This window comes from Ceratotherium simum, chromosome 6, assembly GCF_057802395.1.
Source record: "Ceratotherium simum simum isolate JZ-2026a chromosome 6, ASM5780239v1, whole genome shotgun sequence".
NCBI classification, from domain to species: domain Eukaryota; kingdom Metazoa; phylum Chordata; class Mammalia; order Perissodactyla; family Rhinocerotidae; genus Ceratotherium; species Ceratotherium simum.
Genome location: NC_141905.1, coordinates 22,031,551 through 22,270,360, shown reverse-complemented (window position 1 = coordinate 22,270,360; position 238,810 = coordinate 22,031,551). Strand labels below are relative to the sequence as shown.

Below are 238,810 nucleotides of genomic sequence, written 5' to 3'. Positions count from 1 at the left end.
TTCATCACATTCACTGGTGGTGTAGACCTCTTTGGGGGATCTCAGGAATACTCTCAAAATCAAACAGCTGCTTTCTGGTTTGAGAGAGAGGTCAACAGAGGGAAAGTGGACTAAAAGTCATTCATTAAATAAACTTTTATTGAACTCTTCTAAACCACTAAACACTGGGGATGTAATCAAGGATTGTCAAGTAGTGAGAGAGACACAAATACCTAATGTGACCAGAGTAATAGTAGTATGTAAAAAAATAAGGAACAATGACCGTATTTTCTCACCCACGAATGGGGATACATGGTAAACCATGTTCTGTGGCAGGGGCAGAATATTTTTAAAGGAATTGCTATGGGACGTCTATATGGACCAGAGAGAGGTCAGGTGTGAATGTTACTTGACAAATGAATGGGCTTGTTGCTTGGAGCAAACGTGTGACACTGTCTCATCTTGGACTGAAGGCTCTGGGATTTGCCATTGGTGACATGGTGGAAACCTTGTTTATGACTCATTTTACAGTTTCCATAAGACCACACTCAGTCTCGCGTGCAATTGCCTCTGGCTAGGAGCAAAGGAATTTACCTCAAGAGGTGATCAATGACTTTAATTTCCTGCCTATGTGTTCCTTGAGGCATACCGTACCTTGGAATGCAAGGACACATCTTGTTTATCTGCCCCCATGCCCTAATCTTTGAGACTAACCAGAACCCATCAACTTGCTTGGCCAGATCACCTATTACTTTTTCCTTTGACATTTCTTTAGAGTAGTAAAAATAATTAAAATCGTATATAATGGCTCTGCACAGACATTTGCACTGCAGCTCTCTACTGCCCATGGGTCCTGTCCCCATGCTGAACACAGAATAAAGGTGCACAAGTGAACGAGCAGCTCATGTCTGAAAATTCTTTTTCGACTCGCAACTCAGTGGCCCTACATCACTGGGAGCGTCTTGGGCCACTGGGCACAAACCCAACAATTCTGGCCCCATTTAACCACCCTGATGCTGCAAGACAAGAGAATGAATTCTGTCCATGTTAAGATTTCTGCTAAAAGGAGAGAGGATCAATCTGGAGGGAGGAGCCCTGCTCCTGAAGAAGTCAAAGATGATTGGACACAGGATCTTCCAGGCCAGGCACATGCTGTAGGGAACAGTGGCTGACTCACCCTCCCTTCCTCGCCCCGCCCCCGAGTCCCAGGAGCCAGGGAAAGATGGAGTGAGGTTTGTCCTCAGTGACTCCCTCACCCAGCTGCCCCAGCCCTTAGCAACCATCTGTCCTTGGCTGCCTGCCTGAAGCCTGGTGGTAGCCATGGCTTTTTATTCACATTTACCATCCAACAAGGCAAAAAGTCTAGAGACCAGGAGGAGGGAGTAATCACACCTCAAAGTTGAGACCCACGGCCTGCGAGAATAAGTTTATTCATGGAGATAACAGGATGGAATATTTAAAAATCCGGAAGGATTGGTGCCCTGCTGTAGGCGGTTGAAGGGCTGGCTAGAGTGGGAAGGTGTAGGCGGCTTTGTCTGATATCAACAGATAGATAGTTAGAATGAAAAAAGAAATGTTTAACAGCTTGGTCTCACCTCAGTTAAATCATCTTCCAAACCAAATTTTTGGCCCACCCCCTTCCTGCCTCCTTTGAGATGAAGCCTTTCCCACGTCTGCCCAGCAGAGGGCAGCAGAGTACACCTTATAAGCCTCACTGGGGCGTGCAAAATGCAGAGCGTTCATTCAACAAATGTTTTCTGAGTTTGGGGTCGGGCAGTGTTCTAGGCACTGTGGATTTGGCAGTAAATAAGACAGACAAGGCCCCCTGATCCAGAGCGAGGAAAGAAAACAATAAGCAAGTCATCAAGACCACATCATGGGAGGGAATGGGAAAGGAACTTGCTGCTGAATCTGACATTCATCATCCAGCAGACATGTACTGGGTGCTCGTTAGGCGCCAGGCTCTTCTAGGGACAGTTGACAGGACAAATCCCTGCCCTCCCGCAACTTACACTCTAGCAGGGGGGCAAGCACACAATAAACCAAAAAGTGGCTACACGGTATTTTAAAAGATATCAAGTATGACAGAGGAAAAAGGAAGAGTCGGGTTTGGGGAGGGCCTGGCGTGGAGCAGCAGGACCAGAGGGTCAGATTGGAGCCGGTTCCAAGAGGGGTCGGCCCAGCAGCTCCAGGACCCACTGCAGCCCGGTCCTCAGCCTGGCCCCGCTGGGACCACCGGGGATGCCGGTCCCATCCTCAGGCCAGGGATGGGGGCTGCTGGTCTGGAGTAGCAGCGCCTAGTGCCCTTGAGGAAGAGCAAGAGCCACGGGGCTGGGCAGGGCCGTGGTGGGGCAAGGACGGCAGGGCTCAGAGAGGGCTCACTCTGGGAAGCTTGAGAATGTTAGCGTAAACAAGCATAGAGCAGTGGGCAGGAAGGTTACCGGGGCCGGAGAGAGCAGGGAGAGGATGTGGGGACTGACTGAGGAAGTGGTTACTGGATGTGGGAAAAAGAGAGAAGGAAGGAGGGGTAGGGGTGGAAGCAGCCTTGAGCCCACCCTGCAAGGGGGAGCCAGGGGAATAAATATCTTTCTCCTCCCCCGCCCCCCCCCAATCTCCTGCCATTGCCCGCAGTAGCCAAACCCAGGACATCAGAGGACTGGGAGCACCCACACAGACCTGCCTCCGAATCAGGAAGAGAGTGGGGACTGGGTCTACAGAATCGGTGGACAATTTCCAGCAAAGGCTCCATGCTGCGGGGTTGGGGAAGTGGAGTGATGGGAGAAAGGAGGCAGGGCTGTGGGGCCTGCTAAGATGAACTGTGCCACAAGTCTGCCTGGACATCCCATTTTGGATCTCATTTCCCTTTCTGAGATTCCATCCTTAGCACTCTGGCGTCTTGTGGGTTGGCAGCAACGTAGATCCTGTCTGCGGGAGCAGCCTGTGCAGGGGATCCCCAGAGATTTGCAGGATGCCTGCTGTTCCCGCTGTCTGTTGGTGGTCTGCATGCCTGGGGTGGTGGAGGGCTGTCATGAGCTCAGGGGCGTTGAGAGGCCTCCTTACCATTTTGACTTTGTCCCTGCAAGTAACCATGGCTCTTTAACTAAGAGAACTCGAGAACAAGCCCAGATGTGGTTTGTGTAGTGGCAGGAAGACCCATTGTGACTAGATATATTTTTCCATAGGTAAACCAAAAAAGAGACGAGTCACACGGCCTGAGAGGGCTGAGCCGTGGGTCCAGGTAGCTCTGGGTTCAGTTCCTGACTTGTTTACTGAGCACGCCGCTTGCCTGTTTGGGCTTCAGTATTCTCATCTGTATGATGGAGATGATAATATCGATTTGAAGGGTTGTCGGTGTGGGAAGACAGGGCCCACTCCCCACTCCCTCTCCTGGGGCCTGGCATTCACAACCCCTCTGGTCACGGAAAGCCAAGTAGAGGCGGAAACATCCTTTACCAGGGAACATGCAGGACACGTTCTAGGAAGAGGCCATCTTTCTGCAGTGAAAAGGTAGACCCCTAAAAGATGAGACCCCAGGGGGGCCTCTTCCATGTTCCCTTTCTCCTCCAAGCTGCCCACCCCACTCCAAGCACCCCAGAACCCAGTGGAGACAAACAGCTCAGCTCAAAAGTGCAGTGGGCGTGGGGGGAGCAAAGGGATGACAGGTCCATGAGATATGGGGAGGGGGGACAGAAACGGGCAGGTGGCCCTGTAGGGAGCGCTCCCTATCTAGACCTTAGGAGCTGGGAGGGGCAGAGCAGATTTAGGAAGCCAGTCCTGGGCCTCCCCCACTTCCTCCCTGCTCCTCACCCCCAGCTCTGCAGGGTTGAAAAACACCACTTGAACTCTAAGAAATGACTTTCTTATGAAATCAGTGTGTTTTACATGCTACCCTTGCTTGTGGAGTGCCCACCCTTCCTTTTGATAATAACGGGCACTTGCTACTTAAAGATTCGCTAATGTATACAAATATCAGGGCACAAGAGTAGGTGCTCAAAATATGGTAGATATTATGGAGATGGATAGAGGACCCCAGAGGGACCGCAGCTGACTGTAGATGTCCAAGTGCTTCTAGAATAAGATTTGCCTCCAAGTGAAACCAAAAGGCTTTAACGAGGTGTTACGACCAAGGCTCTGTTGACCTGCTACCACCATCAGGGAGCCAAAGTAGAAAACAGAGGCACCTCCAACTGTTTTCCACAGCGGCTGCACCATTCTGCCTTCCCACCAACAGTGCACAAGGGTTCCGATTTCTCCATGTCCTTGCCAACACTTGTCTTTTGATAATAGCCATTTTAACAGCTGTGAGGTGACATCTCATTGTGGTTTTGATTTGCATTTCCCTGAAGATTAGTGCTGTTGGCATTTTTTCGTATACCTGTTGGGTGTGTGTATGTCTTCTTTGGAAAAATTAAAAATAGAACTGCCATATCATCCAGCAGTCCCGCTTCTGGGTATTTATCCAAAAGAATTGAAATCATGATCTCGAAGAGATATTAGGACTTCCCTGTTCATTGCAGCATTACTCATGATAGCCAAGACGTAGAAACAACCTAAATGCCCATTGACTGATGAATGGATAAAGAAAATGTAGTGCATATATACAATGGAATGTTATTCAGCCTTTAAAAAGAAGGAAATTCTACATTATGTGACAACACGGATGAACCTTAAGGACATTATGCTAAGTGAAATAAGCCAGACACAGAAAGACAAATATTGCAGGATTCCACTTATATAAGGTACCTAAAATAGTGAAATTCATAGAATCAGAGAGTGGAATGGCGGTTTCCAGGGGCTGGCGGGGGGTAGTTATTAATCAACAGGTATAAAGTCTCAGTTAAGCAAGATGTCAGCTGTACAGATCTGCTGTATAACATCGCCTGCAGTCAACAATGCCATATTGTACACTTAAAAATTGTTAAGAGGATAGATCTCATGTTGTGTTCTTACCACAATAGAATAAAATTTAAAAAAATTAGAAAACAGAACCACGAACTGGTCTCATGGCAGCCGGACACTGAGCAGGACATTAGACTCCTGCTCTCCCTGTCGGCTTGGCTCAACCAACTAAATTGGCAGGTCTTTCATCTACATCCAGATGAGGTGCCTGGCGATGGAGCGGCTAGACACAGGAAGACACTCCAGAGAGGACTGTGTCTTTCTGGTTGACTTTTGGTGTGAGGATAAATAAACAGCAATCTTTCCGGAATGGTCTAGGTTAATCTTGCCAAGAGCTAGCAGCACAGATATAGGGACCTCTCAGGGTCTCCACTTTGTCTGAGGATTGGCTCACTCAATAGGAGTGCCTTAGAATAAACAGACAGCAGGCTGAGGGACGGTCACAGCTGACATCGTGCTGGAAGGACCCCTGGCAGTGGGCAGCTGCTGGCCTGCTGGGATCTGAAAGACGCTGAACGTCCTCCCTACCCAAAGGGAGCACTCCCACCATTACTACATCTTAGGAGGTCCATGCTCTTGTTCTCGAAGATAGAAGTCCCCCCAGCCCCCGAAGGGTAATGGATAGACTGCCTTCCGTTAGTGGTTTAATGTGCATTGGTTAATTGCTATCATTCATTTTAATTCATTCAGCCAGTCATTCTGGGAAGAACTGTGCATAAACAAAGGAAACAGGTTATTTTAGTGTTAACTATTTCCTGAATGCCTACATGCAAAGATAAATAAGACCCAGGTCCTGTCTCCCCAACAACCCACAGTCTAGCCAGGAGGGAGATGCAGAAGCAGTGAGCTCTGCTGTACTGAGGTGGGAGTTCTGTGCAGAGTGCTGTGGAAACCTAAAACGATGTTCTGGGACGAGGGAGTGACAGAGAAAAAAGTGGGACTTCGGGGATGGATGAGCAGCCCTGAAGATGAGCGCATTCAAGAGGAAGTAGGCCAGGGCGCAGGAGTGGGGAGGGGATGGAAAGGGTTTAAAAAGGTAGATTAAGACCTGGTGGTGCCGGGCCTCATGGGCAGGAAAAGGTTTTGTTTTGTTTTGTTTCCTATAGGGCAGGAATAGGGGCTCCAGCTGTGAAGGAAAATATTGTTTTGTGTGTGTATATGTGATTTTTTTTTCTGGGAAGGAGGTGCATTGAGTTCATCAGATTTACAAAGGATCCTTAGTCTGTGAATGCCTCGGGATGTTCAAAACTACAAGACTTTGGGCCAGCCCTGGTGGCCTAGTGGTTAAGTTCAGCGCGCTCCACTTCAGCAGCCTGGGTTTGGTTCCTGGGCGTGGACTCGCACCACTCGTCTGTCAGTAGTCATGCTGTAGCGGCGGCCCACATACAAAATAGAGGAAGATTGGCAACGGATGTTAGTTCAGGTCAAATCTTCCTCAGCAAAAAAAAAAAATGCAAGACTTTGAGAGCTCTTTCCACAGGAACACAACTGTGCTCTAGAAAGTTCTGGCAGACAGCTGTACAGCAGGAAGCAGGATGAGCAGGTTGATGACACTGAGGCTTGAACCCAGGTGGGCAGAAGGACCAAGAGGACCTGGCACAGGCCTGGTCCAGTGGCCTTTCCTCCCTGACCATGGGAACCACTGCACCCTATTTTCTCTGCATGAGAGGAGTCCACATGAACTGGATTTTTATAAAGTTCTTGCCCCCACAGTATCAATGGAACCAGCATCTTTCTTCACGTAGTTGTTTATGTGCCTTCTATGTAACTGACACTCTTCTCAGCATCAAGGTGGGAAGGTGAATGAGGCCATTAATGTCCCTGTTCTGAGGGCTCTTATATCCTGGTGAAGAGACATACAATGAGCACACACACAATCAAGAACATTCCAGAAGGTGCTATGAAAATACAAGTCGGAGGAGGGACTTTAGAGCCATGTAAAGGCGTTTTTGAGGGGACGTTTGAGCGAGGAGGAGACAGGTCCTGAAGACCTTGCAGAGGAGCATTCTCAGCAGAGGGAGTGGCCAGTGCAGTGGAGGTTAAAGGAGCAGAAAGAAGCCTGGAGTGGGGGGCAGAGTGACGGGGCAGGGGGTGGGGGACAAGGGGACAAGACCCAGCCACAGCCGACCTGGGCAGGAGGGAGGGTCACAGACTAAGAATATTTCGAAGCCATTGGAGGATTTCCTTTTTGTTTTTTAAAATGTAGAAATAACCTCATCTGATGTCTTTTTTAAAATAACTGTTTTCTCTTGAAATACTTCAAGATTCACAAGAAGTTGCAAAGGAGTACAGAGCTTTCCATGTACCCTCACCCCAGGTCCTCCGATGATAGCGTCTCACAGACCCGTACCCTCGTCTGAACCGGGAAAGCGGCGTCGTACGGAGTTGTTCCCTCAGGCACAGGCCTCGCTTGGCTTCACTTGCTTTAAACCATCTCTCTCTCTTGGCGTATAGGTTATATAGACCTGTGACATCTTGTCACGTGCTTGGACTCCAGGAACCACCACCACCATCAGAACGCACAAGGATGCCATCTCCACACGGAAACTCACTCATCTTTTTCTTTCTTCCTTTCTTGTTTCTTTCTTCCTTTCTTTTGTCTTTCTTCCTTTCTTGTTTCTTTCTTCCCTTCTTTTTTCTTGCTTCCTTTTTTATTAAGATATAAAACATGTATGGTAAATTGTGTAAATTGCAGTAATCTTAAGCATATAAGCTATCAAGTACAAAAGTAAATGGCTGAATCATTCATTTTTATTTTATAGCTTTATTGAGATTTAATTTAGACACCAAAATTTCACCCATTTGAAGTGTACAGTTCAAAGGTTTTTAATATATTTACAGAGTTGTGTAATCACCACCATTATCTAATTTTAGAACATTCTCGTTATCCCAGAAAAGAACCCCTGACTCATGAGCAATCACGCCCCATCCTCCATCCCCCAGTCTCCCCTCCTGCCCTAGGCAACCACTGATCTACTTTTTGTCTGTATAGATTTGCTTATCCTGGACATTTCACATAAATGGAATCATACAACATGTGGTCTTTTGGGACTGGCTTCTTTCATTTAGCATAATGTTTTCAAGGTGCGTCCATGTTGTGGCATCTGTCAGTACTTCATTCCTTTTTATGGCTGAATAAGAGTCCCATGTATGTATGTACCATATTTTATTTGGGCTGTTTCCACTTCTTGGCTATTTGAATAGTGCTACTGTGAACGTTCGTATATGAGTTTTTGTAGGGACATATGTTTTCATTTCTCTTGGGTAGATGCAGAGGAGTAGAATTGTTGTGTCATATGGTTAACTCTCTAGCTAACCTTCTGAGGACCTGACAGACTGTTTTCCAAAGCAGCTATACCATTTTACATTTCTACCAGCAATGTGTGAGGGTTCCAGTTTCTCCACATCTTTGTCAACACTTATTATTGTCTCTTTTTTACTATAGCCACCCTAGGGGGTTTGAATGGTGTCTCATTGTGGTTTCAACCTGCACTTCTCTAATGATCATTGAGTTGAGCATCTTTTCATGTGTGATCTCTTTGGAAAATCACTTTAGCTATTGGGTGGAGACAGTGTTGAAGAAAGGCAAGTGTGGATTCGAAGAGGGCGACCTGGGGGCTGCCGGCCAGGCATGAGAAGACACGGGCTTGGCCCAGGGTACCTGAGGAAGATAAGGGCAACCTGTGAATTGGGTTATGTTTTGGAGGAGAGAGAGTAATGAAGGGCGATTCCCAGGTCTTGGGGAGTATGTGTGGACTGGAGGTCAGAAGCAGAGCCTCTATTTCCAGAGTTACATGAGCCCAGCTGTGGGGCACGTCACTCAAAAAATCACTTCCTCCTGACTTGTAACTGGGAGCACCACTGTGGGCACTTGGAAGACTCTCTAGTTGTCAAATCTTTGAAGTGCTGTTGGATAAAAGAGCAGATGGACTAATTCAGTACAGCTCAGTGGTCAGAATTAGGGGCAGAGTTGGGCTACATATAAGATAAATTTTTTTCTAATAATTTGAAGGATCTGCAGTCCGTTGTGCTCCCCTGGCAGCTGTGAATCCGTTCACTGAATGGTGAGCTGCTGGCGTGTTTTAAAGAGGCTGCCTTCAAAGAATGTGAGGGTAAACTTGGTGAAGGGTGAGGTCCACTCTTACCCCAAGCTCTGGACTCCTCTTGGACTCCAGTTTTATCATCTGCAGAATGGGAGTTGAGACCAGATCATGTGTAAAGGCACACAGGTGCGTTCACATAGGTAGCTCTTTCTGAGTCCATTAATAATTATTGATTGGAGGCACTGGGTACTTAGTTTAGTTCTGGGTGCTCTGGGGCTTACAGAAAAGTGTAATGATAACAACAGCTGACGTTGTTTTAATGCCACTTATTAAGTACCACACACTATACTAAGTGTTTTACATACATTAGCTCTTTCTAATTGTAATAACAACCCTATGAAGTAGGTACTGTTAGTATCACTAATCTACAGATGAAGAAATTGAAGCACAGAGAGGTTCAGTAACTTCGTCAAAATCACACAGCTAGTCAGTGATAAAGCCAGAGCTGTGAATTCACGCAGCCTGAGTCCACAGCACATACCCTCCATTATTACACTGCATCATAAAGATGGGGCTTCAGCAGCTGGCCCGGTGGCATAGTGGTTAAGTTTGCGTGCTTCGCTTTGGTGGCCCGGGGTTTGCAGGTTTGGATCCCAGGCATGGACCGACTCACTGCTCATCAAGCCATGCTGTGGCGGCATCCCACATAGAAAATAGAGGAAGATGGGCACAGATGTTAGCTCAGAGCCAGTCTTTCTCAGCAAAAAGAGGAAGATTGGCAACAGATGTTAGCTCAGGGCCAATCTTCCTCACCAAAAAAAAAAGGCGGGGTGGGGGGGAGCTTCAGGTGAATTTTAGCTGATTTGCAAAAATATGATTTCATCAGATGAGACCATTTAGAAAATACACAAAGCAACACAAAATGCAGGGTAGCTGTGGCTTTAAAAAGCAATTTAAGTTGAGAGAAGAGAACATTCAAAGTATGACCCCCTCCTGCCTCTGTTTCCTTCCTTACTCACGACTCCTGGGAGAGCCTGTGGCGATGAGGAGAGGGTGGAGGAGTTTGTGTACAGAGAGCGGCTGCCTTCCCACCTGGGAAGCAGCTTCCAAGAAGGGGAAAGCTGGGAGAGCCTCCTGAGGCCTTCAGTGAGCTCACCAGAGCTCCAGGGAAGGGTCTAGAAGGAAGCCACCAGACTGCTGACAACTCAGGTCCTAGAGGTGGGCGCCCCGGGCACACCCCAGTTTTAGAGACGTTGGGGTATAGAGGGGGCGCCGTGCCTTCCCGCCCCCCATGCAGAGCCCTCCCCTGAGGAGCCCCGATGCGGGGCGACACTGAGGCTGGCTGCCCCGCTTGCCAGGACCTGTGCTCGCTGCTCTCAGAGGCCGGGGAGCGGCTCAGTCCCCATCTCCAGCCGCGGTGGGGCTGGGTGGGCCATTTGACTCAACAGTTAAAGCAGCCCCCGCAGCCCGCCGGGCCCCCTGGCTGAGGATCTGAGGAACCTCAGAGACGCTGGGACAGCCTCGCGGAGCCCTTTCTGGCCTCGGAAGAGCGGTTCTCCCGTGCTCCGGCGGTCAGGCCTGGAGGGCGCGGCACAGGCTGGAGAACACACTGCAGTTACTGAGAACACCGCCACTGCAGACACGGATTCCGTCACCGGCAGGTGACTCTGGATGCTAAACATGGACACAGTCGTGGGAGAGAAGCTTCATGCTGGGAAAGACCCCTGCTGTTATTTTTTTTCAAATTGGGAAAATAAAGCCATTATTCAATTTTTTTTTTTTTTTTTTTTCTGGTGGACGTTCAGAGTTCGAGGGAGGGCCTCAGACTCCAGAGGACAGAGAAGAGAGGCGGGCCCTGACTCTGGGGTTCAGCCCCCTGGGATGTGCGGATTCCCCAGCTCGTCCCTCTGGCCTCCGGGTGCGCTTCCTTTAGTGCGCCCGCTCTGCCTCTCTCACCCTGTCAGGGGCCCCTGCTCATTAGGTTGGGGGGGTCTGTATTTCCAGAGCCCGAGTCCGGGGTGTCACCGTGGGAAAGCTGGCGGCTTCCAGCCAGAGGGTGAGAAGGCCCGGGGCATCCCGACTCCGGAGCCAGCGGAGTCTGTTCATGCAGCCCTGCGCAGCTGGAGCTGATGGCTTTTTCTCTGAGAACAGCTCACCGTCGCACACCTTCACCTGCTCCTTCTCTGGGGCTTTTCCTGAACAGGTGTCTCCCAGGTCCTCCCCTGCACTTTCAGCTTCCCCTCACACAGGACATCCACACCTCTCCAAGCCTAGAGGCTGTGCGTTTCCCTTGCTTTCCTAAAGCTGCGTCCACCTGTGAGCACACAGAAGCACACCCCCCGCCCCCACTGCTGGCCTCCTGTGGACCCTTCTAGGATTGCAGTCTCTCGTCAAACTATCACCAGCAGCCCTCTTGTGATCAATGGGCTAGTGGGTGTCGGCAGTTAAGGTGTCACCCCTCCCAGGGAACACCCTCTCTTTAGTAATGGCCTTTTAAGACACGGCACCTTAATGAAAGGGGTGATGGAGAAAAATGACCCCCAAAGATGTCCGCCTCCTAATCCCTAGAACCTGTGAATATGTCGCCTTACGTGGCAAATAGGAATTAAAGGAGCAGATGGCATTAAGGTTGCTAGTCAGCTGACTTTGAGATGGACAGATTGTTCGGGATTATCTAGGTGGGCAGTGTAATCACAAGGGTCTTCATAAGTGAGAACATGTCCCAAGGATGTTCACAGAGAAGTTTGCGACTATGGAAGAAGGGCAAGAGGTGCAGTGTCGCTGGCTTTGAAGATGGATGGGGCCATAAGCCAAGGAATACGGACAAGCTCTGAGGCTGGGAAAGGCACAGCCATGGAATCCTCCCCAGAAGGGAATGTGGTCCTGCAGAGACCCTGATTTTAGCCCCATGAGACCCAAGTCAGACTCCTGACCTCCAGGGCTAAAAGATGCTACAAAGCCACCAGCTTTGAGGTGATTTGCTACAGCAGCAACAGGAAACTACCACAGAGGAGATTTTAGGCCTTAGAGAGATTTTGAAGGCAGTTGGGACATTTAGGAGTTTCTCCATATATAGTGTTGACAGGTGCCCAGCACAGTGTCCTGTGGGGTTGGCCCTGTGGAGGAGCGGAGTGAGTAGGTTTTAACGGAAAGAGTGAGAACCCGGGGCAGGTCACACGAGAGCATCTGGTTTTGTCCTTTCCAAATGCACGGGCAAGATCAGCTTGGAGAACCAACCCCCTTCTTTGCTTCCGATTCAAGGAAGTAAGTTCTAGTTTCTCCCTGTGGTTATGAGGAACAGAAAGCAAAACGAAATTCGACAAGAACTGTGCGAACGGTAAACCTCTGTGATCGTGGATATTGTCTCAGAAGCCCTTGGACGTAGCCCGTCTGAGTTTATCTGTCACCTAAATAAGGAAGGATCGTGACATAGGACAGGTAAGCTGTGATCAGGTCAGGAAGAGCCCTGACCCTGAAGTGCTGTCTGCTGGAACAGTCTCATGCCTGCTGTGGAGACACGGAGGGTAGATGGGAGAGATGTGGAAGGCAGATTTGCCTCCAGATAAACCACCTGCGCAGGGCCACAGTGGGAAGGGTGCCCTCCAGCCCTTCTCCTGCCTCCCACACCCTGCTGTCTCAGGCTGACCCTGCAGGTAAAGGAGGTGGGGCAGGACCTGGGCATCACAGTGACAGGCCACAAATCTGCAAGAGGAAGTTGCTCTCATGCAGTAAGAGGAACTTGGCCACAGAGCCAGGACTTCTGAATTCCAATCCAAGCTCTGTTAATTGCTATGATCTCGAGCAAATCATGGATCCCCCTTGAGCCTTGGGTTCTTCATTTTTTATAGAAAGATGACCTACTTCACATGTGGCCATAAGGGTCTAGTCATAACAACCAACAGCCGAGCTCTTTCCAGGTGTCAGACTGTGCCGAGCACTTTCTCTCATCATCACATGGGATGAAGTCTGTGAAAATGCTTTGTGAAGTACTGCGTTCATCTCCTGGGGCTGCTGTAGCGAATTAGCAAAACCTTGGTGCTTAAAACAGCAGTGTATTCACTCTGGAGGCCAGAAGTCTGAAGTCAAGGTGTTGGCAGGGCCACACTCCCCCCAGGGGCTCTGGAGAGAGTCAGTTCCTTGCCTCTTCTGACTTCAGGGGGCTACTGGCATTCCTTGCTGTTCCTTGGCTTGTGGCCACGTCACTCGAATTTCTGCCTCCGTCTTCACATTGCCTGCTCTTGTGTGTCAAATCTCCCTCTGCCTCTCTTTTATAGGGACACTTGTGACTGGATTTACGGCCCACTTGAACAATCTGGGATCATCTCTCCATATCAAGATCCTTAAATTAATCACAACTGCAAAGACCTTTTTTCCTTATCAAGTAACATTCACAGGGTCCAGGAATTAGGATTTAATATCTTTGGGTGGCCATTATTCAGCCTACCACAGTCCATCCTCTGGCTCCCAAAGATTCATGTCCAGCCCACGTGCAAAATATATTCACCTCATCCCAACATCCCCGAAAGTCTCAACCCATTACAGCTTCAATTCAAGTTGAAAAATCTCATCAGCTCAAAAGTCCCAAATCACATCATCTAAACTGGGTATTATGGGTAAGACTCTGGGTATGATCCATCCTGGAGGAAAACTCCCTCCATCTCTGGACCTGTGAAGCTAGAAAATAAGTTATTTATTCCCAAAATATGAATGGTGGGACAGGCATAGAATAACAGTTATAGACATTCTCATTCCAAAAGATGGAAAATGAAAGGGAAAAAGGAGTCACCAGGCCCAAGCAATTTGGAAGCCCCGCAGGGCAGATTCCTTTAGGTTCATGGTCTGGGGATAATCCCCTGTGGCTTGGGCTGCACCCTCTGGGCCTGTGGCTCAGATCTGGGGGTTGGGACCTGCTATCTTTGGGTGGCCATTATTGAGTCTACAAGTGCTATGCAAGTGTCAGTCGATATTATTGTATCAAAGTGCATTTTTTATTAACAGTATATTATAATACTTTTTAGCATAACTGTGTCTTAGTGCCAAGACAAGGCTGACTGATGATCATCGCTCAGGCCACCTGGCCCTTATTGAACTAAACTTTCCAGCCTCTTCTTTCCTTCAGGCCTGTAGGTCAGCTCTGGCTGATGGCTGTCTTGAGTGGGAGTATGATGAAGACAGGTGGAGCTGATTTGGCATGGGACTCGCAGTCCACGGGCAGCTCTCCACAGTGTTTCATTCTGTCCCTTGCGAGGGCCTGAAGCAGTTTACCTGTTTGCTCACAGCACCATGTGAGGCAAATCACTTCACACAGGGAAGTGACAGCTGATGGGCTCCCAGCCCTGTCAGGCCACCAAATCTGAGCTCTTCCGTCTCTCTGCCCCCTCAAAAGAGTGGACTTTCCCGTGAGGAGACCCCACAGCTTCCTACGTGAAGAAGTCCCTGCCCACAGCTTCTTGCTTGGCCCTTTGAGTAATGTCTTCCCACAAATGGTGCTTTGGGAAGACTCAGACGTGTATGTGCTTTAAGAAGCCAGCCAAGTCCTCACAAGGAAGAAAGAGGCAGGTTGGGAAGTGGCCTCGTGGTGGGAAAGTTCCTGGGAGTAACAGGATCTCCCTGGAATCACAGATCTCTCTTCCTACCCGGATGTCCTCAGGTTGAGGAGGCTAATGGACTAGAGTCCGGGGTGTGAGGAGGAGGGCAGTTTTCCCAGTACCCCTGCATAGCATTTTGCTTCTCTCTAGATTTCTCTCACAGTGCCTTTGCGCTGCTTGTGCCCCCCAGCCTCTTCTAGGTGCCCGCTATTTACCAACCCATCCTCCTCAAGACTGATCTGTGTCCTCAGAGCCCGCCAGGGCTTGGAGCCCACTAGTCTGGGTGCCAGTGTGGCTTTTGGCTTAACCTTGTGTGTGGTGGGAGTCCATGTTCTCCTAAAGGAAAATGCCTTCATACAAAATGTCTTAGGCAAAAGCATGTAAGGGCTTACTCAAAGTAGAGGCTCTTTGTTTCCACAACGACAGCATGACACAACAGAAAGAGCCCCGGGCCAGGCGTCAGGAGCACAGGCATCGTCTCTCGGGACCCCACTGCCGCATCTTTAGGTTGAAGGGTGGGTCTGGCTTTCTTGCAGGTCTCTGCCCACTCTGGCTGGCTGTGAGGCCATCATCTGCTTATCAGGGCAGCTCAGGGTTAGTCAGTAGTGGATGAGTCACATTAGGAAGCACTGTGGTTCTCCCATCTGGAAGACACTTAGTCCATCAAGGGACAGCTGATTTTAATGATAATACTGCAGGTGAAGTGACAGACTGACAGATGGCGATAGTTTGGAGAGGGGAGCCTTTTGAAATCTCTCAGTTCCGTCACCCAGGCAACCTGTGTGTGTAAGAGCTGGCTTTGGACCCTGGCCATTGAAATGCAGGCTGTGTCCATCTGGTCCTTGCTTCAGTGGTATGACCCACAGGCATGTCAGAGACCTTTCCTGCCATAATGGGAATGCCATAATTCTCCAAATGTGGAGAGGTCCCTCAGGATTTGGATTTTCTGCTTGGGCTAACTTGGGTAAAAAAAAAGGATGCAGCAACTAAAGAACTGTGTTTGGGAGGGAAAAGTCTGAGTTTTCATAGAGCGAGAGATGCAGCTAATGAAATTCAGGTCAGGTGTGTGACTCAAGCTGGCGGCCTGAGCAGCTCTTTCCCCAAAACTATCATTATGAAGAGAGACTTGTGACAGACAAGAAGAGCATTTATCACTCTGGCAACTTTGCCCCAACCTGCCCTCGGCGGGAGCCATGGGCCCTCCCAGGAGCCCTGCTGTCCCCAGCAAGGCGGGGACACAGTGGCTGTTTCCTGGAGGGAGGGGGCTGCAGAACATGGCTAGGGCCTCAGGAGCCCATTTCCTCCCCTTCCTCACATGCACCTTGCATCTGAGAGCAGGAATAAAGGATAGGCCTTTGTTACAATAATGAAGGGACGGTGTGGGGAGTCCTGGGTGCAGAGCTGTTCCCAGGGGAGGAGCAGAGAGCAGCCACCCAGAAAGACGCCTGGTGTCTGAATCAGGTGCTCACTGCTTCTCCCAGAGAACCGGCCGAAGCCATGCGCTTCCTTAAGGAGCTGATATGAACAAACCCATTAAACGCAAGGTCAAAAGGAAGAATTGGTACTAAAATGCTTTCTTAAACACATTTTTCAGCTCTATTTCCTTCCCCTTCCAGGGAGGTGGTGGAAGTTGGGTGAGTCTATATCATTTTACTTATCACCCAAATCCCTGATCCAGGAGAAAAAGAAGAGCTGGCTAGAGGTGTGTGTTCAGCGTGTTACATACAGACCTTGCCCCAAAGTTCAGAAAGGGGCCGGCTGGCCTCAGCCCTGAGCTCAGCGGCCACTCAGGACTCGATTATCTGGGTGGCTGCTCAGATCAAGGCCTGATTTTTCGGCCCTATGAAGCTCTCCCTGTCCACATTTGAATGCTTTGTGCAGCCCTTATTCATTTTATCACCTTCTTGATTTTTAAGATAAGTTCTGTCACTCAAAGGCTTCTGAACCCAAGGATGCCAAATTGAAATCATGAAGTGCAGATCCGTGATATTAAATCCCTTCAAGCAGCAGATGGGGAAATGGTTTTCTGGTGAAGCAGATGAAAGTGGAGGAAAAGCAGAATCACACTCCCTGCTTCTCCTGCTTTGCTAATAGCACATCCCCAATTTTACCGATGAGAAGACAGCACAGAGGGGTTAAAACACTGACCCAAGGTCACAGACTCAGAGCCCAAATTCCCGCCCATGGCAGCTGGCCAGGCAGCAGTCTGGCTCCAGAATCCAGTCTGAACACCACCCTCTACTGCTTCTTCAAGGCCACCATGTGACTCAGCAGCAGCCTTTTTAAATTAAGAAGAGGGGGGACTTCGGTTGTCTAACAAGGGCTGTCAAGCTGCTCACGGCCTGGACCAAGTGCCTTGCTCCTCAGAGTGTGGTCCCTGGACCAGCCGCATCAGCATCACTTGGGAGTTTGTTAGAAATATAAATCCTCCGGCCCCACCCAGACCGACTGAATCAGCAGCTCTGGGGGTGGGGCCCAGGACTCTGTTCTCACAAGCCCTCGGGGTGACTCTGATGCGCTGAAGTTGGAGAGGCACAGGTGTCGTCCGTAACCTGGCTGCACTTGGCATTCCGCGGGGAGCTCTGCAGACACAGCAGTGCTCAGCCCCACTGGACCTGGGTTGGTGTGGGCATCCATTTTTTGTTTTTCGACTCCCAAAGGAACTGTAACATGCAGCAAGGTTTGGGAATTACCGAGTGTCATACAAAGAGCAGGATCTTGAAGTCATAGAACTGGGTTCAAATGCCTATTCTGCTGACCACTAGCTGTACTGTCTGACTCACCTATTACTCCACCTTTGTAAGCCCCACTTTGCTCACCTGTGGACAAGGTGGAAGTGGGGGTTGAACGAGATCACTCATAAAGCAGCTAAACTTTAGCACAGTTTCTGCCCAACTGCAAGCACTCAGTGAACGTGAGCAATCGCAAGCCTCCCCGTGCTCACCACCTGATGCCTGAGCACGTGTTAGGAGTGTCGGGAGGAGGACAGGATGCTGGGGAGCGCGTCGTGGGATGTGACCGTCGAGGCCCCGTCCAGTGCTGGAGGCCGCCCCGCGGACGTGGTCACACGTGCGCACTCTCCATGGAGACTGGGCGTGGAGCTAGTGGGAGGCTGAGCTGAGCTGTGCACGTGGCTATTGGGATTCGTGAGGGCGTCAGCTTTGTATTAGTTTGCTAAGCTGCTGTAATCAAGTACCACAAACCGGGCGGCTTAAACAACAGAAATTTATTTTCTCACAATTGTGGAGGCTGGAAGTCTGAGGTCAAGATGTCAGCAGGATCAAGGGGTTGGTTCCTTATGAGGCCTCTCTGCTTAGCTTGTTGATGGCCATCTTCTCCACGAGTCTTCACATGGTCTTCCCTCGGTGTGAGTCTCTGTCCTAATCTCCTCTTCTTATAAGGACACAAGTCATATTGGATTAGGGCCCACCCTAAGGACTTCAGTTAACCTTAATTACCTCTCTAAAGGCCCTGTCTCCAAATATAGTCACATTCTGAGATCCTGGGGGTTAGGACTTCAACATACGAATTTCATGGGACACAATTCAGCCCATAACACTCCGCTTTCTGGCCTCCAAATTCACCTCCTCACATGTGAAATACGTTCACCCCATCCTAACAGCCCCAAAGATCTGAACTCATTCCAGAGTTAACTATAGGTCCAAAATCTCATCTAAATCTCATCTCAATCACGTACGGGTGAGACTTGAGGTATGATTCATCTTGAGAGAAAATTCTTCTCAAGCTGTGAACCTATGAAACCAGATAAGTTAGTTAACTGCTTCCAAAATACAGTGGTGGGACAGGCATAGGATAGAAATTCTCATTCCAAAAGGGGGACATTGGAAAGAAGAAAGGGGTGACAGTCCCAAGCAAGTCTGAAACCCACCAGGGCAAATTCTATTGGATATTCAAGCTCAAGAATAATCCTCTTTGGCTCCATGCTCTGCCTTCTGGGCCCACCCAGAAGGTAGTGGCCCTGACTCCACTGACAGGAGGTCTGAGAGGAGGAGACAGTGCTGCCCCCCAGGCCTGTGCCCTTGGGCCAGTGTGGCAGTGACAGCCTTCAGAGTCATTCTTTCCTTCTCCTGAAGGATCAGGCACGTTTGCAGCCAGATAGCTCTATTGTCCTGTCCTGTAGAATCCCAGAAGTCCAACAGCCTGCCTTCATTTCATCCTATCTCTGGTTCCTTTCAGTACAAGCTGGGAGCATTTCTGCTGGTATAAAATTCTCAAAAACCTTGAGATGGGTCTGGTGGATCCAAGCCATCAGACAAGAGGGTCCTTCACAGATCTTCCCTGGATAAGCCCATTTCTATTCCTGGCTTCTGCTGAGATGGCTGATCGGATCCCTAAGTCTCAAGCCCAGAATCTCTTTAGCAAACATTGTCCAGCCTCAGACTTAGTGTCCTCTCCAGAGCATACTTTCTCATTTTTTGCAATGTGGATGGATTGAGAATTTTCCAAATCTTCAAGTTCTGGTTCCTTCTTCAATTTGTCTCTTTCTTCTCACATTTTACTACAAGTGGCAAAGAGAAACCAGGCTGCCCCTTGAACACTTTGCTCAGAAATCGCCTCAGCTAAATATGCAAGCTGATCACTTACAAGTTCTACTTTCCACAAAATGCTAGAACATGATGCAGCCAAGTCCATGGCCACTTTATAACAGGGATTGCCTTCCTCCAATTTCCAATCACTTCTTCCTCACTTCCATCTGAGACCTCACCAGAGGCACCTTTAACGTTCATATTTCTACCAACATTCTGTTCATGACTATATATGTAAATCTCAGACAACAGGAGCTCTCTCTACAGCTCGGCTCTTTTCTCTCTGAACCTTCAAAAAAATTGTCCATATTTCTACCAACAGTTTCTTCAAGGCAATCAAGGCTTTTTCTAACGTGCTCCTCAAAGCTTTTCCAGCTTCTACCCATTACTAGTTCCAAAGCTACTTCCATACTTTCTAGGTATTTTTACAGCAGCACTCCACTCCTGGTTCCAAAATCTGCATTATTTTTTTAGCACTGCGAAATCAAAGTACCACAGACTGGTGGCTTAATCAACAGAAATTTATTTCCTTAAAGTTCTGGAGGCTAAAAGTCCAAGATCAAGGTGTTGGTTTCTCCTGAGGCTTCTCTCCTTGGTGTGTAGATGGCTCTTCTCCCTGTGTCCTCCCATCGTCTTCACTCTATGAGCGTTTGTGTCCTCATCCCCTCTTCTTATAAGGACCCCAGTCCTTTGGATTAGGGCCCACCCATACCCTGTAACAGCTAGATCTTAAGTTGGCATGAGGGAAGCCATCTTAGGGAAAGGAAGCAATACTGTAACTATGACCCTGACTCACTAGTCTCTGTGAATACATCCTAGCCTGCACGTAGCCTAGATGATTAAGCACCTCTCACTTTTGCAAAATACATGATCTGCTAGTTCTATGATTCTTGCTTACATATATCTCCCAGCTGTGATAAGGATAACTCTGTTCTCTGAGTCCCCCAGGAACACGATGACCTCCAGAAAGAAAAACTCTGCATTGGTACCTATCACAAATGACAGAAGAAAGAGAGAATGTGGCTCCTTGAAGTTTGTCACACGGGGTGATCAACATCCCTAAACCCCCTCCTTCCCTGCCCATTTCCCCTATATAACTGCCTCAAGATTCTGTATGATTTTAAGATGGTTCTTTAGGACACTAGTCCACCATCTTCCGATTATGCTTGCTAATCATATAAACTTTCCTTTCTCAACCACCGACTTGTTTGCATTGATTGGCACTGGATTGTGGTGAGCAGAAGGAGCCTCTTTTTGTGCGGTTACAATATGACCTCAATTTTAATTTACTCACCTCTTTAAAAACCCTGTCTCCAAATACAGTCACATTCTGAGGTTGTGAGGTTAGGATATTGAAGTCCTAACTTCAACATTTGAACTTTGGGGGGAACACAATTCAGCCCATAACAAGCCTCACTTATTTTTTTCTCTGAAGAGGTGAACCACGTGGTTTAGTGACATCAGTCTGCAGTTGTGTCCTGCCCCCTCCACACCAGCCCTTCAAGCTGTTGTTTTCACCTATTGGAGTCAACGTGGGCCATGTTCTCACCTTGTGTTGTGGCCTGCAGCCATGGGGAGGGGAACCCTTAAAACTGAGAAGCACGTAGCCATCTTGAGTCCCAGCAGTGTGCTAGTGGAGCTGGTTGTGGGGTGGGGCACTCTGGCAGGCTGGGGGATCTAGCTGGCTTCCCTCAGGGTCAGGGGTCCACTCCTCCCTTCCTTGCCTTTCTCTCCTGCAAACTCTGCAGGATGGTCGCCTCACCTGCTGACTTAAGCTTGACACCTGGGAAAATGCACTTCTGAGAGGTAGCCTCTGCTCGGCCCCTTATGTGATAAAATGCATGACAATGAACACATAAGCAGGGCTGGGGCCTGGCAGGTGCGTGGTGAGTGTGGCTGTCTTCCTCAAGGCACCTGTGACTGCTGGCTTAGAAAGTTCTGGTGAATTCTCTGACCCCTCACCCTTCCTTATCAGCCCCAACTCCCAGATTCTTCCCAGAGCTCCTGCCTGGGTCAGGAGCCCCCTGCCCGCCTCCGGCTCCCGCCCACCCCTCACCTGCTCTGGCTACCTGTTCCTCGCCCCGGCCCTGCTCTTGTCGGATCACTTCCTGGTTGCCGATCCAGGAGCTTCTCCTTCGGGCTCACTCCCGCTCTGGCCAAAGGGCAGCAGGTCGACCTGGTCTGTCCTGCACCTTTCTGCCGGCTCACTCTGCCTGTCGGGGTTTCCCTCCTGCCCTGCCCATGACATTAGTCTGTGTTTGCATCTGCGTCTTCACACGCCCTCTCTGCTGTCCCTCTTCCTTCTGACGCCACCTCCAGGATGAGCGGTCGGAGGCCTAACTCCTCTCACTCCTGTCCTTGTTTCCCTTCCCCATGCAGTCACGCTTTCAGCGTCTCTAACAAAAATCTCCTTGGTTCCCCTGTCCCCATCCCCCTTCCCTCTGTAGGCCCACACGTGCCCACAAGCCTGCAATGAGAACCAGGGGCTCTTGGTGCTGCAGCCCTGGGCCGGGGGGAGGTGCTTTTCACATCTTACCTCTAATCTTTGTTATTATTTTTTTAATTGACAATATGTTGACATATAACATTATATTAGTTTCAGGTGTACAACATAATGCTTGGATATTTGTATATCTTGTGAAATGATCACCACAGTAAGTCTTGTTGACATCCATCACCATACATAGTTAAAAACATTTTTTTTTGTGATGAAAACTTTTGAGATCTACTCTCTTAGCAACTTTCAAATGTGCAATACAGTGTTATTAACTCTAGTCACCATGCTGCGCATTACATCCCCAGGACTTATTTATTTTATAACTGGAAGTTTGTACCTTTTGACCCCCTTCACCCATTTTGCCCACCCCCCACCCCTGCTTCTGGTAACCACTAGTCTGTTCTCTGTGTCTGTGAGTTTGTTTTTTTGTCTTACCTCTAATCTTGACAATAATCTTGTGAGGCGAGCAAACTGTCCCCATTTCACAGACCAGCCTGAAGGACTTTCCTCAGGTGACAGGTGTTAAGAGGCAGGAAGCAGTGTGGAAGCCCCATGTCCCCGACCCCCGAGGCCCCACTCTGCACTCACACCAAGTCCCCTGAGCCCTCTGGACTTCTGTCCACCAGCCCTGGCAGCTGCCATTCCAGCTTCCCCTGTTAACAGCACGTCACCGCACCTCCCCTGGCTCCCAAAGGCCCGCCTTCCTTCCATGGCCTCCTCTCCCACCGCAGCTCCCCTGGCCTTCGAGCTCATTCACCTCTCTGACCCTGCCTCCCCACCCTGATCGCCTGCTGTACTAGGAAGAGGACGGTCACGCATGGGTGCTTAGCTCAGTGCTGTGCCAGTAAATTGGGCAAATGGCTGAGCTGATCCAAGCCTCAGTTTCCCCAGTGATTAAATGGGGTAACAACACCTCTGTAGGCTGTAAAGAGTACAGGTGATTTGGAGGGTGGGGTATTCTAGGGCCTGGCATGTCACAGCCAGTGTCATTGGGGACCCCCAGCACCTCCTTCCACTTGCCACCTCTCTTTCCCCGAAGCCTTACTCCTTACCCCTGAACTTCAGTCCTGTGTGGCACCTAACAGTGGAGTTCAAATAAACACACTTTGCCCTCAAGACCGGTGCCTTTCCATCCTGCTTGTCCCTCCTGCAGCCCTGTCTCGAGGCTTCTTGTGGACCCGGGCGGGTCCATGATGAGTAGTGCCACCGAGCAGGCAGGTGGCACGTGTTCCTGTGTGTCAAGCTGCAGTCCAGGCAAAGCGGACTTGGAGATGACAGTTCCTGGACGAGGCCATGCCGCCATCTTGCTCATCAAGAGGCACTTTTAGCAAGTCCTTACGTTTCTTTATTCTGGTTCCTTGCTCACCGGCAACCCTCTGCCCACTTTATTTCCCATGCGGCTCCAATATAGGGAGACGTGGGTCAGCAAAATCCCAGGTCCCTTAGCCCTCGTGTCATAGATTCAAGCAGTGGGGGCGTTCAGAGGCAGCGGTGGCTTCCCCACACCCTCTCCACAGTGCAGCCTCACCCACCTGCCCAGGGCACCTGTCAGCTGTTATTTCCCAATATAAATGCAAACTCGGTGACTCTGGGAGTCTGTGGGAGCTTGGCTCACACAGGTCCATCCTCAACGGGGAACCTCTTCCTACTTTGCCCTCAGAATCAGGGTTGGAGCCCAGGTCCAGGGTCCATGTCGGCTGGAGCCCTGGGCAGCCTCCTCGACTGCCTCTGCAATTCTCCTCTGCTGCATCCTGCCTTTTCCATTTGTCCCACAGCAAGGAGAAGACAAACCCACTGAAGCTAGAGATGCTTCCAGATCACAGTTGTAGACCCATGGATGTAGTCTACACTGAGATTCTTCAAATTTAAGGGGTCTGAAACTTAGGTGGGGAAAAAAAACAACATCTTTATTTTCACCAACCTCCAACTGAATGTAGTGAATAAACTGGGAACTTTGTCACTGACAACAAAAAAAAATCACAGATATTTTCACATCATATTAATTCTTGCAGATTTTTCAAAATGCTGTTTATGCTCATCACTACTTTGAAATTACGGTAGCTATTAGATATGAGGCCTTGTTATTTAACCCATTAAAAAGCACATATTATAAAAATATTTTGATAACTGTTTCTCAGTATAATCAGTCGTCTTTGTAATTCCATGCGATGTGTTTTATTCATTTGAAAACCTTCTCTGAAGAGGCGCCAAGTTGCCAGCAGACACCAGAAGACCCCAGCATAAGCAGGATGAGGTAGCACGGAGACCCTGCCGCCACCTCTCAGGAAGGATGCAGGACTCCTGTGACCTCGTGGCTACCCCTGCCCATCCAGCCTCTTCCAGAATTCTTTCAGAGATGGCAACATGGTGTGCACTGTGGTCGCCCAGCAAGTAGCTGCCCCCTCCCTGTCAGAACACACTTCCATGACTGAGGACGACAGCACTGGGAGGTGACTGTTGCCGGCCCAAGCACCTGAGCGCCCCATCTGGCAGTGGGGTCTGAGAAGTCTGCAGGGGCGAGGCGGGTGGCCACTGGGACAGACAGGTCTGCCCTAGAGAGAGGAAGGAAGGAACGGAGAGAGGGAGAGAGAGAGAGAGAGAGAGGGGTGGAGGTGGGATTTGGTCAGGCAGAAAGCAGTTTGTTTCCAACAACGTCAAGCCCAGGATTGACCTGGAACCCCGTCACCTGTGGATTTCTTGTTACGTGAGACAATAAAGGTCTTTTAATTTAAACTGCATTTAGTAGGGATTTCTGATGCTCGTAACTGACAATGCTCCAGCAGAGAATTCTCTGCAGTTGAAGAGAAACATGGACAGTTAATTTCTGGAGGTTCTTCAGTGAGCCTGCATTGGCCACTCTGAGTTCTCCATCTTGGCTCTTGGCTACTGACCCCCCAAGGCTTCTTTCCGTCACCTTCAGGTGGTCAGCGCCTTTCTGAGACTCAGTCTTGATTCTCATAACTGCATCCAAGGTCTGGTTCAAAGTCTGACTCCCCCTTGGGTGGAACCTGGGGTGAGGACCATGACATTCTTGTCTGAAGCCCCCCCGTCTCCCTCGTCCGGCACCCAGGGCCTGGCCCACAGGTGCCCGGACAGGAGCTGCTGAGTGAATCTCTCATGACTCCTTTGGGACCCTATGGAGACAAAGTCTTTTGGAGACATAATGTAGATCATTTGCAGGCACACATAGTACATAAAATCAAATAAGTTTACTCAGGAATATGTAAGGACATCTAGAAAGAGAATTTTCTTTTTTTTTTGGTAAGTCCACGGACAGAGAATATGAGAAGAGATTTTATTTTCCTGGCTGAATATTTTTAAAAATGTGAAAAATACTGCAGAATCAAATAGCTAAGTTAGGTTAAGTATTTTATTCTAAAAAATTTTGCAAATTGGATCCTCTCTGCTCCAGCCCAGAGCTCATACAGCTCCCCTCCCTCCAGAATCGGCCCAAGCTCCTTCCTGGGCACGCGGGATGCCACCTTACCCGACCCACCCGGGCTCGGCTCACTGAGTCTTGCTCGGTCTGCACAGCACTTTGCCCGTCCTCTTTTCTTGCCATTTGACGTGTTTCCTCCTCTCCTAGGTCTTCGGGACAGTCAGGGCAACAGTGTTTCACAACAAATTCTTATTGAATCAACTTTTCCCTGTTGCTAAAGCAGGAACCACACACAATTCCTAAGGGCCCTGATGAGTACTGCACAATTACGCTAAGAGCTTCTTTTGTTTCTCAAATTGCAGGAGAGCCAAATTTTTGGTTGTTTCAAATAATGGGGAAAGAAGATGCATAAATGTGGCCTCCAGAAGGTTAAAAAAACTCACCTGGGCCAGCCTTTGCAGTCACCACCCCCCACCACCACCATCTCAATCCAAATTGCTTAACAAAGGATTGGTCAATGTTGTGTCTCCTTGACACACCTGTGGGGCTGTTCGAAGGCTGAGGATGACGGGAAAGAACCTCAGTCAGCCTCGGATGGAACTGGAGAGTCCCAGGTAACTGGGAAACAAGTATATTGATTTTAAATACTTGGAAAACTGTGAAAATATTTGTCCCCTGCCCCCTACCCCGGTTTGGAGCGCAGGCTCTGGGTCTGAGCGCCCAGGGCAGACTCCAGGTGAGTACTTAGGAGTGGCGTGACCTTGAGCAGGTTAAGGGCTTCAGGCACCGGCTTCCCCAGCCCACTGTAAATGCTGCACATCCGGCCATCTCACAGGAGACGGCGAGAAGACAGTGGGAATGTATTTAAGGACTTGGCTCGGTGCCTGGGCCACCATCCACACTCCACAGTTGATAACAGTTATTATTACAAATAAGAATAAACACGGAAAGGGACAGCAGTAAAAGGTGAATGCGTTTTAAAAGTGTGATAAGCAGGGCCCCGAAGCAGACAGACCATAATCACAGCCTCACACACCAGTCACATCCGTCCTCTAAAGACCCAGAATGACGGCCGCCACCAGAGAGCAGTATCTATAAAGGATCTTCTCTTTATTTAAGTTAAACAATTTCAAGGATGGTTTCCATCTATAAAATGGACAAAGTACAAGCTCTGTACAGCAGTTCTTTTTAAAAATCAACTGGAAAAAAAAATTACCAAATTATATTCTGAATTTGCAGAACATACTCACAGATACCATCATTTTAGCTTTTATGAAGACAAAAGAAAGACCACCACAGAGAAGACAACTCACTTGGCCACACTCTGCTCAAAGGGCTCGTAGGAAAGAATCTTTACTTGTAAAAATGGGAGCGGGAGGGTGGGACAGTCACGATGACTGAAAATAATGGAGCCACAATAAGTCACTTTGGCACACTGTGTCATGTAAACATAGCTCACCTCCAGGGAGCCCTCCCCACCCACTTCTGCTCTGGACGCCCACCACCCAAGGCCACCGCCCACCAGCTCAGGGACAGGGAGCTGCCCCCAAGGGACTGGATGGCCTGTCCCGATGGTACAAAGCTTGGTAAGACTTCTGGGTGGGGTGGAGGTGTGTGGGCAAAGGATTTGTCAAGAACATGATTAAAATTTGTTTTCCATCTAAGCCCAATTTGTTTTCCATCAATGGGATTTTTTTGCTCACAGCAGTAGTTCACAGGTGACAGGTCTGATGACAGACGCAGGGGCTTGGGCTGAGTGCACCAGCACGGCCCCTGGCTCCTGCCGCCTGTGTTCTACGGCCTGGCACAGGCACCTTAGGCTCTCTCAAGAGCCCACTTGCAGTCAGGATCAGCCTCTGAAGATGAAGTGCGCTGAGTTAATCCAGCCATGGATTAATCCTGCCTGCCCCCTGAAAATACATCTGGCTGCTCGGCAGGGTGCAAAAAGAGAGAAGACACAGGACAGGCCCCCAGCTGCCCCTCCACGCCCAACCCCACTGTCCTAAAGCAAACACAGGTGGGGCTTCTGCAGTGCAGGAAGAAAGACCAACAATGTTCCCTTTCCTAGGAGAAACAGGCAGGAAAGAGAGTGGCAGTTCGCAGAATCTTCCGGGGCCACTTCTCACTCTGTGACCTCCCAGTCCCTCCCAAAGGGGCCTGGAGATGTGCAGTTATGATGCACGTGGCAGCCTTGCTGACACTGGGCACGTGTGCGGGAGGGGGCAAGTGGAGAAGGAAGGAGGGCGCCGACCAGGAGAATGTCTGTCATTGCATATGGGGACACTGCAAAGGCAAGGAGGGCTCTGCAGGGACATTCCTGGGCGTTGAGGCAGATGCCCTGGCATCTCTTCCCGTTACTACTGTCAGCTCGTAACTGTCTCGTGGTGCATCCTGACACCTGCCTCTTAACCCACCAGGCTCCTGTTTCATGCCCCGAATCCTCAATGTCGATGAGCAGGCGTTGTTTGGTTTCCACCCTTCCTAATTCTTGACCCAAAGCCCCTGGGGCAGTCACCTGGGCCTGGGAGGGACAGGGTCCAAGTGACCCTGACAGTACCGCCAGCACACCAGGATACTCAGGGTTACCCAATGCTAGCCTGTGACAGCTTCCTACGTCATTGGGGATTTATTTTAGAGAAGAAAAAAATTAATTTAAAAGACCCAACGCAACATTTGTCAAAATAAGTAACCTCCAGGTTTACAGAGACCAAAGACACGAAAGGTGGCTTCCAACAGACAGCAGTGACTCTCGAGCTGAAGCCGAACAGAGACGCATGGGCCTGAGGCCTGGGGCCCGGGGCCCAAGGGCACCCTCGCCTCCCGGGGGGCCAGCTGCACGAAAGCCTAGCCGGCCAGGGCAGCAGCTGCTCGCTGCAAGGCTCCAGGGGGCAGAGGCCGCACTTTCTCCCGGGGGGTGGGGGTGGGGGGGAGAGCCCCACCCCAGAGGGCTCCGGGGCCGCCGCCTCCTGGCCGCGACCTGCTTCATGGAGAATTTACAAGATGAGGACGACCTACAGAAACCATAGGGAACTGACAGTACGTTCTTTCTTTATATATATATTTATATTTAGTGTCCCCCCATAGAAAAGTTCATATTCAAATATAGCAAGTACATCATGTGGAAGAGGGGTCTGTGCTAGGAAGACGGTTGGGAACGGAGGAGCGGGGACAGGGATACGACGTAAACCTGCAAAGTGACGTGACTTGGTGTCGGGGACACCACACAGGATTCCGACGGGAGCAAAAATGGAGATTTCCAAAGAGTTCTCCTCGCTGTGATGTGGCAACCACACTCCTCCCCCTCCCCCACCTGCACGTGTTGGCGCTTCTCTGCCGTCCACGCAGTCGCTGGGGGGTGACTCTGCTTGCAGAAGCTGGCAGGGAGGAGGGGCGGTGGCGGCCTCGGGAAGGGGCCTGGCTGCACCTGTGCGAGGAGGAGGGCAGTTGTCTTCCTTGCCGCCTCTGTCCGCCCAGTCCCCGGACCTCGCAGAAGTTCTCCGACTTTCAGACCATGATGGAATACTGAGGTATATAGTTTCGCGGAAAGTTTAAGAAACATAATTGATAACGTGATCATCAAACTCTGCCCGCGGGCGCAGGAGACAGGACGGCCCAGGCCTCCGGGCTCTCCTACTGCTGCAGGTTGAGCGAGAACTTCCACTGCTGAGACAGGGCGGGGCTGCACACCTCCACGCTCAGGCCCCCGTTCTTGGCCGAGCGGCTGTCCAGGCACAGATTGCTGCCCACGTGCCGCAGTTTGGAATTGCCCTCAATCTGTTCCCATTTCTGCAAGAGACAGGAGACTGCCTTATAATAGGAGCCCAAACAAAAAGGTACAGAACAGATCCATTTTCAGGGTCTTCTAGCTGCATTAAAAAGAAACCAGCTAATTTTTCTTTTTTTGGTCTCTGATCATAAAGGATGGGAATTAGCAACAGCCCAAGACAAATCAGGTGCCACTGAGGGCCCAGGAAAGAAACCTGTGTTCTCTGCCTTAGTTTGCAACTCCAAACCTCCTCTCTGGGCCCTGCTAGAGACCACCTCGCCGGCCTCATCCTTTCCCTTCTTGGGGTGCCCCTCGTCCAAGCCCCAGTGCTCTGGGCACCCGCCCTCCTCAGGCGTTCACTCAAGGACTTGATGCAGGAATTTCCTGTAGGGAATTTGCATTCATTCAAAAGGCCTGATCTGATGATATTTCACCCCAAGAATGGTGCCACAGGAGGCTGAGCCAGCTCAGAGGGCCCCAGTCCTGCCTGCGGCTGTTGGATGGCAGCCCTGCCTGGAGGCCTTGGTCTGGGCACCTCCACACTCCCACTTCGGGCCTTATGCCCAGCTGAACCAGAGGAGGGCTGTCAGGGCAAATGAAAGGGAAAGAGATGCTGTGTGCACAGAACATCACGTTGAGGAACCTATTTCTATATGGTCTGTCTTCTCTACTAGTGTGTGAGCTCCTTGATGGGTGTGAGAAGCTTGTCTCAGCTACCCTCGAGTCTCCCAGTGCTCTGCACGGCAGGGACCAAGCAGTATTTGCTGAGTTCTGAACGTGCCACTTGCAAAGTACAGGGTATAATGCCTTCCTTTTAAAGTGTGTGCACACACAATCCCCTAAAACCAAACCAACCAACCAGCCAGACTCAACCCGCCAACCCACCCACCAATCTGCCAAGTCAGAAAACTGAGCCCACAACCCAGCCTGCAGGGAAGCTGAGGGCTCTCACCCTGCTGTTCATCCCCGTGTAAAAACCTCTGATGTCTGGGGTGTTTTTTTAAGGTAACACACTTTTTCTCCCAAAAGCTCTCCCTTCATTAAAGTAGTCTGTGATTCCTTTTTGTTGTTTTGTTTTGTGAGGAAGATCAGCCCTGAGCTAACATCCATGCTAATCCTTCTCTTTTTGCTGAGGAAGACCGGCTCTGAGCTAACATCTATTGCCAATCCTCCTCCTTTTTTTCCCCAAAGCCCCAGTAGATAGTTGTATGTCATAGCTGCACATCCTTCTAGTTACTGTATGTGGGACGCGGCCTCAGCATGGCCGGGGAAGCGGTGCGTCGGTGCGCGTCCGGGATCCGAACCCCGGGCCGCCAGCAGCGGAGCGCGCGCACTTAACCGCTAAGCCACGGGGCCGGCCCAAGTAGTCTATGATTCTAATTAATTGTTTATACTGTGTGCACTAAAGCTCCTTTCCCTAAGTATTTTTGCAAATGCTCTGATATTGTGGAATTAAATTTTCTTACTCTTGCCTCCCTCTCCCCTCTGACTCTGCAAATGCACACATCACATGAACACACAGACATGCCTGGAAACCAAATACTCCAACTGGCAAGACAGTGCAGCGTCAAGATAAAATTAGCTAAGGAGCCTCTTCTCAAAGGGCAGATGAATGAGGCGGGGAAGGAGGCGGAGCAAGGCAGAGAGGAGCCCAGCGCCTCGGGATCCGACCTTCTGCACAAGGACCGCCGGCTGCAGGATGTTCTCGGAAGGACCCTCTGATACTTTTTCATGCCAGCCTGCTAACCTGGAGTTTTTGCTGACAGTGAAATTCCATGCCATCAGAGGAGCACTAGGGAGGCTATCGCTACCTGCCAATCATCTCCTTCGTTTCTGGCTCCCTCTTTGCTGTCAGTCATTCCTCACGCTGTTTTCCTCCACTGTCATGTCAAGTGTGTATGCGCTGGCAACATACACACTGAGTGGCCAGGAATCAGCTTGACAAAGAATGTGGAACGAACGGAATCTGATTCTGTTCTCTGGAGGGGCTCTGCCTATCACGTGTCAAAGCATCAGCTAAATGGAGGGCCTTAAAAAAAAATAACCAAAGCCCGGCTCTGTCTCTGGAAGGCAGCTCGGCCCATCTGTCTGAGAGGACTGTGGTGGGGTGGACAGATTTCTGAGACTTTGAGGCTCTTCTGAAACAGTCCCCACACCCCTCTCCTATGGGCTAAGTCTCTGGTTAACAGTCTAACAGATCTGCACGTATATACGTCACGCATCTAGAGGAGCTCACTGTTTGCAGGCCTTTTTCCATCTCAGGATGTGAGCCTTTCAGGGACGTTAGCTGTGGTTCCCAAGAACCGGGATCACAGCAGAGGCACCTGTCACCTCTCAAAATAAAGCAAGCTCTTCTTAAAGGTAACGCCTCCAAAAATTAAATCCTATTTGTGTTTTAAAAAGGTCAGGAGACCAGAGAAAGCCATCACTTTATCACTCCTTTCATCTCCAGACGTCCCTGCCCCACTACACCCCAGGGGCAAAGCTGCTTGAGCTGAGCAGGGATCGCCAGATACTAGCCTCATTGATGCCCGACGTGCAGAATTCCAGGTGATCTGGGTCCAAGGGATGGTGGTCTCCCTTATTTAACAGTCACACTTTCTCTCTAGGGTATTACAGTCATGAAATTGCGCCATCAACACAGATGAGCATCTAGGGACAGCGGGCAGGGGGCCCTGTGGAGGAAGCACCCACTGCCAAACCAGGCTGGGGTTCCACAGAGAGGGTACGAGGGCACCCAGCACGGGGCCAGGGATGGACAGATGAAAGATGGCCCTTTACAAGCATTTCCCTGACAACTGGGATCTAAGCAAGAGACCTGGTCTGGGCCTCGGTCCTCCCAGGTGATGCTGGAGAGGAGGCACTGACTCTCTGGGCCTCAGCGTCCCCTTTTGTGAAATTAGCATTGGACTAGAAGCCCACTTCTAGGCTCCTGGCTCCAGCGGGCCCTGTGCCCCAGTTTCCCTACACTGATCTATCTCATAAGGAGGGACTGTAAGAAGATGAGCCAGTGCTCCACGTGCTGGCACATGGGAAGATCCTTTTGTGGTTGCATTTCTATTTCTGACACTAACCGTTAGCCCATGGCTCAAGAAAGGGTATGCCTCCGAACTGCCACCAGGAAGTATGTCAGAGAAAACCAGCTTAAAAGGTAAAAACATATTCTGAACTGTTTGGAAAGAGTAATATTTATATACTAGAGAGTGTGTGTTGTGTATAGGGTCTCATCCATTTGAACTTTAATCATTTAGAATTTTTATAAATTTAAAAAGGAAAAAAATTTAGTGAATAAACCAAAACATGTAATTTCTCTTAAACTATCCAGTGCTGTGGGGAGGAGAATGAGAATACAATCAGAAATCAGCAGCATCAGCCCTCCGGCTTGAGAACAAATCGCCTCTCTGCAGGTCCTCCCCTGGGGGAGGGGTCTATCCTCACGCCCAGATGAGTGAGGAGAACACCTCCCTGCGAGAACACCTCCCTGCGGTGACGGTACTGGGGACCTCACTTTCTTTTCTAGTCCTCGTTTGTAGGTCAGTGTTTCACTAACTTCTCACGAATAAAGTCATACACTTTTGCTTTTTTAAACAAAGCTTTAAATCAGAGCTTTCACTCCTTCAGGCGGGCGTGCTTCCGAGTGGACCTGAGGAGGGAGTCAGCCTGGGCCACGTTCTCCGTGTGGAGTGACTGGGCGCCTGCTTGGCCGCCCTGTGCTTTCGGTGGCGCCGTGGGCCGCAGGACACTGCCTGGCACTGTCCCTCCCTGCTCTTGGGCCTGAGGGCCGTGCCTCCACACGCAGGCGGTCTGAGGGGGTGGACAGTGTTGGGTTCTGGCCATCACGCCCCGCACTCCCCAGCCTCCCGTCTTCTCTGCGGGGCTCACCGGCATCACCAAATGCTCTCAGGGCCCCCGTCCAAGTGCCTGGGCGTGACGGCGGCGACAAAGAGGCTTCTGAAGAAGAGACCACCAGCAGTGCTTACCCAGCATGCCACGGTGAGGAGGTAATGACCAGTAGGTGTTGGGAGCCCCTACGATGCTGCCCAGCCCAGAGAAGGTCCCCACGAACCTTCGCGGGAGCCGAACATACAATCACAAAATATGGCCTTTCCACTCTAGTTGGAGGGTGAGGCCCAGATATGAACAGATCAATCTAGAGGTTATGGAGAGACGTAACCCAGGACAGATGAGCCCATGGCAGAAGCAGCCCACAGGGGATAGGGGAGAGAAAGAAGGCCGTCCAGAGCTGGGCACTGGTGGGACAGACCCGCCTTCACAGCACTCACGCCCCACCCCTCTCACTAACATCGTGGTCTCACATCCATCCCAACAGGGAATTCCCTGAGCGCCCACTACACACGTGGAACTTTACAACGCATTGGGGACACCGAGGAGAGCAAGAGCCTCAGGCCACCAGGCAGCTGGACATCACTCAGACAGTGCTGCAAACAAACGTGTAAGGGCACACGGCGACCAGTGCCGCGAAGGGAACCATACCTGTCTGCTGTCATTCTCCCGGCAGCCCTGCAGCTTTATGAGTGAGCCGGGCGCCCGGTCCACCACCGTCAGGCACAGGTCCATGTGCTTCACCGACTTCTCCTTCGTCAAGGCCCATTCCTGCAACACAAACCGGGGCTCAGAGGCAGGCCACACGCACGGCTGTGACTGCTTGCCTAAGGGCAGATCTACCACTGGGGGTGTCGGGGGAGCCTCACAACTGAGCACTGAGTGGACCTACTGATGCGCAAAAGTGCTTCGAGAACCATAGCAACTAAGACAAACAGTATTAACTATTTTAGCCCCAAAGATAAATTAGAGTGCGGTGTCCATTTTTCTGTCGTTAACTGTGAGCCGAAAACACTGCAAACTCGAGCTTGTTACCCACAAGGTGGACACTTCAGGGTCAACTTTTCCACCTCCATTATTTTGGAATGACTGCCCCGTGCAGGTGTGGTTTGGAAACAGCATTTATGAATGTGGATTGTAATGTGTGAAAATTACAAATTACATATGGCATATTTAAGCAAAATATATAGTGTGTAGCCCCAGAATTGAACATTCAGTTGATCTACTGATGCTCACAAAGTTCTGTGAGATCCCTAGGAACAGGTCTATGTATTTATACACCACACAGCTAACACTGACTGGGCCTAATTTGTGCCAAGCACTATTTTAAGCCCTTTACCCAGCAGCCCCATGAGAGGCTATTATCCCCATTTCACAGATGAGAAAACTGAGCCAGACAGTGCTGAAATAACTTGCCCATGATTTTAAAAGATACACACACACACACACCTCTCTTAAGGGCTGAGACAGGGTTGAGAGCACAACCATTTATTCTGAATACTAAACAAGACCACCTCAAAGGGCAGGAAGCCGCAGAAAGGAGAAGGCGAGTGAGTGTGGCCATAGGCAGAAGGGGAGGCTGGGTGCGTGCTCTGGGTTGGGCCACAACCGGGGCAGGAGGATGAGGCTCTGACCTGTACTTGAGGACTTGACTATTTCAAAGGGATAAACACCCACTTGACTATTTCAAAGGGATAAACACCCTCAGGACCCAGAAGCAGCGAGGCCTCTCCCAACTCAGAATCCCACAGGGGCACCCTACCTACCTCTGCCCCATGCCCCTTTCTGCTACAGGCCCAGGAAAGCTGCTGCAACTCATCTGTCCGTCCGTCCATCCATCTTTCTGTCCATCCACCCAATGACTGCCCACTGCTCCCTGCAACGACGCAGGCGCTCTCACAGGGCTGGGAGCAGGCAGGGAGCAGGCAGGCAAGGCCCCGCCCTCAGGGAGCTGGCTCTCCAGGGGAGAACGGGTGACACATGAATACATGTATTACGTAACCTGAGGCACTATTAAGTGCTGTGGAGAAATTATTTTTCTATTTTCTCTTTTCAGGGGACAGAGGGAAGGGAAGGAATAAATAATCTTTTGAAGAAACCTCATTGTTCAGTACCTAAATAATATTATTTAGAACAAACAGTCTGTCATTTGGGTGTAAAACCTAAAGGTTACACACTCGCCCCCTACCCGGCCACAGGTGAGCAGAGCGTGCACAGCTCTGGGAGGAGCTGGCCCCGGGGCAGAGACAGGCAGCGGCTGGGGGATTGGTAAAGCCCCTGCAGCCTGTGTGCAGGCTCCATCCTCTCCTATCCGGGAGTCAGACTCAGCCCAGTCCTCTCACTTCCCTCGGCTTCAATTTTCTCATCTTTAATTAATGTTTTTCAAAGTGTACACCATGAGAAATCCTATGAAAAGTTGGTTCCAGCTGAAATAAATTTGGGAAACACTAAATTTGGGCTGTGTTTCTCTCTTGCAAATTCACAAACAGTCTATTAAAGGTTCTGAAAAGTCCGAGAGTATTGGAACCTGCTTGGCCTTAGCAGAGCCCAAACTCAGGAGCACGGAGCCTGTCCCCACCTGTCCCCATCAGCGGCTTGTGGCACTGAGCTCTGCAGGGTGTTCTCTGGGAACGGCCCCACACCAGCCCCTGAGGGTCGAGTCCAACCTTCCAGGATGCTGTTGCTCCACAGCGGGTGCTTTCAAAGCACAAACAGGCGCTCAACGTCACCCGGACGTCAGGACGGCACTCAGGGCAAGGAGGTCCCAGCAGGGAGCACACCCACACCGCCTTTCATTCATGACACAGACGCTCCCGCACAGGTAAGAGCAGAGCGAGGGGTGGGACACCTCTCAGCGGAGAGGGGGTTTAGATTGTTCTTAAAAGCAGCTATTGAAAGATGTTGGAAGGTTGGCTGATACCCAGTTAAAGCTCACGTCTTAATGTTTCTAGAACCTTCTTGCTATTGTGCGCTTAATTATTTTAAAGCAGACTTTACACTGAATTCCAAAATAACTAATTCAGTCATGCAAACAACAGAGCTAGTTGCCACTTTGTTCTTCTGTTGCATTTCAATGATCTGAATTTGTAAAATAAAGTTCATAAATATTTAAGAAATGCCTTTTTGAGCTGCCACTCTTAAAAAGCATGGCCATTAATTTTCCCATTTCCTGTGTGTCTGCTGAGGTTCAGCCGAAACCAGAAACCAGATAACAAACCTCACTCTTCCAGAGCACAGGGCCCTCTTTTCAGTTAGGATATGTTATTTACCCTCTCATTTCTCATCCGTGTGGCACACTACTCAAAAGAGCAGCACTTTCCACCAGTTCAGACGGACTGACTCACGCTTGGTTTATGAGTGGAGCGCCTAGAGCCGCAGCCCGAGGCCTGGCGGCCGTCCCCTCTAGGACCGCACTCCCCACTATGGCGGCCACCAGCCACACATGGCTAGTTAAATTAATTAAAGTTAAACAGAACCAAAACTTTACTTCCTCAGTCACACTAGCCACGTTTTCAGTGCTCAGTAGCCACATGTGGCTGGTGGCTACTGTACTGGATGGTGCTGATCTAGAACATTCTTATCATCACACAAAGCACTATTGGACACTGCTGATCTAGAAAGCAGCTCTCTGGGCCTTGGCTGGTCCACGGAGGGAGGTGTCCCCAGGTATGTGGGTGAAAAACTACGCCACGTCCTTGTACCGCCTCACTGTTACCTGTTGCGTCCTTTCCCGCCAGAAAACCCTCTCTATTCAGCTGCTCATTTAGAATCACCCACCTTGGGAGCTTTCAAAAACCCTGATGCTCTCTGACCCCAGGCAAATTAAATCTGGCATTCTGGGCATTCGACTAGGCATTAGCATTTTCCAAAAGCCCTTGGGGCTACTCCTGCGTGCAGCCAGAGGAGGAGTGCTGAGAGCCAGTGGAGACCTGCTGCCCTGGACAGGCAGGGCTGTGTCCCTCGTCTAGGACGCCGAGGGCCCAGGGCAGCACCTGGCACAGCAGGTACATTTGCTGAGAAGGAAGAAAGAGCCCCGGTGTGAGAACAGTAATGGTGTCACAACAGTGAAAAGGAGAACAGGAGAGGGAGCAAAGCGCTCTGCCTGCACGATCTCGTCTGCTCTTCACGACAGCCCTGAGCTGCACACTGGGGTCTGCTTTATGCAGACATGGAGTGGAGGCTCTGTGCTGGCAAGGTCTGGGCTGGGCCACAACACAGCACTGTCACCTCTGCACACAGCTGGGAGCAGCCACCTCTAGGTGGCCTCCCACACTGTCCCAATCTACTTCCTCCCCGAAAAGGCATCCTAAGAGCAGCTCCTCAGCAGTGAGCTCCCGTGCCTATGATACGCTGACTATAATTTATTGTGCAAACCAAGGCACCCTTCAGACTAAAGGAGGGGCTATTAAAAATTACATGGGGGCCACAGGAGTAATTGGCAATGTGCTGGGAAGGCCAGGATGTACCATGTCAGCCTACCGATGGGCTTGCAGAGAGCAGTGCTCAGGGGCTCAGAGACCAACTTCCAGACAGGATCTGGGGAGCGAGAGCCACGGCCACTGGTCCTTCCTCCTGGGGGGAAGGTGGGGGTGACCACACAGGCAGTGGTAGCCTGCTGCCCAGCTGCCACCGGCTTTTGTTACCAGCTGTGAGGTGAAAGGTGCCTCTATTCCCTGAGGCCGTGCTGAGTGGGGACCAGCCAAGAATAGAGCCCAGGGTGGACTGAAGCTGGGTGCCTGAGCCACGACGACGGGGCGGGCGGTGGGGGGGATCCTTTAGGAAGAGTCAGCACACGTGCTTCTTTTAAATGCTCTACAGAGGAAGACCTCTCCTTCCCAGGAGAGCTGTTGAGATATAAAGGACTGACCCCTCTGACTTTCCTTGAATCATCAGAACACTGCAAATGTGACAGCGGGGAACCCCAGTAATCAAATGGGGAACGTGAGGCCAATCTGGAATAATAAAAAATCTGAGAATACAGACAGTGAATAATTTACCTTAGTACCTGTTTTGTGACACACACACCACAGGTAAGCGTCACCCAGCCCCATATGAATTCTCCAAATTTCTGAATTTATGCTGCGCTACCAAACCCCAAAGCACTGCCTTTCTGACTGAGGTGAAACTCAGCTTCTGGAAAATTAGATCTGTGTGATTTTGAAGTGTTCCTCGTCTTCACAAGGCTTCGCTTTTCTGAGGGTGAAATTTTAGTATTTTCATTACGGTTATGGATGGAAACAGATAAAAATGATCTCTCCCCGTACTCACTGCTTTCCCACCTCACACTGAAGCCCCAAACTGTGGGAAGAAACATCTACATGCTTAGTGTAGAAGGAACAGTCCCTGTATGGTTTTTTTCTGTCAAACCTGTACCAGAACAAGAAGGATGACAGAACCCCACAGTCTCGCATCGCCACTCAAGACGTGAGAGCCCGAGCAGGTCACGCGGGCCGCCTGGTTTCCCAGCAGTAAGTGAAAACCACATTTAATTTCAGTGCCTCAGACCAAAGGGTTGACAAGGACACAGCAACACTCCTGGTGGGAGCGCACCTTCCCTCCCTCCTTTCCCGACCCCATGAACACTGCTGGCCTCTCCATTCCCTCTGCTCTTCCCTCCTCGACTCTCTCTCCCTTCCCATCTAACTTCTGTAGGGCCTGGGACAAGAGTACAACGGGGCCCACACACCATAGGTTTAAATACTTAGAATTCCTAAGTGAAGCCGCACCGAGAGGCTGGCTGTGCGCTTACCCCAGCATCCTCGGGAGCCAGAGGATGTCCTTTAAGGACAGGTGAGCCCCTGGGAGCCCAGGGGCAGCGTGCATGTGCCGGCCAGCCCCGGACGGTAGCCCACAGCCGGGGGGGAGGGGGGGGACGGGGACCGTCCTCCCTCCCTTGCCCCTCACTTGTCTAATTTAGAGTGTCCAGGCCCTTCCAGTCAACCGCAAAAATGACACTGCCAGGTGAAGAGAGGAAGCAGAGTATTTGGGGATTGCTGCCTGGCTCGACACTCCTCGGGAGGATTTGGAACAGCCAACTTGATGCAAAAGTAAGCACCCTCTTTTAAAAATAGTTCTATTCAGAGAAGGTTCTGGGATTAATAAATCTCGGACATACAGAGTTAAATTGCCTTTTTCTTTTAACTGCAGGGCCTCTGAGAGCCGGGCACGTTTTCAACAAGGAGATAAGAGTACATAGCATTGCCCAACGTTTTTTGTGTACGAGGCCCACATTTACCAAATACCTATTATTATCTCGTGGGGAAAGCTGCCTTCTGGAACACTGTCCTTCTGGAACACACAGGTCACAGTTAGGCCTATCAAGCATTCACTTCTTTCTCTCCTTTCAATGATGACAGAAGCTGGTGGGTTTTTATGCCTCTAGGAAAAGCTTGTGTGTGTGTCAAACTCAAGCAAGTAATTATTAATATTTTATATCTCAGCTATTATTATCTTAACAGGCAGGGAGCAATAATGACTTTAGCAGCAGCCGCAGTGATGGGGTTACACACCTGTGAAGTAGGGACACAGGCAGGTGTTCACAAACACGTTCAGGGACCAGACGCAGACACAGGACAGGCACTTCGGGGATGCACACACACCACAGGGAGGACAGAGGTGGCAGGAAGATGAGGAGGAGGAAAAGACTAAGGCCAACAGTGCCGCAGCTATGCCTTGACAATGGATGTCGACGTCCATGCTAACCAGCGTGCCCCTTGCCGCTGTAGCAGAGCCCAGCCCAAGGCTGAGGACAGGCTCCACACGTCAGTCAGGATCTGGGCCATCCCATCTGTTCCCGAGGCTGGCTGCAGGAGGGTGCCAGCAGGAGCCAGGCTGTCCTCACAGACATCTCGGACCACAGAGGGAAGAAGGCAGCAGGACCCTGGGCCTCCCTGTGCTCCAGTTCACCCCACGCACATACCTGGTTCCCCCCAGCATTGTGGCACTCATAAACTCCAACAACGCCATCAGCAAAGTGTCCCAAAGTGTCCAGGCAGTTGGTTCCCTGCTGCAAGGCCCCAAAAGCTATATCCTGATGGTCAGGAACCCTGGAAAACAACACGAGAATCGCCTGCCTAACTGCGCAGGACCACCAGCTCCCGTCACCCAGCCCTTGCCTCAGTGACTTCATCTCAGGCAGCGGGGACAACGAGAGAAAGGCCGTTACCAGGCACCACACCCTCCCCACAGGCAGGGCCGTGGCAGCGAGACAGCATTTCTCCGAGTGTCTAGATTTCGAACCCGAATTGAAGATTTTATGCTGGAGAAATATTCTTTCTTCCCCATGAGGAAAATTTTTCTGGACAGGAAAGGCTCCTACTCTCTTCAATGTCAATCTGTTGGAAGTCATGTAGGAAAGCAATTAATGTGGTCAGATCCTGTTGCCTGGAACTTTCCAGTAGACTTAGAATTTGACCTTTACCTCGTAGAGGCAAGAACCTTGGTGGATTAATCGGGTGGCCTGATACAATCAAAGCAAGAGAGCACAGGCAGGGCAGCATGCTTCAGGATCAGAGCTGAATCTGACCCTGCCTTTGCCACGTGCCAGGTGTGGGATCTTTCAGACACGCGCTCTCTCTAAACCTCAGTGCCCTTTTCTGCACAGTACCTCCCAAACAGGTCTGCTGCAAGCATCACACAAAACATTTCATTTGAAGCATTTAGCCCAGAGCCTGGCCCTCAGGAAACACTCAGCAAACAGCCGTGATTATTCCTGACACAGCACAGATACTAAGATGGTGTCTGCCTTGCCCTCACGGACAGGGAGGCAGATTCACCCGCTGGCGTCGGGCTGAATGCTTCAGATGTGGTCTTAATGGGTGCAGGGCCCAACGTCACCTCAAATCGTGGGTGACCCCAGGGTGAAACTACCCCAAGTCACAGGCAAAACAAAGGGCAAGATTGTGGGGCTATCACCCACTGCTGTGAAGCCCTGATCAGCTGGGGAGAGACGGTGAGCAGGGGCTTCCTACTGGTGAGCACCACTGTTCTCAATCCCCAGCAAACGCCGTCCTCACAGAGGGGATCGAGGGAGGAGAATGTGCTGTTCTTCCTTCCCCCTCCTGCGGGGCGCAGGTGGCACCGTGTCTTCCGTTACTTTACAAGCAGAGGAAACACTTCCAAAGGACGAGGTAAGCGAACAGCAGCACGAGGTGAGGCCGCTTTACCTAATTCAACCAAATCTCCCTGACAAGGGCTCTGAAGGAGCCGTGAGCTTTTACGAAAGATAATGGCGGTGACTCCTGCATTCGCAGTCACTGAGTTGGAGATATGAGACTCGCTGTAAAATGCCCTGGGAATATTCAGAATAAAGAATGTGCCACATTAAGGCAGAAGCTGTCTGGCAATCCCTTTAAGAAGATGAAGTTCAGAGGGATCCTGAAGCCCTGCAGACCTACAGGTCCTCTGGTGAGGGCAGCAGGGCTCCCGGAGGACGCAGAGCTGCATTAATTTAAGATGAAAGGCCAGGTGTAGAGAGAAGGCTCAGAAGAGTATTTCTGCCATCGTTAATCCTCCTGGAGGGAAGCAGGATGCCAGCACTATCATTCCCACTTTACAGTGGTACAAACCAGCCTGGAGGAGAGAGGCACCGTGGGCGGTTCCCCGAGCCTTGGCTGGTGCCGTTATCCGCTGACCCACAGGACAGACGAGCAGAAGCAAAGAGGGAAGTGATGAGTTCAATCAGTCTTCAGCCTCTGCCCCCTCAGTACTGGCCCTCTGCTCCCAACACTCACTAACTAGGACAAGAGGAGCAAGGAGGGTGAGGCCACAGAAGCCAAAACAGGGGCCGCTGGGCAGGGAGGGACCAACGGCGGACAGCACAGAGCACACAACTAGGGAGGCTGCAAACTGCTCCTCCGGCCACTTACAGAGCTGGTCAGACAACAGTGCTCGGGGTCATCTAGCCCCTGTCATCCTACCACTGGGGAACAAGCTAAATGAGGTGACACCTTGGGATTGTTCCCAAGTCTATGAAGAATGGGAGGGTAACTCAGCAGGAGAGAGAGCAGGAGACCACAACTGAGGGAGCACATTCTTGGGGATGCTTGGGGACAGCTGTGGGCGAGGACATGTAGCTCTCACAACCTTCGCTCCACCTCTGGAGGCCTCTCCATCTTGCTGACGCTGGTTGTTTCTAGGCCCTTAACAAAATGAAACCCTCAGGTCCCTGGGGCTTACCTTAATTCTGGATAGACATTTTCAAGGTACCATTTGAAAGGCTTGCAGCTAAGTTTCTTCCTAAGCTCCAATCGGCTCTGGATACTGGAGAGAGGGAAACGACATTCCTTTACAAATTTTAAGAATGGATGGGCTATCTACATCAAACTTGGAGACCTGCTGACGAGAACAGGGTTGGGCGGGTGGCGGAGCCTGGACTGTCTACACTCCCGTCCCTGTGACCCCGCCTCACCTTCCACACACCTCCCACTGCAGGTCCTCACCCAGCCTTGAGCAGACGCCCCCGTGTCGCCTGGGCGGCTGTTCTCAATTCTGGCCACAGAATGGTTCTTGGGGTGCGCCCCCTGCAAGGATCCTAAGCAAAGCAGCATGAGAGGGCACAAGTGACACTCACTTTCCATAAGGAACATTTCTGGCAGAAGGCACTGCTGCGTAATAGAAATTTTTGTATTCATCCATCCAGACCTCTGCTGCCCGGCGGGTGTTCCTAGAAACAAAATAAATCTCCTTGAGCTGTGATTTGCTTTCTTTCCATCAGCATCACCCCGTTTGCACTTGTCTGCTTGCAGTGCTCTTAGGCAGGTCCTTCTAGGTGGGCTGGCAGCTTCGGCAGTGACGCAGAGAGCAGGCTGTCCCCACTCAGCAGCCAGGGCTGTGTCTGCAGGCAGCAGGCCCTCAGCGGGTGCTTGCTGAACAAACAGCTCGCTTTCTCATCTTTCATAGAACACAGGTCATCGAAGAGCACAAGTCAGAGTCAGAATTACAGCACAGGCAGGTATTTTAAAGAAGGGACTGGAGTTGTACGATCAAGAAGGACAAAAGAGAATTACTCTGCAATAACTCGTGTATGTATCCACAGAAGGCTGGTACAGCGAGCACAGCCGAGGAATCCTGGGCCTCTATGGCCTGTCTCCTCATAGCTGTAATAAGACTTAACAGCTCTTGGAAAAAGTTAAGAACGGATAAGAGTTACTATTAAGATGACTTTCTTTTCTGCAGACCTGAGTTGAGAGGGTCCTGTTTGGATAAGGAATAGTGATGTGAAGGGGACAGTAGCTTTGTGCCCCACACCTGGGGTTCCTACCACACTGTGCTGGAGGAGCACAGACAGAACAGGCTTTTCTGGAAGGCAAGAAAACCATGTGCTGAAATCTGGCAATCATGGAGAGAACCTGATTCACGATCAATGAGGCCCCTGGAACACCTACTTGTGAATGTACGACACGCACTGAAGGCTGCCACACACACAGGCCTCAGCTCCGTATCCTGCCAACATTCTTCTTAAACCACTTACCAAGCAGCGTTCATACAGTGCACCTCTGTCTCCCATGTCCCGGACTCGGTTCAAAAGAGGCTCACACCTTAGGCTTAGAGCCGATCCTCCTTAAGAACCTATATATCTTCCAAAATAAATATATTAAGGAGGCAACGTTCGCCTTTTAAAATAGTTCCTCTTCTTCGCCAGAAATGTCTCTTTTAAATGGTGAGCCTTTCAAATTATCTGAGCTACAGTTATTAAAATAATTTCTGTTTGGGGCATATATCTTTCACATAAAGTGATGTATATACCCTTTTTCTTTTCATGAAGTGGAAGATGGACTGTTGTTTAGAATGTCATTTAAGAGACAGACAAGACAATATGAATGTACCCATCCTCTGCTCTAGCAGTTCCACTCTAGAAATTTACCTCAAGGAAATAATCAACTAGGAATGAAAACATATAGTGAAAGCATTGTTTATAAGAGCAAAAATTAGAAACTATATGACCATCAACAGGGAAGTCGATCACATAAATAGACTACTCCTATGGTCATTAAAAATCCTGGTCTCCATCTTACATGTTGCCGTGGAATGACGTCCTTCATTGTTGGGTGAAAATAAAATAGATTCCAGAACAACACATAGCAGATATGTGTGTGGAGGCAGAAGAGGGGAGGGGGAGGATGGGGAGAGAGGAAGGGAGGGAGGGGCAGGGGGAGAGATTGAAAGATGGATTCACCAAAACAGGAGAGTGCTATCTTGGACCATGAGATTGATGATCTTTTACTTTCTCTGTAAAAAGAAAATACATAGATATGACCACTCGAGTATTTAAAGTGCCGGGGATACTGGATCGTAAGTATTATTTCTCAGAAGAGCCATTCAATATTCTAACAGAGATTTTAGTGTCTTGCTACACGGCCCAGGCAATCTCCTCACTGGCTGTGCGACTCCAGTCCTCTGGGGGACTCAGATTCCCCATCAGTAAAATGAAAGGATGTGACCCAAGGGTCTCCTAGGTCCCTTTCAGCCCTAATGGTTTAAAGGTTTTATGAATTTCAATCACAGAGTGGTTTTAAATTACCTAAGTCATTAAAGGATTAAGTCATTTCTTAATTCCTAAATGCAAAGCAACTTTTCTTCTGTCTAGTTAATAGAAAAAAGATATGTACATAAGTGGCCTCAAAGAATAAGCTGCCTGTGCTACTCAGTGCTCAGTTCCAACTCATTCATTCAAACATTTATTAGGAACACACCATATGGCAAACAGTCTTCTAGCTGCTACAGAGTTAGCGGCCCCCAGAGAGGTCCAAGGTCTACTCTCACACCCAGGTGCTCCTTGTCTTTACCTCCACCTCCCTACCCACCCCAACCCCCACCACACACTCAGTGAAGATAAAGTAGCTCCATCAGGAAGCAGGCAGGAGAGAGAAGGTGTAATTCAAACTGGCTAGTTATACTGCTTGGTGGTGATAACAGAAAAAAGTTTGATAAGAAAATAAGTTTAAACCATTGGTTTCCTGTATTTAGCTTATTCGTATTATCCCTCACTGATATACCTGAAGTTTCACCATTACCTGCTAAGCCTAAACCCAATACCCACCCGTGGGATCCACCCCCCACCCCGCCCCCGCCCACCCCACCACTCTTCTGCCTGGGACTTGCCCTGGCCTTTGGGTAAACTCTAATCTACATGTGCACTCAAGCACACACAGCACCCTCCAAACAGTCTCTCGAGAGGCTTTTAAGAAGCTAACTGGACACATAGCTGTGCAAAAAAAATGGAAGGGACCGCCCCAATGTTCACTCTCAGCCGATCTTAAGGGATGTGGCTGCCACAACCAAAGATATGATGCCAGAATTTGCAGGTGTGTCATCACCGTAGTCTTTCTAAAGTAACAGGTGCCTACGTGGTACACGGGGTGGCAAAACGAGGCAGGACCCCACACAGGGTACTTGTTCCATCCCTTCACTGGCCATTTACTCACTCACTCACTCATTCACTGACAGACTAACGTACATAAATAAGATAATCTTCTATATGCTATTCTAGAACCTGTTTTAGAATCTGCATCTCATTCCTGAATCTCAGCAACCTCAGGCACTAACTGCACTTAGGGATCTAGATAAAAAGACCAACATGTGGAGCCAGCCCTGATGGCCTAGTGGTTCAAGTTCGGTGCTCACCGCTTTGGCGGCCAGGGTTCACTTTCCAGTCACAGAACCACACCACCCATCTGTCAGTTGCCATGATGTGGTGGCCGCTCACATAAAAAGGACTAGAATGACTTACAGCTGGGATATACAACCATGCACTAGGGCTTTGGTGGGTGGGGGGAAAAAAAAGGAAGACTGGCAACAGATGTTAGCTTAGGGCAAATCTTTCCCTGCAAAAAAAAAAAAAAAAAAGATCAATGTGTGTGTGGTACTGACATGGACTCTGGAGCCACATTGCCCAAAGTGAAAACCAGCTCTATCACTTTCCAGCTGTGTGAACTTGGACAAAGGAACCAAACTATTCTTTGCCTCCATTTCCCTCATCCCTCAAATGAGGATTAATAATAGTATCTAATTCATAAGGTTTTACGAGAATTACGTAAGTTATTATTTGTGAAGTACTTAGAAGAGCCTAGCACACACAATACACTCTAAATATTAGCTATTGTTGGTAAGTCCCAATTTTTAGATGGTAAAATACTTATACATTTAACGCCACATATTAGAGGAAATTAAAGAGAACTTGGAACTGAAAAGGGACCTCAGAAATAATCTAATTCCACCTCTTTATCTTTTCAGATGAGTCAACTGAAGACAGAGGGCAGTGGAGGGCCTTGCTGAGGTCTAAGATCTATGCTGCCCCAAACACAGAAACCCTGGGTCAGTCTTCACTCCAGATCTCTAGGACACAGACTCCTTGGCTGTAAAATACAATGAAAAAGTTTCCCTTCTAAAAAAGAGCACTTTAAAATAAAGTGTATAAAGCAATGTCTTGTGTATTTTTTGTGTGTGTGTGAGGAAGATTAGCCCTGAGCTAACATCCATTGCCAGTCCTCCTCTTTTTGCTGAGGAAGATTGGCCCTGGGCTAACATCCGTGCCCATCTTCCTCTACTTTATATGTGGGACACCTCCCACAGCATGGCTTGATGAGCAGTGCATAGGTCTGCGCCCGGGATCCGAACCTGCGAACCCTGGGCCGCCGAAGTGGAGCATGTGAACGTAACCACTACACCACCAGGTCGGCCCCAGCAATGTCTTGTGTATTTTAACAGACTATTTTCTGAAATCCCACTGCTTGCTGGTAGACGTCACTGGCTTTGACTTAGGGTGTTTCATGGGTCTATGCAAGAGGTTCCTGGACAGAATCTCATATTGCTACATGGAAAAAATGTACATATCTTGTTTGATTTTGTGGATTCTACTGGATAAGACCGTATTTTTGGTTCTAATAGAGAGCAAAAATGAAATTTAGACAACAATTGTGAAAGGATATACTTTTTGAGAAAAGGTAATTTGGTCAGAAGCATTATTTGATATTTGGCTTCTATTAAAGTTTCCTAGAACTCAGATTCCCTATGTTAAAAGTTCAGCTTCTAGGGGCCGGCCCGGTGGTGCAAGCAGGTAAGTGCGCGCGCTCCGCTGCGGTGGCCCAGGGTTTGCCGGTTCAGATCCCGGGCATGCACCAATGCGCCGCTTGTCAAGCCATGCTGTGGCAGTGTCCCATATAAAGTAGAGGAAGATGGGCATGGATGTTAGCCCAGGGCCAGTCTTCCTCAGTAAAAAAAGAGGAGGATTGGCAGATGTTAGCTCAGGGCCGATCTTCCTCACAAAAAAAAGAATTCAGCTTCTAATACACGTGTATTGTGTAATCTGTACCTATAAAGATTAAAATACTATATAAAAGACATACTAGTCATCCCCCCTCCCCTAGACCACCCCCACTCGACTCTAAAGCTTTCTTATTTTAGCAGAGGCACCACATCAGCAAACTGTGTGACCAAGAGCCTGCGTGTCACCCTCAATCCCTTGTTCTTCCTCTCCTGTCCTGGCCAGTCCATTAGCAAACAATGCCTGCCCAAGGATGTAGCTGGAACCTGCCTGCATCGTCCTGGCCACGACCCTGGCCCAGGCCACTCATCTCTTGCCTGCGCCTCTGTGACAGCTCTCAGAAGTCCCCCACCCCTGATCCTGCAGTGGAGGCGAGGGACACACACCATCATTTCATCCTGGTGTCACCTCCTCACCACCCTCTGCCCACTGGCCAGGAGGCCCTCTCTAAAGCTTAAAACAGAGAAGTCAGGTACCTGCTTAAAACCCATAATAGCACCCCCTGCATTGAAACTACATCCCAAGTTTCCCAAGACCTACAGGGGAAGGGCTCATGACTGAGCCCGCCTAGCTCTCCGACCCTGTCTGCAGTCCTCTTGTCCTCCGGCCTCATGTCATACTTGGCGTCCTTCTGTTCTGTAGACGTGTGAAACTCACCCTCATCTCAGCGCCGAGGACCTGCTCCTCCCGCAGGAGCGCTGCTCCCCGGGAGTCGCACGGAACCTGCTTCCCACCTTGCAGGTCTGACACAAGCACCACCTCCTCAGAGGGTCCCTTTGTGTGCATGCCACTCTGCGAACTCCTCTTCCTCCTGGCCCTGTCATGCTCGACCACATGACCACGTTTTATCTTTCCACAGCATTTATCAGTGTTTGAAATAACCTTATTTAGCTGCACCTATGTTGGGCTGACTAATTCCATCTCCCTGAGGCCTGGCTGGCTGGCTTGTACACTATTCATCTTTAGCATCTAAAAGAATTCTCTAGGAAAAAATGTGGTCCCACGGACTGGTAATTTGCTATTTTTCTTCAAAAAGCTCTTCATCTGGCATCTTCATGTTTGCTAAAATATAGTTATTATCTATCATGAATCATATCTATATATTGTGATGTCTTTTGGGCTTGAATTTAGTATGGCTTGACTTTAATACTGTTCATATATTATACCTTAAATGGTAATCTGTAATAAAAAAGTCTTAAGTTCCTCTTCTTTAAAATAGTATTTTCACGTAACATTTTTTGGGTGTACAGTTCCGAGCATTCACATATGCACAGATTTGTGCGCCAACCACATCAGGACACATCACCCCCCAAACTCCCCTTGTGCACCCCCTTCGCAGTCACACTCTCCTCACCCCAATCCCTGGTAACCACTAGTCTGTTTTCTATCACTATAGTTGTATCTTTCTGAGACTGTCCTATAAGTGGAACCGACAATATGTCACCTTTTGAGACCAGCATCTCTCACTCAGCATAATGCTCGTGAGGGGCACCCAAGTTGCTGTGCATATCAACAGTTGTTCCTTGTCATTGCTGAGTGGTGTCCCACTGAAGGATGTCTGTATCCATACAGCCTAAGCTCAACTCCTGTCTGGGTGGCAGTCAGCCATGTTCTGGTCCCTGTTCAGCCGCTCAACCACCTACCGGGCAAAGACAGTGCCGCTGCCACCAGGGAAAGTATATGGGTGCTGCTTCCGGAACACATGTCCCACGCGGCTGCAGGGGATGATCTCCAGGCTGCCACCGCACTGCCACACGCGGAATGAGATCTCTGAGGTGACAAATGAGACAGGGTGACTGACAGAACCTGGGGCTGCTCTGAACAGCAGCTGCCACAAACGGTGCAGACGCCCACCCACCACGATCCCATCAATGCGGCGTCCTGCGCCCTTAGCTGCTGAAGGAGACGTGAATAAGGCACGTCTTTCCAGAACACGGTCCTGAACTCTCCACCGTGGACACGGCTGATACCCTGGATCTCTAGGCTTCATGACACAATCAAGAAAGTATGTCTTATATGGATGTGTTATATAATTAGTTTGACTTCAGTGAATATTTCACAGTGGATATGTACATCACATCAAGTTGTACACCTCAAATAGATACAACTTTAAATCGTCAATTATACCTCAATAAAGCTGGAGAAAAAAAAAAGATTGAATGAAGGATCATACTTCAGTTCACTAAGAGGGTGTCTCCACAGCCCAGAGAGTTCTTTTACAGACAACATAAAGTGGTGTGGACAAAAAGAATAATCCATACCAAACAGACTACCCACACTAGGACATTTACTGTCTTAGATTTTTAGCACTGATCAGAATTATGGAAGCCAACTATATCTGTATCACCAAATCTCACGTTTTCATTAAAGAATTCTATTCCAAATTAAAAAGAAAGTAAGAAGGAGCATGTGGAAACATTTTTCAGATTCAGACTGGAAGCCTTGAGACAAGAGTGATTCTTCGGTCTATTTTGAATATAAATGATGCCTGGTGTTAAGGCCATGCATATGGCTGTACCGTCACAAGTATCGACTCACGCAATGCTTGCACTGAATCCTTCACTAGCTGGTTCACCGTCATGGACTATTCCACTTGCACTTGCTTAGTATCAACAGTTAGAAACTGAACGTGTAAAAGCATCCATGAATCAAAAGGCATGAAATGCCCACAATTAAGCTTGAAGGTGGATATAACAGGAAACCGTCCTTCCAGGAAACCATATATGCTGTCTTCCTCTAAAACTCACTTTAAATGCACTGAGTACCAATATGCATCGGTCTTTTTCCATCCAGGAAAATAATCTCTTCCCTTCAATTTCACACATTACGTTTGTCCTTGTGCATTAGCAGGCATCAAGCCGCCTGGCAAAGTTCACAGGTGCCTACGGATCATGGTAGTGACCAAGGACACTTGAGTAACTGACAGGTAGGTACCTCACAGCTGTCCACAGACTCTCACCAGTCAGTAACCAGCTGGCCCTGGTGAAGGCTACTCTTCACCTGCTTCCCATGGAATCCACCTGTGGGAGGAATGAGGCATGCGGGGCAGGCACGGCTCATGCCACCTTACACATGCCCCCTGCCCTGAGCAGTGGCACACGGGAGAAGCTCGCACACGGCGGACTTTCCGGACACACAGGCACCTGTCCTAATTGCCACCCATCCTGAGCGACTGTATGCAGAGGTCCTACTGAATGCAAGAAACTGAGGTTAAACAGAAAAATCAAGGTATAATAAAGGTTCAAGATTTTTTTCTGAAAGACTTCATGAGGTTTGTATAAAAGGCTTTCCTCTACATCATTCTGCACCCTAAGAACACGTAGGGAGGCAAGACAGAATGTACAGAATTAGCAGTCGCTGCCACCAATGCAGAACGATCAGAAACAAGGTAGGATTACTGCAGACCATGAAGCCAGCTGCTGCGTAAACCCTCTAGACATGGCCTCCTGGGGCAGCAGGCACCCAGACAGCATAGCTGAAAGCACGTAACACCCACTCGGGGCAGAACAGCATGAGCTTCTACTCGAATCTGGCAAACTAAAGCAGTTGCAGACCCCGCCCTCACTAAGGATGAGTGACACACACAGCTGTAGGGACTTTTTAATAACCAATTCCCTTGGAGTATTAGAAAAACGTATGGTCACAACCATCCAAGCCTATCCAGTGAAAGGTTTCTGATTTTCCTTCTCACGGTGTCCAACGCAACTCTGAATAAGAAGTTCTCTGTATTTAAGTAAAAATGTATATTTAAATATATATTTGCCTAACCGGAAATCTCAAAATCGGGACTTGGAAGGGCCCCTGGCTTCCAGAGAGGGAGTCTGTTAAACCAGTAAGGGATCTGTTCAGAGATCTACTGGGAGATTCTTAAAGCCAAGTACAACTACAGTTATATTCAACTCTGATCTGCCTGAGCCCTCCAGTGGGAGATGATCACTCAAGATGACTCAGTGGCTTTTTGAGAGGCAGTTTGTGTTTGCATCTCAGCTCCGCTAACAACCAGCTCTGAGACCTGAGGCGACACCTCAGTCCTCCAAGAAAGCACGAAATGAGATGATGCAAGGGGAGCATTTGCATCAGTCCTAATGCTGTGGGGACACGCAGAAAAGGACAACTAATTATCCCATGCGGCCTAACCCCTACATCTAATCACAGGGGCTGGGGATCAGGTTCCGACCTCCTCTTTAATTGCTTACATTAGACTTCCACCATTAGCTAGGAAAACCGGAAGCTCCATTGGTTGTGGTGGGGCGCACCTGGAGGAGCTCCTTGAGATTCTCTCAGGTGTCCTACCCCCCACCTCTCCCAACACACACCCGCACAAGCCAGGCTGGACAGCCGCTGGGGGTGTGTACACAGCACCCAGAAAAAGAAGTTAGAGCAGCGCGAAGAAGAAAGACTCACGTGGAGAGCTCTCCTTGCTGAAACCCTGTGCCTGGCTAACCTCTGAAGAGAGAAGAGGACCCTCGAGAGTGGCCTTATCAGAGCCAGTCAGGGAAGGGGAGATGCCACCCGCGCCCAGGCAGGGTGGGCTCAGCCCTTCCTCCTCGTCCTCTCACCTGAGTCCCCTCCTCAAGCCTTTCATGGCACCTCGCATAAAGCACAGCTACATAAACATAAAAACCAAACCAACAATAAACGAGGCAACTAAAAGAAATTCTCCCCCCTCCCTCTGGTCTCTGGGTGAAATGTCTCTTTTGATATTTAAATCAACGCTCTTTCTACACTATGACACAAAAGGCTGGGCGCCCTGTGGTCGCCTAATCTGGGCTTTCAGCGAATAGTACACACTTCTGAAAACCACACCGTGTTTTCGGGAAACGGTCACCTAAGTACTGTCCTCCTGGGTGGTCCTGGCTGGCTGCATTTCCACCAAGCCATCAGGAGAAGCCTGTGAAGCGAGGGTGACTCAGAATTCCCTTCAGAAGGTTAACAATTCCTCTGAAGCATTTTGAGCTCAAGTGATTTCAATCCAAGTCCTGCCTACCTGTCAATGTATCATTAAAAAGAAAACCAAAAGGAGTCTGACTCATGGTCGTTCGTCTTAATGTAGTTATTGAAACTTTTAACATCAAATCAAAGTGAAGAAATCCTCAGCAGACGAGATGGTATCACTAACTTTAACATAAAACAAGAGAAAAATTATAGGTATTCTAGTCTTTCCTTTTTTTTTGTGAGGAAGATCTGCCCTGAGCTAACATCTAATGCCAATCCTCCTCTTTTTGCCGAGAAGACTGGTCCTGGGCTAACATCCGCGCCCATCTTCCTCTACTTTATATGGGACGCTGCCACAGCATGGCTTGACAAGCGGTGCGTCGGTGTGCGCCCCCGGGATCCAAACCTGGGGACCCTGGGCCACCGCAGTGGAGCGCGCGCACTTAACCACTACACCACCGGGCCAGCCCCTCTAGTCTTTTCTTTTAGCCAAACAAAAACCATCAAAGTCTCTGTTACATGTAAAAACTACTAAAAATGAGAGTGACATCCTTTTTTTTTCTCCTTTTCCTTGCCCCTCTTCCTCCCTGGGGTACGCCCAAGTGTGATGTAATTTAACAGCATTCAATAGCAAAGTGGCTCAAAACCCCAAGCACTTAAAGGCTTCAAGTGAAACAAACAAAAAAACCCTAAACAAACAAAGAAAACAAAAGAAGAGTCTTTTTATCTTTATACAGTAAACGTGATGCAGCTACCAATATAGACCAAAATCTACAAAATTTCACTGTCCCTAAACCTGGGTAAAAATGATTTGCATGGGCTATTTAAAAAAAAAAAAAAATCAAACCAAATTAGAAACATTCACAAAGTGGTCAAGAACGGATTAAATGCTGAGGCCTCTCCACCCATCTGATTTCCATGATTACAATTCAGTCAATCGCCAGAGCTCATTTCCCACTCTACATGGCTAAAAATGAATCCTGAGCCTGAAACGTTTCCCCCATCTTTGAATGCTTGCTTTCCAAACCCCTGGATTCAAATGACACTAAAGAGTTTGCATTTTCGAAACTTCAAGGACATTTTCTGTATCTAGCATCCTGCATTCTTAGGGTGACATATTCTTTTTTTTTTTTTTTTTTTTTTGTATTTATTTATTTTTCCCCCAAAGTCCCAGTAGATAGTTGTATGTCATAGCTGTACATCCTTCTAGTTGCTGTATGTGGGATGCGGCCTCAGCATGGCCGGAGCAGCAGTGCGTCAGTGTGCGCCCGGGATCCGAACCCGGGGCACCGGCAGCGGAGCGCGCGCACTTAACCGCTAAGCCACAGGGCCGGTCCAGGGTGACATATTCTAATACCCAACCCAAGACACTTGTAAGAGTGAAAAGAGTGCTATTTATACTGATATGGCAGCTAATTATGCCCAATGAACTCTAACATCTTTAAAAATTTTTTCCAATTGGCACTGTGTATACCACAAACTCTTGCCTAACAGTCTCTTCAAAGCTCCCATTTTTCATTTCTATCCCTTTTGGTGGGCAGGAAAAGACCATTATTTCACCAGAATTGGAAACTTTTGGTGTCTGAAGACACGGACTCATACGTACCCAGGTTTTCTCCTCCCCACACATCCATCATCATGTCATATTTCCCCAGTTCTTCAAAATAGAACTTATCCATCACGAACAACCCGCCGGCAATCATGGGGGTTCTAAAGAGGCAGAGAGGGTGGGAGGGAAGAGGTCAAAGGTCAAGGTTAGATCACCAGCATTCTTACATCAAGGTCAACCCTACAAGCTGACCTTAAAAATAACCACACAGCATCATTTCTTGCTCAGAATTCTGGGTGCCCCTCTCTCTGCTTTACCACTGCTGTCTTTGAATGCCTCCCCCACTTCCCTGCTCAGACGCTCCCACGGTGCAAGGGGCTGGACTGCGTCTCTCCTTCAAGACGGTAACTGCTGGAAACCCTCACTGACAAGCGACCCTAGGCAGTACTCAGTCTTTCTGTGCCTCAGCTTCCTTAGAGGATTACAAAAAATTACATGCATGAAGCACTCAGTACACTTAGGAAATGCTCAACAACATCAGCTGTCCTTAGCATTATCACCATCATGGAGAAGGTCCCTCCTGTCAGGCGGACCCACCATTGTTGTCGTTTCCTCATCAGCACGGGAAGGGTCAACAGGACGCTCACTGAGCCCCTACTTCCTTCCCAGTAGAGATGCTGGGGGACTTCCATGTCAGGTGCTGGAAAAGTCTAGGGCACACTGCAGATGCTGGATAAGCGCTAGCGAGTGTATTTCATGTGGAAGTCTGCAGCTGTGCTCTCACTTAACTGCGTGTCCACCCTGAAGAGCACCCCACATTCGTGCCTGGCCAGAGGCGCAGCCTGACTCCTGGCATGCATCCCACGCACGGCCTGGGAACCCTGAAGCCAGGTGTTAATGGATATGAGCTGCCTCCTCTGTGAGCAAACAGGGGAGCAAGATCTGCTGAGGCAGGGCAGCTGCCCAGGAAGGGCAGCAGCAGAGTGGCCTCATGCTGGCCCCTCATGGAGGGGGCCCACTGCTCCTCCCTAGCCCCTGAGGTCAACGTGGAGACCCCATCCTGCTGTGGAAAACACTCCATAACGTAAACACGAAGGAACACAGAGAACGGCAGACCTGCTTTATATATATGTTAGACTTCATCTGAGGAAAAGAAATCGCAGAGTCCTTTATTCTATGATGTAGTGGCAGGTACTCCCCCTTGAGCTAAGACAGGAGAAACGGAGGTGCAGGAAGGGGGCAGAGGGTGCAGAGCCCGACCTGGTCTCTAGGGGACGGGAGGCCAAAGCTGGGGTCTTACCTGCGAGGGGCCCCCCACTGGAGGCCTGGCACTTACTTTATGGGGGCGACCGGGTTCCCCTGCCGGGATCTCCTCTGCTCAGGTGTCATGTAATCCCACTTAAACACCAAGTTCCAGTCAAAACCTGCCGGGCACAGACAAGAAACACAGAGCTGACAAGCAGCAGCTGGTTGTTCCCGGCACCGCATCCCTCACAGCTTAAAAATATTTGATATCTGGAAGGGACTCACTGAAGACCAAAAAGGAAAAAAAAAAAAAAAAACAAAACATCCTAAAGATGAGGAAGGGAGAGAGCGACGAGGGGTGGAGCCGGGGCTGGGAGACCAGTGAGGAGGGAGCACACTGAGAACTCTTCCCAAAAGTTTACCCGACACAGAAGATGTGGCTCAGGCTTGTCTAATTAAAATGTGTAAGGATAAATGAAATGGGAAGAGAAGTGGGGTCTGTGTGTGATACCACTGCATATCCAAGGGCTGTAGGAAGGCGAGAAAAAAGAGTGACTGGGCTAAAAGAAACCTGCCACTGTGCCTCCAGCACTGTCCCAGAGCAAGGGAACGGGGAAGGGACAGGATCACGGGTTTGCTGGGCCTGCGCCTGTGAACTCGATCTCTTCACTGTCTCTTGATGGCAACTGAACCATGTTCGGGCAAGAATGGTGTGGGGCGAGGTGGGAGAGGAAAAACCTTTAGATGAAAATGAGCCAAAAGAAGTAGCAAAGTGGGTAAGCCAGCTTTAATTTCTGACAAATCTGGCACTTGTCCCGGTTCACTTCTAGAATCCACAGGCTGCTGAGGATGGCAGGGCCTGGTCCCGGAACATGGTTTCTGGCATTTGCAGGCCCCTGGCCCACAGCTGTCGCGTCTCGCCCTCATTCAGAAGATACTCTGCAACGAGCCACGTGGTGCCAGCCCACTCCACTTGCTGACGCTCTCCAGACACACGAGGAGACCACTTCTTGGCCACACGTGGATCATCGTACTGCATTTCCAAGGGTCTGACAGCCAAACCTAATTACTCCAGAGCCACCTATCCTCCAGCTCTGTGCCTCGTAAGCTCTCTGCCATCAGGCTTCTTCTCAGTAGGGCTTGTGCAATGCCTAAGTTTGGATTTCTCGTCTGTGTGCTCTGAATTCAGGCTCTCTCTGCCCTGATGGCCCTGGTGTCTGCAGCCTGAACAGGGCAGGACAGGAAGTGAAGGCTCGGGGTCTCCTGGGCCAGCCCAGCATATTTCACAGCTCAGAGGCACAGGACCAAAAAGGTCCCCCAGCTGTCACTGCAGAGTGGAGCAGACCCAGGCAAAGAATGAGTGGGTGGCTGGGAGCCAAGCAGAGGGGACAGGAATGCATGGAGAGGAAACTGATACAGGCCCCATGCTGGCTTTCCAGAGAAGCCTACTCCCCCCTAGGCAGAGAGCCTGCCTCGAACAACCAACACCAACCAGAGAATGACGAACATCCTGGCCGTTTCACTAAGAGAGAATGCAAAGGCCTCAATCAGCCTTGATATAACATTACTTTTATTTTTTGAATGTTCATTATTGTTTTATTAATTTGGTCCCAAGAGACAAGCTACATTAGATTTTAAGAACCTGCTAAAAATGTCATCCTTGATTTTTTTTTTCCTAAAGGGATTTCGTAAAATGCTCTTAGAGGGAATCCTCTCGCTGTCCCTGCACCTGCTCTGACAGAAGCGCCTGCCGTGGGAGAAAGAGAGCCCACCAAATCTCAGCTCCTGCAAATCCCAGGGAAAAAGACATTCTGAACTGTAATGTTGTCTGGCTAGCTAAGGACCTGTCCCCTCTACAGCCTCAAATCCTGCTCACCGTTTGTCATGACTCTTTCTTGAATTCTGTACCGTCCTCCCACCATGCCTGGCCTCTTGCTGATGCCTTGGGAAGGAGGAGCGGCTGTTCACATCACTGACCTCACGCCGGCTACCCTAATCCCTTCGCGATGCTGTGTGGCGAGCACAATTATCACCCCATTTCTCAGATGGGGATGCTGAGGTGAAACAGCCTGCCTACCACGACATGGCCCGAAGGAGGCAGGGCTGTCAAAGGCCCGAGTCTCACTAACCAACTGGTTCCAGCATTGTTTTCCGAGGTTGCGCCCACTTTTATAGTTTTTCTGTCTTCTTTTTTTGAGGTTAGGCTGTCAGTTGACCCTCTGTCTGTGTCTGTCTGGAATAGTCCTTCTTCTCCTAATCAGCTCAAAATGTTAGGAGGTGGGGAGAGCAACCCCTCGTTTTACATAAAGACACTGGGGTACTGGAAAGCTGGAAGAATTCACTGACCTCAGGTGTAAAGAATCAATAGTGAACAAATTGCACAAACAGGAGAAAAAGGCTGTGACATCTTTTTTAGCTACTCAGAGCAGTTTTGCTGACTTCTTGGCTCCCAGGCAAGTCTGAGGGGTGAGTCTGCCAACCAGCTGAGTGTCAGAGCTCCAAGCATTGATTACTGGGCCGTGGCAGACCCCTATGGAGACAGGTCACCCTCTACATACATACACACAGTCCCAGGGACCACTAGGAAGAGACAGATGTAACATGACCAGCTCCTCAGAGTGGCCTAGTGTGATTCCTGTGCATCCACTGGCATCGTGAAGCCCTTCATGAGACCAGTGATTCTCCAGGCATGGTCCAGGAGCCCCTGCCCTGGGGTCCACAGACCCTTTCAAAACTACTTTTATATTTATACTAAGACCTTACACGCCTCTTTCAATCTCATTCTTTCAAAAGTGCATGATGGAATTTTCTGGAAGCTACAGGACACGTGATGTCAGCACTCTGATAGACCACAGGGTATGTACTTAAATCATCTTGTGTTTTAACACTTTCTCAGCTTAATTTCTAATACAGCAGATGTTGATATATATAGCCCACATGAATGAGAGTTCTTTGGGGCCTTCGACAATTTTTAAGAAGATTAAGAAAGTATTAGACAAGTCACTCTGGGGGCTCCGTGGAGGGCAGGTTTGAGGGGAGCAGACCTGGAGGCAGCAAGGACCAACAGAAGACAGCTGTGGTCATTCAGACACAGGGTCACTCAGAAGTGAAGCAGGATGTGGGTGGTCGAGGTGGGGATGAGGGACCAAGTACCAAGCTACATGGAGGGGTCACATCAGCAGGACTTGGTGACTAGTGGGCTTGGGTGGTAAGTGGCAGTCAGGGATGACAGGTGTCCACCTGGGTGACCAGGTAGATGGATTTGCCACCAAGGAGATTCAGGCTTTCCAAGGAGAGCTGGTGTAAGAAGGCAGGCAAGATGGGCTCCAGCCCCTCCAACTCGACAAAACCTAAGCTCTGTGGCGCTCATCACACTCTGCCTGTCAGCTCTGAAGCCTCCCCACCCCAGACGCCTGGTAGGGAAGGCTTAATCTTCTCTGATTAAAACTGTGTACTGAGCCCCATGTGCCACAAGAGCAACAGAAGGTCAAAGAGATAAGAGAAGAACAGGAAACACAGGAAGCTCTTTAAGGGAAGCAAGGCTATTTTTCTCTCTTTATGAGATTCTGCTTGTTGAGCACAGAGACGTTCTTTGCTTGGAGCACACGCACTGGCAGTGTGAACGCTGCTGTCACTGTCATTGGTGACACTGAGAGGGAGCAGTGCTCAAACGCTGTGTGCAGACAGGAAAAGCAAGGCAGGGTGGACCAAGAGCAGCACCTACCGCCTTTTAAGTCAGCGGACGCCCCCACGTACTGAAAGTTGTCCATGTTAATGACATCGATGATGGGCGACACAACCCGAGTCCTGTCCTGAAAGACAAAAAAAGAAAAGAGTAGAGACCAAAGCCAAAACAAAGAGCCCACCCACAAAAAGAAGGCTTTAGTGCTAGGCAGTTACAGTGAAGCCCAACTGCCCTTCTCACCACCTCCCGCTGTGCCGTGGAGACCCCAGCCCTCCCCACCCGAAGGCCTTGCTCTCAGCCACCAGGCGGCAGGGCCTATTCTGGCTGGGGAGGCAGAGAGCTTGTGCACAGAGAGAACCGCTCCCTGAGGAGACGCCGTGGGCGTGGGGCAGTCGGGCACTTGTGCACCTAGCTGAAGGCAGGGACTGCACCCTGGTGTCCCCCCAGCGTCCTCTTCTGTTTCCCCAGATATCAAAACTTCAGCTACAGGGCAGCTTTCATTGTGACAGAACCTAAGCTCAGCTGGACTTAAACATCAGTAGTTCGTGAGCTGCAGTACATCTGAGGAATGGACTCCTGGCTGACATGCTCACACAACAAAAGCAGCAATGTATTTCTATGGGCACATGCAGTGCACGCGATGTGGAGAGTATCAACGTTATTACAGCAGAAGGCAAACCAAATCGACTAGAGAATTCCAGATTCTAAGTCTGTCTTACCTGTGATTCTACCAAACAAAAAATCCGTTTTCTCTTAGATTGAGGTATTTTTTTATGCCACACTGCCATTGTTTTGTTAAGAGTCTGTGAACATAAAGCCTTTTAACTTGCCTGCCCTCCTTAAATTCAGATGGTTGATGCTGGTGACATGGCCCCAAGCCGATAGTCAACAACAGATAAGTGCTTTCCTGAGCCATTTAAAGAACCCGTGTTAGCCAGAAGAAAGACTCTGACAACCAAATTAGTAACAGAATTAGCAGAGATAAGACATAACTCATCAGAGGAACACACTAAGAATATTATAAAGTTCCAACACCACTCAGGTGCAAATTCATAGGGAAAAAACCCGGTGTGGCACACTGAGAACAGAGACGAATAAAATCCTCCTTGACCGGCTCAGCCTGGACCTGGGTATGGGAGTCAGAACACAACCTGCTCTACTTGTAAGTCCACTTCTTTGATTTCTTTTGACAGGACTGGAATTAGTGAGAATTACTGTTCTCCACTCTCTGTATCCTTAATTCAGGAGGGGGTATCTTAAATAATTTGGACAGTCTGACTACAGAAACACAGGGCCTCACACACTCTGACATCTTGGGTGTGGCTTTCATGTTGCCTCTGTGTCCCTGGGAGACAGCAGGTACAGTGAGAAGCAGGCATGGGGACGGGGTGGGGGTTCTAGGATGCGTTCTTCTTTTAGCTTGCTGTGTGCATGTGTGTAACAGGGCTCAGGGATTTAGGGAAACCTGCTGTGCAATCCTGGCTCTGCCACCTGTATGATTTTTGGATAAGTTATTAAAGTTCCCTGAACCCCAGTTTCCTCATCTGTCAAATGAGGCTAACACCGGATTAAAGGTAATGCATAAAGTGTCAAGCATGTGGCTTGTACTCCATCAGCGGTAGTGGATGTGATGATCATAAGTACTACTAGCTTGTGGTTATTTAGTATTTCATGACCCACTGCCTGTCGGCTATCCTGGCTCTACTGTAAAAAGAATGACCTGTTCATTTTCTATTTCTCCAGGACTTTCCTTAGGTTTGCCTTATTGCCCCAAGAAAATGTTTTCTTAGTAGGGAGGAAAGAAAAGTCAATATTTAGACAAGCAGAAGGCAAGAGAAATGATAAAAGGCCATACGTAATGGATGATGTTTCTAGATGATGTTTCTAGAAGACAGTGTGTCCATGGATCACGTGATGGCCTGGACCGGTCACTGTGTGGTTACAGCCGCCCACGAGCCTGCAAGCTGCTCCTCACAGTGAGCAGCAGGCCTGGAGGCGCTAACCTGCTGTCCTCCCGTGTTTCCCCAGCGTCCCCCCAGGAAAGCAGCAAATACTCAAGTCACTCTTGCTAGACGCAGGCACGTGTCCTAAGCACTTCGCCCCTCTGAGCTCAGAGAGTTGGTTGCAAAGCTGCATGCAAGGAGGGAAGATCCTAAGGGCCGTCTTAAACAAATTAAGGTTTCTCCAGCCTCTGCGGATCCCTGCGCCTCCTCCTCGTGGGATGATGTTTCTCCCTATGATAGATTCCTACAGTGAACAAATATCCCAGAGGCCCTTCTCCCCTTTCCGGCGTCAAGGAAAACCACGCGTGGGCCCGGCCTCACCTCTGCCACCCTCTCCAGCAGGGGCTCCAGCCAGTGCTCGTTGCACTCGCAGTGACTGTCCAGGAAGGTCAGGACCTTGGCCTGGGCCGCATCGGCCCCCCGGACCCGAGAGCGCATCAGGCCTGTGGAAATGAGTTCAAATCATGTCAGGGAAGAGAACCTGGAGCACCTGAGAGAAAGGCAGGACCGGCTCACCCAGCGCCTGCATGAGACCTCCCCCCAGGCTCTGCAGCGGGGCAGGTTTACTGCAAACTTGTGTGTGATGTCAGTACTGCCCTGTGGTTACCAAGACAGAGTTCTGTCAGGACTTTTCTTTTAAGTTAATTGGGTGACTAGGAAGACAATTTTCTGAGAAAAGGCCTTGGCATCACTGAAGTCTCCTTTATCAAGCAACCGAAATGTGGAACTTTTAAAACGACTTTCCTCAGACACAGTAACAGAGCTTTGTAATTCACTGGGCTATGGAAGGCATCACCTAGACGCTTCAAGTGCTAATGGTGCCGATTATAATGGTGATAATTTAATGGTAACAGTATTGCAAATATCTTTGCCTTCTAAGATTTATCACTAGCCAAATAATTTAAATGACAAAGCCCAGTTGTTTGGCTTTTACACAAAATTAGTTACCCTACTGGTCAAATTACACAATTTATATACTTGTGATCTGTTAATAATATACATTTTTCACTATCACACAAAGTCTTATCATAAATAGTATATTTACCCCTAGATGATGTGGTCATAAATGGCTCTTGCCATGTATGCTGTGCTGTATATATGAAGATGATGCGACTATTGACAACCAGTGACGACAAGTGTTTTAAGTTCCTTTATATGCAGTAGTCAAAATGGGTTTTCAATGATTCTCATAGAGCTGCATTGTAGAGTAGGGAAAAAAGACAAAACATTTCTAGTTCTACTATTACAAAGTAGCTTGTATTGGGCAAACCCTCGCTCAAATAACAATCATAAATTCTGAGCAAAACAGAAAAAGCAACCACTGGAAAGGGCCAGAGAGTAGCCAAAAGCAGGCAGGAATTAGAGGGGATTCCACCCTTAAAAGAAGAAAATCACATGGAATTGAAATCCACATTTACATGGTATTTCATGTAATGAACATGGTTTACATGGTTACTCTCCAATCCACTGCAATCAGCCTTTTTGGCCTGAGATATCAGAAGACAGAATTCAGGGCTTCTAGAGCGGCTGGAAACCACAGGAGGAGATCCTAGAAAGGAGGTAAGCCCAAAATCTGGTGACACCCTCCCCTTAAATCCTTGGCTGACTCCTGAATCTGCAGACACAGGGGAGACCCCAAGGAATCCATGAAAAGAAAAAATTAGAAGGCAAAAAGAACTGAGATTTCAGCTGGTATCCACTGCAGAGACACAAAGTTTGAAACTTGAGTGCCGCCAAGTTAGAAGGACTTGGTAAAAACCTCAGTTCTACAGAAACTGCAGAAGGAATGTATTGAGGAATATAGACAATGTCTCAGAAATAAGGGATTCTCCCAAGATATACTCATCCTAGCAAAGTACAACAAGCCTACACATGTTCAAGGTCATCAGCCAGTAATTTAACTGCCCAGTATAATGAAGAGCAACACTCTTTAGAGAAGGATAAGAGAATCCAGTATCTCTACAACGTTATCATTCACAATGTCCATTATAAAATAAAAAATTACTACACGTGAGAAGAAACTGGAAAATGTGATCCATCCCCAAGAGACAAAAAAGCCAAGAGAAACTCACTCTGAGATGACCCAGATGCTGGAATTAACAGATGAGGGTTTAAAGCAGCGATTACAATAACTATGTCCAAGAACTCAACGGAAATGATGGTTGTAATGAATGAACAGATGGGGAATTTCAGAGAGAAATGAAAACTAATAGAAAGAATCAAATGAATATTCCAGAATTGAAAACTGCAACTATGTGAAATGAAAAATTCAGTGACTGGGCTTAATAGCAGATTAGAGACAGCAGACAGATCAGTGAACTTGTAGATTAATAGAAACTATCTTTCTGGTCAACAAAGAGAAAAATATTGAGAGAGAGAGAAAAAAGTCTAATTGACCTATGGGACAATACATATGTGCAACTGGAGTCCAAGAATGAAGCAAAAAAAATACAAGAAGAAATAAAAGTCCAATAATTTCCCAAATTTGGTAGAAAAACAAAGGGATATATTACATATTCAAAGGGATCAGCAAACCTGAAAAGCAGGATAAATATAAAGAAAACTAAATCTAGGCACATTAAGACAAACTGCTAAAAACCAAAGATAAAGAGACATTCTGGAAAGCAGCCAGAGGAAACAACTCATAATAAACAGAGGAACAACAATGTAGACGACAATTACATTCTAAACAGAAAACAGAGGCCACAAGACATTGGAATAGCATTTCTAAAGTGCTGGAAGAAAAATCAGCAGTCAACTCAGAATTCTATTCAGAAAAAATATTCCTCAATAACAAAGGAGAAGGAAAGACTTTTCAGATAAACAAAAGCTGAGAGATTTTGTTGCCTACAAGAAAAAGAAAGTTCTAAAGGAAGTTCTTTGGGCTGAAGAGAAAGGACACTGGAAGGAAACTTGAATCTGTGGAAAGAAATGAAGATACCTGAAATGAAAGTATGAGGATAAATTTAATGGTTTCTCTATATATTCTTCTCTTAATTTCTTTAAAAGATAACTAATTATTTAAAGCAAAAATTTTAGGGGCTGGCCTGGTGGTGTAGTGAAGTTCATGCACTCTGCTTCGGCGACCTGGGATTCATGGGTTCAGATCCCGGGTGCAGACCGATGCACCGCTCATTAGGCCATGCTGGGGCAGCATCCCACATACAACATGGAGGAAGACTGGCAACAGATGTTAGCTAAGGGCCAATCTTCCCCAGCAAAAAACTAAATAAAATAAAACATTTTAACACTGCATTGTGGGGTTTAAAGCTTATGTGGAAGAAAACATATGATAATAATACACAAGACAGGGAATAGAAATGGAATTAAATTGTTGCAAAATCATTACATTTTATGTAAAGTGATATGACACTGACTCTCAGTATAGACTGTTCTAAGTTAAAGATGCATATTGGAATCCTCACAGCAACCACTAAGAAAAAATGTATAGCTAAAAAGCTATAAAAATTAAAATGGAATACTAAAGAAAAAAAAAATTGTTTCAAACTATATTGCAAAGCTATAGTAATCAAAACAGTATGGCACTGGCATAAAAACAGACACAGATCAATGGAACAGAACAGAGAGCCCAGAAATAAACCCACACATATGTGGTCAATTAATTTACAACAAAGGAGCCAAGAATCTACAATGGGAAAAGGACAGTCTCTTTAATAAACGGTGTTGGGAAAACTGGACAGCCACATGCAAAAGAATGAAACTAGACCCCTGTCTTATACCATATACAAAAATCAACTCAAAATGGATTAAAGACTTAAATGTAAGATCTGAAACCATAAAAGTCCTACAAGAAAACATTGCAGGTAAGCTCCTTGACATAGGTCTCAGGAACAATTTTTTGGATTTGACACCAATAGCAAAGGCAACAAAAGCAAAAATAAACAAGTGGGACTATATCAAACTCAAAAGCTTCTGCGCAATAAAAGAAACCATCCACAAAATGAAAAGGCAACCTACTGAATGGGAGAAAAGACTTGCAAATCATATTAACTGATAAGGGGTTAATATCCAAAATATATAAAGTACTCATACAACTCAATGGCAAAAAAAAAAAAACCCAATTAAAAAATGGGCAGAGGAATTGAATAGACATTTTTTCTAAAGAAGACATACAGATGACCAAGAGATACATGAAAAGGTACTCAACATCACTAACCATGAGTGAAATGCAAATCAAAACCACAATGAGATATCACCTCACATCTGTTAGAATGGCTGTCACCAAAAAGACAAGAGATAAGTGTTGGTAAGGATGTAGAGAAAAAGGAACCCTCGTGCACTGTTAGTGTGAACATAAATTGGTGCAACCACTATGGAAAACAGTATGGAGGTCCCTCAAAAAATTAAAAATAGAACTACCATATGGTCCAGCAATCCCACTTCTGGGTATCCACCCCAAGGAAACAAAATCACTATCTAAAAGAGATACTGCACCTCCAAGTTTGTTGCAGCATTATTTACAGTAGCCAAGATGTGGAAACAACCTAAGTGTCTGATGGACGAATGGATAAAGAAAATGTGATTGATACACACACACATACGGGAATATTATTCATCCATAAAAAAAAGAAAGAAATCCTGCCATTTGCAACAAGCTGATGGACCTTGAGGGCATTATGCTAAGTGAAACAAGTCAGACAGAGAAAGAATACTGTATAATCTCACTTATATGTGGAATCTAAAAAAGCTGAACTCACAGCAACAGGACAGATTGGTGGTTGCCGGAGGTGGGGGTTGTTGGGAGGCGGGGGAAATGGGTGAAGGGTGGTCAAAAGATATCAACTTTCAGTTACAAAATAAATAAGTCCTGGGGATGTAATGTACAGCATGGTGACTACAGTTAATAATACTGTATTGTATATTTGAAAGTTGCCAAAAGAGTAGATCTTAAAAGTTCTCATCACAAGAAAAAAAAATTTGTAATTATGTGAGGTGATGGATGTTAACTAAATTTATTGTGGTCATCATTTCACAGTATATACATATATCAAATCATTATGCAGTACACCTTAAACAAATTCAATGTTATATGTCAACTGTATCTCAGTAAAACTGGGAAAAAAATCAATTAATCCAAAAGCAGGCAGACAGTGGGAACAGAGGAACAAAAGCACATGAGACAAAGAGAGAACTCAGATTATCAACATGGTTCTGGCCCTACCACTGTCATTAAATAGCAGTATGACCTTGAGAAAGCCACTTAACCTCTCTGGGCTTTAATATTTCCATCTGTAAAATGACAGAGAAGGACTAGGTTTTCAACTTCCAAAGTACATCAGAATTATCTAAGCAGTTTAAAAATGCAGATGCCCAGGGCCTCCCCTAGAAATCCAGAAATTTTTATTCAGTTGTAGGGAGGGTCAAGGCATGGTCATCTTTAAGCTCCCCAGATGATCCTAATAAACAGCCAGATTAAGAATCACAGGTATAATAAAATCTCAGCACTAGGCTGCTCCTTCAGGACCATAGTATTTTATGCAACTGATCTTCTCTGTCACCTAGTAGCATCACTAAAAGCACTCATGTATGTGTTTAAATATATGGAATACACACACACACAAGCACGTATATACCTCTGTGTGTGTGCATTTTCACTCGACTACCACACGCTTCATTTGTTCTATACAGGCCTACTATCATCTGGCTTCCCACAACTGCCCCCCACCCCAACCCTTTCCCAAAAAGAAGCATCCATAGAGACGGGTTCTTACCCAAATGAACATCCTCACTTAAAGCAAATGGAAAGTTAACATCTAGAAGCATTATTTTGCTAAGCAGGTTAAAGGCACTCTCTTACAAGGCTAGCAAGTGATTAGTCAGTTATAAAATGCCAATGTGAAAAATAATTTCTTTTTTTCTCTCCTCCTCTTCTTCTTCTTTTCCTGTGCCAAGAGACACTTTGGGTTTAAATTAAAAAAGTTATTATGTAGTTTGTTTAGGGGAAAATATGAGATTTTGCTTTGATCTCGGGATTTGGGTTTACTCTAAGCTTGGGAGACAGACGTGAGTCCAGCAAACAGAGCTTGCTTAGGGGCAAGGCTGATCCCATTGTTCATGTATCTTGAACATCTGGAGTGATGATCTTAGTTGGTTAAAATATGGTGCTGATGGCATTGCCCTAACAGGCTCAATCACTTCATGCACTGATTAGATTCTTGCTAAGAAAAATCACATTCCTTGACTCCAGCTGGACTGCACAGGGAACCAGAAGTAAGAGTATACACTGATCAAGGAACACAACCACCACTCCAGGATCAACAGAGACATCCTCAAAAAGCAAACATGGCACATTTTAAAGCTCTGCCATTTTCCTACACAGTAAGATTTCTCCAGACAATGGAGGAACCTAGAAGCAGCCACCAAGCTCCGTAACAGCACTGATGCACTGGTATTAATTTAACATTATGATTTTACCTTCCTTTCCAGACACTTCGAAGTAATACTTTTCCCCTTTGGAGTCTCTTATAACTGCCAATAAAGTAGCCTCGATGAGCCCAGCTCTGGCAGACAAGACTGACAGTGGGTTCTGGGGCTGGCACGTGCAAAATCCAATAAGCATGTAACTGCAGCACTCTCTCTGTTTTTGGATGGTTCACCTCCAGCAGCCTGTCAAACTTGAATCCCAGTTATTTTATCAGACGCCTGGAGCACAGAGTCATTAAACCTCTCATTGCTAAATCTTTGTTTTTCTTCTAAACTCTAGTACTCAAGGGACTGATAAGACTTCCTAGGTTGTGAAAGAGAGAGAGAAGCCAATTTTCTAAATACATAAATAAAAATGTAATTTGAACTCTTGCCCTTGTATACAAACAATTTCAATTAGTTAAGCTTTGAAAGTCCTTCCCATGCTTTGCTGAGAGAGGCTTCCAAGAGGCTCTGGTAGAGGGAGACAGACAAAGAGACTAGACAGTTAATTGTTCTTTTAGCTGAAACATTTCTTTAAGTTATTACCAGGCTCAAGAAAAGTCAGAATTTAACTGTCTCGGTACTGCATTAAGGAAAGAGTCTTACCTTCTCGCCGATCATTTCTGAGAACCCGTACTTTCTCAATTTTCCCCAAGAGAGCCCCATCCTCGGCTGGGAAAAGAAAAGAAGTAGAGAGTTTTGTAGCTCAAGTTTCTAAAGGGCGTTGTATTCAAGCATGGTGATTATCCATCATCTATGGGCTGATGATCTCCTCAGGGCATCACAGAGGCACTTCTCTCTGTGGCCTTGATTTCTGGCTTGTTCATGAAACTTGTCAGCACCCACACTACAGGAAGGCGAGCCCAGGAGAGAGGCCAGATATCAAGAGAAATGGGTCCCAGTACTTACGGTCATTGCTGAAGTCATCCACCAAGATGATTTCTTTTATGAGGTGGGGTGGACTTTTCTTAAGCACACTGAGAAAAGACAGAAAGATAAAGGTTGCAGGGCTTCTCCGGGTACCACTTGGAGTGGGGAATTCTCCTATCTTGGCCCCAATTCCCGGCTGGAGGAGCCATCAGCCATTCCTTGTGCTGTACACACAGGTGACCTGGCTGCACCCCAAAAGACAGCCCTGGCCTGGCTGCAGTGGGGACAGGGCCCGCATGCAGCATCCCTGCCAGGGAACGTCTCCCATAAGCTGCAACAGGTGGGCAACAGGTGGCATCTCCCGGCCTCACCTGACCACTGTCCTCAGCAAGGCCGACCTGGCTTCATTGTGAAACGTGATGACCACGCTGGTAGCCGGCAGATCCACCCGCCACTGCTTCCGCTGACACCTGAAGGAAGAGAAAGACCGTCTTCTGAACAATGAACCCAGATCAGCCACGGCAAGGCCCCTTGAGAGCATAAGCAGATCGTCCTGCCAGGATGGATGTTCTAGATGAACCTGTTATCTGCAGAAGGTACTGGCCTATTCTGAGACAAAGTGACAAGGGGACATAAGGAAACAGAAAAACACAACCGGAGTTACGTTTTAAAAGATGAAAGATTTCAGTGAAAAGTAACATATTGAGAACATCTTTCTAACATGTTGAAAATAAAGTGTGTTTTAAAACAGTGAAATCCCATTTATTCTCACATGCAGACACACCTCTATAGATGTGCTTTTCACAATCGACAGTGGTTATTTCTGAGGGGTGAAACCAACTGTTTGTTGCTGCTCTTTTCTCATTTTCTGCTTTGCCTACAGCAAGCACGTGGAACTTCTGTGATTCTTCACAAAGCTTATTTGGAACCTGGCATTACCCCACTGATTGCTCTCCCTTACCCTGGAAAAAGGGACGTACGTCCCTTACCCTGCCAGGCCATCTCCGAATGATGCAGGTGACAGTGGTACAGGCTGGTGCGGGGTGAGGGACGCAGCAATGGAACCTGAGCCCACTGGCTCTCTCCTTTCACCTTAAGCAGTATTGAAAGAACCCTGGGACTGCCTCTGAATAAGGCCGATTTAGGCACCTGGCCTACAAACCATGGGCTGATGACAATAAGACACTTCTCAAGTGTGGTCTCTACAGACAGACACAAAGCTGCAAGGGCCCTGCATCACTCTGTTAAAAGGCAGGACTCTTAACAGCTGTAGCTTTACGATGCTGCAGTCTGATCCACTAGAGACAGAAAGGGCCAGGGAAGGGGGGACCAGGCTCAGCAGAACCCATCATCAGGGACACTTCAAGGCAGGCTCCATGGACCTGGAGAACATGTGAGTATAGAGGTGACGTTCCCAGAGAATCCTGAGAGAACATCACATCGGCTTGTTTGGACTGCAGAAATAGTACAATTGTAGCTTGAGTGCGTTCAGAGAGTTACTAAACTAGCGAAACTACTGACACCAGCTTGGAAGAGAGGCTGGGGCAGGCAGGTAAGCGTCTTTGGCCCCAGGGAAACAGTTCTGGACCAGACCAGTCACATTGAATAGCGAAGGTCAAGAGGGTGGAAAAGTCTTGCCGGCAGTCAGGTGGGGACCTGTCAGTTGCCCCACGACAAGGTCCCTCCGCGCCAGCGTTCATTACCTGTAGAGGGTCCCTGCACTCACGCAGTTAAACACGCAGCTGCTGGTGTGGACACAGCCCCCACGGGGCCAATACCTTTTAAAAACTTGCTTTACTCTTTAGCTCTCAGTGTAGTTTACCACAGCCATGAATGATCTGCTCCCATAATTAAAGGTACCTATCTTCAATGGGAAATCAGTGGGAAAGGAGATAGATTAAAAAAAGAAATCTTTGGATCTCAGCCACGGCTAAAAGCATTTAAGCAGTTACAGACAAGTGGACGCTCCAGCAGCTGCTGGACAATTTAAGCAATTCCACAGGAACGGGAATGTCTCCAAGGAAAAGGGTCCACAGACTAATTTTCCCTCACGACTGGGAAAACTACTTCAGAGAAGCAAATTTTGAAAACGGGCAAAAAAAAGTGGTGCAATTAAAAAGCAATTGAGTCAGAATCACAAAACGGGCTTCTTTTGTGTATTTCAGTTAGATGGATAGCTTGATTTTAATTAAAATCACGAGAAAACTGCATGATATACCATCCACTGCTATTGGGGAAAAAAATGCATCCTGGAATTAATATGGTACCTCATTCTAGCTCTTGACGGCAAAGTCCTCAATGACAAGAAGACTGATAGCCTAGGTGTTTTTTTTTTTCCCCATTTCAAGAATTAGCCGATTGTTAAATTAAGCAAGTAAGAATCTGCAAGGAAGGTTCAACTGTAAACAAATTACCGACGACTGTCATTCCTAAGAACTCAATCTGTAATGCTAATGAAATAAGAAGTCCTGTCAGGAGGCGCTATCCTCCGCCATCAGGCCCCACTCCACACAGTGGGGATGCTGACTGCACCTAGTGCCTCACGGAGCACGGGCTTCTGCAGCACGTGAGATCTAAAACAGAAAGAAGAAAGCATTTTTCATGCTCAAATCATAGTCAACTTAACTGATCCAATCACGTCCTATTCTCTCCTTTTCCTTTTCTCTGCGGGAAGCCTCGTCTTCCACGAGCACTGAGAAGTCTCAAGGGGCTCGGGAAATATTTTTCAGAACACACAGGGCTGCTGTACTCACACCATCCTCTACATATTCAAAAGACACCAAGTTCTGCTGGGAATTGGCATCAGAAAATTTAAGAGGTATCCTATTTTTAAGGCAAAGAGGGATAACAAGTAAAAACTGAGAACTATCCTACACACCCATGAGTTAAGAGTGAGTGTATGTATATGAATTCAGATCATAAGCCCTCACACGGAGCCAAGAAAAGGGCGGGGGACTGAAGAATTTCTTTAAAAAGAAACAGAATAAATCTTGCATGTGAAGAGCCACATCCCTGCCAACCCGTCTTCGCTACTCCAGAGCTGGTGAAAGAACGTCCGATATAGAAACTCATCAGGGGAGCTGGCGGCCAGGGCACTTTCTTACTCGAGCTTTCTTGGGAAGTGAGCAGAAACTGTGGTTTGTTTGAAGTCCGCAGCAGGGAAAGTGTGCAGTTCCTTCCGCCCTCCCTTCCAGATGATGCAAACTGGAAGCGCGTGATGCTGAGGCAAGGACAGGGCTTTGGGTCGGATGCTGTGGGCTCAAGTTCCCTTGAGTTTCCAAGGGTCTGGTACTGCAGTGGTCATTCTGGTAACTTCCTGTCTAGTAAAATGGAGACTTTAAAAACTGGACATAAAGATTTGTTTTTAAATCCTTAATTCAGTTTTAAATTTCTCTGAGACCAGATGGCTATCAATATCTGAACTCTCGATTGGCCAGAAATAGAAAAACTGGCTGATCTCAACAGCAATGAGCCCCTCACGGTGAAGAATGAATCCGTCTCTGGGGCAGACTTGTCTCTGATGCAGATATTATGCTTGGGGTTGATCAAGACGTTGACAAAATAATCAAATGCACATCTTCAGACGGGGAAGCTAGGGGCTCTGCTTAATAACGCAGAAGGCTGTTCCATGGTGTGGAGAGGAACATGAAATATGTTTTCTACTCCACCCTCCAACACGCCATTCCCCACCCTCAGCCCAGCTGGCCTAGTATTTTTGCAAAGGGCCTGTGGTAACCTTGGTTACTCACTGTGTGATCTGAGGCACCTCATCACTCCTCATCTGTGAAAATGGCCCGCATAATCTTGTATGGTTATCAGGAAAATCAAATAAAAACATATGAAAAAGGACTTTGAATACTGCAAAAGTCCCTGTAATTCTAACACAGAGTTATAATACGCATTTGGCAGCTGTGTGTCAGCGGTGACTGTCATCAGCCATGGAGGTTCGAGTGGAGCTTTCTCAGTAATTTGAAGATGAGGCCAAAGACACGGGCCTGAGACACACTTCCAAATGTGCACATGACAGTCCGAGTGGAGAACTGCACGGTCACTTAGAGGGAGAAGGGTTCCTGGGCCTACAAGAAGAGCTCAAAGGAAGGGAAATGAAGGGGTGAGGGAGAAGACACTTACTTCAACAGAGAGAGTTCCAGAACCTCTACAAGGTCCAGGGCAAGACCACACTTACTGAGATGGCCATGACGACCAAACAGAGGGTTACAGGAATGAAGAAACACTGGGTAAATATTGTTCCATCTCCCTGAAATGCCCACTTAACTCAGATTTTGTAAGGAAAATACTAAGCAACTTAATTGATTATCAATTGAGCAATATTTACTGTTAATGCAAAGATAGGCTTCTATTACGGAAGAAATGGGAAATATACATTTTAAAAGATAAAAAAAGAAAGTTGAAAAGAATGCAGAGCCTATGTAGGCATTTTCTGGCCACCCAGTACCAGGAGGTTCTCAGCCCCTCTTGGGCCAAAAGGGCACTCCCAGCGGAGTCCCTAGAGAGGGATGTGTAGACCCTGTTACTCTCGGCACTCAACACTCGACATCTGACGGTATTATGATCTGGGGTCCCCCGTAGGAGGAAATCTGCTGGCAATGGGGACCCTGCACGTCAGGCTCCACAGCAGCGACTTCTTACCATGCGTCCATGGCAGGCCTTCCAGCCACGTCGCGGCTTCCTACGTGACAACTGAGGGGAAACAACACGAAGATCAGCAAGGCCACAGTATTTCAATGTTCTGTTGCCGTCTTAGGCATCTCTCTTTACAAATTATTAAATAGGCATTCTTGATTCACTCGATCCGTGAACGTAGTTTGAGTACGCCCGAGAGACACATCTAGCTTTGATTTGCTGACAATAAAAGAAAGCAAAGCGGTGGGGGGAGGGGGAGCGAAGACGGGGGTAGTGGGGCAAATAAACAAGCAAAAAAAGTTTCTGGGTTTGCAAAGCTAAGAGTAAAGTCTTGGACCATAATAAATTCACCACAGTAAGGAGTCTCCGGTGGCCTCTTGAGAAGAGAGGCAGCTGGCCTGCTTTTGCCCAGGCAACCTGCCGCCATCACCATCACTGTGTGTATATGCGTGTGAAATATCTCAAACACAAAATCTAGAGAACCTTATACAAGCACCATGCACCCTCCACTCAGCTTAATCAAATCTTACTATTTTGCAACACTGCAATTTGATTCAGATTTTTAAAATGAAATACAACACGCATAGCCCCTTTCATGTCCCTTCCCACCTCAACCCTGTCTTCAACAGCGGTAACCACTGTCCTGAAGTTGGTACTTCATTATTCCTACATACGTTTTTAATAAACTATGTATGTACATATTCAGAGATAATGTACAGTATTGTTATGCACATATTCAAAATTTATATGGATGACTGCACTGTGACTTGCTTTTTTCACTTTTTGGGGATATATCTTGTTTTGACACATGTAACTCTATTTCATTCACATTCACGACTGTATAGCTTTCCATTGAAGGAACACACCACATTTCATCGCTTTTCTGTTGACTGCCAATTTCTCTCTTTTAGGAAGAACGCAGCAGTGGACGCTGTCTTTTCACATATGTGAGCAGGTTTCTCTGCATTATTTACCCACAGGGGGACTGCTAGTCATAGCTCACATACTTCTTCAACTGCACCTCATGCAGCCAAACTGTCTCCAAAGTGGCTGGACGTACTCAGTTCCCCCCACAGGACGTGAGTTCAGACTGCTGCACATTCTCACCACCCCCTGATATTGTCAGATTTTTCAATTTTGCCCACTGGGCTGGTATGAAATAGCCTCTTCTTATTCTAATTTTCATTTCCCTGATTACTAGAGAGGCCACACATCTTTCCATATGTTTATGAGCTGACTGGATTGTTCCTTCTGTTAATCGCCAGCTCATATTCTTTGTCCACTTTTTGATTAGGTTTTTACCTCATTATTATTTGATTATAGGAATTCATATATTCTGGATATTACCCTTTGTCAGCCATATGCATTGCAAAAATCTTCTCCAAGTCTGTGACAGATCCTTTAATTTTGTTTATGATGTCTATTGCCAAACAACTTTTTAATTTTAATTTTTCAAACCGTGGCCCTGGTGTAATGTTCAGGAAAAGCCTCTTTAACCTAGGGTCATTAACATATTCTCGTAGATTTTCCTCCAAATGTTTGAACTTTTACTAATACTCTTAACGTTTAAGGTATCCATCTACCTCAATATACTTTCATGAGTGGTATGACTAAGTAATCTCATTTTTTCCAGCATCATTTAATAGTTCATTATTTCATCGCTGATTTGTAACGTCATACCGTTTTTTATATGCATAAGTTTATTTCTCTGGTTCTGTTCTGTCATCTATGTGTGTAACCCTGCATTCACACCACACCGCCTTCACAGCTGTGGCTCTGAAGTAAGACTTCAGATGTGACAAGGCAAGCTGCCCCACTATGAGCTATTCCTCAAGACTTTATTGGCTCTTTGTGGCCATCTGCTTTTCCTTATGAATTTAAGGATCAGTTATTTAAATTCCATGAAAAAAAGCACTGTGTGACACTGCATTGAATTTACAGATTAATTTGAAGAGAATTAGTAACTTGATAATACTGATTTTTTTATGTCTGATTGTGTTTTATAATTTTCTAATGTCTCCAAAAAAGTCCTGCACATCCTTTGTTGCATTTATTCCTAAGCACCTTACAGTCCTGCTTGCTAGAGTGCACGGGATCTCTTCCTATTACATGTTCTAACAGGCTGTGACTGGCACTGGGTTTGTATGGGGACCCTGTACTCAGCAACCTCACTGAGCTCTTTTCTTAGTTCCGATAGTTTGTAGGTTCTCTTGGATTTCCACCAATCCATTCATCTGTATGTTGTTCTTTTCTTTCCATTTCTTACACATCTGACGGTTCTTGTCTTAATAAGGCACAGTTTATGGCCTGCAACACAATATGCAATAAAAAAAGGGGGTAGAGAACATCCTTACCTTGATCCTATCTTTAAAGGGGACGTAATTAGATTTTCATCGTTAAGCAAAATGCTTGATACAGATGTTTTATAGAGACCTTTAATCAGGTTAAGGAAATTCCCTTACAAGTCCTAAATTTTACTAATTTTTTTCCCCTTGCATCTATTAAGGTGATCGTACAGCTTTTTTCCTTTAATCCACTGAGAAGGTATATTGTATTAATACATCTTTCTGTTGCTCAATCACTCTTGTAGTCCTAAAATAAACTTTGGTTGGCTATGATTTTTTAAAAATAGAGGTGTAGACTCACTAGCATTTGGTTTAGATTTTTTTGAATCTATAATCATAACTGTGATTGGTCTAAAATATTCTGTTCTTACGTTTTCTTTTTCCAGTTTTATAGCAAGGTACTCCTGCCCTCATGAGGCAAACGGGGTAGCTTTCTCTCTTTTTCTATTCTCTACAATAGACTGTGCTTCATGCAAACACTTGAGCCTTGTGAATTTGGGGAAGGCAAACTTTTCATTGCTGAAAAGTTCTTCCATGGCTTGTATTTATTCATATTTTCTATTTCTTGAGCGATTCTAGTAATTTCCATGTTCCTAGAAAACTATCCATTCCATAAAGGTTTTGAAATTTATTTGCATAAAAGTGTACCTAGAATTTTCTTATGATCTTTACAAACTCTACTGTTTCTATAGTTATGTCTGCATTTTTATTCCTAACAGTATTTAATCCCGGTTTTTATTTTTGTTAATTAGTATTCTTAGAGATTTCTATTTTTTGAAGATCAACCTTTATATAATCCTATTGTTTCTCATTTTTCTAGTTCATTACTTTTTTTTTCTTTTTCTTTCATTATTTTCTTCCTTTTGATTTAGAGGTTTACCCTGTCGTTTCTTTCCACCTTCTTGAGTCACAGAGTGGGCCTGGGCTCACCGTATGCAGCGAACAAGTGGCTTTAAATGCAATCAAATTCTACAGACGGAGAAACAAAGGCAGTTCTGTACTCAGCCTAGAGGAGGGTGGAGTGACATGGGGAGATGTGCCCTTAGGCACAAACATTAGCTCCTTAACTCTGGGAAAGAGTGACGTGGCACATACCTCCGTCCTGTGCCAAGGTATGCACCTAGGGCTGGGGCCCAGCGAGACGGGGCAGCAGACAGAGCCCTGGGGCTGCTCTGATCTCAGTCTCTCTAGCAGACTCAGCACCTGCAAGTGTGCCAGTCTCCATGCCTCCCGCGAGCCAGGTGAGACAAACCAAGAGAGCCCATGTGGGGGTCAAGCTCAGACGGCAGGGCCAGGAAGTTCCAAAAACCAAAAGAACCGATTAAAACAGATTCTGTCACTTCCCAGCCCCTCTGCCTCCTGCTTTACATACAGACGTGTGCGTAGGGGGTGTTAACACGTAGGGACGAAGGCCCTGGGAATAGCAGGTGACCCAAACAAGGCCCGGAAAACACACCTTCTTTCTGTCCTCCTGCCCTCACCCACAGAGAACACTTATGGGATTTCCATTTCAAAGGAAGAAAAGGGCAGGTCTGTTGTTTGGGTGATTATGTCCTGGCAGCCCGAGACAGCTGTCCCCACTGGAGCTAGAATTTCGCATATAAGTTGTGCAGCCAGAGCTCCCCCCAGACTGGAAGCAACCGTGGGCCGGGCCCACACTGGGCACACACTCCTCATTCGAGACCCCAATGTGCTTTGGGGGTAGGGCAGTTGCCCTGGCATGGACTCCTGATCACCACAAAGCTTGGACAGTTCGTGAGTGTCACACTCACCCAAGAATGTATTAAAATGCAGATGCCTGGGCCCTGCCTACCTAAGTGGGTCTGGGCAATGCCTGGGAATCTGAATTTTAGAAGCTCCCTCCCCTCCAGGCGATGCTGATGCAGGTTGTTCTTAGGCCTCATTTTAAGAAGCACTTGCAGAGAAGACTGAGGGACGTTATTACTGACAATGGTCCTCTACTATGGAGCTGTAATTAGACTCATCTGACGAGCTTTGGAATTATACATGGAATTCTGATATGGACCACGTAACAGAGAGGTTCAAAACTCTATCCCCCGGAAAGATTTTGGTTTCCTGTCCACCCCGCCCCCCACAACCTGAGCCCCAGTGTTCATCACACACAAAGGACCCAGTCCCTGCTGTGTTCCTCAAACTCCACCATGGCTTTGAAATGTGACACCTAGAGTCAAGTCTGGAATAAGGCCTCCAAACGTCCAGGGCCCTTTAGAACAAGATCTAGCCCACACCTGGAGTCTGGATTCACAAAGGAAGGGTACTCAAAACAGGCTATCCCTCTACCCCCAGAGCATAAAGAACACTTAGAGCCCAAATTGGGGTGGGGATGCATCCCTCAATCCCAGGCACTCCTGCTCTGACCCACCCAAAACGAGATGGACTGCTTCACATGACCATTCTCACGGTGTGTTTTGCTATGGAGTATCGGGGGGGCCAGGCATGCCAGGGGATAGAATGTGAGCTTGAAAGGGAACGAAAAGAAAAGAGAGAAAAAAACGAAGAAGAAAGTTAAATAGCTGTTGCATAATGTTCATTTAATTAAAACACACTCTTAATAATCCTCCAACAAGTGATAATAGCATAATATTCCACCTAATCAACTAATTTCTGATCAGTCCTAATAGCGAGAGGCCTTATTCCACAGAGTTCCTTTAAAACTGAAGAGAACTAAATTCTAAGATACTTAAAAACCTCTGTAGGACCCATCTGAAATTAAGCTTCTTAAAAATCTAGTTGGCAGGAAATTTGAATAAGCCCCATTAATCACCGTAGGTTTGTCCCCGAAATTATTAGTCTAAAACAGCCTTCTCTCACACCGCAGGCTCTGGCATTATGTGCCGCATATGAAGCAGGAGCATGTTCTAAAATAACAGATTTCTCCTCTCTGTGACACAAGACACTGGAGCCCATCTTATTTACAGTACTCCCTTTGAAGTCCCCTAATCCCCTTGAGAAGCTGAGAGTTCCCAAGGCGAAAAGCACATACACACCGAGGCCAGCGGACAATCCAGGAACACACACTCCAGGCTTCAGCACTGGCCACGGAAGCCTGCCCAGAATACACGAGCGTTCTCCACCCGAGGAGGGAAAACACTTGCCGCTCTCAGCAAGCACTATTTGACGGAATAACACTGTTCTTTCATTCAAGGAGCATCATCTGCCCTTTACTGCCTCCAGTTTTATAGACATTCAATCTTAACTGAAAACTTTTTCAAGAGTCAAGAGCTATTGAGAGTTGAGAAAATAACAGCCCTGGATGAAGCCATCTGAGCTTCAAATTACCTGCAACTACACTTTAGCCATCACCTCCTGCTCACCATTCGGGTGCGGTCAGTGCAGAGAGCAAACACTGTCAGTCCTCTAAACTCATTCCCCCTGATGCCAGGGGAGAAGCTGCCCTCTCTGGATGGAAGCCCACACTGCTCACCAGACAGCAAGAACCCTGTGTTCCATTTCCTCTCCCTCGCCTGTCCCCTAGGACAGGAGGCACCAAGCGTCCGGCTCAACTACACCAGCTCTCTCCGCCTCCACATCCTCCTCCCTGATACATCAACTCTGATCTCCAAGCTGCTGAGGATTTAGTTTCTATTTTCACTGCTCTGTGAAGAGATGTGCTTTTATTTCATCTGCTCCCTACTGTCTCGAACTGGTTAATCACTAAGAGGCCCTTTTAGGGACGATTCAGGCAATGGCTTTCTCTCCTGCACTATATGCTTCCCTTTCAGTCCTCCCCTCAAAACTTGGGCCAAATAATGGAGTTTGTGTGGCCACTTAGCAGCGGTTCTGACTTTTAAAAGTCAGTAGAAGAAAACGTGTGTGCTGTCAAGGACGATGTCTTAGGGCGCCCCCCTCCCTTTCAAAGATACAGCTGATTGCTCTGTGTTTTTGCCTGTTGTACAAAGATCTACTTTTCACTTAACGGTACTAGTAATCAAAGGTTGCACTGGATCCATTTCCTCTGGGTGAAAAAGGACGAAAGGCAAACAGATCTTGTCTTTTCACTGGAAAAGTATAAGAATGTAACCTTTTTTTTTTTTAAAGATTTTATTTATTTATTTTCCCCCCAAAGCCCCAGTAGATAGTTGTGTGTCATAGCTGCGCATCCTTCTAGTTGCTGTATGTGGGACGCGGCCTCAGCATGGCCGGAGAAGCAGCGCGTCGGTGCGAGCCCGGGATCCGAACCCGGGTCGCCAGCAGTGGAGCACGCTCACTTAACCACCAAGCCACGGGGCCGGCCCCAAGAATGGAACCTTAAAGCAGCAAAGTCACTATCGTAACCCCTCCATGGGCCCTAGCGTATCAGAGCTCCACACAAAGAACCGAACACCCAGCATTTGTCTTGGCATGACTTGTTCACATTCTCTCCAACCAAAGCCAGGATAATTTGTTCGATTCCCTTAAACCTTGCTCATGTCAAATTAACAGCATGTTTTTGGAATCTTGCGGAAAAAAATCAGCTTCTGGTTGATGACAGAATGGTATGTTATGGTAAAGAATGATAAGGTTATTTGATATATGCTTCCTGGACACTGAGTTACTATATTTATATTCAGTCTTTCTGACTCTACAGTTCTGTGGAATGCCTTCTATGTATACCTGAAGAAGGGTACATCCTTCTTGGTAACACAAAAATCCTCCTCCTCTGGCTCCTTTCTTAAAGATTTTGTTTTAGGTGAATTGTTGAGCCCCAGAGGTCAGTCTTGATTGGCCTAAGACAAACTCATTTCCTCAGCCTCCATCATGGTTACAAATAGTCATGACTTAGCTATGGCCTAGGGATTATAACAGAAAGTCTGCAGGGGGGATTTATAGAAATGATTTGCTTTGCTGATAAAAGCAGAGAGCCACTAAACAAAAGGCCATTTCTGGCCCCTTTGCTTCCTGCCTTGAAAGTGATCGTGATGCATGGAGCTATGGCAGCCTTCCTGCAACCATACAAGGCAAAAAGGATGAGGCTGAACAACCAAAATGCTCACGATGGTGGTGGGGAAATGAGAATGAGCTCTCAGTCCAGCTGAAGCAGGCTTCGATGGCTACCTCCAGACTTCATGTTACAGAAGTGAATAAAATGCCTTTTTTGCTTAAAGTATCCTGATATAACATAATATATGAACAAAATCAGAATGGCTTCAGGGTTCTCAGTGACAATATTCAACAGAAAACAATGAAACAACATATACAAAGTTTCAAAGAAGGAAAAAAAGGACATGACATGAGATTCTATGCATTGTGAATTTACCATTCCTGTGTGAAGGGAATTGAAAGTAATTCTCAGGTTAGCAATTCCAGAAAATATTTCAATTATCTGCTTGAAAAACCATTTGAAGATCTACTCTAAAGAAAATAAATAAAAATCAAAAACTCAACTTACGGTATAAAATGGTAGGATGCATTAAAACTATTTCAGCTATACAGTCTAATAGACTTGCGTAAATATGGTTACACAGGGGCCCGCCCCGTGGTGTAGCAGTTAAGTGCGCACGCTCCGCTGCTGGCAGCCCGGGGTTCGGATCCCAGGCGTGCAGCGATGCACCGCTTGTCAGGCCATGCTGTGGCGGTGTCCCACATAAAGTGGAGGAAGATCGGCACGGATTTTAGCTCAGGGCCAGTCTTCCTCAGCAAAAAGAGGAGGACTGGCATGGATGTTAGCTCAGGGCTGATCTTCCTCACCAAAAAAAAAAAAAAAAAAAAATGGTTACACAAATGAAAAATTACGGCAAAGAAGATAATTATATATAATTTTATTAAATAATTATGTAAAATATAATTTTAACAATAATCTGTATCTAATTCCAGATAAATCAACAAAAGCAGAAAGTGGGTGTCAGAAAGTAAAAGCATATTAATTCTTCATCTTAAAAAAAATACTATTTTATTCTTGGCATTAAACCAACACTTCTCTAATTTTCAATGGTTTTGTTGAATTTTTGCAAACATAAAAAATTGCAACGAGTTGAATGACATGTATTTAACAAACTTTCTTAACCACCGGAGAAAAAAACAACTAACAAAACAAAAGGCCAACAAAGTAAAACACAACATTTTCCATGTAGAAGATGAAAGAAAATGGTGGAAAAAGCTAGGAAACATGAAAAAAATAGAACGACATAAAAAATTAGATAACAGACGAAACAGGAAAATGGCTAAGTGCCCTATTAAACTTCAGATCATCAGGTTGGCCTAAAAATAACAATACAATACTACGTTGCTTACAAAAGACAAACCAAAATAAAAATGACACAAAAAAAAAAAAAAAAAAAGAAAGAAAACTAATAGAAGACAAACATACACAAAGAATAAGCAAAATAAAGTCGGAGATTAACATTGTACAAAGTAAAATGCATGGCAAAAAAGAAAAACATCAGATGTAATGCCAGAAAGTAATTTCACATTAATAAAGGTACAATCTGTGATGAATACATAAGTTCTATTCCCCAAATCATAGTGTTCAAACAAGCCAAGTAAACACTCTTAGAAATAAGCATAAACTCATAAATTTGTAGCAGAGGCTTCAAACTCTTCTGTCAAGTGGACAATAAAAAGGATCAAGAATGCAATTAATTACTTGGTTTAACAAGTAAATTTTGAACTTTGAAACAATTATAGACACTCCTAGCCTTTGGAAAAACACCCATCAAATATTAATAGAAACGAGAAGTGAAGGCTGTCGCCTCTGGGGTCAGGTGCAGCTCTTCAGACTCTGCTGCTGCCTGGTTATGCTCCCTGTCAGATGCTCAGTCTCTTCATCAGTAAAAGCACAGTAACGATGAAAGTACCTACTTCAGAGGGTCGCTGTGGGAATTACATCACTGATGCATGTGAAGTGCTTGGCATAGCGCTAGGAACAAAAATTCAGTTATAGGCAGCCACCACTGCTGTCACCAATATCCTGTCCCAAATAAAACCCTTCGTATATTCAGAGTAAAATCATCAAGTTGTAAAGTCTGACTACAACACGACGAAGTGAAAGAAATAAAATGATGTCTTAAATTTGAACAGGTAAAAAGAAAAAAAAATCAATTTCCTACAATTTTGAAACTCCCTCCTAAATAGCCATGGTATTTAAAAAGAAACTAAGGGGCCGGCCCCGCGGCGCAAGCGGTTAGGTGCGCGCACTCCGCTGCGCAGGCCCGGGTTCGCCAGTTAGGATCCCAGGCATGTACTGACGCACCCCTTGTCAGGCCATGCTGTGGCGGCGTCCCATATAAAGTAGAGGAAGATGAGCACGGATGTTAGCCCAGGGCCAGTCTTCCTCAGCAAAAAGAGGAGGATTGGCAGATGTTAGCTCAGGGCCGATGGTCCTCACAAAAGAAAAAGAAACTAAAAGTAGAATTCCAGATGAATGAGAAATAACAATATTTTGGTCATTTAAAAGTAGGTTTAAGGGGCCAGCCCCATGGCATAATAGTTGAGTTTGGTGTGCTCTGCTTTGCCGGCCTGGGTTCACGGGTTCAGATCCGAGGCACGGACCTATACCACTCGTCACCCATGCTATGGTGGCAACACACATGCAAAATAGAGGAAGAATGGCACAGATGTTAGCTCAGGGCTAATCTTCCTCAACCATAAAAAAAAAAAAAAAAAAGAGGAAGACTGGCAACAGATGTTAGCTCAGGGCGAATCTTCCTTGCCAAAAAAAAAAAAAAAAAAAAAAAAACAAAAAGTAGGTTTAAAAACAACAAAAAGTAAAATACTATATTTCTTAACGCATGAGACTCAGCCAAAGCTGCTCTCAGAAACAAATTTAACAGACATAAAGTAAACATTCAGTTCTGATGGGCGGCAGTGTGCAGAGGGGGAGAGCAGAAGAAAGCAGAGGGAAGAGAATGTTAAAACACAGGCTGACATGACCATGTTAGAAAACTGAAAAACATTAGAATTTATATATAATCCCAGCACTTGGTTCTTAAGAATGAAAGATAGAAACAATGAAAGAAGAAAGAGAAGGGAAAGGGGAAGAAGGAAAAAAACAACCAGAGAGACAAACCACTGGCGCTTCTAAACAAGACAAGAGAGATTTAAGTGCATATACACACAACACACTGCCAATAAATCTGAAAATCAAATGAAATTTATAATCTTCTGGGAAGACATAAATTACCAAAATTAATTCAAGTAAAACAGAAAAACTTACCATACGTCAATATCCATGGAAGAATTTAAAAAGTCATCAAAGGATTACTTTGATTAAAACAAAAAACAGCTCTGGGTTTAGATGAATTTCAAGGTTTAGGTGAATTTCAAGAAACAATTCCTTTGTAAATAGATTCTTCTTAAGCATCTTTTTTTTAGACATTTGTTCTAAATTCACTTTACAAAGTTATCATAAAAGTGAAGCCAAATCCAGATGAAGGAATGAATGAGGGAAGAAGAGAGGAGGGGAGGGAGGGAGGAAAGGAGACCACAGAAAAGTTCAATTATGAATCTTAATTCAAAATAGTAGCCAAACTCAGCAATATGCTGAGCAAATTCTGGTAGATTCTCAGAACCGAATAATATACTGACATTTAAAACAGTACTTCTTTCAAATGAGTGAGTTATTCAATGACACTGTTAGCACGAAAAAGAAAAGAAACAATCTCCACTTCCATCACCAGAGAACTAATTAAATAAACATAAAATCGAATAAACAAAGCCATTAAAAATGAAAGCTACATTTAAAATGTTTCCTATGTACTACTGAGTGAAAAAAAGACTGCCAAACAGCAAATACAGTATCATATTGTTTATATAAAATTACATGCATCTAACTATAGAGAATGTAAGAAACAGATCAGAAAGGACAGTCACAAGAATGCTAATGCTTATCCCTGCCTACTGGGCTTTTCAGATGAAGTTAAATTCCCTTTAACTTTTTGCTATGACTTTCTTTTCTTTTCTTCTTCTTCTTCTTTTTTTTTTTTTTTGCCGAGGAAGATTCACCCTGAGCTAACATCCATGCCAGTCTTCCTCTATTTTGTATGTAGGTCACTGCCACAGCATGGCCGCTGACAAGTGGTGTAGGTCCACGCCTGGGAACCGATGCCAGGCTGCTGAAGCAGAGCGCACTGAACTTAACCACTAGTTTGGCCCCCTACCCTTTCTTTTTTTTTTGTATGTAGCAAACACGTATCTACTTTTTAAAAGCTACTGTCAAAAGAAAAAGAAACAGTTTAAGAAACTGGGTGTCTCTGGGGAGTGCCTGATACAAGGCTGTCCTCCGCAAGGTGGAACAGATCTTCTGTGCAGATCATTAACGTTTAGATGCAACAGGGACAATTTCAGAGATTTCAGCTACTATTTGCCTAAGATAAGGTTTGCCACAATGGCAGGGGGGATCATGATCATCCTCAACAGCCACACTGTTGTCATCATCTTACCCTGAGTTCCTCGGGACTGGTACTGCTTACATCCCAGAATGGACAAACCCAAGGGATCTCTTCCCTTCAGAAGGCCGTAACCAAGGTGTTTTCAGATGACGACACCACCATGTGCTGGCCTCCAAGGGCGCCTCTTTGCAAACAGGATTCTAGAGTCTGCAGTGCTAATTGAGTCATTTCATACAAGCAGCCCCCAGTGAGGTCCAGTTCTGCCTACTTGATATGTGGTGTATGTGGTGGATGGTAAGTGGGTCCTAAGTCAGGTGCTAACGAATCTCCAGGGTGATCCTTGGACCAGAGGTCTTCCAGGAGATCGAGTTGGTTTCAGACTATTCCGGGGGTCTCTACTCCCCTGTACGACCTCTCCGCTACCATCTAGAGAGCTAATATACCTGGTAATTTGGGTTGCCTTCATCTAAATATGGTAACCCAGGAGTGGGCGCTGGTCCCTCCAAAACTAGCCATTTATCATGTGGCAGCAGAATGACATTTACTTAGCTACTCATCTTCACTTACCTAGGAGGTAAGCAGGGCTTTATAACTCCTCATCTACAATTCCAACATTTGAAACCCCTTAAAAAAATTTGATCCCCACTGAATTCGTCTGGCAGCAAAACCTGACCTGATCTGATGTCTATTACCTTTATTTATTCCACTTCACGTGAATATTCATAAGTTTTGCTGCAAAGATATTAGCGTGTTTGATTACAAGGTATTGCCTCAGGATTAATGATATTATCTAATAAATTGTGAATATACCATAATACCTATCTAGAGTTATAAATATATGAATTCCCTAGGAGTTTTAAGTGAGGGACTGAGGAGCTGTATAATTAGATTTAGTAGGCTTCTGTCCCCAAGAAGCCTACTAAATAACTGGAGAAAGTGTGTGTGCAGTGATGAAACAAGGAAGCCCCTCCGGCACACAGTACCGACAGGCTAGGGGTCTCGAGAGAGGGCAGTGGTCCCCATGGTATGGGGCCAGTTAGAGGTGGCCCTGTGGCAGAAGCAAGGCCAGCTGTGTCTTGAGGGCCACTCCCATTTAGAAAGGCTCAGGAGGAAAATGGAGAATACCATGAATGAAGACACAGAGCAACCAACCCTGCACATCTGGAGAGTGCCGACCCTGCTTGAGCGCAGCCCCGTTCAAGTTATGAGGGAGATGGGGGGGTGAGGCAGGGGCAGCTGCTGCGGATGTTTATGCAAGGCCAGGAGGGTGACGTTCAGGTGCTGGTGTCTTATGCTACTTCTCACACAGGAAGGAGCAGGCAGGAGGGTGCTTGGGGAAGGTGGGTCTGGGAGACGCCTGAGTCTCCTGAGGCAGGCACTGCAGGAACTCTGAGGGGAGGAGCCAGGGACTGGGCCAGGAGTGGCAAGAAGGGGAAGGAGCTCATTTGAGAGGGATCCCAGAAGAACAGAAAGGCACTCCTGTGGGCCAGCCTGCTGGTGTAATGGCTAAGTTCGCGCGCACTGCTTCGGTGGCCCAGGGTTCACAAGTTCAGATTCCGGGGGTAGACCTATGCACTGCTCATCAAGCCATGCTGTGGCAGCGTCCCATATACAAAACAGAGGAAGATGGGCACGGATGTTAGCTCAAGGCTAATCTTCCTCAGCAAAAAACAGGGAGATTGGCAAGGGATGTTAGCTCAGAGCTGATCTTCCTCACCAAAAAAAAAAAAGTAAGGCACTCCTGGCCACATGGGCCACTCACGGTCCCACAGGCCCATATTAGACACCCAGAATCAGGCGGCCAGGGCACTGCTTTACGCAAGCCCAGAACATACAGGAATTTTCCAGTGTCAGCACCCAGCACTTACATATGAATATCAACAACACAAAGTGCCTTGCCCTTTGCACTTAATATTAGAGAATTTAAAAAAGAATTACTAATAATGAAAAGGTATTGGTTTTCACCGATCATTCACCGAAATTCAATGATTATCATAAAGGAGAGAAACTCCACAGAGAACAAGCCTAGGTCACTGAAGCCTATGTGGTGATCAGCAAGATCTCCATGTATAATAACACACATTCACAGATGGATAACAAAATGGCTTTAAAGACCATCTATAAGTGCTATAAAATCCCAAATGTACAACTTCTACCCAGGCTTGCCCCCTGAATTGCAGAATTTATGTATCTCCATGTATCTCCATCTGCCCACTGGACATTTCCACCTGGAGCAGAGGTTCCCTCCTTCCCTTCCCAGCAATGCCTCCCTGATGATAGCTGACAGTCATGCAGTGCCTGCTATGTGCCAGCCACTGCTAAGTAACCGACAGGTATTAACTCATTTATCCCCCTCAAAAGCCCCGGGAGATGCCTATTCTTATTATCCTCCACTAATACCAAAGGCTGTGCAGCTAGCAAAGGGTAAGCCAGGATCCCAACACAGGAAGTCTGGTAGCGGTGCCCATGCCTTAACCATTAGGCTACACTGCTCCTCCTCTCAGGAAAGGGCAGGTTTACTCTTCAGGTTACTCGGCCAAGAACCTTCCCATCATCCATTCACCCCTGTCTTCTTCACACTCCACATCCAATCCTTCAGCATATCTGTCATCTCTAATTTCAAAATGCATCCAGAATCCAGCCACTTCTCACCACCTCCACTGCTACCCCTGTTCCAGGCCACCATCATCTCAGCTGGACTGGTTCCACAGGTTTCCCTGCTTCCAGACTTGCATCTCCCACCCCACCACCCGCAATCCCACCCCCAATCAGCCTGGTCTTAACACAGCAGCCTTTAAAAGACTGATCCTTTACAAACCTAATTCAGATGATAATGTTTCTCTGCTCTAAGACCTGCAGTGGCTCCCACCTCTCTCAGAGGAAAACCCAATGTCCTCACAACAAGCCTCCAGGCTTCTCAGGGCCTGCTCTGACTCCTCCCAGCTTTCCTCTCCCTTCATTCTCCGCTGCTCCCCCCGGCACTCTGGCTTCCTCGCTGTCCCTGGACGTGCCTGGCACGTTCTCTTTTCGGGACTTTCCCTTGCTACATCACCTGATGGGAACTCCCTTCCCCATTATCCAGACGGTCACTCCCTCGTCCCCTCCCTCAGGTCTTTGCCTAATGCCTTTCTGTCAGTGACACCTTCCCTAACCACCTGTTTATTTTTTTCTTTCAGTTTTATTGAGATATAATTGACATAGAGCACTGCATAAGTGGAAGGTGTACAGCATGACTTCACTTAGATATTTTGTGAAATGATTACCACAATAAGTTAATTAACATCCATCATCTCACAGAGACACACAAAAAAATGTTTTTTTTTCTTGTGATGAGAACTTTTAGGATCTACTCTCTTAGCAACTTTCAAATATACTGTGCAGCAGTGTTAACTATAGTCATCGTGCTGTACATTACATCCCCAGGACTTATTTATCTTATAACTGAAAAGTCTGTACCTTTTCTTTTTCTTTGGTGAGCAAGATTAGCCCTGAGCTAACATCCAATGACAATCCTCCTCTTTTTTGCTGAGGAAGATTGGCCTTGGGCTAACATCCGTGCCCATCTTCCTCCACTTTATATGGGATGCTGCCACAGCATGGCTTGATAAGCAGTGCATCAGTGCGTCAGTGCGTGCCCAGGATCTGAACCTGCGAACCCCAGGCTGAATGAATGCATGAATGCAAGAGTAAAAAGAAATCAACACTGAGTATAAAACTTCAAATCCAAGTGCAATATTCCTATTGAGATATTTTTCTTTCTTTTAATAGACTTGAATTTCCAAAGACGTGGATTATCTCTCATCACTGAAAGATGGAAGAAATCAAGGTTGACTCAATATAGTTAAGATGGGTGTTATTTTGAAAATTTGTACTTTTAATTCTACAGATTGAAATGGGGATCTGAGATCTCACAGATTCCACCACTAACATGAACACTCCAAGAGCACATGGGAGCTGGTCGACTCCACTGGTGAGCAGGCAGATGTTTCGGCGTAAGAATGTAGGTACCATAACTTGACAATGCTGCTGTTTCAAGCTCATAAGAAAAGCAACAAGTAATCTTTTGAAACCACACTGTTTCAGAAAAAGTGAAATATACAGCCTACGTGAAAAAGTTAAAACACATTTTATACTGTTTTGACCGTTTCCTAAAATATACAAAACTCTTCCATTAACAAAGAAATTTTTTTTTTTATGGTTCCATGGTGACAGTGAAGCAATGGGTTTAAGTGGATGGCTGATATAGGACAGTTTGTTCAGAACCAAAGATTGATCTCATTTGTCAAGCGACACTCTGATGACCTGATTTTTCTTGGCCTAATTTCTCTCTGAAATAGGTGGGATGGCTGTTTCAAAGTTATTTCCACAACTGTTTTTGGTCAATAATGAAAACTTCTAATGTTGTGGGGCAGCAAGAAGACTCACTTACCCCTCAATGTAACAGAGGCATTCACACTCAGGAGGCTGAGGGTCTGCCCTCAACATCACACACATATCAAGAGCAAAGCTTAACAGAATAACAGCTCATTCTTTACAAGCTGCTAGTCACATACAATAACAATAATACAAAAATATCCTGTACTTGTGCAGTTGTTTGCGGTTTATGAAGTCCTTTTGTAGGTACCTGAGCCTAATAACAATGTGTAAGATGGGCAGGGCAGGCATTATTATTGTTTTGAAGATAAGAAATCCAGGGTTTAGAGAGATTACTTTGACCTCAGTCTGGGAGTAAGTGGTAGAGCTGTTAACAAAAGCTTCACCTCCCAACTTCGAATCCACTGCTATTTCTATACACTCTCATTTAGGAGAGACATTACTTCTCAGGGAAAAATTTATGAACTGTCAAATTCATACTGAATTTGGATTCCAAATAAAACACTCGGGTTTCTTCCTGCTTTCAGGGATAGTAAAATTCCTTATTGTAGACCAATCTACCCACTGAAAACAACTAGAAATTTTGGATAAAACAGACCAAAAAATCTATTTGAAGGCATTGGAGAGTTAACAAGGAAACCAGGTGTTGTATGGCCAGGTTCCCAGAAAGAAGAGAAGCCCCGGAGAGTAAGGCCAACATTCTCTGACCCTCGTCCCCTCAAGCCGTGTGAAGCCAGTGTCTGAACAAGCAGAGCAGAAGTGAGGGCTTTGCAGGGGGGAAGCCAAGTTAAGCTTCTGCAGGCGTCGTGGGCCTAGGGAGGCCAGAACTGGAGGTCAGGGCTTGCTGAGAAAGAGGGGCTCTAATAAACACTCCAGACTTCCAGGCAGAGTCCAAAAGGGCTACTTTCCAGTAGCAAAAGAGAACTGCAAACACACCAGCTCTCTACAAAAGACTGAAATCCAGCTTTACACCAGCTCAATTCCAGACCTGATCAAGGTGATCTGCCCTATTTTAGCTGCCTGTCAGACAGCAAAACTGAATCCTCTCTGGAGGACTAAAACATCAGCTAGAGCCTTTAACTATCTCTATATTTGTTCATACACAACAAAATAACAATAACTGAAAGTAAGAATTCAGGAGATGGATTTAAAAGCAGAACAAATACAGCAGAGGAAAGGATCAGTGAACCAGAAGGAAGGTCAATAGAAATATATCCAGATTAAAGCACAGGGAATAAAAAAAAAATAAAAACTACAGAAAAGAGCACCAGAGGGACAGAGGACATGTGGAAATTCTAACAAAGACGTAATTAGGGCCCAAAGGGAGAGGGGAGAGAAAATGGGGCACAAGAAAAACTGACAAGACATAAAGCTACAGATTCAGGAAATTCTACAAACCCCAAACAGGTTCAATACAAAGAAAATAACATCTAGGCTCATTATAGCAAAATTGTGAAAACCAAAGACAAAGAGAAATATCTTTAAGGCACGCAGAGGAAAAAGTTAAAATGTCTTCAAAAAGCAACAATAGACTAACAGTTGATATTTCACCAGCAACAGTGGAAGCCAGAGGACAACGGATTGACAATGTAGAAGTGCTGGAAGTAACTGTTGACCTGAAATTGTATATTCAGTAAAAATACTCTTCAAACATCAAAGGGAAATAAAGACGTTTTAAGACAAATAAAGAATTCATTGCCAGCAAATTGGCATTAAGAGAAATACTAATAGAAGTTCTCAGACAGATGGAAAATCATCCCAAGTAGAAAAATGAAGATATAAGACATGAGAAAAAATGGAAACATAAGTATGTCAATAAATCTAAAAGATATTTACTGCAAAAAAACAATAAAAGACATTCTGCGGAGTTTATGCATAAAGAGATAATTAAACCAGATGACAATAAGAGCTTAAGAGGAGATGGGAGAGTAAGTACGGGGTAGAGTATTGTAAGTCTGTGCATTGTCTAGGAAGTAATAAAATTATTCATTCATATTCGACTCAATGAGTCAGGAATGCAACAGGCTAATAGGGGGGAGATACTTAATCCAAAACAAACACGAAAGGAGAGGAAAAGGAACACAAAACAAGTGGACAAATAGAACGCAGACAATGAGATGCTAGTGTTAAACCCAAATATACCACGAGTGCTTGCATTAACTATAAAAGGACTAAATACTCTAATTAAAAGACAAGATTGTCAGAGTGAATTAAAATCCAAAATCCAACTATCTGCTACTTACAGGAGATACACTGTAAATATAAGGACACAAAAAGGTTGGAAACAAAAGCATGAGAAAAGAGACACAATGCAAAAACACTAAACCAAAGAAAGACGGTGTAGCTATCCTGATACTGAGCAAGACAAAAAGCGTTACTAGCAATAGAGAGGGCATTTCATAATGATGAGAGGGTCAGTCCACCACAAAGATAACAGAGACGCACCAATAGGTCTAAAATATAAAGAGTAGGGTTCTTAAACATAACCTAGAGCTGGTTAATCACCCTTCCTAGATGATGTAATTGTCTGTTTAGCTGTCTGCCTCTCCCACTGCACTGAAAGCTCCTTGAGGACAAAGACGATGTTCATGTTCATCACTGTATTCCCAGGATGTTGGTGGAAAGAAGGGACCAAGGAATAAAGAACAAAATTACATTACTCATTCAGAACCATCCCATCTCAGCTCAAACTGTAACCCAGACTTACAGCTGGGGAAACTGAGCCATATGTGTGGACAGACACTTGGGGATTAAGTTTTGAAAATATGTTTGCTAACCATCTTTTCAGAGGAGAGCTACCCCAGGCCCTTCGGAGATGCTACCACAGAGACAAACTGAATCTCTACAGTACAAGCATTATATTCTCTCCCAGGCCCAGTGCTTTCTTGATTTTAGATGCAGACAAGGCCTGAAATGGTCAAAAAGGGGAATATACAAAGGGAAAAAGAAGAGCGGTCTGTTGCTGAAAACCTGAAGCTGGTTTCATAAAAACACTAAAAATAAAAACAAAGAAAACAAAAAACCACAAAAGAACAAGCTGATGAATAATGGCATGGCTTTGGTCTGAACTGTGCACATAAGGTGCAATTTAGTCGCTGGGATGAGTTGGCGAGGGACCCGTTAAAGCAAAGAGCCTGTAGCCGGCTCCCTCCGACTGCCCACGTCGCACACATCTCGTGACCCTGCCGCACTCTCACAGCGCGGGCAGAGGGGCCACGCTGACCAGCACACAAGCACACGTCTCGCCTCCTCCACTGCATGGGCAATGTTCCACGGGAACGGAAACACAGTGCACTCTTCCATGACATTTCTTTGGAGAACCTGAGACTGGAAAAAGAGAAACAAAAACCTCGCTGCTTCTCAGTTTCTCAGGATTCTGTCAGCATGTGGCCAGCCGCGAATGCAATTTCTCTCAAGAATTTGGCTGCAAGCTACCAATACCCAACTCTTCCTGCTTTTTAGGTGTATTCAGGCCTCATGCCAATGATTCATGCCTGAAAACCAAGACTATAAAGGACACTCTGACAGGCGAGGCAGCCACATCTAGAACTCAGAGCTCTGAGCAGGGAGTGTAGGTACCTAGTGCTCCAATTCATTCAGTACCGGCCTTGTTCGACCCCAGGCAAGTCGCCCAGCATCTGTGGCTCAGCATCCCCACGTGCCTCACAGACATGTGATAAACTTCATGGCTCAGTAACTGTAATATCCCGTGACTCTCAGGGAAGGGTTCCAGATACAAGGTGGCACCGAAAGAGGCCTAGGGACATCCGACCACCTGCCAACCACTCAACACCCTCCTCCTGACAATGCAAGGAGGGGAGAAGTGCCCCTGCCCAGCAAACTGGGGCCAGGGCCTACCAAGCCTGACTCCCAGGGGAAGCTCCTGTACTTTCTGGAGGTGGCCTCTGAATTCAGGGGCTTCTGGGGACTGGTGTATGATGTCATCAGAAGAATAATCTCCCTACCTACTTCGCAGAAGGGCTACTCAGATTAAACAAAATTAATGCACATAAAAGACTGAGCACAGGCCATGACATCAAAAAAGTGTCCAGTAAATGTTCTGTTACTGTTATTATGGAATAGACTTTTAAAGCTCGCTGTTATGCCCCAGCCAAACCCCTCTGCCCCACTGGCCACAAATGCCAATCAGGCCACCTAAACCTAGAGCAAGCAAATGGGTCCCTGCCTAGAGAAGTGCCCGCCCCACGTGCAACGCCTGCTCCACCAGGACCCTGTCTAGTGGGACGTCCCAAGTTGGAGTTGGGTCCGTGGAGCAGGCGGCCAGGCGATTACAGGCGTGAGCCTGCTGAGCTGCGGAGGGAGCAGGTGCTCTGGCCGGCTCTGCCACGGAGCAGCAGCCACACCAGAGGCCGGCTGCACATGTTAATAAGACATCACTTTAACAAGAACAATATGAAGTGAAAACAAAGCCTTGGGCCCCCTGAAACTAGAGGCCCCTCCCTTGCACCCACTAACAAGGAGCAGAGACTCCCTTCATAGCTGGGCCTCTTGTTGTTTCCCCAGATCTTCCGCTCCCTAAAAATAAAACTCTGAGTCCCATGTTAAGTGCCTTCACCAAAGCGTCACTCCAAGCTGCAGAGTTTATGCTGAAACCTCTTTCTTGGCTTCAACAATGTTTACTCCTCTGAGTAACAATGAGAAGCTTGGATTGCGTCTCTCCCCACAGCCCTTAATCCTGATTAGCCGCTCTTAAAACAACTGACATGACGCTGACATTCCGGCGGGAGGAAACAGCACAGCCCATTACTTGAATGCCTGCCTCTTGGTGAAATTTGCTAAAAAATAAAAGAAATACATCAATAAAGGCCCTCGCAAAAGTTCTGATCTCTGTTTGGGCTGCATTAAAGCCAGACATTTAAAAAACTGGTCAAACTAGAGTCCTTTAATGATGCTTCTAAACGAAACAAAACAAACCTTACCACTATAATTCACAGACTGAGTCTAAACAATGTATTCTTGATTTAAAGTCTGCCAGATAAATCCATTAGGTGTGTAACTTGGACAAACTTCTCTCTGAGAGAAGGCTCCCTTGCGGGGACGTGGTCGAAACAGCCTCGTTGTCCGGAGCGATATTTCAGATTTAGATACAAAAATGCTTCAAAACCCTTCATTTTTAATTTAGTGATAAAAGGAAAGGGTGGAAACACAGGGAGAAAGTTTCTAATAAATTAACTTCTGAAATCGGAAGGAAATTGGTTCCTTTACCAAGCAGTTCTCATTTTTAAGGGACTTAAATAAATAAATGAAAAGGAATGGTGTTTGGCTGACAGGGCAAAGAAGAAAAGAAGATAATGTTTTTTCCTCTAAAGGTTTATTTGATTTTACTTATATAAACAATTTTAAAGTAAACCATCTCAAGCTATCTCCAGTAGACAGAATGATATTCTATAAAGTTCCTGGGTTCCACTCCATCTCTGTACTTCACTTTCCCGTCAGATGGATTTCCAGGCAAAATAAAAAAACAACCCAAAAAACAAAAACACAACACAAACCCCTTCTGGGAGAGCTTCAGCAGACAGACAACCACCTCCTTAACATACCCCAACGCTAAAGAAGGCAGCAAGAGCATTTCTCCCCTGGGGCCTCGGCACCCACATGAAATCGTAAGCCATCTACAAAGTGAAACTGTACTCCAAGTGTTGGCCTTGCTTCAAATTCACGGCTGAAGACCTCAGCGCTGGAGTCATCCCAAGCTCAGTCCTTGGGCGTCTTTTTATTTGTGTCTACATTCATTGCCTTGGGGATGACATCCCATCTCCCGGTTTTAAATACCATCTGTATACTGAACATTCCCAAATTTATATTCCCACTGAGACCTTTCTTCTGAACACCAGACACATATCCAATCACCTACAAAACAGGTCTGCCTACATTAGATGCTTAATGCATCTGGAACTTAATGTGTCCAAATTTTAACTCCTCAAGTGTCCCCTACACCTGCTCCACTCACAGCCTCCCTCATCTCACTAAGGTAACTCCATCTCTCTCCTTGTTCCAGCCATCCTCCAAGCCACGCTCCTCGTCCAATCCAGGAGCACCTCCCGTGGGCTCCACCTTCAGAATACATCCAGAGCTGACCACTTCTCATCACCTCCAGTGCTGCTTCCCAGTACCTTTTGCTGGGCCATAACAGCAGCTTCCCACGGCGGGAGGGAGAAGAAACGAGTAGTCTGAAAAAGCACCTTCAAAATTCCCATTGGTTTAATCTGCTTTTAGCCTTGATAGTTTATTTGAAATTTCAAATAACATTAAATCAGGTAGACAAGCATTTTTTTTTTGAGTTGAGAAACAGTACTTTTAAGAACAGGATGAGCTACCATCTTCTGATTTCTAAGAGAGTCTAATATTTCCTGTACATCATATCTAGTATTTCACTCACAGTAGGCTTTTCTACGTTCCTGCTTCCATGTAAATATTTTTTCTTGGCAAAATATTCTTTTTTGTGTGTGTGTGTGTGAGGAAGATTAGCCCTGAGCTAACATCTGTTGCCAATCCTCCTCTTTTTTGCTGAGGAAGATTGGCCCTGGGCTCACATCTGTGCCCATCTTCCTCTACTTCATATGTGGGATGCCTACCACAGCATGGCTTGATAAGTGGTTCGTAGGTCCGTGCCTGGGATCCTAACCTGAGCACCCCAACCACTAGGCCCCCGGGCCAGCCCCTGCAAAATATTTTTCATACACTTAGAAAGGTAAATAAAACATAGCCCAAAAGCGTGTTGGTTTTTTTGTTTGTTTTGATTTGTTTTTGGTTTTTTTTTGGCTCTCAACCCTGGATTCCTTGTACCTCTCCCAAAGGATAGAAAATAGGGTGGATTGTAACTGCACTACTTTCAGTCCTGGGAGAACACAAACACAGTGCAGTTATTTGGGGTTCATATGATCTCTATTGCTTAGAAATCTCCCTTTTGTTCGCCTTTATTCTTTGATGACTCTTAATATGATTCATGATTTACTGGGCACTAACCATATGCCAGGCACTGTGCTAAGTGATTCACTCACTCAACAAATATTTGAGTTTAGTGAATCCCATGAGCTGTCTGAATAACAACCCTGGATATAGTAACTCACTATTCTAATGAGTAAAGATAGAGGAACAGATAAATCAGTAAAACATAAGGTGTGTAGGTGGTGATAACAATTATGGAGGAAAATCAAGCGGGAAGGGGCATGGGGACAGCTGGTGGGGCTGGGGCTGTGCTCCTAGGGAAGGTGGTGGAGGGGGCCTCGCTGACGTGGCTCTCAGCAACATCTCGGGGGAGGAGGAGCCAGCCCTTGTGAACATCTTGTTTAATCCTCACAGAAACCAGCTGTAGTAATGTTACATCATCCTACAGATGATAAAGGCCACAGAATTAAGAACTGGAGAGTCTGGGATTTTGACCGAGGTCTATGTGAATCCTAGACACTTATTCTTAATTAACCTGCACCTGCACTGCTTTCAGATTTATCACAACTGAAGACTGAATTCTACTGGGCAAGCATTTCCATAGGCCTATGCAAAGAGAGACACTGCATAGACCAAAAAATATGGTATTTATATAGGAAGTGCTTTAATTAAATTAAATGCTTTAATAGCTATTAGATACATGGGGTGAAAATTCAAAGCGGTAACTTGATCTCCTTACCCTGACATTTAACAAGAATGGTAATTCTAAAGCTTACACTTTGAGGACAGTACATTGGTTCAGTTCAGGCATCTATGTGACTTTGGGTAGACTTTAATTTAGCACAAACCCAACAAACGTGGAAGGCATCCCAGCTGCTCCTTTAACACATGCAAATGAACACAACACAGCAGCTGGAACTAAAATTAAAGCCACCTAAAACGCAACCCACCGTGGGATGAATATTCAAACACCTGTTTGGACAAGCTCATATTTCAAAAAGTGAAAAGAATATATATATATAGTTTTGTGGACTTCTAAGGGACTTGCAATGGAGGCAGAACCCCAGCCCACACACTGATGAGCCATCAGAGAGGACACCACCTTCTCTAAGGAAAAGTCATAGTGGGAAAACCAGCTCTTAGACCAAGCAGTGAAGTGACACTCACACCATCTCATGGAGATGTAATTCCAAGTGGTCGATTCAAATCACCAGGTAAGATTTTTGAGCCAGATTCTGCTAGAACTTGAATCACTCTCTTGAGTTTAGGCCAAGCCCCTCTTAAATGCATATGGACCCTTTCTGGCCTTAAGTCAGTTGCTCTTCATCACTGGACAAGTTACTAACATTCTGGGAGCCTCAGAGCCTTTTGTGTCCAATGAGGACAACCTGCGTGTCCAGCACCAGGAGTGGTGAGGATGGCATGAGCGGGCCCCTGAGGAGCATTTGGCACAGGCAGGTATGGGGGTCCTGTTAGCCTGGGGATGGAGGGTGGTGGGGACACACACACTTGGGACACTCTCCCCCGATATGCAGGCATATACAAAACCTTGAAATCATGCACCACAGCTTCAGGACTTTCGTAGGGCCTAAAGCCCCTCTTCTGTGGGTCTTTGGATCCCAGGTCAGTAACCCCTATTTCAGATAGGGTACTTATCAGTTAACCATGTGGACTTTAACCAGCACAACTGAGTAAAATTGCCTTTAAAAAAAATTAATGGATTATAGGAAACATTAAGTGAAGACAATCTTCTGAACTGGATTTAGAAAAATGATGAGATTCTTAATATTATGTACAATGTCTGTGTTTATATATTGATCATATGTTTCATATATTGAAAATATCTCACACACGCACACACACTTACTTCCCTGGTCCGAAAGACTGTACATCTATATATTTATGAGCTGCTGTGGGTAAACAGAGCTGACTAGAACCCAAAGAAAGCTGTTAAGAAAAGGGAGTGAGAGCTGGCAGTTAACCGGTGCCTACACTGTTAGTAAAGTTCCCTGAAAGGCGGAGAGAAAAACCCTCTTTCAATGTATGCTATTAACTTATAAAACAAAGCCCGACTTTAACATGTGTTCACGCGTGATTTAGTTGGCCTTTTGCCTCTCGTCAGCTTACCCTCCTCTCAATCCCTGGAACATGCATCCAGAGAAACTGGCCCCCTTGCTGGTTCTCTGGAAGCCCAGGGCTGCCTGTCACAGCCTCGTCACTGCCCTCCTTCCTGGATGTCTCCAGCTCAGGACTCATCCCTCCTTGGGCCTTTTATGACCCTCCCACACTCCCGATTTGGAGCAGACACCGAGTCCCAGGCCGCACGCCCTCACTTCCTGGTGCACCTGCCATCCCCCCGCCAGCCAGAGCAGAATGAGACTTTTCTGACCAGAATCCCAGCACTGAGCATGGTGTCTGAGTCGTAGCCAGTGTAACATTCAAGTTCCATTACATGATGGATGAACGACTCTGAAAGCAACCTGGTGAGCAGGGAGCCTACTAAGCACCCAGGAACACAGCCGCTCTCCAAATGTAGCTCCAGATTTTCTAATAATCTGGAACTTCAAGACGAACCCTCTAAGGATCCCAATGTGAATGGCCTCCCAATCAAAGATTCTTACCAGCAAAGCTGAAGGGTGCAGAGTGGCAGTGAGGGTGATGGATATCGCTTTCCGGATAAGTGGTGACAAAATGCATGTGAGAAAGACTGGAGACTCCCGAGCTGAGCCTGATGAACCCCGGGGGACTCCACTCTCAGGTCCCAGACCCCTGAAGAATCGAAGATGGATGCAGACAAGAGCCTTTCTCCTGGGCACACAGTGTGGTGAGACTCCCCCGTCCCACCCATCTCCGTGTTTTGCTTAATTTAACACCTACCCTGCTGCGTTGTTTCTTTCCCCCTTGTAGTCTCTAGAACATTTCCAACTTCAGCTGTCCCGATAAGCAAGAATTTAGATTTTCTTCCTTCCAACAAGGTTGTGAACAATGGAAAATTATGCTTTTTTTGGTGAGTGGATTTTAAAAATAACAAGTGATCAGTAAACATGAAGTCAGTAACTTGCTCTTGTTGAGCCCACGCTCTGGCCAGCAACGCACAGCCTCCAGATACCACCATGCACACCTGAAAGACTAGAACTCGATGCCCAACGGTCCTTTTACTTCCTACAAGTGATGTTTCATTGTCATATGCCTCAGAATTTTTCCTAGTTTTATCACCCCCAAAGATAACACATGTTCAGTTTCCCGGAGTAACAGAAAAATTTGAGCATCACAGTCAAAGCCACTCACTGAGTTGTGGGAAAGCAAGTGAAGCCCCAGGCCGACGCTCGGCTTCGTACTTACTGGTCGTGCCTGGTGTCAGGTACGGCTCTGTCCATCCGCAGCTTATCGCTTTCCACTTGGTTGAATTTGTTGCGGGCATAGGGGTCCTGCCCGGAGCGGACCATTGTCCCTCCAACGTAAGCTTCCTGGTTAAAGTCCCGCCATCGCACTTTCCCTGGAAGGAGCAAAGCAGACGGTGTGGGACAACGGGAAACCAGACCAGAGTGCTCGTAACACAGACCACAGTAACAGTGTTACTTCAAGAAATAGTGCCAGGGCTGCTGCTTAGGGCCATTTTGATCCATAAACTAGCTGAAAACAGCCCAAGCAAGCATCATCGTTGTCTCTAAACTGGAAAACAGAATGCTTCTAGTTTGCAACATAAAAGTAAAGACTTGGACCTCAAGTATTTGTCCAGTGAACAAAATTCTCTGCCAGTCAAAGCCTCCCTGAGTATGGCACCATTTAGACTTCGATTAAAGGCAGTTATTATTATCTGCTTGTCCCACCTTTCCAGGGATTATGGTAATGCCAAAAAGCATCTCAGATATGGTGAAAAAGATAACATACAAATTAAACATGAGGTATCCCACCACTTGTGTGGTGGGATAACACAAAAATAAATGTTTAAACAAAAAATAACACCCCCAAAGAACAGGATATCAAAACACCCCTTGGTGAGGTCTCCTCAGGGATATTTCTTGCAGCTGTTACCACATCTGACCCCACAAGGAGGTTAGAGAAGCCATTCCCAGCACACGCACACCCCAGTACACTTGCATCCCAGCGCACTCCCCCCCCGCCCCGTGCACTCACACTCCGGCACACACACATCGTGGCACGCTCACACCCCAGCACATACACCCCAGCACGCTCACACTCTCTCGGGGATGGAATAGAAGCCAAGGTGGCTGGCCCATCCAGCACACATTAGCCCTGACTCAGCAGACCAGATTAGCTGCTGGTGCCCTAGACTGCCACACAAGGTGCTCCAAGAACACAACTCTGGACCAGGAAGTCTTACTAGGATCCGGGGTGGGGCAGTGCTGGTGGGAGACTGGAATCTAGAGGGAAGAGCACTGCTGGGTGGGGTAACCTGGACCAGGCTGGGCATAAAGGCAGAGCCAGGGAGATGAGCAAAGGCACTGAAGCTCCAACAGAGGGAAAAGGTGGAAGGAAAGGTGGACGTGAGGCAAAGAGAACACGCAGGCCTTGATGTCCACCATGGGTTTGAATCACTGTTCACCACTTGCTGCCTATATAGTTTTGGGCAAGTTATTCATCCTTTGAAATTAAGTTTCCTAAAAATAAATAAATAAATAAAATGAGAAAAGGTTTTTCATGAGGATTTAATGGCCTGCTTTGTGCCAGTTCTATAGATAAAGCAAACTCAAACCACCAAACTCAATTAAAAAACAGAAAAACAAGGGGCCGGCCCAGTGGTGCAGTGAAGTTTGCGTGCTCCACTTCAGCAGCCTGGGGTTCACAGGTTCGGATCCTGAGTGTGGACCTACACACCACTCATCAAGACATGCTGTGGCGGCATCCCACATACAAAACAGAGGGAGATGGGCACAGACGTTAGCTCAGGGACAATCTTCCTCAGCAAAAAGAGGAGGATTGGCAACAGATGTTAGCTCTGAGCCAGTCTTCCTCACACACATACACAAAAGAAAAACAATAACAACAACCCTGTCCCCATGAAGCTTATAAAATTCCAAGTAGTCAAAAGTGCTGTGAAGAAACATAAGGCATTAAGGGGCAGGCAGTTCTGGGGTTGCTGTTTAATATAGGGTGGTCTGATAGGGCCTCTCTAATAGGGTGACTCTGAGCAGACACCTGAAACAAGGGAGGGAGTAGGCTGTACAGCCCTCTGGGAACAGCACAAGAAACTGCAGTGCAAAGGCCCTGGGGTGGGAGTGAGCTCACCTCTTCAAGAACCAGCCAGGAAGCCAGTCTAACTAGAAGAGTGTGTAAGGCTCTGGTCAGAGAGGGAAGGCAGGGCTGCCAACAGGTACTGGAGCAGCAAATACACGGAAGCAACGGCTCTTCTCCATCAGGTCAAATGGGTGTTTAGTTAAGATCAACCACATGATTATGACACCATAGCCACGTTATAGCATGTGTACCTACATAATGCTTTCCCAGCGTAGCTCCCTCTGTTCACAATCAAAAGAATGTTGTGCTCCTTTCTCCATTTCAGAGATGAGGAAACTGAGATTCAGTTACATGTGATTTGTTCAAGGCTGTAGAGTATATTTTCTATCGAAAAGATCACCTACTTCTTGTTGCAACTGTTCTGCGAGGTCAAAACTCCCATCTCATCACAGCTGGTTGCCGTGGAAATGATGCTCGGGGTCACAGAGGTCAGCCTCTCAAATGGGAAAGCAGTTCCAAAACCCACGCACGCCCTGGCTACGGCAACGATCCCGTGCCCCGGATAAACGCGTGGCCACGGAAGCCTGATGCAGGGTCAACATTTTCTCTACCTAAGATAAGATGTTTCCCAAACATTGTTTTGGAAACATGTTTTCCATGCTAAGGCCACCCTAGAAATACTTACTGCTTCTCCTCTCTCCCCCTCTGCCTTCACCCTCATATAGTCTCAGGTATAAAGAAGAAACCATCCACTTGTGCTCAAGAGCACTCAGCCCCTCCTCCTCACCGCGTTAGCTCATCCCCTCACAGACTAACACAAACCAGGAGCCTCTAAGTCTATACCTGCAGCGCCTACTACAGAAGCCAAATGCGCTGGTTCCTACTAACTTGTTTAATGGCCTGAACACCCTTCACCGCAGCAGGAACTCGGAACTGCAGAGCCCCAACTGTAGCCAGGGACAAGACCATCACACAAGAGATGTTTCGTCTCTAACTCTGCCTGCATTCCACTTGCCTCTCACCTGGAGTACTGGAGACAGTAAGAGTAGGTCAGTTCACCCTTGGTCAGTGTGGGTCTGTGTGTGGGCAGAACAGTGGCTATGGGGCAAGGCCTCCGCGAACTCTTGGAGCTTCCATCCCTCTCCCACCTGCACCTCCCCTTCTGCTGTCAGACACCCACCCCCCTTTTAGGATAAGACATGAGTACAGCAGAGGGTTTTATGAGATGCCTAATGTCAATCAACTGTGAGGCCGGGGGTACCCCTAACTTGAACCCAAGCCAGTGGTGTATACAGTCATGGGCCATACGGCAACATTTCAGTCAATGACAGACTGCATATATGACCGTGGTCCCATAAGACCAGTACCATATAGCCTAGGGGTGTAGGAGGCTATACCTTCCAGGTTTGTGCAAGTACACTCTGTGATATTCACACAACCACGAAATCACCTAATGACACATTTCTCAGAATGTGTCCCTGTCGTTAACTGACACGGGACCACATGTTGACTAGGTGATGACTACATGTTAGGCATCATGTTGGCTCCTACAGCAACAATGAGCAAAAACAGACCTGACGCCCTCCCTGTGGAGGTCATGTTCTAGGAGACGTGGGAGGACAGACAATGATAAAATGACCATGCTAAGCAACATATCATTAAAAACCGAGCAAAGTGCTCCAATGGTGAGAAACGTAGCTCTGTGGAGGCATCTAACAGAGGAACCTGATGGAGACGGGGGATCAAGGAAGGCTTCCCTGGGGAAGAACTATCTGAGCTGAGACCTGAACAATGAGTAGGAGGAAGACAGGAGAAGCCCTCTGTGACTTCCCAGAAATGCCAGCTTCCTTCAACCTCCAGAGACTGCAGGGACCCCTCAGAGGGACCCCCACGACTCCTTCCCTTTGACACAGGAACATCTGCAACAGGACTCTTGTGGGTCCTGCTGGCCTTGTGATAATTTTCGCAAGGCACAAAACCATTTTACTGGAGAGAGACTATAAATGGTTTTTCTTCCATAAAAGCTCAGTAATATGTTAGGATACAGCAGGGACTTTTGAACATGTTGGACTGTGACATACATTTTATATCATGTCCCAGACGTCACGACGCGAACATACACGCAACTAAAACAAAGGTTCCACCCTTACTATGTGTGAACAGATACAGTCTATCTTTTTAATATGGGTGTGACTCACGAAACTGGCTTCACACTCTAATAATGGGTCACAACCCATAATTTGAAAAACACTGGGCTAAAGAGCTACTACAGAGATCGGTTATTTTTGTGTTATATAGAGTTGCTGGGGTTGGAGCCACCCCAAGAGGCAGAGGCAGGAAAAGCAGAGAGAGCTGGGTTCTCAGAGGGAACACAGGCCCTGTCCAATCCCAGGCAGGAAGGGAAGCAGCAGATACAGAGTCAACCGAGCCCCGGACGGGCCGAAGTTAGAGGCGGAGAGAAACAGTCCAAACAACAGACACAATATCTGAATATACAGAGTGTAAAAAAAACGACATTCATAAATCATCTTGTATTTCTATCACCTCTTTAACATTTTTAGAAAGAGTAATAGAAATTAAGAGCTTTAGAAAACAAAAAATAAGTGAGAATGGACATGCCTGAACAGAAGCAGCAGACAGAACTATCCCAAAGATACAAAACTTGATATGAGAAGGCAGAAACTAGCATCATCACCAAAGATGACAGGAAAACAGAACTGCATTCAAATAACGTGAGAGGTGAAAGAGAACACTACTCTAAGAAGGGCTGTGAAAACAGCTTGCTTATTAAATGAGGTTATGAAAATATTTGTGAGGAAATTTATTTCTAGAAGACAGACTTCTCTTACATGTGGTCTTCAAAGCTGACAGAGGAAGTGTGTGACCTCGTAAATGTCGAAACCTCTCATTCTGTAACAACGAGATGCTTACTGTGCGGGCAGGGGTTGGGATGAGGATTCCCACCCCCCTGCAGCCAAGGCCCCAGCAGCTCCCTCGGTTCCCTGTCCCCTTCCATGAACACGGGAGCCAGCCCAAGGGCTCTTGGCCCTTCCAGGTCACGGAGATGCTCTGAGAAGCACGTGGCCCTCCGTTCCTCGAACAGCACTGGGCACACTCCTTCTCTTCCCAGCTGGATTAGGAGGAGGTCCTCATGCGCACAGACCAAACCTCCTGTTTTGTCGCTATTTCCCACCCACAAGACCCCAGCACCCTGCATGCACAGCACACAAACACTTGTCAACTGACCTATACCGCTGGCCTCGTCCTGGGTCTATGGCACCTGAGACTGATCATAAAAAGATAAGCCTGTTCTGAAGAACATAGCCTCATACTGGCTCTGCAAGATCGTATCATCACGCTGTGGACAGCACATCTGAGAAACGTTCTCGACCCGCGCTGGACCGAGCCTCCCAGACCTCCTTCCATTGGCTGCAGACATTTTCTCAACGGTGCCCTCTCGAGTCTGCCTCCCACGTGGATGAGGAAATCAGTCACACCATGGGTGAGAGCGCAGGACAACTGAGGGCACAGGGCTGGCTAACAGTGGGCCCAGGCCAATGCCCGCGGCAAGGACGGGGCTCAGGGGACCACAACCGGTGTACACAGAACACAAGCAGGGGGGCAGCCAAAACAGCACTCCCACACAGAGCCCACGGCTCCAGGCCCAAAACCTGGGGGTGAGCTCCATTTGCCAATTCCTCCTGATCCTCTAGTCTGTATGGAATCGGAATACATCCCACCTCCAGAGTCCTTATGAAAGGGAAATAAAGTAATGACAGCAAAGTGAATTCCTAAGCCACTGATAGCCACACAAAATTAAGGGCCCTTAATAGGCAGAAGTGGGCAAACACAAACACAATAACCCCACTGCGTTGATGTAAACCCCTTACGCTCCTCACTCGGAAGGAGTCATTGGGAGCTGCCGAGCCTACCACACCTACCATGGTCTCCACTCAGGTGTCCCACCCCTGCACCTGACTCTGGGAAACCAGTGGAAAGCACAGGAGGGTATCTTTGCCTCCAGCCCGAGGTCCCTGTGAGCACCTGCCCAGGTGAGCAGGGGCCAGAACACACAGGTGCGTGGAGTTCATACCCCATTGTCGCTCATGAGCACCTTCCACCTCTGGCCCTATAGTGCCCGTGGGAAGAGAGAAGGGGGGACAAGTAGATAAGTTAACCTACATCTGCACCTCTGTCCTTCCATTCCTATCTGCTGCTCCCAAGAAAACACCTGGAAAAAATAACACTCAACATCATTCTCTGCTTGTTGCATGCAGGAGGACAATGTGAGACATGTCACATTTCAAGGCGGGGCTGGGGAGAGGGACGGGAAGACTTGCTCAGAAGCATGGGTATTACTGATGGAAACAGGAATACTCAGGATCAAGCCTACGTTGGGAAACAGTGGCCTACTCGAAGATGAAATTAGCTTTACTGTTGGCCATGTCACGATGGGTGAGGCTCCTCGGTTTCTCACTTGAGTTGTTTTTAGACTTTCTTAGGAAAGGGAGGCACCCTTAGGACTGGGACAGAGACACCCCAGGAGCATACACAGGCAGGAAGCACCAGCACGCTCAGCACCCAGCCTGCAAGCCGCGGGCGCCTCCCTTCACCCCTCACCACCTGCCCACACCACCCCGAGGGCCAGTGAGGGCCACACAGCCTCCAGAAGCTTCAAACGCAGGCGTCTTTCTGCTCAGAAGGGGACAGGGAGAGAGAAAAGGGTCTGTCCTGTGAGGGCAGCGTGTGTGCGGGACAGGGCAGGAATGGGATTCTGTGCCCAGGGTGGATCTCGACCTTCTCGTTTCCTGTTGAGTCCCAGAACCCACCTTCTCACAATCTTAAGGTTGGAAGAATTCCTTCTAAGGAGCATCTTGGCATTTTGCTCCTGCTAACATTTGCAGTGCTGGAGAACTTACGACTTCATAAGACAGCCATTCTATTTCAGGCAAACTCACTGTGAGAAAGTTCTTAATTTTGGAGGAAAAACCATCCACTGCCCTCTGTTTTCCCGAGTAGGACAGTATGGCTCAGTACAGAGAAAACACCAACCCTAGAAAGCTTAGGAAAACCAGCACAGCGCAGCCTGCGCTCTTGAGCCGCGCACAGCCAGCCAGAAAGACGCGCCAGCAAGTGATGGCAGTGAGATGAGACTCTATAACCAAAGGCAAGGAGCTCCGGGGGCGGGGGCTCAGACAAAGCCCCAGAGAAGGGGCGTTTGGGCTGGGTCTTGAAGCGCAAGCAGGAACCTGCCAGGCGCAGAGGGCTGTGTGGGAAGATGCATCAGGAGGGAGGGAAGGCGCGTGAAGACGGGTCAGCGTGGAGGGACGAGCAAGGAGAAGGCAGTCTGTGCCCAGTCCCAGGCTCAGCCCTGGCTAACGTGCTCCAACTGGCTTCTCCACATTCCAGGGAGCACAGAGATTTGGAGCAGGCCAGTGCTGATTAAATTCGTACTCCAGGAATATGGTTCTGGCTGCAAGAAAGATGCTCAGAGGGGGAACCTCCAAAGCGAGGAGGTAGATGATCCCAGAGAACAGATGTCCCCACCCCCCAACTCCCCGTCAGAAAGGCCCTGCCTGCACCTGGGGATGGACGAGTCCCGTGTCCCTGGAAACATGTCTTTTCTTCTCCAAGCCAGCCCAGCCCCTGTGAACCCTGAACCTGTAAGGGGGTCTCTGCTCACCTCCTATAAGCCTAGTCTGTCACCTCCAGTGTGTCTGTCTCCTCACTGAGGAGCCACAGCAGAACCCAGGGCCCCAGGGCAGCACCTCTCGTTATGTGCTGTGCTTCTAGTAATATAGCTGAGATCTGATGACCATTCTTATCAGTCTTGTCCCTCTACCCTCTATGGTTTACTAAACCATGTCTTCCAACCTGTCCACGCAGAGTGGATGCTGTGTGTACTTACAAATAAGAAATAATAACACTGTCAGGCAGGGCTGTTTCATTTCAAAGTGTTTACTATGCTCCTCCAGCTCGCTGAGCTGCCTCTCAACGTGGCCACCTCCTCCAAGAAGCCTTCCCTGGTGTCCCCAGCTGCAGCCTCTCCCTAGGGCATTCCTCTTCCCTCTTCCTCACACACAGCTCCATTTTGATCACAGCTTTTCTACAAACCTGTTGTCAGAGGACCTTGAAAGTGTTTACCACCCCTCCGTCTAATAACTGAACTTAAAATTCTGCTGACGATAGAGCTCAATCCATCCACCTCTAACTGCTGTTGAAAACAGATGGCCATGTTTGTCCCTGCCCTGCTGGCCCTTCGCGGGCTCATGGCCATTCCCCAGAAACTACAGACAGCGGTTCCACCTGTGGGCCTCGCAGTGCCCTGTCTCTGTATTGGTCTGGACTTGGAAACACATTTGTTCAAAGCAATTAGAGATGAGTTCTCAGCATCTCTCACCCAACTCAGCCTTCAATATCTTCCTAACCCGCCTCTGTTGTACCCTTTTCAGTTTGGAGATCAATGTCTAGATAGAGAAGACGGAAACCAAATGGAAACTGATAAGCTCTGCTTTCTCTTGCTGACAGCCCAGCTCTCAACAGCGGCTGGCTCTGGCCCTCTCCCCCTGCTTGCCCCTCTCGCCCCCACAGGTGCCCCGGGGCACCTCCGCCACACTTTCCACATGCACTGACGCCATGCGCCCACAGCTCTCTTTGCTCCCCAGTCGTGGGCAGGGGCCCAGCCTAGAACCAGCCACACAGTGCATGTTCCATAACTAAGATGAACATACTGCAAAGCCCTTTACAAGCTCGGCATCACCCATAGCCTCAGCTCCTTCTGTCGCTGCTCCCAGAGATCTGTGGAATCGTTGTAAATTTGGCCCTCCTCTTCTGCCCACCTGCCTGCCCTATCTGGTCTCTGACGGGAGCAGAGGCCAGTTGCGGGAAGGGCCGAGCTACCGGCAAGAGGAAGCCAGAACGCTGTCCGCCCAGCACCCTCAGACTAACCGCCCTGAGGCCTTCCAGTGTGGGCCAGTTGAAGAGGGAGTAATCCAGCTCTTGCCCCTCCAGCCATGAAAACAACGCCCAGAGGCAAGGAGAGGTCGAGGCCCGGGGGTCCTCAGGGAGAGAAGAGCCAGGGCCTGAGGACAGACCAGACTCTCCACATGGCCTGATGAGTCCCTGCAGGGAAGGGGTCCTAAGGTTGGTGCTGTGAAGACAACTTTCTGCCACTTCTACCTGCTGGCCCACTCTGCAGGACACAGACTGTCCACTGCTCTGTCCCAGCCGTTACCACACCCTGCTCCCTGGTTATTCAGACCTCAGTCCCAGCAATTTCTTCTTCTTTTCCCATCTTTGACTTACTCGGCAAACCTGCCCACTAATATCCTTCCTCTGTCACACCTGCTGCCTTTCACGGAACAAGCTTTTGAAGTTTGATACTTCCTCCTATCCAGAGTTTCTTCTCTCTCCCCTAATCCACTCACCAGGCTCTTGAGTTACATCTACCTTTTCAGAATCTTTTTCCTCCTAGTTGAGTCTTGGGATTCCTCTCCGCTCATCTTATCCAGACTGAAGAACAGCGCAGCATCCCACAAGCAGAGACCAGCTGGCGATCATAACCACACGTGGGCCACAGCTCCTGCATGGAGGCTGCGGGCAGCACAGCTGGTGAGGTCCATGGAAGGCCCCAGCTCCGTGGCCTGCGGGTCAGGGCATGTTCCGGCTCACGCAGGAGTCCTAAGCGCCACATAGGATGTGATTTCCACGGGAAAGCTCATTCTAGGCTCCTAATAACAATCTTTTGGAAAAGACGCTTTTATAATCAGGGAACTGCTTGCATTTGGATGACTTGTTCAATTAATTTTAATTTAAAATAATGCCACGGGGTCGGCCCAGTGGCGCAAGCGGTTAAGTGCGCGCGCTCCACTGCAGTGGCCTGGGGTTCACCGGTTCGGATCCCGGGCGCACACCAACGCACTGCTTGTTGAGCCATGCTGTGGTGGTGTCCCATATAAAATAGAGGAAGATGGGCACGGATGTCAGCCCAGGGCTGATCTTCCTCAGAAAAAAAGAGGAGGATTGGCATTAGATGTTAGCTCAGGGCTGATCTTACACACACACACACACACACACACACACACACACACACACAAAATAAATAAATAAATAAAGTAATGCCACATTTCCAAACAACGTCATCTCTTTCTTAAAATGTTTGTTTTTACTAAACCTCGTATCTAAAGAAATAACAACGTAAACCTATGAAAATGAATCTCCAAGGATTAACACCCCCAAACATATGGAAAACCAAGTGCTCAGACACATGCGTGCACGCACGCGCGCGCACACACACACACACACACAGTCTTCAGATTAGAGACCTCTCAGGCGTGACCGTCCTTTGGCAGATCAGGACTGTGCTGACCTATGCCCCCGAGGACAGCCCCGTCACCCACACTTGCGGGTGTAAGAGGGGAAGGAAAGTGCCTTGGCTGGTGTGGGTCCCACCGGGCCAGCAGATTCAGGTGGCAAGAGACTTCTGGATTCTGTGCTGGTAACACAGCCATGCTGCAACTCTTAAGTCAAATCCTCCCCGGGAAGGATGGCTTAAACAAACTGAATAGCCTCTTCTGGGAAAGCAGCCAAGAAGGAAAATAGACTGTATTTTAAATCAAAAGACAAAGCTCTCAGATTTATTTTAACCTCTTAGTTGATCTGAAATTGAATGTAATTTTACTATGCTTAAAAGAAAAAAATTCCTAATATTCTTCCTCTAGAAGGTCATAAAGCTATACCATGAAAGAGCAGACCAGGCCAAGGCCAAGATTACAAACAAATATATACATTTAAATGACAAAGACATGTAAATAATACTTTATTATTTGTCACTGGATATCTGGTATGACAGGAAACTTTGTCCACCTGTGAGAAACTGTCTCCTGAAACAAGGAATCCTACACAATTCATTTTTAAGGTTGAAAAAATAGGAAATTCAGAGAAGTGATGAAAAGCTATTTAAAAGAAAATAGGAAAAATCAGATGCTACAGGGTAAATCTCCTAATTTATTTAAAATTATTTGTGCCATCAAAATAACTAAAAAAAAAGCACCATGAAACAGCCTGATTTGCATTAGGAGGTCTATACCTGGCTTGAAATCAAGGAATCTTCATATATTCTCCAAATTTTAAATAGAAACTCTCCATTTTTCCTCTATGTGTGATAGTGTCTAATCATAATAAATGTAGTTTGTTGTGCACAGTCTCTATGGACCTCCTTTTTCATCCCAAATATTAGTAAAAGTATCAAAGCGAGCCTACAACCTGGAATTGAAGCTGACACACGAAAGGCAGGAGAGAAAGAGGGCATCTATCAACCAGTGACCACAAGACAGCCACTCCATACAGACCCAGTCCACACCACACAATAACCCTACAAAACATATATTATTATTACTGTTTCCATTTTACAAATTAGGAAACCAAGACTCAGAAGTTAAACTTAACACATCACAGCTACAAAATGATGGAACCATAACTCAAACCCAAGTCTCTCTCTTCCCAAATCTCTGTTCCTTCCACTGTGGCTGACAACTCACTTTTAAGTGGGTGAAATTTAAGCGAAGCACCAAAAAGCAACCGCACACGTCCATGCAGGTCCCACATGCCCCTGGCAGGCACCCTCCAGTGGCGCCAGCCGTGGCCCAGCCTCCCCGACCTGTCCCAGTTGCTGGCATAATGGAGTCTCTGAGTTGAGGATGCAGGTTCCTCTCTTGAACGCTGACATCATATGTTGGAGTCAGAAGGAACCAGGGATGTTCTCTCTCCACACGTGTCATAATCTCTTCATTAAAACCCCTAACGTCCAGCCATAGCTGACGAGTCTCCAACAATGAAGAGCTCGTTGTTTCAAAAGAAGCTGGTTCACAGAACAGCTGGAATTGTTGGCCCAGGCCTCCTTACACAGCAACAAAAACCGTTTCCCTATAACTTCCACTCTCGGGAGTCTCAAATAAAAAGAAAAAAACTAGTCTTCAGCCTCTTTTGTATGGCAGCCTTTCAAGTATTTGGGCATCACAGTCCCATTTCCCCCTTCTAAGCCCTTTTGTAAAAACATCCAGTTATTTTAAGTGTTTTTCATCGGACGCTGTTTCTGGCCTCCTCACCATCTGAGTCATCATCATCTGGACCTATTCTAATCTATGAGTATCTCTGAAAACCCTGTGCCCAGACAGGACAGAATACTTCAGGTGTGGCGTGACAGCACAGAGGGCACTGGATGCTATCTGAATGGTTTTGGATGCTGTATTTCCACTAATAAGCTCAGGATAATCCAGTTTTAATAACTCTCTCATACTTTTAGCTACTGACCTAATCTAAGTCCTCAGTTTTGCTTTCTTACTTGTTGGAATGCGGGAAGGACAATGGAAGACTCGTTTCTTAATGCTGGCTAGGGTGCAAGGAAATCGGCCCCCTCTAGAAGACAATTTGGAAATTAATATAACAATTCCTTAAGCACATGCATTGCCATTGACCCCACAATTTCACTTTTAGGAATTTATTGCAAGGAAATAATTAAGGACATGTAAAGATCTCCCTCTAAGGATATTGGCTGGAAACCCTCTACATGTCTTACAATACAGCATAAGTTCAATGAGTTATGGTAATGGATACATTACTGTCATTAAAAATGCTGTAGGAGATGCTTATGGACATGAAGAGGTGTTTATGATATATTACCTAGGAAGAAACAGGTCAAGTACAGCGTGGTACCATATCTGTAAAAATGTCAATGTAAGCAGCTGGTAGGGGCTGCCTGTAGCCTGTCCTGAGCTGTCTCAGGAGGGAGATGGAAGAGGGTGGCCTTCTCCTTGAGAGACTTAGAGAGAACCCCGAAGTGCTGCTGTCGGGAGAGAGGGTCACATGTGGTTGGACTTCTCAGCTAATCCCCAAAATAATCTTTAGCAATGTTACTCCCCTAGTGAATTACTTGGTTATATTTTTACAAGAATTCATGGAAAGACTGAACTTTGAATGTGTGATAATGTGAACAGGACACGTGGACAGAGAGGCCAAAAGGCCCAGGAGCTGACTCAGAAATTATGTCTAGGACTTGAGGCCTCCTGTGCCCGGGCTCAGCACACCTGAGAGCACGCAGAGACCAGCTCACCTCAGCCACAGGGGTAAGCGACCCCAGACACAGGCCCAGGAGGAGTCCGGAGGAACATGCAGCGGGAGAGTCACAGTGGTTATTTTCAGGTAGTAGAATTATGTGTGAATATAATTTTATTTTTGCTTATCTGAATTTCTTAAATTTTCTACAATAAACATATTGCTTGCTTTCAAAAAGATGCTTCCCTAAAGATGCTCAGAGCCACTTATTTTCCTAATAACGACACTGTGCAGACCCCTGGGCCCCAGGCCCGAGGCACAGCGAGCTATGTGGAATTAGCTGCGCCACAGCCACCACACAGTGCTACCCAGACGATGCGGCACGCAGGGTACATGTGCGTAGAGATACAGTGGAAGAGTGTTCCATCTTAAGAAGGAAGGGAACTCTGACACATGCTACAGCATGGGCGAACCTTGAGGACCTACACTAAGTGAAATAAGCCAGTCACAAAAAAACAAATATTGTATGATTCTCACTTATATGAGGTGCCTAGAGAAGTCCAATTCATAGAGACAGAAAGTAGAATGGTGGTAGCCAGGGGCTGGGGGGAGGGGAGAATGGGGAGTTAGCGTTTAATGGGGACAGAGTTTCTATTTGGGAAGATGAAAAGGCTCTGGAGATGGATGGCGGTGATGGTTGCAGAACAATATGAATGTATTCAATGCCACTGAACTGTACACTTAAAAAGAGTTAAGATGGTAAATTTTATGTTATGCGTATTTTACCACAATTTTTTAAAAAACGCACAATGCCAGAACCCATTAAATCCCTGAGAAGGAGAAAAGGTCAGGGGAGCACTTCTCCCCGACTCTGCAGCAATGCTGAACAAATACACTAAGTGGTTCATCTCATCCTCTTCCAGCAGGCGGGAAGTAGAAAAGCTAAAAGGCTTCTGTTCACATCAGTAGCAATTCCCAGCTGGGATTTAAGTTCTATTATGCATTTCACCATTCCCATTTCATTCGTCTTTAAGCGAACATGAGCAATGTCTGTTTTGAGAAATCAACTGTCTCAGGTAATGAAGCGGCAGCAGGTGGGGGGGCAGGATGAAGACACAGCCGAGGACGGGAGGGACCTTCCAGAGAATCCGAAACTTAATTAGGACTCTCCTTTCTCAACTCTCTCCCTACCCATTTCTCTCCAAGGCCTGCCCCCTTACACGAGGTCACTAATGAACACAAGAATGACGCTATGGTTTCATAAACGCAAAACCAAAATCTGCTCTCAAAGGCCGTGTCGTCTCAAGGATGAGTGCTCCCTGACACCAACCTCCATCCACCGCTGTCCTCAAAGACAGACCTCGGCCTTTCAGCCCTGGCTGGTCTCTGTTCCTTTACAGGTCCTTCTGCATCACTGGCTATCCTGCCAGCTAGTCTCACCAGTCGGATTTAGAGATGCTGAGGAGACAAGAGGAGAGGACGCAGGAGGGAGAATTACTGAGAGAAACTAATTTACCAAACCAAAGGGCTTTTTCCACACCCAGGGAGACAAAAAGATAAAATTCATCTCCATCAGATACATTTTCAAAAGACATTGATGAATAAATACTCTGTTTGAAAAAACACTTTGAAAATCGACATTGGAAAAAGACACTCAGTGGTTCCAAATGGAAAACATGATGCTGAGGTAGAAGCAATGGTCATGGAATCTAAGGGCAAAAGTCCTTCCACTCTAGACCTGAAATCTGGTATGAGGGCGGTGGACAATGAAGATGGATTCTTACTCCACCTACAAGATAGTAAGATTGGTGGTCCTGATCTAGGAAGAGAGGTTAAAAGGAAATGGAAAGACGGAGAGTTAAAACAACAGAATCAAGGGGTCTTAGAGCTACAAAGTGTCTCTGTTTTACAGATAAGGAAAATGAAACTGCAAATATTCACTGACTTTTCAAAGGCCGAATAACTGGTGGCAGGGCTGAACCCTGAGCCCTGATCCCCAGCTCCCAGGCTGATGTCCTCGTCCTCAATCCCTGTGCTTCTCAAAGACAGCTCTCATACTCCAGTTCCTGTGCCAGTATTTCAGAAATGGGAAAGAAACTGAGAAGCAGATGTGAGGTGTGCTATCCTAACATGTTCAGGAGTTCAAGAATCTTGCAGCTCCTCCTCAACTTCTGTTAAGCAGTAGCCCTAGAAGAATACATCCAACTTAAGAACATGAGCTGCCATCTCCCCGGAGCTGGTGGCCTCCTTAGGAGCAGCGAGGGGTAAGCAGGATTCTCCTGGAGAGCATGACCACAGCCTTCTCTGTAAGGCACCAGGAAACCCACCCCACAGGGGAACAAATCAACTGCTCCTTCCTTTCTTTAGCCAATTTGCTGTGAACTATCTGACATTTGAGCTGCCTGCGACCCAAGCGAGGTGTAGCTATAAGAAGGGAAATGTAGGGCCGGCCCCGTGGCTTAGCGGTTAAGTGCGCGTGCTCCGCTACTAGCGGCCCAGGGTTCGGATCCCGGGCGAGCACTGACGCACTGCTTCTCCAGCCATGCTGAGGCCGCGTCCCACATACAGCAACTAGAAGGATGTGCAACTATGACATACAACTATCTACTGGGGCTTTGGGGGGGGGAAGGAGGAGGATTGGCAATAAATGTTAGCTCATAGCCGGTCTTCCTCAGCAAAAAGAGGAGGATTAGCACGGATGTTAGCTCAGGGCCGATCTTCCTCACAAAAAAAAAGGGGGGGGAATGTAGGATTCACTAAGTGATCCCTGAACTTAGGGAGCTTTGACAGAAGAATTCCTGGCCAGCATTACCAGTGTAAGGTCAAAAGCAAATCACTTCACAACCACGCCTGGTCTCAACTGATAACAACGGGACCCAAGTTAAGTAAAACGAAAAATCACGCCGACCAGATAGAGCTCTCACCCTAATTTCGAGACTTCCTTTATGGACTGGGTTTCGACCGAAGAACCTAGAGAGGAAACCGTGGGTCTCTAAAAGGCAAACACGGTGGATCTGAGTTGTTGATGAATACAGTTGCTGGTGTTCACTCTGGCAGTTCTGCTCCTGCACGCTGCTCATGAAGCCCTCCTAAGCCAGGCTCCGGCTCTGCAGGACTTGGCCTGCGCTCCTCAAGCCCCAGGAATTTACTGCTGAACACAGAAGACCGAGCTCCCAGCAGAAAACGAAGGCCAGGACCCCAGCCTCAGGCCTCCTGTCTGTGATAGCCACTCTGCTGGTGTACCTTACTGAAATTCCAGACTCTACGCCAAAGTAGGGTGGGCTGGGAGAAGAAATTAAGTAAAAATGATAACCTGGGCTTTTGTGGCCACAGCCAACCCAAGAGCAGTGGTCTCCAAAGTGGGGCCACACCAGACAATCTTCTGGGGTATAAAAAGAAAATAGTAGACATTTTCAAGTACTTTTCCTAATCCTTTACAATATCTTATTTAAATATGCTTTAGAATGTATCAGTGGATTAGCATGGTACTATGTGTGTAATTTATGAGTATTTTAACATATATGAGGGAGGATGATCTGTGCTCAAAATACTTTTGCTCACAGAGTATATGGTCAAAAAAATTGGAGGCTGTTGCCTGGGGGCCTCACTGCTATCTTAGATCTGGCTCCTTCATCTGTCAGTGGGTTTTGTGAAAGACACCAGGCTCCTATACGCGGCTCAGAGCCGCCTCCTCCCACCCATCTGCCTACAACTGCTAGAGATCCAACACCTAGAACACCGGAAGCGGCTGAGCTTCCTAACAACCCACTTACACAGTGGAAAGTGCTGTGACAAGTGGTTCCTTGCGTACCACAAAATTCTAGCTGTGTACATCATTCTTGGGGAAAATATATTTCTTAACCATAACAAAATAATTTCTAAAGGAAAAAATCATGTGTATGCTGGTTTAGTAAGAAAAAAGTTTCCAACAAAAAAGGAAAACAAAGTCCTTTGGCAAAATAAAAGGACATAATACATTCATCAAAAGCTATTAATAATAACTCAAAAAACGAGGAAAATCAGTACATTCCTATCTCTTTGAAGATAGGACAATCAACTGTATAACAGTTAAGAATATGAAAGCCAGGGCCAACACCACACTGAATTCATTTTAACTATAGCGTAACTCTTAATAGTCACATCTAGTGTACACCCTGAAGATGGCTTCTCTCTCCCTCTCCATATATGCCTTAAAATCCACTAGAACACTTGGTTTTTTTAATAGAAGACAATCCACAGGAAGTCTCTCATTAATCCACACAGCAGAAGTATATCCTACTATAATAAAAGAGGCTTATTAGCTAACTATTCTATTCAGAGGCTCCCTACTGCATGGGTAATGCCTATTTTACATAGGAAGGAACTGGGGCTCAGGGCTTCATGACTCACCCAGGAGTTAAGGAAGAAGAAAGGGGGCAGACCTAACAGAGACATCTAACGCATACAGATGGCACACTCCCACTCACCCAGGAGTTAAGGAAGAAGAAAGGGGGCAGACCTAACAGAGACATCTAACGCATACAGATGCACGCTCCCACTCACCCAGGAGTTAAGGAAGAAGAAAGGGGGCAGACCTAACAGAGACGTCTAACGCATACAGATGCACGCTCCCACGTCTAGTGCAGCTGGGACAATGGAGAGGGCGTGGACAAAGGAGGGTTCGTACTCCCCAGGATGATGCTTGTCCAACCTCAGTAAGAAACATGAACATACAAACTCTGTCACTATCACACAAATTTCATAAACCAAATTCTGGTTTCCAGTCCAGCATGTAAGCAGCTTGGAAGTCATCACTCTATTCTAACAACAAGTACAAAGCTGAATGGCTGAAAAATCAATAGCCCTTCTTAGATCCCTCAGAGAAGTGAGGTCATATGGCAAAATGCTGCTCCAAAACTCGGAGAGACCAAGACCAACAGGTGAACATAGAGAATCACAACTTATCAGAATAGCAACCTCTGCAGGAACCAGCGCCCAGATAGCAAAACCTGAACTCCAAGTGATGAACTGCTGGAGGCTCACTGTGGACAAGCCTGAGAGATAAAAACTCCAGTGGGGACAGTCACAAGGGGACCCCCACACTTTTGTGAATTTTACTTCCAGGAGCTTACCCAGGTTTCTCACAGTAAATATCGAAGACAGATTCCCTTATTCTTCCAGCAGAGGGAGGGGAAAAGGAACCATTTTGAAATAGGCCAGAGCACTCTGTCGTTAACAAGGCCCGCTCTCAAGAGAAACTATTTTACCAGAGCCTAACCAACCCGGAGGAAAAAAATGCCCGACTCCAGTCTGCCCTAGCCTTCCACATGGGGGAAGGAAAATACTCAATTCCAGTAGACTCTAGTCATTCTGTCCTGCCTAAGTGGGAGAAAAACTGAGAAGCACTTGTGAAGTTCACAGCCCAAGGGCACAGGCTCACTAAAAGACAGAGGCCTATCATATAACTATAGAATGCTTCCCCTCCCCTCACCCCTTACGACCACATCACTAAAGGCCTATTTACTGGAGCTCCTTTTACCCAGTATATGATATCTGGCTTTTAAGAAAAAATTACAAGGCATACTAAAAGGCAAAAAACACAGTCTGAAGAGAAAGCAAACATCAGATATGGCAGGGATGGTGGAATTCTCATACCAGGAATTTCAACTATATAAATAACTATGATTAAAATGTTAAGAACTCTAATGAAAAAGTAGACAACATGGAAAAACAAATGGATAATGTAAGCAGAGAGATGAAAGTTCTAAGAAAGAATCGTAAAGGGATCATAGAGATCAAAAACACCATAACAGAAATGAGAACGGCTTTGATGCACTCACTAGTAGACTAGACACGGCTGAGGAAAGAATCTCTGAGCTTGAGGAGATGACAACAGACGTTTCCAAATTGAAAAGCAAAGATGCAAAAAGACTGAAAAGAAAACGGAACAGAATACCCAAGGACTGTTGGACAACTACAAAAAGTATAACGTATGTGTAATGGGAATACCAGATGGAGAAGAAAGAAAGAAAGAAATAGAATATTTGAAGCAATAATGACAGAATTTCCTCAAATTAATGTCAGACATCAAATACAGATCCAGGAAGCTCAGAGAACACCAAGCAGGATAAATACCAAAAAACAACAAAAAAACACTATTACCTAGGCATAGCATATTCAAACTGCAGAAAATTAACGATAAAGAAAAAATCTTGAAACAAGATAAGAGGGAAAAAACAGCTTTAGAGAAACAAAGATAAGAATTACATCCAACTTCTCCTCAGAAACCATGCAAGCAAGAAGAGAGTTGAATGAAATAACTAAAGTGTTGAGAGAAAAAAAATCACCAAACTAGAATTCTGTACCTTGTGAAATTAATCTCCAAAAGTGGAGGAGAAATAAACACATTCTCAGAAACGAAAATTGAGGGACTCTATTACTAGTAGACCTGGCTTGCAAGAAATGTTAAAAGAAGCTCTTCAGAGAGAAAGAAAATGACATAGGCTAGAAACTCAGATATTTTCCTTAAAGAAAGGAAGAGCCTAAGAGATGGAATAAGTGAAGGTAAAATAACTTCAATTTTTCTTATTCTTAATTGATCTAACAGTTAACAGTTTTTTCAAAATTATAATAGCAACAATGTATTCGATTATGTATGCTTATATATTATATATATTCTTACATATATGTGAAATGAATGACAGCAATGATACAAGGGATAGGAGGGAGGAATTAGTAATATTTTGTTATAAGATACTTGTGCTGTGAAGCAGGATAGTGTTATTTGAAATTAGACTTGGATTAGTTGTAAATGCATACTGCAAACTCTAGGGAAACCACTAAAAAAAGTAGAAAAAGAAGAGAAAAATGGAATCATAAAATGCTCAGTTAAAACTATAGAAGGCATAAAAAGAGTGGAAGACAAAATAAGAACAAGAGCAAGGAATAGAAAAGAATAACAATTATGATAGATATTAATACAACTATATTAATAAACACCTTAAATGTCAATGGTCTATACACACCGATTAAAAGACAGAGATTGTCAGAGTGGATCAAAAATCAAGACCCAACTAACTATATGCTGTCTATAAGAAATCCACTTTAAATATAAAGACACAGAGATTAAGAGCAAAAGGGAAGGAGAAAGAGATACCATTTTAAAGATTTTATTTATTTATTTTTTTCCCCCAAAGCCCCAGTAGATAGTTGTGTGTCATAGCTGCACATCCTTCTAGTTGCTGTATGTGGGACGCGGCCTCAGCATGGCCGGAGAAGCAGCGCGTCGGTGCGAGCCCGGGATCCGAACCCGGGTCGCCAGCAGTGGAGCGCGCTCACTTAACCACCAAGCCACGGGGCCGGCCCCAAGAGATACCATTTTAATACTAATCAAAAGACAGTGAGAGCAGCTACATTAATTTCAGACTGAGCTGACTTTAGACCAAGGAGAGTTATCAGGGATAAAGACGGGCAACACATAATGATAAAAAGGTCAATTCTTCAAGATAACATAACGATTCTTAATGTGTAAGCACCTAACAACGGAGCATCAAAATACATGAGACAAAAACTGATAGAACTGTGAGAAACAGATAAAGCCACTATTATAGTTGGAGACTTCAAGACTCCTCTATCAGAAATGGACAGATCCAGCACGAAGAAAATCAGTAAAGACATAGCTGAACTAGACAACAACATCAATCAACTGGATATAATTGACATCTATAGATTACTTTATCCAACAACTGCAGAATACACATTCTTCTCAAGCTCACACAAAACCTTCACCAAGACACCACGTTCTAGACCATAAAACACACCTTAAAAAATTTAAAAGAATAGAAATTATACAATGTCTGCTCTCAGACCACAATGGAACTAAAAATCAATACAGAAAGATAGCTGAAAAATACCAAAATACTTGGAGATAAAACAACATACTTCTAAATAACACATGGGTCAAAGAACAAACTCAAGAAAAATTTAAAAATATTTTGAACTAAATGAAAATGGCAATACAACATCAAAATTTGTGCAATGTAGTCAAAGTAGTGCTTGGAGGGAAACTTACAGCATTGAATGAAATATGAGATAAGAAGAAAGATCTAAAATCAATCATCTAACATCCCACTTTAGGAAACTAGAAAAAGAAGAGCAGATTAAATCCAAAGTCAGCAGAACAAAAGAAATAATAAAAATTAGAGTAGAAATCTATGAAATAGAAAAAAAAGGAAATCAACAGAAAAAAAAATCTGGTTCTTGGAAAAGATCAATAAAATCAATTAAGCCTTTAGCCAGGCTAACTAAGAAAAAAAGAGAAAACACACAAATTACAAATATCAGAAACGAAAGAGGGGATATCACTACAGATCCCATGGACATTAAAAGGAGAATAAAAAATATTATGAATATCTCTATGCCTGCAAATTTGATGACCTAGAGGAATGGACCAATTTCTTGAAAGACACAATCTCCCAAAACTCAGACAAGAAGAAATAGACAATTTCAATAGGCCTTTATCTATTAAAGAAATTAAATCAATAACTATTAACCTTCCAAAACAGAAAGCACCGGACCCAGATGGGTTCATTAGTGAATTCTGCCAACCATTTAAGGAAGAAATTATACTAATTCTCTATAATCTCTTCCAGAAGATAGAAGCAGGGGGAATACTTCCTAACTCATTCTATGAGGCCAGCACTACCCTAACAGCAAAACCAGACAAAGATATTACAAGAAAAAAAAATTACAAACCAATACTTATGAATATAGATGCAAAACTCCTCAACAAAATATTAGCAAATATAATTCAACAATGTATAGAAAGAATTATATACCATGACCAAGTAGGATTTATCCCAGGTATGCAACACTGGTTCAACATGTGAAAATCAATTAATATAATCTATCACATTAAGAGGCTAAAGAAGAAAAATCACCTCATCATATTAATAGATGCAGAAAAAGCATTTGATAAAATCCAACACCCATTCATGATAAAAACTCTCAGCAAACTAGGAACAGAGGGGAAACTTCTTCAACTTGATAAAGAACATCTACAAAAAAACCTACAGCTAACATCATACTTAATGGTGAGAAACTAGAAGCCTTCCTGCCAAGACCAGGAATTAGGAAGGCAAGGATGATGCCTCTCACCACTCCTTTTCAACACTGTACTAGAAGCACTAGCTAATCAAATAAGACAAGAAAAAGAAACAAAAGGTATAAAATAGACTGGGAAGGAAGAAATAAAACTGTCTTTATTCACAGATGACATGATTGTCTATGTAGAAAATCTGAAAGAATCAACAGAAAACTCCTAGAACTAATAAGTAATTAGTACATGTGCTGCCAAAGCAAGCTTGGAATTAATAATTAAAGCAAGGTTGCAGGATACAAGGTTAATACACAAAAGTCAATTGCTTTCCAATATGAACAATGAACAAGCGGAATTTGAAATTAAAAACAGAATACCATTTACATTAGCATCCAAAAAAATGAAATGGTTTGGTATAAATCTAACAAAATAGGCACAAAATTTGTATGAGCAAAACTTTAAAACTCTGCTGAAAAAAATTTAAAAAGAACTAAATAAATGGAGAGATATTCCATGTTCACAAGTATGAAGAATCAATATTGTCAAGATGTCAGTTCTTACCAACTTGATCTATAGATTTAACACAATCCAAATCAAATCCCAGCAAGTTATTTTGTAGGTATCAACAAACTGATTCAAATTTATATAGAGTAGCAAAAAACCCCAAACAGCCAACACAATATTCAATGGGAAGAACAAAGTTGGAGGACTAACTCTATCCAACTTGAAGACTTAATATAAAGCTAAAGTAATCAAGATAGTGTGGTACTGGTGAAAGAAAAGACAAACAGATCAATGGAACAGAACAGAGAGCCCAGAAATAGACCCACACAAATATAGTCAACTGATCTTTGACAAAGGAGCAAAGGCAACACAATGGAGCAAAAACAGCCTTTTCAACAAACAGTACTGGAAGAACTGGATATCCACCTGCAAGAAAAAAAATAAATAAATCTAGACACAGACGTTACACTCTTCTCAAAAATTAACTCAAAATGGATTATAGACCTAAATATGAAACACAATACTATAAAACTCCTAGAAGATAAGATAGGAAAAAACCTAGGTGACCTTAGGTATGGTGATGACTTTTTATATACAACATCAAAGGCATGATCCATGAAAAAGCTGATAAATCTAAACTTCATTAAAATTAAAATTTTCTGCCCTGGGAAAGACACCATCAAGAGAAGGAGACGACAAGCCACAGACTGAGAGAAAATATTTGCAAACGCCATAACTGATAAAGGAATGTTATCCAAAATATACAAAGAACTCTTAAAACAAAACAATAAGAAAATGAGCAATCCAATCAAAAGATGGGCAAAAAGACCTGAACAGACTCCTCAAAGAAGATAAACAGATGGCAAATAAAAATATGAAAAGATACTCAATATCATATGTCATTAGGGAATTGCAAATTAAAACAACACAGATACCACTTCCAATCTATTAAAATGGCCAAAATCAAAAACACTGCCAACACCAAATGCTGTCGAGGATGTGGAGCAAAAGGAACTCTGATTCATTGCTGCTGGGAATGCAAAATGGTACAGACACTTTGGAAGATAGTTTGGCAGTTTCTTACAAAAATAAACATATTCCTACCACAGGATCCAGCAGTCTCCCTCCTTGGTATTTACCCAAATGAGGTGAAAACTTATGCTCACACAAAAACCTGCACACAGATGTTTATAGCAGCTTTATGCATCATTGCCAAAACTTGGAAGCAACCAAGATGTCCTTCAGCAAGTGAAAGGATAAATAAACTGTGGTACATCCAGACAATAGAATACTATTCAGTGATTAAAATACAAACATGCTGGGCTGGCCCAGTGATGCAAGCGGTTAAGTGCGCGCGCTCCGCTGCAGCAGCTCGGGGTTCGCCGGTTTGGATCCCGGGCGCGCACCGAAGCACCGCTTGGCAAGCCATGCTATGGCTGCGTCCCATATAAAGTGGAGGAAGATGGGCACGGATGGTAGCCCAGGGCCAGTCTTCCTCAGCAAAAAAAAAGAGGAGGATTAGGAGATGCTAGCACAGGGCTGATCTTCCTCACAAAAAAAAAAAAACAAAAACAAAAACATGCTACCAAGCCATGAAAAGATATGAAGGAACCTTCAATGCACATTACTAAGTGCAAGAACCCAACGTGAAATGGCTGCAGACTGTATGATTCCAATGATATGACATTTTGAAAAAGGCAAAACCACGGAGACAGTAAAAGGATCAGTGGGTGCCAGGGATTGGGGGAGGGAGGGATGAATACAGAGGATTTTTAGACCAGTGAAACTACTCTGTATGATACTGTAATGGTGGATTCATGTCATACGTTTGTCAAAACCCACAGAATGTACAACACCAAGAGTGAATCCTAATGTAAAATGGACTCTGGGTCACTACGATGTATCAATAGTGGTTCATTAACTGTAACAAATGCACCACTCTGGTGGGGGATGTCAGACAGTGGGGGAGGCTGTGCATGTGTTGGGGCAGGAGGTATACGGAAATCTCTGTATTTTGTGCTCAGTTTTGCTGTGAACCTAAAACTGTTCTAAAAAATAAAATCTATTAAGAAAATTTGTGAACTAATACATATCATCCTGTCTTTTCTATTTTTTCTTTCAACAAATTTTAGTCACCTCCCAGTGAACTTACTTCATTACGTACTAATGGGCCACTAAGCAAGTCAGCAAAACACTGTTCGAGGGCAGTCTCCAGCTGCCCTATGAAATCCATTCTCTACCCCACAGGCCACATGCTCCAAATGTCACATTCAGCTTGTTCACAATTAGTGGGCAAGATGACTTCCTGACCACCAGCCACCAGCCCAAGGCTGGACTGGCCGCTGTGGGCTGCTGCGGTACCTGGAGGGAGGGTCTCCATGCTTTGTGCTTTCTCATCCCCGTTGCTGTGATGAAGGTCTTTCTTTTTAATTGGGTCAATTTCATTCCAGTCCTCCTAGGGGGAAGAAAAACACCAAATGAGTCGATTGGTTCTTCAAGCACACCTTCATTCATCAGTTCAATAAACACTGAGTCTTATGATGCCAGTGGGCCCTGGGGATGTAATGAGAGAGAATTCCCATCTCCAGGACCTGCATCCCAGAACTTCTCCGGGTGGTAGAGGTGCAAGGGGAGAAAAGCACGGGAGTGACCTTTTCCAAGAAAGGATTTGCATTTCTCTCTTCATTTTATATTTGTATTGCATATCTATGGGAAGGAAATAGTCTGGAAACTCCCATGGCTTTGAGGATCTGTGAAGGTGGAGAAGGGAGATAGGAAAAGTAGATTAAATAAAATAATTCAATAGTGGTTAAATTAAAGCCATTAAAATCAGGGTAGCTCTCAAGACATCTTAGATGGTGTAAGGACATCCTAGGACCCTATGGCCCCTTTGAGGCCTCCTCAGAGGCTGTTAAATGATTTGTTTAATTCCACTGAATAACAGCGGAGGGAGAGGAAAGGACCCGCCAAGCTTTTCCTAGGGCTTACTCTAATAAGACTGCCAATGGAACAGAGCTGCAAATTAAGGGCTTAATGTGAAACCAGAATAAGATATAAACTGGCAGAATTTATTCAACTCATCATCTGTGCAAACGATTTACTCTAATATACCAACATTAAATCAAACTAAATAACAACTCCATGACCACAGATCTAAATATATTTTTCAACCACTTGGAATCTGATTTCTGTGAATAAAATAAGAAAGGTTTCTGTAGTAACCCAAATCAGAAATATCCTGTGGCTACTAAGTCTCACATAGACTTCTGTGAGCCAAACATTGTCAACTGGCCATTTTCCTGAGCAGATGCTATTAGGATGATGTGCAGCATTAAGCCCTCCCTGAGGGGAGACCCAACCAGTTCTGTATGGGTTTGTTAGCTGGCGTTCCTCCAGATCAGGCTGCACGCTGTGCAAAAGCTAACCGCTGGAGACACTGTGGCTCTTCAAAATGTAAAGCGAGAGCTGCAAGATGGGTAATCCTCAGGGGCTGGGCCAAATATACATTTTTTCCCAAAAGCAACTTGCTCCACCAATAATCTGCATTTCTACTCAAAAGGACAGTCATTAAAGAGAAACCGTGGCTTAACTTCCTCCCTCTAGAGGCCAGTTTTTCAACTTCAGTTGCTTCTGTAGTGAAGTGATACAGCTGCGTTTATCCCATCAGGGCCATCACGGAAACCATGGGCGGGGGCACCCGGGGAGGAAGACGCCACTGCAGACACAGTGGGCTAGTGAGAGGAACCACCCTGTGGTCCTAGCTTCAGCCACCACTGCAGGGCATTCCTCAGGCCTTGAAGTGCCCCAAGTACTGGGACTTTTGAAGATCTTACCCCACATTGTAACAAATGTATGAAAACGCATCTGCATCCCAGTTTAAATATTTTTTTGCTGCAAAAAAAAATTGAAAGATATTTATAATTTGGCTTTGGGGATTATTTGGTTATAAATAAACTTTCAATTTACTATTGGCAATGACTTCATAGCAATCTTGGCAAATGCATAGGAGTAAGAGAATCGAACCTACTAACTGCCTTTACGATATCAGGAAATATGTGTGAATACTCAATTCAGCAAGTAATGAAGTTACCAGAGTCACACTGTGTAGACTTTCAATTAAGCATTACTAATTTTTATTTTGTAGCTTGCTTGTAGCATTTTGTGGCTAATCACTTTTTTCCTGCAGGCATTTGGCCTACTACATACACCGGCTAATGGATCAAACCATTTCACCTTGTACTCAAATAAAATCAAAAGTGAATGTTGCCATTTCATTTCATTCAGTGGGGCCAGTGACTTTGGTCTTATTTTCTACATGTAAGAATCAAGGCATTATCCGTAGTGTTCACGAAATCAGCATCCACAAGTCAACCATCAATGTTTTCTCAGAAAACAAACGTTTCCTTCTTCTCACAAACCAGATTGGCTAGTCCATGTGTAACATTCCTCAACCTCCCTTTCACCTCCCCACCATAAACCAAGGCCGGGGAGGAGGATGTGCTGTATGACTAGGGCATGGCAAAGTCCCAAGCAGGTGAAATAATGCTGAGGGCCATTTATGGAGGCCCACTATGCACCAGGCATTGCACACAGATACTTTCTCATCCCTGCAACATCTTGGCATTTTATAATTCCTATCTTACAATGGGGACACAGAAGATCAGAGAGGGTAAGCAATTTGTCCAGGTTACATAGCAAGTGAAAAGCTCAAACTGGCCTTTATAAATCAGGATGGGGATGGCAGCCCAGGGCTCAGTTTAATCCAAGTTACAAGAGCCTGATTCTCACAATGTCACAAAAATCCCAGGATACATTTCTAGGAGGTCATTCACAAAGGACAGCTTTGTTCTGGACTCCCAAGCCAGAAAGTACAAATTACCATGTTAACTACCCTCTCCTAGAATAAAATGACGAGGCAGAGGAAGAAAAGGAGGAGCCACCTCAGACACTAACACTCTTTACTAGGTGCCAAGGCCCAATAACCTGTGCACACATTAACCCTCCTGACAATGCTAGTACTACCCCCATTTTACTGATGAGGAAGCTGAGGCCCTGGAAGTTTAAGTAATACAAAGTACATAATGAGGGGAGATTCGAACCCCAGGGAATTTAGTACTGGAGTCCCTGGTCACAATCACTCCACTGTACTGCCTTTAGATAAAAGATAGCCAAAATGAAAGTAAAACAATGTACAAAAAAAAAAGTAAAACACGGCATTAACTATCTCAGAATCTCAGAATACGTCTGATCACCAAATTCCTGACAGTTCAAGAGGGTTGACTGGATTCACGGGATGAGACATTGCCCAAGTACAACCCACCACCTGTCAACAGCTCACCCTTCCAGACGCTTGCCATTTTCCACTCTCTTCTTGTCACCCTAACCCACAGCCTCTGCTGGATATTAGGCAAGACCCCAGAGATATAGTGGGGACCAGGCAGCTTTTCCCTGGTTGAGTGTACACAGTCTGCACACAGACAAGCATTCGACAATGACAGCACAGAGTCATGCCCTACACAGTGCAAGGGCAGGGACTCCACGCGGAGGGCTCTGAGAAGTCTGTGCATGAGAAGGGACACCTTAGCAGGAATCTGAGGGAGTCAACAATTGACCTGGCAAGGAGAAATGACGGGGGATGGGGGCTCCACTTGGAAGGAACAAAATGAAAGGTAGAAAATAGGAAGCCATGGACGAGGTAAGATATTCTGAGACTTGAGGCTTGTGTTCTGGAAACACCCCTTTGGCTGTGGTGTAGGGAGCAGGCTGGAGGGGGACAAAGGAGAGACCAGGAGGCCATTAGGGCAACGCAGCAATGGAAGGTGGTGAGCTGGCTCCACTCCAGGTCCTAGAGATGCAGAAGGAGACAGGCACAGCCAGGGGATGCCTGGAGGAGGCTGAGAGAAGGAAGAATCAGAGATGGCAGGTTCCTGACTTGAAGATTTCATAGACGAAGTGACATGCAGCAATAACAACACGAGAAAGTTGTTTGGGTGGGGTAAGGAGTGGCGCTAGGAAATCAAGACAAATTTGTTTTGGAAATGCTGAGGTTCCTGCGAGATGCTAAGAGGACGTATCTGGAAAACAGATGGAGACACATGTCTGGAGTTCTGGAAAGGCATGAGGCAATTAAAGCTACTGGTGAGCATGAGAGAGACTACCCAGGGAGGGTGTGAGCCAAGTGAGAACAGGGTCCCAGGGCAGCAGGAGACGCCAACATTTAAGGGACAAGTGGGAAACATCGTGCGTTGGGAAGAGTCCTGGCCTAGGAGCTGGAGCCTGGGGTTCTAGCGCTGGCTTTTGTCAATGACTGTGGGGGTCCGAGGAGGTCGCCTCATTTCTCTAACACCAGGACACTGGGCTAAATGCCTCGAGGTCCCTGTTCGCCCTGGCATTCCCATGTAGCAGACACACTCAGCACTCCATCGGACTTCCTACCTGTTTCACACGTTTGGTATCCAGAAGCATTTCAGGTCCTTTGGGGGCAGGAGGGCTGTGTCACATCTTTTGCACACCCACAGTACCAAGTGTGGTGGGGGACTTACAGTAGTTGCTCAATAATAAATGCAGTTGCAAACAAACCTCTCACCCTACTTACTCAGACTGATTTTACTGGCTTCTCCCACTTCGCAGTGGAAGCTTTTCATTACAACAATCGCCCTCCCATACATTTACATACATTATAAGACTAATTTACACCAGTGGCGGCTCCGTTTAAAAATGGCAATGTACTGAATGCAAATTTATGGAGAAGGCTCTGGTTCCCAGTAACCATTGGTATCCAGGAGGTGCTACCAACTGATTTGTTTGTTTTCTCCGTTAAGAGAAAATGAGGCAGTGACAGATAGGTCCTCTTTTTTGTGACAAGTATAAACTGCTGAGATTAGAGGAGTAATGATGTGGTTTGATGCTGGGTCAAAAGTTGCAGAGAATTCAAAGCCTGTGATCCAGTAAGCCTGCTTTTATTTCCCAGGATGCAGACCCATCTCTGCTTTGTTTCTCCTGCCCTCAAAGGAGGGCGGTTGACACTGAATACATAATGACTAGCTCACAGATAGACAATGCTCAGACAAATGTAGACAAGGGCGGGCTCAGTGTTCTGATGGAAAACTGAATTCTGTCAGGGAAATTTCCAGAGGTCTAGGATTCTCTGCCAACTAAATCAAGAAACATGGAGCAGGGAGGATGCCGTTGTCTTCACTCAACTTGACCATTTGGACCACAGTGTTGGATCATCCACACACAACCTCCAGAAAGACCTAGAGAGCCTCATCTAGGGCCTTGAGATTTTCTCTTCCTTGTTAAACGGCACTTGAGCCAGAGAATGCACACACTAATTCCTGTCCTCCTATTTACTAACTGACCTAAGTTGGTAGCTACCATTATTAGATATTTGAATTTGGTTAGTTTTCATAGTCTAAAAACTCAAGAAATGCACCTTGCCCACATTGTTCTTACAAATGCATACAGCAGAAGCAGACTATTACCTGAAGCACAAATGGAATTAAATCAGGCCAGGAGTGAGATCTGATGGAAATAAATGACTGAGTGACATCTCTTTATCTTCCATAATTAGAGTGCACAGCAGCCAAAATTCATCCTATTTCTAAGTAGATAAAAGAGCAATGACTTTTAACACAATCACATTATTTTCAGAAAAGTAAATCCAATTGGTTGGTTTACTGAATAGTTATAAAAATTAATTAAATATAGGTTTCATTACTATTAAAAGAAAATTATCCATTATATTCCCAATATGAACTGTCTTTTTCAAAATAAGAATAAATAAAAAGTGGGCTTGGCTTTTGCCAGAGACAAAATGTCAGTCGCTTTGGAGGGAGGGACTGTGCTAAGGAGGAGACGGGGCTGTGTAAGCTGCTCCCCAGGTCAGAGGGATGGCGGTAGGAAGGCTGCTGCGGCGGAAGCAGAAGAGATAGCACCAGCTGGTAGAGCAGTCTCTGAAGTACTAATAGTCTGCTATCAACTTGTTAAAGGCACTATTTAGTCCAACCCTTCATTTCCCAGATGAGGAAAGAGATCCAGAAGGGCTAAGTGACATACTGTGTAATCAACTGCCGTAAAACAAATTACCTCAAAACTTAGTAGCTTAAAACAATTAACACTGTTATCTCACACAGCTTCTGAGGCTCAGGAACCTGGATGGTTCTGGCCCATGGTCTCTCATGAGGCTGCAGGCAAGATGTCAGCCAGGGCTGCCATCATCTGAAGGTCTGACCGGGGCTGATGGGCTGCTTGCAAGATTGTTCACTCACATGGCTGTTGGCTAGAGGCCCCAGTTCCTCACCACAGACTCATCCACACGGCTGCTTAAGTGTCCTCACAACATGGCAGCTGGCCTCCCCTATGGTAAGTGATCCGAGAGAGGGGGAAAGCAGGACGGGGGGAGGGGGAGGCAGAGGGAGAGAAGAAGACACTAGGACTCCTTTTATGACCTAGTCTTGGAAATCATACAGTCACACCACCACATTCTATTCATTAGAAGAAAGTCACTATGTCCAGCCTACACTCAAGGGGAGGAGAATTAGACTCCACATTTTGAGAGGAGGACTGTCAAAGAATCGGTGAATATATTCTAAAACCACGACATTTATCAATGCCATAAAACTTGATAGTGGCAGAGATGAGGCCAGAATATGCCAAAGGCAGACAGAACACTGATGTTGTAACAGACAGTTATTCATGTGTGGAGGCTATGAGTGCTGAGAGTCCAAGAGCTGAGTCACAAATCAGGCAAGTCTGTGCAGTAACAATGTCATTTCATCTCACACCGACCTCTTATCCACAGTGCAATATAAAGACTATTACCATCTATGAGAACATGTTTGAACTATGAAAAACCACCAAAAAATATGCTTATACATGTAAAACTAGATAATAAAAAATAAACATATATTGCTAAATCATCAAAGTCTGTCTTCATAAAATTTAAGTGGCTAACATTATATTTGTTAACAAAGACAAAAATACCACTGTGGAAGAAAAAAGAAAATAAATACGTTGTTTTTAATTTCCCCTTACTGAAATACGTTTTGTCACTGTTAAATTATTTTAGCTGACTAGACCATATGCTCAGAGGCAAATGAAGTTACCAAAAATACCACTGGAATGACTACTTGATTCCTTTCTCATCAGTTGTCTACTTTTCACTATCAGTTAACGACTGTTCAGTAATTATCACTACCATAACCAATCCACACAGCAACATTTAAGTTTTTGGAAAAAAAGCCAGGTTGCCAGATCTGTTAAAAAGATGTGATACTTCATATTTCCACAGCCCATTTCTTAAGAGCACACTGCCAAGCTAAGACACCGATAACTAAATTGTTAACTTGAAAGCAAATTTTTAAGAGTAAACTTTGTTTCCTGCTAAAGACAAAACCTCCCATAATCCAGCATTCTCACTATAAAGTGATCCACAGAGGAACCCCAAAGAGTGTTTATGGTTTCTAAATCTTCAGGGTGGGTGTCCCACCAGGGTAGTGCAGGGGAATAATCCGTAGGTCTTACAGAGGATGAAGAAAACTGCTGATATAAGGTGTCACTATCTAAACTTCTACTTTCTAAATAGGGTGTGCGACCATTAACAAATTGACAAATGTAATTTTAACTCACTGGGAAAAGGTCCTGAGAAAAGAATGCCAGAATGCCTAGGGGAGGCCCCCATAGCTAGGCTAGTAGTCAGGTCACTCTGAACCATGGCAAAACTTCCTTAAAACCAGAAGCCTGTACTCTGCAAGCACTGATATCTATGCATTTATAAAAGACATTGGTTTCTGCTTCTAAATAAGAGCTGCCATTGAAAGCAATAACTTGGTTTCAGAGGAAGAGTGTTATCTTACCTCCTAATCCTCATTAGAATAGGAAGGAGACATAACATACCTTGGAGACCAGAAATGTGCCTGGCTCGGTCACTCAACCATTTCTGAACATACATTTTGTGCGGGGGCAGCAGTGAGAACCCTCCCACTCCCCCTTTTCATCACTTAGGGAGAGCTGGTCGAACAAGCTGGAGGAGTAGGACAAGCTCAGAGTGAGCTTCCAACAGCAACCTCCCGACAGTTTTCAAAACCTTTACTCAGGTAAGAATCAAAAGATATGAACTGTTTAAGAATCAGGACCTGTGTAGACCAGTAAGTGAGGGAACAAGGCAGAAAGGCCACGTCTCCTGGCTTCTCCAAGGCCTGGTCCTGACCCAGCCAACTGAATCACAGCCTCTGGGGATACGGCCCAGCCTTGGGTATTTTCTAGAAGCTTTCCAGGCAGCTCTAATGTACAGTCAGGGTTGAGAACCACTGACTTTATTGATGTACTGAAAGTTTCACATTCGTTACTCCAACTTGGTTCACGAGACACAACGTTGCTAAAATGGGAGAGGGGCAAATTTCTATTGTGGATTCAAAGTCACAGACTGCTTCATACATAATCACTTGCTCACAAATAAAAATTATATTATGATAAAGGTCACCACTTCATTTCTTTTTCTGCGTACCCTCAGAGAAAAGCAGGCTGGTGAGAAGGACCGTGGGGCTGCTCGGTATCTGGGAGCTGTGACAATCACTTGTACTAAGTCACGAGCTACAAATACACTTCTATTACTCCTCTGTTAACTGAACGTTTCTAACGTGCAGAGAGAGGGCCGCGTGCATCATCCTGCACACTCAGCCCATAAGTAGTCAGTCAACCGCCTTAATTTAGTCAAAATCTTCCCATTTAAATTCCAGTGGCCACATACAGATGAAATGTCCATCAGTGACCCAGCCTGCTCAATCTAGAAACTCTAAATAATCTGAAATGCACCTAACAAAGGTCTGGAAATGTGTTGTTGACATGGCAGATCAGTCCTCGTCTCTCTCTATCCCCTTGGGCAACTCAGGTTGCCTCCCTGGGCCTCAGTTTCCCAAAACGTAACATGGAAACTTAAAAACACCTCTATCTTACCCACTGAAAGCACGTAAGTGACAGGGCTCCTCTGAACTGTAAGGCATTATGCAAGTCAGACATTAAGTCTCATCGCTGAGAACATTAAACGTGCCTTCTTCCAATATGAGGGTCCAGTCTTCACTTCTCTTTTAGTTACACTACTCCAGCTACTAAACTTTCACCTTTCCTCCCCATAATTAGATCAATCACTGACTTGTTAAAATGTATGCATATGTTACCTCTGTGGTCTTCCTCCCCAAAACCCATAACCCCACTCCAATCACAAGAAAAACATCAGACAAACTCCAAATGAGGGACATTCTACAAAATCCCGGGATTCCTCAAAGTTGGCAAGGTCATCAAAAACAAGGAAGGCTGAGAAACTGTCACAGGCAAGAGGAGCCTAAAAAGACGTGACAACTAAACGAAATGTGGTATCTGGATAGGATGTTGGAACAGAAAAGTACATTAGGGAAAAACTCAGGAACTCGGAATAAAGTAGTGACTTTAGTGAATAATAACATGTCAATATTGGTTCTTTTAATTATAACACATGTATCACAGTAAGTGAAGATATTAATAATAGGGGAAACTATGCGTGGTATATGGGAACTCTTGGCACTATGTTTCCCAGTTTTTCTGTAAATCTAAAACTGTTCTAAAAAATAAAGTTTTAAAAAAATTAAAAATAAAATGTGTGCATAGATCTTATTTACATAAAAGGAAAATAATCACATTAAACACTCCTGGGCCAATACGCATCAACTATGTATTTCAAGGGCGTCTGTCAAGTTTTAATGGCAATTTTAAGCCCTGTCCATTCCCTCTCCCTTCAGGAAACTAAGGTGTGAATCTCCTGATAAATGCCAATTTTAAAGCCAATTCTGCAATGAGACACAATGCCCAGGAGCAATCTATTTCATGCCACAATCCTCTTTTCAAGAGCAATCAATCCATCCTAAACTCCCATGCTCACAGTGGATGACCAAAGCAGTAGGTGGCCCAGAGCAGGGGGAGCACAAGAGAGGCTATTAACATGCAGCTTTTCCTTATTCCTGGTTCTAAATAAGAGTTTATGAAGCAAGACAGCTCTGGGGCTAGGTCATAAACGTCTCGAAGGCAAGAACAGCAGGCCCTTTAAAACAGAGCCATGGATAATGGAATTAGAGCCCACAAGTTAGCTGAGCACCTGCCATTGTAAGGAGCCATTTATGGCCACCTCCATTATCGCCTGCTCCGGTTCCTCCCCTTTCCTCCTATAAACAGAGAAACGGCTTCTCCTGTTAGGGGATCTCACACCAAGCCCCTTCTTAACTGCTGCTCCACTTCTTGTTCTGGGATTCTCCGTGTTAGCTGAAACAGGTTCTCTTACTTTAGAGAAATGATGAATTTCAACAAACTTGACTAGAAAATGTCTTTTTACAAAAAAAAAAAACGTATTTTAGAAATTCTTTCCCCAATGACTTACGTAAAAATCAACTGTATTTTAAAATTAAAAAATAATAATTACTAATAGATGAGAAAACAAGTGGTAGGAGAGAGGTTAAGCAGGCAGTCAGCACGACAAGATGTTGAGCCACACTCCAGTGCAGCACAGAGCGGCCAGCAGGGAGAGAGAGGTAGCATTCACTAGGCTTGTACCACCCTGATCTCCCCTCTACCTCTGGATTCCACACCCACACTGCCCCACCCTCCCCCACCCCAGGCACCACCAGGATTCCTCCACGCTTGGCAGCACCCTGATTTCAGTGTCAATTCTCTAGCAAAGCTGCTTCTCCACTTTGCTTCAACTCACAGCTTTGTCAGGTCTCATAGAACTGTGCTGCAATGCCACTCTTTCACCAGTAGGAGCCACCATCTTATACTAGGTTCACTGGTTAAATCACTCCCACCGGGGGCCCAAGTCCACACAACAATTGGTTGCTTCCTTCCTCAGCTCTGTAATCACCTGAGTCAGAATTGGCTACAGGAAAGGATGGGTGGAGATCCTCCAGGGACATCAGATCTTGAGTCTGTTTTGAAGAGCATCTCCAAAAGAAAAGTGAGTCCTGGCACGATATGCTAAAAGGGCTCCAAGGGGGCCCAGGGTTAGAAACGAAATGGAAAATTTTAATAAAGTTTTTTTCCCTTGTCTAATCACAAATCATCACAGAGTCAGAAATTCCTATGGCCCAGGTACAGCTGACCAAGTGTGAGTGGGAGGGCCTACCATTTACTAAACACCCACCCACACCAAGCCCTGGGCCAGCACTGGTGGTCTCTCTTACTCCTCAAGGCAGATACAGCTCCCCTTACAGTAAATTACCTTGCTCGTCAAAAGGAAAAACATCAGTTCAAGTACAACTTAGATTTCAATTCATTTCTCTTTTGGGACAATCAGAATCAGAGAGACCTGGATGTTGGAAAAACGGATGAAGCAGGGAAGTCAGGGGAGGGGAGGAAGCCTTCCCCAAGCTGCCCTGGGAGAGCAGCAGGGGGCAGAGCCCAGCACATCTCCATGGTCATGGTCGAGGCCAAGGCCGCGAAACCTGAAGGATGAGGAAGGGGGTGTTTGAAATTTATTGTGATCATTCACGTCAAGGTTAGTAGCTAAAATGATGATGACCCACACAGTTTTTTTAGAAACTAGTCAATGTGGCTGGAGGACTAGAAATACCACGGATGACACACACCTCAAAAGATGCATGTCATCTGCAGCCAAGGAAAATAAACTCATAAGCATCTTAGCGAGATGGTGGGGAGAATTTTTCTAAAGTTTCTAACAAATGAGTAACAGTACATGGGAAATGTACAGCATTTATTTTTACTTATTTAAAATTTACATGTTCTCATTAACATTCTCTTGGTTTAGGGTTCAATGGCTACCTGTCATGTAAATAAATATTACCCAAAAACCGTAAAAGTGTTGTCCTAAATCTATTTTTCTCATAAGGTCTTTATTTTATTAATTACAAATTGTTCTTTCACAAAGGATTTGTGCAAACAGGACACTGTCAGGCATCATTAGCCCATTTTATAGATAAGTAAACACATGGGGAAAGGTGGTTGATGCAGTACCACCAGAGCCCAGATTCCACTTCAACCTGTTCCAAAACAGTGTTTTCCCCACAGCTCTGACCTCTTTTCTTAGGTTATTTAGATGAGATCACAGAAGCCAAGTGGAGCATTCACATCCAACCCCTAATGCGAGTGACATGTGGCAGGACTCTGTTCAGAGACCTGTGCCTAAGAGCAGGGCACTGTCTGCTAGTGTGTCCCAAGGTGCTGGCTGCCACAGGAGCCTCCTTCCCTCTGTGTTCTGCCTTGAGGCAGGAGGGACAGTGCCAGTCAGGGACAAGCTGTTTGATCCCTTACCTCTGGCACACTTCTTTACACGCCCATTCTCTGCCTTCAACAGCTAGGACATTTTCCACATTATTCCAACATGTAGTATTACAACATGGGCTGCAGATGTCCCACTATCTTATTTAAAAGCAAAAGGAAAGAGTGTAAATTAGTTCAACCCGACTGGAAAGCAATTTGGCACCACATATCAAGAACTAAAAAGACACTTATAACCTTTAAGCCGAGAAATCTCATTTCTCTGAATTTATCCTAATGAACTAACCCAAAATAAGGAACAAATTTTATGCATGAATGTTGCAGCATTGTTTATAAGAGAAAAAAAAGAAGCAACTTAAAATATTCACCAATAAGAGGTTGGTTAAATTATGTTACAGCCCCTCAAAAGAATATTATGCAACCATTAAGAATTATAATTATAAAGATCACACAGCCATATAGAAAATGCTTATAATATGTTAAATGAAAAAGCAGGAGACAAAATTTTATGTACACAATGAGAGAACTATATAAAAATACGTATCCATATGGATTAGCTTGGAATGAAATTCACTAAAATAAAAATGGTCGTGTTAGAGTGGAGAATGATGAGCGCTGTCTCTACTTCTCAAACTTTGTCATGTTTTTAAATTACCTTCATGAATAATAAATTTTAACATAGACATGTTTAGGTTGGAACTTCAAATCTATGCAATATTTCATATCATTGAGGCATCATGGCAGTCTGGCCTGAGGCTATGAATGCAGCCCAAAGCAGCTTGGGGAACCCAGTGGCACAGGAGCTGTATCTAGAAACAGGTGTGAGGTCAAGGCACTATTCTAGAACCCAGGGAGGTCCCCCTTTCCTCAGGAATTGGAGAAAGGGCCAGAAAGGTCCCTGCTGTCCTGGGCAGGGTTCGGCACTGCCAGATTCAGCTCTGATGGGCCTGTTAAGGGGCCCCTCTCTTCTGTGTCCATCCTCTTCCCTACTGAGTGCTTTTTCTAAGAAACTGGTCAACAAAAGACCAAATTGGTTTTGTGTGCTTATGGCCACCGCTAGCATTGAATTACTAAACTAAGCGGTACGCTAGACCCTTACGCTGAGTTCACAGGCAACTACATGCACACAGAGAGAAATCAGAGCACATTCTTCTCCCAGGCCGCTCATCCTGGCTCCACTGCCCTTGTTCCCCCAACATAAAACATGGGGGAATGGAAATGATGACGACAGTGCTGCCACTTCCGCAGCACTGACACTTACTGAGAACTTCCCGTGTGCTGGGAGTTGTCGCGTAGCGGCACGTCTGCTACGCCGGGTGTTGCTCACAGTGTCCTTGAGGTGCAGTAGTAACGTCCCCATTTAAAAGACGAGAAATGAGGGGGCCGGCCCGGTGGCGCAAGCGGTTAAGCGCGCGCACTCCGCTGCGGCGGCCCGGGGTTCACCAGTTGGGATCCCGGGCGCACACTGACGCACTGCTTGGCAAGCCATGCTGTGGCGGCGTCCCATACAAAGTGGAGGAAGATGGGCACGGATGGTAGCCCAGGGCCAGTCTTCCTCAGCCAAAAAAGAGGAGGATTGGCAGATGTTAGCACGGGGCTGATCTCCTCACACACACAAAAAATAATAAAAATAAATAAATAAATAAAAGACGAGAAACAACATCCAAAAAGAATCAAGGGCATGGAGCAAACAGGCAGTGAGTGCACCAGGGTCACACTCAGGTCTGCCTGGTCCAGAGCCCACACTCTATCCACAACGCCAGGCCAGTTCTGGGATGGACAACTGACCCCAGGCCCACCCGGTAGTCAGAATCCCTGAATCCAGCACACCGACCTACAGTGCCCAGCCCACGGGGGTTAGGCGGTACCTGGGGACTGCCCATCCTTCCACTTCTCTTCTCTGACTCAACTTCAGAAAGTTTTAATTTTATACTAATATTTGTTTTCGAGGGTTGCTGCTTTTCCTGCCCACACACTGTCTTATTTAATCATCAAGAGAAAAGTTGGGAGAAGGTGATTTGCTGCCAACAACCCACATTTTGCCGGCAAATTCAAATGCCTGCTCTGGAGCTCAGAGCAATAGGAATCATGTTTTTTTCCCATTGTGATGCTGCAAGAATTACATGAGATAGGGCCGGCCCTGTGGCTTAGTGGTTAAGTGTGCGCACTCCGCCACTGGTGGCCCGGGTTCGGATCCCGGGTGCACACCGAAGCACCACTTGTCTGGCCATGCTGAGGCCGCGTCCCACATACAGCAACTAGAAGGATGTGCAACTATGACATACAACTATCTACTGAGGTTTAGGGGAAAAAAAGGAGGAGGATTGGAAACAGATGTTAGCTTAGCGCTGGTCTTCTTCAGCAAAAGAGGAGGATTGGCATGGATGTTAGCTCAGGGCTGATCTTCCTCAGGAAAAAAAAAAACTACATGAGATAACATGTATGATGATGATGCTAGCAGGGTCTGACACACAGTAGGTTTTCAGTAAAAAGTGAGCCCTGTCTCACACAGCAGCCTTATGAGTTGTAAGGCACTCCATTTTATAGCAGAGACAACTAAGGCACAAAAAAATCATTTGAGTTACCCAAGACCCCATAGCTATATGATATAACCAGTCACGAGCCTTCTTCCCACTGCAAATCCATAGTCTGTGGAATTCAAAAATCACCACTATGAGTGCAAACTGGTACAGCCACTATGGAAAACAGTATGGAGATTCCTCAAAAAATTAAGGATAGAACCACCATACGATCCAGCTATTCCACCTCTGGGTATTTATCCAAAGAACATGAAAACACAAATGCGTAAAGATGCATGCACCCCTGTGTTCACTGCAGCGTTATTCACAATAGCCAAGACTCAGAAGCAATCTAAGTGCCCATCAAGGGATGAATGGATAACCAAGATGTGGTATATATACCCAACGGAATACTACTGAGCCATAAGAAACGATGAAATCCAGCCATTTGTGACAACATGGATGGACATTGAGGGTATTATGCTAAGTGAAGTAAGTCAGAGGAAGAAGGTCAAATACTATACGATCTCACTCATAAGTAGAAGATAAAAACAACAACAAACAGACACGTAGAGACAGAGGTTGGATTGGTGGTTACCAGAGAGGAAGGGGGGAGGGAGGAGGGCAAAAGGGATGATTAAGCACATGTGTGTGGTGATGGATTTTAATTATGGATTTTAATTAGTATTTGGGTGGTGAACACGATGTAATCTATGCAGAAATATAAGTATAATGATGTACACCTGAAATTTATACATTATAAACCAATGCTACCGCAATAAACAATAAAAAATAAAAGAATTCACCACCAAGATATGCCAGCCCCATGGAGTTTGTTCCAAGTGGTGTTTGCATCTCACCTCTACTGCATATTAAGGTCTGAGAATTTAACAATCTCTTTTGACATAGTTTATTTTTTTTTAAATGCTGAATTCCAAAGAGCCTGTTTACCTGTTAATTTATTCTCTGAAGGCCAAAGATTCTCATGTGCCCATTGGCTTTAAAACTAGAAAGAACTAGATTCAAATCCAGGTTCCAGAACTTTATAAATGATCAATCTCTTTATTCTCAGTAGCATTATCCAGAATGCTAGACTTTGAGAGGTTTAGAGAAAGTCTACATGAAATGCTTGGAACATAGTGGATGTTCAGATATAGGAGCCTCATCATAACACCTTGAGGATGTGTTGGACCAGCTGAATTAAGTGCCGGAGGCAACTCTCTAGAAAGTTGGTTGGTTGTGATAAACAGCAAGGTTCACTTGACTCAAACCAAGCAGAACATGCAAACTCACTTTCATTCAAGTGTATACAAGCTTATACAATAGCACTATAGTTCTGAATCTTTCCAGCAAAACCAATGAACTGGGAGTGCCAGGATTTTTTTATTTTTTAAGAAATTTTGCTAGTGAGTCTTACCAAAAGTTTATACCCTATATTCTTCCAAAAGCGGTTAGTCGGCATAAAACAAAAGATCTAAATAGAAATACAAAAGAAATGGAACATCAAGATTGAGGAAACAAGGAAGCAAAAATGCTGTAGTCGACTTGAATTTTAACTCTGAGCTTCCCAGAGATGGAAGTGAAAGGAGTAACAGGAACAAGAATTAAGATGTAACAAGAATCAGTCATGGGCCAGAAGAAATGGATGCAAGTAACCCGCCATAGGCAAAAGGTAAAGTCATCCCCCATTATCTGCAGGGGATACGTTCCAGGACCCCCAGTGGATTCCTGAAACCATGAATAGTACCGAACTCTATTCTATTGATAAATAAATGAAAAGCAATAGGATATATTAGAGCACATGAGGAAGCCATTTGGTTTAAAACTAATTCGGCCTGACCTGTTTTTCCAAAAGGGCCTGATGTGGCCTGTTGAACATGCATTGTATATCTGCTTTAAACATTTACAATGTCTCAAAGACAAGAACGCTGCCCTTAAAGATAGGGATGTAACTTCCCCCGTATCGGCATGTCCTTTAGGATAAGCATCTCTCCCTAAACTAAGGATTAATTACTGACCCGCTTGTGACCTTATGACCACCAACCTGCTGTGTTCACCAATCTGCTGTGCCAGCAAAGCAATCTTGTGACTATTGTAAAAGAGATACTCCTATCATGTGTGATGTATGCTCTTTGTTCCAAGATGGTATACAACCACTCTGTATACCCTACTTCTTTGGTGCCCTTCCTTCCTCGGGGAAAGAAGGCCACAGGCTAGTCCTGAGATCTGGCTCATAATAAACTCACCCCAATTTTGATTTATAGATTGATTATGGATTATTTGTACGGACAGACACTATGTTTTTTCCTATGGGCTAATGGCCAGGTAACATATATAGCGTGGATACACTGGACAAAGGGATGATTCACATGCCAGGTGGGACAAAGCCAGAAAGCACAGGATTTTAACACACTACTCAGAACTTTAAAATCCTAATATCTGTCATGAAAGTAACAGATTTGGAGTAATAGATTGTGGTGGATTAAAAATGGCCACATTTCTTTGCTACTCCTCCTACAGGGAGCTGGAGTGGAAGGCTCCTCCCCTCATGGACTCTGGGCTGGGCCATGTGACTTGCTTTTGGCCAATCCGATGTCAGCAACCATGAAGCAAGAAGAGGCTAATAAGTGCTTGTGCACTGAACCTGCCTTCTCAGAATGCTGCCCTGAGGCCATCATGCTGTAAGGACGCTGACCTAGGCTACTGGCGCTTAAGAGGCCAATTGGAAAGCTGAGGCACCCCAGAGAGCAGCCAGCAATACTACTGGACATGTGACTGAGGCTATCTTGGACCAGCCAGCCAACTCAGCTGCCACTTGACTGCAGGAACACGTGTCAGCCCCAGGGAGAACAGAAGAAGGATTGTCCAGCCAACCCACAGGGTTGTGAAAACTCATAAATCATTCCTGTTTGAGGCCACCAGGTTCAGGGTGGTCTGCTAGATGGCAACAGGTAACTGAGACAAGGATGCACAATGAAATAATACAGGAAATCCTCAACAACAGCTATACAGTAAACAGGAAGCTGACTGCTGCCCATAAAAACCTTGGGGGCTGCCCGGCACGGTGGTGCAAGCAGTTAAGTGCGCGCGTTCCGCTGCAGCAGCCCAGGATCCGCCGGTTCGGATCCCGGGCGCGCACCGACACACTGCTTGTTAAGCCATGCTGTGGTGGCGTCCCATATAAAGTGGAGGAAGATGGGCATGGATGTTAGCCCAGGGCCAGTCTTCTTCAGCAAAAAAGAGGAGGATTGGCATCAGATGTTAGCTCAGGGCTGGTCTTCCTCACAAAAAAAAAAAAAAAAAAACCTTAGGGGTATGATATGAAAGGGCAATTCAAAGGATTCTGCATGGAGCAAAACCAGTTCCACCCACACAGTTTGAGCCAACAGCCCCCACTTTGAATATTATATCCGTTTCAGTAAATATGAAAAAGGATGTGAGAGAGCCTGTGCATCAGCAGGGCTAAAAAAGCTTTTGAGCTTTAGAAGCCACCTCTGATATAACCAGTTTATTCATTTAACAAATTTTTTTTGAATGTTTACTATATGCCAGGTCCTTTGCTGGAAAGTAGAGATGCAGAGATAATTATACAGGGTCAGGCCCTACCCTTAGGAGTATAAGAGTCACGGTGAGTACAAGGTGTGGTGTATGACATTGGGCACATCTAGACCCTCCTTGGGCTCAGGCTTTTGTCTACAGAATGAGGACAGAGGTTAATGGCCACCGCATAGGATTTCCACAGGCTCTTGGTATAGTGCCCAACACATGCTACATGTTCAATAACATTAGTATTGTTATTAATATTAGTGTAAAATCTTGACAGTAATAGCTGTGATACGAAGATGGGTTTGAGAAGTCATCAGTGGGAGGAAGTGAAGAGAGACTATTAGAAGATGACAATGGTCACCCTGAAGAAAAGAGATGAAACTGTGATCAGTGAGCAGAGACTTAGGACACAGAGTCTGGAGCCAGGGAGGAAGCACCTGGGTGGGGCGGCTCCTGGATTGAGAACACACTCCCACAGGGCTGTGACTTCAGCCTCCCTATCCACACCTCCAAAACTCTCAGCAGTCATTCCAGGGCAAAAGGCAGAAATGGAAGGCATGGCAGCCAACTCCTCCAGAGCTGAGAGCAAACTCTGGCAAACAGGCTTAGCCAAGGGCCTGAGAAAGCTGGCACTCCCCAGGATTCCATTTCCCCAGAGGCATCTTCGTCCAAGAGGTCCCTAATGAAAAGGGATTAAAGGAAGAGGAGGGCCACTGTGGCCAGAGTCAGCCAGCCTGCAGGTGGTGGGGCAGACTCAGCGTTTCCTTGTGGAGCTGACCAATATTCACCTGGCCCTGCTCCACCCAAAAACATCCAATTCACAATTTCACTGTGATTCAGTGGCACAGCCTGCCCAGCCAGAACCAAGATGGCCCTAGGCGATCCGGCACCGAGGCCACAGTACCCCCCAAGGGTTCCCGAAGACTCTGTGTGGTCCTCATGCTGGCCATGGCAGCATGGAGCCCTAGGGCCAAGCACAGAACAAAGCCATCCTCCCTTTGCTGCTGAGAAAAGTCTGGCCCATGTGGTCCCAAACTAGACTTCAGTTTTGAATGTTTTCTTCAGACCAAGCCAAAATGCAAAGCAGGGATCCAAATATAGAAACAAAATAACTGGGTGACATTCTCTTGTTGACCTCAGTCTCACACTGAATATCTCTTTTCTTGAGATCCTTTTAATAAACTCAAGGGAGTGCTAAACATTTTGAGAGAAAAGCAATAGAAGGATTTGGTGTCATATGCACATACGAGAAGTCATGCACATTAAACATTTTTGTGGAGGAAGGAGCAACTATTAAGAGAAAGAAGTCAGTTCCCCAGGTAAATAAAATATCACATTGCCAGCAGCCAAAAGTACAGGGTGGAGGTTGTTCTTCCCAGGGCTGGGTAAACTCAGAGAGATGTTTGCAGATTACAGGTTAAAGAGTGTGCTTGCTGGAAAGCTCTATTCAACCACTGCTCTTTGTCTCCTCTAAAAGCAGTGTCAGCAACCTCACCAGACACATGGAAGCTGCCCCTTCACCCACTTCAAACACCTCAGTCAGAACAAACAAACTGCCGGGCAGGCGATGGGAATCTGAATGGCATGGGGGCTGGTGCTGCTCAGAAACACACCTGCGAGGCTCAATTCTCTGTTGCCAGTTACTGACAACTCTGTGTGTAAATGAACAAAGCCTTTCCAACAGCATTCATCCAACTGACTTGGAGGCTGATGGTACAAAACCTTTATCTGTGATGAGGATGGCAACACACAGGAGCTCCCAAGGCAGAGAAGAGAATGGGCCCTGGAAGGCTGCTGATTCACAGCCTGACTTGATTTATATGGTGGGAGAGATGACAAGAACCCCTCAGTAGACCAGGCCAGCTGGCTAACGGGGTGGTTTGAGCTCTGCAGACCCCGCTGGCTGCTTCTGCTCTCATGTGAAGAGGAGGATACCTGGCTAAAAATATTTTGCAGACCACCGCACAGTGGGTAAAATGTGGCAGTGTCACAGGAGGTCAAGCTTTCACTCCTATTTTTGGCATTTTCCCAAAACAAAAGTTGGTGCCATCATGCCTTAGTTTCCCCATCTCTAAGAAAGGTCGCACACATTAGCGATGGTCTCATGTCTCTCTCTACAATCCTTCAATAGACCCACTGCATTCAGGCCTCATCCACTTGCTGGAGAAATGCACTGGCCCCTGGCCGGGCCTTTATCCATCATGTGCACAACACAAATGCCCCCCTCACCCATCACCCCACTTCCTGGGAGTCCCAGGGCTCCCTGTTGTATATCCCATCAGCTACAAACGCTCACTTTCAGTCCCGTGCAGTCAGACTCCACCCTGCCCACTCTAGCTAACTCCTCACTGATCCCCGCACTGTTCAGTTCAGGCCTGTTCCAGCAGGTTCTCCACATACAACATGGTTGTTCTCACGTCCTTGAGTTGGCTCATGATTTGTTTTTCCATTTTTTAATTAAGGTATAATTTACATACAGTAAAATTCAGTCTAGTGACATATCTGTGGGTTTTGACAAGTGTTCACAGTCATACAACCACCACCACAAGCAAGACACAGAACAGTTGCATCACCCAGAAAAATGCCCTTGAGTACCTTTACCCCTCGCCTAGCCTCAGCACCCTAATCTGTCTTCTGTCTCATAGTTTTACCTTCTCCAGAACGTCGTATAAATGGAATCATCCAGGATGTGACTTTTTGATCCTGGGTTCTTCCACTCCCTTGAGGACTAGGAGTCCTCACTGTGTGGATCGGTGCTTGTGTCCTGCTGTGGGGTGGTATCCACTGCACACTACCACACTCCACCATGTGGGCAGACCACAGCTTGTTCACCCCTGACCCAGCTGAGCGACAGTTCACTAGCTTCCATTTTGGGGCAAATATGAATTAAGTCACTACGAATTCTGTGAGTACATAAATTTCTATTTCCCTTGGATAAATATCAAAGAGGGGGATTGCTGGGTTGTACAGGAGCATATGTTTAACTAAGAAACTGCCAAACTGTTTTCCAAACTGGTTATACCATTTTGCATTCCCACCAGCAATGTGTGAGAGTTCCAGATGCTCTATATCCTCACCAGCACTTGGTATTATCATTTTTGTTTTCTTATTAAGTCATTCTAATAGGTGTACAGTGACATAATGCAGCCTTCTTATTTGCCATAACTATGCTTACCACATGCCAGGTGCATGCTCAGTGGCTCACATACATGTCAATTAATGCTCATTTCAACTCTTCAATGTAAGTTCCAGTATTTTCTCTGCTTTTAAATGAGGAAACTGAGGTGGCACTTGAACCAGGGTAAAATAAAATTCATGGCCCTAAATAAGATCTCTCCTAGGATGACCTCATTTATTCCTTCATGGATTCTCCATATTCTTTCAGGCCCTGGCTCAAATTTTACCTCCTGTGTGATAATGTCTCCAAATCATACCATAATACAGCCCTGTCTGAGCTTGTCTTGTATCCCACTTGATAAATTCCCCAATTATTTCACTTATCTCTAATTAGAGAACCGAAGAATTCTCAAAATAACTAATGTTTCTTGTCTCCCAAACAAGATGTTTCGTTTCTTGGGGCCAGAGCACCTGCCTCCCCAATACTTCTTTTTCATTGTCTACATTTCAGGCACTGATTGAAATGAATCAGAATATGTAGAAAATTTTTTGAAACCAAGGGTGGAGGTGTGCTATACAAACCAGATGACACCAACTTGCGCGTCATGGCCCCACAGCTCCACACTGCTTTGTACAGCCACAACCTGCAGGTCACGTCCTGCCCTACCAGGATCAGAAAATTAAGGCAGTTTAGTTGCAGAAAATATAGTAGGTTATGGGTCAAGATAAAGCTCCCTCCCCAAAAAAATAACCATAAACTGATCCATGACAAAAGATAATAAAATATCTAGTGTCTAGAAAGCAGGGTGACGATAGTTGGCGACATCATGAAGGAAGAATCACAGTTTTAGGAAACAAACATCAAAGGGAAAAAGAAACACAAGGAGCCTCTTGAGTTAACTAACCAGTTAACGTCCAACCAGGGACATGGAGACTTCCCTAGGATGACAATGCAAACCAGTGGTAAGCCAGAAGTGGGTCCTAAAATAACACAGCAGACCTCAGCCATGTAACGGAAGGCACTGGGAAGCAGCCACACCGGGAGCCCAAGCAGTGCATGCAACCAGCTCCTCACGTGCTTGACGCACATTACTTTATCCCCGAGATTCGGGAGTCAGGTCTTTGCTATAAATTCACCTCTGTACACTCTGCTCCCCGGCCCTCTCCAAACCCCAGCCCCACGTCACAACCAAAGGCTAAGGCCTACCTGCTGTTCCAGTCAGCACTTCAAATCAATGACCCCACACACATCCCCCCCCACCTCTACTTTTGTCAATCACCCACAGAAAGCTCCAGTCACCTCTATCTTCACCCTCACTGCCCCATCATCCGGGTCGTGCAGGTCCTACCACAGTCTCTCTCGTACTCCTCTGGCCATCTCTACAGAGCCAACATGCCCAAGTCCATGGCATGGATTCCACGTTTTTTCCTGACCTGACTCAATGGTTCCCTCTTCTCTCCATCTGGCAAGCCATTACAGAATCTGCCCTTTTAAAGCAACCCTTTCACCCTCTGCTCAAACTCTAGGACGAACTGTCTGGACAGTGATGTTTCATTTCTTAGCAACCCTCAGGGCCTTCTCTTGAGGTGGCCCCCTATCTAACCTCTCTCCCCCTCTTCTCAACACTCTCCTCCAGTCAGGCTGGGCCATTCCTGATCTTCTGCAAGTTCATTTATCTGTGCTGTTCGCTTGGGTGTCCAGTTTGGGGTTTATAATCACTCTTTCTCTTAGAAATGGCCTTCAGATTACAAAAGCTTTAGTCCCCACAAAGCCTGGCTCTGCCCCTGGCTCTGCTGTGCTGGAAGAGTCCCGCCCTATCCCTACCAGGCCCAGGGACGAGACTCTGTTTGGCCATAAACCCCTACACCCATACTCCTCATCATAACATTTGGGGGGAGGGAAACGTAATGACCCATTCCCAATACATCCCAATTCCTAATCTGATTTTGAAGGAACTGGAATAAGCTCTACCCTTATGGGGGGGAAGGGATGCTCTGAGACAGGAGGGAACCCATGAATCTGAGGATATACTTGTGTAGAAAACTACACGGAGGAGAGCCATAGGCTGTACACCTAAACTGCGGACTTAAAAGTAAAACTGAGTGGAGGGCCAGCCCCACCTGGGAGGTCCTGACGTTTGGGCAACAAAGCCCCAAACCAAGGCCCCACTCAGCAAAGACCTGAGAGGTCACAGAAAGTCTTTTAACTACTAGTATTTAAATACTAAAACCGCAAGGGGCCTTTGACTAGCATGCCAACGGTAAAACCTTTTATAAGGTCAATTTATGATAAACTGACAAACACGACTTGAATGAGTTTGCTGGGGCTGCCATAAAAATGTACCACAGACTGGGGGGCTTCAACAACAGAAATTTACTATCTCACAATTCTGGAGGTGGGAAGTCGGAGATCAAGGCATCAGCAGCACCACGCTCTCTGGAGCCACCAGGGAAGAATCTGCTCCAGGCCTCTCTCCTTGGCTTGTAGATGGCAGTCTTCTCCCTGTGTCTTCTCATCATCTTCCCTCTGTGCCTGTCTGTCTCTGTGTCCAAATGTCCCCTTTCTATAAGGACACCAGTCATACTGGAGTAGAGCCCATTCTAATGACCCCATTTTAACTTGATATCTCTGTAAAGACCCTGTCTCCAAATAAGGTCACCTTCGGAAGTAGTGGGGGTTAGGACTTCATTATATCTGTTTTGTGGGGGGGTGTGAGGGGAAACACATATAACACTGCCTCTCTCCCAGAGATTTCACAGAAGGAGCAGAGCACACACACCAAAGGGCCCAGACCCCTCTCCCTCAGCCTCTGGCTTTCCCACCGACCTGTGGCTATTTGTTTACGTTCCATCAGACTCGAGACTATTTCTTAAAAAGGCGGACGGCACCGGCTTGGTACCATTCTGGGAAAGCTGGAGCAGAGGTCAGCGTGCTGAAGGGCCTATAGTTCTTCTCTACTAAGAATGCGTCCCACATGGAGAAAAACTTCTCCCCCATGTGACTAAGGGCCCACATCTCGATTCCAAGCACAGGGTGTTTGGCAGCTTGATTTCCAATAGGACCAAACAATGAAATATGTAAAACGTACAAAACATACATTCCCATTGCACAACGGGAATAAGTTCTTGGCGTAACAGCTCAACAGACACTCTGATTATGCAAGCTCTTTTCAAAAAGCTTCGAGCCTCCAAGAAGCTAATCTGACAGAGACTTATTATTCTCTCCAGATAATGGGTGAAAAAAGAAACCACTTCTGAGTCTTTGTAAGACAGACACCCAGGCAGACAGGCCCACACAATAAATCTGCGTAAAAGTTGGTCAGAGGGACGGGGCACCAGTAGCTTTTATTAATGTACAATTCCCCAGACCCCTCCCACAGGGAAAGAGAGTGACCGATAAGGGATAAGGACCACCGCTGCGGGTCCCACTGGCCGGCCCCCTACCGCTGTGGGCCCCAGGAGGGCCGGGGAGCGAGGACAATGGCTGTAATCCATCTCACACGGGTGCGGGGCAGGGCCAGGCCAGACGGCTGAGCCACTGCGTCTGACAAAAGGAACTTTTCACAACAGAGACCTTTGGGTTGGAATTTTTAAAAGACAGCAGGGGTGGGGGCTGGCGGGCGCGCTGGGAGCCTGACGATTGGTGAATCGAGAAGGCGTCCTCAGACAAGATTGGACGTTCTCTACGAATTATTTTCTAAAGGACTGGGTAAATTAACACTAAGGTCACTGTAATGCTTGTTGCTATGTAGAAAGTATTTTCTTCTCTGTTTCCCTAACACCCTAAAATGTGCTTATACCATGATGTAAAAAAAAAAAAAAAAAGGAAAAATCTTTAAAATGTTAAGGGATGAATCCTCATAAATTATAGTTTCAGGGTGCTGGTCAAATGTGACTACAGAAACATTCTTGTATGTGAGAAAAACAGAACTGACCATCAGTGACTACCTACTGAGTCCCAGGCACGGCACCAGGCCTATTTGTTTTCATTATTTCATTTAATTTTATCTCATTAAATGTATTGAGGAGGACTGAATACATTTTAGTCAAGTTACCAAGTATCAAGTCACAGTGGTGGACAAAAAAATCCTAAGGCGCAGGAAGATGGGAGTGATTTTCCCAAAACCAGAGCCAGGGAGAAGGCAGCAGAAGAGGTAAGACAGCAAGAACCTGAAGCCTGAGAACAGGAAGGACCCGTCACCCTCGGTCAGTGCACCTGGGAGCCGGAACCCGGCGACGAAGACAGACGTGAGGGATAGGCGGGTGGGAGACAGACCCTGCCCCACGGAGACAGGCGGATTCGAGAAGAGCCGTCTGTGGACAGGACCAAGGCTGCAGGTGAGCACAACATTCGCCATGTCACACTCACACAAAACAGGAGTGTGTGTGGTCCAGAGTAGTTGGTGCCCTGAGAGCCTCTCCTTTTATTCCTCCCCTGGCCACGCACTAGCCCAGTAGCTTTCAAACTTTTTTGCCAAAACCCACAGTAAGAAATAAATTTGACGTAGACTCCCAACACACAATTCATATATTTATATATATATGCAAAATATATATATGCACACATATGTACACACATCCATATAGATGCAGTAAGTTTCATAAAATACAACTTACTTTTACTGTGTGTGATATGCTCTAGTATTTTCTCTCTTCTATTTAATTTTCCTTTTAAATACTAATGCCATCCTCCTAAATTAGTTTCATGATCTACTTAGTGGGCTGCAACTTACAATGTGATAAACCTTGCCCTACCTAGTCTTTGGAAGAGTCACGTTCAAGGTTCCAGCCTGGTGTCAGATGCACTTACAGGCCATGAGTTCAAGCCTGAGTCAAAGAAGTAACAGGAGACCATGAGTCTGAGCCCTGGAGGGCCTTCTTTTTGTTCACCTGCAGCTGAGGACATGGATGAACCCAGGGGCTGTGCTGTCCTCCCTCAGGCCTGTGTGGTAGGAGCAGGACCAAGTAGGGAAGATGCCCTGGGGGAAGGCAATTCTGAGCAGATTAGACAACTGGAAATCCTCCTCCCAGGGCCACGTTGGGGAGGATGGGTGGTCAGGGTCTTAGTGCTTCATTAAGGAAACACGGACCATACACCACCTCTATGGCGTCCTGTACTCTGAAGGCAGTTTACATTTCTGGCTGGGCCATCATCTTGGGCTCTCTGGAGGCACCTAGATGGAGAATCAGACCCTCACCTTTATCATCACCCTAGTCTGGATCTAAATGTGCAGCACAGTGTCTGAATGGAAACAGCAGTCAGAGCAAGAGACGCAGGAGTGAGGTTCTCCTGGGACACCTCCCCAGTGCTCCTCCCTCCAGGAAGAGGTCCTGGAGGCCCCACAAGCTGCAGGGGACGGAAGGAGCAGAGAGAGAAGACGAAGAAGGCCACGGTGACCAGCAACTGTTCCATAATCATTATGCTGACAAAGGTATAAAATCCAGCCCAGGAGGTAGCACAAAATTTTCTTGAACGTATTTCCCCAAGAGGAAGAATAGTCTGCTCCAGGAAGCACTCGGGAAGTGTGCTTTAAATAGAAAATTGCTGAATGGAAGTCACACGAAGGCACAAGACACACCTGCTCTCCCGCTGCATCTAGCCTAATCCTAAGAGCTGCCAACAGCAGCCCTAACTGGGAGTTCTCAGAGTTGCTTTGAGACCACAAGCACAGATTCCTCAGGGAAGGAAAGGCAAAGATAGATTCCTTCGTGCTCAGTAGACAGCAGGCTTCCATCCAGGAAACTGCACAGAGATGAGAAGCAAAGCCCTGTTCGGAGGGTAAATCCCGGGATGAGAAGAGGGCTTTTCTTGTGCCTCCTGCCATCTTCAAAGGGTGAGGGGAGGGCTGACGTTCCAGCACATTCTCTAAAGGACAGCCAACACGGCAGCAGCTCTACAGAGGTGTCCTGGACAGAATTATAAGTAGTGCTTAAAGTCTCAAACAAGACAAAACAAAAAAAACCCAGAAGAACTCTGAAACTACTGTAAAAGGGGAAAAGAGATCTAGATAAGAAAGGTCTATGCAATAGAAGAGAAGAGACTTTCAGAATAAAATAAGATACACATCCTCTCCCAATTTCCAACTCGAACTCCAATGGAGAGATTCACTTTTCTGGGAAGGTTGCTGACAAAAACAAAGCATAAGGAAGAGGAAGCTGAAGTTCTTGTTTTAGTATATCTTCTTAAAGTAGCTTTCGGAAATAGGTTCAACAATTTAAAAAGGATTTTTGTTTGTTTTATCCAAAAGTAAGTTTCTGGGAGCAAATATGCCTCCTTGGGAGATGTATGAATTGTTGCCTTTCATTCCCAGCCTGTGAAGTCTCTTCTGGGTGTTGTATCTCAAGCCTCCTCTGGTGAGATAAAGGAGTAGTGAGTCTTCCACACAGAGAGATAGAAGCACACAGCGGTGTGCAGCTGCCCAGTCACCAAATAAGCTGACAGCCTCCCTGGCTCCAAAGCCCAGAAATGGAGAGCAACCTTGTGGATCTCTGGCTTGGGTGGCTCCTCGAGCCTGTGCAGCCATCCTTATCCCGGGGGCTCTCACACCGTGTGGCTGTCACTCTACGTCATGGCATAATTAGGTAAGACGCTGGTGTGATGTGAAGTATTTCTAAAGATTAAATCTCGAGTGGGAAGCCCGAGGAGGCACCCCTACACGTCAGGACCGATTGCTCTGATGGCCACCAGAGAAGCCCTGCTGAACTAATTCAGTGATCTGCCCAGAGGTGGCTCTGCCAATCTCAGAGACAAAATCCTAATGAGGCAGGAGAGATTGGAAGGCGGGTTCATGGGTGTTCCATCACATCACACTATTCTAAAAGTGAAGAGCACTTGCCTGCAATTTCCGGCTGTGGATACAGAATCATTCAATATATCAGAATTATTCAATATGTTTACATTTACATGGCTGAGATGTAAACCAACAAAGCCCACCACCTACCTCCTTAAGCCAACCTAGGTGGCACATCTGGCAGGACACAAGCATACACACACACACCAACCCTCCAAACACTAGGGTCCTCGACCTTCTGTTGTACTCCAGTGCACCCAAGGAGTCCTACGTGCCCCCATCATGACAGCGGCCCATCCCAGAATCACTACAAAGGAGAGGGAATGTGGCTGGATCGGAAACCTCCCTGCCCCCAACACTAGACCCAAGAATCACCACAATAATACAACGCTCAAACCACTAAACCTGCACACACACTGTGGGCACCCTACAGAATAAGGATCCTAGAAGCCAAGCCGGCAATTAGGCAGCAACCATGACCAACACTCCTAAACCGTAAGTGGCCCTGTACTGGCCCCCGCCCAGGAGAGATGAGGTCTAGGCCATAAAGTGACCTCAGGAGCCAAAAAGCAGCAGCAGCAGCAGCTTTTGTAATCAGGCAATCAAGAATCAGATAAGGAAAACCCTTTAAAAGGCTGACCCACCCTAGAACTGACTTCGAGAACAGGGGCATATCTTCCTCAACAGACATTCAGGAACAAGGTGTCTGGCCATCTCTGCAGCCAGAGGGGGGCGGGAGAGGGGAGAAAACCTGTGTTAAACAAGGGCTTTTCCAGTCCTATGGGACCTGAGGGACACATTACCCCGACACATAAATTTAGAAGACGATTCTATGGTCATAGAGACTGCGCTAAAATGTTCCAGATCTAAAGAAGGCTCCTGCTGCGTGTCAGGTGCCCCAATTTCACATCTGGGAGAAAAGTAACTCATTACCATACGGTTCCCCCTCGGTGAGCATTCAGTGCGCACACAGCTTTCTCTGTTTATTTTTCTCTCCTAGTGGGCGGCCTTCATCCATGGTCCACTGCTCACCTCTCAGCTGGGTCAGCATGTCTGTCTTTTATGACATGCAGCCTAAAAATGGGGAGGAGAGGTCTGTGTCTGCTGGGCTGAGCACAACACACAGGTGTGTAAGAGGGTCGCACTTGTATTTACTCTCTGGGAGTCAGCAACTCTCCTGGGAGTCAGCAGGTGATAACAGTTTCAGAAACAAACAGGACGACTCATAGGGCAGTGTTTGCCATGAAGATCTGAGACATGTGCTTCCAAGCACTTCGTGCACCTATACCTTGAAACACAGCTCAGCGCCAGCCCGCCCCTGCCCCCGTAACGCAGCCTGCCTTCCTGGCTGGGAACCACAACACCCACCAGGCGAAGCTGAGGCTGTCAACCATGAGACAGAAGGTGGCAGAGGCAGGAACACCCCCGGAAGGAGGAAGACAGTAACCCCATCAACAGGGACCCCACGGCCCCAACCCTTGCAAAGGAGCGCAGACGAGGTCACCAGCCAGCAAATTCTCCCAGAATCCACCGAAAACATGAACTAGGAGTGGCCCTGGCCTGAGATTTAAAAAGAAGGAAGAGAAGGGAAGGGAAAGGAAGGAAGAGAAGGGGGAAGGCGAGACAAGAGGGGAGGAGGAGATGAAGAGGGAGAGGAGATGAGGGGTAAAGGACAGGGATGACGGACGAGGGGGAGAGGAGACCACAGAGCCAGGAAAGGAGATATGGTCAGGGGGCTCTGCACAAGGGACCTTTGTGTCTTATTTCCCCTCTCTCAGGGGAGAGGCACTCAGCAGCTTCAGACCATGGCGATCACTGCTTGAGAAGCTCTCCAGTAATTTCTGCCAGGAGTCAAGGAAAGGGAAAGTGAATACACAGGCAAAACCACACCTTCGCCCAGAAGTGGTCAGTTTTCTGTGAGACATTTTCACCATAATGAATGTTTTTAATAAAATGAAATCACTATAACTCATGGTCAATTTAAACTAGGAAATGCCAGAGGAAAAGGTTTGGGGGATGTTCATTTTAATCGCCAATTTATCAGTCCAGTAGCAACATTCAGAAGGAGTACAAAAGCAATTCCTCCAAATTGAGGATGGTGTCAAATCTCAGAACATCATTTGAGCATCACTGTCGACCATCTCCCCAACTCAGTGACTCCACCACCCACGCCTCGTCCAACACCACACAGCTGTCCAGTTCTACCGGCTCTGCCCCCTAGTTCTCTAGCTCCAGCCCCTCCCTCCCGATTCTCCCGGCCACAGCTGCAGGCCCACCTGCCCTCTCACCTGGACTCGGTGAAAACCCCTAATGGCCCACCTGCCTCCAAGTCTGGCTTCCCTGAGGATTCCTCCTGCCCAGTGCTGCTCGGGGAACATTCCACACAGAGGGCCTCCACCATTCTCACTTCTACCTTCTCACCAGTCCCCTTTCCAAGTACAACCCTCCCACCATATGAGGCAGCATGAACCACACACGGCTCCCCAACATGCCATCGCACTTACGCACGACCTCCCTTCCTTTCCCCTGCCCCCAGCAGCGACCACACCTCCGGTTTAGTAATCATTTTCATGCCTTTCCTTCTAAAAACACCAGCTCCCTGACAGCAGGGTGGGCTCCTTCCCCATCTGATAGCCAGCGTGTGGTGCACGTGCAATGAAAGTTGGCTGAATAGTGAACGAATACAGTCATGGCTGCATAACGATGTTTCAGGTAACGACGGACTGCATATATGACAGTGGTCCCATAAGATTGGTCCCATACAGCCTAGGTGTGTAGGAGGCTATACCATCTAAGTTTGTGTAAGTACACTCTATGATGTTCGCACAACGATGAAATCGCCTAACCACACATGACTTTTCCACGAGTGCTTCCTGAACGAGCTTTCCGAAGGCCACGCCTGCTCACTCCAACCTGGTTGGGAAGGGAGAGAGGCAACGGCCTCCAATCAACACAAACAGAAAAGGAAAATTCTTCTCAGAGTAAGGAAAGAATCAGAAATATGACTTAATTATTAACAAACAATCCTGGAGAAGGAGGGATGGTCGCATGCATACACGAGCTGGCAGGAGCAAGCTCTCAGGCGTTGGATTGGAGACATGATTCAAGACTCCTCCAGGGGCCGGCCCCGTGGCTTAGCGGTTAAGTGTGCGTGCTCCGCTACTGGTGGCCCGGGTTCAGATCCTGGGCGTGCACCAACACACCGCTTGTCAGGCCATGCTGAGGCAGCGTCCCACATACAGCAACTAGAAGGATGTGCAACTATGACATACAACTATCTACTGGGGCTTTGGGGAGAAAAAGGAGGATTGACAATAGATGTTAGCTCAGGGCCGGTGTTCCTCAGCAAAAAGAGGAGGATTGGCATGGATGTTAGCTCAGGGCTGATCCTCCTCAAAAAAAAAAAAAAAAAAGACTCCTCCAGCCCTGCTCCTCCAGGACTCCCCAATGAGTTACATGAAAAGGGAGGGGAAAACCACCAGTCTGCCTTTACTTTATCAACTCCTCACGTGCACTCCAAAGAGCAGAAGTACGACTGTCTTTTTAATTCGCAGCCCAGCAAGAGGAAGGAAAAAAGGGCTTATTTTTAGCCACGCCAAAAAATATAAGCACCTACAGATCAATGAAGAGTGAAGGAGAAGAAAGAACTCGCACAAGAGATCAGAACCACAGCAAAACCCCACAGGTAGCAGCAAGAACATGTTCATTGACTGCCCGAAGCAGCCTGGACAAGGAGTCAACCGTTTTCTCTCCTCTCAGCTAATCTTAGGATGATGAAAATGTACGTTGTAAGCTTCCTGAGGACACACACTGCCCAGAAGGACCGGGCAAGTGGGTGAGACGTGAGCTGTGCTAAGTCCTGTTTTCTCTGTAATTATTTACAGAGACCTTGTTTCAAACGTGATGTTTCCAAATCCAGACAGAACTACTGCCACCAAGAAGACAGCTGACACTCTGTGGAGCTTCCTGCCTGGGCCTGGAAACACCACCCAATTTCCTCCTGTCCCTGCTGCTCAGAGGGGCACCAACACCTACATGGCAAAGCCCCACGCAGGCACCATGCCAAAAGAGGTGTCTTCCAACACTAGCTCTGAGTCAGAATCTACTTTTTTTAAAAACCATGTAAATACCTAGGCCGCAACTTTAGCTACTGAATAGCTAGGTCTAAGATACCCCCAGGTGATTCTGATAGGCTGAGAACAACTGCCTTGGCTGCATTTCTCATCCACCACCAAAGTGTTTTAAAAACAAAATGTAACACCAGACACACAGAACCAAAGCATGCAGAAAAAAGACCTGATTTCCAGGATGAACCACCTTGGAAGTCTGGGCCTGACCCAGGGTGCCCAGGGGAGCTTAAATCGCAGATTTCTGAGCCACCCCAGGGATTTGGATTCAGTGGGTCTGGATTGGAATTGGCCTGTTATCAAGCAACATGGAGGGCGCTCTGAGAAGCAGTGGTCTGAGCACAATCCTGGTACTGAGACGGACGGAGGAGGATGAGTGAGCCTGCAGACATCACAGCAGAACAGGCGACCTGGCTCTGGAGGGGCCGTCAGGGAGTCGCTGGGACGCTCAGCCCTTGGTCGCCTTGGTTTTGTAGGTTTCCAAGCAAGAGGAGACCACCTTCACTCAGAGAGCTTTCCCAAAGGCCTGCGAGCAGATACCTGGTGATTGCCAAAAATACACTCGGAGTCGCCATCCTCCCCACAATAAGTTAGGAAGCCACTGTTCTAGAAACGATGACCATCACCTCTGCACCAAATCAACCCCCTACTCTCAAGCTTTCTTATACCTTATAAATATAGCTTCTTTCCAAGTCCTCCAGTCTCTAATCCTTATGCTCTTCTTGCCCCACATGGGAATACTGACATAGGTTAATGACGCTTACTTTGAAGTAAGAGAAAAAACATGGGAATACTGACATAGGTTAATGACGCTTACTTTGAAGTAAGAGAAAAAACAATGTCTGAGATCTGCTTGAAAATATACTAGGCAAAAACAAAACAAAAACAAATAAATAAACAACAAGCATATATAGGAAAAGACAAGACAAGCACAGTAAAAATCCTGACTGTTGGGGGAGGGTAGTTCGTACATAGGAATTCACAACATCTATTTCCGTGGATGTTTTCATAATGAAAATTTTTTAAAGAAAAAAGTACTGAAAGTCTTTATGTTTATTACAATCATAATCATAATTCTGGTGGCAAGGAACAGAGATCACCCCTCACTGGGAGGTCATTCGGTGCTTTGGGTGACACTGGATCTGTGGTCATCTGGTTATGGACAAATGGCCCCAAGAGTAGCGGTCTATGGCTACTGTCCCCGTGTGATTATTAACACTCCTGGCCCCTTCACTCTCATAATGCACCCTGGTGTGGACACTAAATTGCATGGTCACTCTAGATCCAGGGAACCACAGCCATAAAACAACAAGGTCATCTCTGAGATGTGGCCAAAAGCAGCACAGTAACGTTTACTCCCCTGACCTGCTCCACATCGCGATCTGGGTCAAAATCCTGACCCAGATCTGCTTCCACACGCCACCTCGCTACAGATGGCAGACTGCAAAAGGTGCGCGAGCCGTGCTTTAGTAAGTCGAGAGTATATCTTGGCAGATTTTGGAGGCGTGGTTCTGAATGTTTTAAAAAGCACCACCTCTGTCTGAAAGGGTGCTATTTTTAAACTGATTAAGATTTAAAGGTTAGCAATTAAAGCTATTAAAAACAAAACTCTTGGTATCTGACAAATGCCCAAAAGACAGAAGGAACACCACCCCAGAGAAACACAGCAAGCTCTTCACCACTGAGCACGGTGACCATCAAATGCTGCCTGAAAGAAACGTCAATGAACAGCTATCGCCTCTGGAAAGTCTGGCCGTCTTATGGACATCACCCACGTGGTGTCACAGATAAAGACAGGTACAACATCTCTGAATTATCAGAGCAGCAACAGAGGCCTGGAAAACCAGGCGCTTCACTATGGGTGTGGAACCGACACTTTCCTGTGTGAAAACAGTAGGCCACGTGAAGCCCAGAAAAAACAGGGAATATCTGGGCCCAACAGACCTTCTCTTTCCCCTTGGTCCCTTCTGCATCCGTCCCATCTTTTTACAGAGCAACATTCACAGAAATGTCAGATGGCCTCTGCGGCAGGTTGGTCACGGGACATCAGGGTCACCTGAAGGGTGGGAGCTGGCGCAGAGCGCAAATGTGCCCACCTGTGCACACTCGCACTTTGCTGCTGCTTCCGCTGCAGCTAACGATCCGCTTTTTGTATTTCATTCCTGCTGCTGCTGCAACAGATGGACAGAATGCCCCTCCATATCACTCACCAGATAGTAACTACTTGTGCCACAGAGCCCGTCAGATGGTTTCTTCCTGAGTTTGCAGATGCAAAAACCTAAAGCCAGAAAGAGAGGGGACCTTGCCCAGGTCATGACGCTTATCAGTGATGAGGCAGACAGTGCCCCGGTGCCCTGATTCCTATAGTCTACTGCTAAGAAATCACTAGAGGGTTCCTCCTCTGGATCCAGGATCCAGGATCCAGGAATACCAGAAGCCATGCTAAGCAAGCACCATTATGTCTGCCAGCTGCTCGTACACAGGCAGCTTTCCAGCCCACTCCTCCAAAAACAGCTCAGACTGGCGGCTAGCCCTGCTTGCAGGCTGGGGCTCTGAATAGCGGCTCCTACCAGGACTCAGGTGGGGACTCAGCATCTTCTCCCGGTGTGTATTCAGGCCAATCCCCATTTTGGTTTTAAAACGAACATTAAAAGGATAGTTTATAAATGAGTATTCAGAAAAACCCATGAAAACCAGCCTACCAGGCCCCCAGGTAAGGCAAGGGGATGAGAAGTAGCTGACCAGTAAGTACCCAGAGAGCATTTAGCAAATAAGCCAAGGTATTTTACTAAAGAAGTGAACAGAACAGGCAATGCCCTGCTTATAAAAGTTAAACTTCCACACTCACCAGAAGCCTGGCCTATCTTTACCCACAATGTAGTATCCACTTAAATGAAGCTTTAACTATATTAACTCAGGTAATCCTCAACAGCCCTATGAGTCAGGTACTATTTTATTTGCATTTCACACAGGAGGAAACAGAGGCACAAAGAGGTTGAGTTACCTGCCCAAGAGAAGCATGCTGAACTTAACCAGTGGACCACCAGGGCTGGCCCTAGAAGTTTTATTCATAATAGCCAAAAGGTGGAAGCAACCCAAGTGTCCATCTACAGACAAATGGATAAACAAATTGTTATATATCCATACAATGGAATACTAGCCTTAACAGAGAAGGACGTTCTGGCACGTGCTACAACATGGATGAACCTGGAGGACATAATGCTAAGTGAAATAAGCCAGTCACAAAAGGACAAATACCGTGTGATTCTACTGACATGAGGTACCTCATAGACAGAAAGTAGAATGGCAGTTGTCAGGGGCTGGGAGAGGGGATAATGGGAAGTTAGTGTTTAGTCGGGATAGAGTTTCAGTTTGGGAAGATGAAAAAGTTCTGGGGGCCGGCCCCATGGACTAGTAGTTGGGATAGAGTTTCAGTTTGGGAAGATGAAAAAGTTCTGGGGGCCGGCCCCATGGACTAGTAGTTAAGTTCCGTGTGCTCCGCTTCAGCAGCCCAGGTTCGGTTTCAGGGTGTGGACCTATACCACTCGTCGGCAGCCATGCTGTGGCAAGCGACCCACATACAAAATAGAGGAAGACTGGCAACAGATGTTAGCTCAGGATGAATCTTCCTCAGCCAAAAAAAAAAAGAAAGAAAGAAAAGAAAAAGTTCTAGAGGAGGATGGTGGTGATGGTTGTACAGCAATGTGAATGTTCTTAATGCCACTCAATTGTACACTTAAAAATGGTTTAAGATGGTAAATTTAATGTTATATATATTTTACCACAATTGAAAATATTTTTTAAAAAGCAAAGTAAGGGGTCTGCCCAGCTGTCTGGACTCAGAGCCCGTGGCTGTCTGAAATGATGGGTAGGGTCTCCTCTTCCAGTTGAAATAGTACGACTCCATGATATACTGTCAACAAATGTTGCTAACATTTCCAAAATAAATCAGCTCCTACTATTCTCCTGTAGGGTGACCTAATTCACATTTATTCACCACGCCCCCTTGAAAAAAACAGATCACCTGGAATATTCTTAAGAATCTTCATCAACATAGCCACGCATTCTTGTTTAGTTTGTGGTTTGTTCCAAAATATACACATTTGCAAGGAATGCTGAAATTTTTCCATGACACAGAACCAGAGAAATAAGGATACAGCTCTTTAGAACTATATAAGACCCAGGAAAGCAAAAGGCTTCTTTTTCCTTCCCTTTAACGCCATTATTTGTTAATCAGAAAAGAGATCCTCTGAATAAATTTAAATACTGTATAAGTGGGCAGTATAAAAGGCACATGCTACCAGGAGTCACCTCATTTCGCGCTATGCTAAATGATTTAGACAATTCATTTACCACTGAGCGCACACAAGCCTCTCTCTGAGGAAGAGGGTAAGGGGGGCTGAGGAGGGGGTTCGTAAACAAGACAATATCTAAACACTGACACAGACAGAATTAAGAGTAGGAGGGAAGGATGAATCCGGAATACATTTGCAAAAGAGCCTCCCGCCACGGAAGTACGCCACCCTAGGAAATCAGCCTGAAAAAATGATGAATTTTCCCCAGCACCATCGACATTATTCCCAGTTATGATTCTGAATTTCTATAGCAACAGGCAACAGGCTTCAAGGGGAAGTCACAAGCCACTGTGTTTCCATTTCCTTGGGCAGACAGAGGCCAAATTCCGTCCACCTGAGCACTGCTGGACAGAGAGACTGGGGCTGTGGAGAGGAATGGGAACTTCGCCCCAGGGAGGGGGGCCAGACCAGGCAGCAGCAGGGTTAGAAATCAACAGAAGTTCTTGGCCAAACCTCCTGGCCACTATACTATTTATTTACACACCACCTGGCAGGGACTGTGGTTCTGTTAACTCTTGGCTCTCCCCAAATATGAAGCACAGGGATGGCAGGGACAAACCATCCTCACACACCCAACCATCCCCCCCACCCCCCACCTTTAGATCTGCTGACTACAGGCCAGCCCCACTGCTCTGGCACTCATTCCTCCTCTTCCCCCCCTCCTCCCCCTCCAGCAAGGATGAGCTGGTAGTTAACAGGCAGACCCCAGGGGAGAGCGGAAGGGAGGCCTGGAGAGCAGAGAGCAGCCCCACAGCAGAGGGTGGAGGGGGCAGTGGCAGATGGCTCGAGTCTGGCTGCAGGAGGTACACGGCAGCCCAGGCAAGCACGACCTCTCTGGGCCCGTCTGTCTCATGATGTCTAAAGAAGGCTAGGCCAATTCACCTTCACGGTCCCTCCCAGCGCTGTGCAACTCTGTGAGTCTGTGAACCTACAACCTGAGTGACCAGCCACAGGACAATGAAATGCCTCCTGGAGCTTTTCATTCCAAGTAAATTATTTTCATTATGACCCAAAGCAAAATGATTCTCCAGAAACCTGAGTAATCTCCACAGATAGTAACAGGACCGATCTTCCTTAATGACATCACAGAATCCCATCTTTACCCCCCAGTCCATGGACTGGCAAATTATTGGGCTCAGTGCTTTCCTTTTTCTTCTCTAGAATTGTATTAAAAAAACAAAAAACAGAACTCCTTACTGTTACACTGCTCTTGCCACTGGTGGCCATTTTCTCAATTCTACGAGCTCTGGGCTGACTGTTAGGCTTCTCTAAGGCTTCCAGCTTAACAGGAAGAAAAGGAGAGTGTTCAGCAAGAATTCAGCTACTCAAGGTGGCATAACCCCTGCCCCACAGGCAGAAAGTGTTCAACACACCTGTCCTGCAGCACCAACAATGGTCAGAAGGTGTTCAGCACACCCGTTCTGCAGCACAGATGGTGGCCAGAAGGTGTTCGGCACACTTGTCCCACAGCACCGACGATGGTCAGAAGGTGTTCAGCACACCCGTTCTGCAGCACCGACGATGGTCGGAAGGTGTTCAGCACACCCGTTCTGCAGCACCGACGATGGTCAGAAGGTGTTCAGCACACCCGTTCTGCAGCACCGACGATGGTCGGAAGGTGTTCAGCACACCAGTCCCCCAGCACCGACGATGGTCAGAAGGTGTTCAGCACACCAGTCCCCCAGCACCAACGATGGTCGGAAGGTGTTCAGCACACCCATTCTGCAGCACTGACAATAGTCAGAGGTGTTCAGCACACCTGTCCCACAGCACTGACAATTATTCCACTCTGAGGAAAGGCAGGAAACTGCAGCAGCCAATCTACCCAAGAGCCAAGGCTCTTTAATCTCTCTCTTTTCCCCCCTAGCAGAGGCTGCAGAGGAGAGGAGCAAAATCCTACCCTGTTACCCAATAGTTCATCTATTAGCAATTCAGAGGCAGAGAATCAGCCATTCCAAACCCTCCACACCCCTCACAGCCCCGAAAAGCACACTGTAAATCTTCTTACTCAGAGGAAGAGGGAGGCTCACTGTGCACACGGTTCTTTTGACTCGACTTAATTTTAAGATGAGTTTGTCCCAGTTTTCCTTGATGCTAATGGATTTTTCACACCCGCTTCCAGGCCATCCAGTGTGTGTGTTAGTAAATGAATGTCCTCTGCGTACAGAATAAACCACCCTCCCCTCACTGGGCAGAAGGAGGAGTAGGCACTCCTGAAGGCAGAAGCCAGGATCTGGAGCCCCAGGCCACTCCGAGGTCTCAGCTCAGAACAGGGGTCTCCTCATGGCCCAGACAGCTTGGAGGTGGGGCAGGGGACACAGGCAGATGAACCTCTCATCACCAAGAACACACATGGGGAGAAAAAGTACTTGGGCTTCAACACGAAAATCATGATTCTTCAGATTGACCAATTAGACCTTAGTGTTCTCACCTAAATTTCCTCTTTAAATATAAAAACCCAGAGATGGGGATAAATCTACCCCTTTTTTTACACAGTGAGGAAAGGAAAGCTCAGGGAAGGGAAGTGACTGTCAATGGTCAACAGCAACTAGAAAAAGCCAGAAGCTTCTGGTTGGTCTCATCAGACTATAAATCCCTTGAGAGCAGATGCTGGGCACAGTCCCCCTGTGTCCCCATCAGGTGCATGGTCAACAGCTGATGAACAGTGGGGAGCGGCTTAGGAAAGAGGCAAGCAGTGACAGGCAAGGCGCTTTTCTATCAAGCCGTCACTGAACAAAACCCAAGGAGAAAAAGGCAAAAGGGATGGGGCACAGCGACTTGTACAACAGATCAAAACTATAAAGCTAGGGAACATAATAACATGGTTTAAAGACTTTAAGGAAATCTTTATTTCCAACACAAAGTCAACAGAAGTCAAAGGAGGATGTGTTTCAATTTTCATTAATGAAACAAAATAAAAGCTGAACCAGACGCAACAAGCCAAATCTTATTTTGTCTCCCCTTCTTTCCTCTTTTCAGCGTGTTTAGTTAACTGGGTTGCAGTCTAGGGCTGGACGCATCCAGAAAGCCTGGCAAACACCCATGGCGGTGGGAAGACACTGGAGTCTGCAGCAGGGCTCTGGGGCTCTGGCCAGGGAGCGCCCTGGAACCAGAATTTAAGTAAAGAGCAATGGCCCTTCTGCAAATAATTAAGTAATTTACACCCACCTCTCAGCCTTAGAAGAGAAAGTAATTCTCCTCTGGTTGCTGGAACAGGCTCAGTTGGCTGCCCAGCTGATGGTCACCAGCAAGCACTCTCCCCAGCAGCAGCAGTTGAGGAGGCAGCAGACCAGCTCCTCAGCCTCAGCACCTGATCAACTGCACCTTCTGGGGGACAGCACTGGGTCACATCTGCCTGACCACTGTATGAATCACAATTGGACTCAGTTCCCTGGGAAATTCTCCTCCTGCATCTGCCACCTCCATGCAACACAGACCCCAGCCTACACTCCGTTTCACGATGGAGCCCCAGAGCAGCAAGACAGACCATGTGATTCCTCCCCACAAAGCAGTTGGGCCTCCTAGCACCCATTCAGGTCACAATGAGCAACATCATCTCGCTCCACCCAGTAAACCCTTAGGGAAGTCCCTGCACCGGGCAGTTCTGCTCCCCAAAGAAACGGGGTGTAACACAAGCTCCTAGTGGGGAAAGGTCAGCCTTTTGTCTCAAGGAAATAGTTTCTTAACTTAAGAACAACCTACTGACTACTGAAAGCTGCTCTGACCCTAAACTCCCCGTCTACCTGCCTCACTTGCTATGCCCACCAGGAAAAGAAGCCTGATGAGAAGGAAGCGAAGAGAAGAGCCGGGCTTAGCTGTGCGAAAAGCAAGTCGCACAGACTGTGGGCTCTCTGGTCTGCGCTTATTTCAAAATGTTCTTGCTGAATGACCTTGGACTAGATAAACGACATTTTAGTTTCCTGCAAAATAGCACTACTAGGGACCTCCTCCCACTCGCTGCTCTCCGTGTCCTATGAAGCTACAAACAAGAGGCGTTCTGAAGATTCTAATAACAGCATCAAAGCAGAACACTGCCCCCTTTATTTCTGAAGTCACTCTCTCATGCCCAGTTCTCTAGAAGGAGCAGAGCCTCAGAGGTGAAGCCCTAGAGTTTGATCTGAAGAAAACGCCTCCCTCTTTAGGGACGGACGTATTCTGACAGGGAAGACTGTGCTTCTGGGTCGGAGGAGGTCAGGAGGCCACACAGTGTGCTAGAAATCACGTCAGGAAGAGAACACACGACAGACGGGCTTACAGACTTAAGCGTACTTTGAAATTCTAGGTTAAATGTAAAAAGAGTACAATTCAACAACTCAGGCAACAAGGTATGAAGCCCATCCTCTTGGAGCTCTATGGCAGGGTCACCTGTAGAGAGCTGGCAGCCAGACACACCTGCTGAAGGAGGCCCTGGACAGTAAGACGAGAAGCAAATGGATCAGGCACGTTCCACTACGGCATTAAAAAACACGTGCAGGTTCGACTGCAGTTACCTGACACACCAAAACAGTGAAAACTTACACCTCCTGCACTCTGTTACGTCACCCTCCAACTCCTGAGAGAGACAAGAAGTGATGCTTATAGAGGAGCTACTGCAGGCCCAGGAGGCCCTGCTAGGGCTGTACACACATCAGCTCATTTACTACTCCTGACAGGCTCCTGATAAATTACAGAAGAGACAAGTGAGGACCAGAAAGATGGCACTTGTCTCAGATCTCTCAAGCAATAAATGGCAGAGACAGAACTCAAATTCAAAGCCAAGCCCACCAGACTGCAAAGGGTCCTCCCCTCTCTGCAAGGGGGCAGGAGGAAGGATGCACCCCTGAGGTCTTTAAGAGACTCCACCCTCCCACCACTGACTTCCACATGGAAGCCAGATTCTGATGGCTCCTGTGGCTTGTGCCTGACAATTCAAAGAAAGAAACGCAGACGGCACCTGGGCTGAATTCAGAGTTTCTCTGACAGTACAATGGAACTGAGATGAAGAAATTTGGAGAACAGTTTCTTCTCTAAGACAAGCATCACAAAGTGAAATTACAAAGAGAAAAACACGAGCCTCAGGAATCAGTGCAAAATGGAGATGCTGTATTAGAGAATGAAATATGGGTATATCAATGACTGTCCTCCTGTGCAATTCCTATATGAGCACTCAAAACCCATGCCTGCAGGTAGGACCCTGTCTCCACCATTTCTCACCCCTCAGGAGAGGCAGATCCAAACACCTGTTTGTCATGTCATCTGTTCCAAGGTGCAGAATTTTTCCCATCTCAACATCTCTGAAATGGAGTTGAGTCTTCAAATTGATGGTGGGACATTTTGTCATAGTTTTTTCTTAGAGATAATAAAATGATGGTGCATCTTACAATCTTTAGCACTTAAGACTGAATTTAATATAATGCTTTGAAATTATATAACATGTCATAATTTAACATTTAGATAACTCAAAACACTCTCAAATACTTTGTTTCATTTAAGCTTCAAAAGAGGTAAGCTGAGCAGTTTTAATTCCCATTGTTCTCAAATAAAAATGGAGAAACTGAGGCAGACTGCTCAGTAACATATTCAAGCAAGTGGAAGCACCAAGATTGGACCGAGATTTTCCTCGAGTTGTGCCCATGGGGTGGAGCCTGGAACTAAGTGTAGATGACGCAGGTAAGACGCTGGTGGACTTGCTGCCGACATCTTGTCTACTGACTGTATTCTACCCCCTCACTCGGCACCCTTTCCATCACACAGCAAAGAGGATGAAGATAACTACAAGACATCTTGTGAGCTGATATGGGGAAGAGGTTTGTAAACACAGAGCATCACTGGCCTCAAAAAAGAGGCTGAAACAACAAATGTTGGAGAGGATGTGGAGAAATAGGAACCCTCATACACAGCTGGTGGGAATGCAAATTGGTGCAGCCTCTATGGAAAACGGTATGGAGATTCCTCAAAGAGTTAAAAATAGAGATGCCCTATGATCCAGCCATCCCACTACTGGGAATCTATCCAACGAACCTGAAATCAACAATCCAAAGAGGCTTATGCACCCCTATGTTCATTGCAGCTTTATTCACCATAGCCAAGAAGTGGAAGCAACCTAAGTGTCCCTCGACTGACGACTGGATTAAGAAAATGTGGTATATATATACAATGGAATACTACTCAGCCATAAAAAAAGACAAAATCGTCCCATTTGCAACAACATGGATGGGCCTGGAGCGTATTATGTTAAGTGAAATAAGCCAGAAAGAGAAAGACAAACACTGTATGATCTCACTCATATGTGGAATATAAACCAACACATGGACAGAGAAAACTGGACTGTGGTTACCAGGGGCAGTGGGGGTGGGGGGTGGGCACAAGGGGTGAAGGGAGTCATATGTATGGTGATGGACAAACAAAAATGTACAACCCAAAATTTCACAATGTTAGAAACCATTAAAACATCAATAAAAAAAAAAAAAAAAAAAAAGAGGCTGAGTCAAGGAAGCTGGTCCTCCCCACCGAGCCTGGGACTCCCTCCACTGGCCCCAACCCAGAAAGAGGGGAGGATCGGGAAGGGATGGTTAGAAACTGCTCCCCTGAAAACAAAGAAATAGCAAATGGCTGTCACGCATGGACAACTGGTTAGCTAGGGGGAGAAGGGGAGGAAATCAACTCAAATCTTTACTTCTCAAAAATACCTAATAAATTCAGATGGATGAAGAGTTAAATACAGAAATCAAGTAAAATTAAAACCAAACACCAGACTAATATCTAAGTAAATACTATTTATCTGATTTCTAGATGAGAAAGGCATTTCTAAGCTTAAAAGTAATGGAAGAAACCACAAAGGAAAAGAACGATAATTTAAGTACATAAGGTTAGGTCTCCCTGTTTAAAAAAGAAAAGAAAAAGTCTGGGGAAAATATTAGCCCCAGAAATAGACAAAGGGATGTGATTTGTAATATTTATTAAACAGCATATACGAAGTGATGAGAAAAACAGGCTATGAGATCAGTCAATACATATGGGAGGCTGTTCAATTCAAAAGAATTAAAGTACTGGAAATGGCAATGTCAATTGCCACCTATGCAATGAACAAAGATTTCATTTGCAAGTGTTAACATTTAATGTGGCAAAGGTACAAAAGAGTCTTCTGGCCCAAGTATAAACTGGTAAGGAAAGGAGTTGACAACACCTACCAAAAGCCTTAGAAATGTCCAAACTCTCCGACCCTGTAATTCCACTCTTAGGAAGTTATTCTAAGGCAACAGTGAAAAACACAGCAAAGGTTTGTGTCAAAAGGTGTTCGTTATAAGTTACATGACCAATAGGGAATTACCGAGGTAGGTTGGGATATATCCATACAACGTTAATAAAAGCTTTTCAGATCATGTAAAAATACGTATGACAAAATTTTCAAGGCAGGAAAAAAAAAACTGGAACACATTATTATCTCAAATACATTAAAAAACAAAGAGAATAAAGCCTAGAAGGAACCATGGCAGTGTTGCTTGCATGGTATGGATTATGCATTACTTCTTTTCTGCTTCCTGCGCTCTTCTATATTTTTATAATTAATATATATCAGTTCTACAAAGGGGAATGGACAACAGATGAAGATTGTTACCCTCTCATCCCATGCTCAAGAAATGCAACTCCACGGCAAAGGGAGGCTGCCACACAGATACTAGGGTATTTTTAGTGGTATCCAGAAAGAAGAGAAACATTTAATATAGCTATCCTTTATTTTGCAACAAAATGCTAAAAACATTTTTTCAATTGCTGGTTTACTTCTCTCAGCCACTGGCTTGTTCCTGCTTCAAGACGTGCAAGGATCACCCTTCTTCATTTAATTATCACCGTCCTCTACTTCTTTTTCCCAAGTAAGCTCCAAGACAGTTTGCAAGTCACCTCACTCACTACAGTCCCTTCTTTAAGGCTTCGAATTTTACGTTTAGCAGCAAGACCTAGCACTGCAGCAAAACCAGACGAGGGGCAGGGCGAGCGGGCAGGCAACTCTCCCATCCTATGGCCACGCTGGGGGGCCAGCTAGAGGGGAGTGTGACCTAGCCTCCCATGGGCTTTCCTGGGGTTCAAGGAGCTTCGATGCACAACCAGGTAGCCTGCCCCACTGTGGGGCCCCCAGGATGAGTTCAACAGATGGCCCTGCAAGGAAAGGAGTCGAGTGTGTTCTTTCCCTAGAAGTCTGGGTCACTCTATAGTTCTTGGGTCAGAAGTCCTGGTGTCTCCCATCTCTGTCCCTTCTGGGGCTGTAAAAAACAGCTCAGAAGATGGTTACCCCTGGGACCCCACACCTGAACCAGCCAAGTCCCTGCCTTCTCTCTCTCTGGGACTCATCCTCTGGCTTCCCACTCCCATGGAGAATAGAGTGTGGGGGGTGCATGGAGGGCATGGGCCCAGCTCCTCTGCTGCTTCTGCCCTGATCCACCCAGAGCACCTTCTCCTCCCAACTTAGGTCCCAGTCCTGCAATCCCCCCAGCTTCCATCCTAACCCGGTTTGCTGCTTTGCTGGTGGCCCACAAACGCATTAAAGTGTTTAGCCATCCTTAGCCAAGCTCGACTCTGAACACACGGTGCTTTCACTGAGACTTCCAAACCTGTCTGAGTGGAAATTCCAGACAGTCAGTCTGCAGAGGTCTCCCAGCAGGGCCCTGCGGGCAGGAGTTCCCTACTCTGGAAGGAAACAGGGTCAGCCAAGGCCCCATCGTGCTCCAGACACAGCGTGACTGTGCTGGCTGCCTCCCCAGTGAACCCCAAACTGCCTCTGTGTCAAAATGGTGCTCCCTGAGGCACCCCACCCAATAGTGAGGGTAAACACAGGCTTCCAGATCCCCCATAGCCAGGTTCCCAGCACAGTGAATCCTCTACATAAGTTAATGCACAGTAGCATCCAGAAATGAGTTTTTAATCAGTGCTTTCTAACTGCCAGACCCTGCGGTAAGTGCTTTTCTGAAGCCACTTAATTTACTTAACAAGCAAAGCAATAGTGGTCCTGTGCTCTGTGCTGACATTATTAGCTATATGGACAGTCAGACCACATAAAAGGGAATACAGCTCTGGTTACGGAGCTATGATGCGCATGCAGGCAACTGCGGCAGTGGAGTTGGGGGGGGGAGTTGAAGGAATTTCTCAAAATCCTAAAATGTGAAGGAATTAAAGATGTTTAGCTTACAGAAGGAAGATTTGGGTGGTAGTAGAAGGTGGTATGAGAGTGCTTTTCAAATATTCAGGAAACTTTCACGTGCAAGAGGTATTAGGACCAGAAAGTTCCACAGTGGTAGATATCAGCTAACTGGAAGCTTCAGAGACAGAGAGGACTTTAGGGGCTGTCTACCCTAACTCTGCATTTTGCAAATACGAGAACTGAGGTCATACAGATCTTTCTGCATGGCTCAGATGACATCCTGAGGCTGCAGTCCTGCCTGCTCAGAGTAGCCCAGCAAGAGGGTGATGCCCGTCCTCAGGGATGCAGCAGAGGAAATGCCTGGACTGGGGACCACCTGTGGTCGCTTTCAGATCAAATACTCTGATGCTAAGTGAATGACAGAATGGAGGAAACTTTTCAGTCCCAGGGCATGTAGCCAGTCCTGCAGGACACTCAGGTACACTGTCTCCTCTTGAAAGATTTAGATTTGTGGATTTTCTCCCCAAATAGCACATAGGCTATAGGATACGAGAGAAACAAGTATTAAGAAATAGAAAAATTCACAGCATATCTGCAGTCAGAATTTGGCTTTAAATCTTGGCAACTTAATCTATTTTGAGCATGAGACAAGTTTGCTAATTCCTAATGAGCCAGATTAGAAACAGACTACAAACGAACAGCAAACTCATCACAAAATTATGAGAGTGCCCAAAATACACGGCATTACTTATGCACAGCTAACAGCGGCATGTGGCCACGGAGTGAAACGGTGTCACAGTCTTCAGGAAGAAAGCGCCTGTGGAAGTATCACTGATCATCAGAAAACACTCTCTGCTGACTCCAAATATCCAGAACATGCCAGGTGGGACTGCTCAGAAAGACACCGAGGCACGAAAAGTCCAGAGGGATGGGGAAAGTACAAGGTGCTCTGGGATGGAGGTTAGGGCACTGACCTGGATTTGGGAAGCTAGAGGTTCGAGAAGGCTGTCCTGAGCTGGGCCCTTTGGGCATACGTGGAAGAGTGCACCGGCAGAGGGAAGAGGGAATTCCAGGAGAAGGGGAAACTAGAAGGGTCTGGAAGAAAGATGTTTTCCAGGCAAAGTTCACGTATTCTGACCATTCAGGCAAGACACACCACCTCCACAAATGTCCTTAGCAAATTCCCTTCTCTACTTGAAGACAGCGTCTGCTTTTCTTTCTCCTTCACCTCCCTACCCAAGAAGTGGTGGCTCTCTGGAGACAAAGCAGAAACTAGTGGTCCCAACCCCAGCACACAGGAGTCCACTGGGGAATCTTTATTTAACAAATGGGAAGGCAGACACCTGGGCCCCACACCCTCCACCTGAGGGGCACTCGGGAGAAGAGCAGGAAGCGAACCACCTCCCGGTGACCAGGGCGAGCGAGAGCCACTGAAATCAACAGTGTCAGTGCACTCACCTGACCCTGTCACTGCGGCACCATCACAGGTTCTCAGAAGCCACTCTTCTCTATAACCACATACACACACCCTCAAGCACACAAGCATTTAGAACCACCTGCATATGGTGAGTGGGGAGTGAGAGAGCAGCCGTAATAAGAGGCCAACATAGGAAAGCAGTGGCGATCGTGAAGGACAGATGGCCTCAGAAGGGCGGAGAGGGTGCTAAGTAGCAGCAGAGCTTGCGCAGTGGCCTCTGGGGGCCTGCATGCTCCCCGCCCCCAAAGGCAACAGAAGGACTCAGAGACCAGCCTGCAACCATCAAGCTTCTGACGAGAAACTCTAGAGAATGAAAAGAAAGACTGCATCTGAGGTAAATGGTCCAGTTCTATTCATTCCTGCTCCCCTACCGCAGCCCAGAGAGGCCGCCGAGGGTTGGTGACTCCTCGGAGGGCACTGAGGGCCTCCGTGCCCCGCTTCCAGGGCGGGACCATGAGGACATTCTGTCTCCGCCTGCAAAGACGCTCTGGATTACACACCACGGAAGCAATCCTGTGGTAACAAAGAATGAGTTACAGCGCAGTAATTCACACCTGGAAAGAGCTCCCCCCGCAGCAGGGTGGAGGGTAAAAGACAAACAGCCTTGATGAATGAATGTACAACCGGAGCACGTCACCGGGAAGATTAAGGCACACAGCAAGGTGCTCTGATATATTCGATTTTCTCTAAAAGCAACCTTTCATAACGAATTTTAAATCAAACTATTAAGACAGCCCCCCAAAGCAGGCGAACGGGAAAGCCACAGGAATGAACAAGGAGGGGCCAGGCCATCACACAATGCCAGCACGAGGCTCACAGCAGGATTTAGGAGGAGCCTCTGACCCTGTCCCTCTTCCTAAAGGAAGTGCCCCGCAGCTCAGTGGGAGGGAGCATTTGTCTTACGGATCTTTCTCAGGCTCCAGTGCTGTGAAAATTTTAACATCCACCAGAAAAGCAGGGAGAGACTCCCCTGCACTCCCATCAACCAACCACCGGGAAGAGGAACCTCCCCCCGACTGAGCAATTAGGCTGTGAGTTCACTGGAACAGCTTAGGTCTGGAGGAACAAACATCAGCCACATCAATCCTTTTCTCCTCACTCCTGAGGAGTCCTGAGGGAGACAGCCATCACACTCTGCACTGCTAGGCACCACTCACCATGTGCTAGACGGCGTCACCCCGTGGCCTGCCTCAGGAAGGTGTACCATGGAGGCCATATAACCTGAAACCTGACAGCCCAGGCACTCATACAACTCAGACATGCCACTTTCCTTAGCCTGCCTGGAGCGTGCACTCTGAGGTGCTGTTCTCATTCCTGCTCTTTAGCCCAGTGGCAGAGACATATTTCTACCGGTCGTGCGGCGGGATGGGGGAGGGGTCCTCTCCTCCTCACCCCAACCCTATCAGAGCATCAGGATCCATTAGTCCTCAACCGCAGCCCCTTTATAATCTAAGTCAAAGAGTGACACCATTCCCTGGTCTGCAGACTCCACGTCCCGTTCACACCCACTTCCTCACAGCATCTCAGGGAGCTCCCGAAGCCCAAGGCTAATCTCCCTCCTAGACTACACCCCTCACCAGACTCTGCAAAGGGATACTGGTCCCCCACGATCTGGCCCTGCCCCTGCCCCCACTCTGGGCTTTGAACCATGTGCTCCCACAGCCCACTTGCAGCATGGTCCCTGCACCCACCCCTCCCCAGGCACCCCACTCCATGAAGTTCCCCATCTCGGAGTCTCTGCTCGGGCTGTCCCATAAGCCAGGACTGTCCCGTCATCACCCACCCTACCAGCAAATACAATCTCATCTGGGTACCCCACCTCATCCTTTAGGTACAGCTCAGGGGTCTCTGCTCTAAGAGGCCTTCCCGCATCCTCCCTTCCCATCAGTCCACAAGGGGTCCTTCCTCTCTCCCTTTAACACCCTGCGCACCCATCCTCTGCACCCTGGCCCTACCACACCGTAGGGTCTCCGCCCAGGACCCTGGGAGCTGGGGGAAGCTATAGCCCTACCCATTATCTGGCATATTTTAGTCACTGAGACACAGAATCGTTGAAAGGAAAGACAGACAGGAGGGGTAATAAGAACTCCACAGAAAATCCTTTTTAGAAAGGGTGGGCACAGGTATTCCAGTTTCGAAGAAATGATGAATGAAGCATGACAAGAGGGTTTAAAAAGAGCTTAACTTTTCACTTAAACGGAAGGCTAGAATATCACTGTTGGAAAAGCTCTCGGAATTTGGTCATCTAACACAAAGCTGCCTGTCATCCTTCACACCTCAATACAATTCTCTCACCGCCTAAAGGCAGCTACCAAAGTCCCTCTAAACGCACAGCTCTCTTGCCTACCAAAACCTATGACCTCTGACGAAAAACTCCCACCATCCCTCTATAGAACTCTGGATTTTTTCAATATTGTGGGATTTCCATAGGTGTGATGTTACAAGACACAAAACTTAAGACACAATCTTGGCCGACAGGCTCACAACCCAAACACAGTGAGTGAACCCTTCATCTCTCCTTCATCAGTCTGCCTTTCATTTAGAACACATGATGCTATCAAACTCCAGCCCAGCCTGTGTGGCACTCCTCAGGGAGGGTGCCTGGCAAACTGCAGAATCTCAAACACAGAGGGGCCTTTCACCAGCTGTTCTTTCTCTCTCCACCCCCGACCTGCCCTGCACAACTTCCTTAGCCCCATCTCAGTTGGTTTCATTTGGAGAAAGAGATCCTACATTGTAACTGTATGACGGGGTATCCCATCTTCACCTACGAATGCTCCAATCCAGTACTGACTTCAAACATTTTACAGCCAACAACGCATAACCAGGCTTGGGAAGCCTTCACATTTAGCAACAGAGAAGAACAGCTTGGTGGAGATAGGTTACATGACACGTCAAGTCTTTTCAACTCATCAACAAATAAAGCAAAATCTGAAGGTAGGGTTCTAGTCTGTTTGGTAGCAGAGAACAAAGTTCATGAAAACAGACGGTAGTGCAGACAAATGTTGTCATCTTCCAGTGTTCAGGAAACTGATCAGAGCAGCTGTGTGGATTTAATAACCACACAGTTGGGCTCTCGCAGGGAAAGACCATATTGGACCGAATGGACCCTAACTTGTCATGGGGGGACCTGGGCGAGGCTGTTAGGGTAGATCCTGCCCACCATGCTCCCATTTTGGTTGCTGAATTCATGGGAAGGACTCAGGCCAAAAGTAAGCAGGAGGTCCCAAGACCTTGGCCTTTATTTCTCCAAGGATCTGAACGAATTCAGTGTGTTCAGGAACACTGGGAAAGTGCCCTCCAATCTCTCTACCGAGAACTGCCACCGCCTCCCTGAAGCACCCTGAGCCCTGGAATTAACTCCTGTTATGCTATACCTCGCCTCCGACATAGCACAACCACAGAGATTTTTCACGCACGGGCAGATTTTGGAAGAACTCGTCATTATTTTTTCTTTACCTTTTAATAACATTTACTAACAAGGGGACATGCCAGCTTGTCACAAGCCCGGTACAACCACAGCTTGGGTCAGAAGGGCTCTTTTGGTGGAGGGACAGCTCTTTCAGCAATGTTTACCAACAAACCAATACACTACATTCTTAAGTGCTGGCGTCTCCCCTCTCCTAGTCTCTATGTTTGCAGCAAAATTAAAGAGAAGGAAATAGTAAAATTAACTCCAAGAAAGTACCTATCAATACTTATATTTATTAACTCCAGCTAAATCTATGCTGCGTAATATTGTTCAAGCTGTACAGATCTGATGACATCTTTATTTCTTTTTATATTTGAGCTGGGCGTGTGATTAGTTTAAGTGCCAGTGGAAGTCCAAAGAGCAGGGAACAACACCTAGTTCACCTACATGTCACCATTTGCTTTAATTACATGGTGAGAGTTGGACTGGGGCCTACAAAGTTCACCAAGTGAACAGAATGACTAAGAACCCAACCGCACAGTGTTCTCACGCATTCAGAGTGCTTGCACGGTGTGGTTTTAGGGTCTGGTTTCTACATCTCATCTGCTAAGTGGACAAGTCATTTTCAAAACTGCAGCTGCTGAGAAACTAACAAACACCAGTTATGATCATGGGGCTAAAGTAGACAAAAGGAGACCCACAATATAATTAAAACATTTGGTTAACCACAATATAGGAGAAGGCATAAGTACACCTGCTGCCTTATAAACAATATGTATTTTTTTCCTTCCCATGTCAGCAGAAAGCCTGAAAACAAAAAAGACCTCCAAGAAATGAAGTCAAGTTCTATCGCCACGTAGGCTCAGGCAGGACGAGACGTACAAAGTGAAAGACGAGACTGAAACGTGGTGAGGGGTGGCTCTCAGAGGCCGGCAAGTCTCCAGAGTCTGAACTGAACTGTGCGGGCAACACAAACAAGGGCATGATCGGCAGGCCAGTTGTTTTCAGATCCTGGAACCCATACACCTATGGTGTTGCCACCCTTCAAAACAGCCCCCTCGGCAGACATATGCCCACGATGGTGCCATGACTCCAAATATTTGTGGAACTCCTCTCATGGCCTGGCCCCCAGGGCCAACAGCATAATTTTCATCCTTCAAGGCATATTTGTTTTTCGGAAATAGCTAATAATCACTCAGAGCCAAGCGTTGTGAACAGGGCAGGTGATCAAGCTCGGTAATTTCATTCTTGGTCGGAAACTCACAGTGGGACCTAAACAGCGAGTGTGATGTCCTCACGTGGCTCACTAAGTAGCTGTGGTGCTAGCGCCAAAAGCAGAGCTCCAATAACGTTCTGGACAGTGACAGTGTCAGCACATGAAGTGTGCAGCCTCCTCCCAAACCAGCACCTTTAAGATCGCCCCTTCTCTGAGGGCACACTTTCTGAGGAGTCTATCAAATCCCGCCTTGTGACTTTATAGCCACCCTGATACATCACCACTGCGCATCCCCAACTCAACCTAACCCCAAATGAGCTTTCATGAATGAGAGGACACCAGGCCCTTCAACAGCTAATCAAGATCACAACCACAATCCTGCAGAGATGTTAGCACTACGAGTGTGCAGACTCAAGTATGTGTTACACGCGTGTACAGATATATATACATATGTATACACACCACAGATTTACAGCTCATCAAATAGTCCGCAGTGGGTTTATCCTAAATACAGATAATAAATTCAATGTTAATGATAGCTGAGAGCTTTAAAACTCTCTGGAGGAAAACACACACACAGCACCACCTTTCACATCCCTTCACAATGACTGATCGACTGTGGTTTTCTGGTCTCTCTATCCCTGCAAGAAAAAAAATCGCATTAAAAAAGCACAACGAGGGGCCGGCCTAGTGGCATAGTGGTTAAGTTCCTGTGCTCCGCTTTGGCAGCCTAGGGTTCGCAGGTTCGGATCCTGGGCACGGACCTATGCACCGCTTATCAAGCCATGCTGTGGCAGGCATCCCACATATAAAGTGGAGGAAGATGGGCACAGATGTTAGCCCAGTGCCAATCTCCCTCAACAAAAAGAGGAGGATTGGCAATACATGTTAACTCAGGGCTAATCTTCCTCACCAAAAAAAAAAAAAAAAAGGTACAATGAAGAAACATAAGATAAAGTACAAACACAAACACTAACACAGGACTTCCCCAGAACACTCGCCTCCCGACATTACAACTTGGAAAGGTATGGGTTCCCCAAGAAGGGTGGGGAGAGGTAGGAGCAGTGAGCAGTCACTGATTTGGGGGCCTCAAGACCTGGGATTCAGATTCTTTAAATCTTGATCTAAAGGAGAATGAACTCTTTCAAGGGAGAGTTATGCCATTTTCTTTCCCAACAAACTACAAATGAGTTGGTCCACCAGGCCCTTGTCAACCAAATATACCTGAGAGAAGCACCAACTGCCAACCTGTGCTTGTGGGGCAAAGGGTTATGAGGAAAATGGCGTCTGCCAAGTCCTGGCAACCAGGCTGTTTATAAGAGGCAGTACTGCTCACGAGTTAGGGCGAGCATTAGAATCAGAGAGACCTGGGCTCAAATTCTAAATCCCTCCTCCACCCTTCCAGTTGTGTGACCTCTGCAAGTTGCTTATCCTCTCAATGTCCCCTTTTCGGGATCTGTACAAAACAGGCCATACAACAGCTCGTGTTCTCCCAAGGCAGTCAGGAGGACTGAATCTGTGGGCAACTAATGCACTCAGTGCAGTGCCTGGGATACAGCCAGCTGTTCTCCCTCAGCATGAAGTCAACCAATTCCCCCAACGCAACCCTCCTCCAAGGGGCACGCACAGCATTAACTGGTTCTAAAGATGATACGATCCATTGCCAAGACGACCAATATGAAGGAGAATATCCTCCCAGAACTAAAACAGACACTGGTGTTCTCCTACAATAAAAACAAAGCCTTGCAAAATGCACACTGGCCTAAACCTTCTTCAATCCTACCTTGAGTACAGCCATGTCTCACCTAACGACGGGGACACGTTCTGAGAAGTGCATTGTTAGGCGATTTCACCACTGTGGAAACATCAGAGGGTACTTAAACAAACCTAGATGGTACAGCCTACTACACACCTAGGCTGTACGGTACTAATTGCATGGGACCACTGTCATCTATGCGGTCTCTTGCTGACTGAAACGTCGCCATGTGGCCCATAACGATATTCAGAAACAGGGCTAGAGCTCTCCTTATCAACAATACAGCCAATCAGAAACTGATGAACAACAGGAAGGAGATCCAGGGAGTGACACAAGCACTGAGGCAGAAGCAGAAGAAAGAGAGAGGGGGAAAGTCAAGAAAACGAACAGGTAAGGACAGAAAGCAAAACCGAGTTGTTTGTTCATGTGTGAAAGCCCTGCTGGTGCTTCTCCCAGTGCTTAGAGCTGCTTCACCAGGGTGGTCCAGGGACCCCTCACGTCCTCATGGGCCTCTGCTAGCGCAGGGCAGGCACATGGTAAACCAATGCTCTAGCAGAAAAGAGGGAAGAGCCGAAAGCAGACATCCAGATCCAGGGAGGGTAAAGGGAAGCGGCTCCATCCCATGTGGACAGTGGCTCCAGCTCACTGCTGTATGATCACCCCTACACACGGGACAGGAGAGAAGGGCCACACAGCTGGCATGAAGCAGCGCCACAGAGGAGCACCTGTGTGTACCCATCCTAAGGAAGGCTTTTGAGAGATCTGGAGAAAGATGAGAGGTCCTAAACCAAGGTGAACCAATTCCTAGCCTGGTGTCCACACCAAAGTTTCCTTATGAGCCACTCGACCTATCAAAAAATTAAGGAACTCACTGGAAGTATTATTTTAACCACAAGGTAGAAGCTGTGCCAGCACTATCTAGCCTGAGACGAGGTCATGTCTGGCCATGTGTGATGACCTGGGGCACTAGGAAGAAATTTACCAGAGTGTGTGTGTGTGTGCATGTGTGTGTGCGTGTGTGCAGAAGGAAGAGAAGCTTTCTCTCCCAGGCAGTCTGAGGAAGAGAGGAGCATTCAGTCCTGAGTCCTATGAAGGGAAGAGCAGAAGGGAAGCTGGAGGAGCATTTCCATGTCCGGCTCTGAGCCGTGAGGGCCTAAACAGTGGTGTCCAGCTGGCACAGGAACACCGGCGGGGAGAGGCACATGGGCTCCATTTAAACATGGAACATAGCGTTCCACAAAGCAGAGACTCCGGGGACGTACTTTTGGGCTGAGGCACCAGGAGGGTTTGCAGTCTGGCAGCTCCAGGAGACACGCCCTTGGCAAGAACCTCATCTCTCTCAGGAAAAGTCCTGGCCAGGACTGATAAGGGCAAGGGCGACATCCACAAGGGAGGCCAGGACATATCAACATCAAAAGGTTGTTCCTGAGCAGCGTCCTGAGACCACTAAACCCAAACAGATGGGACCTTGGGAAGAGACAGGCGTTCCATTACTATGTAACCTCCTTATAACATGGTGGGGGGCTGCTGGAGAAACTCAAGTTAGCCTTCAGAAACCCCCTGCAAACCTGATGAAGTCTTAGTCAACAGGTGTTTGCACTCAGATGTCCTATGGTGGGGGTTAAGAATCCAAAGATGAACTAACGAGACACTGACCCTGGGACACTTACATCTTAGGTAATCGGAAGGACCATGAGGATGACAGATAACTGCAATACATGGTGGCGATGCTTGTGGAAGTATCAACCACGTGCTGGCACAGGGGAGGAGCATGAACAGCTAGCTGCCTCATGGCCCACACAGCAGCTGCAAACCTGCTTTCTAATCAAGAAACCAAGAACCAAGACTGTCTGGGAAAATGGCCGATTCCAGGCCTGGGGCAGGAAATACACAATGTGACCCCCAAAACCTTGTCACACCAGGTGGGACGACAGTGAGCAAAGGCTACCAGGACTGCACCAAAAGGACCCAGGAGCCACCTAAAGAAGCTCCGACTGAGCCATGTTAGGATAATTCCAACATTAATAAGATAATAACTGTAATAAACTGGAACACAAACGTTTAAATCCATGAGTTCATGATGATACAAAACCAAACCAAACAAATGAAAATGCCCTGTTTGGTCACCGCTGACTGAAAACTGATAAATAAAAAGGAAAGAATCAAGATGTGAGCTGTCTTGCCCACACGGGCAGTACCACAGGTAAGCAGACAGTGGATAGGGAAGAGTTTCCTCTATAGGAGTTTTCCAGCAAGGAAATTAAAGGACGGTGGACAGAATGAAAATGCCCCAATGCTGGAACCTCGGATCTGGAGGAGTCAGGCATGGAGCATCCATGGCTGCTGACAACACAGGGAGATAGCCCTCAGTCCTGTGGGCCCTGAGTGAACATCACCACCCACGGAGGGGGTCATTGTGCCCACCCTCCCACAAAACAAAAATCAAAATCAAACCTGAATCGAGTCCTGCTTCTAGATGCAACTTCCAATTTGCAGGAAATAAAGAGCACAGAGGAACTTGCTCAACTACACACAGGGAGGCAATCAGCAAAATCAGACTGGAAAACTGCAGGGCAAAACTCAGCTCCCTTAACAAACAAGCCACAAAAGCAAATCAACAAAACAAAACAAAACCACAAAAACAAGAGAGGGATGAAAGAGGAAACTGTGATGTAAAAAACTTCAAGACAAATAAATCAATCATAAAGGGTAACTTTATCTGAATCTCGAATTAAGAAAAAAACTATAAGATAAATTTATGACATTTATGAACCAATGAAAAATTTGAACAATAACTGAATATTTGATGATATTAAGGAATTTGTTAATTTTTTTTTTAAATAATTTTATTTATTTATTCTTCACCCCAAAGCCCCAGTAGATAGTTGTATGCCATAGCTGCACATCCCTCCAGTCACTGCATGTGGGACGCGGCCCCAGCATGGCCGGAGAAGCAGTGCGTCGGTGCGCGCCCGGGATCCGAACCCCGGGCGGCCAGCAGCGGAGCGCACGCACTCAACCGCCAAGCCATGGGGCTGGCCCAAGGAATTTGTTAATTTTTTAAGGTATGATTTATGGCACTACGAGTTTTTTTAAGAGTTCTTACATTTCAGTGATACATACTAAAATATTTACAGATAAATGATTTCTCAGTCTGCTTGAGAGGGCACATGGAGGGGGCAAAACTGACCACAAGGGGCCGGCCCGGTGGCATAGCGGTTAAGAGTGCACACTCTGCTTCAGTGGCCCAGGGTTCACAGGTTGGGATCCCGGGTGCACACCAACGCACCGCTTGTCAAGCCATGCTGTGGCGGCGTCCCATATAAAGTAGAGGAAGATGGGCACAGATGTTAGCCCAGGGCCAATCCTCCTCAGCAAAAAAAGAGGAGGATTGGCATCGAATGTTAGCTCAGGGCAGATCTTCCTCACAAAAACAAAACAAGACAAAAAAAAAACAACAACAAAAAACTGACCACAAGCCATCAAGCTGGGACTTTGATGGTGGCTGGGGTGGGATGAAGGGTGTGTGAGCTTTATAACACTATTTTCTACTTAGGTATATTTGAACGTCTCCGCAAGATTTTTCTTTCTTTAAATCAGGCTGGACTGAGAGCAAGGGCCTCCTGGAGGAGATGAGATCCAAACCAAGTCTTGCAGGGTAAGAACTGCGAGGTTGGGATAGCATTCCCACAGAGATGGCATGAGCAAAGGCTCAGAGGTGAGCAGGAACTTACTGGCCAGTCTGCTGTGGTCCCAATGGCTGTGTCCCCAATTCATAGGTTGAATCCTAACGTCCAAGGTGATGGCATTACAAGGTGGGGCCTCTGCGAAGTGTCATGAAGGTAGAGCCATCACGGAGGGAATCAGTGCCCTTCTAAAAGAGAGCTCCCTCACCCCCGCGCCACGTGAGGACACAGTGGAAGGTAGCCATCTGTGACCTGGAAGAGGGCCCTCACCAGAACCTGACCACACTGGCACCCTGACCTCAGCCATCCAGCCTCCAGAACCACGAGAAGTTAATTTTGTTGTTTACCCAGTCCTGGTATTTTTCGTAGCAGCCCAAACGGACTAAGACCCAGTCCTTACAGGGCAAAAGGGAGAAAAGCTGAGGCTGGAGAGAGCTGGGAAAGGCCTTTCCTCCCAAGCATCAAGCGGAGGCTCTGTGATGGGGAGCCTGGCCATATTTGTGATTCAATTACTGCAGGTCACTCTGGTGACCCTGCAGATGGTGGCAGAGAAGGGGACAATAACAGAGGGGGACCACCCCAGAAGGCACTCTAACAGTTCCAGTCACTACATGTGACTAACCACCACATCAAGGGTAGGCCTGCAGATTCGAAATGGTGAAGTAACACACAAGCATCACCCTTACCGTTATTATTAACGCCACACCACAAACTTCCCGCAGAGATCAGAGGTCAATCCAATGTTCTGGACTTGACTAAAAGGTGAGTCGAGGGCACATGTCCTGGGTCAGCTCATCATGTCCACCCCAGCAGGCCAGTCACTGTGTCAGATCCAGGACTCAACAGGTCAATGGAATCCCAACCACTCGGTCGGCCCAACCCTATTTCTAGTGTTCATGTCATTACAGTGCCTAGCGAAGCCCAATCACCCTCCTCTTGGTAAGAAATCCCTCCTACCTCACTACCACTTAAAAATAATTCTTGCAAAGATACAGAGGTGAAAACATGGAAAATGTCTGCCAATTTACTAACCTCAAATGTCTTCCTGAATTTAACTGAGGCAGATCCACTTGGGAAAACTCCTTCACAAGTGACAGCTTGAAGCTACCAGGTGACAGCAGAGAAACGACAGGAATGACTAAACCTCTCACTAGAATGAGGTGTGAAAACATCAGGAAACTAAACTGAAAACCTGATATTCAATGTGGTCAAAAAGGAATCACTGCGGCCCATTTTCGGAAACCTCAGATTACCAAGGACACAGTTAAGTGGGTGGGAACCTCCAACTCCAGCTGAAGCCAGCCCTGAACTGAAAGGGAATACACGTCCAAACGAGCTTCCCTTAAAATGAGACTCGGACCCCCAAGGCTTGTAACCCACGGCTGTCGTTCCGTCACGTCAAGCACTGCACAGATGAAGTCCTTCGTCCACTGCCTCACCCTGTGTGCCAGACAGCACATGTGGACGTTATTCTACAAAAAAGAAACTCAATGACTTGCCTTCAGCCACAGCGACGAGTCACAGCGGCAATGGGAAGAGAGGCCTCCCACCTCCCAAATCAGTGCTCCGTCTTGCAAACCCACAGATCTGGCAGCACCACGGACCTCCTCCCCTAAAAGCACCTTCACAGAGAACATGACCTCTTATCGAATCAGGCACAAATAAGCTTACATCACTCCCTGGGCTCTGAGGGCAACAAGAAGAGTATTTGAAATCCCAATGCTGTCCGTGTTGGGGAAAGTCCCAACGGGCACCATCAGCCATAGGACACTTAGCTCCGGAACGTCCACTCAGCAGTGACCCGCCCCATCCGCTCTCCAGCACTTCGTATGGGACACTGCACTGTAATTTCAAGTTTGCTCAGCTCTTGCCCCAAGAGGGTGTTGAGCTGTTCTGTGCAGGCTTCTTGTCCTTGAGGGAGGGTCATGGCTTCTAGCTTTTTCACATCCCCACACAGCCCCATCCCCCAGGGCCGGTATTCAATAACGGCCTCCGGGCGAGAGTGGCTGCACCCTTTGGCTCCAAGTACAGGCTGGAAACAAATGCCAGGCAAACTGGATTGCTGAATGAAGGAGGACAGAAGAAAAGAGGAAGAAAACTGGTACAAAGACGACCAAGCCCACAAGAAGAGAACAAAGCGCACCCTTCTCACCAGCCCCCTCTCCAAGCCTGACGGTCTCAGCCTCGAGCAGAGCTCTGGGCATCATCAGAGCTAACCAGTCCAGGCCATTCCATGGTCTAACTCAGGGCTCTCTCCCCCGACCAGACACTGTGCTCATGCACGGGGATCTCTTTGTAGGCAGCTTTCAAAACAAGAGATTCAAAACCCTGCACAGGCAAGTGCTGTCAGGTCTTTAGGTCTGGCGCCACTCGAGCAGTGTGGGTGTGAAGCACCTTGTCAGGTTGGAAAGCACTGGAAGGAAGCTCCAAGCACGCTCACAAGATGTGCGGGAAAGGGCGGCGGGAAGGTGCCTCAGACACCCATGCAGTCTCTCCAACGCTCCTCCCTGTGCCCAGTCATCGGAGAAGGCCTCAGCGGCAGAGCCTGGAACAAAATCCAGGACGGAGTGCGATTATCGGGGCATTTCGTAGGTGCATGAAGACATTCTGTTTTCCTGGGAAAGGTGCTTGCATGGTGTGAGCTCTTATCCTGGCTGACAGCCCCAAAGCAGACGCAGCCAGACCCGGACCTCCGAGTGCTACAACTGTACAACCACGCCTCCTCCCACCCGCCCCCCTTCTCCCCTTCACGACCCTCACCCCCACAACCCAGAAGAAAGGCTTAGGCTGAAATCACTTGGAAAAGGACAGATCACAGCCCAGCTCGGAGAGATCACAGCCCAGCTGGCTAGCAGTGGACCCTGCAGCAGACTGCGCGGAACCTGGGCACCTGTGCTGCCAGGACCCTCCCTCATCTCCAACTGCATCCTGGCAACTCAGGCCAGGGGGACGTCTGACAGAGATGGAGACAAAATGCCTTCTGATCCTTCAGACTCCAGGCCAACAACAACAAGCTACATGCTTCAGACACAAGCTTTAAATGCAGGTACTCCTAGCAGCTTCAGAGGCATTGCCTCCTTTCTTTAACAAGTGCCCCACCCCATGCACATAGAGTGCATGCCACACACTCTACCAGAGGCACCAAGAGTGGGCACCCAAGCTAAGCTAAGCCAATCAGTTCCTCTAAGGAGGTGCAGGCTCAGTCTAGGCTGGGAGGCTGAACCCAAGACCAGGAGACATAGAAGTCCTGAAGCAGAGAAAACTCCTCTGTAGGGAGAGGAGAGAGCAGCTGCCAGGCCTGGAGGACCAGAGCTGGGACCTCTGGCTCCTGGTGTGGCCACCAGGGTCCAGGCTGTGATCTAGTCCACGGTGTGGGGTGTTTCCAAGTCCTGGGTCTCACCTGGCCTTCTGAGGCCAGACAGCCTCCCTGCTCTCAAGAACGTGAGATGCCCCTACGTCCCTCCAATAGATTCCCTTCTCCACTCAAGGTGGCCTGCAGGAGGCTGCTTTTACTTGCAACCAAGAGGATCTTTTAAAAGAAGATACTTTAAAAATCAAAGAACAGAAAGAAGCTGCTGGTATGTGAATCCGGTGGCCCCGTCTCAGGTAATACAGGAAAACAGCAATAAACATTTTACACCCAGATTTTAGGTCCTAAACTCTAGATCCTGCATTCAGGATAGTCTTCTCTTTCCTCAATGAGATAATCTTTCATTTTGATCTTGCATAAATTTCCTGAGTGAAACAGTTTTCATTTTAAGAAGCTTTGGTTCCAGGCAACCTGACAATTAATTTAATGCAATAAGCTAATCACAGTGAGAGGCATAATAGCAAACTTGTTTCCACTCAAGTGCTGGCTCTGGGATTTAAAAGAGTGAAAATCAGAAGTTAAAACTTGGAAAAACCCCTGCTGATTTCAGCTGGCAAGAGAAAGCCCACCTGGGTTCCTGCCCCTGAGGGTGCCGTGCTTTCTCAGGATGGCGCCTTTGAACCCCAAGAGCATCATCGGTCAGAACTGCATAGGGAAGATTCACCCTGGAACGTACACAAGTAGGTACACACACACACACACACACGCACGCACATATTCCCACAAGTCAGGAATGACAAACATCTTCAACTTGTCCATTATCAGCTTCTGCCTGGTAGTGGTGCTTCCTGCATTTAGAGAGAAAAGCACGAATCTTTCCCCAAGGTCCTATGGTCTGCTAGTAACCTGCCCAAGAAAACCATATACTGCGGCCTCTCCAGTTCTCCAAGAAGGTCAGGCTGATGTCCAAGCCATCTGCATTCCTAGCCTAACTATAACCAGAAAAGTCCCTAGAAAAATCTGCTGGAGACAAAAAAAAAAAACAGAAAAGCACAGCTGAGAGAGACCCTCAGGGCTTAGGCATAGAAGAAGTCTAGAAACCAAATAAATAATGTAACAGAGCAGTGAGCAATTTACCGGATTATTACCGTGTACAGCACACCGTTCTAGATGCTCCCGTTACTCTCACTCATTCAATCCTCACACTGTGTAAGTGGGGACACTGAGCAGCAGAAGTCAAGCACCCCCCACATCACAGGACTGGGGTCCAACCCCCAGAGCCTGCTCCAGCCACTTTGCATCCTGCCCCTAGCCCCCAGCGTTCACGACAGCCCAGTGACTCAGAAAAGAACAGTCAAGAACATTCTCTGCTTTAACCTCAGAGCATGCACAGAGCAGACTAAGACATCCTTTTTTCCCTCTAAAATGTCCCTACCACACAGGAAAAACACAAATGAGGAGGTGAAGAAGGCAGTCACAGAACTTAAAAACCACCACAGCAGTTTTTAAAATGAGCTATAAGCCAGATAGAGAGAACCAGAGGGCTGAACTTAAAAGTCATTTGGAATCAACACTTTCAAATCCCCAGTCAGGTTCTCGGTGGCTCTCACCTCGCCCGGTGCTGGCGCTCTGAGCAGGAGGGCCACACAGATCGGGGCCAGGGCTGGGGGGAGTCGGGGGGGGCGCTGTGGAGTGCTGGTCTGGTCCTGAGCTCTGCCCAGAACACCATCACCCCTCGTGCCCGCCCCAGAGGGCAGGGGGATGGGGGACCGGGGCACACACTGCATACGTGGTTCTGATCTACATCTCTGATCGCACTGCAGGACACAGAAACCAACCTGGAACTACAGACACCCACGTCCAAAGAGGTGAACACTGAGCACACCTGTGAGACGCATCCGTCTGGCCTTCTGACCTCGGGCTCACTGCCTGCTTACTGAAGGTATCCTTCCCGTAGGAGCACTCCTACCCCATCACCCTGCACCCCGGGCCGACCCCGGGCCTCTCATCTTTCTTTCCCAGTTCACCCTGGCTCCAGTGTCAGGCCATGCTTCATAAACTTCCTCCACTCCTATACTCTCCCTCAAGATCTCTGGAACCACCCACCCCGCTGGCCAACTCCAGGTTTTCTACAGCTTCGTAAATGCCCTGGCCAGCCCTCTTCTCCCCTTCCTCTCCAAAACACACCCTCTCCCGCTCCAATCCCACCGTCACCCAACCTCCGAGGCCCCTCCTCCCATGAGAGCCATTCCTCCCCCCTGCTCCCACCACAGGCCTCCATGAGCAGCACAAGTTATCCTCCAGAGGCCTCCCACCACACTGGGCACACGGAGGTTTCCTGACCACTCGTCTATCTCAGGTTAAATGGGGGAAACGGTCCCTGTGGTCAAACTGTCTCTACTAGTGCCCGACTGGGTTTGGGAGTCAAGCAGCAAAGTTTCAAAGTGTAACCTTCACTGCGTTCCTTAGGACAATGTCCTTTGCATCAAATGTCATCAATGGACAATGGGTAGAGTAGCCAAGGGAAGCACGGGGCAGTTTCCAACATCCCCCTCAGGGCATTCATGGCTGGAAGAAATCTCTCTCACCACCTCTCTGAAACCAATTCTCAGCCTGTAGTTAACATCTTGACGTTTCCCACGGTATTCCTGCTGTTTCCAGGCAGTCTCCCACCTCCATCCATATACTGCGACATCTGGTGGGGGGGGCAGCCACAGGTCTCCCATTCTGGGTGTGGGTTACTTTTCTATGGACCTCATTTCACATCTGTGAAGCAGTAAAATTCTCTAGTATGTTCCACCAGTCGAAAAACACTTGCGTGCCAGATGCACTGTGCTATGCGCAGCGGGCTCTGTGGGGGACAGGAGGGCCCCCACAATGGCCAGCACTGCTGCTAGGCTCCTCCCATCCTGGGGGTGGGTGGGGAAGGGTCATCTGGGGAAGAAATGGGTCTTCAGACAGGAAAACAGGACGTGAACAGGATGTAGGCAGCAAGGGTCCTCCTGATTCTCCTTGGGTTCTCTGGGGTCTAGGACTCTAGGGGTCAGGAGGCCTCTGGGGGGATGTCAAGAAAAACAACTGACATTGACTGTGCTTGGTCAGTACCGGCACCAAGCCAACAAGCCTTTGTGTGCATCATACGCGGCAGGTGTTTACATTTCCCTCCCTTCCTAAGTAAGGAGCCAAAGTTCAGACAGATGGAATGCTCATTGGAAAGGCGGCAAAGGTGGCCTCGAGCATGGCAGGTCAGACTCCAAGTTCACTGGTGAGCAAGATGGCCACCACCCCATGGAAGAAGGTAGGGCCCTGAGCCGGCCCCTCAACTGCAGGAAGGTGGTCAGATCTGGTTAGACTGGTTACCCAGCTCATCTTGCTGCACAGCCCTCTGTCCAAATATCCAGACGAGCCCCAGCTGTACTACAAGAACTGGAAGCAAGTGATCTGTGCTCACGTCTGGGCAAGAGAATTCTAGGGGAGCTCTCCCACCCCGAGTCCAGTGTGAAGGTGGCACTGAAGGGGAGGGGCCCCCAGGGGGGCGGGAACCTGTAAGGACCGTTTGGTGTTTCCCGCCCCGTCTGCCCACACTCATATGGAAGCTGCCCTTCCACATGCCAACCTTCAAGGCCAGGGTCTAATCTTATTGAGAGACAAGGTTACCCTCGCCTTACAAACTCCCAGGGTAGAAAATAAACAGGTGAACAACTATGCCAGGGAGAAGGTAACCAAGTGTTATAAGAGATACAGGAAGAAGCTCTGGCAGCAACAGAGGGGTGATTTATTTCACTGCAATGGTTCTTAACCTTGGCTGCTGATGCCTGCCCCCTGCCTCCCCAAGCGATTCTGATCTAAGTGAGGACTGCCTGGGCTTCAGGCCTCCCGTAGAAGCAGCCTCTGGGTTACATGCAGCCAGAGTGACTCCTTGTTCCTCATGGGTGAATGTGGTCTTGGCACAACGTACACTTCTCTTACATCTCCCACAGAGCCTAGCACAGACTTTTAATAAACACTGGTCGGTTTCTGATGCATCTTGATGATTGATCTGCCAATCATACGCACATCCCCAAAGAGAAGAGCTATCTTGTAATAAGCAGGGTCTGTTTATAGTTCTATCATTAACCACTTAATGTCAAACCCGAGCAGCTTCCACCTGCCCCATTTCACCAGTGTTCTAAATGGCAGTAGGTCTAAAATTCACAGATGTTGGAATTTCATAATGTTGCAGCCCGTCTTGGCCTAAATAATAATCAAGCCACAACACATACATGGAAACCACTCCCAGTTGGGCCAGAGAATCCAGGAGCAGCCCCTGACGGCCCCAAAGCATCAGCGGTCCCAGACAACAAGACACATGTCACAGAGGGACTGACCATGCAAATCCGTTCATGTGGCAGGGCTGCCTTCCAAGGTGCTGGTGGCCCTATCCCTGCTGACCTGTGACAGGTCCCTGCCACACCCCCACAGGGAGCCTGCATGGGCCCATGCACAGCTGCTGCTGCAGCAGCTGCCCACCTGCTGTCCCTCCCAGTGCCTGCTTAGCAGTCAGAAGCAGAGAGAACATGTGGGCATGCTCAGGCACCAGGCAGCTCGCCCTCTACTCTCTAAGCATCTGGCCAAAATTCACCCCTTCTAAGAAAACCTCCTTAAGCAACTAGATCCCATTCACAGGACTTCTGTAGCCACATCTCTTAGGGAGACATTTATCTTAAGGGAGTGCTTTCAACTGTCAGGGGAGACCCATCAGTGGAGTGTGAAATCAGTTCAGTGGGTTGAACCCTCACATTTTTTCATGGGATAGAAAAATAAAAAACAGGATAGACAGTCCATCCAGAATGGATAAGGATGGATGGATAGATTTCACCTTCAAAAATATCAAAAAACTCTTCCTAGAATATCTTTATTTTGAGCTTGCTTACATGTTTGATTAGATTGCTCCTTCAGGATGCTCTTTGAGGATGCCCCTGATGCTTCATGGACAAACAGGTTCCTGCAGCTCAGAGCCTGGCGGCAGTGAGCTGCCCTCTGCTGCCGGATCTACCCTAACCGGACATCCTGTCCTACGCGAGCCAGTGAACCTGATGAATGAGTTGGTTCAAATCTCAGCAACACCGATAGCAGCACTTTACAGTTTACGCAGGTTAACACCCAGCTGTCTGTATCTGCATGAAGACTGTGGACACACGAACTGCCTGAGGCCGCAAAGCCAGTGGGGCAGCCCGTCCAGGACTCTCGGCTCACAACACGACCACTCTCAAGAAGCAGCCTTGCCCCCAGCCACAGCCCCCTAAAGGACTGCTCAGGCTCTGCTTCTCTCTTCCTCCACGTGTGATTCTGATTTTTAATGTCTCAAGTCTAATGAACAACTTCTAGGAAGATTTTTTTGTTTTAATTATTCACATAAACTACCCTCTAAAATTCCTGCTCCAGCAGCAATATGTAAACCACTTTTAATCACGGGAAACCTATTTGGAAGTTTACAGAGCTCTATAATTCTCTTTTCTTTAATCAACAGCTTAAGTCTCACACACACACACACAGTCTGTGAGAAGAAATTACAACTCTTTTTCCTCACTAGTCACCTCTCAATCTATACACGCAGCTGATTCCCCACAAGGAGGAAGTAGCTACCTGCATTCATCAGGCACTGAGCCATCGCCATTCCGACCTCCAACTCTGCAAGTCACCTCACCACGATGTTTAAGATTCTGTATTTCCAGAGCACCCATTCTGCTGACGGGATGCAACCTTCTGAAGAGAATGCCTGGGAGCCCAGCCTTCCCAGCACTGCAGTCTAGTTTCCAGAACCAGCTTCCTTTGGTTGAATCCTGAGCACTGGGCTCAGGGCTCAGACCGCCTGGATCCTGAGTGCTTCTTGCATTGCTATGACACGCCTACAGGTAAATCTCAAGAAGGCTGGGCCTCTGCTTTATCACTGAAAATGGGGAGATAGTAATATCGCCTTTTTCACGGTGTTGATATAAGGATTGAATGAGATGATGCACATAAACAGGATGAACTTACACGTTATCATCCAACCTGGAACACTTGTGAGAGTGAAAGGGAGCATGTTAATCACCACACTGGAGCAGCAGATGTGCCCCAAGACTGGCCCAAGACACCAGCACAGCCGGTCAACCTGCTGACGAGAACTCAACTCAGTGCCTGGCAGGAGTAACTTTTTTTTTTTTTTTTAATAATTTTATTTATTTATTTTTCCCCCCAAAGCCCCAGTAGATAGTTGTATGTCACAGCTGTACATCCTTCTAGTTGCTGTATGTGGGACGCGGCCTCAGCATGGCCGGAAGACCGGTGCGTCCGTCGGTGCGCGCCCGGGATCCGAACCCGGGCCGCCAGCAGCGGAGCGCGCGCAATTAACCACTAAGCCATGGGGCCGGCCCTGGGAGTAACTGTTTAAGACAGGGCCGATGACAGGACAAACCAACAGTAAGAGGAGTATCAACAAATGCACTCCCGAAAATGCCTGGCCTATAGTAAACGCCTACCCTTTATTCATTACCGTTGTATTATCCTGCTCCCATCTCAACCCCCAAAGCCTTTGATGTAAAATAAAATGAACAGGGACCAAAGCTAAACACAAAACAGGGCACTTAAGTGACAGCTTCAGGCAGTCAGCTCCGGGGCAGTGACCCACATCACACTGGTTTCAGTAAACTGCGGGGACGCGGAGCTTCAGGTGCCCAGAGATCCACCCGGGGACACAAGGCCACTTGGGCTCCTGGATGCAAGCACTTCACCATCTCCACCCGCGCCACTCCTCACACTGAAACCTCTGGGCAGTGGAACGCCCTCCCCCCACAGGCAGGGCCAACCTCACACAGAAGAATAAACAGAGATATGCAGCTCATTGATGCAGAGAACACACAACTCTGCTATCACTCAAAGTCCAGGAAACAGAGCAGACGATGCCTGGAAATTCTGCAGCACACAGCCCTGAGTAAAAAGAGCTGGCAAGCCCCAGTTCACAGAGTCTCCAAAGCCCCAGTTCACAGAGTCTCCAGGGGGTTAATGTGCAACTATTGCACAAGACCAGCTTCTAAGTCAGGTTCAAAGACTGGACTGAAAGAAATGAATCATCTTTACTGCATTCGCCACGACCGCTCTTGGGGCAGAGAGAGGCCTGAGAATAAAGGCGAGTGGGAAGCGGCTGGAAAGATAAAGTGTGTGTGCTGACAGGCAGATAGAGCACTGGACTTGGCGTGAGACAGAGCTAGGTCTCTGTCACTTACCAGTTGTCCATCTTGAACAAGTCGTTCTGCATCTCTCTGGGTGTTGGTCCCCAATGTGTAAAATGGGGAGAATCATCCTTATGAGTCAACAGGACATGAACCCCAAAGCAGAATACAAATACAGGAACTCGTCTCCCGTAAAGCCACAGTGCAGTGACACTGACAGAAGCCCTCACTTTTGTGTGCTGCTATTTACGTAACTTCCACCCTTCACCCATGCTGACCACCACAAGTTATAAAGTGGACAGAAAGAATACGTTCCCCCAAGAGCTTAAACAAAAGTAACATGGGTCACTGAATCTAAGACAGCATCACCTGTAAGGCGCACCATTAGTTTTATATACTACTTAGGAGGAAGAATGTCATCAATTAAACCATGAAGCACCATCCACTGGTGCATCTTGATTTCAGAGATGGTAAAATGTGAGAGAAAAAATGTACATTTTAGAACCGATGAGACACAGTATGACAAGGACCTCAGGGAGACCCTAGAGCTCAGGGTCTGGTCCTGATTGAACAATATCCAAGCCCAGTTTGAGCTCAGCGAGCAGTGGGTGTCCAGTGGAAAACGCTCTTCAATAATCCCTGGGAACTTGTATGAATTCTAGACTCCTCGCCCCTCATGAAGATTCTGACGCAATGGATCTGGAATGGGGCCTGGGGACACTTTTTTCAAAGCTCTTCAGGTGACATGTCACGCAGGCCCTCCACTCTGAAAAGGATAGATCGGAGAGTATTCCTGCCTCCCCCCGGCTAGCCCTTGCTTGCCCCATTCCACTGTCACGACCTGGGCTGAGAAAATGAAAAGATGTTTCCATGCCTAATGCACCCTGTGCCACTTGGGGGAAAAATGCCACTTGGGGGAAAAAAAAGCCCGGCTGAGCTAACAGAAGGGATCTCCCCGCACAGCGGCTCCCTCCTTCTCCCCACTCTCCCCAACCTCTGGCACCAGGACACACCTTTGGTGAAGAGCCACTGGGCAGAACCAAAGGTGTGGATCGAAATACATAGCACCATTCTGTGGCCCTCCCACACTTACATTCCTGTTGAGTTTCTCTTGCACACTTTCCCCCAGCTCTGATTCATTTTCTGAGTATGCAGTTGCAAACCTGCATTTAGAATGGGGGGGAACTGAAAGCGTCCTGCCAAGTCAGCTGTGACTCAGCTGGCAAAGCCCCAAGTGCCTTTATCGTGACAGAAGCAAGCGGCTTCCTTCTGCCCCTCTATTAGCTCAGTGAGCAGCAAAGACGAGTAATAACAGGGCAATCGCAGCTCGCGGGAGCAAGTGCCAGCACCTCCTGGGACCAAGGGAAAGAGCAGAAATGCAGCCCCCTTCCTCCCAGCTCTGCTAATTTTATTTACATTTTGAAGCAATAGGGGACACAGGTGGAACTCCATAGCTGGTGAATTACGCAGTCCAGGATTTCTGGAGCCTATTAAGAAAGGAGAGCCTAAGTGGGTACAAGCACGAAGCAGCTCCAGCCACCTGTTGCCCTGCTCGCACCCCACTCCGCACATCACATTTATTTTATGACTCAATGCATCCAACTAGACAGGGGTTCTAAAGCTTCCCGTTTCTGATGCTAGAGAGCCCAGGGGCTGAGGTTCCAGATCATCAGGCTAAAATTACAGGCACGTGAGGCCCACCAGCTATTCCACTACAAGAAGAAGGGGATTCCCCAGCCATCTATGCCCAAATCCCCCAGAGACAGGGTTTCAGCTTTTTTGATGGTGGTTCCATTAAGTTTTGGAGAAAGGTGCAGGGGAGACACTGAGTGAGAGACCCTGTGCCAGATAAAGTCTGAGCCCATCTCCCCTGCCTCCTGCAGCACTTCCAGCCCCAGAGCCCACCGGCCCATGCAGGTCCAGCATCCTCACCCCACATCTTTGGAGAGCACAATAAGAAAAGCTTAAGGATGCTCGGCAGTTAGAGGAGAAATGCTGCTCTTTACCGAGCAGGCGCACAATGCATCACTAGCATGGTGAGTGCACAGTGAACTCTGGCTGAATTAATTAGCTAACTGAACTGAACACATGGCTCTTTACACTGAGTAAGGAATTCTGCTGGAGAAGGAAATCATCACTGTGGGAGATGCTGAGCAAAACTCAGCGGAAGATCAGGTAGGAGCAACTCTCGCCGAGTAAATGACTAGGGGAAGGGAAGGAATAAATAACAGTCCATGACCTAATCAGGGTTTTATCTAAACCAGCTAACTAGCTCCAGAATTGAGGCCAAGATCAGGGTTAACTGCAACAGTGCCTACACAATAATTACGTGGTTTTGGGTTTTTTTTTTAAGCCACTCACTTCTCTCAGAGCTACACACAAAATCCTGCAAGAATTTCTCTCCTGGGAGCAGAAACTCATCCTCGGAGAGCCCCACTAACACATAGAGCCCCTGCAGCCTACTGCCATTGGCCCCAAACCAAGCAGGAGAAAAGCCTGCTGGTGTTTCTTCCCGACCCTGAGGCTGAAGACGGAAACCTGTTCCTGGCTGTCAATGTTTGTCCAGGAGAAAAGAAGGCAGCTGTGGGAAAGCATCTCCATGCTCAATCCTGCTGCCAATTCTTGCTGAATAAAAAATAATCATCTTTGGAGCCGGCCCCGTGGCGTAGCAGTTAAGTGCGCGCGCTCCGCTGCTGGCGGCCCAGGTTCAGATCCCGGGCGCGCACCGAGGCACCCCTTGTCAGGCCACGCTGTGGCGGCGTCCCATATAAAGTGGAGGAAGATGGGCACAGATGTTAGCCCAGGGCCAGTCTTCCTCAGCAAAAGAGGAGGATTGGCATGGATGTTAGCTCAGGGCTAGTCTTCCTCACAAAAAATAAAAAATAAAAATAACCATCTTTGCACAAAAGCAGCACAGTCGCCCATGGGTACAAAATAAACCAAAGTGAAGAGGCTAAAAGCCACAAAAAAGGTCTTTCGATGTGCAAACTGAGATTCCATCAATGTTATTAAACTCTATTAAAGGGATCTTGGACTCCTTGAAATCTAATGAACGATTACTGAAACATAAAAGGACCACAACTCTCTCTCTACCTCTAAAAATACCCGATTCTAGCAATTGTTTTTCTGGATAGCCTCGCCTAGGAGGAAGTAGAGGCTGTTACAATTTCTCCAAATGCAAACTTGCCTAGGATGGTAAGCAGCCCTTCATGCAAAGTGCTGTGTTCTAAACACAATCCCAGGAAGACCAACAGACCTTGCTCTTAGCCTCAATATGACCTACACAAAGCAAAACGTCACTTCTCCTGGTCCCTCAGAGGCCTCAAATAATACCATCCTCCACGCTCCTTCTGAGTATTCTCGCTCTTCTCCCAAGGCCCACTCTCCCCAAAGGAGAAGTCCCTAAGCACTTCCAACGTCACAGCAACTGGAATGTTTTCAACCTCTCTACTACCCGAGACTCTCTTTGTTATTTCCACCATGGAATCGATGTTTCCATTAACGCCTGTGAAAAAAACTGGGAGTGACTTAGTTCTCTCTCTTTTCAGGGGAAAAAAAAAGGCCACAAGCTGTCCCAAGTTATCACGCTAAGTGCATGTCATTCCAGCCAGATGCAGAGGAGTTTGTTACAATCAGCCTATGCAACCTCACGTCAGATCAATGAGCAATTTCCACCTGGCTTTTGCCAACACAAATACTTCAAAGACCCCGAATTGGGAATCTGTGAGGTATAAACCTTCCCCACAGAAGCACAGGTGCTGCAAGCTCTTCCAGAAAATAAACCAGTAATTCTAAAACAGGACATTATCCATCTGGGCTTATAACCTCACAGAGACACAACTTCACTCTTAAAACCAAATTTCTGCATTTGTTTTCAAGCTGCAGTTGCTTCTCAAGCAGAAGTTCCCCTTACGATGCTCCACACCTGCGTTTACAGCGTGGAAAACCCGACATCCCGCCAACGATGCCCAGCGTGCCCAGCACCAGTCGGGCTATGGAGACTCAGCAGTCAATAAGACATACCTGCCCTCAAAGGGCTTCGTCTGGTTTTGCCTTTTCTGACTTTAAAAGGAAGAGTCAAGCTTGTTTTTCAGGGGGAAGAAAGTGCTTCTTCTAAGAGAACAGAAAAAGTTTTGAGCCTCATAACCCCTTAAAATTTACCAGCATCTAAAATTAGCCCCTCTGATAGACGATTTGTCTTTGCACTTTTACACAACACAGACGGCTCCCTGAGAAGGGCAAACCGTCCTGTGTCAACCAGTAACAGCATTCGGGAAACGAAGGAGAGCTCGCTTTAGGAGGCAGCATTTTCATCCAACCACTTTTTGTGTTTCTGTCTAGCAAAGGGACACAACAGAAGATACGGAAACTGTCCCCTAAATCTCTCCTGCAGACTGCTTACTATGCATCCATCCTCTGTCCCAGCCAACCCACTCCAAAGTACCAGGAAAGGAATCTATATTAGTCATGAGGAAAGAGAGGAAAATCCTCAGGAGGAACATGAATCATTATACAGAAAAAAAGCAGAAACAATAATCCGTCATAGATTTACAGAACCCACACTCCACTTAAGATACAATTTTTAACGCTATCACCCTTAAGCTGTTTATTAAACATTTACTCCTGGCCCAGAGCTTGGCTGACCACGACCTGAAAACTTGTTAAAATACCATCAGGATTATGTCAAGAATCTTTTAAGTAGTCTAAAAAAGGCATCTGTTTTATCAGTCTTGACAAACTAGGAATATACCCTGTAGGCTTAAGGATTTCAGTTATACAAACCCATCCAGGCACTGATGCACTCAGGAGGGGGTGGATGTGTGAGAAGATGGGTGCACGAGTGACCAGAACCCAGGGAGCACCTGACAGGAGCTGACCACAAGGTCCAAAGGGTCCCAGCCACTCAAAGGAAGGAAAGGACTTGGGGGAGATGCTTGTGTAACATTTATGGCAAGAGCCGGAATTACAATGGGGCACCCCTGGTGTACGACACATTTAGAAAGTGTCAGGGGGAAATATACATTTATATATATATACACACACACATACATACACACATAGGTATGTATGTGTATATATACAAGTATGTATGTATATTTCTCCCAATACTCTTCCTAAATGTGTCATACACCAGGCGCGCGCGCGTGTGTACATATGTGTGTATATATATATATACATGTATATTCCCCCAAAACACTTTCTAAATGTGTATATATACACATTTAGCATAAATATGGGTGTATATGTACTTGTATGTACATATGCACACACACACACAGATTTTGGAGTGAGGCAGCCCTGCATTTTAATTACACTTCTCTAATTTAAGAGCTTTGTGACCTTGAGAAAGTTATTCAGCTCTCTGTGCCTGCTCACTTGCAGAATTAGGCCAATAATACCTAACCTCACAGGGTTGTTAACGATGAAAAGAAACACAGAGTCCCCCACTCTGCACAGGAGCAGGCACACAATAGGTGCAGAACCAAGGAAGTTTCTCCAATGTCCTTTGGAACCATTTGAGAAATATTAGCTACACCTTAGAATTTAGAAAACCCAGGCTAGAGTGATGGGGCAAGTTGCCTGGAATCACAGCAAATTAAAACCAGACACTTCGTTTTTTTAATTGCTCATTGAACAAACAATACACTAAACTCCTACTCTGCACCACAGACTGTATGAGAAGCTGGGATATGTCAAAAGATAAACCCTGGGCCTTGACTTCAAGGAGCGCAGGGCTTGCTGGGGAGGAAACAAAAATGCTATTAACAGTTATCCACACACGCAGTGTCTGCGACACCAAGCCACGGGTAAAGCAGTTCCTTCAAGTCGGATGCCTCACAACCCTAGAATGGGAAGACGGTAAGAACAATGCGAACCAGATTCGCCCTTCCTGCAGGCCTCAGCCTACAGGAAGGACTGAGCCCTCTTGCTTGGGTTCACAAAGCCATCTGCAGAGCCAGACGGAGGGAGACTCCAGGAACATAACTGAGAATGAGCCTGCCTGACAGCCATCACAACCTGGTGGGGAGAAAAAAATCTCCTTCCAGGAATAAAGGCCGAAATATTGTTAAGCTGTCCACAGTAAACCCTCTGAGTACAAGGGCAGTTGCTAAAAGACTTGGACTGACCGTGCCCATTGCAACATAGCATATGCTACCCTCAAACTGGGTTTCCCATCTGGCATCTCTTGAGCATCACAGCTTGGGACACATGGAGAGCTTTGATGAGGGGAGAAGTCTTCCCGGGCAAAGCTACAGAGCTGTATGACTCGCTCGAGATTCACGAAACACGCTGGTATATTAATGGTCTCAAGAAACTTGCAGCAAAGAATGTATTTGACTCTGTTTACTGCCCTAGACTCCCAGACACATCTGACGGGACATGCTCCCGCCATGCATCCCCACCCTGGGGCTCAGAGAACCCTGCAGTCACTATTGTAGAATAGTGGAACAGCCTGTGTGCATGATTGGGAATTCGCAAAATGGACAAAACAGGGGCTGTAAAGAAAATAAATCTGGGGCAGGGGCCACTAAGACTGCTTCAGGTCCACAAGCAGGCCCAGAGCACATGTGGGTTGCCTGTACTTTGTAGAAACGCCAACATCAAAGATGCCCAGTATGATACAGGAGGCTAAGGAAGGTCAACTCTTCTGAGACAGTAAAAGTCTACGGTTAGATGACACTGTTAGAACTCAGAATCTCCTCTTCTTCTCTCATGTATACAATTTTGCATGATCGGGAACATCTAAATGAGGTCATGTGACTGGCTGGTTCAGTGAATGACTGAGTCTATACACGGTATCAGCTAGAATTTCTAGCCAACCTCCCAGATTCATCTTAGAGTCAATTCCTCCATGCCTCACGCCACGTCTTGGGCAGTCCCTGGCCTACAGTCAGTGCTCAGTAAATACACCCTGGAAATGGATATAGCAAATCCACAAGCTATACAATTCATGTGCACACAGTCTAAAAAGAATGCTATCTCACAGCATGGACCTCACACCAAGCACCACAAAGAGCCAAGCAAAGAGAAGAGGGGAGAAGACAGAAACCTGTTCCCAACAGGACACGGGGATCCATGGGAGTACACAACCTCCTGCCACACTGACTCCAGAGAGCCTACACAACATCTAGATACACCTCCAACCCCACGGAGTTCAAGTCTGTGCTAACAAGAGTGAATGCAAAGTGTCTGAAGTTTCTGGAAGAATTAAGTTATGCCAAATCTCTATTATAAATGTCTACTTACCCAGAATGCAAACAAGAAAACTCAGAATTTATTCTTGTATTAACTACTAACATTTATATACTCCTTTTTTTTACAAAGTACACATACATATTAACTCATTTTTGATCCCTGAAACCAAAGCAGAATTAGTATTATTATCTATTTTATAGAGGCCAAAGCTAAAGACTCAGAAATATATAAATTGCCCTAAATTGCCAAGCAGTTAGTATAAATGATACAATGTATATTTGGTAGTTTTTTTTTTTTAAGATTGGCTCTGCACTAACATCTGTTGCCAAGCTTCCTTTTTTTTTCCCCAAAGCCCCAGTATATAGTTGTGTATCATAGTTGTAGAATTGTAGCTGTTCTATATGGGACACGGCCTCAGCATGGCTTGATAAGCAGGGAGTAGGTCTGCACCCAGGATCCGAACCTGTGAATCCCGAGCAGCCAAAGTGCAATGTGCGAACTTAACCACTACACCACCAGGCCAGCCCCCACCACTATTAAAATTAAAATTTTAAAATTTCCTGAGATATCAAGGATAGATTATATTTCACTTTAATGTTAAAATGTAAGGAGTAATATTATTCACAAGAGCCAAAAGGTGGAAGCAAACCAAGTGTCCATTGATGCATGAATGGATGAACAAAATGTAGTATATCCATACGATGGAATACTACTGAGTCTTAAAAAGGAAGGAAATTCTGACACACACTACAACATAGATAAACCTTGAAGACATTATGCTAAGTGAAATTAAACCAATCACAAAAGGGCAAATACTGTATCATTCCACTCATATGAGGTTCCATAGAACAGTCAAATTCATAGGGTCAGAAAGCAGAATGGTGGTTGCCAGGGGCTAGAGGGACAGGGAATGGGAAGTTAGTATTTAATGAGGACAGCGTTTCAGTTTTACAAGATGAAAAGAGTTCTGGAGGTGGATGGTGGTGCTGGTTGTACAACAATGTAAATGTACTTGGTGCCACTGAACCGTACACTTAAAAATGGTTAAGAGGGTAAATTTTATGTTATGTATGTTTTACTACAATTTTTAAAAATTTAAAAATAGAAAATTAAAAAAGTGAGGAAATATACTTGGTTCACTGAAAATTGATAATTTGAATATGATAAAAATTCTACCTCCTGAGCAAAGCACCTAGTGTGTTAACAATTTGGATTAATAGTTCATTAAATTAAAAGTTCGGCATGTAAATGTTACTGAGGTCTCTCGTGGTCTCTCGTGATCCTGGGTCTGAACTGTGAACGTCAGAAGAGCCCTTTCCATCCCTCTTCCCAGCCGCAGCATTGGACAGGAACTTGGTATGATCCTGAAGTTCTCAACAAATTTAATAGGAAGAGGGAATCATTTTGTTTGCTTCTAAACAAACCATTCAGACAGAAATGAAGGAATTACTCATTCTGCAGTCTATTTACCATCTGTTGCTGAAGGGAAGTCTTCACTGAGAGGCTCAGTTGGAAGACTTCTGAGGGAATTAAACCCAAAAAGAAAATGTGCCTTCTAGGTTTCAAGTCTCTTTGATTCTACGATTGTATATAATTCAGACCAAACTGATTCCATCCTTAAGAAGAAATAAATGAAGGGACATTAAGGAGATTCTACATGGACAGCAGTCCCCAACCTGCTGCCCCCAGGCTGCTACGGAACAGGGGGAGGGGCTGGAAAACTCAATTAATTATGAAGAAAGACTTTGACTAACAGATAAAAACATCTCTCAGATAAGATGAGGGTCAAATGCAGAAACATTAAAAAGGTCCTGGTGAGAAGGAAGGAAGGCGGGACGGATGTGGGACCTGCAGACACCCTCTCACCCTCAGTAACAAGCAGCCAGCATTTTCTTCTAATCACCCTGCCCCTCGTGATTCCCTTTGACAAGATATGCACATTAACAAATATCACATTTAAATCACTTAAGCAAATGACTAAGCTGCACTGATAAGGAATCCTTTAGTCATAATTATCACAGATAAGTACATATTTAATATGTTTGGTTCAGTAATTAAAATCTTCTTAAAGGGGAAAATTTTCTATCATGGCTCAATCTAGATTGGCAGGTCCTAGAATGAGAAGAGGCCACAAATGCAGGTTGCTTTATAGCCCTTCTTAAAATTGAAAGCAAACCCAGCAGAAGCTAGCTTGGCTCATGAGAAGAATCGCTACGGCAAACACCGTCTGACACGTGGCTGAGCGAACGATTTCTCCCTCTAGTACGAGGTGTGCCGTTCCATTCCCGCACAAAGAGCCCTCCCCAAACGCAGTGGCTTAAACAACGACAATATCGCGTCCAGGACCCTCCGGGTTGCCTGGGCAGTTCTTGTACTCCAGGGCTGAGGCCGCAGGAACCTGGCAGTGGGGCAGGGCGGGCAACCCCGGGGGCCTCTCTCCCTGTCTGAGCCTGTGGTTCTCCTCCACACCACCCCTCCTGCTGAGTCTCTCATCCTCCAGGCAGCTGCACACGGCTGGCTTCCTCTCTAGCAAAGCAGCCTGGACGTCTCACAGCACGGCAGCTGAGCTCCAGGAGAGTGAAGCAGAGGCTGCCAGCCTCTCAGGGCTGGGCCTGCACCAGCCCAGTGTCACAGTCACAGCAGCCCACTGGTAAAGTAAGCCACCAGACCGGCTGGATTCAAAAGGGGGAAGAGACTTCTGCACTTGATGAAGAGATGTGCAGAGTCTACAGGGAGGAGAAACTGCTGGGGACATCGCTGGAGACCCTCTACCACGACAGGACACTGGAGTCACCATCTCCTTTGAAGCCATTTCACCCCAGAACTCTTCAGCCCCGGTCTGAGAAGTGGCCACTGGAACTTGTCGGACGGAGAGAGTAGAGTGTGATGGTTGAGGGCAGGCTGGCCCAAGGAGCCAGCAGGAGTGGGTGTCAACTCCCACTCTGCCACTTCCACATTTCTCACCCGAGGCAACTCACTCACCATCTCTTCACCTGACAGTCTCTCTACCCATAGAACAGGGATGATAAAATGCCTCATAAGATTTTGATAAGGATTGAATAAGTTAACACACATAAAGTGTTTAAAAGAGTATATGGTGCACAGTCAGCACTCAGGGTTACTATTTTTATTCCCCACTGGAGGGGTCACACCGAAGTCCATCCAAGCCACAGAAATGCCAGTCACAGAGCCGTGGGTCTGCATACCACTACCACAGTCTGCACCAGGTCTGCTGGCTAAATGCCTGAAGAAGAGCCAGGCTCTAGGTTGCCAGCTTTCTCTGATCACGCTTACTCCATCTCAGCCTACACAATCAGAGATGGATAGGAACAATTTGGAAACCAGAACAGCTTGAGCAGAAGGGCCAGATGTCATCACCATGAAAAGCCAGTGACCATGAACTAGGTGCGACTCAAGGTTAGTTCCCACCCACCTCACTCTTTATCTCCCTTCTCCAAATTGTCTGGCTCCATTTATTACTCTTTTGATCGGTTTTTAGTTCTACTACATATCTTCCTTTTAACATAAGCTCTCCACATGTTTTGGGAAAGCATGTATATTTAAAGCAAAAGAACAGTAATGCTATTATTACCCCCATTTCATAAGGAACAAAGCTAAGGCTTAGAGAGATTAAGCACCTCACCCAAGAGTACGTGGTCAACAAATGGCACAGGGTTGGATTCAAACCCACTTAACAAAAGCCTGACCTCTGAGCAACCACTCTACGCTGCCTCTGAGATGTGAAGTGACATAAACCATGAGGAACACCGCCCACGGCCTCTTCAGTTTCACCCTTGACCAGGTCACAGCTGTCCATCTGGCTAGAGATAGAGGCAACTGTTTTCTCTCTCTCACAGAACCACCTTTACACAACGATGATCTAATGTTCCTGCTTCAGTTTCAAGTATTGATTTTAAATAAATGTCCACATGTGCATCTCTGCATCTGGTTTTTGATATTTTTTTCCCCAAATGACACTATCCATTATGATGTTCAATGACCTTTAAAGTCCACCAGATTCTTATCAAGTGTGAAGGCTAAGAAAATGTCGTCTTTCACAAGGAATTGCTTCGTTTTATCAGAAAATGAGAACAGGTAACCCAACATGTTTCCTTTGGCTCTCAAGACACACTTCTGTGTTCAACTGAAGGATCGTCCCTTGGTCCAGTGTCAGCAGACCTGCTGAGATGCACACGGGTACCAGAGTTCTACTCAGCCAGCTCTTCAGGTCTCAGGTCCTGCTCTATAAATGGGGATAACATTGCCTCTCATGCGGGATTACGTTGAAGATTAAACTAAACACGGATGGAAACACCTAACCAGGATCTGGCCAAGGAAGATACTCAATTCGTATCTTAATTAGTTCTCCTTCACCCTTTAATTCTCTGTCTACGTCTTTTTTCTTGTCCTTTTTCTCCCAACCCTATCTCCCCACCAAATTATTTGGCCCTAGATTTTCAAACTCTTGTTTTAATAAATCAGCATTTATACATAATATTTATGCTTTTTCTTATAAGCTACCTCAAATCTTTTTAGAAGTATATGTAGCTTAAAGATACAACAGGCATCACCTAGAAATTGAAGGAAATTTCAGAGTTGTTGCATAATGGACACAGAATTTGGAGATAAGGTTGGAAAATGTCACCTTTCAAAAATAAAGCCAAAAAGAACAACAGAATGAATGACATTAGCCATCTGTAGCAATCTTTCCAAGAAATAACTCACTCTAGCTGATGATTTAGAAATGTAGCTGATGAGAAGAGTATCTCTCAAATATCATAAAGGAATCTAAGCAAAGTCTGAAGAAGACTGGAGCAAAAAATCTAAGGAACGTAAACGGTAATCTAATTCAGTATAATATGTCTCAGGAAACAGTTTTGCCAACTGATTACTAAAGAATGTTGAAAAGAAAGTCAGATGTATCATCAGGATCCACTCAGAATTCAGACACTACACAAGCTTTTTGAACAGAGAGGCTTTCATAGAAATTGTTAACTAAGTATAAAGTTGTTAACTAGGCAATCGAAAGGGCACAAAGAAAGTTCGAAGGGATTGGGGAGGCAGCAACTGCAGGAAGCAGCCACCACCTGTAAGATTGAGGGCATAGAGGGAAGAAGTTGGAACTCTGGAACCTTACACACTTGGAGGAGGGGCCCCGAGGCCAGCCTCTGAGGAGATACTGCTCAGCGGGTGCTGGGATCTCTAAGACGGGTGGGGCAGTGAGGCTGCTTCTGCCAGGGCTAGGAAACTGCAAACTGGAGTCAACTGCTGCAGGTGAGGTGGAGAGGTATTCACAGGGCCGTGCCCACCCAGGAACAGGAAGCCAAGAGGAAGGACCAAGTCACTTCTCTGCCTCCCATCTTGCTGGTCCATCGACCTCCCCCTCCTGGCAGGGCCGCTGGCAGAACAGAAATGTGGTGTGCAGAGTCCTAGCTTGGGCATCACAGAGCAGAGTCTGGAAGGACTTGGAGCTGAGACAATAGTTCAATAAATTGCACATTGGGTTTTTTGAAAAACAAGTCTCCATCGCTACCCTAAGGAGAAGATATCGGTTCTATACACAGAAACAGCCCCAGAATGGTGAAGGCCAATTCATCCAGCTTCCAAAGACAGAGGGAAATAAGCCTATAGAAAACGGAGCTGCTCCCCAGCCATGCTGTGGTTTCCTGAGTACATGTGCCCCTAGCAGCCTTCTCACACAGGCACAGCTCTCATCATCAACTAATGACTGTCATTCTTATTTACCAACATTTTACAATTTTGATTCATATAAACCCCAATCGTTGATTGATTACCTCCTAGATGAACTAATAAAATTGAGTTTCCAAACCTATAAAACCCAGAGTGAGACCTTAGACCCATGGTGATTCTCTCTCTCAAAGCTTGGTCTGAAACAGCTCAGTGGCCTCTCTTATTTTAAGTGCATTTGACTATGTGTGATTTACACACTGGAAAATTTATCAGGCCTTTTGAAGAAAATAATCAGGTAAGCCTCAACTGTTTCCACAAATGTGTTACACACAATTGTGCAGAAGTAAAGAAAATATTCACAAAACTTTAACTTCCCCCTGGATAAACCTACTTACGGCATTCCTCAATTCTGGCCATTTCATCCTCCAACAGAGGAATTAGCCAAGTCCAGGAGCCTCAGAAGCATAGGGCCCTCTCACTCTTCCCTCCCCTCTCTGCCTCTCAACACACACAACCTGATCCTTCCTACGAGTTCACAACTACAGGGAGAGGACGATAGAAGCTCTGCTGCGGGGTCCTCTGCCTTCAATTCACATGGGTGTGTGCAAGGCTGTGGAGCACAGGGGGAACAGCTGGGGTGCTGTGTGGGGCACTTACTATCCACCAATTCCAGGTCAGACTGGAAGAGACAGCTTCATTTATGTTCCCCCAGAAGACAAATGGCTCACAGGCAGTTTGACAACATACATCAGTGTCCTGTAATCACAAAAAAGTTCCCAGCAACTCCAATCAGTTGGTACATGATCCAGAATAGGTTGTTCAGAATGGTTTCTCCTTGAGAATTATACCCACATGGTCACTGATCCTCACACATGGGGTCAAACCTCCCCACTAAAAAGCAACAACAAACAAACCCCAGATTAAAATAACACAGAAAAATAAAATCCACGATTGCTCAACTATTAAATACCCCAGTCCACTCCCTATATTCAATCTAGAAGCTGTAAGAAATGTTGTATTTTCTTTACGCTCTAAACTGTCATTTTCATATCTGTTGTTCATTACTTTTATTGTAAACAGCAAGCCACCTGGAACTTTCAGAACTACTACTACTGACTAAGAACATCATTCAGTAATCCCGTGGGCACTCCACTATTGGGCCCATCCAATGGGCCCATCAATATTCAACTCGAAATATAAAAGCAAGCACGCACATCTTCAAAAAGAGAAGACCCAACTCAAGTTCAAAGCCCAAAAAACAGACCAAACATATTTGCGAGGATGCCATGAAATCTAGCAGTTACTGTCGAAAGATGGAAACTATGCCTTCCTGACCAACTGTTCCCAGCCCGAGTGCATGAGAATCACGTGGGAGCTTTTTCTAAAGCACACTTCGGCCCAATGACCCAACATTCTGATTTAATTGGTCTGGGGTAGGTCCTAGGCATCTGTATTTTTTAAATCTCCCCAGGTGTTCCTAACGTGTGGTCAGATTGCAAACCACTGGACTACAGTTTGGGGGGTGGGTGGGGAGTATAGGAATGAAAGATGCCAGCTGCCAGGAAAACCAGTTAAGACACAGCAGAGAAGGAACGGGAGAGAAGAGGACAGCGGAAAGAGTCCGAGGCCACTGCAGTCCTTGAGACTTCATTTTAATGCAGAACTTGAGTGCAATCAACAGGCAAGTTCCTTCACCCTGCAGATAGTTCATTTGTAAAATTCAGTAATCAGTACTGGTCATCAGATGAGGCAGCTCTTAAAATATGGACACCGAGCATGTCCTAACAGGCCATGCCCTTCTCTCCGTGGACAGTGTGTACTGGCTTTGAAGGGGCTGTGCCAGATGCCTGCTTGGTGACTGCCACAAGAAAGAGGGTACAGAAGCCAGCTCCCATCCAGGACCTTCACTTTCACTTCTGCAGGCACTTTCCCAGGTGAAATACATTTCTCCCTGGGATGGAAGAAAAGCACGCTGACCTCCACAAAATAACTTTGCATTTCTAATGAAATGATCTATACACACCTTTTCAGCGAGGAAGAAGGAAAGATGTGTGAGTGCACGCCTAAAAGTGTGCACATGCATGTACACAAGTGTGAAAATGACTTTCCAGCTAAGAACAACACACACACACACACAATTTACTGAGCACTTTCTACCTAAGTGCCTGGGCACAGGGTTATAAATCCTTGACAAACAACATCTGATTTAATCCTTATAACACCATGAAGGAGGCCCTGTTACGTCCATCTTACAGAGGAGGTGACAGAGACTCAAAAAGGTACTTGTCCAACGACACACAGTAGTAAACAGGGCTGAGACCGCAACCAGGCAATGACTCCAAAACTCAAAACTGCCCACGCGACCTCTCCCATAGCTCACTCTCAGTGTTCCCCAAAAGCACCAAGAGCATGGCAGACACACAGAAGGGTAGAAACTGCTGGGCCCTAAGCATGCTTTAGTAATAATGAGTTAGGAACTGCCCCAAGAGATCCAGCCCAGGAGAGTCAGTCTGCAACTGAATCCTCATTTCTGCAAAAGTGAGGTCCCGTGCGGGGGTGAACGAAGAAGGAGGAACAAGGAGAGAAGAGGGAAATAAATCCCCTTGGCACACAAAGAAAACTGTTCATTTTACAGCTGTTTTCCTTCTTGGCCAATAAGAACACCCCCAAAAAATGCAGACAAGAGAAAGCTCCCATCACCAAAGAGTGAGTTAGCCATGTCATGCTGTAGGAAATTCTCCCACACACCTTGCCTCGTATCCTGTTCTCCACTCTTTTCCCTTGACTTAGGCATTTTTCCAGTCCCCTAACCCATGGGCTGGCAGAATTACTGGGAGGTGCTCTGCTGGTTCCTAAAAGCTGAACTAAACCCTTCTCAGCTCAGGCAGAGTGACGTGCTGTATCACTAATCGCCATCAGCCACTCTCACGCAATTCTTGCTCAAGACTCCAGATGCCATCCCCTAGGGTCTCATCATTCTGTACCTCGAAACTCTCAGAATAACTGACATAATTTTCTCACTTCCTCCTCTTGCACCGTAAGAATACCAAGTCCTGGAATAAAATCCTATCACTGGTTCTCTATGTTCCAGGAAGGTGGACAGAACTCTCTCCTGCCACTAGGTACATTTCTGCTGGCACCTGCGACCTCCCTTAACTTGGTAGATTGGCTTCAAACCCTTCACAGGTTGCTTGTGTTCCAACAGATGCTATTAAGGAGCTTGCTCCTTTTAGCAAGCAGTGTCCAATCACTTTAGGGGCACCGACTTAAGTGTGAATAGACTGTGTGCCCACCCCATGGGCTCCAAGACTGCCTAGAGGTCCCCAATGTTTCACAAACATAAATCACCTCCATCATATCTGTCCAATGCCCTACACCTCCAACCCTCTACACCAGCGCTCAGGGGCATATCAACACAGTTTTATCTTATAAGTGGTCATCAAAGGCATAAAACATTAAAAAAACCAGTCGGAAGTAGCTCCAAAAACTTAATGTAAGCAATAAAAGAACATCAGATGCCTAATCCTGAGTCTTGCAGTGAGTCCCCTAAACAGGCAGACTGCTCGGAAACCACTTTAACCTAGACAATTGTCTGAAGATTACCATCTAAATGCAGAACCGTTTTATGATGATGAATTGATGGAAGGAGGGTTAATAATGAAAAACTCTTTTCTAAATACAGCTGGAAGGGACTAGACTGCTTAAAAACAATTTATAATTCTATTGCTCATTCTCTCTCTCCTGCACCTCAGCATCCCTGCACAGTCTCTCTCCACTCCTCAGACAAGGAGAGGCAGCACCTCCACCGATTAAGGCACAATGATTTAATAGGCTAACTTACAAACACAGCCAGGCTTGGTTGGCTGCAACGGCAATGCAGCATTTCTAGAGGAAAAGACGGACGCTCTCGTCTGCCCTAAGTCCATGTTCACACTGCACTTGGGGAAAAACCAGATTTGCGCCCAGAAACGATGGTGACTCCCTACCTCTGCCAGACCACAGCTGTTACAGATTGGAGACTCAGTGCAAAAAAGAGCAAAATGATTGCTAACCCAAGGTTAGGTCACGCAGCCGGAGAACAGCCCAGGAGAGAGTGACAGCACAGGCCAGGATGCATTATAACAGTGTGGCACAGTTCCTGAGCAGGAGACTCTCCACTGAGTCAGGGCTTATGGCCGTTCTCTCCACCGGGACCCCACCAGCCTGAGCCTCATCTCACTCACCAATAGTTATGGAGCACCAACTGGTTGCCAGGTGCTGAGCCACACCCAGGGAATATGACGACACACAAAAATAAATTCCTAAATGCTTAGCATGCCCTGACTGCCCTCTGACCTTGTGTCGCCCTTGCCCGCTATGCTTCCATTCTCCAGCCTTCTTTTTGCTTTTGTTTGCCCAAGCACGCCAAGTCTGTTCTGGCCCCAAGACCTTTGCACAAGATTTTCTCCATGCCTAGACAGTCTTCCACCACATCTTCATGGCTAGATCCTTCCAGTCATCAGTTCTCCCCCAAATGTCCCCTCCTCGGCCCTTTCTGATAATTATCTGAGCCCCTTTGGAGCTCCACTTAGCACTATATGATACTGGCTTGGTGGCCCCCATATCAGGCCTCTCCCAGAATGCACATTTCCATGCCCATGTTTGCCTCACTCTCCACAGCCTCCCTTGGGCCTGGCACACCACAGATGCTAATAAATCTCTGAAGTGGGAAGAAGGAGAGCAGGAATGGGGGTAGCTAAGCACATGCTGACCCTCAAGATGCTCACAGTCCAGTGAGATGCAGGTGATCAAACAGAAATCACACCGTGGTGCTCAGCAGGTCGCGGGTGTCGAAAGCGGCATGTGGTGGGGGACCCAGGGATGATGGGAGGCTGGAGCACTGCTCTCTGCTGGAACAGCAGGATCCCGGAGATGCAGACCCCCCCCACCCCATGGGCACACAGCCCAACATCCGGGCTGGTCGAGAAGAGCCCACGTCTCCGGACAGCTCAGGTTCCTCTCCTCGTGTGTCTCAGGCACGGCTTCCCTCTACTCACACATAGATCAGAGGACGGGGCAGCAGGGTCCCCTCCCAGCGGAAGAGCTGGGAGATGCCCACAGGGATCTTCAACACTTTCTACACATGCAGTTATAGTTGTCCCAATCATTCCAGGGACTCTGAGTAAAAATGTAGTGTCTCCACTGTTATCACCCTGAGGAAACTAAATGCTGGATGCTGACTATCTCTTTCTACACTCTCTGGGCACTATTTAACAGCCAAGACAGCTCTTTGAAAGGAAAGACCAATGGCTTAAAATGGGGATTCTATATTTTGAAACATTTCAATGTGACGCAAGTATCAGAGCCTGCAAGTGACCTTTAAACGTCATCTCTCAGCCTGGTTCCCTGCTTTCTCAATCCGGTTCCCCCACTCTATCATCCTGGCTCCCCTTCTCCATCATTCCAGCTGCATGATTAGCACTTACTTGTGTGTTCTGTGCATATGGCTTCCTGACTGTCAGGTGAGCAATGGCTAGGTTTCCAGGCTTTGTCCACTATTTCTGTGTGTGAGACCTCTGAAACTAGGATTCTCCTTCTGACAGCTGTGACACTCCCTTCCTGGAATAAATAAATAAGGCAGAAAATACGGAAGGTACCTGAGCCAGACTCTCCCCTGCTCAGCACTGAGGGGAGGGACAAGGAGAGCCCACTGCAGGGGTAAGGAGCACTGGGGGATCTCTCTGGTGGTGGGGGGTTAGCTCTGGAGGTCTTGGGAGGAGATGACCAGCCTGAATGTCTGTGGAGCTGGAAAGGCAGGACTTGAAGCCAGACACCCACGAAATTACCATCCCATCAACTCACTCCATCAGCGCATTAATCCATTAGGTCCGCTTTGTTCTCGGTGCCTCTGCGAACATACATGCACTTTGACCAATTACAGTATCTTAAAAATTTAACCCAAACGTGACACTTCTGGCCTCAGCACTACAGCTTCACCTTAAACAAAAACAGGGACCTTCCCAGGCCCACAGTGATTTCATATGACCCAAGAGAGGGAGACAGACCACAAAGGAAAGGAAAGCTTCCCTTCCGGGGGGTTCTGACCTGATTTACATCCTAGTCCAATGATTCACACCACGATGTCACCATCAACCCATGTGCCTGCTCCAGGCAAGCCTCTCTCTATCAGGAAAGTCTCCCCAGAGAGGGCCCAGAAGCATCTGTGGGAAAGGAGAGTGAGCACGTCTGCCAGTAAAAATACAGGTAAGCCCTCGCTACACTGCATCAGCACCACCTCCATTTTCTCACTAACTTCCATCAACCCTCTTTTTACAGATGAGGAAATGGAGGCTAATTAGCAGTAATAGCAGGATTTGAACTGGATCTGATGTCATAGCCGGGTTCTTTGAATTATCATAACAAACATCAGGGGTTTTACATGGATTCTTCTTCCTTGAAATCACGACACAGCATATCTATTAATCTGCAATCGAGTTCTAAAGTTGTCTTAATTAGAGGCATCAGAGAAACCACACCAACACCACACTAATTGACGGAACCGGTCCTCAGCCCGCACAGGGGGGTTCTGTTGCATTGCCATGATTATTAATTTGTCTTCCACTTGTCGCTCACCTACAGTTTCAAAAGCAAGCCAGAAACTGAACTAATGAAACTGAAAGAAGCTTTACTAATTAAAACCTTGTGCAAAAGTTTTCAAGTAACACGCTGTATTCAGATAATAACAGCTCAAGATATTGAAAAAACCAATTGCCAATTAGAGTTAAAAAAATTAATTATATAGTCACAGTTAAAAAACCACATCCCAGGATAATTTTCAAAGACAAATTACCAGAGATTAAGGGGTAAAATTGGGCAATAATCTTGTGGTAACCACACCAGGGAGAAGGTTCTGGCCTGCAGCTTCCTGCCTCCTCTTCCAGCAGACCAAGGGTCACCCCGAGCTCCCCCCGGCTGCCCCGGATCCCCGATCAGCTCACCCCCCTCTCTGGGGCTCAGTTTTCTCACTAAGAAGGAGCAAGGGCTGCTGGGGTCCCTCTCATCCTCACTCTCCCTCTAAGATGAAAGTCCCAGGCGAGGCCCGTGGAGGTGGAGGTGCTTTCTGGGGCAATGGGCTCGCTGGCTCAAACACAGTAGAGGGAGGCTGGCTGCAGGCGGCACAGCAGCCCCAGGCTCGTGAACGCCAACCGCATAGGACAGCCACCACCACCCCAGCTCGGGGCGCCACCTCCTGCTAGAACAACACCAGAGTTGGCATCCACACTAGCAGTTGGCACTTACTATGCACGGACCAGGGCCCGATCTGATTTCTTCTTCACTGAACAACCCTATGAGATAGGTAAATGAGGAAACTGAGGCACAGAAGGGTTAATTAACTTGCCTGAGTTTACAGAGCTAACCAGAGAAGCCAGAATTCCAACCCAGGCTGGTGGCCCAGTGCTATGCGTCCCCTAGCCACGTCTCCCCAGAGCCAGCTCCCCACCAAGGGCTTCCCTGCACAATCGTCCTGGGCTCTTCCTGGCAGACCCACAAGGCCAGCTAGGAACAAGCAAAACGGCTTCCAAATGCCCCAGCATGGGTGTACTGAGTTGCCCTGGCAACCACTGAGACTTGGCCCTCCCACACACACCAGCACAGAGGTGGCCAGAGGGACAGAGCTAGCACTGCTTGGCTATCCCCCCACATCCCACGCGGAGCCTGGGTCATCGGGACTCAGGGCTCTGCCAGCAGCTCAGACCCTGAACACAGACCAGCCCTCCCAGAAGCCTCCTCTCCTTTGCAGAAACCTAAAATAAACTCTCAGTACTGAGGAGAGTTTTGCTTTAAAACACCTATGGCACAGCTGGTAAGGGCACCCAGCACTTTGCAATGCTAGAGTGAAAAACTAGATGACTTAGATCATCAGAAATACCCTTCTGGGGCCAGTACGGGCAAAACACCACCATGTGCTCTCTACCGGTTAGCAAGAACTCTTTAAACTAAAAACCATGTCTTGAGTACAAACACTGCTACAAAAATGACATCTCCCAGGTCAGATTTACCCCCAGGGGTGGGGGACACTTTCCCTACCCTCCTCTTCTTTGGAAAACAAGAGAGACCCAATTCATATCTTCCAAGGTCAATGTTTAGGGACCCACGTTATTTCCTGACGCAGACTGGCAGGAGGTCTCGTTAAGTTACTGAAGTATAGAGGAAGGATGAGCCCCAGCAGCCCTCTGCACAGGGATGTCCATGAGAAGCCCCACCTGCCTCCATGAGCCCGTTCATGAGGCCTGGACGCCCCAGCTATGCCCTTTCATGACCCCCAGCTTCAGGCCCGGAGCCCAGACCACCCAAGAACCCAGACTACAGCCCCTCCCTGCTCCCTGCTGGCTCATCCACATCAGCAGTTTCCAATAACAAAGGTTAAGTAGATGATCACCAGCCCCAGTAATCAGCACCTTCCAGGCCTGCAGTTGCAGCTGTGTATCAGCAAGAGACAAACCTGATATTTGAAACTGGCTGATGACTCAGGGCCTACAGCTCTAAGACCAGGACAGCCACAGTAGACTTGCCCCGAAGCCATATGGTAGGCAGTTAGGGGAAGATTAAAATTCCAGCCCCAACTCTGCTACTGCATGACCCGTGGGGCAAGTTCATAACCTTGGGGTCCATCAGAAACTGCATGTGTGAATGCAGGAAGAAAACCAGTTCCTGATGTTCTTCCAGGCACGCTGAAATGAAATAAAATGAGCAATGGCTCTAAAGTGTTTCAGGTACCCCAGTGACAAGGCTGATGTAAATTTGAAGTACCAGGAATTATACCTTACAGAAAATATGCGGTACTGTATATTTGTCAAAAATCTCTTATTTACAAATACAATGTAAAATCTGAGGCTTTAGCAATAACATCCTGTTGGAGAAACAAGAAGAAATAATATATATGTATTAGAAGTCTCCCACCATGGCTTCCCAAGTCATCCACAGCTCCTAACGGATCGTTTATGACAGCAAGCAAAACTGCCTAGGATGAGTGAAAAAGGTGGCAGAGGACTGAACAGGAGACATGTATTCTGCCCTCCAGGCGCCTGTCAAATGAGAAGGGGGTAATTAACATCATAAAACATCTACGCCAAACTCTGGTGGGTGACAGGGTCTCCAGGCCCCTGAGCAGTCTGGTTAAGTGTAAGCAATCTCACAACCACCTAAACCGAGACTCGACCACAAAAAGGCTCACCAGAAGTAGCAACTTCCAAAGAATTTAGATAATTCTCATAGAAAAAATGGCACCAAATGTAAGAATAGCTTCCTGGTGACACAGGTGACAATTCAGGATCTCAGGCAACCTGTGAAGCATCCTTTGAAAAGAATCATCACTGGATATTCCTAAATTACAGAAGATATACGAGGCTGATGTACATCTTTACTGACTGCAATATTGTGATTTATAAGAAATATCTATTTAGGGCCGGCTCCGTGGCTTAGCGGTTAAGTGCGTGCGCTCTGATGCTGGCAGCCCGGGTTCGGATCCCGGGAGCGCCCCGAGGCACCACTTCTCCGTCCAACGCGAGGCCGAGTCCCACGTACAGCAACTAGAAGGATGTGAACCTATGACATACAACTATCTACTGGGGCTTTGGGGGGAAAAAACTGAATAAATAAAATCTTTAAAAAAAAAAAAGAAATATCTATTTGGTTATTCAGATGACCAAAATATATTTCTCATATGTATTAGGTCTTTGCCCATGGTTCCTGGCTCGCAGCTCCCCAAACCCTTGGAATTTCCTGAGCAGTAACAGCACTGAGAGCATCTTTTGTCATATTTGGTCTCTCGTCCTCAGTTTCTGAAAGGGCTTCAGAGCCATTAAGGTGAAATGGCTGTCTTCTTACTCACAACAAACCCCCTTCCTCCACAACTGGGTTTATGTTAATGGGTGACTTTTGGAAAGCACCTACCAATGGGGGGCTGGTTGCCAGGGTAACCAACCTCGAACAGAGGGTTGGAACTTTCGGTCCCACTCCCTTATTTCTGGGGAGGACAGAGGGGCTGAAGGATGAATGAATCACCAATGGCCAATGATTTCATCAATCGTGTTATGTAATGATGCCTCCATAAGCCCCAAAAAGAGGGAGTTAGGAGAGCTTCCAGGTTGGGGAAACAGAATGCTTTCATGTGCCACTGTGCCGGACCCCAAAATCCACAGGGACAGAAGCTCCTTTGTTCGGGACCTTGCCCTGTGTATCTCTTCTTCAAGCTGTTGATTCATATCCTTTAATACCCCTTGTAATAAATTGGTAATCTAGTGAGTAAACAGGTTTCCAGAGTACTCTGAGCTGCTCTAGCAAATTAATGGAACCCAACGAGGGTTCATGGAACCTCTGCTTTATAGCCAGTCGGTCAGAAGTACAGGTAACAACCTGGGCTTGCGACTGGCACCTGAATCGGAGGGCAGACTTGTGGGACTAAGCCCTAACCTGTGGGAACTGACTCTCTATCTGGATAAAGAGTCAGAATTGAGTTGAATTGTAGGACACCAAGCTGGTGTCACAGAGCATTGCTTGGTGGTATAGGGGGACCCCTCCCACACACACACACACATTGGAAATTGGGAGTAGAAACCTTCTACTGACCCTATCACAAAGCTTTAACAGTGCTTTTTAAAAAATACTAGTTTTCAGGGGCCGGCCCTGTGGTTTAGCGGTTAAGTGCGCGCGCTCCGCTACTGGCGGCCCGGGTTCGGATCCCAGGCGCGCACCGACACACTGCTTCTCCTGCCATGCTGAGGCCGCGTCCCACGTACAGCAACTAGAAGGATGTGCAACTACGACATACAACTATCTACTGGGGCTTTGGGGTGGGGTAGGGAAAGGAGGAGGACTGGCAATAGATGTTAGCTCAGAGCTGGTCTTCCTCAGCAAAAATAGAGGAGGATTAGCACGGATGTTAGCTCAGGGCTGATCTTCCTCACAAAAAAAAAAACAAAAAACTAGTTTTCAGCTGGTTTGCTAATTTAAGCTATATACATCTATAAACTTCTTTCTAAATTTTTTAATGAAATTTTCCAAGTACACAAAAATAAAAATAGTATGATGAACCCCAGGTACCCAACAGTGAACTTCAACAAGACACTTAGCCAATCTTGTTCCCCCATGATTTTCCCCTCAGAAATGATATCATTGCATCCAGAAATACTTTAGCTTCTATCTACAAAAGATAAGGATTTTCGGGGCCAGCCCGGTGGCACAAGCTGTTAGGTGCGTGCGCTCCGCTTCGGCAGCCCCAGGTTCGCAGGTTCGGATCCCGGGCACGCACCGATGCACCACTTGGTAAGCCACGCTGCGGCGGCATCCCATATAAAGTAGAGAAAGATGGGCACAGATGCTAGCCCAGGCCCACTCTTCCTCAAGAAAAAAAGGGGAGGATTGGCATCGGATGTTAGCTCAGCGCTAGTCCTCCTCACAAAAAAAAAAAGAAAAAAAGATAAGGATTTTCAAAAAACATAAACCCCAATGCCATTATAGCCACTGAAAAAAATTTATAATAATGCCTTAAACTTCATCTACTATCCAGTCCCTATTCAACTTACTCCTCATTATTCTTTTTTACAAGTCTTTCTCTAGTTGGTTTGTTCAGTGGTTGTGAGCTCCTTGAAGAAAGAGTATCTCATCCCCTTCTACAGATCTCAGTACTCAACAGGGTAACCTGTAGATAGAAAATGCTCAAAAATGTCTCTCAATGGGTTCATGCTCATCAGCTGCTCATCTCTCAAAAATAAACAGTAGGAAGTACTCCTGTTCACATGGATTCTGGGAAGTAGGAGTGAAGAGACGCAGATGTACACAGTCCAATGGGGGCTACCATTTTCCTTTATCAAGGGCAGGAGGCCTGGAGCTGAGTTCTCATAAAGGTAAGTCATCTGACACAGGAGAAAAGGAAAGATGCACTTTTTTTTCACAGTCTAACATGAAATTGGGGTGCATCTCACAATGAACGACATCTTATGATGCTGTGGGCCAGGCAAGGACCACGATGCGCCTGTCAATACCAGCACATGCTCAAACATACAACACTCTAGCAGTGAAATCTGCAGAATGCATGTCAGTGGCTTGGATGAAAGTCCCAGAAACAGCAATAAAGTACTCATAATCCCTAGAAACCAAATCGAGTGGGACAGGACTGGATGGTGATTTGGAGAGTTAGGCAAAATTCCCAGAAGAGCCCAAAGTTGGCTAACTCTACATAATTGCCAAGCTATGTTAAGAGCCCTTAGCACTTTTACGGTTTTTTTTTAGGAAATGCTGCATCCACCAGAGATCCTGGTGGCACAGAGGATGTGTCTGAGGAAAGCAGGCACTGACATCTGAGCCAAAAAGTGGACGCTGAAAAAGTTAGGAACACCTCACCCAATGTATTTCATGTGTATTTTCCTTTTTATCTGTGCACAAGAGTGATAAATGGAAAAATCGATGTCTAATTAAGTCTAAAGGAGCTCTTTAAGTAGAAAATAAAAATGTTAACTGATAAGAAACCATTGTGTCACAGTTCAATGGACAGTGTTTTTTCTTTCCTAGTGGTACATAAAATAATGGTTTTATGAATAACAGCATCTTAGATTGGATGAAAAAGGGCATATCCCAGACACCGGGGGAATCTGTGATCACCAAAAGTGAGACAGGAAGAAAAACAAGCAGGTGAGCTTACTGGCACAGAGGAATAAGGAAGGGCAAGGGGTAGGAGGCAGAAAGAGACGAAAAGGGGCTAAGCCTTTGAAGGTCACAGAGCAAAAGCTCAAAATCTAGGTCAGTGGGAAAGCCCTGAGGCAGGAAGGACCAAGACAATGAGACATGAAGGCACCCCACGCTGGGCCAACCAGCTCATCATCCAGGACAGCCATATAAAGGCCCTGACTCCAGGGTCACCCCCACCTACCAGATCCTGATAACAGAGTGCTTAACTTATGGGCCTCTCCAAACTGCAGGCCTTTAATTTGCATCAGCTCTTCAAGCTCTCATAGGGTGATTCAGCTAAGAAAGACAGACCCTTCATTTGAAGTGCGTTGTCTTTCTGGTACAGTGGGCTTTCAGGAAAAAGAGTTCACTCCCTGGACTGGCCTCTGAAGCAGAGAGGAAGAAACCTCAACAGCTGCTCTTGGGTCTGAGGCCTTTAAAATTACCTTTTCTTTGCCGCTATGTAAATGTTCCAGTAGTTTTGTCCAGAAACACACTGTAGGCATGGTACATAACCCCATAAAACATCTAATGACCCCTCATAAACGCTAATGGCTTCTATGAAAAGCAGCCGGATGCTCTCACTCAAGAAGCAGGAGAACCTGCAATTTCCCACCATTCTACCTCCCCCAAGTGGCTGTGGGCAATGAAGTCACATGTCCATTTTATCTTCCACAAATACTACAGATCACAGAGCCTCAATATTACCCACACTGCCAAGAACCACCTCTCCAAAGGCCAGGTACCAGGGAGGATTCTGACCTCTGATTTCCTGCAGACGAGAATCAACAACTCCCCATCACCCACAGCAACACGCAGAGATGACATCACAGTGGAAATCCTGTGCTGGAGCAGGTGCACAGGGACCAGCGAGGATTTCTCATTACGTGATAATGTGTGTGGAAAGCGCTCCAAAAATGTGCGATGTGATTTAATGGGGTGCCTAACAATGGACGCTGAGTGCTTTGCCAATCCAGCTTAGCACTTCACAGAGATCAGCTCAGAAATCAAGCAACGAGACTGTTCCATAAGCACATTCTACTAAATCAATGAGCAAATTAACCGGAAGGCACCTAAAGCAGTCCCAGGCTCATGGGGGGGGGCGGGGCATGGGAGTGTGCGCACCATTTTCACTAGGATGAGCACATATGTCACCCAAGACACCAGATGAAACAAGAAGAGTAGACCCAAGATTTCCACGTGGTGGAGGAGACTCCACCACTGACACAAACCAAAGGCAACAACCTCTGGGAAGAAAACTGGCTCATTTACTTAGCAAAGGAACCAAGGAGTATACAGACCACCAAAAAGGCAGGACACGGCTGAAACCAGGGCTGCATCTGAAGCAAAGAGAGCCACAAAGGCATGTGCTTTGAGTCTAGGCTCAAATCTGACCTCCCCACTGAGCCTATGGGACCACCCATTTAACACTGCAACCCATGCCTCCACCCAATTTCTAATCCCCTTCCTTGCTCTATTTTCTCCAGGGCACTTAGCCCCCTTTTTCACGTTACATAATTACTGACCTACCATGTTTCTGTCTAAGTGCCCTGCCCCTAGAATGAAAGTCCCACAAGTGCAAGGATTCTGTGTTATATCCCCTGTGAATTCCCAAATACCCAAGTAGTACCTTACACATCGTAGGTGCTCAAGAAATACACACTGAAAGAATGAATGAAAGGGACCAGAGCTTGTTCTGTCTGCTCCTGCTGGAGGAGAAACTGACGGCTGCCGTCTTCAGGACAGGCAGAGGCCTGAAGGATAAGAACACAAAACATTTCACAGAGCAAAAGGTAAAAATGAAGAAAAGAGCAAAAGAGAATGACACTACCATCAGAGCATTACTATGAGTGCATCTGCTCCAAAAAGCCTTCCAAGAACATTCTGACACAATGCAGCAGGACGAGGGGATGGCCAGAGTGTGGAAGGGGCATGGAAAGCCCAGGAATCAAGAGCAGGCCACGTCCCACATGGCGGGCCCCAGGCCACGGATGAACCCTACTGCCTCCAGAGGCCCAGGGAGATTTCTCCCACCAGCCAAGCCTGGGTCTGCCACCCAGTGGCTCTGTGACCTTGGAAAAGTTACTTAACTTCTGTGTGCTTCAGTTTCAGCAGTAAAATGGGAGGAATAAAAGGCTGTTAGGAGTGAATGAGTTAATATCTGTAAAGCATCAGGGCTGTGCCTGACACACAGTGGGCACTGCCAGAGTAAGTGTTTATTAAGTTAAAACTCCTTCCCAGGAGTCCACCCCAGACCACACAGACAGGCAGGCCTGTTCCGTGAAGGTCTAACCGGAAAGGCGGCAGGGAGAAGAAAAGAAATCAAAGTTAACATTGACTACAAGAGTGGTTCTCAATTCTGCCCAGGGGACCCTTGGCAACACCTGTGGACATTGTTCGTTGTTACAACTGAGGTGGGGGTACCAGTAGCATCCATTGGGTGGAGGCCGGGGAAGCCACAAACATCCTACAAGGCACGCGGCAGCCCCACGCCACAAAGATTATCCAGCTCAAGACGTCGACCACGTCAAGGCTGAGAAACCCTGAAAAAGAGTGCCCGCTGCCCACCAAGTACCCTTGTCCCTGCCAAAACGTGTGTCCTGATTTGGGTCTAGAAATTCAGCAACTCTATCCCAGCTGTCCTGCCCGTTTCTCCTCCCAAAGAATCACCAGGCAGAAAGCCACTAGCCACTAGCCCAGGGAGGACCAGGTGGCCAGCAGGATGGGCCTGGGAGACACTCCTAGGAGCACAGAGGTGAAAGGAACAGTTCACCAGGGCCGGCAGCCCAAGGGCAGGCTGAGCCGCAAGTGACCCAGCAGCAAGTGACCTGCCCACTTCTCGTCCCCAGGCAGCCACCCCTCAGCTGCTGCTTCATGACAGCTGGCCCCATAAGACATGGAGCACATAACTCTCAAAGCCTAGGAAAGCTTTTTCAATGTAAGCCCAGGAGCGAGACTCTATGTGACCATTTCTGGTTTTTCAAATGCAGCCCTGATGAATCACGGCCTTCTACATTCCAGCATGCTAAGAAACCCGATCCCTATAAAATGACACATTTCCCAGGCCCATAATACTGGACACGACTAAATGCAAAAATGCCTAGTGTTTCACCCAGTCCTGCAGCAGGCAGAGTGAGAGCAGGAGCACAGATCCGCCTGCCTAGGGCAAGGGACCAAGAGACCAAGGGAGAGGAGGAGGTGCCCCACCAGGGAGGACTTGTCAGCTCCTGGAGCCCAGTTTTTTATTCCCTAGAAATGGGCACACAGTCAGAAAGGAGAAAGGTGAGGAAGGCTCTCTTGACTGGACAGGAAAACTGGATAGGCAATCCTGGTACCTCCATACCTGGGGTTAATCCTTAAGGTCAAGCATGTGGCCAAAGGTCAGAGAATCCTCACACCAGTTAACCAGAACAAGGTCAAGTTCTACTCCGAGGGCACGAGTGTCCACTGGAGCACTCATACCAACACATTCAATGTAATTCTAGATGGAGGAGAGTTCCTTGTCAGGCCCAGCCTATCCCAGAACTCACCCAGGAGGCCATGCTTCTGAAGTGTCAAGAGGTCCTCCTTCAGAAACCTCACCAATAAGGCAGTCTGCAGGTAAGGACCCAAGGCCACAATAGTGGAATGATGATGCCCAACAGCAACACAGAATCAAAGACCTCCTCAAGGGGAAAGGTGATCTTTCAGATCATAGAAATGAGACCAGGCCAACACCTCCTTTGATCCAAGCGGTACATTCGCAGGAGTGATGCTGAACATGTTTAAGTCCCACTGTGACACAGGCATGGAAGCAGGGTCCAAGAAGCCCCTGCAGTGGCAGGTTTCAACACTTTCATTGCTGATCATAGAGAATGGATCCCAAGGGAAGACCAGGGCACCTCGGGGTGGCAGGCACTCATGGGGTCACGAAGGAGTGGCATTTATTTAACAACCGATATGGAAGTATCTCAGTATTTTAATCTGTGTGGCATGGCTATATAGGTGTGTTTCCACCTGGATATCCATCCGGCTTGATGTTTCGGCATCATCCATGCAAACAGAGCTTCCAGAACACCACTTACGAGGAGAAAAGCTCAAGAACAAAGAAGGGGAGTAGGCTTGGCCAGGTTTGGCTGTTTTCTCATCCCATGAATTCAAGGAGACTTCACCGATTTTCCCCAGGAATACCTTGCCTCCTTCCGGGGATCTCAGCCAGAACCTCAATCAGTCCCTGCGTGTGCCTCACCCCCACCCCCACCCTCTTCCGCTATACCAACTGCCTCTGGATTCACCAGAAGTTCGGCAACACAGCACTGCCTGCTTTGAAATCGACATCTTCCCAGACTGACTTTCCTCTCCCCAAAGATCTGAAAAACACGAATGGCAGCAACAAGAAATTATATATATATGTATGTCTCCCCCCACCCCAATCATTTTTCTGACCACCTTTCAAAGACCTCTTCCTCTGATGCAAACAGAAGACCCACCACTCCCCAGGAGGGTGGAGAGAGCAGAGATTTACAGATGGCCAAAAGCCTCCACACAACATTAACAGCTTCCTGGGTCTCCACCCCTCCCACATCCTCCACAAGGTCTGACAGAGCACAATCAGGCTGACCCCACTCCATGCTGGGTACAGCAGCTCCTTCATTTTTGCTAGAGGGTTCAGGGAAGAGCTCATTATTTTTGCACTGTTTATCAGTCACAATCTGTTTCCATTATGTTCCAGCACCCGGAGGCAGCCACAACATAACTCCAGAATAGGGAAACTTTATTTTCTTTAGAGAAAAGTTTATAACACAATGCCAGATTGTCAGATTCTCTGGCTATATAGTTTGTTCTCCCGCTACTGCCCTCCCTACCTCAACTTCAAACTCTCATCTCAAAAGGAATTTCTTTAAATTCCAAACTGATTATAGGTGGCAGGGTGTGGTACGGGTCCCCTCGCTTAGCATCCACCCACAGACATGCTCACAGATCTGCTAATGCCCATTAAACTGTGTGGTAGCCTCGTGTTCAACCTCAAACCATGTGTACTTGAGTGATGACAGCCATCTCCCTTCCTGCCAGAAGAAGCCAGGCTGCAGGGGTAGAGTAGTGGAGCCTAGAGACTGGGCGGGGAGCAGAGTGGGCCGGCCTGATCACCACAGGAAACCTCCACTTAGGGACACGTCCACTAGCGACACTCCTGACTGTTTACACAACCACCAAAGAAAGATGTGTCCTCTGCCCACTTTCCTGCTGGCTGCCCAGGGACAGGAACCCCACTATGACACCACAGCTGGGTACAAGAGAATTGGCATGGTATCTGAACCACTTTTCCCAAGAGGCAGTCTTTAACGTCATTCGAGGTTCATAGCGCAAGCCCCAATGAACCAACCAAATCAATCTTGGAGAAATGGATGAGGGATAAAAAAAAGAAAAATATCAACAATTTTCCAGAGAGCAAGAAGACACTTAAGATGCCAGGTTCACTATATTTTGAAGAGAATATTTAGGCTTTTCTTTTTTCTTTTTCTTTTTTCCCCTCCAGATACCATTTATTCAGCACATACCATTTGCCAGCACCTACTAATGGCATTTAGTTCTCAGCCACAAGGTAAGAATGATTATCTCCATTCAGTGCCAATAAATGGATTCATACCGTTCCCCTTCATTTGAATGTCCACTACCCAGCTGGTGGGGGCCAATCCAGTGGCATAGTGGTTAAGTTCGCATGCTCTGCTTCGGCGGCCTAGGGTTCGCAGGTTCGGATCCCGGGCGTGGACCTATGCACCAGTTATCAAGTCACACTGTAGAAGTCGTCCCACATATAAAGTAAAGAAAAATGGGCACGGATGCTAGCCCAGGGCCAATCTTCCTCAGCAAAAAGAAGATGATTGGCAATGGACATTAGCTCAGGGCTAATCTTCCTCACCAAAAAAAAAAAAAATTAAGAAAAAACCATTACTGGTTCCGTATGATCAACCAAATTAAAAACCAACAAGTCAGCCTGGCATTCGAAGCCCTCTAAAATTTAGTCCCAAACTCCTTCTCCATTTTTTCACACTCACATTCCCTGCACATGTACCGTGCTCCAGCCAAGTGAAGCCCCTCACCATTCCAAGAGGCCCACCCTCCTCCCCCAGATCCTCCCGGTAAATGCTGTCTACAAGATCAGGCTCAAAGTCCCCCGCCCCTGGACCCCCAGAGCAGGGGCTGTAGCACCTGTGCCCACTCATCCAGGAAGGTGGTGGAAAAGTGAATGGGCTGCCGGGGCCCTTGGTCACATCCTTCAGCCAATGCTTACCCTCACCTCCCACGGGGGTGGGGCACACAGATAAGGGGTCTTGGGCTTGACAGGCTCTTTCAGTAGAGATTATTCTTCACATACTGGAAAACCCTTCCTTTTCATCTTAAACAGCCACTCTTTACCCAGAGGCAGGTTCATTTCAGCAGAAATCCCTTCCTCTCTTCTGTGGCTCCATCCACTGCCAACATACCAAGGCCCAGGGGAGACTTAACAGGATTAAAACTTTAAAGCATTTAAGATACTCAAAGGAAAGGCATCCTTGAAGTGCAAATCATCAATTTAGGGGGAAAGAGCACAACATGGGGGAGGGGAGGAATCTATACAAATATAAATGAGATATACTTTTAAATAATACAATGCATAAGATTGACCACACACCTAGAACCTCAGCATTGAGTCCCGAGTTGGGCAGCAATGCCTGGGTTGGTTTTCAGCATCTGCTCCTGTTTAGTTTATTAAATCTGCAATCTGAGGTGAGGTGGCTTTCTGGGCTTTGCCAAACGGAGAATAACAGTCCTGAGATGAGTTATTTAACAGGCAGGGCATACAGTGACGAGCCAGGCCGGGTTGCTGAAGCAGCAGAAATACCAGTCAGGCTCCTGTCAGACAATCCCCAAAGCCTAATACAGAAGCCTGGTACCGCGTGAAAAACGTCAGGGCGTAGAGAAATTGGCTAAACATGGAATTAGAGCCTTGACTTCAATAGTAGGAAACAAGAGAAGCAATATAAGTCCAATAACATCTAAAACACTATAGCTAGTATTTAAATTCTGCCTTTACATGCACAGCACATTAACTTTTTTATGTCCATACTTCACAAGCTAAAAAAACTACATATTTCCTTTTATCATGAGGATGAACTAAATTTGAAAAGACTTTCTAGTCTCTAAATCCATGGAAACAATTCAGGAGAAAGGAAGACAACCCACCTTTATACGCTAGGTGAGGAAATTCAGGACAGCACCCCTCCAGAAACAGGCTCAGGGCTTCTCCTCTTCACATCAGGGCCCACCACGCTAAGTAAATGAGTCGTCTTCTGCAATTTCAGAAGACTGTTGCATCTACACACCTCTTCCTCAACTGAAAAATCACTTAACCATTCTAAGGGCTGGGATTAAATTTTATGGTTCATTGACAGAAAGAACAGAATCCCAAATTACCAATCCCTGTGTGATTGTTCATTTCCCACACTTCCTTCTACATGGTCTCTGTACCTTTCTATTGCCACCAGGCCACAAGGAGTTCTTAGATTATTTTTTTTAACTAACCATCACACTTCAGAAGTCAACATGGAACAGCCCTCAAAAATCATCTACCAGCCCACCAGTTGAAGCCCACCAAGGAGAAACCAGCCTCTCCAGATGCTAAGGCCACAGTGCTGCTGCTTCTAATCACATGCACTAACGACAGTGGCAAACCAAAGGAGGAGAAATACCAACTGTGGGCTGTTTAGTTTTCTTCTGCATGAAAGGCAGAAAGCTTTGCCCAGTCTCACCAGCACAGGAGGCTATGTGGACCCGCCAAGGTTCAGTTTACTGGCAAGCCAAGTTTTTAAGATAATTCCAGTTTAATAGGACCAGAGTTTTCACTATGTCAACAGCTACACTGCTTCCCCTCAGTGCAGTGCTCTGGATGGTTCAAGAATAAAGGGAAACTTCACACACATACAACAGCTCCCCGCATTAAAAAAAGAAAACTAAATAGGGCTAAGACCGCACTGTCAGTTCAGAACCAACCTAAGCCAATTCAGCACATGGGGAAGACTCTTCATTTCTTCCTCTCTAGAGAAAGCAAACACATGAAATTGACCAAGAATCAGATGAGACGCCTACGTCCATCTAATACCTTCAGCTGAGAACCAACGGATGAATGAAGGAAGCAAGCAAGGAAGGAATCCTCCGAAGCAGCCAACCTCAAGCAGCGTTGACATTCAGCGTCCGACTTCAGGGCTAAAGTCTGTTCATGCACAGTTAGTCCCGTTCAGCTTGTTTCAGGATACATTCCCTGGTTCCAGCCCAACCCGCGGTCCACCTCCATTAACTCAGAATTTCCTGGGTTTGCGGTGACACTAAATGTCACAGTATGGGGATTACAGGATTTTGTAAAAGATAATGTTGCTTTCAGAGCCTATTTGCATCACACACCACAAACACGGCGGGCGGCATCCGCACGGCCCCTCTCCGGGCAGGCGCTCGGCCGCAGGACGCGCCGTCGGGCTCCTCCCGGCGCTCCGCTTCCTCCCGAATACTCCGGGCCGTCCGGAGTGGCTTACACGGTCCCCACGCCCAATTACCGGGCCCTGGAGCTTGTGAAAACACACTCACAGAAAGTGGACTATCCCCGCGTGATGGGGCGTGGGGCTGGGAAGGACAAGCGCAGGAGCCCACGTCCGGCCACGCGGGGGCCGGGCCGAAGAGCAAATCTTAACGCGGGGCCGAGAGGGGAAGGGCGGCGGGGGCTGTCCGTGGCCGGCCTCGCTCGGGGCGCAGTGCTCCTCCGCTTACACTGGCCCAGAGGAGTCCGTTTTATTCCGCACAGGGCTGGCTGCGCCCCCGCCCCCAGAGGTAATGGGCAGAGAAGGGGCCGAGACCCAGAACTGCCCCCTCCCCGCTGCGAGGTGACAAGGGGGAAGAGGGTGAGGATCTGCAGCGGCTTGTATCAAAGGACTGAAAAGAAACTTGGACTCCTCTCTCCTCATGTACATGACTCGCTAGGAAGGCAGCCGCCTCTCCCCCGTCTCCTCCCCACCTCCTTTTGTGTTTCCCAACCCCCCCACCCCTAAACTTCCCACCGCAGGGGATGAGCTCCTGGCAGCCGGACCAGACCCAACTTAAATGACGTAGAGCAGAGAGGGGAGAGGGACGGAGGAGGGGGGGAGACAAGGAAGGCGTCGCGGTCCCCAGCCCTGCGAGGCTGCGCCGGGTCGCTCCCTCCAGAGCCCGGCGAGCGCGGAGAGGCCGGGTGAGCCCCTGCCCTGAGGACTCGGCCAGGAGGCCCGGGCCGGAGTCGGGGAGCCGAGAGGAGATCCGGGCAGAGGAGAGCAAGAGGGGCCGGCAGCCCCTCCGGTCCCCGCAGCCTCTTCGGAGCGAGAGGGTCTGCGGCCGGGCAGGGGCGCGTCGGCACCGGGAGGGCCCGGGGCGCTGGGGGAAGTCGGGGTTTCGGGGGGGCCGGGCAGGGCGCCCCACTCACCTTCCTGCCGCCGCCGGCGCCCGCGGCCAGCGCGGAGCCGCCCCCCGAGTACATGTAGTAGGCGATGCCCAGCACCCACAGGAAGGCGAAGCACAGCAGCATCCGCGAGCGCCGCCGCATTCTCCCGACTCGGCCGCCGGCCGCGGCCGCCGCTGCTCGCGAGTGCTGGCGGGGCCGGCGCGGGGGTGCGGGCGGGGAGGAGCGGAGGAAGGGGAAGGCGCGGCGGCTCCTCCTCCGGCGCGGGCGGCTCCGGGCGGCGAGGCGGCGCGCACTCGGCCCCGAGCTCCGCCCAGGCCGGGAGCGCCGCGCGGCGCCCGAGCAGGAAGCGGCGGCTCGGAGGCGGCGAGGGGGTCAGGGAGCAAAGGGCGACCAATCGGCGGCGGCTGCGGGGGCCCGGGCGCCGGCCGGAGGAGGGGATTACCGCGTCTCCATGGCTGCAGCACGCCGGGCTCCGCCAGGAGGGCAGCGGCGGTAGGTCCTCCCCCGGGCCCGCCTCGCGCGCCCCGCCCCGGCCGCCGCCCCGCCCCCTCTGCGTCCGCCCGCCGCTGCCCCTCTGCCCCGGTGAGTGACAGGTGGCTGCCCGAAATCCGGGAGAGGCGCGTGCACACGTGCGCACACACACGTGCACACGCACAAGGGACACTCTCTGTCATTGCTGCCTCGCGCTGCCCGGCTGAGATTTTCACCTCTTCAGTCTTCGGTCTTTGGGACCACCTCAGACCCTTAACAGGCTTGCTCTTACTGGCCGACGGACCTGAGTTTTTTGGTGCAAACCCCCTTCCTGAACCCGACTTTGCGGCTGCTCGCTGCAGTTTTGTTACTAATCTTGCAGCAAAACATCCCTGATCCCCGGGTGTCAATTTTATTTATTTATTTAGGCAGAGGTGGGTGGCCTAGAAGTAGAAACTGACAAATAATTTTCAAGGGAACATTTTTCCGAGGATGGACAGAACGCTTAATAGCTGAGTTGTTTTGGTTTGTTTCTAATAAACATGAAATAAGGAAGAAGGAAGGCACTATATATATTTTAATTCTTTTCTTTTTAATTGGTTGCTTTCTTAAAAAAGAAAGAAGAGCTAGCACACTAAATATCTTTAACGTTGCAAGAAGACAGATCTGTCTTGTAACAGAACCTATGTAACCTTGACGATGCTCTTCTAACGGACAAAGTTTCCAGTGCTCCTAGGAAAGAAAGAAATGTTACTTGGCAACTTGATTGCTTTTTTGGGGGGGGGGGGGCGGTGAGGAAGATTAGCCCTGAACTAACATCTGTTGCCAATCCTCCTCTTTTTGCTGAGGAAGATTGGCCCTGAGCTAGCATCTGTGCCCATCTTCCTCTACTTTATATGTGGGACCCCTGCCACAGCATGGCTCAGTAAGTGGTGCATAGGTTGGCTCCTGGGATCTGGGCCTGAGAACCCCGGGCCACCGAAGCAGAGGGCACGAACTTACCAACTAAGCCACTGGGGTGGCCCTGCACTTGATATTTTAAAAGTGATTTCAGGAGCTTTCGTGTCTAGAAAATAATGGCAGTTGCCTGAATCTGAATCTCTACTCATATCCTCAACGAAATACAAACACAAGCAAACAAACCTTCAGCACTAGCAGGAGTGGGAAGGCCGTGAACTGAACTTGGAATTACTTAAGTAGAAAAAAGACACATCAAATTCCAACAAAGCTCCCTCCACTGTTGCCCGGGACTTAAGTGAGGCCCAGGCTAAATCCCTCTCTACAGAGAGTCCACCACTAAGAACTAAAATCTGAACACAGTCCGGTTACTTGACTGAAGCAAGGAAGAGGTTTCAAAGAGAATGAGACAGGAGGTGACAGCCTTGAAGAAGCCTTGCTCCTGGGAAAAGTCAGATAGATAGAGAAAGGACAATACCCTTGGGAGGCCTGGCAGTGAAGGGAAAGAAGGAAGTAAGAAGGGAAAATTAAAGATGCTACAGAAATAAAAGACAACCAATCCCTCCCTCAGCCACTGCTATCTATTAAAAACTGCACTTCAGTGTACAGACAGAAGAGAATATTCTTGAACTAGGAACGCTGTGTCAAAATGCCTAGTAACAGAACAGCATCAAATCAACTGCAAAGTTACTGCAAAAAGAAAATAAAATCAATCACATTTCTTATGATAAAAAATTAATCATACCATTTAGCTGATGAAAATCTCCCCCCCCATAAAACCACAAAGCAGGAGAAAATTGTAACACCACATAAACTATCAAACTGAACAAAGTATCATGTATTTGGATACACACACACACACACACACACACAGCTAGAATCAGGAATTCAGGGACTAAGAACAGACCAGACAAAAATTAGGAAGAAATGCAACCAGAGTTGATCAAATTCAGGAAAACATTTGAAAATAAAGACAAAACTATCCCAGAAACAATAATTACAAGGTGCCCAAGGGAGAATATACTCAAATATAAATATATAGAAGGACACTGAAGAATGGCAAGAAAATAATCAAGAAATTGAAAATAAGATAAGGAAAGAAGTAAAAAAGGTTCAAAGATAAGTGACTGAAATGAAAGCCAGGAAAGAAGAACCAAAATACATATAACTGGAGTCCCTGAAGTAGAAACACAAAATGGTGAAACAGAATTAATGTTGAAACTATAATCTCAGATGTAATGTACAACATGGTGACTGTAGTTACCACTGCTGTGTGGTATATTTGACAGTTGTTAACAGAGTAGGTCCTAAGAGTTCTCATTGTAAGGAAAAAAACATTTTGTGTGTGTGTGTGTCTATATGAGAAGACGGATGTTAACTAAACGTATTGTGGTAATCATTTCACAATATGTGTTAGTCAAATCACGATGCTATACACCTTACACTTATGCAGTGCTCTATGTCAATCATATCTCAATAAAATTGGGCAAAAAAGCTATAATCCTAGAAAATAATCCAAAAGTAAGAGAAAATTTAAATTACATATCAAAAGTAACTTCCACGTCCCTTGGAAAACTGGTCTGGAACAATAACTCCAAAACATATCTTAGTAAAACTATTGGATTTTAAAGACAAAAAGATCAAATTACTTGTAGAGATAAAAATTTAAGCTGGCATCAGACTTCTTGAGAACAACATATAAAGCGAGGCATCAGTAGAGCAGCATTTACAAGACACTCAAGGAAAGAAAGTACCAGCCAAGGATGTTGGTGTCCAGCCTTCAAGACCAAGGCTATAGACAAACAAATGTGAACTGAGAGCAAAAGTTCAGAGAACATCACATACCTTTCCTGGAGAATGAGCTTCCCCAAACAGAGAGATAAGTGAGGAAACCAGCCAAATGACTGACAGAGAGCATTCATGTATTTAATTAGTAGAAGAATAGTGCGTACACATGATACTGCCTAATAAAGTAGAACAAGTGTGACTAAAAACCAATGAAGGAGAGGAGAGAGAGAAAAAGGGAAAACAGAGTCATATCATTGACATTGAATAGGTAATACATGCAAGTTAAAGGAGGCCGTATAAAATGGACAGACTAGATGTTAAAGGTTAAGAAGCAAAGAAAGGAATTAAGGGCACTATAAAAATATAAAAACTTAACCACTAAAGCAGAATATAAATATTCCAAAATATCAGAAACCCTATTCCAAAACCCTAAAAGAAAAATTTTTTAAATAGCAAAGAATACATACCAAATATCAAAAGAAACACAATAAATATTGCACAATACATGCAGTAATTATAATAGAAAATAATATGACAGAGTTGAGACCAAATCACATCAGAAAATCAATTTACAAATGAGCTTAATTTGCCTATTAAAAGATTTTCAAATTTGGTCATAAAGTAAAAGTCAACTTGAAAAAAGCAGGAGCTGTAATCCTGATATCAGAAAAAGTACAACAGGCCATAGGGCACTAACCAAGATGAAGGACGACAATTTATAGCCAAAGCTCCAATGCCCAATGAAGGTATACCAATTGTATACCACATAGGATTTGATCAGAAAAGTAAAACCATTATTCATGATATGGAATAAGGGGTATATGATAGGGTTTAAACTTTATACAATGTTGGAGGTAGAAAAAAGTCAATGGTAGTCTATTCCCATTGTACGTGGTAATAGGTCTGAAGTCATTGTAGTCTGCAGATCTGGAGGTCAGAAGAAAAGCTGGAGAAGTGCAAAGACAAAGAAACTGCAAGGAGAATGTGGGCCTCATGAGAACCAGAATCCATGAGGGCAAACTGGAACCCATCTCCAACATTGATTATGCGGAAAAAAAAATTCACAATGAGATATCACTTTACACCGGTTAGTATGGCTATTATTAAAAACAAAATAAAAAAAACAGACTATAACAAATGTTGAAGAGGATGCGGAGAAATTGGAACACTTGTGCGTTGCTGGTGGGAATGTAAAATGGGGCAGTGACTATGGAAAACATTATGCCAATTCCTCAAAAAATTAAATGTAGAATTACCATACGATCTAGAAATTCCACATCTGAGTATATAATAAAAGAAACGAAAGCAAAGACACAAACAGATACTTGTACTCCCATGTTCATGGCACCATTATTTACAACAGCCGAAAGGCAGAAGCAACCCAGTGTCCATCAACAGATGAATGGATGAATATAATGTGATACATACATACGACAGAATATTATTTAGCCTTAAAAAAAAAGGAAATTCTGATACATGGTACAACATGGATGAAACTTGAGGATGTGTTTCCAAGTGAAAGAAGCCAGTCACAAAAAGACATATACTGTATGATTTCACTGCTATGAGGTACCCAGAGTAGTCAAATTCAGAGAGACAGAAAGTAGAAGGGTGGTTGCCAGGGGCTGGGAGAGGGGGAAATGAAAGCTATTGTTTAAGGGGGACAGAGTTTCAGTTTGGGATGATGAAAAAGTTGTGGCGATGGATGGTGCTGATGGTTGCGGGACAACGTGAAGGTACAAATGTCACTCAATTATTCACTTAAAAATGGCTCAAATGGTAAATTTGTTTTAATTTTACTGAGGTCATAATAGTTAATAACATTGTGAAACTTCAGTTGTACATCATTATGTGTCATTCACTATATATATATGCCCCTTTACCCCTTATGGCCACCCCACAACCTCCTTCCCCTCTGGTAACCACTAATCTGTTCTCTTTGTCCATGTGTTTATCTTCCACATATGAGTGAAATCATGCAGTGTTTGTCTTTCTCTCTCTGGCTTATTTCACTTAACATAATACCCTCAAGGTCCATCCATGTTGTTGCAAATGGGACGATTTTGTCTTTTTGCATGGCTGAGTAATATTCCATTGTGTGTGTATATATATATATACCACCTCTTCTTTATCCATTCATCAGTTGATGGGCACTTGGGTTGCTTCCACGTCTTGGCTATAGCGAATAATGCTGCAATGAACATAGGCGTGTGTAAGTCTCTTTGAATTGTTGATTTCAAGTTCTTTGGGTAAATACCCAGTAGTGGGGTAGCTAGGTCATATGGTATTTCTATTTTTAATTTTTTGAGTAATCTCCTTACTGTTTTCCACAATGGCTGCACCAGTTTGCCTTCCCATCAGCAGTGTGTGAGGGTTCCCTTTTCTCCATGTCCTCTCCAACATTTGTTATTTTTTGTCTTGGTAATTATAGCTGTTCTAATGGGTATAAGGTGATATCTCATTGTAGTTTTGATTTGTATTTCCCTAATGATTAGTGATGTTGAACATCTTTTCATGTGCCTGTTGGACATCTGTATATCTTCTTTGGAAAACTGTCTGCTTACATCCTCTGCCCATTTTTTGATCAGGTTGTTTATTTGTTTGTTGTTGAGTTGTATGAGTTCTTTATATATTTTGGAGATTAATCCCTTAGATATATGATTTGCAAATATTTTCTCCCAGTTGGTGTGTTGTCTTTTGTTTTGTTCCTGGTTTCCTTTGCCTTGCAGAAGCTCTTTAGTCTGATATAGTCCCATTTGTTTATCAAATGGTAAATTTTATGTTATGTATATTTTACCACAATAAAAAAAGACAGGACAAATGGGAAGAAATTATTTCCACACCCATCGTAGATAAATGGGTAATATCCCTCATATATAAAGAAATTAAACATTGAGATGGGCAAAGCACACCAATAGACAACAGTAAAGATCTTAAGAGGCTGTAAACATAGGAAAAGACATTATACTTTACTCATAGTAGAGTTGCAAATTAAAACTACAGAGAAACTATTTATCTCCCCCACAAACTGGCAAAAATTCAAAAGCTTGACAAAACCCTCTGTTGGCAGGACTATACAAAAGAATAAGTAAAACTTCTGTGAACAGATAGGGAGTGACTTCCAGGATATGTTATTAAATGAAAAAAGCAAAGCGCAATAGAGTATATAGTATATGCTACTTTTTGTGTAAGAAAGAAGGGAAAATAAGAAAACGTACAAATATCTGCTTATTTTGGCAACACACACATACTCACATGCACACAATAATGATAAACCAGAAAACAATGAAATTGGTTACCTATAGGGGTGGGAGGAGAAGAGAGAAGCGATAGAAGGAGTGACACTCTCTGAGTACATCTCTTTCTAGGTTGACTTTTGGAAACATGTTAATGTCCTACATATTCAAAAAGTAAAATAAAATCAACAAAGATGGGGGGAAAAAACTAAAGATTGAATCCAAACAGAAATACCTGAACCCAGCTATATTGCAAATGAATAACCTAAAAACACTGAAAGTCGATAAAAGAACTAATATGCATGACTTTTAAACAAAGTACTAGGGCTGTATAACCTCAGCCTAGAGAATAAAAGAAGTGCAAACAATTCTTGAATTCTTCTTTGTGTTTTTTTCACAGTGTTATGGTGTAGCAAACCATTTTATGCATATTTTACAATTGAGCATATCAGAAAATGTACTGCTTTGGAGAGCTAGAGTTTTCACTATGGGAGAAGAGAGATATAATATGGAAAGAAGGAAGACAAGGAAGACTCCTGTGGAGTAGATTTGGAATTAGAGATAACAATATGAACTCATTATTATATATATATAAACAAATATTTATATATACATTTATGTACATATTTCCTAGATCTGTCCACTGAAGAGCCCAGAGCAATGATACTCCAGTAGCAATGAGCACATCTTGTGACCAGATCTTGGTTTCTAAATACCATTCTCCACTATAAGAAGGTTTCATTGGATAAATGATTAATTCCATGACTGGGCCCTAAAAGGTACTAGATGAGCCTAGACCATCTTGTTGTAATAAAAAATAAGAAAGAGCTAAAAAAGTTGGGGGGTTGGGGGGTGGGGAGGGATGTTAAAAGGTCACAGGAGCCAGCTTAGGCACTGGCTAAATCTTAAAGGGCCCCCACTGGCTAACTATGTGTATCAAAATAAATATTGAATAAAATAGGAATCTATGAGTTCATGCTGATAAATCGATAAATAAATGGAGGAGAAGGGAAGGCTCTTTCTTTCAGTGGAATCCCAAGTGATAAATGTGAAGGGCAGGGTGAAGTTGAAAATAACCATTTTGCAACCATCCCAGTAAAGATTGGTTGGAGAAGACTCATCAATGGATATTAAATTCGGGAGAGGGAGGGTTTGATGAGAAGGAGGATATTTACAAGGTCTTCCAATGTCTTTTGACAGAATACTTACTAGCTGCAGGAGGAACTTAGTAACTTTATGGTGGAGAAACACCTTAGCTAGGTGATCAAAATTAACATCACTCATGAGGGTCAGATGGATACCCTGTGTCTGCAGAAATACCTTGAGAAGGACACAGCATCACATCATTAGTATTCTGGCCAAGAATACATAACTTGAATCTAATCATGAATACATATTAGAAGAAACAAAACTGAGGAACATTCTGTAAAATAACTGGTTTGTATTCTTCAGAAACTTCACTGTTATGGAAGACAAGGGAAGGATGAGGAACCGTTCCAGATTGGTGGACCTAAAGCGATGTAATAACTAAATGCAATACATGATCCTGACCAGAGGCTAAAAAATGCTGTGGGGGACGTGAGTAGGACAATTAACAAAATGGGACTGTGGACTAGGGATTAGGTAAGAGTACAGTGTTATGTACTGTCTATAGTACACTATAGTGCGGTGTCACACCTTCTGATTTTGATAACTGTTCTATGATTATATAGGAGATTCTTGTTCTCAGGAAATATGTCCTGAAGTATCAAAGGTTAAAGGAGCATGATATACACAAGCTACTCTCAGAAGTTCAGAAAAAATATAGACAGAGGATAATAAAAAAATTGGGCAAAATACTAAAAAATCATGAGTCTGGGTAAAGAACATAGGGGAATTATTTTTGCAACTTTTCAGTGAGTTTGATAATATTTTCTTTAAAAAGTGATTTAACTTGCAGTGTGGTAGACCCTGATTATTAGTTTCGCTGTGCAGATTAGGAAAGACACAGAAACCTGAAATCACGGGGCTAAAGCTACCGAACCCTGGCCCCAGAACCCCACTCCTCTTGTTTCCTAGCCAGCTGGCACACATACAGCTCCTCTTTTCCATGTCTTTTACCTTTGTTTACTTTCCTAACACACCTCCACACACACTTTTAGCCGCTCGTGTGTGGTTTCTGCATTTTTACAGGTAGTGCGCTGAGTAGTAAACTTTCCATAAGAGCCAACTCACCCTTTACTCAGCCCCTGGTACCGCACAGTAACATGGCTGTCATTTATCAATGTAATGTTTTCATGCAGGAAGCCCTTAGGGCTTTTTTCTTGACTGTATAGTACAGTATGAACAGCCACATATTTGTAGCAACACATAAATATAGCTTAGGTATTTCTGCTGCCAGTTCACCATACCAGTTACCATTGTCAGAGATGTCAGGAGACCAGTACAATTTGATGATACTTGTGTCTTTATCCAACAGAACATTTTTTATAATCTGATAGTCCAATTTTTCTTTTTCTAAAATATTTGAATGGGGGGAGAATATCCATTTAGGAGAGAAAAGAAAAACAAAATTATAACTGCTTAAATAGGACCAAAATATTAAACACTGAAATTGGATAATCAGAACTCTTCTTTTTCCCAAAAAAGTTCAAGTTCATTTATATAGAGGCTATTGTAAAAAGACTATGTTCAAGAGTGCTGCCCAGATCCTACCATACTCCCAGGACCCACCCTGGGCTGGCTCTAATGGGAGGGGACATTTTGGAGTACAACAGTTCCATCCATAGCGAATCAAGTACTACCATCCCTCAAAAGTGCCACTCTTAGTGACATAAGCTCAAAACTCCCATACCCAGCGGAAACAAGTGTTGACCACCTGTCGCAACCTCCCCGGAAATTTCGTGACTTGAATTGTGACTGAGAAATAATTCATCAATGTGATTTAAAGAATTCAATTGCCCTAAAACTATAAGCATTAATGATGTGCTTACTATATGCCACGCACTGTTCCACGTGCTGTTTGAGTATTAGTGTATTATTTTACGCGGTTATTATTAATCTTCACAACAGCCTGATGAAGTAAACGCTATTATTATGCCAGTTTTACAGTGAGGCACAGCGCTGTTGCGTTACTTGCCCAAAGCAGCTCAGCGAACTGCAGAGACCAGGCATGTGAGTGACAAGTAACCATCTGGCAACACGGCAGCCAAAACAGGGGTCACCTGGAAGGATAGGGTTGGGGCCTGATTAAATAGCACACCAGAGGCTTCGGGATGCTGGGGACCTTCTGGCTCCTGATCTGGGTGCTGGTTCCATGATGTGTTAAGTTTGCAAAAAAGTTTAATGGGTCATATACCTATGATATATGCACTTTCTATATGCAAGTTATACTTCAGTAAAAAAAAAAAATCAGAAAGGATGAAGAATCACTGATCTCCTTTCAGTCTCTATAAAGGCTAGCGACACTCGCCCCCACTCATCAGCCTCTGTCCGAAACCACTGCAGTGCAGCTACTTCCTGTCGCTGCCTCCCATCCTCGCCTGCCCTTGTAACCACACTGCCGGAAATAGAGCATCCCCGGAAACGTGCACACAGTCCCCCGGGCTTGTGGACATGGAGCTGCTCACCCACGGTAGGGGAATGTCAAGCCATTCAGGATGATGAACAGGCCATGGGGCTGCTTGCCTGATTCTCACTTTTCTTTCTCATGGGTCATCCTGCCTGGGACCTCTCCCCGAGCCTCCCTCGGTCCAGAGCCATGGAGAGGAGCTCCAGACAAGGGCCGGGAAGCCAGAGCAATAGTCCCTTTCATTCTGTAGAGCTCTTTTCTCCACTGAAGCGCCAGGTCACAGGCCGCACGGGCCTGGGGTAAGACTACATCACCACACAGCCGTGAAAAGGAATTCTTGTTGATTGCTTTGAGGTGACTCTGGCCCCTCCAAGTCCTCCAAGTAATTCCTGTCCTCCCCAGGCAACGTCTTGTTGTTAGCTGAGAGGTGATCTTCTTGCCCCACCAGCCCCCTGTATAAATCCTCTCACTCAAGCCTCCCAGAAACTGTGTCCACCGGGGTGGCTGAGCCACCAGCACTCCCTGCAATACCACCTCTTGATGCCAATGCAGGCCTGGGCAGCCTGTGACTGGAGTGAGCCCAAGAGCTGGCCGAGGAAGTAGGGGTCCAGTGTCAGGAGAGCTGAAGGCTGCTTGGCACCTTGCCCTGTCAACATTCCACAGAGATGACCAAGAACCAGTTCTTTCTGTTTTTGTGCACTCTTGAATTGTAGCCCCTCTCTCCCTGTGTCCTGGACAGGGGAGACCCTTCTGGCGACTGGCAGATCTTCCGTGACCTCAGAATTGCCTCTTCCCTTCTCTTCCCCTCCAGCCCTTCCTTTAGGATGAGCTTCTTCCCAGGAGGCCTCTCAGCTCATCAGGTCAATGACTCCTGGTGCGCTGGCCTAGAAGACCCCCAGATAGAGCTGGGTTCTGGGGTGAATACGTGTCCAACTCAGTGAGATTCCTGCTGTGTATTATACAGAATGCTGTCACATGCAGCATCTCATTGAGTCCTCACAAGCTAGGTGTTACTCTGCTTGCTTACCTTGGATGATGACCTGAGGCTCAGAGAACTCAGGTAAGTTATCTAAAACCTTCCATGCAACTGGGAAACAGCAGCACCAAATGCATGCCCAGTCATTTCACTCTAAGTCCATAGCCTCCTCTACCCCCACCCCCGCCCCTTGCAGAGTCCCAAGATTGGTTCAAGTGTGCATGATGTTCTGAGGAAGTCTCTCATTTATTTATAGTTTATATTCCAGTCACTTCCAAAGATAATTGGAATCATCTTACAAAACCCACAAACACACATACATAAGAGGTACAGAGAAGTGTTGTGTAGGCAGACCATATAATGAGGGATTTCCCATTTCCCCTCCCCTTGCCAGATTTCTAATCCTGGAGAGCTTTATAAAAATATAATTTCCTGAGATTCCCATCCCAGACCTACTGAATCAGAATTGCCAAGAGCAAAACTGCCTCATTTATAGTGTTTTCATCCTGCAATGCAAGTAGATGAAGGAGACTAGAAACACATTTGAGAGGGAGAGATCATACATTGTATAGCTGTAAGGGCTTAGAATGTGGGGCCCATGGCAGCCCTCAGGGACCCCAAACAACACTCTCCTGCTCCTGCTTAAGGATGGACGTGGTCTGTTCTGGAAACAAGCCATCTTTTGGGCCTGAACAACACTCATCATCCCAGAACCAGAGAACGCAACTGTCTTCTGTGAACTATAGGCCTTTACCACACCTATAAAACCTGGTGGATTTGTAGAGAACAAGGACTAGAATTCAATTCTGGAAAGCAAAGTCATTGTGTGATCAAACGGCGAACATCTCCAATTTAAGAATAAATGAAGGGCTATTAGATTATGTTTTGAAATGCTTATTAATTTTTAGCTGTGATAATACTGTTGTGGTTATATAGGAAAATGTCCTCATTCTTAGGAGAGGCAGGCTGAAGTATGGAGGGAGGGAAGTGTCACGATGTCTGCAACTTACATTCAAATGACCTGGCAACTGAGTATTTATATTTATAGAGAGAGTTATAAATATATAGACATATATATATAAAGAGAGAGAGAGAGGGAAAACAAATGTGAAAAATGTTAATTGTTGAATCCAGGTGGAGAGCATATGGGGTTACCGTTCAATTTCAACTTTGTCTATATTTTAAATGTTTCAAAATGAAAAGTTGGGAGAAAAAGAAAGAATAAAGAACAAACGAGTGAAATCTGCTGAATAATTACAGTGAAAATAATCACAATTTTTCCTGAAAAAAAAATCCCAGACATTGTAGCCAGACAGAAACATCCGGCACACCTGGCTGGCTGTCAGTCAATCAGTTACTCCACAGGTGTTTATTACAGGTCTGTGCTAGGCCTAGAACCTCTCTCATCAGTGAAAGGGAAACAGAAACCTACACTATGGGGTTCCCATCCTCGAGTTGCTAAGGATTAAATTAAGCTCCACGAAAATTTTTGCTCTGGATCTCATTCCTTGGGAGGTTCTAAAAAAGCACCTACATAATACCTCTGTTAGCCAAGATGCTTCATCCTCAGGAAGAATGTCTTTCTCAGAAACTTCTTAATCAGGAAGAGAAATAATACAGGATGTTCCAGGATGTCAGAAAAGAGAGGTTATACTAAGAAAATTCTTGAATCAGATCCCAAACAGGGCCAAATGTGCTGGAAACATGACATGGTGTGTCTGGAAGTCCTAGGAAGGGGAGGCGAGAGCAGAGCTGGGTCGATGTGAAGGATGAATGGAAGAGAGGTTTGACCTCTGTAGGGATGAGGAATGGGGAGCCGTGGAGAGAAGAGGGCTCGAGGGAGAGGCCTAATGGCTGTAGACATGACAAAGATGGCAAAGAAAAAGGGGCACAGCCGCGGCTTGTCCTCCTCCAAGGGCCAGGCAGTGAGCAGGGCAGGAGGCGTGAGGAAGTCTCTAGAATAAACTCACCCCAG

General features: G+C 46.6%; 1 protein-coding gene across 1 annotated transcript; it reads right to left on the bottom strand.

The window, feature by feature from the left end:
- Positions 1 to 26,023: 26,023 nt before the first annotated feature.
- GALNT2 (polypeptide N-acetylgalactosaminyltransferase 2) lies at positions 26,024 to 226,148 on the bottom strand. Its single transcript, XM_004426886.3, has 16 exons — positions 225,879 to 226,148; positions 123,308 to 123,401; positions 98,458 to 98,611; positions 67,889 to 67,987; positions 67,557 to 67,624; positions 67,254 to 67,319; positions 60,543 to 60,664; positions 58,258 to 58,345; positions 54,625 to 54,712; positions 53,346 to 53,449; positions 48,448 to 48,574; positions 42,113 to 42,205; positions 41,719 to 41,802; positions 39,461 to 39,587; positions 33,193 to 33,312; positions 26,024 to 28,718 (listed from the first exon to the last, which is right to left on the bottom strand). The coding sequence occupies exons 1-16, from the start codon at positions 225,996 to 225,998 to the stop codon at positions 28,563 to 28,565; spliced, it is 1,710 nt and encodes a 569-aa protein (XP_004426943.1). The 5' UTR covers positions 225,999 to 226,148; the 3' UTR covers positions 26,024 to 28,562.
- Between the last annotated feature and the right edge of the window lie 12,662 nt (positions 226,149 to 238,810).

Coding starts and splice junctions, on each gene's coding strand:
- GALNT2 (XM_004426886.3), bottom strand. CDS start 225,998: ATGCGGCGGCGCTCGCGGATGCTGCTGTGCTTCGCCTTCCTGTGGGTG. Junction 39,588..41,718: donor AATGTCTATCCAGAATTAAG/GTAAGCCCCAGG, acceptor GTTGTTTTCCAG/GGTTCCTGACCATCAGGATA. Junction 33,313..39,460: donor ACAATGCTGGGGGGAACCAG/GTATGTGCGTGG, acceptor TTTGTGTTGCAG/GAATGGGCCTTGACGAAGGA.